Here is a 288,358-nt window from a genome sequence, read left to right as displayed (position 1 = left end):
AAGAGGAGGAGATTTATTCTCACACTTTAAGAACAGAGCTCATCCATCTCCCTCTATCAGGACATTCCTTACTTAGCAGCAAAAGCAAAACAGTTCATCGCAACCCAGAGTGAGCTCATGTACACTAAAGCATCATTGGAATACTCACTTCATAAAAAAAAAGTAAATAAAAAAACAACAAGGATACTAGGCCTCGTTCACACTGCCACTCCAAATCTGATTTTTGTCATATCCAGTTCGTCTGTACAACCAAAAACCACATGAGATCCGATTTTTCTGAAACGATATTCAAACCAGATATGGAAGTAGTTTCAAATGCGATCGGCCATTGGCTAGTGACCTCCAAAAGTTCACCGGCCAAATGAAAAATCATGCCTTGTTTGACTAAAAGTAATTGCCTTACGTTTTCAGTATAAAAATCCAACTTAAAGGTCCAGGGTGTAATATTTGTCAAGGTTTATTGGCAAAATCTATACTACCAATTCGTATATTTGTATAAGTATATTATCGCTATAAAATAAAATCTGTTTGGTTTTCATAGCCTTATAATTCTTCTTCTAGATATCCACCTTTTTCCGAACGTCAAAAACGTAAGCCGGTTTTGCTCTTGAGGTGGAATTTTATGTTTACGTTTCCATGGTTTCGGTAGTTTTCCAATGAAAATCTGTAAAACACATGGATCATCACACCAACTTTTGACAATGGATATCACACAAATTGACACCCGTGTTAAAATCCAGCGTTAACAGATCCATGTGGACGTGACCATAGATGATGTTAAGAACAAGGTGGATAGCAAGGATCTTGCTGTCGCCATATCGCGCCGCCATGTTTGTATGGAATGGAAAATCCAGCCAACCAGAGAGCACATTTCAAGAGTTTCACATTCATAAATGGACAAAGAAAAAACCCTTCATTTTACACACGGGACCGACACCCTCGATCCGATTCAATGCGAACGGTGTCGTTGCTCAAATAGGATTTGGAAGTGTCACAGGATGGACAACATCATTCCGGACAGACGGAAGGCTTTGCTGGTCTGCCTGCACCAAATGGCCCGTTCCACCGTCATTCCAGCAAGGAATGCGGCACAGCTCAGCAGTCGCCTCCGTTTCTGTCACTTTCTTGCAATTTCTTGCAGTTTATTTACGCCACGGCTCCCAACTAACGACTCGGGACATGAACACACACAGTCCCCTGTCATCCTTTTACTTGATGTTTGTTTGTGGGCGTAGCTTGTTACTGTAGAAACCAATGTGGATGAGACACGCTATGTATGTAATGTGGATTGTGGACTGTCAGTCAGGGAGATTGGATCCTGATCAGATTTGCAAAAAAAAAAAATTGGATTTGTGCTGCAGTAGAGTGCGAATCAGGCAGAGTATCTCGCCAGATTCTGAGCCCCTCTCTCTCTCTGGATAAATGAGCATCATTAAGTTATCACATGACACATCATCATCAATAAAACTGATATATCCCAGGAATCAGGAATCTTTTTTTGTTTGTTTTTAAATCCTGCCTCCTTTATTTTCCAGATGATTGATAGCCCTGACATGAGTAATCTCTCTGTTGTATCTTGCAGTTATCTTATTGTCTTAAGGCCACTGTAAACATAGTTAGTGCTTCTGTTTGTTTATACCAAGTTGCCCATGGAGATATGACTCCTAAGGACACCTCTTGTGCCAGTGCCAGCTGGTACTTCTTCACTCTCTCCTTCAGTGCGGGTCACGGTGGATGATGTCATTCAGAGCAAAGATGAGCAAAATGTCAAAAATGATCAAGCATCAAGTTTTTTGTTTTTTTTAAAAGGGACAACGAGGAGTTTTGGAAAAGCGAAGCGTTTTCACACTACATTTATGAGCCTCCACGCGCACTGTGAAATTCTTTGACCGGTGCAAGACGGACTCATGTTTTCATTCATCAAGAATTAAAGTCAGAGGTTGGAAGACGATCACATACCGTTGTAGTTCCGACCATAAACGGCGATTCGGCGGCATTATTCTCATGACTCGCCACGAAACCGAAAGTAAAGAAATGCTGGTCGGCTCGACCAGCATTTCCACCACCACTAATAATAACAAAATAACGATAGAGACAAAACGATATATTTATCGAAAATGGGCCCATTAACAAGTGTGGGTAGCGTAGATTCATCCACATTAACGTGAGACTTTTTTACAACCAGATCTGTTTAATCGTTCCCATTCATCTGGAGGGATAAACCGAGCCCTCTCTGACCTGATGCACATTGATAGGAAGGAGTCAGATGTGTGTTAAAGGGAGGAGGAGGTACAAGTACCCCGCTCTGCCACGGTAAACGTCGGAGGGATCGCGTTACATTGCGGAGATGAGAGGAGCGTCTGATGTAGCGGTGTCCTCCTCTTAAAAGCGGTGATGTCCTCCTCTCTTTTCTGCAGAGCATTCCACACAGGGAGCGGCCCAAGTCAGACGATCCTCTTTCTGCTTCATACGCCGCCGACAGGGCTGTCGTCAGAGGGTTTTACCAGCGGTGTCTGTGAAACCTGAGAGCTGCTGGACAGGCTTCACGCTGGGGGGGCGGGGGGGAGGCAAGAGGTGAGGGAGGGGATGGTTTAGCACTGTTGAAGAGGTAATGCAACCCCCCCCCCCAAGTCGTGGGGAAACCGCAGCTTGGTGGCTAGCCACAGGGCTGCCTGAGTGTGAGGAAAGCCGACCCGCCGCCTGGACCGGGATCAGATTTCCTCACAACTTGTTGCCCGATGCTATATAAACTCTGGCATGCGGTGTTGACACCTGATCTGGGCTAAAAGGACCGCTGTTGAGATTCTCCACACCCACCATGTCCTCTTGCTCTTTCAAGTCCACTGCCGGGCCCCCGCACCCCCCCCTCCCTCCCTCCTTGACTCTCGCCCAGACCGACCCGCTGGCATGGTCGCCAACCGTTGAGGGGCCCCAGTGGACCTCCACCACGCAGCTCTCACTCAGTCTCAGTCATCGCTGCCCCGCTAATGAGGGTCTCGAGGGACAATCTGACACAACTAACGGGACGCTGCGGGCCCAGGGAGTTCCTTTTAGCTACTGTGAGGAGGAAATAAGTTTAATGTGTCCCGCAGTGTGACAGCTGTCCGTCTGCTGTGCCAAGCCGCACCGAATCTAAACTGAAGGAGGTATGCTGTCATACTCGAAACTGACGTGTCAAAGGTCACACAAGGTGGGTTTACATGATGGAGCCAAATATCCTGATTAGAATCAGTTTAGATGTCCAAACCGAATGAAAATGCTCCATATAAACAGCTCAATCAGAATAAACAAGCAGGTTTCAGAGAGGTGAAAATGAAAATTGTCTGGTTTCGTTCTTTCTGCGCATGCTCCGTGTTGATGTAAATGCGTAGTGAGTGATGTTTCTTCACTTGCAAATGCTTGAATGAAAGTGTCAAAACTATGAACAATTGGGGCGGCGTTTACTGTAGCTCATTGTGTTACAGATATCTGTAATTCAATTTTGTCTAGTCAAAAAGAATATTTCAGATATCTGCAACTACATTCTTCTAGGACAAATTACATCACTTTTGCCATTCATGTATATAGGGTTTGTTATAACTTATTACAGATATCTACAATTCAGTTGCAGATATCTGCTATGTGAATTACGGATATCTGTAACTGAATTACGACTTGAGATATCTACAATTTGATTCTGACTAGTCATAATTACAGTTCAAGATATATTTAATTCACCTCAATTAAAGATATCTACATGTTCCTTTTCAGGTATCTTAAATTAAGTTTTGACTAGGTTCAAATCCCGCATTGGGCAGCCCTTTCCTGCATGTCGTTCCCCCTCTCTGCCTCCCCATTTCCTGTCTCTCTATCAACTGGGCTATCAATTAAAGGCATTAAAAGCCCAAAAAATATATACTTACAGTACTGTGCTAATCAGACCATGGATCTTCATCTTTGATCAGTCGCAGGATGTTTTGATCTCTAGAGTTTTCAACGGGCCTGAAAATTTAAATCTGACCGGACCAGACCCGCAGGTGTTGAAGCCTGGACTCGACATGTCTCACTAGCATTAATTCTTGGCCTGAACCCGGCCGGATTTGGCCAAAAAAAAGAGGAATAATTACTAAAGTAATTTCTTTATAATTTCAACTCAAACCCGTCTGAACCCTGCCGGGTTGTTCAGCTCGGACACGCCTGTTAAGAACACTTGCGTGTGCCACATGGCTGTAAAATGTCCATTATGCAGCAGCACATGTAAACACCTGATCGGATTAGATCATATTACATGTAAGCAGTTAACCCGAAAGACTCATTTGGAATGAATTCAATCAGAAAGAGGAAAAAGTGTCCATTTAAACCCACCTACAGACAATTTTACAAAAAGTTTCAGTTTGTGAAATCAATTGTCTTTGACTCTGAAGGGAAAAAATCCAAGATAACCCTAAATATGTGCGTCAGACAAGTTTTTGGGTTTCATCATGGCAGGGTGTCAGCCCATAGGCATAATATTGTTGAAATTGCACATATTTTTCTCTCATCAAATTTCAGGTTGTTCATAACCTGCTAGTGTTTCGTGAAAGGACAGTTCATTAACTGTAAGTTTCGTAATAATGTAGCCTACTTGTACTTCTTTGCACTTAAACAAAGGGAAAAATTTAGAGTTCTCGCTATTCATAAGTTATTATGTTATTAATTTACTGGTCCAGCCCATTTGAGATTAGATTGTGCTGTATGTGGCCCCTGAACTAAAATGAGTTTGACACCCCTGCATTATGGGAAGTGTAGGATCTGTTGTTGGAGCTTGATCCGTATTAGGGAGAAGTGAGAATATTGTCTCCTCAGGAAGCTTAGCAATGCTAAATCACTGTATACAGTGATATATGTATGTGATATGTGTATACTATATACAGTTATGATGAAGAGAACAATACCCCTAAAAACATGGAATGGTTTTGCACACTTAATGTTGCACTGGTGTTATCACTGACCTCACAACAGACAAAGGATCCATTCTTTCCTCCATACAACAAACCTAAGCTTATTGATTAGAAATTGTTACTCTGATCATTGATTTGATTTGATTTGATTTGAAAAAAAAAATATGTTGATGAGTATGATTCAAACAAGCAGCTTAATTAACCGAAGTTGTTACAAACCTGAAGTAAACAACTGACAGTCGACAGCTCCATAAGCCCTGACTGGAACAATGAGGCCTACAGCATCAATTATTCAGCTTTATTGACCAGGATGTGAGTTTTCTGCTCCTCTAACATCAGAGTCCAGATGAACCCCACAACCTGCCATGAATTTATCATCACGAGAAAATCTGCCGATCGATATCAAACACTTGTGCGAAGATCGAGCTAATGCACATGGTTGACTGGGAGTTATTATCTCAGAGAGATGGACAGGAGGTGACGGACTGAGTAAGAAGTGAAAACAGAGGAGCAATAAATGGCTTAATCCTGGCCTAAATCCAGATGTGCAATGCTCTCTACATCCACTTTGTGGCAAATGTGTCTTTAAACAGATTTAACTGCAGCTGAGCAACTCAGTGAATCACTGACCCGGATCGCAGGGGAACAGAGGGCGTAGATGAACTCAGCTGATGTGACGTAGCTTTTCAAGTGGTTCTCCCTCGGCTTTAGTGCTGCTGCAGGCCTGGCTGTTGTGTCAGCGTCAGCACGAACAATCCCGGCCTGTGACCTCCGAGATGCCTCACGCTTCTCTTCAGATTAAGGATTAGCACCGGGGTGCAGAGGGAGAATTCAGTGAATGGAAAACGGCTGCATATTTCTGCGAAAGCTGCAAAGAGAGCAGAGCGAGAGAAAAAAAGGAGAGTAAAACAGCAAGAGGGCCCCTCTTTCTCCGTGCAGGATGTTGTTTATGTTGTTGACAGGCCTTTTAACCTCCCTGTGCTCATTCTGTGGGCTCTCTCTGGGAGCTCACTTTGGGTTTGTAGCCTGTGGAGTCTGCATTCAGCCCGGATCCAGTGGAGCGGCTGCATTATTTATGAGTGCTGCGGCTGTTGTTCTGACTCTGTTATTGAGATTGTTGGTACCTCATCATGGAACAAAAATAATGAGGGGACAATAAATTTAAGCGCTGTCAACAGCCACTTGGGCGAACAACATGTCAGGTTTCTCTCCCCCTTAGATTCAGATGACATCAGATCCTTCTCTGCGTGTGATATGTTTTCCTTTTGGACAGGTCCAATGGCCTGGCCTCAAGGCCCATTTCACACCGGATTAGTTTCCATTTCAGGCCCCGGCCCAACCCCCCACCTCCTATATCGGAGACATGAACTAAGGTTAAATCCTCAGAAAGTCTTTTTCATCTTTTGTCATGGGTCTAAAAGCAATGTGACAGAAGTTTGCTTTTGGGGCATAAATTACTTTGGGTTAGGCCAAAAACAGACTCTAATCCAACTGTTTAAAATGGATCTTAGAGTGAGATTGTAAATCACAGGAGGTATTGTGCTGGAAGTGTCAAATACATTGGCAGAAGATGCGATCTCATTCTAAGCCCTTATTGCTGCTGTAAACTGCTAACATTACTCGTAAAAAACCCCCGTCGTGCTGCACAGCACATTGAGCGCGCTCTTCTCTCTTTTCTATCATCGACGCGCTCTCTGTCTCCCACAAAGTATATACACAGGTAAACAAGCGCATGGCTAAATGCACATTAGTGGATATACACACATGCACATTCCTGCTTTTTCCTTGCAGACAGACTAAGAGTCTGCAGAGCAGGGGAGGAAGTGTTTTAAGTAAGACAGCTGTACATGTATAGGCGCCCCCCATCCCCCCCATCAGCGAGTGCGCTTCCAGATGTGAACGTGAATCAGTCACTCGGAGCGGCCGCACACGCACGCACGCATTGGCCGGAGCAAAGTGGGTCTTTGTATCGAGGGGAATCATAACAGGAAAAGAAGAAAGGGGAGCGTTACCCAGCTGAAGGAAAGTTTCAGCGTATCTCAGACCCTGGGCAGACACCTCATTAACATCTGTCCACGTCACATCTGTAAATGGCAAAGACTCATTACATCTGCCTGCACTGAAAAAAAAAAATTGTGGTGTAGTAATATTTATTAGGTTAACTGTCACAATTTTTATTTTCTAATTGTAAGTATCAGTGAGAACTGGAATTATTCAAGTATGTCATGGAAGTAGTAAACTGTGTGGGAAGAGTAAGATTTATTATGTATTTTCACATAATATTCAAAGGTCTTTGCACATGAACCTAGAAATACCAAGTCAATTTTAATAGTGTTGCATGTTTGTGCCTTGTGACGTGCATACAGGACGCATACGCTTCGTTGTCCGCCAAAACACAAGAAGACGACATCGCGCCGTGTCAATCCCCGTCGGGACTGACGCAGACAGTATGTGCATGTACACCGCATCCAGACATACAGCGAGCAAGCAAACCGGCGACAAAATCAAGCGCAAAAGTGTCCTGATATGCAGTGTGAGTATATTCTATTGGTTCAGAATCTCTGCTAACTAGCTTGTCAACAGACGGACGTAAAATGTCGTCCAGATAGAGACAGAGCGAGCGACTATTTCAGGGGTGGCATGTCAGGAAAGGCTGATTTTAAAGTAACACGTTCTATTCACTTTTTCTTGCTTGTGCTTTTAATAGGAAAAAAAAATGTATATCCGCAAGTAAAGTTTACCTGATGATCGCCCTTGTAGAATTTACTTACAATTTCTAAGTGCAAAAACTTTCATAGATTTTCCAAGTAAAAACCACTCCAAATTTTTTTCAGTGTATGTTAGTAGTAAAGACATATCGGCAATGTTAAAAAGATAGAGAGCATCTTAGCAATCTGAAGTGCATGAGAGTACAGAGTCTCCTGAATTGTTACATGTCTTACATCAATGTCTCATAATCACACTCTGTTATCAATTAGCTCTTTATCCCGTCGCTGAATCAGTATTACCTCTTGTCCCGTAACACCTCATCACAATAAACTTCCAGTCTCACCACATTAGGCGTACCTCAATGAGGCCAGTTTGGGGAGTAAAACCACTCCTCTCTGACCCCTTTAACTCCAGTTCAAGCATCCCTCACATTCTGTCACTTTTATTTTTTGGCAGTGAACGCTAAATGGTATAAAACACTTGGCTCTGAGATAACTTGGGCATGTGTTTCCCACTTTTCATCTTTTATAACAAGTTTAAGATGGGAAGAAGTTATGTTGATTTACTCTTCTTTTTTTTAATACCTTGCCTAAATACAGCCAAATATTGTTCAAGCCCACTGAATTTTATTTTTAAAGTCTAGTGATGGCTTCACAAGTTTGAGAAGATACCAGATATTTTGGGTTGTATTTCAGTGAAATGTGTGTAAAATTATACACAAGATGACAATTTTATGGAACAGTGCTATAATAAAAAAAAAACATGTATTCTTGAGTTTGGATATCTCAGTGTGTAAACCATGTGGAACCTCAGTGAAGAGCTGCACCAGCTGATACACATGATACTGTCAGTCAGTGTGGAGGAACATATTTTTTAAGTAGCAACTGCAAAAAAATGATCTGATAATACAAAATAACAAATGATAGCCATAGAAAACACTGTGCTGACAATTCATTGAGAGATCAGCTGCACAGTACCAGCAACAGCAGGTCAAATGAGTTCACTAACTAATCAGCAAACACTGAGTCATCATTACATTGATTGACACATTTGCAAAGTAACGAACAATTTGTAGAGCCAAACATGTTGTATAGAATAAAGATCAAACTGAGTTAATAAACAGATCCTCTGGCTCCCCTGACAGAGCCAGCACCAGCTGATCTCAGCCCAGGCTCGGTCACTCCTCACTCAACTAAACTCTAAACTCCACACTCAAGTCTGACTGGACAAGTTGCCACATCAATGAGATGAAGGTAGACATTTAAAATCTGCCCAGTGTGCGGTAAAGAGCTGCTGCTTCAAGGAAACCAGCAGAGTTTTTTTTTTATTATTGTCCATTCATTCATGATGAATCATCCTGCTACACTCTGAATCAAACAGGTGGTGAATAAGAAATCCGAAGCACTACCTGTATTTCTTTATGATTGATTGATTGCCGTGTCTCTTGGGTGGGCATGAAGCGACTCATATTGATGTATCCTTAAGAGCATAGAACAGCAATGCATAGAATGAGCCCTACATAAGTCCTAATACTAGGATGTCTCTGCTATGGCAGATCATCAACACATTATAATCCTTCACGATATATCATCATCATCATATGATCTGATTTGCTTCTAACAAAATACGATTTTTTTGTGAAATGACAAACTATTTTATGTGTGCTGTTTCTGTCTGTCTGTCTGTCTGTTCTTAAATGTGACATCAACCGACTGCCTTCCACTGATTGACCAGAGCGTTGTCACCGGAAGTGCGACGTCCGACCTGAGAATCAAATCCACTCATTTTAAAAACACACCAACAACAGCCACCGCTGATCTGTTCAGAGACTGTTATTGTCACCTGAGTTAAATGGCTGTGGTGTGGAAAACCACGCTGAGATCCGTAATCGAGGTGCAGACGAGTGAGGATCGAAAAAAGAGAAGACAACCCTGTCCCCAATGAAGAACTCAGCTGAAATGGAAAAAGACCTAAACCGAGGCCAGGCAAGCTGAGCTGTAACTGTGTAGTGGATATGGGCCGTTTTTTTCTTTTTGGCAACAAAATCCTCACTGGCCTTAGAAAACACCGATATGTTTGTTTACAGTGTGTGGGGAGAGTGTGACGGGAGGAAAGATACATGAATGGGGGCTGTACTGTAATTACCCTAAGTAAGAAATCGATTTTACGATTTCACGTTTTTAACATCACATCGTCCTAACTAAATAATCGTGATTATGATTTTAAAACGATTGATCGAACAGGCCTACCCCATCTAACGTAAACAAAAGGGAACTACTGTCAGTTTTGGTGGTTAACTGAATGCATACTGTGGCTGAGCAGGAACTTTTCAACAGTTCAGTACTTTTGGCGTAGATGTGGCTCAGTAGACACTGGCCTTATTGTGTTCTGATGGGCATCAGTCTCAGTCAAGTATAATTGATGGCGTTCATTCCTCATTACGAGTGCTTTTGCTGTGGGGCTGTCCAAGGTGCTGCCTGCGGAGACGTCAGTAACAAGCATGAGGACCCTCTTACGGTCCAGCTCTCCTGCCGAGTGGCATGTGGATGACTTTGCTACAAAAACCCCAAGGTTGCTGCCGGGGCCAGCCTGCCTTCATTAGCGGAGTTAACCTTCAAAACCTACCGCTGCCTCCTACTCTGCCCTCAGGTCTGTTATGGCTGAGAGGAAGCCGGAGCAAGACTTGTGTCAAATATACTGTCAACGAGCTAAACAGGAACAGCTTGGACACAGACAAGTGGCCGACAAGAACCCCGCCGGGCCCAGAAAAGTTTGCCAAACACTACAGGAAGTTCACAGCCTTTTTTTTTTTTTTTCAAATAAAACCGTCTCCTGTTTGTCTTAGTTTTGAAGCTAAAACTTTAATTTGATAACATGCAATCAGGGGAAACTAACTGAATGAAACGTGAATGCACAAGTGAGAGAGTTCAGCTGTGGCTTTAACACCAGTGCTGCTGAGTGAATGGCAGCGTTTACAGGCCTTCTCTGTAAGGTAATGTGGCAGTAGTCTCTGATCTTGGTTTCACGATGCAATTTTTGGATTAGTGGTCACTGGATCCAAAAGCCATCTGAAATATGGCATGGATGATATCACTACATGAAAGAAGAAAATAGCTGTCCTATATGTATTAGATATACGCGGTAATCCTGATGCCTCCCCTCCATCTTGCACTGGTTTACCTTTCCCTGAGGACCACACTCGCACTCTGAAATAGGGGAAGTATTATATGACCTGAAACTAACTCAAAGAAGCTGTGGAATTTGTCAACATGGATATGTACTGATGCCAAATGATAGGGGCTGGTCTGAATCAGTCTTATGGAGTCTAAATTCATTAAACACAAAGAAGACCAGCGCTGAGTTAAAGCCCCAAATGTCTAATTCCTCTGATTATTGATTTACAACCTTTAGTCCAAAGATTTGTCTTTCAGTTCTTTGCAACAGTGAAATTTCTCCACGCTCATCTGGAGAAACTCAAACCGAAAATGAAGTGAGACCTAAGGTGAGGCGGGCTCACCCAGGTGTCACACCTTCGTTTCCTTCATTTCCTCTGCAGAGCACCCTTGTGCTCTGTGTGAGGCTGTTTCACGCCCCCCACCCCACCCCTCCCTCTGCTGGCCAGAGGCTTGATGAGGTCCAGATGTGATCCAGATGAGACCCACATCTGATACAAGGATATGAGAGGAGCCGGAGACTCAAAGAGCTCCATCAAATCGCTGTAGGTTCGGCTCAAATTGATTTCTGAGATGTTCTACTGTGGACTTGTTGCTTTGATAAAATAAAAAGAGCTTGTTTGGTTGAAATGTGTATTTACTACAATACACTTTTTTTTTTTTTTTTGCCTGGTTCATTATTTTTTAAAACAATAGTAGGACAGAGCATGCACATCCAAAGTATTACAGGTGCAGGAGTAACAAACAAACAGACTTTTAGAAAAAGGGTGAAGTCCGCACACTGTTGTAGCTCCACAAATGTTCTTATAGCCTACAATAAACATTTGAGGAGCTACAACAGTGTGTGGACTTTACCCTTTTTCATTATTTTGAAAAACCTTTCAAAATCATAAACAGTTATCTTAATATTGATGTTTCTTCATCTAATAAAGATTCTTCATGTAAACACTCCCTCTTATTATGTGCTGTGGTCAGGATTTTTTATTTAACCTTTATTCATCCAAGAAAAAGATCCATTGAGATTTACAGTCTCTTTTCCAAGGTCGTCCTGGCCAAGATATGGGATGTCTCTTCCATTTGTTGCCTCAGTATCAAAACAAAAAAGCTGAAAATGGTTCAGATGGAGCCAACTTTGACTCATTTAGTGATTCATTAGGTGTCTAGGTAATGCCAGAACATTTTCGTGTGATTAAATTATCTGATGCATGTGAACAACACAGCTTGTTCATCCATTTTCTTAATACCTCATTAATATTGTTATTGCATTAACAAGACATCGATTAGACTGATTTAACTCCGAAGTAAAATCTGGCTCATGCAGCCTGGCTTAGCTCACTGTGTTTATATGCTAGTACTGCTAAGTCACAGAGAACCTTAATATCATTATTGCTCATGTGTATGGCCTGTGGGAGGAACCTGGAGAACCTAAAGAGAACCCACGCCTGGGAACCTTCTTGCTAATAGGCTAACAGTACCACCATGTTTGCTCATTTCATGATAGCCTATGATGGGGGGAAAGTGTGCTTCAGTATGTGTGTGTGTGTGTGTGTGTGTGTGTGTGTGTGTGTGTGTGTGTGTGTGTGTGTGTGTGTGTGTGTGAGAGTACTGCATATAGGACCTTATATAGGACCTGTTATGATGTTAACGTGATGTTATGATGTGTAAACCCCGACTATATGGCACAGTACAGACAAAGCTCGCTGCTAGCAGGGAGGGCTCCCCATGGCAACAGCTGCATGATGTCAGACGCTGAGCGGAGATTGGACAGATGTGGTGATTTCAAGTATGCAGAAGATTAAGCCCGTAGTCTACAGAGAAATCAGAAATATTAACGAGATATGATTTAAGTCCCTATTCCGTTTTCTTTCTTTTTTTTTAGCTTGATTGGAAGACAAAACATGTGGAAAAAAAACTGAATACTCAGATGGGCAGTTCCAGACAGTACTGTGGTAAAGGTTTGATGACATAGGATGTTTTGTCATGTTTGTTATCAGTGAGTAGAATTTAAAGGGATAGTTCAACATTTTTTGCAAATTGGCCCATTGCCATAATCCCTATAGTCCTAGGAGTTGGTTCGTTACCTTTAATTGTCGGTGCAAGCTATTTTTAGAACGGCAGAGCAGAACCGCAAGCTGTTCAGAGCTACGCTACGGAGGCTCACGGAAGTCTTGGTTTCCCTCATCAAACTCATCAAATACACAATCCAACTCCAAAACCCTCCAAAAAATTCATGCAAAACCGCTGATGTGCGTTTCCGGTGGGGGCAGTTTTTCAGCAAGCAGTCTCTGCATTTGCCTCGAAAACAACTCCGTAGTGTAGCTCTGAGCAGCATGCGGCTCTGCTCCGCTGTTCTAAAAATAGCTCACACCGACAATTAAAGGTAACAAACCTACTCTTAGACTAAAGGGATTATGGCAATGGGCCAATTTGCCAAAATGTTGAACTATCCCTTTAACTCGTGCACCTTTTACGTTGCTTTTGCACTGGTGCAGGTCAGAGGCTGTGATGTGTCTAACATGCTTAAAATTCACTCACAGATCATGTGACTTCTCACACGTTTGGCAATCCTTGGGAAGCTCCATGGACAGTCCATTGAACAGGATTAGGGACACATGCTTACAGCTAATTGCTAATAATTCCCGTGTGCTGATTATGTGTGTCTCAAGCTATTGCGTCAGGGAAATGGATCCCATGACACAGTCATTTTTACAGACATGAGGATTAACCAGTGTAGCGGGGGGAAAGACAGCCTGATTTATCCAATTATCTTTTCTTTGTTGAGATATTTCTCATAACCCTCAGGTTCAAGCAGCGGGACAAAGAGACCGAAGCAGCCATTGTCTTGTGCAAGGAAATATAATAAACATATAAGTTCAGGTCATTCAAATCCAATAAATATAACTTTTCACTTACTATGCAGTCTTGCCCTATTAAGTTTTATGTTTTATTTACCCAGGTTTTGGGAAATCTACATTTGCTGCTACGCCCACTACAACGAGTGGAATTTCATTTGTGGTTCTTAAGCATCGAAAAATGACATTTGAAAAACTCAACAGCAGCATGTCTCTGCAGAAACAATGCCCCAGTTACTCAGCACAGACCACAGACCACACTGTGAACAGTTTTTGTTGGAACCTCTTTCCACAATGAAAACGGTTCACAGGGAGGTTCCTGCTGTGGTTTCCTTCTTATTTTTCAATCTTGTTTTGCATTAGCTTCTTATTAATCTTGATTAAATTTGCACTTAAGCGCTGGTTTAATGTTGTTGTGTAAACTCATGTAGTAAATATATATGTATATGTTTGTTAAGTCACTTCTGGTTAGAAGTGCATTGGAGATGGTGTGGGGTTTGTGGGCAGTGAGGGTGAAGTGAAGAATTTTCTCACTAACTGCAGCACAGAGAGGTTTGGCAGGGCCTTCAGTACTCTCATTCAAAAGTTTCATGAGTTAACTTAATACATAATTCAATAGACACAAACAGTGTAGTAGAAACATATCACTTTGGGGTCATATACTTTTTCCTTATGTGAATCTGTGTATTGCTTGCAAAACATTAAATGAGTCTGTTCTTTGGTTGATGGATGGAGGTGGAGCTTTGCGTGTTCCTTTTTGTTTGTACTTGCATGTGGTGATGCCTCTCTGGCCGTGCAGTGTTGAGTTTGGCACTGAAGAGCCACAGAAACTTAATCCTGTGTTGCTCTTTTATTTGACCTGAATAAAAAAAAATCACCTGACTCCTTCAGGGCAAACTGTCTGAGTCACTGTAACAAGGGATAGATTGATGTGGGGTTACGTGAGGTTCTCATCATGTGTCTCAAACACATTTTCTCCTGGTATAGGTACATGCTCCGTCTGCTGACTCCCTGGCAGAACCCAGGAGATAATCTAACTGTTGCACTTGCTGCACTACGGTATAGGTTCTTATTTGTGTCAGTTTTCAGTCAGATTTTTTTGTCAAGTCACCCGACACCAGCCTCCATGTCAACAATGAAGAGAAAATTATTTGATTATCTGTTTGTGCCGCTGCTGTACGCAACTAAAAAACTACAACAGCCATAATTAGTGTAGGAACAGCTGCAGCCAATGTGCAGCCTGTGGGAGCTGGCTGCAGGACGACTCAACCACCATGATAGAATGGAATAGAATAGATCATGTTTTATCAGGTAACAACTACTCCAGACCCTTGAATAGAATAGAATAGAATAGAATAAATAATGTTTTATCAGGCAACAACTACTCCAGACTCTAGAATAGAATAGAATAATGTTTTATCAGGCAATAACTATTCCAGAGCCTTGAATAGAATAGAATAGAATAGAATAGAATAGAATAGAATGGAATAAATAATGTTTTATCAGGCAACAACTACTCCAGACTCTAGAATAGAATAGAATAATGTTTTATCAGGCAATAACTATTCCAGACCCTTGAATAGAATAGAATAGAATAGAATAAATAATGTTTTATCAGGCAATTACTACTCCAGACTCTGCTCTAGTGTAATTTTCGGGACAGTTAGGACAGATTTTGCTTGGATTTCAGGACTGTCCTGAATTTTTTGCCAAAGACAAATTTCCCTTCTGGGACAATAAGGTTTATTTAATTGATTACTGATGGTGTCAAAAACATAGTTCTGAAATGTGTTCCTTCTGACTTGCCTAACTGAAACCATGTTGAAGATCAGAATCTACTGTAGGTAATAATACCGACTACTCATGAGTACCTTACATAATCCCATGTCAAAAAAAAAAAAATACCCTGAACTATCCCTTTACCAGCTTGAAGAAGCTCAATTTGACAGATAAATACATTTGACTGCACAGCTCCAGCCTCACTGTATCCATCACATGGCTTATTACCAAACGCCTCAAAGCCGGTAAGTTAACTGCCTTTTTTTCCCTCCACTCAGTGAGAGGTTCTAAAATCATATCAGCACCTATAGTGTTATGTAGTCCACCTTTATCGTTGCCATCTCCAATATCAAAGCTCGTGCTGTGATTGAACAGCCAAGAGAATCCAGGTAGATTTCTAAAGCAGAGGAGGAGAGAGACAAAAAGTAGTGATAATTAACGGCTGTCACAGGATACGGAGTGGATGCAGAACCATTACAGATGACATATAAATTGCTGTGTAATTTCAGATGCTATGGGCGTTCTCTGCTGGAGCAGGTCTCCTCTTGTACTGCCTGACAGATGATATTCAAATGGAAGTCGACGCCAGAGGGATAACATGCCATTGTTGAACCATTTGATATGCCAAGGACATATAATGGTCCTGGGGGGTGGAGGGGGGCACATGCAGAACAGCAGACCAGACACCTTCTAGGATTTCAGGAGAACACAGTGTAACACAAAACAAGCTCTTTGAAAAAGACCCACGTCATTGTGCTCCGGCGGAGAAGTTCACTTTGTATTATCAAGTCGGGAAATATTCACACATCCATTAAAGCCGTTGGCGTGTTTCAAGCTGACAGATGCTTTTTTTTTGCAATGTCAAGAGAAATGTTTTAGCTGTATGAAAGGAAACACTTTTGCTCTTCATCCATTGCATTGTTAACACTGACAGCGGTTGAAGCAGCACAGTTAAAGTCTGAGGGCATTCACGGTCACTGATTAGTCAGATATGCCCACTTACAGTGGTGCCCACTAGAAGGCCTCATCAGGTTTCCTTGTCTGATTTATGCACCAACAGCTGCAGAGGTGGCACGCACACCGGCCAGGCCTGACACAAACGCATCATAAAGGTTGATGCGTTATCTGGCTTGGTAACACTATCTCTGCTCTCCCTCAGCTGCTCCAGATACAGTTTGATGGTCTATGAAAGTGATTAGATTCATGTCAAAGGGGAGACTCGCCAAGCACTGGGAGGCGTAGATTGTTGGAGGTGATTCAGGCGCACAACAAACAGCTGATGGCACACTGTGACTTTGACAACATTTTGATTAATTGGCAGAGAAACTTGTTGCCATAGCAGGACAGGACAGAAAGGGATGTGTCAGATGTATGTAGTACAGGACATCTGGGAAAAATGTCAAGCCTCAGACAGAAAATCATGGATCTAACAGATGTTGTATATCAGAGTATAACTAATACATCATTAATAGAGAAAAATGTCAATTGTTATATAAAAAAAAAAAAGTGAAACCTGACACCCATACCAGCTGACTGAGCTACACTAAAAGTTATTATGGTTCCATCAACTGGCAAAGCACAAGCAATGCTCCTCGCATACAAGACGTGGACAACAACACCAGATGTGGATGCTAGAGGTTTCTCTATGTGATGGAGGTATCCTGTGAAACAAGTGTAATCCTATAAATCTTTCAATGTTCTAACGTGCACAGACGGAGAATAATCCTACAACTTAATCTAATCATAGTGAAATATCCAGGCAGTCCAGATTTGACCCTTCATAAGAGATTCTCATGCATGATTCATGATATAATGCAATGATTCTCAAAGTGGGGTCCGGAAACCCCCAGGGGTCCTTGAGAGGGTTGAAGGCGGTCCCTGACTTTTTCTTGAAATTTTACTACTTTTTTCGATCATTTTTAACCTTTTTTTTTTTTGAGAAATGTTTACCACTCTTTCTAGAACTTTTTAAAAAACTTTTTTTGAGAAATCTTACCAGTTTCTTTTTTAAAGAACATTCTTCAAACTTTATTTTTTTTGGGGGGGGGGAATTTTTACCACTTTTTTCTAGAAATGTTTCAAACGCTTTTGGTGAAATTGTTCCACTTTTTTCCAGAAATTTTCTACAACATTTCCACAAATTCACGCCATCGGCCCTAATTTGAACATATATATTGACTAAAAAAGTAATGTTCTTCAGTCTCAGAACCAGGGTTTCCGTTGTCCGGTAATTACCGGACTTTGGCCGGTAAAATCTGCCGAAGTCTGGAATTTTCTAACCCCGCCGGTCAAAATGTCCGGTGAAAATATTCCCTCCGAGTCCGAGCACAATTTGAATTTTATTTAAAAAAACAAACAAAAACGAAATCGGAGATTTCAGCGGCATCTACCCTGAGTGGAGAGAGGCTTCACTCTGCAGAATCACATCAAAACAGCTGTGAAGTCGCCTGGCGGAGAGCAAAGTCTCAAGACTGATGCGCATTTCAAGCTGCGCGGAGACACTGCACACATTAGATTTTAAAACAGCTGCAGCACATCTCACACATGCGAAAATGCGTAAAAAGTAAAAGAAAAAAAGAGAACTTGTCAAGGGATTTTTTTTCAGTTTGTTTGTTGAGTTTTTATTGCAAAGCAGCGGACTTTTTATTATTATTAGCCCATGTCAAGTTGCCAGCACGCCGCGTTATTATGAAATGAGCCAGTCCAAGTTGTGTTTTATGTTTGCAAATTGTATCTGAGAATAGGCCTTCAGCTGCTTTATGTTCTTTATGTAGGCTATGAGCGCAGGCTTGTGCAATATTTATTTTAGAATTTATGGTCATTTGACGGCATTAACAGTAAATTACGTCCGCCATGAATAGATTTTTCGACCAGCGCAACATCGCTCCGTTCAGTCACCTCCGCATAGCGCTCTTTCTCCGTCGTCGACTCACACCTCACACAGAGCAGCGCACATGCATGACAGTCGTCCGACGTCCATGTTAAACATATGTTGTTATTGATATTGTAGCGTCTGGCTCAGCTTCTCATCCAACTTGTCCGGCCCGTACCGTACACATTGACAGTCAGTCAGAAATCACGGAACACCATAACAACAACATTACTGCGGGGTTGCTACAATATTTTCAGTTGTGCAGTCGGCTATTATTTATTAATAATGACCGGAATTTCAAACATTTGTCCGGTAAATTGAAAACCTGCCGGTCACGTTGTCCGGTGACATTTTTTTCTAGCGGAAACGCTGCTCAGAACATATTTGGTGTTTGCTTCAAATTTTTGTCCAGTGGGGGTCCGTGGTCTAATTTGTGTCAATTTAGGGGTCCTTGATGTAAGAAAGTTTGAGAACCAAGCTGTAATGGATGGAGCTGCAGTTTGACAGTTGACTGGGATTTTGGATCTTTTTCCCGTGCATGGACTTGACAGTAACAGCTCTAACAGGAGATCAGGCAGAGGCGTACCATGCTGCATCAACTGAAACTCATAAAGAAGATTGATACAAAGGAGCTTTGTGATATAATGAAGTCACACATGACTGTAACACTTGCCTGGACAACATAACTAACCACCTCCACCTCATCTCTTCTCCGTCTCTTCTTGTCTCTATTGTAAAGTCATCAGTTAAACCCTGGCAAACAGCAGCAGTCCCTCATTGTTCTGGGCTGTCAAGGCTCTTTGGACAAGCAGGAGCGTTAAGACCACCCAGACTGTTTGGACTGAAGTTGCTAGACTTTATATTCTCCATATCACCGCCTATACAAACACCACCTCTTACATTTCTGCCTCTTGACATTTCAAAGTGAAAATATGAGCCGACCTGACAAGTAGAAGAAAGCGTAAAAAAAAAAATACATGGAAGGAAAAGAAGGCAAGAGTCGCCATGTTGACATTAATGAGGGAGTGAAGGAACAGAGCTGTGAAAAAAGGCTTTGAAAAGTTTTCAAAGGTAAATGTCTGAGATCAGATGCAGCAGGACAGAGGGAACTAGAAAGAAGTTCTCAGTGCATTTAGAGGTTGACATGCAGAAGTCTGAGGAGAGGGGGGATGGAAAGGAGGGCATCCAATCAACAGACTTTCTGCCATCAATAGCCTAATAGTTTCTTCAGATAGCATGATTGACTGATTAATTGACAAATTGATTGATTAGCTCAACAGCCCAACCAAAGCAATGAAAAGAGAAAACGGTCAGAATTTGTTGCTGAATTATTTAAAGCAGAAGTAAGCGGAATGTTTGTGTTAATATCAGGGTTTTTCCTGCGTTCAAAATTGCGTGGCGGCCGCCTCCACCTTATTTTGTGCCGCCCCCAGCGATATGCAGGGTTTTTTCTGCATTATAAATTTTGAGGCGGCCGCGCGCCTGAATCTTGATTGAAAATCAATGAAAGCTCAGTGGCGCTGTTTTCAACCAGAGACGTTCTCAACTCGACCGCAGCAGAAGGGGTGCGTTTGATTTAAACTCCGGGCCGGGCCGCAAGGTGACGTTGACGCGCTGCTTGTGTGCCCGCGGGGGCGGGGCTCATCGGGGCTCCGCTCCGTTCAGATGTTGTGCTGAGCGTGAACCAACGCACCTCACCGGCGCAGAGCGTGAAGAGAGAGAGAAGGAGACGCGGTGGTGTCCTTTGCAGCTTGGTGACAGGACTTCGGGTACCCGTAAAAGCCGACTCGCAATTTACTGCCGGTCCCAAATTTTAATAACCATGCTAGCGTTTCACCAGCTCTCATCTCCGCCAGTCAGCCTCTCAACCTGCCGCCTCTCTCGCGTGCGGGCGCACCGCACGTAGACACACTTGAGGAAAAAAAATTTAAAAAAATTTTTGGATACTTTTTTTTTTTTTTTATGTTAGTGGGAAACACTGATCAAGCTGTGCGTACGCACAACTCTCCGCAATATTCCATTGATAAATCACACCGGACCCAAGAATGGTGCAGACCAGAGCGATAGATATAATAATATATTGCTTTACTCCTCTTCTTATGCCATTTTTACTGTAGGGCAGGCTATAATCTTCTCTTTAGAGTGACAAATAAAACCTTGAAGCAAGAAGATTTTGCCTTTTGTTTGAAAACTGACATTGATGTACATACAGTAATTCAGTAACAGTTGTAAATACACCTTTGTACGGTTTATTTTTTAATATTTACCGTCCAAAAGCAAGCTCAGTGCTGTCTGTCCCATAGCAGAACATGACAGCGGCAGCCTCGTTTGGAACTATTGGGAGCTACATGAACCACGTGACTGCGCTGGCGGCGACATCAAAGGCTGTCGCCACTCTGTTATATCTATCGCTCTGGTGCAGACATGAACACTAGGGCTGTCAATCTTCCCCCGAAATCAGGTTCGAATTTCTAACCCATCTTATGTTAAATATTCGACTAATATTCGAATTTTTTATGTTTTTTTTTTGTTTGTTTTTTTCATCTCATTATAGGCGGGGGGCGGGGGGGGGGGGCGGCGCACCAATGACGGTGGCGACAACGACACAGCAGAACGAACCTGCATAGGAGCTGTCCATGGTTACTTAACCAAAAGTCTCTAAGTGTTAAACAAAGAGAACTATGGAAAAATACATAACTTATCTTTACGTGAACCATATGTTGCGGTAAAAGAAAAAAAAGAAGGATCGTTGATTCGGTGGAAACCCGGCTTCGCAGGCGGGGGCGGCGCCCCCCCGCCTCACGGGGGCTGCGGGGTTAGGGCACAGAGTAACTTGTGGTGCAACAGATCACAGCTGATCCGTGATCAGCACACATGTGGTCCGCGGATCGATCAATTAAAAAAAAAAAAAAGGTGCGTGTGTAGAGTGGGGACGCATAGGCGCACCGTGGCAGCCGAATGAACAGGCAATTTAAAAAAACTCAGCTTGTATATTTGAAGCTGCAGCTTTACTTTGTGCACAACAATAACTGCATGTTGTTTTATCAACATGTGTACTACTCTGAACGTCGCGACGCACCACGTTAATTTGCCTCATTAAAAACATTCGAATGTCAGTTTCCACCATCGAATGTTCTCATTTTAACTAACATTCGAATTGTATTCGAATAGCGAAGTTCGTTCTGACAGCCCTAATGAACACACCTCATACTCCACCCCCAGAATGCCTCAGCACAACCATATATGGTCAGCACGTGCATAATTAAGTAGCCATGTGCTCTGTGGAGCGGCAACAAAGTAACAACAAAGACAACGGGCGGAGAGCGTGATTCACCCGGAATGATGCTTCGGCGGACCTGCCCTCGCTATTGAGGTCGGTTGTGAGAAAAATGCCTGCTGTCCAGACAACTGTGTTTTTTTAAATATACTTTTTTTTGTTGTTCTTCATCACGCGATCGACCCACACTGTCTCGATCGCGATCGACGTAATGAGCACCCCTGGTATAAGCATCGTCACGCAGCAATATGGGACAAATTATTGAAAATACCACACTTGCTCATTCACCAACAATGCAGAGATGTCAGTTCTTGGGCGCTTTTGCAAAACCCATATTCCGCCATCAGGAGGCGCTTCCATTGGACCAATGCGTGTCGTTACTCTCTTTTCCAGTGCTCTACTTGTATCCTACAACCTTTATCCAATGAGGAGAGAGAACGGCATAAAGGGGCGGTCCTCTCTGTGTGTGCAGCCAAGGGATGCGCGTGAATGTGGTGACGTAGGGACGAGGGCGGGGACTGCTAACTCCATCGGCTGACAAGAAATTAGCCAAAACGACCGGATCGCTTACTTCTGCTTTAAGACCATGCTATTATTTTCTTTTATTCTATATAGACAGACATGGGCAACTCATCCCACAAAGGGCTGGTGTAGCTGCAGGTTTTTGTTCCAACAAATCTAGAACACATAGTTTGACCAATCATCTGTGTGAAAACTAAGATCCGTTGATGGGTCAGTCAGGTCTGGTGTTCTGCTGCTTGGTTGGAACAAACACCGGCAGCTACACCAGCCCTTTGTGGAATGAGTTGCCCATGCCTAATAGGTCTTGGCAGTGGCCAACTGTGGCCCCAGACTTTGGGCCTTCAATAGGACCATGGGAACACAATCAAACAACCTATAGCCAGAGTCGTGTCAGATGGAAGTTCAACATCAATCATTTTTCAGTATCCATTTACTCATGTGCCTGAACACTGCACAACATCACTTCAAACAGGAAAAACCAAGACACAAAACTGAACAAAGGTCAACCTGAGACCAGCACAGTCAACAACAACCAGCAACTTAGTGCTCATGAAGCACCTTCATTTTACCCGCGGTAAATTATCGCGAGACCTCCCCCTCTGTCAGAGACAGGGTTAACAGATGTAAACAAACTCTGGAAGAGTATAGCCTACTCATTAGCTGTGAAAAGTCATTATGTTGATACCACGTTTCTGTCAAACAAATAAAATCCAACTCACGGTCTGTCAGGACGTCCTGGAGGAGAGGAGCCCTGCCGGTCGGGGAGCGGGGGTGAAGAGATGGCGGTGACGTTGTTGTCGTGACGTTAGCCGAGCTAGCTAGGCTACATGGCTAGGCTAGCTAACACACTCTGGTCAACTTTATTTTATTTTTTATTTTTTTTACACTAACCCAACTTTCTGTCCAGACTTCTTTGAGGAGTGAGGAGTTGAAGACCAGAGGGACTGTCACTGTCGTGGTTTGGAATCGTCGGTGACGGTGAAGCCCCGCCGGTATCCACCGATATATTTCCTAGAGGCATGATGCAGCCTGCGTCCGACAGGTGAAAGTTTTGTCGCGGCAGTTCAGCGGCAGCTGCTGGAGTTACCGCCGTCGATACATTGAAAATGAAGGTCAGGTCAGTCCAGACGGCACCGTCCATACAAACAGCTGATTGATCCACATAGTTACCAGTGAAAAGGCAAGAGGAGCTGCAGCCACCAGGTGAGGAGGGAGCAGCACACAACAGGTAGCTGAAGTTAGTGCAAACCATGGTGCAGTACTGCAACAACTAATGGCGCCAACCGGAACCGGAAATAAATAAGATTAATTTGTAAGATGTATAGAATGTAGCAGCATATTCGTCTTTTTTATTTAATTATTCAATTGTGTTATGTGTTAGTGTTTGACATTTTGTATAAATGTAGACAGCATATTATCCTGCTGTCATAATCAAACTAATGGCATAGGCTACTCAAATCTAGAATTAAACTGATGCTGATGTGCCTAATGATCTTGGATTTACAGAATATGTAGTTGTCAGTATAAGAGTAATACAAACTGTCTTTAACCAGGACTCATGATAATCACTGGTTCATGCCACCCTCAGAGTCTAGTATTAGGCTACTAAAGGAAAATACATTTTCAGAAAGGCCCTATGCAAAACTGATTTATTTCATGAAGACGAAGCTAAACCCCTGCTAACATACATGCAGAGGCGCCGCTTAACAGGCTCCCATTAAGACACACACATTAAAGCACTTCTCTCTTTGCTCTCACACCCACGCAGCATTCAGCCACCGACTTCCCCAAATGGCTGTGTTGTTGTCGGCGCTCTCCCCTGGGAGGTGGAAGTGTCTCAGGTTGAGGCTTTTCTCAGCCATCAGCCGAGTGTGTGAGGTACTTACCGGAGTAACAAAGAGAGGCAGGAAATAAAAGGCATGCAGATCAAATCATTTTACATGTGAAGCCATTTAGCTCAGATGACTGTCCTTACATATGGATCCACTGTATCTGATGTGACTTGATGCTTTACATCCTCAGTATAATGTGCAGTTTAACGTCTACGCATCTGAAAGAGACAGTGTGATTTATTGCCTCTGTTTGTCACCCACAGGGCCTTAAGCACTTCAGCAGAAGACAAATGATATTAACAAGAAACACAGACTTCTTTCTTCTTCTACACTTCTTTCCCACGTACTTCAAGAATATTATTTTTCTCCTGTATTTCACTGATGTCAACTTAAATTGGAACTGATGGCTTATAGAGCAGCAAAATTGTCCTGGTGTTCTTACTCATGCACAGAAATCATCATTAACCTGATTTGGCTTTCAAACCCAATTACACACAGTATAGATAATCACAAACGAGGACTTGCCTATCACAGTAAGTGAATGAAAATATCTGCACACTGACTGCAGACAATAACATCTGCATGTTTCCCACCAGCTCCATCCATTTTCATTTGTGTAAGTGTGCAGGCAACGTTACAGATTGCTATAATCCCTCAAAAGCCGACAATCGTTATATGGCTGTTAATGTCGTCAGTGTAGAACTGCTCCGTGCCTCCAGCACAATGAATAATTTGTACCATCATTTTCATTCCAGGAATTGGCTACAACGCAGGTGATTGTGTTACAACAATGCTGTCGTATTAAAAAAATAAAATTGCCCCGAACAAGAGCAGGAATGAAAATATCCTGCAGCCAGTTTAGAGTGGATCAAGTTGTGATGTCGGGCGAATGAGAAAAGGCAGCTACGCTACGTCTTCATCTGTTTCCCAACACTGTGCTGATAGGTTTATCAGCTGAAGAAAACTAATGTAAACCCACTGCTGATGAAACTAGCCATGTGTTCCCTGGGAAAGACGGAGCAGGAGAGGGCTTTTGAACTCAGTTTTTAAAAAAGCTGGTGTTGCGAGCAGCTTTCAACACCCCCCACCCCTTGATTCAGTGCACATTTTACAGGGGCCCCAACTGCACAGGTATACCGCTCTGTGAGGAGGCTGAAAAAGCACACAATTCAGCAACAAGTGTAATCATACCGTGTGTGTATCTATGATGTACACAGATGCAACTGTTGAAGAACCAAAGCCGGACGGAGAGAGAAAACAGCGCCGGGCCTGAGAGGGAGATGACAGATAGAAAGCAGCTAATATGGTACCGAGATGGACTATTAGTGTTAACATGCGCAATATACCGGGGCAATGGAGGCCATTTGCAAGGATGTTTATTTCCACTTCATGTGACTTGCAATAATAAACCGAGGAGAGGAACTGACCTGGAATAATGTCTCATCCATATGGCTGCTATGTGAAAGTCATCAAACATGCTCTCCAGGGTTATTATTACTGCTGCAAAGTGTTCCTAACATTACACCCAGGTATTTCTAACAAAATCATAAAAACAAAAGGTATTTCCCCTCCGCGCAAACACACACGCTACCTGAACATGTCGGTTATCGTACACCGTGGCTCCTTTCGTTCCGTCCCGCTAATATTGGCGCAGTATATTATTGTTTCTTCCCTCAACCCCGCGGTCCCTCGGCCGTTTGCTCACTGAATCTTATTTTACATTAAAAATTAAAAGAGCCATTAATAATACACAAGGATGAAAATCTAAATATCTAAGAGCTTGAACTCAGTGACCATGAAAAATCTTATTAACTGGGCTAGGAGAGGGTGCAGAGGTCAGACATACTCCCTGGCTGAACTTTTTTTTTTTTTTACTTTTTTGAGAAATCTCTGCAACTACTACACAGTGTGAGAATTCTTTTGTGTGTGTTTCTGTAAATATGGGAAAGTAGCTTTCCTTTTCTCATCAATGATGGTATGTGGTGGCATCTAGAAAAGGTCCTCATCACCATCATTATAATCATCCTGAAGAGTGAGGACTGAATTGATAATGAGCTCCATAGGTAGGGAATGATGCTGCTGCCTTTGAGCAAATGTGATGCTGCCCACCCCCCACAAACTCAGTTACTATACGTATGTGTATATTTACAAGTATGTGGATGTGGGGTCACAGTGTGATGGACAATGTAAACAAATGTTTGCAATGGAACAAATGGATCCCACTATGTGTATGTATGTATGTATATTTTCCAAGTGCATGGGCAAATTATAATCCCTTTAATAATTGGTGCATGTTGTTTTGAGATCAGCGGGGCAGAGACGCGAGCTGCTCAGCGAACACAATGGAGGTGAATGGTACAGGTCCCCTGTCCCTCAAAACTCATCAAATAGACAATCCAACAACTCCAAAACACTCTTGTGGACAAGTTGTGACCTGCATATTCACCACGCTATGAAATAATCATGTGTATTTATATAACATTACGACACATGAAGCAAAAACTATTTGAGCTTTTGAAATCCCTCCGCCCAGCCCTGTCTTGAATGTAGTTCCAGCTATGCATTTGTCTCGAAAACAACTGTGTCTCGTAATGTTAGGTTATTATTTTGTAACTTGGTGAATGTGCAGGTCACAAGAGCATTTTACAGTTGTTGGATTGTGTATTTGATGAGTTTGATGAGGGACAGAGGACCTGTACCATTCACCTCCATTGTGTTCACTGAGCAGCTCGCGTCTCTGCCCCGCTGATCTCAAAACAACATGCACCGATAATAAAGGTAATGAACCTACTCCTGTGACTATATGGATAATGGCAATAAGCGAATTTGCCAAAATATTGAACTATCCCTTTAAGACAAAGGGATAGTTCAAGCTCAAAGGGATGGAGGTGGATCCCTCCCACAAGTCCTGGATTGTGGACCAAAGTACATCAGGTTGTGCAACTGTCTCAGAGACTGTAATGCGCTGCGGTGGGGCCCCTCAGGTGACTCTGCTGGTTGCATCCCTGTTCACATGTAAACAGCAGACTTTAAAAAATGCAGCTCTAACTCTTGCCACACTGAGAAATACTCAGGAACAGGAAGGATAGAACAGGGATGTGATGACGGTCTTCAGGGAACGGAATGACAAGAACTGCCTTCTTCTGCGCACCTCTAAAACCAAGGATAGGTCAAGGTCCACTCCTTTAGCCAGTCAACATACAAGAGAAGCACACTGAGGTTGTGCAGACTTGGACAGTTAACTGGCCTCGGGTCCTTTGATGCTGCACATGTTTTATCAGTCAGTAGCGGCGGTGGTTCTGTTTTTATTCTGTGGCCTGCTGCAGCATGTCCGACCTGAACAGAAGGACTGACTCACTGGGGACTGTTGATGAGTTGCATGCAATGACAGACGCAGGGCAACCAGTGCATTTACAAAGCACTGCATTGCTGTGGTGATGCACATGTAGACTGCTTTAGCTGTGAATCACAGTTATCCCCCCACCCCCCCAAAAAAATCATTTATCACATGAGACAACTGTGCTTTATACAAAGCTTGGTGGTGGATATTGTTTCCCAAAGACCAAAGAGAACAAAGGGAAACTGTTTCCTGGATGAATTCAGCCCCATAGCGCCCATCATTTTTCAGTCAGAGCTGGAGTACAAAACCATGACATCACTTCCAAAATGTTTTCAGTGTCCATAATGTTCTCAGTGACAGGTCTGCCAGTGGAGCTGGTTCTGCTCTCAGCAACGGCCCAAATGTCGTCCGCATAAGCTGTGCTCTGATGTATGTCCTACGTCTGACAATCACAAGGACGTTCTCAAGAAGATGTTATATATTAGCAATCAATAACAGACATCATTTTTCAACTTACACTTGAAAGGATAAGCCAGATGGTGAAATTGCTTAGACAACCATGATTTTTTTTTTCCCTATAAGCCAGCGATGGTATGGTCTCTTTGTTTGCACGGGGTGACCACAAACACATGCTACTCCTTAAGGGAGTCACTCTACATGGGATATGTTTTTGATCATCTGTCATAATGGACAAAGAGGAGATTTCTGATAACCACACGGTCATCCTACATGTAAGCATGATGTAAAATAATCCATTTCATCTTCATGGATTTCGTTTTTTATAAAGAAAGCAAAGTCTTTCGGAGGCTTTCTTTGACAGGGGGAAAAAATACGCTGGAAAAATCTAGCTGGTGTGTGGTCAACTGCCTGTCACTTGGTATTGATATGGATTTAGAACATCTTTGTCCATCTGCAACAGCTTGGTGTCAAACCCTCCATTGAAAGCAATCAAATGATGGTTTCTCCCTCTGCTCTGTGGACCGATGCCACATCTCTCAACATCTGAGAGTCGTGCTGCTGACTGCGTTCTTTTTCTTCTGTTTCGTCCCCAGACTGCTGCTCCAGCTCCACCCGCCTGCTGCTAAGAGCCGTCCAGCTGGGATAATTGGCTTCCCTGTCCAGCATTCCTATACCTGGTAGCTCTCTCCCACACACACACACACACACAAACAGAGGATGCTAACACAGCAGCCCTAACTCTTTGTTTGGCCTCTCATCCTTATACACTCACTGCACATTAATTTTCATTCCATGGACTGTTGGGGACTGGATAATGATGACATCTGTTAACAGGTGCAGGGGGGGCGGGTCTTTGCGCTCTTGTGACAGAAAAGAGAAATGGAAATTTCCCCACATTTAATAAAAGAAAATAATTGAAAATGGACAAAGATTCCTCCTTCAAACAACCTTTTCTGTCATTTGGAGAGAGGAAAAAAAAGATGAAATGCTACCTGATCCCTCACCCAGTGACCTTATGTGAGATGTGTGACGCTGTGACACAATTGTATTCTATAGGATCGGGACTTCTCATTATCTAATGGCAATTTGTGCTTCACAAGACAGCATGGCTTAAGTACATGAAACTGAAGTCCATGTGAGTCTTGGTAATAAATACTCTATTTATATGCAAATACACAGATCTTAGGCCTGAAGCTGTTGCAGTAAAAAAAAAAAAAAAAAAGTAGTCATTTAATTGATGTTCTAGGATACACTACAGTGAAATGAAAATCTGTGATCATGTCAACCTACCGGCAGGATAGAGGGAGAAAAAAACACCACTGCAAATATGGAAGTAATTTAAAAAAGGGTCCAAATTCTAAGGATGAGATCCAACCTTTGATTTAGCAGACATGCAGTCTATTATTCCAAGGACTCATGGGAATACAGTGACCACTAAATTGCTATAAAGACAAACAGGTACAAGTAGTAAATATAATTCATGATTTCTCTGTATTATTGCAAAAAATATGCTAGATTTTGCAGGGACATGTAAACAGAGGGTACGGTGAAACTCATTTCATATAACCTGTGTGGTCTGATTCAAGCTACTGAACAAACATTTTCCACATCATTTACCACATTATGAAATTAATAAGTGGGGTATGGTTATGGGAAATCTTGATGACTATCTTTAGAACAGATAATTAATAAGCGAGGTAATAGACGTGTAAACTGAAGGCGAACAGAACAAGTTAGAGTGAATACAAACATGTTTTCTCCTCCCGAGGGAAGATCGTGATGCAGAAGTGGAAAGATGCTGGTGGTCTAAAAGAATGTGATTTAGCTACAAGTTGAAACAGAATGAATCCCTGCTTATGCAGAAGTTTCAATACGGACCTGGGCTTCTCACACAGTCGTACAACTGAGCAAAAGCTATGGCAAATACATCTGAACCTGAGATAATCAGTGTTTTTTGTTTACTGTGCTCTCTTCTGTTGTGTTGCCAGGCCACAAAACAAGGTTTACATGGAAATGTGTTTTGTTACCATGTCACCCCGTTTCCTCAGACAGAGAGACTCCAAATATTGTCAGTCACTCTCCAAAAACATAAAAGTAGAAGACATGATGTTCAACTTTGGCATTTTACCCGCTGCTGTCTGGAGAGAAGCCAGGCCGTGGGAGTCATGAAAGCAAAATGCAAGCAACCCGTTTAAGCCAGGAACAAGCACAACTCTTGCACTAAGGTGTTGCCTCCCCCCCTCCTACTCCCCACTGGTCTCCTCTCTGCTGTTTGTCATTGACTGCAGCTCCTCAGGCTCCCTTGTGTTCTTGTTACTTGCTCCCAGAGGAGCTAGTATGTCAGCACACTAAACCCATGCAATCCTCTACATTCACTGAGCCAGGGCCAGAGGGAGGGTGCAGGCTGGTGCCGTCAGATCGGTAAAGGTCAGAGCGAGGCTTCATGTTCTAACTCCTGCATTGCACAATTGGGAAACATTGAAACTGCACTGACTAACAAGTGAAATCACCGCGACGGGAAGAGAATGCATAAAGCAAGGTCGAAAAAATTACAAGGATATTTCAGTTTGAGTTGTACCATATTTTTTTCCTACATCAAATCGATACTAATGATGTGACCCACCAAGCTCACTTGGGCACGTCCAGACAATGAAAAAACAAAAAGAGGCATTTTGCTGCCATCTAGTGGCCATGGGATGGATATTTAAAAAACACAATCAGGCAGGTTTATCCATAATTTTTTTTTTTACTTAAAAATATGCACATATAAGAGCATTTCCCATTCATGAAAATGAAAATGTAAAAATTGTTAAGTTTCAAAACAAACAGCGACTGTAGCCCGTGTGACAGCATCATTAAAAAAAAACAGTATGGACACACTTCACATTTCTACATACAGGCCATAGAAGAAATATGGGCAAAAAAAAAGCTCAAATCGACAGTATGAAGTCATTTCTGTACAGTATCCATCACTGAAGATGTCCAATAATTCTTGTGTTTCCACTGTTTTGTTTTGTGTAAAGCTCCGCTGTGTCCGTACGATGTGCTTTCAGTCCAGATCTGTCACTTTCATCTCCGTGTAGAAAGCTGTGGCTCTGCAGTGCAGTGATGTGCGAGGCAGAGAAACAGTTAAGACAGTCAAAGGGGACGCCTCGTGTCCAGGTGGTTGTCAACACTTTGCGTATCAAAGTGAGGATGTGTCCAGATGAGATCACTCGAGTTCCTTGAACCGTGCGAACATGGCCTTGCGTACCGCCTGTTTGTAGGTGGCATGGTCCCAAACCACAGGCTCCTTCTTTTTCCTCTGCTAAACAAACAAGTGTGAGAAAACATTTTTTTTTAATAAAACCGACAAGAGACATTATGTTATACTTATTAGTGAAATAGAGCTTCACACCTACCGGGACGGGTTCAGCCCCTAAACCAGGCCTCTCACTGACTCTGTTCATCTCCCTATGCAGAGAGAAAATTGTTAGGCAGTGACATATTCTGAATCACACCACCGACATGCTGCTTTGTCTCCGTATTTCTCTCATGTCAACAACACTGTGTTAAAGCACGTCTACCTGGAGCTCCCAGCCCAGGAATTATGCTGTTGTTGCTGCTGCTGCTGCTGTTGGTGATGGTGTTTTCTTCTCTTCTGTTCTGGTGACCTGGTTGATTCTCTAGCGTTCAGCTGTGGAGGACACAGTCCATGTTTCAAGATCAACTCACAGGACAAATAGCTTCTCAGCATATTTTAAACCCCATAAATGTTCTTCACTTACTTCTTTCTCCTGATTCTCTAATGCCTCCAACTCCTTCTTTGATCTTTTGATCTTAAGGTGGATCTCCATATTTTGCTGTTGAGACAATACACCGAGCATTAGAGGTTTTGTTTACAGAGTTACTGTGGAGTGTTGATCGTATGCAGGTTGATGGGTAGTACTTTGTGCAGGTCAGACAGCTGCTGGTGGCGGATCAGAGCGTCCTTGTTGGGGAACTGTCTCCTACACAGCAGGCAGGCCATCTTCTTCCAGTCTGTCAGTTTGTCGTCTTTGTCTTCAGACTGACTGCCTTGGCTGCTTTTAGCTGCCTCCTCCTTATCCTCTTCCACCTCTTCATCGCTGCCAGCTGCGTAATCTGATGCCAGGAGACCAAGCGAGCCCATTGGGCGCTGAGGAACAAAGCAAACGCATGTTCAAAACATATTTATTTTTTGTTTCATGGATTTATCATTAAATATGGCACAAGGCAAAGTTTGTGATGTCAGGTCAGAGGCCATCCATATGATATGAGGAGCACAGGTGGGTCAATACCTTTGACTTCTCGTCTTTTTTAGGGGGAGCGAGGGGCTTCTTGAAAAGATCATCCCCACCTGAAATCTGATGATACAGGGAAATGGTCAAACATGGATTTTTCTTACATCTACATCAACTGTACATATTATCCCAGTAGCTCCTCACCTTCCTCTCAAAGATAGCAAAACCAGCATCAGCTGACTTTGACTGCCTCCGATCGTCATCTATTCCGCCCTTCAGCACCGGCGACGGCGATCGGACACTTTCCTTCTGACGGTTCTGGATCTTTGCCCAGCGCTCCATATCTTTCATGATCTGCGAACAGCAACATGTCTCCATTGAAAATATAGTGGAATAAGGACATCCTGATATTGCGTAAGAGGGCAACTCTTTTATGTACGTTTTAATCTAATCTTTTGGCCATGGTACTTGATGATAATCCTACTGACTCAAGACCAGATGAGCTCAATGTTGAATTTGTTTCCCACTTCAACCCTGAACCCAGTACTGGTCTACAACGAGCTGCTGAAGGGTCCAGCCTGAACTGGCTTTTATTTGGCTACATAATGTTAAATGTTTGTTTTCATAAGTGACAAGCTACAGAGGCATGATACTGTTAGCCAACTTGCTATTACCCATATTAGGAATTTGTTCATGGGTAGCTGGCTAAATGTAAGCATTCCTTTTGTTGGCTCTTGTGTACAGTGGGTATCTATTCATTAGTGCTTCTCTTTGTGTGTTTAATGACTCCTTTTCCCTCCTCCGTTTAGGCTGAAGGGAGGATGGAGGTGTGGCCAATGAAGACTGGCACTGGTCGCATACCCTTTAACTATCTGCCTCTCAAACACTAACAGTGTAGATGAAGCATTACCTTGACAGCAGCCAGACTTCTGGGCTTCTCGTCTTTGTTATCCCTATCTTTGTCCTTTTTACTAGGGTCATCATCCTCTTTCTTCTCAGGAGTCGTCGGAGTGGGGACTAGCTCCGGAGCAGACATGAGAACTGCTGCAGTATTGGGAGGCAGCGATGGCTTCTTCATTTCCAGAGGAGCATCTGCTGCTGGGTTGGACAGAATGGCCTGGTCTTCGGCTGTCATGGCAACAGGCTGGGGGTCTGCGGATTTCCCTCCTGGGACTGGGATGTAGGTCTTTGATGCTGCGTCCCAGTACATGTATTCCTGGGTTTGAGCGTTGTAGAAATACTGCACACAAACACATGAGAAAAGGAGAAAAAGCAACCAAATTCAAGGAGGCGTCAGTCTGATATATTAGTGCATATGTAACCGTGAACTCTAGTTTAGTGAGAGAACATTCAAAAACATCTGTCTGCTGTTATAAGCTCTACATTTAGTCCTAGGTAGGTATAACATCAGAAAGGTACTGACTTCAGCATGTGCATATATGAGGCTTAAAGGGATACTTCACCCAAAATCAATAATTCACCAATCTACTCACTGTCATGCCAAGAAGGGTTTGGAGAAGTTTCGGAGTTATCAAAACGCTTTTGTAGTTCCGGGGGGGGGGGGGCTGGCAACGGATGGCATCGGATTGTGCTTACATCCAAATACCTCCAGACTGCTCGTCTGTACTGACCCAAGTGTCCTAAAGCCGCGACATGAAAAAGTTGTTCGGAAAACATTAATTAGATCTCTGTTTTTAGCCGTGTTGTAGCAGTAGCTCCCAGTGGCTCTGTTGATGTTTGTGCGCATGTGCGAGATTTGCTGTGAGATGTTTGTTCGTCGTTGTAAACCATTGGATGTCTGATGTAAACACGGAAGAACATCTCACAGCAAATCTCACACATCTCTGGCAGCCACTGGGAGCTACTGCTACAACAAGGCTAAAAACAGAGATCAATTTTTTTTTTCTAACAACTTTTTCATGTTGCGGCTTCAGGACACTTAGGTCAGTATGGATGAGCAGTATGGAGGTATTTGGATGTTTCATAGTGTGTGTGTTTTGGACGATTCAAAAGTGAGCACTATCCCCCACCATTATATGAAAATCCGTTGCCAGCCGGACCCCCCCTGGAACTCCAAAAGCGTTTTGATAACTCTGAAAGTTCTCCAAACCCTTCCTTGGCATGATGGTGAGTAGAAAATTGGTGAATTATCAATTTTTGGGTGAAGTATCCCTTTAATGTTGTCTTTTTATTCTCACCCTAGAGTTAGGATCGTAGTACAGTGTCGTCTCAGGATCATAGTAAAAGCCTGATGTGGCATCAAACAAATAGTTGGTCATGTCCGGAGTCTCAGGTCCTGGAAGAATGAAGACAAACATAAGATGAGCAAAACAAATGATCACTGGTCTTTCAGAGTTGCTGACAAAAACTGTTTACAAGAGTCCTGGTCTGTAGTTTCATCATTTAGGTGACAATCATTTATGAGGCTATGACAAATAAAATATGACAAACTCCAGGACACTGCTAACTTACGTCATCTTTCACCATTGGTAAAACAATAACACAAACGAGACAGTGTAGTAACAACACAGACACAAGGTGATCCGTCTTTTTGGGATTTCATAATTGAATAGCTCAGAACGGAGGTAGTGAGCACTCACCCTGAATCTCAAAAAAGGAGAAAAAACTCTCATGTGGAGGTGCACGGCCAAAGCAAACAGAAGAGAAGAGAAAACCAGCACCCTCCAATCAGCTCCTTTTAACTTTTTATTGTAGGACAGGCAGGCAGGACAGACGTTTCGACCGAAGTCTTTTTCAATGTAAACACACAGGTGCCTGAGGTGGGAGATAAATACCCTAGAGGCTAATTGAACCAGGTGTATGACCCTCAGTCATTAGACCTCCTCACAAAAAATACACATGAACACACATAAGGCCCACAGGGCAAAACATCAAAAACGAAGGGCTACAAAATACCCTCCAGTGTACAAGAATACAAAAATATATACATTAAATATTTAATATTAGAAAAAATGTCAAGGCACCAGAGCTCTTTGATGTTTTGCCCTGTGGGCCTTATGTGTGTTCATGTGTATTTTTTGTGAGGAGGTCTAATGACTGAGGGTCATACACCTGGTTCAATTAGCCTCTAGGGTATTTATCTCCCACCTCAGGCACCTGTGTGTTTACATTGAAAAAGACTTCGGTCGAAACGTCTGTCCTGCCTGCCTGTCCTACAATAAAAAGTTAAAAGGAGCTGATTGGAGGGTGCTGGTTTTCTCTTCTCTTATAATTGAATAGCTCCTCACCATAGATGTAGGTCTGTGATCCGTCTGCATTGGTCGTCATTGGGGCTGATTCTGTGGGTACATTAGCTCCACCAGCGTGGAACGAAGGGTCCAGAGGTGGAGCGTCACAGTAGCCAACGCCCTATGAGGTGATAAAATGATACTGCTCAAAGCTGGGAAGTGAGCGGCTTAATAAATAAGGTCATATTTTACTTCTTTGCTTCACACCCTACCTGGCTAATGAGTGGGTCCGTCGACAGAGCGGGATTCGTGCCAGTTAACAAATCACCTGGTAAGAAAAAAAACATAAGAATATTAGAGAGATTTAGAAATAAAAGTTGGGGGGCGCCGTGTGGCATAGTGGGATGAGCAGGACTGTGCAGAGGCTATAGTCCTTGCTGCAGTCGGCTCTGGTTCGAATTTTACTGCATGTCATTTCCCCTCTCTCTGCCTACCCATTTCCTGTCTCTCTCAACTATGCTATCAAATAAAGGCAAACAATATTTAAAAATAAAATAAATAAAAGTTAAGTACCGGTAATAATAAACCGTGCATAGGGAGCAAGATGCTGGACTTTGTGTTTGATCAAGTCTCACCTGGCATAAGAGCAGGAGCACCAGCAGGTGGCTGCAGAGGCTGCAAGAACGGTGGAGGATGTGGGAACGGCGACTGCTGCTGTTGCTGAAACACCATGGCAAAAACACAAAATACAGCTCATGAGCATTTTAACGATTCTGTAATTTTGAAAAGCAACAGGAGGAGCACAGCTTACCCCCATCAGGCTGGCCTCAGGTGGATACCCAAGGATAGAATTGTTTGGTTTGTCGAACTCTCTTCTGAAACTGAAAGAGGGAAAATTATCAGGAACATTTTCCTCGACAACATGCGAGGATAAAAAAAAACTAACAAAAAAAACTTTGGTGACATTGTGACTTACTTTTGGTTCTTTAAGGGTTTTGCAACCTCAGCATAAACTCTCACTCCATCAATATAAAGGGGTCTGGGTTTGGTGAGGAGCTCAACCAGACGTGTCACTTGCTACAAAAGAAGACAAAGTGATGAACGCTTGAAAACGACACTTGACAAGAATGTTAGGAACAAGAAACTGGCCCCAGAATTTGGGGCAACTCACTCTGAAGGTAAGAAGTATCATTTTACAGTTTTATCTGAAAGCCTACTGCTAATCTCATCTATAAACATAAACAAACAAAAAAGCCAGTCAAAGAGGATTCTTTCACATTGTCTACTGTGCAAGAACTGCTCCACCGACAAAAAGCATTCTTCAAAGATTTGATGGATCAACAAGCGAAAAACTTAAAATCTTTCATCCAAATGTTTGTTGACTCCACCAATCAAAGGTTGACAAAAAAAGTCAAAGTCAACCTATAGACCACTGAAAGCTGTGTTATTATATTTTTACAAACCTCATGGGAGTCCATGTCAACAAAGCAGAAGCACTTTGCTCCAGGGGGCTTGGCCTTGACTAGACGGACATTTCTCTCATCCAGGTATGCAAAGGGATCCAAGGCTTTCAAGATGGTTTCCACTGTGGTGGTGGGTTTCACATTTTTTATTATCATGGCTGTGCAGGGACAAAAGGAAAACATACTGTTAACTCCACTCAGTCAGGAGTTACAATAGCACATACAGTATCTCACAAAAGTGAGTATACTGAAGCAGAGCATGATCCCCTCCCTTCAGAAACTGGGCCCAGGGCAGTAGTCCAACATGACAACGACCCCAAACACACCTCCAAGACGACCACTGCCTTGCTTAAGACACTGAGGGTAAAGGTGATGGACTGTCTAACATGTCCCCAGGCCTAAACCCTATTGATCATCTGTGGGACATCCTCAAACGGAAGGTGGAGGAGCACAAGGTGTCTAACCTCCACCACCTTGATGTCATCATGGAGGAGTGGAAGAGGTTTCCAGTGGCAACCTGTGAAGCTCTAGTGAACTCTATGCCCAAGACAGTTAAGGCCGTGATGAAAAAAAATGGTAGCCACACAAAAAATTGACACTTTTCACTTAGGGGTGTACTCACTTTTGTTGCCAGCGGTTCAGACATTAATGGCTGTGTGTTAAATTATTTTGAGGGGACAACAAATGTATACAAGCTGTACACTGACTACTTTACATTGTATCAAAGTGTCATATCTTCAGTGTTGTCCCCTGAAAAGATATAATAAAATATTTACAAAACTGTGAGGGGTGTACTCACTTTTGTGAGATACTGTAACTATTAGGAATGTGCACAGTTACCCGAGTACTCAAGTACCTGAGTAGGCAATCTGCTACTCTGTTATGAATTATTACCCGGTTAACCTAGGATTAAAAAAACGGCATGTTAGAGCGCAGTCTAGCGTCGGATCAAACTACATTATCATGCCATGGTTCGGCTTTTTGTAGTGTTAAACAGTTTCGGTTCAAGCAACGTGATTTTTTGCTGTGTAAAAGGGTTTTTGGATTGAGCTTTCAAACCTTTTACAATAATCTGTGGTGGTTCCCTCGGCGTAAACGGTTGGGAGGGAGACGACAGGTGTCATCAAGTCTGTTAGAAAATATGCTTTCAGTTTACAAACATTCTGAAACTTTCCCAGTTATTTCCTGAGACGATGCGAGGCAGAGAGCGTAGGCACCAAAATGCACTGTGGACTAATAAATAAGCACCGCTAATGATTTACAAAAAAGAAAAAAAAGTTTTCTCCTGCACTGCGCTCAGAGCGCATGCTGCGCATTTATGCCGCGGCATAAAGATGCACATGTGCCCCTCATATGTGCATCTTAAACTCCAGTTTCTACTCTTATTATCCACCTGATATTTATCTGACGACGCTGTGTGTCAGTAATGCGGACTGTCTGACGGACAGAGCACAATTATTTCCCCCTGCTGCGCTCTGTCCGTCAGACATGACGTCATTTTATTTTTTATTACAGTATTCGGTTACCCAGGTAACACTAAGTTAGGTTACTCGGTTAGAAAATTATTCGAGATGCCCATCCCTAGTAACTATCTGTGGATTGCAAACATTTGTTTCCACCAAAGACGCAGGAGATAAAAAGAGAACAAGGAGCTCCATTCGACATACTTTTACTGTCTTTAAAGACCGAGTCAGATTGGTGTGAATTGTGATGAGGGAGGTTGCGGTTGCCCCAGGGCTCTGCCTGCTGCTCAGTCTCTTGCTGTTGGAGCTGTTGGTCCACCTGCTGCTGCCACGCCTCTGGAGTCAGGTCGGAGCTGCGCTGCCACAGGCCGTGGGGCAGTGGCTGCAGAGGAGCTTTTGGGTTGGACCCGTTCAGGTTGGTCTTCAGTTCCTCTGATGGTTCATCTGGTCTGGGCAGCTGAGGCTCCTGGAGTTGAGGTGCTTTGTGATCTGATTCCTAAATTCACAGGGACAGAAGGAAGGGATGGCTTTTTAAAATTTTTAAAGTTTATTGCAAGAGGAGTTATAAAGAAGGGTAATTTTGTTATAATACTGACTTGAATTGGGCCCCCAAGCGTTGTTCCGTTAACTCTCTTAAAGGGATAGTTCAAGATTTTGGCAAATTGGCCCTATAGTTTTAGGAGTAGATTCGTTACCTTTAATTGTCGGTGGAGCAGAACTGCGAGCTGCTCAGAGCTAAAGATACCGAGGCTAATGGAATTTCTTGGTTTCCCTCATCAAACTCATCAAATACACAATCCAACAACTCCAAAACGCTCTCTCGTGGTCAAGTTGTGACCTGCACATTCACCACGCTATGAGATAATAGCGGAACGTTACGAGACAGTTGTTTTTCGAGGTAAATTCATGCAAAACCGCAGTTTTTCAGCAAGCAAAACAACTCCAGGGATGCTTCCAGGGGAAAAAAAATACAGCCCTGAGTAGAATCGTTATGCGTCACCACGCTATGAGATAATAACTTCGTAACGTTCTGTTATTATTTCATAGCGTGGTGAATGTGCAGGTCACACCTTGTCCACCAGAGCGTTTTGGAGTTGTTGGATTGTGTATTTGATGAGGGAAACCAAGAAATCCCATTAGCCTCCGTAGCGTAGCTCTGAGTAGCCGTTCTAAAAATAGCTTGCACCGACAATTTAAGGTAACGAGCCTACTCCTAAAACTATAGGGATTATGGCAATGGGCCAATTTGCCAAAATGTTGAACTTTAAGCGTTTCTGGTGCAATATGAACTCATTTTCACTCACATGAACACCTCTTTCACACTCGTCTGGCTGGATGAATTTCATGGTAGCTGTTCTAGTGCCAACCTTTAGGGATCCCTGGAAGAAGAACAGAAAAGGTCACTCAGCATTGTGAGAAGGCAGTGGGTCAAACCTGAATCAATACCAATGACATGCACTGTGGCAGGTTTAGCCCTCCTCTTCACTGCCGAGGATAAAAAAAAAATGGACCAACAGTTATGGTGGCGTGCAAAACCCAGGTCCAGGACCATGCTTCACACAGGCCGTTTGCCCCAATACTACATTAAATTGTTTCGAAGGGAACTACAAATTAGGGCTCCAGCAAGGGATTATTTTCATTTACTATTAATCTGCTGACTATTCTGTCAGTAAATGAAGTAGAGTGTTTGGTCCATAGATGTTGCTTGTTTTGTCCAAACAAAACACTAAGATGTGCAGCTCGCTATCAGACAGGACAATGACAAGCAGCAAATCCCCATAACTGAAAGAGCTTGAACTTGGTTACGTTTTGAAATACGACTGACTCGATTAGTCATTGAAATAGTTGCTGATTCATTTTCTTTTTTCGAATCAGCCCTATCACAAACATACCGGACTCTGGTACAATCGATGACTCGTATCCACAGAAAAATATCCAAGTGAAAGCGACAGAGCAAATGAGAACTGCGCTCTCAGCAGGTGAGGTGAACTGCGCTCTCAGCAGGTGAGGTGTACCAGTCAAACCACTCCATGTGTGAATACCCCATTTCCAACACTAGCCTGTGTTTGTGTGGTGGAACACGAAGCTCATGGCACCTCTAAATGTACTGTGCAAATTAATAGACTGTCTTCTTTAATTCTGATGTTCATTCCAAAGACTCTCTCACTCCCCCAGAATTAAATGAAAACATCAAAACCAACCATACATGTGCTCATTCCCCAGACACACAATCACAGTCTGCTATTTGGTGCCACAGCAACCATTTAAAAAAGAAAACAAGAAAACAAAAATAAAGTTAAAGCCATCCTTTACCTCTCATGATAGTTTCAAAGTTGGTATTCAAATCTTTTTAAGTGCTGCAGAACATACATAAAATTAGTAGGGAAAACTTCAGGAGTATACCAGTGACCAGTCTAACAGAAATAGCAGAGCCAGACAAACTTTTACACATTTCATCAACAATGCAACTGATCCCATCCACAAAAAGATAAGGTAATAGATGAGATTATGTTTTTGAGATGTGATCAAAAGCACAGCAATCCTGGTCAGTGCGAGCTGTTCATTGTTGAGATGAAAGTGTCAATCATTCAGTCCCCAGAGAAATCCAAAGAAAGCTGAAATCCCGTGGACAAGAAAACACCATCAAGAGGACAAAGGCTCCCAGGGAAGAGAGCTGCAGATGATCGAAAATGCCTTGTGCTAGTAAAAGATTTCTGCCACAGACACTTGAAGACAACAAGAATGGCAGTCTGCAGCCCTGCTAGAAGTTTTGCGAAGCTGTAATGCTTCAGAGAAAACCAAAGAACTGAAAAATTCAGGGATTACCAAAGTTCACAAAACCCACAAATGCCAATATCACATTGCCAACTATGAATCCAACAGATGTCAAGATATCTCCCCTCTGAACCACTACTGTCAGCCTCCTGTTGGTGCAAAAGAAATGGGAGGATATCGCCAGACTCATTAAGATTCATCCTGTGGGGATCCACATAAGTACTAAGCCACGGAGGAGATGCAGACAGTTCCCAGGTTGAGTTAAAATCTCGACCTGATGGTGGCTCTAGAAAGAAAGTCAGGGCATCACCAAAGACTTTGGGGACTTATCCTGTGGGCACCATGAGTGTGTGTACCAAACTTAATGGCAATCTAAGTATCAAAAAGTCGAGGAAAGCTCAAGAGAGCAGGCTTCTTTCTCTGGGGCACCATGACAGGCCTGTACAGACCATCATGGCAATGTGTCCAATAACTGCTTAGATATTTTAGCCTACATCAAAGTGAAAGCCCAACTGATGTGATGGATAGCTGCTATTGGGACCCATAGTCACACTGGTAGCTTAGCAAAAAGCCTTTGAAAGCACTGTCGATGTGGCTGAGAAGAGTCATACAAAAGTTGTAATCACTGCAACACAATTAAACAATATATTCTATTATGTCAAAAATAGTCGTTTTCTCTTGCAAAGTTAGCAAAGAAGAATATATACTATATGCAACAGCAGCAGTAGGCTTCTGAGTAACACCGCTGTATTCACACCAACTTGCACCCTGTGGTAGACACAGCCCCCTCATTCATTTGAATGAGTCCAGTCCAGCAACTGTGGAGACGCTAACACAGACCTCCGGCCAAAAAAATGAAAAAACAAAACAAGCATGGGTGTAAAGCAAACAAGTTGCACCCTGCTTAACTTTTGCCAGAAAGTAATCCTGTGCCAGTACACTACAGTTACACTACAGTCCCAGCACCACCCAAAGGAGAATGTGCATGCCGATTAAGCCTTGATAGTACACTACAGTTAGCCAACCAATGATCCTGGTGGAGTACGTCACACCACAAATGCAGTGTTCCTTCTGTTCACAGACTGATCGGGATGACAGCTAGAATTACCGTGATAAATTTCAACCACACAGCTCCCAAACAAGTTTGTTCACCTCAGGTTTGTTTTAGATCTATGGGCCACCCGTTGATTAGCAAAGTGTTCGTATGTAAAACTGCTTTCTCAGCAGCTGAAAGCTCTTCACGTGGTGCGGAAAGCAAAGTAGTAACCAAGCAATAAAAAAAATCTTTGATCCTCTTTGCAAAGACTTAATCTCATCACAGAAAACTGTAGCCAAGTACGGTACCTGCATGGTCACCATTTCCTGATAAAACTTATTCCAGATTTCGGCAGTTTGGGGTCGAGTTGGAAAATTTAAGGTTAGGAGGGCGAGCAAACCATATGAAGGAAACCTGTGCACATATACAGTTTTAAATTTTTTCTGTATCTTTTAAATGCTAGATAAGAAATGGAGTGCTACCATTACTTAATGAGTAAGTGCTTATACGTCATAATATTAGGACTAACTGCTGAGGCTTAAGACATGAGTATCTAATAATGTCAACAACTGACATCTTTATCTCCTTAATCAAAGTAAGTTGAAAGTTATAGCAACCCCCGGCTCCCAGATTCTCTCCCTCCCCGTATACTAAATGCCCTCTCAACCCCTCGTAATCCTGATGGGAGAGACGGCCTTCGTAGAGCGACGAGGATGGGCCACCTTGTTGGACTCCATGAAGAGAACTGCATCCTCGAGGTTTAAAAACTCCACATAGGCCGTATCGTAGCTGTAACCTGGGGACAGCATTTGAAATACAGATGGGTTTTTGTTAGTCAATGCCAGTAATGACAGTCACCCACTAAAACATAAAAGACAGTTCGTCAATACAAGAATCAGTCGAGAATCAGTGCAAGCGATTTTTCTTTTCTTTTTTTTTTTTCTCTTCACCTTTAGGGACACACATACCTTTTCAGGAAAGCACAAGTTATTTATGCTTTTTTTCTATTCAGTCTTGTGATGACTGACATCATATGAAACTTTGCCATGAGAGGCACGGATAGAGCCAAGCCTTAACAGACAGATAATCCAGACCAATGGCAGTGAACGACTGCACGGTGTGCACCATGGACACAGAAATATTTATCATTTATGTTTATGTCCAATGAAATACGGCACCTAATGTCTCATTCTGAGGTGATGTTTTGGTATTTTTACAAAAATTAAAAGGCCTTTGAGACATAATCTCCACAAGAGGGCTTGGAATTATATATAATCACGTGTAGAGTGATCCATTAAGGAAAACTTGCATGCTAAAGCAGATCAGCAGAACGAACAACACACTTACAAGGCAGTTTCCATTTCAGGTTTGTTGACATTCTTTTTTTCCCCAATCAGAGAACTTGGATAAACTGTCTCTGAAGGACAAATTCAGTCAGATATTTTGGGACTGACACTGAATATCACTCTTTCAAAGCTCCTACTGTTGAATCCTTGACTTATTGACAATGACCCCACATTGTCATGGCATAACAGAGCCCACCCGCCCCCCACACACACGCCCGGTACAAGTTCACACAGACCAGCAACAACAAAAGCAACCAAGATCATAAAAAAGAAAAAAAAAATGCGGAGGTTCGAATGTCGTAAAAAGCGAAACGTCGAGGGACATGTTAGCGATCGACTGCCCCGAAGTTGTTTAAAAAAAAAAGAAACTTGTTTTCTTACCTGGCACAACATTTTTGATTTTCATCCCCTGGATTGGCACACCATCACGACTTACAAAGGCACCGAGAATCTGCAAAACAAGATCGTATCAAACAGAGTGTGTTACACCACGGCCACCTATGCAAACTACTACCACCACAGTCTGATAACAGATTGCTAACTAAGAGCTGCTTTCCTGTTTTATAAATACCTGTTCCATTGTGGCAGTCTTTGGAATTCCAATTATGGATATCGTATTGGAAACTTTGTCCTCCACGGATGCACTCCTGTAGTCTTGATCCTTTTCACATGAAGTTTGATCAAATTGCAGTTAATGGGCAACATATTATGAGAAGTCAAGTATCATTTTGAAACAATGGACAAACAGGAAAAACGAACATACCTGAGAGCCAGATTCACTAAACTTTGAAGGTGGGATTGGTTTAGCGTCTTTGATGAGTTTCTCTGCTGCTGGTTGGAGCTCCTCACGTTTGTACTCAAAAGCCCTCCCAGACCCTGTTCTATAATCAATGTCTCTGTAGTCTTGGTCTCTTGACTGCACAGCGCTGCTGCTTTGGAAAGCCCGTTCCACCCCCATCTTTCCCCTGGGAGGTCCTTGATTATGCGGGATATTTTTCATCCCTGTAAAACAATCATTTGGCTCCTGAATCTCACGTGGAGGCTGATTTTTCTCTTGATGGTAAGGGGGCCTTTCGTCATGGTGTGATTTATTCTGATTAAGCTTCGGGTCCCTTTCTCCAAGCCAATGCTTGCCCTCATTTTCTCTTCCAAGAGGGCCGACGAGAGGATTTATGTCTGGAGGCGGATGGTCTTGTGGACCTTTGTTGCCGATTGGTGGAAGGTCAATAGCAGAAAAGTGGTCACCATGAGGAAAGCCGACATCTTTCCTTGGGAAATCAACAGGTGGCCTATCCCTTTCCTGAAATGGTGGTGGATCTCGAACATTTACATCTCTGCCAAAACCTACAGGGAAGCCGGGTTCAGGTACACCTCCCATACCTTTACCCATGTTTAAGAAAGGATTTTTGTCTTTCCGCCGGTTCTTCCATTCCTCTGCAAGAGTCATCTCCTCACCACTTCGATAATCCACAAGAGGACTGTCACTCGACTCTCTATACTCTCTCTCTCGAAGAGGGTCTTCTGCATCCATGAACTCTGATCTCTGGGGGCCACCAACATCTGAAGGCATGTCTGGCCTTGCCCTATCCATTGGAGGGACATCGCTATTTCCAAATCTTAAGGGTGATCTGTCTCTCCCTCTAAATTCAGCTGATGGTCCCGGACGACTTCTGAAATCCATATCAGACTCGAACCCGCCTCTTGGATTGAAAGGTGGTCCCCCTCGTCTGTCAGTGTCCATCATTCTCCTTTCACGAGGAGGTAAGTCCATATCAAAGTGATCGCTGTCACCCATTCCCATTGGGGGCCTGTCACGCATGTCCCTGAATCCATCATTTCGCTCCATTCGGTCTGCAGGAAACCCTCGTCTTTCATCCGCATTGGGATTATTGAATCGTGGCATGTTGTAATGAAACGACTCTCTGTCTCTCATGTCCATAAATTTACTGTTTGGATCTCTTGGTGGCATACCCCTACCTCCCATGTCCGCAGAGTTCCTGCCTGGTCCCGGAAAACCAGAAGCATTCATCAGTTTGTCTCTGATGGAAATTTCGTAATTCCTTCTGAGGCTGAAGTCTGGCTCTTCACCTGGTCTGAAGAATTCTCTGTTTGGCTCTCTCCCTCGCATTTCACGTGGGTCCATATCACGCCCCCTCATGGGTGGCCCATGGTGATCCATTCTCCTCATGTCCATAGGTGGGAGATCTACAGGTCTTGGGCCCATATGACCCATGGAACCCATGTTCATCCCATCCCTTCCTCTGTAATCAGGCATGGAACGATCCCTCCCAAACATTTCTCCACGGTGATCACCACTGGAATATATGTTAATATATTAGGATACTGGTTTGTTATGCAAGCACACACCTAAATAAACAAAGGTTTCAACAAAGTAATATATAATTATTGTTTTCAGAATTGCCCAATTAATCAACAAATACTTGTACAGAAGGGCAGTATACAGCTCTGGAAAAAATTCAGAGACCACACCAAAATGATCAGTTTCTCTGGTTTTACTATTTATAGGTATGTGTTTGAGTAAAATTCAATTTAAAAATGTTTGTTTTATTCTATGAACTACCGACAACATTGCTCCCAAAATTGAAAAATATTGTTATTTAGAGCTTTTATTGGCTGAAAATGACAACTGGTCAAAATAACAAAAAGACCTTGAATAATAATAATGCAAAGAAAACATGTTCATATTTATTCCTAAACAACACAGCAAGAATATTTTAAGTCAGGAAGAGTTTATAAATCAGTTTTCGTGGGATAATATCAATGTTTAATCCCAGCAGTGTTTTTTATAATCTTCCTATAAAATCAGATGTGATGATTCAGTTGATGACCTCATCAGTGTCTCATTAAGTAGAATGAGTTGTGTTTGTGTTGGTATTTAAAAAAGAAAAGAAAAGAATGACTGTCAATACATGTAGAGATGCTTTTAAGAAACATTTGTGAAAGTAGTCTCTTATTTTTTTCCAGAGCTGGATATATATAGGGTTAGGATTAGGAGGACTATGTTTCTCCAGGGTTCCTACATTTTAAATTTCAAAATGGTAAAAAAAAATAATAATAATAATTGAGTGTGCAATGTGAGAGTGTTGCAGAGAGGATTTGCCTCAAAAGGGTGGTGTCATACAATGCAGTAAATGGTTCAAATACTTATAACAATAGTATCAACGGAAATTGCACTGCTTGGCCATAATTATCTATACCACATTTTCAAATAAGTGTTTACCTGTATACCCCACAACAAACAGCGTAGGCAAGAAGATTGTGGCCGTTACTGATGTTAGTCTTAATCCATGAGTACATGGTGCTTACCGAAAGGGTGGTCCTCCCCGTGGTCCTTGGCCTGGCCCTGGTCCATCCCACATGTCTGCAGGCAGTATCTTACCTGGAAGCAAAGTCACAGGTTAGCAGCATATTACGGTAGATGAAGTCACCAATTTTGGCTTCGCAATGGCTTTTAGGGCAAAATCAGTACAAGGGGTGGTCTAGCTGCTGCAAACCCTGACCGAAAGGCATGAACATTCATACACTCAGACATTTAAATATTAATGTGTAGAAAGGGTTTCTCGGCTCATGTGCTGGCTCATGTGATTTTCTGTCTTGAAGATGGATGCCTACGTCAGACCCGGGGCCATAACCACACTGGGCGTTGTGATTGCTAATGCTGCTGAGTGCTGACCCACTGAAGACTGGCCCGCTAAATATAGCCAACACTAGGCCCGAAGAATGTACGCCACAACATAAACAACTGGCTTCAATGTTAGAAATGACAGCGATACAGTGAAGTAATGTTTCCCAGGGGACAACGGCATGGTAAAGGCGGTGTTGGCGTAATTAAATCAGCAAGATAAAGTCAATTTTGACCGACGCGACCATTCAAAGGTTGACCGGAACGGAGCTAGCGTATCTGGGCTAAGATTAATGTCAAACGCCGCCTCTTTGCGTCAGCGTAGGACTGAACAGCGTCATTTAAAAACACAAAAGACTTCACTGACAGTATATTTCACCGTAGATATTTTCACACGACCCACTTACTTCGTTCTCCGAGTACAATATCGATGTTGCGGTGGTTGTCTTCCCGGTCGTCGATGGCTCAGCTTCGGCAAACCGCTGAAAAATGGAGACCAGCTTCTTCTTCTTCTGCTGCTGCTGCAGCGGAGACGGGGCTTCCTCTTCGTCACACACGGCTGCAGCAGAGCCGCTTACCGCCGCCCAGCGACCACCAAGCACCAACACAGGCATGTTCAGCTTCGTGCAGAGTTAAAGCAACACTCCTAGTATTTTCGACCTTAAAGGATAATTCCCGTTTTTTTTTACAATCTGGACCTTCTAGCATAAAATATGATCATTTAGGCTACTCACCCAGATAACTTTGGTGCGGCTCATTCTGATAATAATCATTCCGCTTTGGCATTCGGGTCCATTTTTAGCGCAACTAGCCAGAGCTAGCTAATGGTGCGTTCATAACAACTCGGAGGTCGGGATTCCCAACTTGGAAATTTCCGACTTCCGACATCATTGCGTTCACGCTGCAGGAACTCGGGAGAAAAAAAACATGGATACCTGAAGGAAGTTTGGCATATTGTGGCTCATAGCTGAATACGAAAAATAAATGCAGCAGTAAATTATGTTTATTTTGGAGGGGAGGAGACGCCGCAGATGAGTGCACATTACAGCCTTGATAACAGTTAAACGTTATTTCCGTCACAAACGAGGACCGCAATTTCACACCATACAACAATCACACCTTAATATAAACGTATTTCATATAGGCTACTGCAATAATAGCCTACACAAAAATATGCATTAAAACCTCAACAAATAAATAAAAATGTCTAAATTCGAACTGTTTAAGACGAGGGCTGCCATGTTTTGATGTTGTCGTGACGTCAAGTCGGGAAGTCGGGGCTCTGATATCAGTGGTGGAAAGTAACTAGTTACATTTACTCAAGTTACTGTAATTAAGTAGCTTTTTTGTGTACTTGTACTTTTTTGAGTAATTTTTAAAATCAGTACTTTTACTTTTACTTGAGTACATATTGTTGGAAGAAATTTACTTAGTTACATTTTAAATAGCTTAAGTTACAAAGTAAAAAATATATAGCTAACTCTGTGTGGGTTGTCAAAAGTAGCTACGCTGCTGCCGCCTCGATTTCTCCCCCTTCACAGACGCACACAGCAGCAGGCAGGTCATCTATGCAGGCAGGTACACACCTCTCTCCCCCTCACTGCTACGTGAGTTAGTGCATAACAGGGCTCGTCGCTATGTTGTCGTCTTATATTAGCCATTAGCCACAGCTAGCGGTTAAAAGCTGACGTTAATGATTAAAGACAACGTTATCAGGCATGTCCATCTATTCGGCTACGTTTATGGTGACCGTGCCAGACACACCGGGGCTGAAGGCCGGACCGGCAGTCCGTTGAGTTAAATGTAGGAGCCCAGTCAGATCCATGGCCATGCTCAGAGGAACAGAAGCAGCCCACTGCTTCAGAGCAGTTACAGTAAAGAGAACCTACAGTAACCCCCCCCCTCCTCCTCCTCCTCCTCCTCCTCCTCCTCCTTGAGAGCAGACAGGAAAGACAGTAAAAAAACAGGTGTGTGTGAGTGAAAGAGGGAGAGAGAGATTTTTCTTTTCTTTTTTTATCCGTATTGAAAATGGTATTGAGTATCGAATATTTTCCTTAATATTGATATTGAGTTGAAAATTTTAGTATCATGATCATGATCGTGACACTTAGTGCCAGTAACTGTAACTGTCCATCTGATTAGCTCTGGACAACTGCAGTGTCAGAAGGTCAGAATCAAGTTGGTGCCACAGGAGCTAAAAGATGATGGAGACCAGTGTATCGATGGAGAAGGGACAAGTTTGAAACACAGAGACATGCACGGAGAATGTTAGGCCAATCTCTGGCCATTATAGCCCCCCCCCCCCCAAAAAAAAAAATTAAAAAGTAACGAAGTAACTTTTACTCTGAGTAAATTTTAAATGAACTACTTTTTACTTTTACTTGAGTAGATTTTTACACCAGTACTTTTACTTTTACTTGAGTAAAATTTCATCAAGGTAACTGTACTTTTACTTGAGTAGATTTTTTTGGTACTCTTTCCACCCCTGTCTGATATGATACCCGAGTTCCCGACCTGTAATTTCCGAGTTCGACGCCGTTCAATTCATTTTTTACAACTCGGAGCTCGTTTTTTTCCGACTTCCGAGTTGTCTTGAACGCAGCATACTGTAAGTCCAGGCTGTGGAGAGGAAGCCTGTGGAAGCTGAACTTTGTCCAGCTGCTCATTTTGTTCTGACAAGGCGGAAACACGCAGAGACGAACCATAGTATTAGCGGTAGCAACAAGCTGCGGTGCGTAGCGCTCAGAGATGACATCATCCAGGTCAGAGGTTAGTAGGCTAGGTCAACCTACAGACCAAGGGGAATAGCACTAGCGTATCATACAAAATATTGGTGAAATGAACGAGTTTCACAGCAGATAATGTGTTATTTGTCGCCACTGAAAGAGAACAGCACAACATCCCACATGAAAATCAAACCTGCTAATTTTAAAAGCCATTACAGCTGAGTCCTTCATAGTTCCCCCTCAATGTGGGCAGGGTCGTCATATCCGGGCCTGTCGTCTCGCTCTCTTTTTTCGATCCTCTCATCAGCTCCAAACTCACTCGTCTGCACCTCGATCATGGACTACAACGTGTCTCAATACAGGGGCACTGCTGCCGGTGTGGTCACTGGTGTCTTTCCAATCCTGTGCTTCCAACAGGCATGGTTCGCACTAAACATGTACTAGCAGGTTAGCCTTGTACTCAACTTCTAACAAAATACAGACACAGATTTTTAAGTTGTGCTAACTGAATACACCTCTATGTTAAGTTAAGGCAGAAATATCTGTTCAAAATTCATGTATTATTGAGTTACGACAATTTTATTTATTTTCATTTAGACCAACTTATCAAATTAAGTTATCAACTCATTATAATGTATCTGCATAACAAACTTAATTTTTTAAGCAGAAAAAGCTCTTGATTTTGAGCTATACAAACTAACCTCATGAAACCAGGTTGAGTAGAGTCGAGCCAAGTATAGCTGGAACTGTGTAGCGGAAAAGGGCCATAGGTGAGTTAGTTCCAGATAAACTAACTTTTTTCCAACCAGCTGATGCATTGTAAACTTTTACTTTATATCGTACTCTTGAACTGGTGTATTATTTTGAAACAGGGCTTCTCGTAGGCGGCAAAAGTACGCTGATTAACCGTCCCCCATTTTTACCTAACTCATACAACCCCACTTCAAAGAAACTGAACTATATCCCTTTAAGCCGCCTAACAACGTATGGTAGTGGTATTTTTAAAAAAAAGCCGAAAATAGCCTGAGTTTTTGCTTTCATACATTGCATCAAATCTTTTGGATTTTTTTCAAAATCTGAGATTTAAAAGTGTAACTCTGTTAGCCCCCCTGCCCCAACAATCAACTCTGCCCTCAGTAGCCTAAGATAAACCACATTTTTCATAATCAGTTTTAATTCTCATACCATGAAACATAATAATATAAAGTCCACTGTCATAATTGCCCCACATTTAAATGAGGAGATTCAAGGTCTTAGCTGATTTCAGGTGGAAGTTCAGTAAATTGCAGATTGATTACTGATTGATGGAGCCTTGTTTTGGTTCATCTATTTTTTTGATACGATACAAACCTGATTTTTTTTTTTGATTGAATGTAGGATATCTAACAATGATAGGCTATATATAGTTATATAAACATCATAATATATAATATATAAATGAAATGTCAAATTCCTCCTCTTGAAGTAACTGTGCTGACCAATATTTATCCTGAAATATATGATGAAATATGAGGAAAAGACATACCTTTTTTTGCATTGAACTATATGTGTGTGTTTTTTTGTGAAATATAAAGAACAGGCTGTAAATATTAAAACTTAAGTGGTGGCCAGTGCAGGGCTGATATTTATACATTTACCTATATATTAAATCTCTGTGCATGAGGGGCAACTTTAGAAAATCATCACAATCAGCAACATTAGTATTGCTCAATTTATTCATTCACAAGCGTTGTAGCAACCCATTAGCTCAGCTAAATGTTGCTAAATACACATGTAAATAAAAAAATACACATGTATACAATGCAAATATACATCGTGGTACAGTTTAAGGACTCAGCTCTAAACTCTGAATTTACTAATTACAAGTGACAACACAACAACAACAACAGCTAGAACACCACTCCACATAGAATGCTCTAAATCTAGTTTTCTGTGTCTTAAATGAAGTGTGAAGAGGACAGAACACAGGTATCAATACAGCAGCGAAAGACTAAACAGAGGAGCAAAGGAAAACAGCAAAAACATTTCAAAGAAATCAGTAAGCAATTATCTTCAAGATGTTTCTTTTGAAACATTTCAATACATTACTGCAACAAATATTAAGGCACTTAAACTAAAAAATATGCTTTCTTGCTGCCTTAAAATTCTAAGTTGTCTGAAGGTGTACTGCATTGAAGGAGATACTTGTCAGGGTGTCAGGCTTCACAAATTGTGATCTGTATCTGATTGTTATATTACAGAAAAAAAAACTGTCTCCAAAAAAAACGCAAGTTTCATCAAATTTTAAAGTTTTCAAAAACAGAATAAAATAGAATAAAATTAGTTTTACAAGTCTCTCTATATTCCAATTGGAGGCATGGTGTCTGTGGTGTTGTATGTGAAACGTACATACTGGACGAATTTGTATAAATTTCATTATCTTTTAAATAAACCTTGAAATGATCAATTGACTAAATCTTTCAACTCATAATTTTAAGTCACAAGATGTGAACTCAGTTCTGAAGCTAAAAACTAGCTATTTGTTGAAACAAACAAATACATCTATATACAGTGAGCTGATGAATAAGGATGGGATGATTTCACTAAAATACACTATGAGTTTTTACAGTTCTTAGGGTAAAGGAAACAAACAGAGGAGGTACTTTGCAACTAGCTTTAAAGGGACTTGTACATAAAATAACAAGGGAGAATGGAGAACGCTATTCAAGAGACCGATCAGTACAGAAGGCAAAAAAGATGGAGTGCATGGTGTTGTGAAATAATTCTGCAAACGGGGGTAGTCAAACAGCATAGACATGGTATCACTGTGCCAAGTGTATTGGCTGTACTGCACGTGTGCTTGTTGGATTTCGAGGATCCTCTTGTTTAATTTGACGCCTACTCTCCCTTTCTCTGTGGCAACATTTGGGGAACGTCGCCGTTGCACCGCGCCTGTGGCTGCTCGTCCTGTCTCGCCGCAGCGGGCAGGGTGACGGTGGCAGTCTGTGAGTCAGGAGCCTTTTCGCTAAGAGCAGCTTTTAAGCTGGCGGCAACGCTGTCGCCGCCGCCAGCTGGAGCAGCTGGAGCAGCTGGAGCGCCGCCCGGTGTGTTGGGGTCAGCTGCGGCCCCGGAGGCCCCAGAGTCGCCCTGCTCAGAGGCTCTGAGCCTCTTCATCAGGGTGGTCACTCTAACAGCTTTCTGTGAGGGATAAAACCATGGTTAATGACGCACAACAAAACCTTATGACTCAACTCTTTCTCCTTGAGATGTAGTCAGTACAACAGCAAAAAATTTCAGGGTGAACGCTCTGAGGAAGGCCAGCAGTCACAACCTGTAACAATGATATATGGGTGAAATATAAAGTTGTACAGACAGACTGCTGTTATATACGCTATATGTTTTTGAAGTTGAGCATGCACTTTCTGAAAAAAAATGATTTAACAGATATTTAGTCAAAAGTCATTATTTTATAAATACGTATGTAGCCTACTTAAAATACTTTTATTGTCATAGGGTATATCAGTGTAAAACATATCAACAAAAGAAATCTTAAAAAGGGAATGAAATAAAGGCATTCTAACTATATCTTGGCTGCATGCAAGTCAGCATAAGTTGAATTCAGCAGCTTCCTTGTTCTGTATCGACCATTTCAACTACAAGAGCACCAGGCATTTACCTACAGATTTACTGTGTGCTCACAGTATTGTATTGTTGTTTTGGTGAGTATGTGAATATAATTTTGATAATAACATTAAAAGCTGATAACTCTGTTAAGAAGATTTTCAATATAAATTTGATAAGGACAGAGTTGTAAAGCCAGTTACACAATCAGTTTATCAAATACACCTAACAAATATAACAAATAAAAATGGTATATGTTACAGTATACATGGAGCAAAGCCTGCGAGCTAGTTCAGGCAGGAAACTTGAGCTACATAACTTGCCTCAAGTGACTCTCACTCAATCATACACACCCTCTTAATTTGACGAGCTATTTAAACTCCTAAATGTTCCCATCTTCCTCTTTGCTGCCAGTGACACTGCTGCCCTGCATACTATTGCCTACTGCCTGTTGTTACAGCCCCACCTCCACCCTTAGCATCCACTTGCAAGTGCCAGGAGTTTAAGATATGTCTTCATCACTCTCATGTATATTTGATGAAATCCTATTAAAGGAGTGATGGGTCGGAGCTGAAACATCTGAATCATGAGTTTTCTGACTGAACTGTAGTAATACCTTCCACTTGGCTTTTGGCCAGTTCTTTTCTATTTGTGCACAAACTCCATCCTTGATGTTCTTGTCTGAAGCTGCATTTCCAGAAATCCTAAGAGAGGGACCAGATGAGATGTCATTAGGTTTGAAGTTCATCCACAATAAGGGCCATCATATGATTCACTTAAGTTTCTTTTACCATTCATGGGCTATAGCTTCCTGTGCAGTCAGTCGCTGGTCTTGGTCCACTTCCATCAAGGAGGCCACCAAGTTTTTAGCTGAAAAACACAGAAGACGACTCACATTGATGTGCAGTACATAATGCTACAATTGTCCCTCTGTACCTTATGTTTGAGTTCAGTGATTGATCATCCAGTTCTTACCAGAATCTGAAATGTCATCCCAGTACGGTGAATCAAATTCATAGTCCCCGGACAAAATCTTTAGGAAAAGGTTCTTATCACGATTGTCAGAGTCATCCTCATCGCCATCATCGTAGAAGGGAGGGTTCCCAGACAAACTATTGAGTTGGTGATATAAGAGCACAACATATTTTCACTCAAATAACTCAAATATACTAAATAAAGTATTTGTGAGCATTATGTTACAGGGCACCTACAGTATATACATGATGACACCTATGGCCCAGCAGTCCACTGGTCTTCCATATCTCTGCCTCCCAACCACCTCAGGAGCTGAAAGCAGAAACGAAAAACAAATTTATTAGATTTGTTCATACTGCATGATTACAAACCTAACAGATTATCCCAGTGTTTTTCAACCTTGGGGTCGGAACCCCTCGTGGGGTCGCCTGGAATTCAAATGGGGTCGCCTGAAATGCGGTTTTTTTTTAAAGTATATTTTTTGGCTTTTTTGCCTTTGATAGTACGTAGTGAGATAGACAGGAAGGGGGAGGCAGAGAGAGGGGGAATGACATGCAGGAAAGGTCTTCCCAACGCGGGATTCAAACCAGGGACGCCTGCGTTGAGGACTGTAGCCTCTACATGGGGCGGCCGCCTTAACCACTGTGCCACGCACCGCCCTGATAAAAACATTTCTGATAAAAAAAAGATTAAAAAAAAATTTAAATTATGATTAAAAACACCACACACGGGGCGTCGCGTGGCGTAGTGGTTAGAGCGGGCGCCCCATGTATAGAGGCACAGTCCTCGCTGCGGTCGGCCCCGGTTCGAGTCCCGCGTCGGGCGCCATTTGCTGCATGTCATCCCCCCTCTCTCTGCCTCCCCATTTCCTGTCTGTCTCAACTGTACTATCTATAAAGGCATAAAAGCCCAAAAAATATACTTTAAAAAAAAAAAAAAAAAAAACACCACACACAATCGTAATCTTAACTGTAGATACCTCCACTTTCTCAAATATATATCAAGTTAAATAAAATGCAGCATATAAAAATATCTGAGCTTGTGCATCTTGATTGATGGCGGGGTCGCCAGAAATTTGTGATGTCAAAATGGGGTCATGAGCCAAAAAAGGTTGGGAACCACTGGATTATCCCATCTACATGCAGGTGCTGCAGTGTCCCATCCTACTTACCAAGATATTCAGGAGTCCCACATGGGTCCTTAATGAGACCATTTTCCAGTTTGGCCAACTGAAAGTCACTGATAACAATTTTGGAGTGCTTCAAACGGTTAAAATACACCAAGTTCTCCAGCTGTGTGAGTAAACAGAGAAAGGTTTACACGAGTGAAAAAGAGCAGGATCCAAACACACGGTGGCTCATGTTTCATAAGGGGTTATTGGCCTGTGGTGAAGTGCTGTTGTTTTTCACTAGGTGTCAGCAGTGTGATATACCTTCAGATTTCTGTGGACGATTTTCAGAGAGTGCAGGTAAGCTACAGCCTCCAACACCTGCCTCATAGCATTGCTGGTGTCCCTCTCTGAGTAGTAGCCCTGATCTAAGATCCAGTCAAAGACCTCTCGGCCTGTGGCGCTGAAAGGATGGGACAATCAGATAAAATGCAATGTCACTTCTTTGTGACAGAAATGCAAAATATTTTCACATGCTGAATAAAACATCAGCTTTATATGAGCTGAGGAAGCACAGCGCCCGCCCGCCTGAGAGAACTAGTTTTCTCAAGTGCAGCCAATGATACTCACAGTTCCAGAAAAAGGAAGTACTCTTTCTTGGTCTCAAAAGTGTCAACCAGCTGGAGGATGTTATGATGTTTTATCCTTTGAAAAGCAGGAAAAGGGGAGAGACAATAATAGGTGGGAGAGAACTGGTGGATTTAAATGGGTTTAAAATGAGCGATGAATAATACAGCGCCATTTCAGACATTCAGTTAAAGTGATAATCCATGATTATACCAGACTTGTTCATACTTTAAAATCCAGAATTCTTCATCTGTAATGACCAGATTGAATTAATTTGAATGAATAGAACTGAATCAAGTAAACCATGTAGACCTTTATTTCCAAATCATGATATTACTACATACTATAAGTTAGATACTTTGACATCTCAGCTGCTATTAAAAAATCACGATTTTAGAATAGAAAGGCCAACAAGACTTTATATTTTTGTAACTGTCAAAAAAATCAACAGGAAAAAAAAAACTCCAGTGAGTTAACTTGTCACTCACTGTAATAATTTCAGACTTCCCAACCCTGTCTGAAGCACTCAGATCCTAATGAGTTTCTTCATAATTCTTTAGAAAACTAATTAAAAATCAACAGGCCCTTTGGCTGTGTGGTTTTTATCAGCCATTAATTACACTTGATCAAATTCTGCACTTGTTAAGGACCTATCTCACACTGATGAGTCTTTAGCAGTATTCAAACAACAGCTGATTCTCATAGGAACAACCAGATCTGCTACTGTTGAACACACAAAAGACAAACTTCTTGGTGTTTGAGCTTTGCTTTGCCTTTGTCTTTGACCTTGGGAGAAAATTTGCTGATCCTCTGTGATTAGACTTTGCCTCCGAGCTCTATGATGAGGAGTTTAAAGATTCACTCACATCTTTAAGATCATTATCTCATTCTTAGCAGCTTTCCTCACTTTCCTTCCGTCCTTTTTGTGGAACTTTTTACAGGTGTACATTTTCAAGGTGTTCCTATCCTTTGCCTGGAATATCTCGCAAAACTCCTCTCTGTTGGAGAAGACAGACAGACATACACACATCACGTTACATGCATCATTTGAACAGGGAGGTTCAACAGCAGCACTGATGGGTTCGTTGTACGCCGTCACAGTGTAGATGTATACTCACGATTTAACGATCTGTCCGAGGTCATATTTGTCAGTCACCTCTGAGGGATTGTTATAATCCTTCTTCTCCCCGAGTGTCAGGCAGCCAAATGGCATGGCAGCTCGTGCCCTATAGCCGGGGACTGTCCGGCCACAACACAACCTGTCGACAATATGCAACATGTTCCATTAGTCTAAGCAGCATCATTTAGATACAAAGTGGATGTGAACACGAGTGAGCACCTGGAGTTGTAGTCTGATGAATGAAGCACATAAAATGATGTTACTGTAAGTGTTTTGCTGTACAGGTTGCTTTACGGAGAAATAAACACTTCCCTTAATGACAGCAACACAGATGGAGGAAACCGCTACACAGCGACGGCACTTAACACAAAATGAACGCAGTAAATCAACGCACACATTTGTAGGAAGCGGTTTGGAAACTTGATTAGTTCTTTTTCTCTGAAACCTTTCTGGTCGTACATCTGGGAGCAGCTGAGCGCAACTGAGCTTGTGGGAGCAAATGATTTCAAATTACCACGAGGGCAACATAACATAGAAATGATATTTCCCATTAACATAATCTTCCTCAGTGAACTCAGTCAGACTGCCAGACTTGTTTCTCTCCACTCTGCAGTGAGTCAGCCCTGTTCTGCAGCAGCAGTCGCAGCATCATTTATCTGTGTGTTTTATGACAGAGGAGAACATTCAGACAGACTTGACCCTGAGCTGTCGCTGTAACTTCTGTCTCCTTTTTAAAAAAAATATTTTTGAGAGACTATTGAAAAGCGAGAAAGCTATTATCTCGCCATGGTATAAAGAGACAAATGTGTTTTTTATTGCAGCTAAAGTCAATAAAGTGCTCACACTTAAACAGTTCTACATGATCATATATGAGATGTCACGATTAATACAGTACAACTAAAACGATTGCTACAAGTGAACATTTCTTATGAGAAACTCAGGCAGACGTGTTAAAGGGATGGACACTGTGGTTGTGAACAGTAACCATCCTAATACTGTTGACCACAACAGGCAACTGCATGACCACAACTGCAGAATCAATCACAGCACAACTGCACACAACATTTTGAACATTTTTTCTAAACCATTAATATTTCTAACACTGGGTGATGTGCCATTACATGTTCTGTTTTTTTCTGTTTTGAACAACAAGCATTTTGGTGTTGCATCCTGTGTTGTTTTTAATTAAATGTCTGTTTAACGACTTTTTGACTTAATAATCATAAAAGCTTTAATCATAGAAGTTGACTTTTTCGTAAATGTATACTCAACTTTGTGTCAGAGCAATGTGAATTATTTCACCAGCACAAAAGAATAAAGAATACACATCCACCATGAGAAGCTTAATCTTTCATTGGTGATGGTTAAGGATGCTTGTGTGGAAAACAGACTCTTTTTTCTTTCTTTCTTTCTTTCTTTCTGTTTTTTTTTGGCAGGCCTCACAAGAGAAATGGCAGCCAGCACAGAAGAGTGGGAGTGGATAAACTCTGGCTGAGTTGCTGTCTGGAGCCTCAGTAAAGAAGACCCTATCAGAGACAGAGGTTTGTCTCAGTCACAGGCATCTGTAGCAAAACAAACACTCGTATCAATGTAAAAGACATGAATCTGAAGAATGCTATTATTATGGTGGTGGTGCATTAATATTAGTGTTCACAAGCAGAATTTAAAAAAGATAGAGAAGACAGTAGGCTGTGCATGATGTCCATAAGGGGACTCATTATTCTATGATCCAGTCCCCACATATCCCATGATGCAAACTGCTTGGGTATTCGTAAAAAAAAAAAAAAAAAAAAAAGAGTCTTTCTTTGACACTGATTTCACATCTGATGAATCACTGTCATCTGTCTTTGTCATATAGTGAAATATAAAAGAAAATCAATTTTGTATCCATTGAATACAATCCTGTACACCGCTGAAGCAGTTGCAGGTCTTTTCTATCCTACAGTCAGATGGTTGTTACATTATAATATTTTGATAACATGTCTACGTGTCAGTGTGGGTGTCTGGCAGCCTAATAGCACAGATTCATAACCATTTTAATTGATCTCATTTTTTTCTTTTATCCACTTGATTTTTTATTTCCATTCCATGTTTTACTGTAAAGCACTTAATAACTTTGTGATTTTCAAAAAAGACATAATTGTCAATAATGATAATAATTATTATCACAACATCACTGGTTTGATTCTAGCTACAAGCCTTTGTTCTCTGCCTTTAGCTCCACTGCTTATTGTTACTGTCAGGGCTGGGGAGAAACAAAAAAAAAGAGAGTGACAGGCAGCAAAAGGTAATTTATTCAACAAAGAGGCGCAAAAGCAAAAGTTTCTGAATAAAAAAACAGAGTATCAACAAAAAGGTCAATGGGCTTAAGTCCCAGACAAACACCAAAAAGTTACAATGGGTCTAATGTAAAGTTATAGAGAAAATAAGTTCAAAGGAGATCCAAGCTACACAGAAGACAAGGAGACCAAGAACTCACTGGGAACATGATAACAACGACTGGACGAATGGAGAGGGAGACGAGGTAGACAAGATGGACTGGCAACAGGAGGTTAGAACAGGGGAGTAGCTATTAGTACACACACACAGGGAAGGCAATGAGACAGGTACAACACATTAGGGCGGGGCAAGGGCTGATTAAGGAGGGAAACCCAAGAGGGCAGGAAGATGACAAAGGATCTTTCAAAAGAAAACAGGAAACTACTAGAGACATGACAAAATCAAATAATAAAGATAAAGACCAAAATAATAGAGACAAAAAAAGCTCTGACATTGTACTCACCTAACATATAAAATTCTCATTTAGACACTGATAAAGTTACACTTTTCTAAATGGCAAACCAACACCAAAAATATGTTCTCCAACCTTATAATAAGCAGTAGAGATTTGAAGCACAAAGCCGTTTTCTTATGCAACCATAGATTGATGCTCAAGGTCAGACATGTCATTTACTGTAAAGTGAAACAAAATATGCATACATGTTGGAGAACTATTTGATGCAAGACTTGCCACCTACTTTTGTAATATGGTTTGGTTTCTGTCATATATTGTATACTGTATTCAAGTGCTCATCACTTTTATTACTGTAACTACACTATGACAATGCTAGCACAAATGACCAGCATTTGTAAGTCACGATTACTAAGAGCATCTGTCCCTGCACATAAAGGCTAACTTTGAGTAGCTGAAGGGTTCGAACCTCCTGTATTCATCAGGACTTTTAAAGTTTAAAGGGATAGTTCAACATTTTGGCAAATTGACCCATTGCCATAATCCCTAGGTTCATTACCTTTAATTGTCAGCGCAAGCTATTTTTAGAACGGCGGAGCAGAGCTGCGAGCTGCTCAGAGCTACGCTACGGAGGCTAATGGGGTTTTTTGGTTTCCCTCATCAAACTCATTAAATAGCTACACAATCCAACAACTACAAAACACTCTCGTGGACAAGTTGTGACCTGCACATTCACCACACTATGAGATAATAACGTTACAGATGTTTCGAGGCAAATGCAGAGACTGCTTGTTGAAAAACTGCCCCAGACTCGAAAACAACTCTTGTAACGTTCATTTTCTCCATCAAAATGCAACAAACAATACCATGACCCTTCTTTGTCCTGAAAGGGAGGACTGTGAGTTCACCATTAGTCTGGTCTATGAGGACCACTAGGATATACTTCAGCTAAATAACCTCCTTTGCAAGAATTCTGCAAGGACAATATCTAGATTCATGGTTAATGTCTTCTGCCTTTCACTTAATCACACAACTGCATACATAATTCTTTCTTGATGATGTACATAGGTCAGCAGACTGTTCCTTTACATCTAAATGTTTTCATAAGGTTTTCATTTTCCTTCAGTGTGCAGTCAATCAGATTTACCATCAGATCAGCTGATCTCATGGTCTCAAGCAAGCAGTATTTTATCACATGCAGGACGAGCCTCTCTGCTACTTTGTCACGCCACACCAGCAAACAACATCATGCATGCTAGGCAGAGTAAGGGGGCTGATGTGAGACAATTTAAAGCAAATATTAGACCTCATAATGAATCTTTGATTCCAACACCTGCTCTTGGAGGCTTGACTCGTGCACCAAACAAAAAAGGACACATGACAGTCAGTCAGAATCTCATGCGCACTTGTTTTTTCCCCTTTTCAAGGCAATCTTAGAGATAAAAGGCCATTCTCCTTCACCAGAGGAAGAAGAAAATGATAGAAGGCACTTGACTATTGCTGAATCAGAGGTCTTTTATCTCTGCCTTTTGAAAGATCTGAATGAAGTGTTCTTCATTAATGGGAATGTAAATGCTTTTTCGACACAGAGCTCGCTGCTGAGAAAACTTCACTAGTACTGTATGAAGAAGGTAACGAAGAAGGTAAAAGGCCATCACAATGCATGCAAGCAACTGCATGCTTTCTTATTGCATGGTTTAATTAAGATTGAATTAAGAGAATAAGGATACGTTGATACTTTCGGTTTAGGTTGGAGATTTCAGGGCTGAACAAATCGATAAAGACAAAGAGGAGTGAAAGAGGAATTCTCTTCTCTCCTAAAGGTAGCAGGCTTTAATTCAGTTGTTCAAGGCACTTCAGGATACATTAGTGTAACGTCATTATTAGGGATAACAACCACAATACACGTTGGATTACATAACAGTCATTATATTATATTATATTGTATTATATTATATTACATTATATTTGACAAGACTGATAGGAATATGAGGAGTACAATGCCCTAAAGGCACTAAAGAGTTTGAGATTATGTACAGAAATAGCTATTCATTCATTCATTCATTCATTCATTCATTTATTTATTAATTCATTCATATGTTGGTGATTTCTCTACACATCTATTTTTGACAAATGATAACAAAGATGAGTGATGCACTATGTTCCAGCTGTTGTAGAACCACACTGACCAACCTACCATCAAATAGGACCGTCTACCATCAAATAGGACCACAATGGAAATAAGCCTTTGGGCTTTATTGTGTTTTTAATCCTTTTGAACACTTGTCTAATGTTGTTCAATAAAGTTTTCAATCAATCAATCAATCAATCAATCAATCAATCAATCAATCAATCAATCAATCAATCAATCAATCAATCAATCAATCAATCAATCAATCAACTCTGACACCTCTCTGATTCCGTAGGCCCAGATTAAACACACTGGAGATATGAGGGGTCTCACCATCATGATCACTGCTGTCTGATCTGGCAGTTGAAAACTGCAATAATTAGTATAATCAGGGTCACAGTTCAAGTAATCTACATCAGATTAAGAGGAAAACATTTAACATTAATCCAGCTGTTGCACAGTTACACTGTCAGCCAGAGTGGGACAGCTAAAATACGTTTTAAATATCTCAGACACTCCTACTCCAACTTCGCCGAAGGCTTGACGCATTTTGGCTTTGATTTCTGGCATTAAGTAACACAGTGAGCAGGCTGACAGTGATGCTAAATTTAAATTTCACATGTTAAAGGCTTGATCTCATACAATAACTGGGTGACATAAACATCTATACTGACATATTTACATCCATGTGTCAATTCCATCCATGTCACAAAGTGTTAGGTCATAAAAGTGTGAGACTTTCTTGTAATTATTAATCTAAAGGCAGACTCAATTAAAGCTCTTCACACTAATCCTTATCCTTAAAACTCACACACCTACTGAGCCATGCTGCCCAGCTGAGATGAAAATTGGATGATGCCTTGTTAAGAGTTTGGTATCGGTCCTGAGGCAGACTTTGTTGGCGTCTAATGGGAAGTACTTAGATGTGTGTATGTGTGTGTGTGTGTGTGTCTGTGTGATTGCAGTAAGAGTGGGAGAAGATCTTCTGAGAGGAATTTGGGGGCACAGTCCATCTCGAGTTTCAATTTTCTGTCAAATTACTGGATGGAGCTGCAGCCTCCAGACTAGATATGTCGTGTTGTTATCATTTTTCAGGCTTTTTTTTTTAGTACCCTTTATAAACATGGATAGGCACGAGGGACCTTTTTCTAAATAAATATTTTTTTTTATGTTGCTATTTTGGAACTCAGGTTTGTTGGTCAAAACCATGTCAGACGGTGGCAGCAGGCCAGAGAGAGCCACAGTCGAGCCTCTTCAAAGGGGAAGGCTTGGTGACACGGGGCAGATGGTGGTGACGTTTGCTTGAGCCAAAATGTTAAATCCTCTAATGCCTCGTTTAAGATCTGAATGCTACTGGTGCTAGCTGCGAGCACAAAGACCACTTTTACACCTTCACTGTAGCCTATCAAGAGGGCGAACACAGGGTATAGAGACGTGTCCTTTTTTTTTTTTTTGTCCAGAGAGGTGAAGGAGAAAAAAAAAGTATTGACGGACATGAATCGCTCCTCTTTTGTGCTGGGTTCTGTTATGCATTGAGTCAAACCATTCATCTCTTCTTCAAGCATCGCTGGGCTCATCTGACCAGTTTCTTCTGATGTTGTTTTGTTGCCATGGTTACCAAGTGCTCCAGTATGCACCATGGTACTGCCTGTACAGAATAGCTCTCATCGACACCGCCGCCCAAGACCACTGCCACTTCATGCAACTGAAACCCCGAGTTTACCGATCCAAAATCCACCGGGGCGGCGGCCAAAACAATCATAGTGAATAATTACTCAATTAATATTCATTTTACCACCTTCATCAGAAACCAGTGTGAGTCTCAGCCATCTGACAGCTACTTCAACTTAATTAACTCCAGCTGAATGCCCAGTGAAACACACCACGGCACAGGTAACACATTCACTGCAGCAAGAAGCCTGTTACATAAACCAGTGGTTTTAACTCTGTTTCAGTAAATCTTTAAAACAGTCAATGCACTGATGATTTTTATATACGTATGTTTCTCAGAACAAGCCATCTAGACATTTACATATTAAAAAAATGATGGTGTGTGATAGTATTTCTGAAAGTCCCTTATTCATACAGTCAGTTACACATCTGTTTCTTTTCTATCTTGTTGTATTTTTCAATTATTATAGCCTGCCCTACTATAAAGCTTACATTTTATTCAATTTCAAAATGTCAGTGACTCATTATACTACTCTATTTGTATCATGATACACTCCACAAACTGTTTCTGCTCTTAGTTTGCCCCTACACAAGATTCACCACCAGATGAGTCTATTCTTAACTGTGCAGCCTGGGCTTCCCAAACTTTTTTATAGCCAATATAGTAGGCTGCTCATGTGATGCCTTGGGTTTGATCAGAATCAATTTCCACAACTGCTGGGATGGCATGGAGCATCCTGCTTGCAAAGGAGATCCACACGTGTATGGTTTATTCAGTGAAGGACAAGCTCGTGCACAAGCACTTCTCCCCTCCTCCTGGGGTGTATCATCATGAAGTGGCGGTTTTGAACACTAAGTGGGTATTGCAAATCACAGGCTCGTTGGGTGTGAAATGATGACAAATAATGACAAGGAGGCAGGGACACCGCGAGACTGTGAGACTGTGGAAATGTGAATTGAAGAAGTGCTGCAGTCTGCAACAAGAGCACGCCTTATGTAAATCTGAAGCGCAGTTGGAGCCTCTGTAAACTACACTACATACACCTGATGTATGTCACCGAACTTGCTGAGCGCCCCGCAATGAGTAGAAAGTGTCAATTGTAACAGCAAGAAAAACAAATGAATCAATTAAAAAAAAAAAACAAAGAAAAAAAAAAACAGCTTCCAGTCGATTATTTTAGGCTGGAAATGTACAGACAAGCTGAGTGCGGGAGCAGCCGGAGAGTTTAGGCTGTGTACCTACAGGATTTGCGCATCACCACCGGTTGGACTCAGTGATGTTGCAGCTGAGCAGATCGCAATGAAAACTATCCTGCAGCTTTGTGAAATCACGCGAGCATTGTCTGCTGATAATCCCAGCGAAATGTGTGATGGATGCAAAAGTTTCAGAAACAAATGCTGCGTCCCGTGTTTCACGGCGCGAGGGGCAAAAGGACAGAGGCTGAATGATAAATATCCGAGAACATTCCTCAACATTCTTCACTTCTCACGCAGTGGTTTGCATTTTTATGACGGTATAAACCAAACTGATCTCACTTACCTTCAGTGAAGTAAAAAGGATAATGATCAATAATCCAATCTGTCTTTAAAACAGGAATATTCTCCTGTTGCGGCTTCACTTTTTTCTTTTCTTTGGATGATTTTCTCTTTTCTTTTTCTTTTTTTTCTCTTTTTTACAGCCGGTGCGCGCTGTCAGAGAGGCTTAAGATCCTCGAGCATTTCCAACAAGTCTGCCTGTTCATGGGAGTATTACGTGAACGTGTGATGGTAACAGCGGGCTATGATGCAGGAAGGAGGGGAAGTGTGTGTGTGCGTGCGCGCCTGTGCGAGAGGCAAGGTGTTGGTACGACCGTGTGTGCGTATACGTGTGTGCGCATCTGTGCAGCAAATGTTTTTGACAAAAGCAGGCGTCATTTTGAAGACTTTTAGCGGTGATGCTCAGCTGGAGGCTGCTCGTCAGCTGTCCAGCACCGAGAGGAAGCTGCAGGGTCAAAACATTTTTTCTTTTTTTTTTTTAACCACACAAAGTTAGAGCCTGTCAGTCAATGAGACAATCTCCTAAATGTCCCATCTGTCAAAAAAAACAACAACAACAACTTATTCTCCTCACTCTCCATTTCTGATCACATGTGTGTTGTTTGTTTGTTTGGATGTGTTACAGTGTCTGATTTGAAATTATGAGCCACCTTTCCTTCCTTCTTATTAAATGAGAGTGAAGGAGAGCAAGGCCTGGATGGTGTACAGCAGGGATGTCAAACTCATTTTAGTTCAGAGGCCACATACAGCACAATTTGATCTCAAGTTGGCCGGACCAGTAAAATAATAGCATATGCAAAATGTTCTGTTTGTTTTTGTAGATAGATAGATAGATAGATAGATAGATAGATAGATAGATAGATAGATAGATAGATAGATAGATAGATAGATAGATAGATAGATAGATAGATAGATAGATAGATAGATAATTCAGCAATACAAAAATACTTAAATATAAAAGTACATTATTAAGATGTATGAACTATTTTATGTATATGTACATATCGTACTATATGATGACCATGACCAACCTGAAAAGTATGTGCATTTTCAACAATATTATATCCCTCTCCTGTCTTCTGTATAATTTTCACTTGGCAAGTTCATCCCGAAGGCCGGACTGAACCCCCTGGACGGTCGGTGTTGGCACGTTTGACAGCCCTGGTGTACAGTCTTAGAATGAACTGAGACTCTCCACTTGATTAGGCTCATTGTAGGTTCACAACAAAAGTTGAATCTTAAAAAATGATAGTGGCCAGCATGAACAAGCTAGGCGGGAACATGTATAGTCATACACCTGTTGATCTAAAGAAAAATGCACATTCACCATGATCCAGTGACAGCTTAGAGAATCAGCCCTTCTGCTCTGATTCATTCTGACACAATCCCTGAATGTTGAAAAGCCATCGCCCCCCCCCCCTATCACGTTAATAAGCGAGCAGCTGATGGTAGACAGGTCTGCTGATTTTCGCCACACCGTGCTGCAGAATCCAGTTCTGTACTCTCAGCCAATGCAGGCCTCTTCAAAGTGTGAAACGCCAACCTGCGGAGAGGCAGATATCCCACGGTGATCGACTGAGACGAAGCTCGAGTGAAACCAAACCATCTCAGAATCGCTCACCTGCTTTACTGGGCTCCGAGCCAGCAACAGTTCTATCTTTAAAGACAGGGGAGATCTTCTTGATGTGTTTGACTGGATCCCAGAGGCCGAGAAGCACGGGGCTACTGTCTTCATCTGGTTTCTGATGTGCATGTTAAATATCTCGTCTTATAGTATCTGTGAGGGATTTAAGTGTGTTCAAATCTCTGCTGATTGTCAGACCAGAAATAACCTGGAACCAGGGAGATGGAAAGTTCTATAGGCAATGTAAGGAATAGCAGATTAATAGTACATGGACTGTCTCTCAACCTCAGAGTTGATGCATAACATCAAAACAAGCCAGAGGAAAGCCTGAGTAGAGAGTTGTCCATTTCTACCAGGTGATATCTGTGTACGGCTCGAGCCCCTGGAAGAGATGTGAAGTGAGGTAGAAACAACACCGACAGCCTCTCTGTCAAATCGCTGCTGGAGCAAGGTGACAACAAAAATTTCCCGTCTGTGTCATCTAAGCAACTTCAATGTTTTGGTGTGAAAATGTCTGGAGGCAAGACGGCGGAAACGATATTTCCTTCTTTTTTTTTTCTTTTTCTGTCTCATTTGTCTTTCAAATCTCTGAAGTTACCTGCATGACTCCTTCAGCTTTATGCAGAGCTCTGCTCTCTGCATGCGGCAAACACTTTGGAGAGAAAACTGATCTGACCATCGGCGATACTTTCCAATTACGTTCAGGTATACAGAGGATCTGCGGGGATTTTAGCTGGTAGGCAGCTCTGGTTTATGTAACAGGAGTGTCTCTTTCCTAAAATGAGTAATGCCGCTAAAAGGCCATTGGGATAACAGGAAAGAGAGCGATGGAGCATCTTTAACCTGCTCCCCACCTACCCATAAAACCACCTACAGTACACTTCTCTTTTTTCTGACTCTCGGTATCACATTGCTCTCCAAACTCTGGTTGTCTGAGCGGAACAAGTTGTGCTGTATCATAAATCGGAGTCCTGGAATCCCTTATATCATTGTCATTATATCAGAGTGGGAGGTTTATAATCCTTCTCAAATCCTCCACTGCAGGAGGGAGTCAATCACCTCCATGTCAGCTGTCTAAGTCTGAAAAAGAGTCTTCTAGGCCTCAATCTGAGATACTGAACCTGAATGTTGATGGGGAGAGATAAATGCTTAAAGCGAAGAGCACACTTTGGAAATATAAATATAACCCCAGTGGCACAGTATAGCAACAGCATAACAAAAGCATTTGCTCAACAAAAGTAGTGAGGAGGTGGGGAGGATTGCTTTAAAAATAGAGCTCAGGTACACCCTAGATTTGGATATTCTGCAGACGAAAGGTGAAGTATCTCCGTTTAAAGAGACACCCCAGGGTGCAGGAGACTCAAATACATCTGGAACAAGTCGTAACTCACAACATGACAGCAACGAGACAGGCCGCTTTCCATCAGTGCATGTATATCGAGGTATTGGTTACTGAAATATGCGTGAAAGCCATATGTGCAGCTCTATGTTGTATGTGTGTGTGTGTGTGTGTGTGTGTGACATAATAGCTATATTGTCATAGACCTGCACCATTTGGTGCGCTGTCACCATAGTAACAGCCTTTTAAGGGATATGGATATTGCCATGTTCGGTGCCATTTGAAAGAAGAAGAAAAATAGTATAAAAGTCAGTTTGGACAAACAAATATCACAGAGAAGAACCTCAGACTTGGATCATTTTCACACATGTGACGATTATTGACACATTTTGATAGAAATGCTTAAAAAAAAGGATTCTTTTAACCTTCACCTGACCTGTTTTAAATGTATTGGTAGGCCGGTCTTAGACCTTGGACTCAGAGCACACGCTCTCTTTCATCATATTTCAGTAAGTCTTCTGTTGCCTTTCATTTGGCACAGTTTTAATTCAGTTATTCTGTTTTTCTCAATATTTTAAGCTGCGCCATGAAATCAGTTGTCACAGTTGCGTTGCATTGCCACTCGTGTATTGGATGGAATTAATCCTCAAACAGTGATTGTATCTGTCGGATGAATAAGAAGCTGGTTACAGCCAAAACACTGTAGCTGTTTTTATAAAAGACCCGTGTATGTCATCACTTATTAGTCAGTGCTCAATGCTTTGTTGTTTTTTTGGCTTGTGTATTTCAATGAGGGTTAAAATAACTGATAAAAAAAGAGGAGCCTTTCTCATTCCCTCCCATCACAAACAACGCCCGATGGAGTCTATTCCTCTAATGTGATTTATATCAGTTGTAATTATCCACAGGAAGGCTATTTAGTCTGTCGTATGGCAGAGGCATACGCAAAAGTGGAACCTGCGTCACGAAGCTCGCAGGCAGTATCTCACTGTGCTTCTCTAAAACTACTCAAGGCTGCACTGCTCATCCTCATGTTACCATGGCTGCATCTAGTTAATCCAGCATTTGTAAGTCTATGAATGGACTCGAGTGACTCGCCTGCCTCACAGTTTCATCATGTCTATCTTTTCATCTGTATCTTCGCAGCGGCATTTCAGACATTGTGCGCTTTGTTTATATCACAGAGCATTTCTGTGCTGGTTGAGATTGTGAGCAAATCACAAAGTGAGAAGCATAATCAAAAATAAATATCACCATTGTCATCTCAGAGGTGGACTCTATTGCAGCAGACATATATTTAAGTTTTAATGAAAGCCTCTCTAACGGTTTTAAAAGGCAGAAATCCATGAGCAACAAAGGATGAGGTGTACAGCAAAGTCAATTCTGTATGTTCACACACATGCACCGTTTGAAATGTGCCCCTGACATAGAAATGCATGGTTGTAACTAAAAGAGAAGAAAATGAGAAACATTCCAGGTAGGTGTTAGTAAAATAAATAAATAAAATAAAATAAAAATCCCATTCCATTGGCAGATTTTTTCTTTCACAGTTTTAAGTAATTGGATTTCTTTTCTATTCGGCAGTGCAGGATTGGCTCCGAGATGATTTTCTGACCAAAATATTTTTCTTCTCCACAATCCTGTACTCATGCTCATGCTTGTAAAAGATGAGTCAACTTATAGCTCAACTTAGTTGTCATAGAAACCAAAGCCAATAGTCGCAGGGATCTGTGCTGGAAACTTTTGAAGGGTTGAAAGCATGCTTCTCACACACGTCACAAGCAGAGACCTTGACAGCTATTACAGCAGCAAGAAAATAGCCTGGGTCATACAAAGGGGCATGTGAACAACATGCACGTAACTTAAAAAAAGATTATTTATCAGAAAATTAGTCATCTAAAAGACAGTTTTTAGCCAGAAGAAGTTCTATTTAAGAAGTTAAAAAAAAAAAAGAAGAAAAAAAAGGATGTTACTTCTGAGTGGGCATTGTGTGTTGAAATGAAATCATGAACAAACAAGCATCAGAATAAAGGTCAGTATCAAATAGATCAGTCTGACATTTTTGGCTTGAGTGCAACAGCGGGGCAGACTGACTGACTGAGTTAGATTTTTTTTTTCACCGGCTGTTGCTCTTACAAAATGATTATAAACAGGGCTCTCAGCAAGACGGTTGTTGGTTCAATTCCCAGGCCTGGAGCCTTTGTGGGTGGAGTTTGCATGTTCCCCCCATGTTTGCATGTGTTTTCTCCAGGTTCTCCAGTCTCCTCACGCAGTCCAAAACATGTATATATGATGAAGGGATAGTTCAATATTTTGGCAAATTGGCTCGTTGCCATAATCCCTATAGCCATTAGCCTCGTAAACCAGCCTCTTGCAGAAATGCATTTCATTTCATTTCTGAGGGAGAGTCTGGCCTCATCCCCGCTGTAAGCGTTTGGCCTGAAACCCTCAGAAGGCCGAGCCAATCAGCGTCGCCGCTGTGATTGACACAGCACGTTGGCCAATCAGGGACCGACTGGTGCAACGCCCCGTCACTACACCAACTTGCTGACTGGCTGAATGGGGTTGTCTGTCAACGATACTACTCCCGCCCAGCTCCCGCCCACCCCAAACGCTTACAGGGGGAATGAGGTCAGACTCTCCGTTGAAATGAAATGAAATGAAATGCATTTCCGCGAGAGGCTGGTTTACGAGGCTATATAGTCATAGCAGTAGGTTCGTTACCTTTAATTGTCAGTGCAAGCTATTTTTAGAATGGTGGAGCAGAGCCGCAAGCTGCTCAGATCTACGCAACGGAGGCTCAACAAACTCATCAAACACACAATCCAACAAATCCAAAACGTTCTAACCTGCACATTCACCACACTATGAGATAATAATGGAACGTTACGAGACAAGTCATTTTCGAGGTAAATTCATGCAAAACCACTGATGCGTGTTGCATTCAGGGACAGTTTTTCAGCAAGCAGTCTCATTTACCTCGAAAACAACTCTGTCTTGTAACATTCCGTTCCAGTTGTTGGATTGTGTATTTGATGAGTTTGATGAGGGAAACCAATAAATCCCATGAGCCTCCGTAACGTAGCTCTGAGCAGCTCGCCGCTCTGCTCCACCGTCCTAAAAATACCTTGCACCAACAATTAAAGGTAACAAACCTACTCCTAAAACTATAGTGATTATGGCAGTGGGCCAGTTTGCCAAAATGTTGAATTATCCCTTTAAATTGTCCATTGGCATGAATGTGAGTGTGTGTTTGTGTGTTGTTTGTCTCTACGTCTGCTCTGTAATAGACTGGTGACCTGTCCAGGGTGTGAGCCACCCTGCCTCCGCCCTATGTGACCCTCACAAGTACTGAAAACCATTCTGGGAAACATTATTCCAGAAAGTAAGACCAGAGCGACAGTATGCATAGATTTGAAGTGTGAACACATTCTTTAAAGACTAAATAATTTAGCCAGTTGGAGAAGTCATGCGGATTTGGACTGTTTCTGGCTCCGTAGATGGAGGGAGGCACAGTGTCACAGATGATACCCTCACACTTCAAGTAGAACATTTGGTGCTCTTTCAGGTTACCATAGCTACCACAACACAGCAAGACCGGATGTCCATAATGTCGATCTGCTTGTAACTGCTGGTGCATACATGATTTCTGTGTGAAAGCCAACAACAGTCCATAATGATCCACTTCATTGTGAACATCCCTGGAGACAAATGAGATATTGGTGATAAAATATTATAACCTCAGGGTTTTTTTTCAACTCTTAATACTTAATTGGAAACGATCTATAGTTTGGTACTGTATAGCTACTCTGTCATTAGGTCATACTCTTGGGATAAAAACAACAACAATAAATTACTTAGTGTCTTTCAAAGGTCTCATATCTCTGTAATTACTGTAGTTTCTCTGCTCATGTGGAAAGGCAATTTGTCTATGAGTTCTCTTGTGCTAACTCAGAGTTTATGGAGCTGCCTTTGGGTCTGCACTGGCACTTAATCACTCTCATGAAAAGTCTTTTCTTAATTGTTGCAAGCCACAGATTGCACAATACCACTATATTACACTTCACTGTGTTGTATGCTGATTTTAATCGCAAAAGCAGGGATAGGTTTTTTCCTTAAACATGATGAAAATTTCAATTCTACTTAATTTTTGTAGATCAGACTAACACTTTACTGATCTAGGAATGTTGTACTATTATTTATAGCCATATTTAACCTCTTAACGTTATTTGATGAAGCCCATGATCACACCTATCGCAAAACTTATTACTATTATCATGACTGATTTATTCAATGGTCACTATCTACTCCTACAACAACAAAAAACTCCTTTTTAATCAATAAAGAATTCCCATCAGCCCAAATTTGAATGCTTTTTATTTCAAAGGTATTTCTACATCCAAAAACAGAAAATTATTCATTTACATACTGCAGACAAAACTAATTATAAATATTCACCTCCTTGCAAGGCTCAAGGTGATACTTCTGGGACATGCAGGTCACCTGGCTGCCCACTATGAATAGATGCAATTCTGTGAATTAGTAATAGAAAGAATAAAATAATATTTAATATACTGACAGTGAAGCATTCACTTTGAGGCACATGAAGTATAATAATTCTTGAATTAATCATGAGAAGGAACATGATCCGGTGTTGAATGAATGTTTTTTTTTCTTTTTTTGTTCCGCTCTTCCTTTTATTTATTCCCCTGATACAAACACACATACATGGAAATTATGAATAGATTATAAAACATGCATAAAGCAGTTTGCTAATTTTCAACCATATCTCTGTGCCTTCCTACACACCACTGGTATCAAATGATGGTTGTCATAGCAACAGGCTCACAAGCCACAACAGGGCTTTTGGAAGACAAATTCAGATCAGCATAACAGAAAATCTCTCTCATACACACTTTTCTGTCCACAGACCCGTCTAAACCCAACTGACCAATGAGAGCTAACCAGGACTGAGTTTCTGAATTTACTTTTGACTTCCTGTGATGGACTCAGATCCCAGTGTAGTGTAGTTTTTATGTGGCATTTGAGGGATGTGTGGCATGGTGAATCAGCGGTTTGCATGACAAGCATGGGCCTGTGTTCAAACGGGCCCCTGATGATAGCTGACGTCTGTCTGTTTGCATATTGGTTTTTCTTAGATCTGGTTTCGCAGAGGAGAAAGAAGCAGCTTAGGCACCTTAGAGTAAACCATACAAGAGGTAAACGGCTGATTTCACTTTGGTCACCCTTTGCTGCTTTGACTTGATGGTCCTTCATGTCACTTTAAAAGAAAAACATTGCAGCCACATTTCCATGCCATCATCATCATATGTCCATTGCAATGTTTCATACTTAATCTGTAACACTTTATAATAAGTACACACTATTAAGCATTAGTTAACCGTTTAAATACTGAATTCATCATTTGTAACACAGGAATACTCATTAGCAGGGCTGTTGCTAGGAATTCTGGGCCCCCTGAAAGAATACTAAAGTGGGCCCCTGACCTTTCCACTTTTTTTAGACTACGTATTATTTTTTATTTAGCCTACTTTGTTTTCATGCTAATGCAGCATTACTATGAGTATTAGTCAGGGTCTTATGCAGAATAATTCAGTCATACAAAGATTAGACTACTGGGGTTTTTTGTGGGCCCTACTGGTCGCTGGGCCCCTAGGATTATCATCATCTTTCTCCCCTATACAACGGCCCTCATTAGTATGTAGTTTATAAACACAGTTAAAAGTTTACTCATAGGGTTAGGGTTAAGCACTCATTTTATAAACTACATACTTGAGTATTCATGCTTTATAAATGAAGAATTCAGTATTTATTAATGCTTAACTAATGCTTAATCATGTGTACTTTAAATATTAAATATACACATTATATAGGTAGCCTACTATTTTTCCAATATGCAACCTCCACCCCCTTGTCATTTATATGCCATGTCATGTAATGTCTTGATATAGTACTATTGTTTTCTAAGCTGTCTGGTTATGATTGAGCCTCAAATGGGGGTTGATGTGCCAGTCACAGGTGTGAACATTTTCACTCAGTATGCATGAATGTGCATGACGATGATGACACCAAATGGCCGCGTGTTTTGTCCGTCCATCTCAGTACATGCTGAAACCCACCGCATACTGTTGAGCTGCTTCCAGGAGCTGGGGCCTGGTGTGAAACTAAAAACTTGACACAGTCTCAGCAAATGTTGAAGTGTGATTCTTACAAAACCGTTGCCAGAGGAAAAAAAAAAGGAAAATGTTGCTGAGGACACTGGCAAAGACAGAACTACTTAAACACTTGTTAGCGAGATCCAGCTAGACATTTTGTACATGCTGTGATCTCTTATTTACTGGTAGGTACAAAATGTTATTGGCCATAGGTATATGTAGAATCTTCTTATCTCTTTTCTGCAGCGAGGATAATAATAGGTCTAAATCTGGTCATAAAAAAACTTGCAAAGCAGAAATAGGAGACGGACATCAGTGAATTAAACTGAACTATATAGATTGTGGGATCTAATCAAGTATGCTGTTTGTTGCTGAATTGTCAAATGGCCAGTGTGTAGTTACGCAACCTCGGTTAGCAAACGGTATTAAGTGAACGCACCCCTGCCATCATACTCACTCAGCTTCAGCTGCATCTGGTTATTTAAGGGTAGTCTGGCTGGCGTTCCTGCAGGCAGCGAACACCAAACGCTGCATTAAACAGCCTGATTTTGTGGGACTTTATAGCAACGGAAAACTGTCAGAGTGCCACGAGTATGACTCACCTGGATTTTATCCTATCACCCAAAAATACCATGGGCTGAAGCGGTATCTATAAACAACCAAACCAATTTCATCAGTAGGTATAGAATTATAATGGGAGCAAAAACTGTGAAGTTGTGAGCACTTTATACTGTGTATATACAATTATAATGCTTAAAGCATCAATTTGCTTATAATAGCTTCCAAGTGTCCAATCAGTGACAGTTGATGAAGTTGTAGCTAATTATGCTTCCAACTGAAACCTCTCAAAAAATACAGTGTTAACGTTTGAATCCACCTCCATAGGATTTTATGTACTTCTTCTGAGGAGGGGAAGTGAAAACAGGAGCTCAATTTATCAAATTTGGAATATAGCAAATAGATTTTTATTTTAATTTTTTGTTGATTAAGCCACGACATTGTTATATAGAGCTATTGTATTAGATTTAAAATTTTTCAGTGTTGGTTATTGTGTGTTGTAGGGTTTGTGTTGCATGAGGTAGATTAGCCACTGTTGTAATGCAGTCTAACAATAAACCTGGTTGCTGCAGGTACTTCATGTTAGGCCCATGTACAGTATATACGCTATGTTATGATCCCACTCAATTCTCATAAGAGGAGTTACGCAGGGTGCTTTACATAATTTCTTGTTGAGTTTTAGTTTTTGACTGGCTGGACATAAACTCGGTTATGTCATTTACAAAATCTGAATATAAACTGGGGAAAAAACTGTGAGGAGAACAATGGTTATATGTAATGTAGGAAAATACACATGCGGAGCAGTGAGGCATAAACAGTTTATATTTAGAGTTGTGTTTGTTTTATACATCAGTCAGAGAGGAACACAGTGTTTCTAACACTATCCCCTGTGAACACACAATCTTATGGTTACATGTGCAGTTTAATGGTACCACATCATGGTATGAAAAATTCATAAACATGAGTGTTGACGAAATCTGTTTCATTATTAATGCAGAAGTGAGCCGGTACGTGGAAAAAACTGCAGTTCCGTCACACCACATGAGAAGGCCAGCCTATATTTAGGTAGAAGTCTTAAAGGGATAGTTCAAGATTTTGGCAAATTGGCCCATTGCCATAATCCCTATAGTTTTAGGAGTAGGTTTGTTACCTTTAATTGTTGGTGCAAGCTGTTTTTAGAACGGCGGAGCAGAGCCGTGAGCTGCTCAGAGCTACACTACGGAGGCTAGTGGGATTTCTTGGTTTCCATCATCAAACTCATCAAATACTCAATCCAACAACTCTGTGTGACCTGCACTTTCATCACGCTATGAGATAATAAGGGAACATTACGAGACAGAGTTGTTTTCAAGGTAAATTCATGCAAAACCGCTGATGCGCATTCCCGTCTGAGGCAGTTTTTCGGCAAGCAGTCTTTGCATTTGCCTCAAAAACAACTCTGTCTCGTAATGTTCCATTATTATCGCATTGCGTGTTGAATGTGCAGGTCACAACTTCTCCACAAGAGCGTTTGTTTGATGAGGGAAACCAAGAAATTCCATTAGCGTCCGTAGTGTATAGATCTGAGCAGCTCGCGGCTCTGCTCCGTCATTCTAAAAACAGCTTGCACTGACAAATAAAGGTAACGAACCTACTCCTAAAAATATAGGGATTATGGCAATGGGCCAATTTGCCAAAATCTTGAACTATCCCTTTAAGATATCCACCCCAACTTCAATTACATCTGTGTAGTTATCTTAATAATATAGACACATATTGTGTTTACAACCTGACTGTTAGCAGGAACAAAGTGTGAGTTTTTAAGTCACAAAATGCCTCTCACTGACAACAAGACGGATGATGAAAAAAATCCAAGTACAGTTAGCTGCGTGCCTGCCGTGGCCTCATTGCCTCCCAGGCACTTGAATTGCTCTGCAAATTTGTGTTTGCCTTTCAGTATAATCCCATCTGTGGAGACATTCACTGAGAGAGCAGAGATGGGAACAAACATAACACTTCTCTCCATCTGTGACCTCCCAGCTCTTCATCCTCCCTCTGAATGCAGCGCAACAATGGAGAAGAGCAAGGGAAAGGGAGGAGGATTGCCTCACTATTCAGGTATCTACTGATGGTGCACAAGCTCAAGGACAACCGATTCAATACAGAGAACAAAAGTGTGAGAAAGGCTACAAACCTGTATGCAGATATTTGCACAAAAAGTTATGGAAATCAGTCCTTTACTTAAGAAACATGGTGATTAAAGAGTGTAGGCTAAGCTTATGAAATTGATATATTTATATAATATTACCATGCTGTAGGCTTGAGCTTTTCTTTTGTGCATTTCTCAGAGAAAAATGCAAATATACTTACATTATTTACAACTTATTTGTTAAATATTGAAGCATTTTATACTAAGGAAAACATGACATTTGACCAGTCCAATATTTCTCTTTTTATTGCATTTTCATATTTTCCCTCCCTGTCTCCCTCTGCAGACTTTTTTTTTTCTTTTTTTCTCACCAACATCTTGAAAAGCTGAGAGACCTTGAGCGATGCTGAGAAACCTCAGATTGTGAATACATACGCAGCCCAGCTCAAAAAACACCTGCGTGGAGAGGTTCGTCGGCAGCGAATCAGGTAAGTTTATTTATTGAATATCATTCTTATTCCTCAGGCTGTTTTTATACCAAGTGGTGCAATGCAGAGCGTCTCATGCCGTGAATTCCAACAAAACCAAACGCTGGCTCAATGACCGCCTCAGTTCAATCACAACACAGATGAATCCCATGCAGACAGAGAGCATGAATGGACATTTTAGCAGAGTTTTGTCATCAATCAGATGTGACGGGGCCGGTGATCCTCTGCTTCACAGCTCAGATTTGGATGTCCACATAATGCTTAATGTGTTACTGATTGTTTCTACGGTAAGTAAACTCTCTATAGTGTCTCAAGGGGAATGGTGTGGGCATACATTTTATCTTATACCAGGCTGAATAATCCCCCCTCCTCACTCAGCTCACTGTCAACTGATCCAATCTGGCAACACTCATGTTTGGCAATTTAAAACCAGTGGCCCATCCTTATTCATCACTATAACTCATAGGGGGAAAAAATGCCAGGTGTCCACAGTCAAAACCAACTGTGCTAACTGTCTATTTATCCCGTGTTCTCCCATCTGTGGAACACAAATCTGTGTGTAAAGTTTCAGCAGGAAACCAGTAGCCAGGACTCGCTAGTTTCCGTCCTCTTGCCTAGTTTGTCACGGATCACACAACAGCTGCTGCATGGCATTTGCAGTTTCGCAGATTCCAACCGAAACCTCGCTACAAAACCAGGCCAGTGTGAAATGAAGGTGTAAAATATTTATAAATATATACACTTGAAGACAACAAAAGGAATTTTAGACCAGACACTTTAGAGGTCCACTGTCAGAGCAGTGATGGGCTGTGTATGTGTAAGAGGGGGAGGAACATGTCTGGTGTCTGGTTTGTTTTTAAATAAATAGAGCAACTGACACTTGGTATAGGAGTTTCGCTCTGAGAACCAGGTCCTTCATTGATCCGTCAGTGATGGGTTCAATCAATCTGTGACCATGAGGTCATTATTTGCCCCAAATCCAGGCAAATGTCATTAAAGGGAAATTTTGTTCATGAAAGTTGATTTGCTCCTCACAGGCTATAGGCGACATGTCATCCAGGTTCTCTCGACTTGGATTTATGTCACATTCACATCATATTAGAGTCGCTGGCTGTATTGATCTATTTCTGGCTGTAGAAGCTAAAATATATTTTTGCCTGCCATTTTGCTTTAGGTTTGAGGTCATTGCATTGATGATGTCATTTGCATTCACACATTGAGGGGGTGTGGTTATTTTCTTTACTTAATGTGTGTGTGTGGTGGCGGGAGTTTTGAACACAAAGATAGAGAGAGAACTAAGCTCATATATTTTTTGTTGACTGTCAATTCACTGTCATTTTCACTTTACCATCTCACCAGTATCATTATTATTATTTATTGAAAGGGCACGTATTATTTTCCCTTTTGATATAACTGCTTGTTGGCTCCTTTTTGATTTTTGTCACAATAAACACTTTAAACTGATCGTGGACCCATGGAGTTTTTGGACGCGTCACAAAAGACCTTTAAGTTCCTCAGCAGCTGAAGTTTGTTGAAAGACAGCCACAACACTGGCTTTAACATGCAAGATCCCTCCTTTAGAGTGGCAGACTCTATTTAATCTCTCTGCAATGTGTAAAAAGGTTGACATGGTAAAATCAATATATTCTCAATAAATATTTTGGGCATTACTTCTTTTTGTATCAAAGTCAAGCCCATCCACACACGTGTTAATCCACAAGTGAGCAGACTCACTCTTTCTCTTAGCATCTTAAGATGCTTTGCAAAATGAAAATGAAAAACGAATTACCTGGAATAAGCCTGTGAATATTCTCATTCATCCAGGTCATAGTTATCTCAAGGAAATTTAAATCGAACGCAACTGGACTTGGTTATTTGTCTTAGAAGACGTTTCACCTCTCATCCAAGAGATTTTTTTTCAAATTTCCTTGAGGTAACTATGACCTGGATGAATGAGAATATTCACAGGCTTTCCTTGAGAGAATTACCTGGAAGTTGTCCATATACAATGACACAACATAAATAATAATAATAAAAAAATACATATCAAAGACTTGTGGTCAAAACTAAAAAAAACTATTTGATGATACCACTACCCCCCCCCCCCCCCCCCCACCCACCTTCTTCATCAAAGCTAATGCTTTTATCTCTCATTTGAATTTTGATTTCAGTGCCAGTGTTCAAACCCCAGGGGACGCACTGGCAAATCAATCAGGGGACACTATGAAGAGCACAGACACCTGGTAAAGACCTAAAGCTATATCGTGGCATCTGAAAGCCTTTATATCTGGCTGCCCACAGAGCTGAGGTGGAGGTATTTGTTGTGTTTCTCCCTCACTCTGAGTTCATATACAGCTCATTAAATGTATTCATTGCTTTACCCTTCTTCCCCAAACCTCATCTCCTCTTCATCATCTGCAGTCGGTAGAAACTCCTTCAGTATCTGTATTTTCACAGCAGTGAGCAGATCTACAATAGACCACTAACCACCGATGCATAATGCATTTCATATTTGCCCCTGTTAATACAGGTGAATCTCTTCTGTCACAATTGTTGTCAGCAGAAAAAAAAATCCATTTTTTTTTTTGTTTAGACTTTATCTGGAAACATCACATCATTTTGAAATCTTGAGCCCCCACCTGAACACAGCCAGCACTATTATTACCGCCACCTTTCCAGTACCTGAAGGTGAAGGGGTGAAAAAAAAATCCATAAATTATTCAGAGAGTATTACAAATGCTAGATACACAGATTAGACAGAAGCATGTGGTTTTCACTCTGGATGAGCTGACATACTTCAGGCCTCTAACAGTCTGTGTTTTCCCCTCTCCCACCTGGCAGAGAACATGAGCCATGCTGCCTCAGACCTGTGTCACTGCACTCGACAGTTTGTTTCATCTTCTGCTTCCTCTTGCTCTAGTTTTCTCCCTTTTTTTTACCTTCACCCAAACACTATAAATATATAAAACTTACTGTACTTTTTCAGGGGGAGGTTGGAACTGTCTTGTTTGCCCATCTGCGGCTTTCATTTTTTCTTAGTGTTTGTTCAGGATGTGGTTAGAAAAACCAAGTCTTGGGAGACATTTCATTTGTTGACACATTTTTCAGACAAACATGTGCAATGAATCATGTTTTTTGTTCCAAAAAGACTCTTTACAGCGCCGCTCGAAGCACAGTTCAATGAGGAGAGGAGGGAAAGAAATGCAGTGATAACAAAAATCAAGTATTTCAGAACCTATGTCATTATCCCCAGGACAATATAAACCATTTGTTTGGTTAAACCATACGGCAAAGGAAAAAAAAAATCAGTGCATACATTCTGAAATGCCTTAATTTGTCTAATTTGCTGTGGGGATCATTTTAATTGCATACACAAGAAACAGAGAAAACCCCACAATGTGCCATAAGTCGTGCTGTGCTGTGCTGTGCTGATTGGGACTGACTGAAAGACTGACTTTGTCACATTTGCTCAGCAGAAAAATAGAGTATATTGTTTGTGTAACACCTTTGTGCTGAGCTGTGTCGTGTAGAGCAGAGCGTCACTGCAGCAGTAATTCAAGGATGAAGCTCGAGAAGGCGGCCTTGGTTGCCCTCTAGTGATAATGACAGGTATAGATGCACAGCAAGTGTAATTCAGTAGATGCAGAGATTCTGAGTGTCAGTAAAATTGATTTGTTGAAATGTGCGGACTCATGGGTCCATGATTGGACCTGCATCACATCGAGCCAGTAACAAGTTGGCAAGCACGGCTACAAAACGGGAATATGAAGGGATGTAATCCATTTTATATCCTCATTTAGCAAAAAAATAATAATAATTGTGAAACAGATAAAGTATTTGACCCCTGAGCACAAGTCAGCATGCATAGATTCCATGTGTATCTAATACACTGACTTGGAGGCATAATATAAAATCGACATCCTATTAAATCTGACAACAAAAGCATGTTACATTCACTTTGTCTCATTCACACTCGTGCTTTGGATGTTAAAAACATTTACTTCCATCTACATGTTGTCTCTTTTTTGCTACAAATACGGATGATGAACTTCCAGCATCATTTTGTCTCCGCTCTATTAAGAGTTTTCAGAAACTGCAATGTCTTAAATCAGAGGCCGAAAGCTTCCGCGCCCTGAGATTCGTTGGCACGATCACACGAGGCAAACTGTCCCTCGTCTTTTTTAATGCTCCGGATCCCGTCCCTGTCGGAGAAAAGTCTTAGGGGCTCTGAGACGCTCAGCTGGCGGAGTAACCGTCTGTGTCCAAGTCTGAGGCCTCAGCCTCATCTGCAGATCCACTGAGGGAGGGGTACGGCCTTGGCTGGTCTAGGTTGACGTAGGTAACCTTCAGACTGATGTAGTGCTCTCCTTCCAGGCAGGACAGGATGTGTTGTACTTCTGTAACCAGGCTGTGGAAGCTCGGTCTGCACTCAGGCTCTGGGTCCCAGCACGCCAGCATGATTGAATACCTGCGGAGGGAATCAATGTCAAAATGAGAGAGTGATGGTCATTTTAAGTTCAAGAATAATACTAACTGAGATAAAAACGGACATATAATTGTTGAAGCTAATTGTGTTATACTATATTCATAGATAGCTGCTGTTATTCTTACAGAGTATCAGGGCAAAACTGTGGCTGCGGAAGTCGACGCCCCTTCAGCAAGTAATGTGTGATGTCATAGGGGTCCACATCTGGGTATGGGCTTGCACCTCTGGTCAGCAGCTCCCACATTAAGATGCCATAAGACCACTGGGGGAAAAGAGGCAGTGTATTGTAGATGGAAATAGAATAAGATACAAACATATTTCTGAGGCCTGGATACTGTAAAAGGATTAGTTCAACATTTTGGCAAATTGGCCCATTGCCATAATCCCTATAGTTTTAGGAGTAGGTTCGTTACCTTTAAAGCGGAATATTTGTGTTAATATAAGTCTTAAATAGTTCTATCTTCTGACAGCAATCACTTACATAGAGTGTTTGGTCTGAAACACGGGTCTGTCAGTCACTCTGCTCTGCTGTAAGCCGAGGAGAAAACTTTCCTTGTATCCTACAAGCTTTATCCAATGAGGAGAGAGAACGGCATAAAGGGGCGGTCCTCTCTGTGTGTGCAGCCAAGGGATGCGCGTGAATGTGGTGACGTAGGGACAAGGGCGGAGACTGATAACTCCATCGGCTGACAGGAAGTTAGCCAAAACAACCGGATCACTTACTTCTGCTTTAATTGTCGGTGCAAGCTGTTTTGAGATCGGCAGAGCAGAAACGTGAGCTGCTCAGAGCTATGTTACGGAGGCTCATGGAATTTCTTGGTTTCCCTCATCAAACTCATCAAATACACAATCCAACAACTCCAAAACTCTCATGGACAAGTTGTGACCTGCACATTCACCACGCTATGAGATAATAACGGAACGGAGCTCACGGCACTGCTCTGCCGATCTCAAAACGGCTTGCACCCACAATTAAAGGTAACGAACCTACTCCTAAAACTATAGGGATTATAGCAATGGGCCAATGTTGAACTATCCCTTTAAGCTCACTCACCACATCGGACTTGGTGGTGAATTTCTGTGTTTGCAGGCTTTCGATGGCCATCCACTTCACCGGCAGCTTTGCCCGTTTGTGATCTTGAATGCTGTAGTATTCCTTGTCGTAGATGTCCCTGGCCATGCCGAAGTCAGCCACCTTCACCGTGAAGGTTTCATCCAGCCTGAAAAGAGAAGACATTGTCAGAGAGGATCATCTAACCAGACTGGATGACAAATCTATAAACTCAAAGTTTACAACAGTGAAACAGAAACCTTTCTGACCTGTGTCACAGTTATTTATCATCCTAAGAGCGATCAGATGAACAATGACATTTATTTCCGTATAATATTCCTTCACAATACAACATGTAGACAACACGTCAACACGTCCACAGACAATGAAACGGCCTCCCCTAGGCGAGACTCAGCTTTTCCATTCACATGTCCCGGGCCAGGAATCAGTGCATGATTCACACTTACATGCAGTTACGTGCAGCAAGGTCTCTGTGGACAAATTTCTTCTGGGCTAAATACTCCATCCCCTTGGCCACCTGAAGCCCAAACCCGATCAGGTCTTTCACTGTTGGATTCTACGGAGGACAGAAAAAAACAGTTAAACAGTGCAACCTAAAAAAACCAAAGCTCCATAGTTGGAGTAGTAAAAAGGTCCCAGCCCAGACTGAGAGAGCAAAAATATTCACAGTCATGACCCTACTGGTCCAGATTGGGTTACATTGCGTAATTTACCCTTTTTTCACAGCGGATGAAATGACGCACATCCCCGTGCTTCATGTACGGCAGCACCACCAGGGGGAGCCCTTCTTTAGGCAGCATGATGCCCAGCAGAGACAGTATGTTTGGGTGATGGAAACCTTTCATGATGATGCCTTCTCTGAGGAACTGGTCCACCTCCCTCAGATCTGTGATCCCTGTTTGTAAAGCACATTATACATAATACTTTATACAGACAAGTCCACCAACCAAAGGCTCATGTTACGATTTGATAATAAAGGACATTTACATACTGTTCAATGATTTGACAGCACAGTGGGTCTCTTGCTTATTGCTGTCTATCAGGTATCCGTGATAAACGGTCCCAAAGTGGCCTGCATACAGAGAAAGAGTTGTTGTTATGAAAGTTCTGTGCTGAACTGTGAAGACGGAAACAAGGAAATAAACAAACCACTGAACCTACAGTACCTTTGCCAATTATCTGGCTATCCTCAATTCTGAGCATGTCAGCAGGGATCAGCACGTCTTTGACCTCTTCCAGAAGATCGGAGCTCAGGCTGATCATCGAGACATTCCCCCGCGGCACTAAGGGGATGGCCAGGTGATCGTAGCTGGCAGCATATAATAAACCTTGGAATGCCATACCTCCTGATCCCGATGTTTGACTGGACAGATCTACTGTAACAAACAAGCAAAAGAGAAAAAAAAAAACACATGTAAAAAGGCAGCTGGCTTTTTGTACAGCTCAGAGCCAAACACACTTTGACAGCTTAAGTTTCTTGTTGGATTTTCTTTTTTCTTCACTGATGAATTGATGTTTATTTTGGCTTATGCAGAAATGCAAAGAAATGTTTTTACGGTCTAGAATTTTTTACACTTTATATATAAAGTTGTTATTCACTTTATCCTAATGCCCTTGACTTTACCCACATAAATCAACAAATCTGTGCCCTGGTTTATGTGTATTTATGCATTTACCACTGTACACTTTGAAATGTAATTTATAAAAGGTTGTACTTTGCTGGGCTGCTGCAAGGTTAGATAAACAGGATGAAGACAAGGGAAGGGAACAAAACAAAACAGATGAAGGACTTATACAGTTAATCTGGGGGTGAATGAATGAATGAATTTCGATATCAGACCTCGTCTGTAGTCCCCCGTCGGCGAGAAATCAGAGTTGCTGTCCGAGCGGTTCCGTGAAAGCATTGTTGATAAACGATTCTCTATTTCGGCTGAAAGGACACATTCAATAAACGATCGATAAAGTGTAAAACTGTACTGTTAAGGCTGGGCAAAAGTCCCAGTGGGTCAAGTTAATAATAAACAGGCCATACTTCAGAATGAGTAAACATGAGAAACATTATAGTTTGGTGGAGTTTATAGTTTTTCTCACCTCTCTTTTTCTTCCGTATGTGCACCATGACGAGCAGAGCCAGGCTAGCACCTGCCACAAGAGCAGCGATGATGCCCAACACGATGCCCGCAATCACAGTGTTGTTATTGTAATAAACTACTGTACCCACGTCATACTCTTCCCCGTTCACAAACACCTACAGCAGGGAAACAGATTTTTACTATTAAAGGGGTAGTTCAACATTTTGGCAAATTGGCCCATTGCCATAATCCCTATAGTTTTAGGAGTAGGTTGGTTAGCTTTAATTGTCAGTGCAAGCTATTTTTAGAACGGCGGAGCAGAGCCGCGAACTGCTCAGAGCTACGCTATGGAGGCTCATGGGATGGATTTCTTGGTTTCCTTCTCCAACTCTCATGGACAAGTTGTGACCTGCACATTCACCACGCTATGAGATAATAACGGAAGACTGCTTGCCGGAAAAACTGCACCTGACGGGAACGTGCATTAGCGGTTTTGCATGAACTTACAAAACAACTGTCCGTCCTCTGTCCGTACTGGCCGTAGCGTAGCTCTGAGCAGCTCGCGGCTCTGCTCCACCGTTCTAAAAATAGCTTGCACCGACAATTTAAGGTAACGAACCTACTCCTAAAACTATAGGGATTATGGCAATGGGCCAGTTTGCCAAAATGTTGAACTATCCCTTTAATAAATATGTCTGATTTATTTATGGTTGATTAGACAGCTGATGATTCTCCTACCTTGACGGGCAGCCCCTCACTGGGAACCACCAGGCCTTTAGGGATCCTGCAGGTCAGCTCATTGAGCAGAACCTGAGCGTTGCAGTTCACGCCACCAATGGTCATTGTGATCTTCATACACATGCTCACTGTGTTCAGCTTGTTATGCTGTTACATGTGTAAAAAGACAAAGACAATACCGAAACATTTATGAAATACCCATAAGTATTCTTATCAAGCTTTGCTGTGAGATCTTGATACAAATAAGAATGCGAATACATATAAGATACAAATAAGAATGCGAATGTTAACATACATGCAATGACACTTCTGTCTCTCCTGGTTTTAGAAGTAATTCATTCTCATCAGTTTCAAAGGGAATGACTTTGGCGTCAGGGTGGTAGTCGAATCGTCTCCTCATCAGGCCACGTTTTCCATCCATTTGAATAGAAATCTCTCCCATATCTGACTTTTCCTCCGACAATTCGTCTTGAAAAGCAGGAGTCCAGCACTCCATATGCGTGGCATTTTTTGTGCCATTGCAGACCTAGAGTGAAGTAAGCATAAAGATATAAATCACAGCTATAAAGATCTGGTGTAACTTTATCCAATATCACTGTAGAAACTGACTGTCTGACAGTGCCTCATTAATTTGTATTTCTCTGCTCACAGCATGCAGTTTAATGGCCTGGTCTAGTCTGGTACGGTCTTACACAAGGATGAACTCAAAGCGTGAACTTACTTGTTGAATGGATTGCATGTCGCGGTTTTGGGGAGTGTACTGAACCACAGTTCTGTGGGCGGAGTCGAGATTCTGACCTTCTATCACCAGCTTGGAGCCACTGTACGTCACATTGCACACAAGAACATGTTAATAAATAACACTCACGTCCCTTACTTGCAAATGCAGTTTTGTCTTGTGATGATCATTTGAAATGTGACTCTACCGTCTGAAGCTGCAGTGAGGATGTATAGAGTTTATGACTGGATCTTTCTTGTAGGAGAACGTCTTAGTGGCGGTCACTTCGGAGCTGTCAATCACCACTTTCACGGGGACCTTCCCGACACCTGAGGCAGCTGTTGTGTTGCATAGGACTGAGGACAACGCCCCACTTTCTTCATGAGCTCTGAAAGCAGTACAGATGACAGTAACTACAGATGACAGTAACTACATGTGTACAGTCTGGGGCGCCAAAGGGGAGAAAAAAGGAGAAGGATTCTAGGGGCCTTAATGGAATTATAATACTGACTGACTAAATAATATGACACTAAGTTATTCATTTATAATCGTAAATATATCTTATTTACAATGTCTTGCAGCAAATGGTGAATTCCATTGTATTCAGTGCTTCCCCTTCCAAGCACCTGTCATGTTGTTCTTTCACAAATATGGGACTGATAGTCAAAAAATATCATTAAAATTCATAGTTTTATGCATATTAGGTGAACACTAATGAACACTACATTAGGTAGTACTTTCTCTTAATTCAATTTTGTTGTTGCATGTTTTAGATATTGCATTGTGTAATTTATCACTTTCTTTTCGATTTGTATTTCCTTTTGGGGATCTGGGAACATGGGGTGGTGAGGGAGGGAATGGGGGGATTTATCATGTACATTTATTCATGTGATTTGTATGTTTAACTAAAAATGCCAATACATTTCTTAATAAAAATTCCTTTTCATGGGTTAGGGTTAGGGTGGTGGCACCCCTGTGTACAGTACAAAAAGCCTTTAATCAAAAGGGATATCAGTTGACACCAACATGTACTGTAGTCATCTCCATTGCTCACCTTTCAATGTCACACTTGCTGTTCCCAAAGAAGACATCTCTCTTCATCCCAGAGAGAAGGTACCTGCCTGTCAATGTCACCTCTGTTCCACCAAACATGGGCCCAAAGTCAGGTTTGATTTCTGTTATGCTAGGCTCCTGATTGGACAGAAGTGAAACATGGCATTATCCATGACCTAATTCCAATAAATAAATATATCAATATATCATCTCATTAAGACTGTTGTTATCCTCACCACAAAAGAGAAGCCAGACTTCCAAGCTCTGCCTTCGATTGAGTATCTGCCCACCACTTCTCCCTCGTGCACCTCCAGGGTGATGTTCAGGTTCTGGTTTGGCCTTTTGTTGTGGATCTTGCACACTAGCCTGTATTAAGGACACCAGAAATGGAATGTCTTTGAGTTGTGTAGATAGAGATCTTCCGGTAAGGAAGCACATTAAAAGAATATAAAAAAATCATTATCACCACACCTAATGGATGGAGAGATGTGGTTTTCACCATGATACTTCCTTCTATAAATGTGTGTGTAACCTACAGTCAGAATCGGCTTGATCATATTCATTATGCATGTCAAAATGAACTGTGTGTGTGTTGTATGTTGTTTGCATCTATGTACTCACACGTGATTATTGCTCTTTTCAGGCAGGACAGTGCACAGGGTCCCAGAGCCGACTGTGATGATGTGGGTCTTGCCGCTGATGATGGCAGGTCTCAGACCAGACTGAAAGTCCCAGCCACACAGCGTCACCTCTGTCTCCCCACCTGCAGGCGCCGTTTTAGGGAAAAACTGCAAATCCAGAATATCAATCAGTGTCTCCGTGTAGTGATGAGAATAACAGCGTTATAAATCAACGGTGTCACTAACTACGCTACTTTTTTTTAGTAACAAGTAATCAAAAAAGTTACTGTTTTCCCCCATTATAGCGCCGTTACTGTTACGACATGCGCTGCATTACGGGTGGGCCTAACGGGCCTGGGCCCACCCACTCGTACAACTGGCCTGTCCTAAATGACAGGATGAACATAACTATTTAAATTAACATTTAAAGTGACTATGAGGAAAGTATTTTCATACATTTCCCATGAGCCTCCGCACGCACGGTGAGATTCTTGGACCGATGCAAGACGGACAGAAGCATTTTCCAAGAATGTTTTCATTAATTAAGAACGAAAGTCGGAAGTTTGAAGACGATCAGAAATTGTCGTAGTTCGAACCATAAACGATGTCAACTAATGATTTGGTGGTGTTATTCCCATGACCCGCCGGGCAGCGCCCGGGAAATCAAAACGCGTAGATTCATCCACATTAATATGAGACTCTTTTATAACCAAAAGCAAACTCCTCTGGGTCTCTTTAAATTCATAATAAAGGCTAAAAAACATCCCCCTTCATATATAAAAAAGAAAGATAATATTTATTAGGTTACTAACATGTGTGAAGTCTGGACCAATCACAACAGCCCTTTTTTACGTCCTCTCAGTACAGTGGACGTTGGGCCAGAATTTAGTTTACCGGCAAATGATTTGATTTGGTTTTTGTGCATTTTTGCAGGCTTTTGCCCAGCATGTGTGGGTTAAACACATGTAGATAACAGGAGAGAGAGAGAGAGAGAGAGAGAGAGAGAGAGAGAGAGAGCCCAGCTGGGTGAGCTGGGTGGTCAGTTTTTCAGTCCATCAACTAGTTGGAAAAAACCTGTTAATCTGGAACTAACCAACTCACTCAGTATTCCTCCGCACAGGAAGGCTCCACAACACTGCGTCGTGGTTAGGGTTATGGTTAGAGGGTTAGGGGGGGCGGGTCGGAGTAATTTAACATATCTGAGCATTTTATAAAAAAGTAACGCAATAGTTACTTTTCCTGGCAATTAGTTACTTTAACAATGCAGTAATCCAGTTACTAACTCACTCACTTTTTGGGAAAGTAACTAATAACTATAACTAATTACTTTTTAAAACTAATGTGCCCAGCACTGTCTCCGTATGACCAGCGTAGTGTTTTTAAAACTCCACCCATCGCCAAATCAGTTACAGCTAACAGCAGATCTACCTCTGTTATGACAGGCGCACAGGAGTCTTTGTTCCACTCTGAGTTACACTCGTGCTGCCTCGAGCAGGTTCCTGAACACCAGCCACAGTTCATGAAGCTTGGAACCATCAAACACATGGAGCATGTCATGAAGTGAGCACACCCTGGTCCTGTAGAGGGCACACTGAACATCTTGACGAAGGAGAGACGGAGAAAGATGAGGGTAGGGTTAGCCCAGGCTTAAAAGAGTCAAAAAGATAAGAATTTTTTTTTTTTTTTTTAGAAAACAACACATACCTTATTCCCAGCCACAAAGAGGAGGGAATTCTCCGAGGACACGGCTGCTGTCCTGGATATCGGAGCCTCTCCCAGAGAGTAGTTGGCAAAAATCACAGGCCTGTACGTGGTAAGAATCACCTAAACCAGGGACACAGAGAGGTGGTGATGTCACAGAGATGTTTATTTTGGGAAGTTGTAATATGAACCTGCTTCTGAACGATTGACAGTAAGGACACATTTTACTGTATTTAGTCATGAGACAGCAAAGTTTTTATTATCATCAAGGCCTAATCGACATGTACATTCTCCTGAAAGGGGTGGTGTTGGGAGCAGATCCCCACCGAAATTCACTGCAAAATCATGACAAATTAACTAACCGCGCTCACATGAAAGCTCTGTTTATTGGGTCAACGTTTCGGTCTAGCGACCTTCATCAGGACATTTTTCAATTACTGTGTGGCTTCCTTTCTAATACTTCAGTAGGCTACACCAATGCAATTGGTTGATTACAGGTGTTTACAATAATTAGAGGAATGACATCATCACAACACTGGAAAGCAGAGAGAAGAACTAGATACTAAACACTTAAAGGGATAGTTCAACATTTTGGCAAATTGGCCCATTGCCATAATCCCTATAGTTTTAGCAGTAGGTTCCTTTAATTGTCGGTGCAAGCTATTTTTAGAACAGTGGATCAGAGCCGTGAGCTGCTCAGAGCTACGCTACGGAGGCTCATGAAATTTCTTGGTTTCCCTCATCAAACTCATCAAAAACACAATCTAACAACTCCAGAATGCTCTTGTGGACAAGTTGTGACCTGCACATTCACCATGCTATAAGATATTAACGGAATGTCACGAGACAGAGTTGTTTTCGAGGCAAATGCAGAGACTGCTTGCCGAAAAACTGCGCCCGATGGGAACGCACATCAGCGGTTTTGCATGAATTTACTTCGAAAACAACTCTGTCTCGTAACGTTCTGTTATTATCTCATAGTGTGGTGAAAGTGCAGGTCAAAACTTGTCCACCAGAGCGTTTTGGAGTTTTTGGATTGTGTATTTGATGAGTTTGGTGAGTTTGATGAGTGGAAACCAAGAAATCCCATTAGCCTCCGTAGCGTAGCTCTGAGCAGCTAACGGCGTTCTAAAAACAGCTTGCACCGACAATTAAAGGTAACGAACCGACTCCTAAAACTATAGGGATTATGGCAATGGGCCAATTTGCCATAATGTTGAACTATCCCTTTAAATGATTAATCTAACAACAGTAAATTCAAGACCAAAAGAAATAAAACTAAAAAAAATAAAACTTGTGATGATCTAGAAAAAAAGGGAGAAAAAGATCAAATATAGATATTATCCCTTCCAGCAACCCATCACCTCTGAAAAATAAGGAAAAAAAGAAATATACATGTTATGAATAAAGCCAATACATTACATTCTTCATAGGAAACACCCATTAAAAGCTATAGACCGATATGTTGACCCAATAAACAAAGCTTTGATGTGAGTGCAGGAGTAAGTTTTTATTGTCAGCCAGAGTGCTCAAACAAGCAGAGAAAGAAATATCTCGTTACCTGCAGTATTCTGCCATCTGAGGTACCAAAGTGTCCGAGAGTGTAGTTCCCGACAGTGGTGACCAGCACAGACGTGAACAAGACATCTTTCATCCCACTGTTGAAGAGGTCAACTCTGTGGTACGGCTTTGCCACCAGAGTCGGCATGGCGCTGCACGTGTAATTACCTTCAGAGCTCTGTGGATTGTGAAGGAAATGTGGATGAAACATACAGGACAGGGACATGTGACAGATAGCAGTACATTTAGACACACGACACCCCTGTGTGTTGACAGGAAGAAGGCCAGTCAGAGTGAGCAGAGAGACTTTTCATTCATCCAAACAGAGAGGAAGTGCCCTGGCCATGTCTCCACTCACAGGAACAAGCTGCGAGAGCTACAAGGTCATAAAACAGCAGTGGTTCCAGGGCTCTGTGTGTTCATTTCGGTGGCTGTTCCTCAGGGCAGATTGTTGGCTTACTGAAACTGGACTTCCCATAATTCCACGCATGAAAACAACGGGTGACGGACATGTGCGGATGACTGACAGAGCATGCGCCGCACAGCTTGATGCGTAATTGTTACTTAAAAGTACTAAAGTATGGGAAACATTCCACTCTAAAGCAAAGTGTCTGGCCTGTCCCAGCATGCCTCTGTTCTCATGAAAGTTTCACTGCCCTGTATTCATGTTGTTTGAACTTTTTCAGCCACTTTGGACCTCACCATTTTGTTCTTCCAAGTTATTTCACCACACTCTTCCAATTCTAATTCAAAGAGATGTGATAGCAGCTTTAAGACAGCTTTATGGCTGTCAAGTTGTAGTTCAAGTGAATTGCATAAAAGCCAGGCGTGGTATAACACTGTCCCTCCCCTTGAATTCCACCGATTTTATCAGTAGGATTTATAACTGGTGTTTGCTGGCACACATTCCCGTAGGTGTACACATGGCTGTAAGAGCTCAAAGGACACAGTCTGAACTCCATAAAAGGAAAAGACCACACCTGTATTATTCTATCAAGAACACAGCCAAGTCCTCTGTTCACTATGTTTTGAGTGTGAACTCTAGGATATAAAGCTTCCTTTTTCCTTCATTTAATTTCTAATATCTTCAGTTGAGGACGCTGAGCGGGTTCAAGTTCTACAAAAACAGAAATGGTAAACAGTGCAAGAGAAAGAACTGCTGAGTCATTATCTGAAAATACACGTCTCATAGAACAGATTCATGTAATCGCTTTGCAAGACTGAAACTCAACAGAGGAGAGAGGTGGTGGTGTGGCAATATGCAGGTCACAATTCTGACTCATCTACCTCTCCCAGTTTTCTCATCTGGCCTTTTTCCGTCTCTGTCTCTCTCTCATACACACACACACACACACACACACACACACACACACACACACACACACACACACACACACACACACACACCATCATTCAGTAGTCATGGTTTACATTATGATAATACCATATGAACATATTATCTTTAAGTGTCAACATGTGATACCATGCCTTATTGCTCAAGAGAATATTAAACAGTAAGCTCGGTGATAAACAGTTTCTTCCGATCACAGGTGTTTAAATGACACAGTAGTGCTTGTCTGGTTATGTCACTTCCTGTCTGGGCTGAGGAGACTTTGTCCCTTTGTGCTATAAAAAAAAAAAGTTGGAGTTACTCACTTCATGAGGGCAGCTCTCACATGGCTGGAAGTGGCACAGACCTCTGGACAGCTGCTCCGTACCTGACTTGCAGCAGGCGTCCACGCCCATGTCGATGGCATAGTTGACTTTAGTCATGGGGAAGGCGCACAGGGCCGAGTTCTTCTGGGGTTCGCCCCGCTCGTTCACCTCCGCGAACACCCCGTACAGGATGTCCTCTTTCTCGTCCACCCCCAGGTCCTCGGCCAAATGCTTCCCCACCCGCCCGAAGTGGGCCGCCTGTAGCCCGTTGTACACGACATCCCTCTGCACCTCTCTCCGTCTCCTCCTGCGCTTGTGTTCATACCGGCACTCCAAGGTCACCTCTCTGTACATCCACGCCTCGGGAATCAAAATGGGCAGTCGTCCCAGACGGGTCTGAAAAACCGAATTGCTCTTCAGGGGACTTTCTCTCTGCAGGGACAGGAAGTAGACGTACTCCTTGGTGGAGAAGCTGTAGATGTAATCGATCCTGTAGGAGTTCTGGAAAGCGGGCAGCACCGTGAGGCCGCTCATGACCATGTGGAAGCCCTCTTCAGTGGACAGCGGCCTCACCACCGATATGGACCTCCTGGGATACCTCTGGGCCACTTTGTCGTCCACAGAGGCCGCTACGAAGAACAGCGACGTGGCCCCCTCGTCAACGATGGTGACTTTGGTGCCGAGCGGGCTGGCCAGACAGTCGGGACAGTCAGCCGGAGAGCTGTTCTCCTTCGTGAACAGACACTTAGGCTCCGGGTTTTGCTCGAGAACATCAATGAAGTAACAGATCCCGTGCTGAGTACTCCCACAGATGTATAAGTACAAAGAGGGGAATGCAGCGGGATCCAAAAGCAGAACCTCGTTGTCCGTATCCACTGGATCCCCGGGGGCTGTTTCTATATCACACAGGTGACAAGTCTGACAGTCCATGCTGCCAACGGGTCCAGTTCTCACCTCCCATTTTTTTTGCATGGCAGGGTCGACCGCCTCTATTACATTCTGGCTCCCGACATAGTACACCTCTGGCAGCTCTGGATCCAGCTGCACCGCTATGTTCTGTATGGGTTTGTTTGACTGGAAGTAGGGGAGGGAGTATTTTACAGTGAAATCCACCAGCCTCTGGTCTGAGGGACACGCGTGCTGCTGTCCTGAGGCAACTTGTATCCATATCCACATGCATACTGTCAGCAAGGCGGCCCAAGTGACCATCTCCACGTCACAGTCCACAGTGATTGATTGCTACCTACAGGATGCGATTTCCCAAGAGAACATTCTGGACGATGACGAGCAGGAATCTGTGAGGAGAAGACAAGATGTTGAGATTTCACAGGCAGAGGACAGACATTAAGATTCTCAAGTCCACTTGGTTTTACTACTCAAGGAGTGGGCGTGGGGGCAATAATGTAAACATTTTAGCTTGTTTAAATTGAGAAATACGCTACGTAAAGGACTGAGGAAAGAGAAAAAAAAAGTGTCAGCTGCTGTTTCTGGCTGAGCCCTGGGAGTTAGGAGTTGAAAGGCATTGTTTGTTTTGTTTTTTTCTATGTTTCAGGACATTGACACTATAAAGCCAGTGGAAAAATAAGTCAGGATACACTCCAAGGTGGGCAAGACATGACATGCTGCAACTTGTGGAGCAACTATGGAAATGTTCAGATCCCTGGAGCTACAGAGTAAACACAGAAAAATCCAAGTAGTTTTATGTTCTTAAAATGCAAAAAAAAAAAAGAAAAAAAGAAAGATATAGGCCTATCTAAATATGTCAGACACTCAAATTCAATTAGTAATCCTGCATTCCACATTTTAATACATCACTGAACAACTATTTTCACTTTCCAAGCAGAGAGGAGCATGTGGTCTAGTGCGCTGTACAGTTAGAACATGATAAGATAACTATTAGGACCGTTTCCATTTATTATGATGACAACTGCAACCATTAAATCTCAAGTTCAGTAAAAGGTGAAACTGATCCGATGAGCTGTGAATCGTGACCAAAGTGTGTTGAGTCATTCATTAACGTGGACCAATAACGAATTCAGACATCCTTTCTCCCAAAAAACATTCAAAACAAATCCATCTTACCTCGCTTTGGAAAGGTGTCAGTGTGTCCTTTAAATAAAAACACAACAGCCGAGGGTCCAGAGATGTCAACTCTTATCCAACTGATCAATGTAGTGAAGCTCCAGTCATTGACTTGCAGCGCGCTCACCTGACAGCGCCACTGGCACACACTTCACCTCACACGGACACTCAACTGGTGGTGGTTGAGTCAAGACAAATGAAAGCCTCTAAAGTCTACGGGAACAAACAGGATGCTACGCCCGCCTTCAAAATAAAAGCATGCAAATGTGTCAGGTGAGTTACGTGTGGTTACATTTGCTTTTGGCGCTCTCAAAATGTCAGCAATATCTCGCTGATGATATTATTTAAACAGCAGTAACAAAGACACACAAAGATTGTATTTAAATGGACATAGCCTACACAAATGATTTGTATTTGTAGACAGACAGTATGCATTTACACAGCATGTATACAACCTTTATTCTGTGCACACATTATACACCTAGGAGCACCAACAAGGTTTAATTTAATCTAAGATTAGCTCTGATCAGAGATTAGTAAAACTCAGTTTGAAATGAGTTAATCCATGTTTAAAATTAAGCAGTTGCACCATTTAGAATTAATCTCAGTTTAGTAAAACTCAGTTTAAATATTTAAACTGAATTTAAACTGATCTAAATCAGTAGGGAGGGTGTTTTTTCACTAGGTGTATATAATATAAAATGTGTGTGTGTGTGTGTGTGTGTGTGTGTGTGTGTGTGTGTGTGTGTGTGTGTGTGTGTGTGTGTGTGTGTGTGTGTGTAGTTCACAAGTTCAAGTTAATAAACACAACTGAATTTTTGGATCCTTAAATAGAAATGGAAATGTGAGATTTGTTTTTCTTTCTTTCTTTCTTTCTTTCTTTCTTTCTTTCTTTCTTTGAGAGCCGTTTCAGTTTTATTTTGTTGTTATTGCTTTGATAAAGTTTTGCATCACCAATACCCCTTCACACATTCAGCAGTTTCACCTGCTCGTAATAAACCCACCTCTTCTGTAAGGTGGCCTGCTTTTTGATTTATTTTGAAAATCCAGCTTCTAAAATGCTGTCGTCACTCTGACTCGCTTGACCCTGATATTCCCTCAAGTGGGTGCAGCCCTGACAAGCCGCGCCCGCAACAAGGAAGTAGGCTACTAAAAATTGCGAAATCTGACCATCTCAAAAATATCCTCATCGTTTCCTTTCCAACAGTCATATCATATCACCATCTGCAGCTCTTTTCCACTCAGGGACCAGTGTGTCAAATCAGTGGAAAGACTCTCTCACCGATTGAAAAACCGGTCTCCTCCATCTAGGACGTCTGTAGGAGTTTTGCCAAAAATGCATTGCTTTCCAATGAGGACTGATAGTCAAATAAAAACAACCCCATCCAGGAAGCTATGAGAGGAATGTCTCGCTTAACTCACACCACCTCTTTTGTGACCTTGTAAATCAATCGCCAAACAATAATGAAGAGAGTAATATGACTATACAAAAATACAAATGTCATAAAAGAAGACTTAATTAAGCTGACCCTGTTTATACTGGCAATTGAACCCTGTTATTAACTCTATTATGAGACTGGTAATCATGATCAAGTAGAAATTGTATCACTGACAAAATAAAGCATAGATCCAAAAGTTAAACATCTACTACTGAATCCAAAGTTCAGTAATCGCACACTGTTCTGCATTACAATATTCCTGCAAAGGAAACGCACCTCAGACTGTCACAACTCCAAACCTCAAACTAGTCAGATCCAGTGTCATTAATCTTAATGCTACAGAAAGAAAGACTTGAATGTACAAAAAACAATGCATGTCATGTCACTGAGAATATTGTTTTGATTGGCGCTTGACAAGGGCTTGTTGGACTGAGTCTGTATGTACAGCAAGACTAAACAAACAGTGTGTTAAGGACATCACATCCAGTCCTCTGGTTCCTGTCTGTGCCTGTGTAACTCATTGGCTCAGAAGACGGAGGGTTAGGAACCAAACAGCCATACTGTACAGGCAGGACATTGGGTCATGCAGCAGATTATACATAGGTCCATACATGGGATATTTTGTGTCACTATTCCAGACAGTCTCCAGAGATATAGTCAAGTGTGGGATCAAATTCCCAGAGGTGGTTTGAGGATTAAAAAAAAGGGGGAAAGCTATAAAATTGTTATTTTTATCCTTCACTCCAACTCTGTTGGAGGAAAAAATCTTAGTTTTTTTCAAATACCATTGCTGTGTTATACTTGTTTTTGTTTTTAACAAAAAGAATACTAAATGACATTGTGACATTATAATCATTTTTCATTTGGATCAATTTCTAGCACAGTGTGTTATTGAAGGTCAGGTATGTCTACCAAACACTGCTTGTATATCTACACTGTTGCCCATTAAGTATTACCTCTTTTCTTTGAAACGATTGGGATGAAATGATGTAATTTATTCTTGATCGATAAAGTGTAGTGTATATCTTCAAACTGGTAACTAGGACTCAGTAAGTAATCATAGTACCTGGTCAAAGGTGAACTGATGTGTATGAATACAGTAGGAAAAAAAGAGGAATGTGTCTGAAAACGAAATTTTTCCAACTTTATGGGCAACAGTGTATATATAAAATATGTCTATATGGTGATAATCCTCAGTATCTAATTCACACGGGGCAATGGAAAATAAATGATGGCTGACAATGATTTAAGATTACACTTTGTTAATCACTGTATTGTATGATGGCAGTGCATTAACAGTTCCTATAGTGTGCAAAAGGGTCAGTTAAATACAACATATAAACCTAGAGTTTTCTTCATCAACTACTGTTTATGACACCTTATTCTTGTATTTACACGTTCACCACCTCATAAAGACAGAGGATTGCTGATCTCTGACACTGATACTGCAGATGACTGATCAGATGTCTGGGCAGACATCAAAGTACGCAAAGACAGAAAGAGGAAGGAGATAAACAAACAAGTGTTGGAAAATCATCACAGCGACAGTGATGTTACGACAGAAGATTGCACAAAACCCCCTATCTATGATGTATTGCAGTCATTTTCAACATCACATGGACATTGACACTGATTTAAGGTTCTTCCTTTTTTTTTTATAGCCCCTGAATTAGTTCCTCTTTCACGCACCACAGTGAACTCCATGTTTGTCATCTTACTGACTCCACTTGATGCGTAATATTGAATCATATACAGTATCTAGTCACTCCTAAGTGTGCACTATACTCTCTTCTACATGGGGTTTTCTTTTGACTATGCACCCGACTGAGATTGCTGAAATGAATGACAAAGCCCATTAAGCAATATGAGGGTGTATATCTTTGTTGTTGTCTCCATGGAAATGTTAAAGGTCCCTTTCAGACATGTTTTATGGCATATGTAAATACCAGTGTTGGGGAGTAGAGGTTTGTAATTAAACTAGTTCAATCAGGATAGACCATTTACGACGAGAGAGCCAGGTTTGAAGATGAAGATGAAATTACATTTATTGTGAACAAAATAAACTTTGGCGCTTAGACCGGTTACACCCCGCCTTTCCGAAGCCCCGCCTTTCCGACAATAGACTTCCATTCGTCGTAATAGCGGGGTTTTCTATTTTTTCTAAAGACCCCGCTATTCCGAAAAGGCTATTGGGGGAAACCCCCAGTGCGCAGTGTGCAGTGCGCATTGATCCTTTTTTCCTTTTTGGGGTCGAAATGGATCATGTGCATAATTAACTGCAAACAAGCAAATACTTCATATTAATGACATATAATGTTCATTATGCTTCTAGCCTGTCTAGCCTCTACCTGGTCTTTTTACTAAACTTAACCAACTCCTTTCTTCATTGCCTAAACCCAACCAAAGCATCTCCCTCAGTCAGCTGTCAGCACGAGCGGCGGCTGCAGCAGCCTCGCGCCCCTGTGAGCTCAAGCCGGGTTCTGTGTCGGAACAGCGGTGTTTCGAAGTGGGGGTATTTCGGAACAGCGGGGTGTCGAAGTGGAGGTGTGTCGGAATGGACAGCTGTCCCCGCTTAGACCACAGGGTGTAGACCAGCTGAGTAAACTGATCTGGGGATGAGAAGCTTGCATCTGAAGAAGTTATATCCCCCCCAGGCCTAGACACTGGTGGTGGTAGGGAAGCTTGAAGTCGCCTGATGAAGGAACTTCTCAGTTGAAGATCCAGATTAAGACAGTCTGTATCTTGATGGAGGTGGTGCAGGGGTGGAGGTGGGCTGAGAGTTTGCTGAAATGACGGCTGGATGGCAGGAGAGAGAGAGAGAACTTTTAAATTTGACGCTAATGACTGATTGGTGGAAGAGAAAGAGAATGGCAGACTGTGATTGGTTGAATTATGAGAATAAGGGTGGAGCGAGAGGATAGCGGGAAAACAGGGAAAGGGCTTTGAGGCATGCTTAAAGAGATAGTCTTCCTGTCTGAACTTTCGCTAAGCTTCATTAGTCTAACTACTGTATATTTTGCTAGAAGTTTAATTACATACATGTATGAATTATAATTCAAGAAGTTTCTTGAGTTTATTGTGTGTAGTTAACTGAAACTACAAAAATTCCCTCAAAGGAATGCAAGGAATGTGTCTTTATTTTCTTACCTTTACTTATCTACAGTATCTGAATTCCTTTTGACCAGCCCTGCCCCAATTTTTGTTTTCCTTCGCACCACTGTGAGGATAAACCCCTGCAGTGCATTTGTCAGGCAGTCAGGCAGTCCACACCACGCTCTTGACCTTTGTGTGGTGCATGTGCAAAAAAAACAAAACAAGGGCGGACGTTGCTCAATGGTCACATAGCTACAACATCATCATGGATAAACCCTCGTGAGTCTCAGCCTGAGGAAGAATCACTGCGACCGAACTCGAGTCGATGTTGTTTACAAAACCAAAGTTGACATTCCAGCTTTTTCCTGTGGAAAGTGGGGGTTTTTTTTTTTTTTTTTTTTTTGGTTCATTTCATGACTGGTGGACACTTAGTTCTTTTGCTATAATCTCAGTTGAGTGGCATTTTATCATTGGCCTGTGACATTTTTTAAATATATAGCCTATTGTTATAATTTCATGTCACATGTACATTGTCGATTTCATTATTTAGTAGTTTGGATGACATGTCCAAGTGGTTTTGGTTAACCAATATTTCCATAAATCACATCTTACAACTACTGTACCTGCTTAAAGAAATATGTGTATGAATACAACAATGTTTATGATTTCAGAAGTGTACATAACTCCACAATATAAGATGTTGTCTATGTTTGAGTGTATTCCATAACATTTGTATAAGTTGCATCTGGGTCAGGGTCATCACCAGACCACTTTTACTGGGGCATGAGCCCTAAAAGTGGTCTTAAAACGTATCTGTTTAAGTGTGCGTGGTAATGTGCTTTTGTTCCCTCCCACTATTTTGCTGTTTTATTTGATCAATTTACTTACTGTAATTTATTCTTTGTATTTTTTGCCATAATTCCGTCTGTTGTTTGTGATTACACTATGATGTTTTTTTTTTAATTGTTTTTTAACCACTTCAAGCACTTTGTGAGTCCTCTCTGAGAAAACCGCTGTATAAATAAAATTTACTTACAGTAAATGAACTGTGCCCAAGTATAAATGTCATATAGTCGGTACACTTCAATGCTAAAATAAAGTCAGTTCAGACTGAGTTTTGCCCCAGTAGAGCTTATCGGCCCAGCCCCTGATCTGGGCCCATGACGGGCTGCCACACTCATTGCTGTGCTGCTTGTGCACATGTCTTAAAGTCAGTTGTAGAGCACTGAGAAACTTTGCCTCTTCAGAAGATGACAGTGAAACAAAGTGCTCATACATCATTACACACTGTCAGGTCAAACATCCCTGTGAAACAACAGGCAGGTTACATTTTTGACAGGAAAGTTCTGAGTTAGAAGACCAATCCTTCAGTGCTTCTGTTGTAATATCAGCTATCAGGTTAAATTAAAAATCATGTTTCACGCTCAAATCTCTCAGTTATGCTTTCCAACTCCAACCCATACAAAAAAAAATATGTAAACAGGAGCTGTTGAGAAATAGTCCTGTGTCTCCCTCTAGTGGCTAAGGTAGAAAAGACCTTGTTCAGAGAAGCCAGTTACTTTTATTTTGTTATCTGCAGGAAGATATTTTCAAATATGAATGAAGTAGACAACTGACAAACTGATGGACTAGGCAAGGCAATTTTATTTGTATACTAGCCCAATTTTACAAACAGTTTGTCTCAAAGGGCTTTACATGGCATCATAACAACATCCTCTGCCCTTAGACCCTCACATCGACTGAGGAAAAACTCCATGGAAAACCCTTTTAACAGGGAAAGAGAGACAAAGAGTGAGAGAAAAAGAGAGATTTTAGAGATTAGAATTTTTTAAGTGTGCACTATACTATAGTGCTGTGGGAGAAACCGGAGCACCCGGGGGAAACCCAACCCAAAATGGACCTGGAACTGATCAAATCATTGTCAAACGAGGTCCATCTGATTCAGCGGCTTGTTAGGTGACGTAGGGAACCCCTGAAGGCACCCCCTCTCACAGCGTCACCCACGGCCTCTCGGGCTAAAACACCGACAACAGCGGCCCCGAACAGCGCCACTGCAGTCCCCACCTTCCTCCAGATGGAGGGCGGTGGGGGGACACCGGGGTCGTCCTGCACAGGTGTATCAGAGGGGCCACGTTTCAAGATGAAGGGAACAGCTAAAGGCAGCGCCCCCACCAGGGAGCAGGCAGATTCACCCACGGCATTGGACACGACTTCTCGGGCCGGGGGACACGCTAATAGACCGACAGCAGCAGCCCCCGTCACCGCTACAGCCCCCACCTTCCACCAGAAGTGGGACGGGGAGGGACCATCTCCCTGAGAGGGAGGGGTGGGGTGTTGGTAATTGGGGGAGGGACCAGCAGATGTGCCGTCATCCTCAGCTGGGACCACTCTCCCAACAATGTTACCGGAGGACATGATGTCTCTGATCAAATTCACTGTGTAGGCCTAGATGATTTTTTTTTTTGATTAAACTCAGTCAGTCACAGTCTCTGACTATAATAGCCAACCTGTTTTTTGTTTTGTTTTTGTTTTTTCACAGTCAAACACACTTCTATTGAGGTGATTGTAGCTGTGAAGCTTCAAAGTGCTGCCAGATGAACAAAGTGCTCAGACTAAAACTAAAACGTTACAGAAGCTTCAGCCTATTATGTGTTTAGACATCAAAGGAACTCACTCACATCACAGGCAAATGTTGACGTCATATGATGAAGGAGCTCGGTGACGTCATCGAGAAGATGACGGGAGCCAGTTTGAAAACCAACCGCTCGGCTCCGCGAATGGAATGTTGCCTACGTCACACGTTCACAACTGTCTTCTGCTCTGCTGCTGCTGCCGTTGCCATGGACACAATACGGCCCGAGTCTAGGGTGATGATCACTACCATATCAAATAGGGTAAAAATTAATATCATCATGAAACTTCCCAAGTTTATTTCTTACATTAAGACATTTTTTATTACGTTTCGTTGAGATTTTATGTTTAAATATGTAAATGAGGCAATATCTAATTAAATATGCGCTAATTTGCATTCATTTCCAGAACAGATAGCTAGCTAAACAATAATAAAGCCACTTTCAAAAAATGTATTTTATTTTGTTGACCTATAAGAGTCAGAAGTTTTTACGGAGGGGATTTTTGATATCTCTTTTTATCACTCTGTAAACATGAGAAAATATAATAGCCTATGAAAAAATATTGTATTGTATAAATCAGGTTGTGAAACCTTAGCGTAGATTGAGTAGCCTACATTTGAGACACTTTTTGCTTTTCCATTTTTGAACAGATATTGCAAAACAAACAAACAAACAAAAAACACTGAAAATAAGTGATTTTTCATATGCTGTTTAATTTGTTTCAATACTAAGTTATTATTGATAAATATAATTTATTATTTGAAGATAAAAAACACACAGCAATGAGACTGTCCTGGTGCAAGTAACCCACTGCTAAAAATGTTTCTACAGTGTTTAATTTGACACAATAACTCCACACCAACATATATTACACATTACATATATTTATTCATTTATACAATTTATTTCTGTAATTTTACATTTATTTATTTCTGCAGTATGAATTTATGTGGCCTTATCTTAATTAGGTTGGTGGTCCTATCACAGTCTAAAGCCAGATTGGTTATTGACATGTGATTAATTGTAAAGAAATAAATGCATAATTAATCACTGTGAAAATACACAAAGAGCATTTTTCATGACCAAAATATAGCCTATTTATTTCACATTTATTTACAAATCAAAATCTTATAGATTTTACTTGCAAAGCTTCAGCTTCACATCGGATTCAGGTTCTCTGTGAGTTCAGAGTCACCAGGAGCTGTAAAAGTCAAAAGATGTTGTTAGTCCTCATCATCACACACTGACTATAAACGTCTTGCCTGTACAGTTTTGTTGAAGCTAACCCACTGTAACGTCCGTGTCTTCAGAGGCAATGAAATAAAAACAAGTTGTACTTACGAGGTGCAGGGAGTTCAGCTGAAGAAAAGAGAAAGAATTTAATTTGTCAAACATTTTCATGTTGAACTGCAGAGTTTCATCGTCTTGTCATTTGTTGCTTTATCACATTTTGTCTCAGTGTTGCAGCCTTGACACAAACATCCACTCAGCAGCCGGACTCTCTCACCTGTCTTTTTTTTGTAGGCTTTAAATCCAACGACGGAACAAATGAGGATGACGACAAGAACAACCACTGCAACAACGATGCCGATGGTCGTGTCACTGGACTTCTCTGTTCAACAAAACACAGAGAAACAACATCATCACTTCATCACACGATGTGCAGATGAAGCAGGTGAGAGCAGACAGTCATGTGTTCTAAATGTGCCATATTCATGCTCTTATCACCTCATCAGTTTTCTGACGGGCTGTGAGAAACATGAATTGAAAATAAAGATGAAGCTTTGCAGATTGTCAGAGAGCTTTTCCCCACAGTGAGGCGCTGCAGACCAGGAAGAGACACAACAAATGTGCAGGATTTTCTTGGCTGTAATGAAACTAAAGAGCTGAACACGTTGTTTTCTTTGAGGTCTCATCTTTTGTCTTGTAATGTGATTTTTGTTGTGGCCTATTTTTGTATCTGAATAATATTTTTCATCACCTTGATCCTTTCTGATTCCAACTTTTCCCCAGTTGGTCCTGATGTGTGCTTTGTCCAGTTTGGTGACGATGTCGTCCTTCAGTCCAGAGAGCTGGAACACACAGTCGTAGCTCCTCCAGTCTTCAGCTTTGACTGATGAGACGTTCAGGTCAACACTCATCTGGAAGGATCCATCATGGTTGAGGAGGATTTCTCCGTGGTCCACGTCCTCATAAAGCTCCTCTCCATCTCTGGTCCAGAACATCAGGGCTCTGTGAGGGTAGAAACCTGTAGCGTGGCAGCTGACTGGAGAGGAGGGAGTCTTCTGGAGGAGGGACACTGAGGGACGAACTGGAGGATTTTAAAAACAAGACACCGTCAGGATGGGGTGAAAATGTCTTCTTCATGATGATAATACTGTAGTGAATTCAGTTATTAGCTTGGTGCCGTAGAGTTTGACTCCTCCAAGCCTTGAAATGACATGAGAGCGTGAAGAAGAGTCACATTGCCTATGTAAAATCTTTGAACAAAAAATCTGGTTACACAATCTATCCAATAAATAAAGTTGACTAAAACTACAACCTTTCTCTAAGAAGTATTAATATAAGTATATGATTGCCTATATTAAAGCAGAAGTAAGCGATCCGGTCGTTTTGGCTAATGCTGCGTTCCAGGCAGGCTTTTGAAACCGTAAATTACAGCTTCAAGTCACGACTTACGACTTTGTAGCGTTCCAGGCGACCCACTCGTGTTTTTCCGACCTGTTTTACCTGTGAAAGTGCACTATAACGGCCAGTTATAGAGTTACGGGTTGCCTTGAACGCACCATAACGTCTTGTCAGCCGATGGAGTTAGCAGTCCGCGCCCTCGTCACGGATCTATTGGTCCTCGTCCCTACGTCACCACATTCACGCGCATCCCTTGACTGCAGACACAGCCCTTCATGCCGTTCTCCCTCCTCATTGGATAAAACTTGTAGGATATGAGAAAAGTTTTCTCCTCGGCTCAGAGCAGAGCAGAGTGACTGAGAGACCCGTGTTTCGGTCCAAACACTCTATGTAAGTGATTGCTGTCGGAAGATATAACTATTTAAGACTTATATTAAAACAAAAATATCGCTTACTTCTGCTTTAATATTCATCCTCATAATTCAAAAGTAAGTGGCTATTTTAATTTTTTTAGTTACATATTATGAAAAAAGATATCCTCTGACTTTTGCATCTATTTCATAAATAAAGCTCGATTAATGTTTCCTTGTGGCTGATATGAGCATTACGAAAACTAATAATTTATATATATACATTACGTTAAAGCAGTACTAAAGAACTTTCAGTTTTGGTTGAGTTTGGCGGTGCCTGTGGACCAAAGCGGTAGTGTTTTGCCTGAAGAAAGACTCCATTTCCCATGAACACTAGCGTGAAGCCCTGTAAATATCCTGCATTAAAATTAACAGAAGACATCAAAACTAAGTTTCTGTTTCCAGTGGATCATTTCAAAGTGAAAACACAAACATAATCCATTGCTAAAGTGCCGTTTTGCCTGTTCCCTCCTTGTTGTGACTCGCAAAAGTGAAAGTGAAACTTAAGTGAGAGCAGGGTTCCTACCATGCTCCTCAAAGCTGCTTAGTGCCAGAGAAATAGATACAGACCCCCTCAGGCCATGACAGAGGTGTCATTCAACTTGTTGTAAGTCGATGTATCATCACAAAAGTTATGAAAATATTTTATGAAGGTTGAAAAGTTCCTTAGTGTTGGTTTAATGTTCATTAGAAATAGAGAGGATGTCAGGTCGCGTACCTGTTCTACGCAGAAAACCACTTGCATAGTTCAAAAACTTCTTCAGTAGGGGAGGAAAAAATTGGTCAAGAACGTTCTTCCATAACTGATTTTTAGCTGTATCTCCATCCCACTCCTGTTTACTGGTTTCAGCCTGGGGCGTTGCAGCAATCCACGTCTCACTCTGCGGTTCATATGTGAGGAAGTCATCTCCATTATAACCATATTTCAAAAAACCTTTAACCTTTTCAGTCTCATCATCCCATTCACAGCCATAGTGCTGCTGGATGATGTGGAGACCTGGAACAGAGAGAGTGAGATGAAGAAATAAATTCATTCATTTCACTGATTTGCCAGTACAACTCATCTGGAGCCCTGGTGCCACAGACTGCATCAGATTTACAGAGGAGCAGCTGAGGGACATTGTTGTCTAATATCACAAATCACGACTGTTCTTCAAAGAAGAATGGACAACAGAATCAGGTTCTGACCACAAATGAGAGGCAGTAGGCTACAATAGGCCTACCAGAATCTAGGACTTTCTGTTCTATTAACGTAAAGAAAGAAATGAAGCAATGAATCAGATGAACATTTGATCAGAAACATATGTACCTTCAGTTTGGTTTGACTGCTGCTTGAAACTGTCTGTGTCGACTCTGAACATTTCCTCATAATTCATGCTGTCCCCAGCAAGTCTTTTCCACTCGTCTTGATCATCCTTTAATAATTTCCACGCCCAGTCCTGTCTGGGTTCTGGTGTTTTCATGCTGCTCTCATAGTATGCCATCAGAACTTCATCAAAGTCTGCTGCAACCATGTAACCAGGGATGTTTGGGTGTCCAGATGAGATCATGGCAGAAAACCTCAGTGAGTGTTTGACTGTAGGACAAAGGACATTCAAGTTGAATTTTTTTTTTTTTTTTTTACTTTTGATCAATCGCAATAAATAAGATATTAAAGAATTTAAGAATAAGATATTAGTTTACAAAGTTGTAAATCAGTTGGTTTTAAATAAATATAAACAACAGTAGCAATGACAGTAGCCCTTGTACCGTTAAAGGGATAGTTCAACATTTTGGCAAATTGGCCCATTGCCATAATCGCTATAGTCATAGCAGTAGGTTCGTTACCTTTAATTGTCGGTGTAAGCTATTTTTAGAACGGAGTAGCGGAGCGGCGAGCTGCTCAGGGCTATGCTACGGAGGCTAAGGGAATTTCTTGGTTTTCCTCATCAAACTCATCAAATACACAACCTAACAACTCCAAAAGGCTGTCGTGGACAAGTTGTGAGCTGCACAATCACCACGCTATGAGATAACAACGGAACGTTATGAGACGGAGCTGTTTTAGAGGTAAATTCATGCAAAACCGCTGATGCGCGTTGCGTTCAGGGACAGTTTTTCAGCAAGCAGACTCTGTATTTACCCTGTATTTACCTCGAAAACGGCTCCGTTTGGTATGTTCCATTATTATCTCATAGCGTGGTGAATGTGCAGGTCACAACTTGTCCACGAAAGCATTTTGGAGTTTTGGGATTTTGTATTTCATGAGTTTGATGAGGGAAACCAAGAAATTCCATTAGCCTCCGTAACGTAGCTCTGAGCAGCTCGCCGCTCCGCTCCTCCGTTCTAAAAATAGCTTACACCGACAAATAAAGGTAATGAACCTACTGCTATGACTATAGCGATTATGGCAATGGGCCAATTTGCCAAAATGTTGAACTATCCCTTTAATGATATTTGAACTTTGTATGTGCACATAAATAAACATTGTTTCAACAAATGAAGATGCATTTCACAATTTGGAATTTCTGAGCCAGAGTTGGAATTTTTATCTTGAACGCCCCCGAAGGCCAATCTCAGACTCTGAAAGTCGGACGAATCCCACCAGCCCTGACATAAGAATTCAAGATGGCTGCTACTCGCATCACCATTAGTGGATATTCGGCAATTTTACTGTTTATTTTATTTCTCAGGTAATTGTCCCACATTACAGTCAGCCATGTAACCTACATAGTACTGTTCAGTTCCTATCCCTGGACATTTTTCTACACTGTAAAAACACAGTTATCAAAATAGTACTGCTAGTTACTGCTTGTTTTGGTACATGTTTGTACTGAAATTTAATCATTTACAAATATGAAATTGTTATATTTTCGTTTTGTTATATTAATCTTCCAATTTTCTGATTTGTGTGGGTTTTTTTCAACTGGAAAGTGCTCAACTCGGAGGTGACATCATTCCGAGCTTGGCCTTCACATTGATACAGTAGTTAGCACCTTTAGCTCTCAGCAAGAAGGGCTCAATTCCTGATCCTGGGGTCTTTCTGGGGGCGAGTTTGCACGTTCTCCCTGTGACTTCATGGTTTCTCTCCAGGTTCCAAAAACAACCAATTTGATTGAAATCTTTAAATTTCCTGTAGTGTGTGAATGTGAATGTGTGTGTATTGTTTATGTTTATATATGGCCCTGTGATTGACTGTCCAGTAAGAAACCCAGCCGTGCTAACGTTGCTAACAGGAGCCACAGTGATCAAACTGTCATGCTCCACACAGACGGACTGTTCAGTACAGCTGCCTGAACGGCTGACACACTATAATCAGTATCTAATTAAGATAAATGATAAGATATCTTCTTACATTCTTACTAACAAATACATTTAAAGAAACGGTGACACTTTACTTGACGCCTATCTCTATAACACATTATAACCATACTTATTATGAGTTATAATGCAGTTATAGCACTGTATATATAATTATAAACACTCATAAATGATCATAATGCTTTATAACAATAATCATAACACACTATAAAGCATTTTATCATGACTTATAAGGTCAGGTATTATAATAGGTTATAATTGTTAGTAACTCGCTGATAATGACCACATCGATAATGCATCATTAATATAGTTATAATGTATAGTTATAATGCGTGTATAACTATCATTATAAACACTCATAAATGATCATAAGACTTTATAACAATAAGCACAACACATTATAGAGCATTATAACTCTATTATAATACTAAGACCTTATAAGCCATTATAAAATGCTCTATGATGTCTTATGGTTATTGTTATAAAGCCTTATGATAATTAATGAGTGTTTATAGGCCAATGATAGTTATACACGTTTATAAGCCAATTATAACACATTATAACTATATCTATAATGCATTATAAATGTGGGCATTGTCAGCCAGTTACTAACAATTATAACGTATTATAATACCTGATCTTATAAGTCATGATAAAATGCTTAAAGTATGTTATGATTGTTGTTATAATACAGTGTTATACTGTAACTGCATTATAACTCATAGGCGTCAAGTAAAGTGTTACCAAAAAAACATATAAATAATGTAATGATGTTACCTGCAGGTGCTACGTGGCAGAAGAGCAGCAGTATCAGGAGCTTCTCCATGTTGCTCTGACAGACGGAACTGGACTGAAGTACTGACAAGACCAGAGTTAGTTGGTTTACTTGTTTATTTCACAGATGTTTCCTGGTTGTGATAAATTCATTGCCTTCTGTACAGTGTATTAGACGTGCTCACCTGTGAGTGGCTTCCTGCAGGCGAGCAACATACTTTATTCATGTTCATCTGTAAAGTTCAGTATCACTCTCTGTCTCAGAGAAACTGACACCTTGGACATGATCCAGGTCCTCACCTGGAGAATTATAAACTTTATAAAGCACTTATCAAACACTGATGTTTGCAGCAGCAGCAGCAGCAGCAGCAGAAGTGATTTTACTGACAGTGAAGACTTAATAACATGTTATGTAATATATTACATCTGCCAGATGAACTTGTTCAATAATCAAAAGATTTTTGGTTTGTTGTTCCTGACAGGATTTTAACTCCATCGCAGTGTAACTGTTTCCTTTAAAACAAAAACTTGTTTGACTTGTTTCTGTTACTAATTTACATCAACAGGCAGAATGTCAAAAATGTTGAGTATGAGGATCAAGCTTCACTTCACTCCTCTTCTTTGTGGCGGTCATAAACTCACTTATTCACTCACTTACTTAAAACACAAGGCTGTGGCTCTCTTGCTACAAAAGTAGAAAATCAGGTTGTGTTTTCGGTAAATCACATAGAATTCTTATCAAAACAGCAAGTTTATGCAGTTATTATGAATTTAATAAACCTGCTCATCTTAAATTATCAGCAGTTCTTATACACATAAAGCCATTAGACATCCATCATTTCACTGCTCTATGAACTGTCACATAACTTCATCAACAGCTGTTAAATCCACTATGAGTGTATGTTGGAAAATATTCAACTTCATTTCCCCCCAGTGGCAGCATCAAGAAACACACTAACAGACAGCATGACATCACCTGACTAACTGAGTGATGGCCTCACACTCACTTTGACTTGGGCTGCACCAACTTTCACCAAATTCTGACCCAGAGTGATTTCTATTATGGTTTAAGGTTTACTTTGGGTTAAGTTATGGTGGGAACACGAGAGGGAATCGGATGTTAAAGAACCCGGCATTACCATCTACAGAGTCCCAGACTAGTCTGTGTTGAACCACCAGGTGTCGCTGTTGGCGTTTTAAGGAAACAAAAAGGTCCAGTGGTGAAATCATAGAGGGTGAAATTGAAATATTTAACAATTGATGAACTGTCACATTCTTATAGTTTACCACCAACACACTCTTGCTTGTTCTTCTGTTGCTGTTTGATGTCACATTAGAACAAATATATGATTTTATTCATTAGTCACATGGAATGATCTCTTGTATCTGCACCAGGAAGTAGCATCACATTTTCACTTTGTGTGATACAGTTTTGACGGTTTCTGTGGTTTTCTTGTTCTGCAAATGATGCTTGTGTGTTGCATGTCAGTGTAGTCAGTCATATGATATTTGGAGGATTCTGTTCAGTCTGTATTCAGTGTCATCATGGATAGAGGCCTGTTTGTCATTCTCATGTGTAAGTTAAAACTTTCTTTACATTTTGTAATTATTTATGTAGGGCAGTGGTTCTAAATGTGGGGCCCAGGGACCATTGATCGGGTTCCTGAGGTCCACATTTTCACGCTCTTGTGACTGTGATGTCTGTAACACACTAACCCTCACAGGATTTCTTCAGATTTGGAACAAATATTTGATTGGACTTAAGCTGTATGTGTGTGTTGGATCTAACCTGCATGTTGATTGGCTGAGTTTTGAAAGCCGTGATAACAAGCTCCAGTTGAGTTTCTGTGCAGTTATGCATCAGTGTTTTGGAGTGGCTAAATACAGTGACTAGTTTGAGAATATATCTCCTGTCTGTCTCTGACTCATCAGTGAAACATTACCGTAAATAGAAATGTCAGCTCACTGCCTTCATAACATTCAACACTGCTACTGCCCATTGTTCATGAAAGATTGAGACAGTAACAACGTCTCTGTAACACCACAAACCTTCTGGTGCCAGTAGCAATGTGGTGACACATTGTACCTCATACAAAACTGCAGCTCCTGCCATTTACACATTGAACTTGGCTTTATTACTTGGCTCTATTACTTATTACTTACTATAGTTCAGTTCATTGTGCAGCTGTAACTCCTGCCTCTGACAGAATGGCACATTTGGTGGAGTTTTAATCGTTCTACATTTAGTTGATCATTTGATTTAATTAATGTTGTTAACACATTGTATTTCTTACAGATTCCTTTCATCAGATTCATGTTCAAGGTCAGTCTGACGACCATCACCTTTCACAGCCCATGTTACTGTTTGCATAGTTGATCACAGTCTGGGAGTGATGTCAACATTTTCACCATTATTTCACTGATTTCCCAGTAGGAATATATTGACAAAACAGGGTATTTAGAATTTAACATAATAGTTGCTTTCAATACCCAAGTGAACCCACTGGTGATGGACTTAGTGACTCTGAACTGTAGTGACAGTGCAGTGACCATCACCATGTATAGTGAGTGACTGGGTTTTTTTTGTTTTTTTTTACATGCCTTTATGTCACCATACAGTGTTACTGCATAAGAGCACAGTGACATTGTGTTATATTACAAAAGTTTTTTATAAACAGGGAAAAAAAATGAGGTGTTACATTCAGTTTTGTCAGTTTGACAAAGTGATTTTTTTTTTTTTTGGTTACTATAGCCTACTTATCATATTGTAAGTCACTCTTATATAATTTTTTATTCTTATTTAAATATGTTGACTGAGGTGAGATTAAAAGACTATATATATGACTTCAATAGAATATTATTGACCTTTTAATCATCAGGTCTGACTGTTTAGCAGTCCTAATGGTTCCACTCCTGTGACTGTGAATACGACACCAGATAACAAAATCATGCACATATTGAGGGTGTTTCTCACAGAGTACATGTTCTCCTACTGCTGCCTGCTCAAGTGCACCAATACACACACATACACATACATTTGTCCACACATGACACTGACAGGTCCAAATCCATTTTGTTATGTACTGTAGTATGCAGTGGAAATGGACAACACAGACTACGTCCAGTTTTAACAAGACCACAGATAGGACCTGTTATATGTTTGAATGATTAGCAAGAATATATGATTCTATGCAATTTTTTCTGAAGTTTGTGATTTGAATCAGCAGGTTTGACAGTTACCGGTCCTAATGCTTCCACTCTTGTGAAAACAGTTTCAGGTAACATGAATTTTGTGTGACATCACTTACCGGTAATCTCAAAGTACAGGTTTCTTGTATTACTGCATGAGATTGCACAAACACATTGTTGCACACATTCTGTCTACATATGAAACTGATGGCTCTAAAATCGGCAGTGTTGGTTAGCAGAATGACATGTTGTGTTTAATTAATCTTTCATCAACCCTTTATAGGTGAAAAACCAGAGCTCAGTCTTGAATATACTCCTGGTGTCCAAGTTCTCTTTACTTGTTCACTGCCTGGATCGGCTAATGGCTCAACAAGCTGCCACCTGTACTTTGGGGAACAAACTAGTCCAGTAGTCAAAACTACAGTCACAGGGAAGGCAACATCCTGCAAGTTGAGTGTCAGAATAGACGATTTCCGGAGACATCTGGATGGTGTTCAGCAAAAGGAAGCCAGTTGTGATTACCGTCTGGGAGGAGAACACAACCCTCTGTCTCTTCGTAGTGATGGATACAACTTGACTGGTAAGTCAGGAGACAATGTTCCACAGCTACGTGTATTATGTATGAAATAAATTTAATTTATGTCAATCCATCAAAAACATGGCCATAGAATTAAGTAAATATTGCTACCAGAGAAGTTTTATGTTGAAGTGATGATAAAATTCACAGGCAAAAAAACATTTTTCCTTTCACTGTAGACATTGTGGAAAGTGAATCACCCACAAAACCAGAGATCAAAACGACCACAGGTACATAACACACATTCTAACAGAAAAACCTCACTGTATATGACTTCTATACAAATAACTTTATTGACCTTTTAATCAGCAGGTCCGACTGGTATCAGTCCTAATGCTTCCACTCCTGTGACTCCTGTGAAAACAACATCAGGTAACAAAATTAAACAGAGTACATACTATATTTGAACTAGACAGTAATTTGGACACATATAAAGTGTGTTATTGCTTTATCACAGAGAACATACTACTGTTGCACAAATACACTTTTTTTTAACCTTTTAATCATCAGGTCTGACTGTTAGCAGTCCTAATGGTTCCACTCCTGTGACCGTGAATACGACACCACCAGGTAACAACATCATCCACATATTGAGGGTGTTAGTAGTTTCTAACAGAGTACATGTTCTCCTACTGCTGCCTGCTCAAGTGCACCTTTGCCATATATTTGTCCATGCATGACACTGACAGGTCCAAATCCATTTTGCTATATAGATGCAGTGGAAAAGGAGTTAAAAACAATACAGATTATGTCCAGTTTTACTAAAACCACAGGTAGGACCTGAGGCTGTTATACTGTATGTCTGAATAATAAACAAGAATATGACCTCTATGCAATGTTTTAAAAGTTTGTCATTTGAATCAACAGGTCTGACTGTTACCAGTCCTAATGCTTCCATTCTTGTGACTCCTGTGAAAACAGCATTAGGTAACAAAATTATACATAATTTTTTTTTTTTTACATCATTTAATCACAAAGTACATGTTTCTTATATTTGTGCTACAACAGTAATTTGGACACAGTGTGTTATACATCTCAGTGCTCAAAACTGGTACCATCTCATTTACAGTATATTTGTGCTGTATTGCTCAGTAGTCTGACAGTGAATCAGCCTGTTCAACGTCATGATGTCACGTTCACTGCTTCATTTAGTTCACTGTGTTTGGCTTCAACACTTGTTTGTAGCTTCCAAAACAGGAATGAGGACACGGGATTTTTGGATAGCGATGATAGCGGTGACTGGTTTTGGAGTAACCATAGGTGTCATCTTACTGGGAGTGGCACTTCTCTGTACCAAAAGGAGAAGTGGTGAGAAACAACCTTGGGTTTCTTGAAAGGCAATATAAATTAAAGTTATCATTATTCTTCTTATTATTATTATTATGCTGGTTTATATGTCCAGTAAAGACTGATTGTCTTCCTTTTCATGGTAAAGCAATTAAAAAAAAAAAATAAAACTACATAAAATAGACAAATAAAAAGTCATTCAGTCAATGAAAGTATACCAGAAATGGTTATAGCCAGTACAGGTGCGATTAAAGTGCTCTGACTGAAACCTTCTCCTTCTCTTTGTATTTTCAAGAGAGAATCTCTAACAAGAGGTAAGACACCTTTGAAGTTTATTTTTGATTTTCTATCACAACTCTTACGTAGAAAAGTTTATCTTACTTAATTCAGATAGCTGCTATCTGTCTTGACCAAGAAGAACCCAGTTGTTGTGGATTAAGTGCCTTGCTTCGGGGCAGCAGGACATTAGAAGAGAATCAGTGGAGAGATCACGTTGTCTACTCTAATTTACTTATTTTATTTCTACACACTATTTCTACAGGTCTCGAGTCAGGGTCAACAGTAAGTACACAACACATTCAGTGGTCAAACATTGTAATTTCTCTTTCATATACATTATTATGTATTATTGCATTTATACGTTTTGTCATTTAGTATTCACATTATTCTCTGTTTTTCTTTCTGCTGCAGGTCATGTTACACAGCTGAATCATGACCACAGAGAACTGGTAACTGAAAACACTTTTTTTCTGCTTCACATTATCTGGTATAAAATGTTTGAATTGCAAAGCCTCACCAGTGCCTCACTACATATGGACCTAAACTGTAACAGTAAAAAGTGTTTTTTAATTGAGAAATGTGATTGCTGGATTATGTCATAAGGATATGTTTGTATGTTTCTGGACTTTTCCTCTTTCCTCATCATTTCATCAATCATCTCAAGTTACCAGCAGGTAGAGATGAAGCCTACAGTATGATAACCACAGGACCCGCTGCATCTAGTCCCACTGGTGAGCTGTTTCACTTTACACATCACTGAATGCATTACAGTGTTTCTTGTATCAGATGGTTTTATACATTTTAATAATGACATAATTGAAAAGCACCACAACAAGACACATTATTATAGTGAAATCACACAATACTTGATCCAAAATTGGGCTCTTGTTATGTATATGTAATTAGTACTATGATGCAGGCATGTATTTAATCACTGAGCACTTTTTTACAGAATTCAGATTCTCCTCTCTCCTTTATTTTATACAGACTGTGTGCAGTAAAATGTCAAATCTGACTGAAAACCATGATCTGTTCTCTCACTCACAGGTTCAGTGACACTCAACCATCAAGAGAGACAAAATGAGGATGTGAGTGAAAAATGGGGCACACTGTGTTGAGTGTATTCATGATGTGAGATGCTAAAGATTCATTGAGCTCTTACATTTGGTATGTTTCTTTCCTATAGTCTGACGTATACCATATGTACGCCACCATCTCTGATGAGCCTCCTGCATCAGCCCTCAATATGATGTACAGCACCCTGCAGGCACACTGACAACAGACAGCTGAAAGTCCAGAGAGCTGGTTTTAAACAATGTGTGTTTTTTTCACCTTGTCTTTTATACTGTAATGCTGCATTGTAATGTTAAAGGGATAGTTCAACATTTTGGCAAATTGGCCCATTGCCATAATCCCTATAGTCAGCCATTTTGGTGCCCTAGGCGAGATTACTCTCAGGCGCCCCCCCAACAATGATCATAATGATCATAACGATAACATAGCAGTGTATCTCTATGTCCCCTCTGACCCTGAGATACACAACTTGCACAACAATCAGTAAAATTGCATTGAGTAAATCCTGGGTGAAGACATGAAAAAATTAGTCTCTTCACAATCATGAGAACAAACTGTTGTGGTGCTTGAAATGGGTATACGAAAGTCTGGGCTTCACAAAAGCAGTGGAATATACTGTATGATATAAGGCGATAAGTGTGGGAAAAAAATTGTGAAATTGCTTTTTGAGCATAAATGTTAGGCCTAACTGTCATTCTCACCAAATGTCTCAAATGTGGGATAACAGAAGCTAAACATTGACTTCATTGACTTCAACTTCATGAGATGTGTGTAGCCCTAAATGAGAAATTTTCTCCAAATATCAACTAAGTAGACAAAAAACACACAAAATGTACAATATTTAGCCTATATAATGTATCCTATATGTGTTGCCACTGTGGTACTGTTTGAGAGGTAAAAAAAAAAAAAAAAAAACTAGTTTGAGAGCTCAGCAGGTCTGAATACAGAGCTGGAGCTGATCTGGAGCTGAGGCCCACTGGCCCTGCTGTCTGAGCAGGCTGAAATCTCTACTATGGTATCTTCTTTTTTCATAATCTTCCTCATCAAATTAGTCAGAACTTTAAACCTCTGAAGCACCGTCATCATCCTCACTGCCTCTCTCTCTCTCTCTCTCTCTCTCTCTCTGTCCCTCTGAACGACTCTGCTGTTTCGAAGCGCTTCACAGTTGTTGTTTTGATTGACAGGTCGTCAAGGGCGTGCGGCCGTGCGTATTTGAAAGAGGAGAGTCTCCCAATCACAGTAGTTGAACCACATTTCTACTGCGTAAATGACCGAAATATGAAAAAAAAAAAACATATTGAGACGGTCGCGCAAACGCGCCGGCATTTGTGCCACACATCTAATTAAAAATGTGGCGTTTCTAACAAGAAAACGGCTTGAGAGCATTCCTGCTGCAGACAGGTATCTGCTGTGTGTGTGTGACTATACACAATTTAGGAACATGTTTGTCATTGTTTATTTATTTGTTTTGGGGTTTTTTTTCTACACAGAAAACACTAAGTGAGGGGGCGCAGGGACATAAATCATTATTATTATCTTTTTTTTTTTTTTCCCCCCTTGACTGGCGGCGCCCCTCCAGCAGTTGGCGGTCTAGGCGACCGCCTATATCGCCTATGCCTAGAGCCGGCCCTGCCTATAGTCATAGTAGTAGGTTTGTTACCTTTAATTGTTGGTGCAAGCTATTTTTAGAACGGCGGAGCAGAGCGGTGAGCTGCTCAGAGCTACGCTACAGAGGCTAATGGGATTTCTTGGTTTCCCTCATCAAACTCATCAAATACACAATCCAACAACTCCAAAACGTTCTGGTGGACAAGTTGTGACCTGCACATTCACCACACTATGAGATAATAAAGGAACGGTACAAGACAGAGTCTTTTTTTCGAGGTAAATTCATGCAAAACCGCTGGTGTGCGTTCCTGTCGGGGGCAGGTTTTTGGCAAGCAGTCCCTGCATTTGCCTCGAAAACAACTCAGTGTGTGTTCTCTGCTCCACCGTTCTAAAAATAGGTTGCACTGACAATGAAAGGTAACGGACCTACTCCTTAAACTATGGGGATTATGGCAGTGGGCCAATTTTCCAAAATGTTCAACTGTCCCTTTAAGGAGATCCAACAGAGGAAAGCTGATCTGGTCTGGTGTTGCGCCTTTGCTACTGGGAACTACAGATACACGGAGGTTCGAGTCACTTGAGCTGTACCAGGAGTCAGTGTCCAGGCCTCCATATGTTTTTACTTCATACCAGTGACATGCAAATGTCTGCATTAATACTTATTCAATCTTGTACTCGTACCGATTAAGCTAAGGAGTAATTGTGACTTGGTCTGTGCACAAACATGTAACCTAAAATAATGAGAGGGTGGGGGGGTCATGTTGCCAGGTCATGTTGGGAAATGATTGTGAGTGTCTGAATATGAGTTATTCTGGAGGTGATGTGTACATGAAGCATAAAACATCATTCTCATACATCGCCCTGTCGAAATGAGAAAACATGGATCCTGCTTATTCATACTGATCATGGGATCCTGTTGAACGGGTGCCACGCAGGCGACTGGATTCCACCACTGAATATGACAAAGCTGCATGAATCACTGTGTTACAATTGTGTGACAGATTATTCCAGATGTATTATATTATTATTTTCTGTTAAACAATTTCTGATTGAAAATTGTATCTTTTAAAGTAATTTTATATGGCTTTGTTGATAATGTATTACTTCACATGTCTCATGATCAATACATGATATTGATTTGTGAGCACAGAGTGATCAGAGGGTGGAATGTAATAGACATTCTCATAAGAATTCCTTGAGATAATCTGATGATCTTGAACAAACTTGTCATGACTGTATTGTTCATGACTTGTCATGACTGTATCACATTGTACTGTGTATGATGACATCGTGTGGTTTTGTTTACATAATTTAACTGTTAGATAATAAGTGACTCAGACTGTATTTCATCTACCTTCTCTCTTGGCCTCAGTCATGCATCTCATGCCTGTGGGTCCATCTGCAAACATCCTGGATCATATTTACAGAATAAATCATCTGCTAAATTCTGCTGGAGAGCAGAATGTGAATTATTTGTGTATAATATTGTATCTTTTTGTATTTTGCATAGTTGCATCTATGTTACCATTTAAGTCAGTGAGAAACATGGTCATTGAGGGTGTGAGATTCTTTTGATCCCTGTTTCTGTAGGAAGTGGCACTGACATTTGTTTGTGACATTTTGTAGCGGTTGTGACTGGTTTTTAGTGTAACTGTGTGAGGTAAGGTGTGTTCAAAAAAACAAAACAAAATGACTTCATCCAGTGTAAACCTGCATCCCTCCTATCTTATTAAATCACAAAATGAACTTGAGTCTCTATACTTGCTGATATTGCATGAAGAAGGTTGAAAAGAACTCAGAAGCATAGAGGCAGTGTTATCTTTAAACTGACAGGAAAGTATGCAGGTTCAACATGTACTGAAGATCAAATCTATTTATGCCTCTTTGGCCTCTCAGTGCGACTCTGCTGCTGCTGAGAGCAGGTGTTGCACAATACTCAGTTGTGCTATTGACACATTCTGGCTGTGGTCATCTGGAATTTGCACGAAATGACATGACATCAATTCGTAACCACTTTGCATGTGAAGTTATAAGTATGTCAAACAGGAGGGATGGTGTCCCGCCCTGCCACAGAAATGACTCCCTTTGCAGGGTGTCACACTGTTTTGATATACAGTACTACAGTGTACCTGGAGCCAATCCACTGGACTGAGGCTGTTTGTTTGTTATACAGACTGTGGCAAACCACATGGATAATGATCTCACTGTGCGTGTCTTTCTCACAAGCTGGTTCTGAGGAAGTGGAAGGCCAAGAGTTTTAAAATGCAGAAGTAAGTGAGAGATGAGGAGGCACAGTAATCGATTTCCCATAAATATGAACAGACGTTACGGTTGGTTTCTGTCATTTCCCAGAGTGGTACATCATTCAACATCTAACATTACTATTACTCTGTCTCTGAGAAGCCATACAGCTACAGTGGTTATAGGAGACACTGAGTCCAGCACTGTGAAACCACACTGAGGCACAGGCATCAGTTTACTGCTCAGAGAAAGATGAAGCATAAACAGTGTGTGACTGTTTCTGTTGGCTTCAATAGTGCAGTTTTCTCTTCTCACACCTGACAATCTACATTACAACCACTGCATTATTCCAACTTTGTGTCCTTTTGTTCTTATTTTTAGATTGAACTGAATGTTTGTGCTGCCAGGAGGAGTCGGACATGTTTTGTCAGTGCATGGGACGCTATGCTGGACGCAGAAGGTTGATGCATAACGTTAACTGGAGGAGAGTGGGTGAGTTGTGTTTTTGTCCCTTTAACCAGGCAAAGCTAACAGATGTTTGATGCCTTGTGTTATGTCCCGGGGACTCTGTTTGTACTGGTGACAAAGTTTGGTGCTGCATTACTTGTGGCTATGAGTGGCTTTTTGATCGTGGTTTGCCCGTGGAGAAATAGACTGCGCTGTTTGTTATGGTGTGGTCTTTGCTAAAGTTGCTACAACTAGAGAAGCTGGCGGTTGTAAACTGTTTTCTTGTCTGTAACAACATCTATTGCACGTCTGTCCGTCCTGGGTGAGGGATCCCTCCTCTGTTGCTCACCCTGAGGTTTCTCCGATTTTTCCCTGTTAAAAGGGTTTTCTATGGAGTTTTTCCTCAGTCAATGTGAGGGTCTAAGGACAGAGGATGTTGTTACGATGCCCAGGGCCGTTGTATAGGGGAGAAAGGTGATGATAATTCTAGGGGCCCAGTGCCCAGTGGGGCCCACAAAAAACCCCAGTAGTTTAATCTTTGTATGACTGAATTATTCTGCTTAGACCCTGACTAATACTCATAGTAATGCTGCACTAGCATCAAAACAAAGTATTACATACGTAGTCTAAGAAAAAAAGTGGAAAAGTCAGGGGCCCACTTTAGTATTCTTTAAGGGGGCCCAGAATTCCTAGCTACGGCCCTGACGATGCCATGTAAAGCCCTTTGAGACAAACTGTTTGTAAAAACGGGCTATACAAATAAAATTGCCTTGCCTTGCCTTAGCAGACTTGATCTCTCGAGGGGGGGTCCAACTCAGTGTCACGGTGCGCTAGACCATGGATTAAATTTACGCCGGAATATCCCTTTAATGTATGTTGTTGTTTTGTTTTTTTTACACAACATGAATGACACAAGTAAACAAGGTGTAAATGAAGGAAAATATTTCTTTGTATTTATTCATCAGCTTTCTCCAACATGTGGTAAAGAGTATGTGGTCACCTTGACGAACTGTGGATGAGTGGATGAATCTAACTCTTAAAACTCACTGTTGAAACTTCATCATGCATCATTAGCTTTAAATGTCTTTTAACACACCTTAACATGTCCTGTGGTCTCTCTGGTATTTTACATGATCCTCTCATCATCAACATCAAAATGATCTTAGTTACAAAACAAATGTGATGTACTAGAAGAAAAGTGTGACGGCCCTGTCAACAGTTTTTAGCAATTTAATGCCAAAAATATAGACCACTCAGCATTCTTTTCAAAAGTGCATTTTACATTCTGCTGACTTAAACATTAACTTTCATCCCCCCCCCCCCCTCCCCACAAAGAAATGTGTTATTATCACTTGTACTCATAGGCATTTGTTTTGACTGTAGACACTTCATGTTCTCTTATTTAACACATTCACAACAATACGACAAACTGTCACCGACGTGATCTGCAGTGCTCTGAGTGAAGTCACCCAGCACCCTCTTTTTCTTTTTCTGCACCACATCATTTCTGTTTTCTGCATTAATGGAGGTGAGTCTCAGTGCTACAGAGAAGGATATTTTTTTTCTTAGAAGAGCGCTGCCTTTTGCAGAAGTATGAGCAAATTCATTTCTGATTGGCCATGTTCTCTATGTGTTGTTTAAGCATCTTCTTGTTGAGTTAAGTCCTTACTGATGTCCAGTCCTGCTTGCTGACGGTCACCTGCTGATGGTCGCTGCTATCAGAGGGAGCAGAGCTGCTGTTAGAGCGCTGGAGAGCCGTGTAGCTGAACCACACTCCATGGCATTTTCCTGCAGGAGACACAATCATTTGTAATGCATATAGAGCAGAACATGGCTATTACATTAAACTGTAACTGGGGCTTATATAAAAGACAATAGATCGAGCCCCATAAATACAAAGGTATTGCTGTGTAGATGCAGTGTAAACTGTTCATTGACCCTGCTTTAAAGTACATTTTTCTATTTGCACAACTGTATTTATTGTTGCATCCAAATACTGGTATGTTTTGGAGTTTTTTTGTTTTGTTTTATTGTACCTTTTATGACTGGCTGGCTGTCAGAATGGATTTAATTGACACCTGATGTCCATGTGATGCCAGAAAGACATTGGACACTAACAACCCAAATGTTGTAGACAGATTTAAGTTCAATTTGTTCTTGAATAAATGGAAAGCAAGTTAACTGGCTTTCTGGGGTTTAGTTGGTGTTGGGTTGTTTATAGTGTATATTTAGACAAACATGCACACACATGGGTTCAGTATATGTAACACAAGACTTGTTCTCATACCTCAGGGTGGAAAGGATGACATGATTCAGGTTTCTTCCTGTCCTTCTGAAACTTCAGTCTGTCACATTTCAGTGACTCGTTGTGTTCAAAGGTGTCAAGGATAAAAATGAACACACAACAGTTTCATTTTTATTGAAGCCTCACTTACATCTCAACTCATTTAGTCTGATGTCAAACTGAATGCGTGGGTGGTTTAACTGCAAAAACAACCCTAAAGACACACAATGATTCTGATATGACTTATATGTTTCCTCATGATTAAACTAGCCATGCACTCGAATGAAAATCAAACATGAGTGTTTCATTTAGAAAGGATATACATGATCTCGATGGGGTCCATCGTTACTGGTAAAGAACTGCTGCAGTCACATTTATTTTCCACAACCACCATGAAGAGGTTGCTGCTGGGAATCTGCTGTATGACAAAAGATCTGCAGCCCAAACACACACAGTTAGAATATGCATTGTTTATACTATTACTATATAATATGAATGGATATTGTGATCATGGGAATTAATGACTGATATTTAAAATAATTAATTGAGTAATTCATCTGATGTAGCCTGCAGCCGTACCTGATGCAGCCCTCACAGTCAATGTTGCCAGTTGTTTCTTTGATGGTGCGTTCAGAGACAAAAGCAGGGTATTCTGTGTCACATGGAACCATCATGGTTTTACCCCGAGACCTCTGAGCTGAATGTGAGACAGAGAAACTGAACCACAAGTGCTGGACAAAAACACAGAGAGTTCTTCCAACTCTCACACATTTCCCTTTGCTCTCATGAATTCATCAGATACCTTTAACGGAGAGGTCGACATTCCACCAGCTGTACAGGTTAAATTCTAATAGAAAACTAATGAGAAAAACACAAGTATCATATTTAAACCAATGTTGTACCAATATATTCATTGATGGAAATCGGCACAAGTTAATTAAAGCAGAAGTAAGCAGAATATTTGTGTTAATATAAGTCTTAAATAGTTATATCTTCCGACAGCAAATCACTTTTATAGAGTGTTTGGTCTGAAACACGGGTCTGTCAGTCACTCTGCTCTGCTGTAAGCCGAGGAGAAAACTTTCCTTGTATCCTACAACCTTTATCCAATGAGGAGAGAGAACGGCATAAAGGGGCGGTCCTCTCTGTGTGTGCAGCCAAGGGATGCGCGTGAATGTGGTGACGTAGGGATGAGGGCGGGGACTGCTAACTCCATCGGCTGACAGGAAGTTACGGCCAAAACGGCCGGATCGCTTACTTCTGCTTTAAATAACATATTACAAAATGTTAAAGGGATAGTTCACTCAAAATCGAAAACTCATTATCTACTCACCCTCATGTCGACTAAGGGCTGGGAGAGGTTTCAGAGTCCTCCGTGCCTTCTCGGAGGCTCGGTGCAGCGCTGCACTGCCATATGACGGTAGCAGACGGGGCTCACTTTTCTTCGTCCAAAAAGACACACCAAAAAAACATCCAAATACCTCCGCAGTGCTTGTCAAGAGGGACATTACAGACGAGCACTATGGAGGTATTTGGATGTTTTTTTGGTGTGAAGTGCTGCACCGAGCCCCCCTGTAACTCCAAGAAGGCACGGAGGACTCTGAAACTTCTCCCAACCCTTAGTCGATATAAGGGTGAGTAGATGAGTGAAATTTCAATTTTGAGTGAACTATCCCTTTAAGTAATAAAGACATCAATACTGTATCTATTCAATAAAAGCTTTGGTTGTCATTCAATGTTTAAATGATTGTATGCCTATAAACATGTAGCTAACAAACTAGTATGTTATTTACAAAATAGGTTTAGAAGTTCTTACATGACCAGTTCAGTCAGGAGCCACTTGACCACAGAGAAAGGCTGAGAAAGAAAACCAGCAAAATCATTTAATGTCCTGTCTGTGTGGTTAAATGTTGCAATTCACATGAAAAACAACTAAATTAATCTGTCACAAGTGTGTGGACACCTTGACTGTGGTTTATGCACATACTCAGATCATGCAGATATAGATTCAGTGTATCATCATGCGTAATGAATGTCTTTATCTCTGAGCTAATCTGTCTTGTGCACTTACGTCTGATAAAGTGCGAGCACTGTCGCTGCTCCCTGAGTACTCCTTACAAAGAGCCTGGTAGTCGTACAGCGTGATCCTACAACACCAACAGCCAGCAGTTACTTACTCTGTGTGGTACAGTATATAACAGAATGCATTAAACATTACTGTAATGACAGATTTAATCTGTGGACTTGGAGTGAATAAGTGTCAGAAGTGATCTAAATTAAATAAATGATTGTTACATACTCAATGGGGCAAGATTAACGTTTAAAACCATACACAGCCTCAGTCCTACTGTTGGAAACATATGGTCCAGAAACATATTATGGACAGAAAAATACATGTATGTTTTTAAGGTCAGGTCTTGTGGGTGTTTCAGGGAGGAATTACAGTTCAGACCTTTTGAAGGATCCCATCTGGAGAAGTTTGTTCATAACGGCTCCTTCCACCTCTCCAAAGAACAGCCCTGTCTGAGACAGACACGATGCCAAAACACACAAGCACGCACTTCAAAAATACAGCAATTTACAGTGTAAAAAAGATAATTTCATTAAAAATGTCACTCAATTTTCACTGTGTTTGTTGTCTTTGCCAAATCCTGAGGGAACTGCAGTGCTACTGTTTCACCTCCAGCTAACACTGAAACACAGTGTAAGGCCCAGAGTGAGCTGAAGAGTCAAGTGATAATTCTCTGTAGGTTTAGCGATACGGGTGACTTGAATGATTTTTCAAACCTACATAAATATTGATAAATCAGAAATGCAAGAAAGAAAACTTATTTGAAGCTCACTTACAAAATGCTGTGAAATTTGAATTTGAAAAAGAAACTGTATCTTCAGCAATAGGCCCGTCACAGTTATTACATAATCTCTTGATATTTGAGCTGACCACACTTATTTTTATAATGGTTAAAATGGTTTCCATTCATCTGTATAAAAACAGCTGGTTGAAACTAACAGAAATGTCATATTTCATCACAATTTCCTTGTCATTTCCCACCATTTGAGGTTTGACTGGTCCTCCTTTAGTGACATCACATTGCGCCACTAGTGGAGCTCCACAAACATTTATCTTGAGGCATTTGATGACTGCATTTCGATGAGCATCTATTTACATTAGCATCATGGATTTAGTTGCAAAGCCTAAAGTCAAACAGAAATGCAGTTTTTATTTCTATGTTCCAATATTTAAAGCCAATAAATGGCTCTTCTTCTTCATAAGGTGTAAGTGTATTATCAAGTTGTGGCATAAAATGATTAGAAAAAGACAAATCATCAATTGCAATTTTTTGTTTGTCGATTAGTCGCCAACTAAAATTTGACAGCCCTGTTCAGCCAATAAAGTTCATTTATTCTTTTTTCTTTTAAACCAGAGCTAGAGGTGTTCAAGTTAAACTTGGTAAATCTGTGGGAAGCCATATTGTCTGATAGTGGACTGAAACATTTCACCAGGGCACTGCTGTGATGAAAGGTTTTCTCTCATGACTCATCTTCATTCAGACAAGAAAATAATCCATTAACATACAGTAGCTCATGAATGTGCAAGAAGTCAAAACAAGTTTCCATGATTTCAGCATTTATTCATAGAACACACAGTACCTGAGACTGCTCCTCTGTGACGAGAATGAAGCCGTTGTTGTCAATGAGATAACAGTTGATGTCCTGTCAGAGGGTGAAGAAAAAGATATAGTCAACAAAACAACCAGAGGGGAAACAAACAAAAGCCAGAATGAAGTGTGTGTTCTTACCTCACTGTCACAGCTGATGCTACATTTTCCATCCAGAGCTGTACACTGAGCACAGGACACGAGGAGTTTACACTCATACCAAATCAGGAAGCTCTGTTTTTGCAGACTGTGTCAAACTAGTTGTTGTGTAGTTACCTGTCTGCAGGCCGTCCAGAACTTCCTCTGAAAGAACTCCAGCTTCATCTGGATCCCTACAGCTGAGCACAAGACCAAGCACATAGAACACTGTTCAATATCTAACATGAGCATTCAAAAATATGTAATATATAAAAAGATTTTAAAATAAAATATGTAAAAAATTAGATGAAAATGTGTTTGTAACCTGCAACAATTGGAGATTTCCTGTCATCAAGGAGTTGAATTGCTGTGCTGGCCAAAACCACGCTCTTATTTTCTAAAGCTGGGGAGGAAGAAAAGAGAATGAACTGTAATTCATTTAACTGACTTTACACTTGCTGCTCAGTAGATGGCACCAAACGCTCAGCGGTTGAGAAGGAACCAGCAGCAACACTCCATTAGTTTACAGTAATGGAGTCCAGTCAGAGCTTTTTCTACAGCCTGATGACTCCTATATTTCTGAAATGAATGCCTTAATGGGACATTTCAGGTTATGACGGCAAAGCCTGAGGACATGCAGTCATCATTAAACAAAGGAAAGGTGCTAAATGTCCTTTTCTCCAGCTAGTAGACAGAACAACAGACACGTTAAAATAAAAACTAAAAAGGAAAGAGGTCGGTGTAGTGTGCTCTGCTGCACATCCTATCAGGAGAAACCAGTTAAAACCACAAACCATAGCAGGAAGCAGAGATATAGTGGAAGACTAATCTAGATGTTAAAATCCAGAGTGACTAAGGCAGATGTACTTCATATAATGCAAAGTAAAAAGTACATTGAGATAAACTTGTGCAGTGCAACATGCAGATATTGGGAGGGATGAACAGAAAAGCTAAAGCTCAATCATTAGACGCAGCAATCACTTGTGTTGTGTTGTGTTGTGCCTACCTGTGCTGAAGGGGATGGAGTAGATAAACGTGCCGGGGACCTGCTCTGCTGCTCTCTTGTACCACAACGGGAAGTGATCTGCATTAAACACACCCTCCTTGTCCTCCGCTGTCAGGAAATCTCTGAGGACGCACACAGAATGAAACTCAAGTGAGGTGCAAGAGGATTAGATTCATCAAGCTCAATCACGTCCCTGGCCTTGTGCTGTTAGAAATGATTAGGGAAGCGTCGAGCAGCGGTTCACTCACTTATTGGAGAGCTGGTCGACAGGCACAAACAAGTTGGTTCTCGACAGGCCGGTGCGTGTTCCCAAGAAAGCGATCTCTACTCCTTTGTCCGAGTTCCTGTGGGCATGATGCACAGCAGCTTCATAAAAACACATCCGTGCATCTCTTCCTAGTTCAACATCACTGACAATTACTAATTCCATTACTAACATCATGTAAGTTAGGTATTAAGGTTATTTAGGTATTAAGACTCAAAAACTCCAACAGTGCTGTTGATTCAAGAATATTGTGTAAAAAAAAAAAAAAATGTAGCAATGTAGTATATCAACAATAGATTCTACACAACAATATGAGCAGCACAATGTAAACAGCTGAATGGTAAACAAATATTATGTTTCACTTTAAAAGGGTCCACTTTATAATTGTATTACTTTTTAAACTTTTTAATTAAGTAATGTTCAATTTCTCGCAGAGTTAGATGATAGATTGATAACACCCTCTGTGCTGTACAGAGCTGAAGCCAGGGCAACTGACCAGAACCTCTGCAGCTCCCTAATAATGGGAAATAAGGAAAGTAGTAACAGCTGCCTGTGGTTTTATGTATTATGTGGTATTATGGACAGTTATGTTCTGCAATACACTTTGCCAAATAAGTGACACTACAGTCCAAATGAAAGATGAATCAAAAAGAAAGCATTAGATTATGTGATAGTGATTTTCATCCACCCCACACAATGAACACACCTTTGATAGGATCACACAATAACATTGAAAGAGCTTTTGAAATGTCAATATTGGCTTTATTTATAGTTAATCAATTACATACTTCTTTTTATGTTAGATCTGTAGTACGCCATTGATAAGTGTGTTTTCGACTGGGCAGATTTTGAAGATTCCCTTTTGCTGGTCTTTATCCTGCTTCATCATGACAATCTATTTATTATTACGACTTCAGATTTAATGGGGTAGTGTAAGAGGCTTTAATTATTTGGTAACATTTATAATGATGATGGCCCACAAACATTTACTGATGGCTTATTGAAAAAACTAAACATTAATGAGCCTTTATTAGTAACTTACTCTGACTTGTTGAGGGCCAGGCCAGTCCAGTAGGCCTCCAGAGGAGCGGTCACCACAGCGTCAAATAAAACCTCCTGGATCAGCTCCCTGTCACCTGCAGAATGTCACACCATGACCCCATCAGTATACACACCTCACCATTACATTACTCCTTACTTATTTGTGACATTTTTATCTTTTATCACATCACACAGCACAGTACATACAGTATATTAAAGGGATAGTTCAACATTATGGCAAATTGGCCCATTGCCCTAATCCCTGTAGTTTTAGCAGTGGGTTCGTTACCTTTAATTGTCGGTGCAAGCTATTTTTAGAACAGTGGAGCAGAGCCGCGAGCTGCTCAGAGCTACACTATGGAGGCTAATGGGATTTCTTGGTTTCCTTCATCAAACTCATCAAATACACAACAACTCCAAAACACTCTCGTGGACAAGTTGTGACCTGCACATTCACCACACTATGAGATAATAACGGAACGTTACAAGTTGTTTTCGAGGCGAATGCAGAGACTGCTTGCCAAAAAACTGCCCATGACAGGAACGCACATCAATGGTTTTGCATGAATTTACCTCAAAAACAACTCTGTCTCGTAACATTCTGTTATTATTTCACAGCGTGGTGAATGTGCAGGTAATAACTTGTCCACCAGAGCGTTTTGGAGTTGTCGGATTGTGTATTTGATGAGTTTGATGAGGGAAACCAAGAAATTCCATGAGCCTCCGTAGCGTAGCTTGGAGCTCTTCTCTGCCGTTCTAAAAACAGCTTGCACAGACAATTAAAAGTAACGAACCTATAACCAGGTCAAATTGACCCTAACAACACAAATGTCATAATTTTAACCAGAGCATTTTAGAATTTTGTGAGAAGAAAAAAAAGTTTTTTTTTTGTTTAAATAGAGGTTCCTGACAAATTCAAAAAGCCTTGATGCTATAAACAAATTTATGTGGTACTTTTATGCATTTAAAACCTGAAAACGGTTCACTGGTGACCCGAAGAAAGGTTAATTTGTTTACCCCACCGAGTCCATGTGCACAACAGAGTTAGGTCTGAGTCAGATGTCTCTTACATTTGAGGTGCGGTCTGCGGCCCGTCATGAAGAGCTTGATGGCTTGAATCTGGGTCAGGTGACGATGCTCATGCTGCTCCTCTGTGTTGCAGTAGGTCCTGTGGTCCAAACAGAGTCACGCTGTTACATCACAGGCTTCAGCATCCCTGATGAACTCAGGGATAACCTACATAACGCATGAATGCCCCTCTCCCATAACCCCGGCGTTACCATTCATCTGCCAGGGCGACATCTGGCTGTTCCAGATCACGGAGCCCTGAAAAACACAAGTCAATAACGCTTCAGCAATGCCAGCATGGGTAGCCTGCAACAATAAGGTCTCCCAAACAAACAGGTCAGAGTGACATGTATCTGAACTGTTCCCTGGCTTTTGTTAATAGAGTTAATGACAGGACGTACCTGCTTCAACTGATACGTTTCCTCTGAAGAAGTACTTCCCATGGCCTCTGGAGAGAGCCACTCCAACACTAAGAGCACCGGCAGAGGAGAGAATCAACTTCAGTCAGTCAGTGTTTAACTGGAGCTGAGACATAAATCAACAGAAGGTCATTTAGGAATGAAATGAAACTTTTCTACCACCTGAATGGAGTTCCTTTGATGTCAGTGTAGTAATAGTCATTGTGCATCTTCAGGACACGCCTCTAAAACAACAGAAGAACGGCTCCGATGAGATTTACTCCTCTGGTGCAGAGACAACAAAAAGAACACCTCTCATCTGATAAGGAGACACTAAACATATTTATCTGCAGCCTCACCCCTCTATCCACGGTCTTCTTCGCCTCCATAGAGAAACTACCTGTCCTCCTGTTCACCATGGCGTTACGTAGCTGAAAGATAAAGCACACGCAGTCACGTTGAGCTGAGAAGTCAAGGCTGGGTCATTGATCCAGCAGACTGCCCAGTGATAGGAGTAATTATGTGGTAATAAACATAGCTAACATTGCAATGCAGTTCTACAGTTGCACTGTGAAATCAAGTAATTAAATCACAAAAAATGTATTTAGATTTAATCACCATACATACAAACAACAATAACAAACAAACAGCAGACTGAGTTCAATCTTATCTGAAAGACCTCATCGTTCCTTATTGCCCCAGCAGAGCACTCCGCTCCCAGAATGCAGTTCTGTTAGTGACTCCCAGTATCTCTAAAAACAGACTGGGAGGTAGAGCCTTCAGCTACGGGGCTCCTTTACTGTGGAACCAGCTCTCTCCGTGAGTCAGAGAGGCAGACGTGTGTCTCCACCGTTAAGTCCAGGTAGAAACCTCCTCATCTGTTGCACTTTTCAGTTTGGCTTTAGTGTCTCGCACTCTCTCTGTGTTTCTACAGATTTCTCCAAAGCTTCATCCCTCTGCACCACCTCCTTTCCTTCCTTCCTGCTTGCCGAAAAACTGCCCCCAACGACAATGCGCATCAGCGGTTTTGCATGAATTTACCTCAAAAACAACTCTGTCTCATAACGTTACGCTATTATCTCATAGCATGGTGTATGTGCAGGTCACAACTTGTTCACAAGAGTGTTTTGGAGTTGATGAGTTTGATGAGGAAAACCAAGAAACTCCATTAGCCACCGTAGCGTAGCTCTGAGCAGCTCGCGGCTCTGCTCCGCCGTTCTAAAAACAGCTTGCACCAACAATTAAAGGTAACGAACCTACTGCTAAAACTATAGGGATTATGGCAATGGGCCAATTTGCCAAAATGTTGAACTGTATATGACTCGGCTGCCCACCAGAAGCTGCCTCCATCAGCTCCTTCTTGACCATTTGTTCTATATTACATGTTATAAACTGTTTTCTTGTCTGTAACAACATCTATGTCCCGTCTGTCCGTCCTGGGTGAGGGATCCCTCCTCTGTCTCTCACCCTGAGGTTTCTCCTGTTTTTTCTTGCGAGTCTTTCCTCGGTCAATGTGAGGGTTTAAGGGCAGAGGATGTTGTAATGATGCTGTGTGAAGCCCTTTTAGAGAAACTGTTCGTAAAAATGGGCTATACTAATAAACTTGCCTTGGCTTGCTTACTACTACTCATTTATTGTGTGCAATAAATATTTTCAAGATAATGGCAACTTTTCAGTATCCACAGTATGTTTGTTTTTGACACGTACAATGTCATCTTTGTCCTCCCACTCCACCTCGGAAAGATCCACGCTGCTGTAGTTGGGCTTCCTCCTCTTCTGACCGTCCTGGTACTACACACAGGAACACAAGATACACAATTTTATCATCCCCTTGTGTAACAGGGTTTTATTTTGACTCATCTACTTAAACTGATAACCACTGCTCAGTCATGTCAACTAATTTATCTTAACACAACTGCATGTGACACATATTTTCTAACTAAATGAGCATGATATTAAATAAATGAATCTATTTTGAATTGTCTCACTGTAATCTGTCTTCTTTGTGTTTCCCTGTTAAAATAAAAACGTGTGTGTTCTTATTTATCAAGCATTGTTATTTAGTTTTTTTGTCAAGTAACAAATCGTCTGTGAAATTAACACTGTCAGGTAAATTAAAAGGAATTAATATGATTGATAAGCAATCCACGCTCAAACAAGCCTACATCAACGCATTACGTTGTACAGTACATGTCATATTATGCTGCTACAGCATGAAGTCCGCTCCACAAGAAACAACAAGTCAATGACTACAGTACAACCACAGCACAGTTTTAGCCACAAAGACACACCCAAAAAATAAAAAATAAATAATAACAAAAAAACCACAGACCAACACACACGCACAGTTGCACAGAGAGTAATAGCATTAACACTGGCACACACAGATCCACTAGCACAGCCATGGCTCCTGAGGAACCGGCGGTCCCAGGGCGAGTGGCTGTGGTCTCTGCCAGCGAGTGTTAAGTTACCTCTGGGAAATCTCAGGCCAGCCAGCCCTATGAGTGGCCTTTATCCCTGCATGCATACATCAAAGGAAAAGGTGGGGATTACAGACTATACGAGCCCATGTAGCCTCCTAACCAGATAACATATTTGCTTCTGTGTGCCCTCGTCAAGGAAGGTGTTCAGATCATTTTGGTTATATGCATACAATTGCATGGACAAAGCAAAAAAGGAAAAACAGGGTAAAGTCAGGGAATGCTATGAGACTGTTCAGGTGTGAAAGAGAGCAGAAGAAACTGAGTTACCAAAGGCCTGAGGTCCGGATGTGTCAGGATGTAGCCGTTGTTTGTGATGGCAAACACGTACCCATGGATCCCTAACTACAGACACACACAGAGAGATGCAGAATGCAAGTCTTTTTTTTACAGAATGCAAACTTGTACACTCATCCATCTGAAGCCGAAGAACAGCTGAGAATACCATATGTTTGGGGATGAGCTTCATCAGCTCCTGCAGAGGGATGTCTGTTCCAACGACCCCCAACAGAATCCCCTGGTTCTTCTGCATGAAAGAATTCAAAACACACAGACTCAGAACTTTAGATGAAAACTGCACCAATACACATTTTGTTTCTCACACACTCACTCGCTCACCGTTTCATTCTTTGTGCTGAAGACAGGCATGGCTACTGTAGTCATCAGACTTGGGCCCGCTTTGTTTTTTAGCTGAAATAAAAAACAATCATAACTTTGTTACTGATTAATAATCGGTGTGAATTAGCATTTTACTGCACTCCATGCATTTGTTTTTTTGCTTTAAATCAGTGTGATAGGTCAGACTATATTTGTTCAGAATTTATCTGATGGATTTAGAGTTTGGTTAGATTAAAGTTTATTCAATATTGTTTTAATCAATGCATCTCACTGAGCTGTAATTCACATTACACTGTGTATGTATTTACTTTTTAGATAAACTGAACCTTTGTTCACCTTTGTATAGTATGTGATACATTCAAATTTGAATGTAAAAGTACAAAACTAATATAAACAAAGTGAACTTAAACGATCAAGTCAAAAACTTTTTATGCGGTGTGGTCCAGGTGTTATCATGTAAAATATCATCCTGTATTATGTTTATATTGGTGTTAGAATAAAATGTAACATATTGAGAGTCACTCCTCTCAGTTGACCTTTAGTTGATCTCTGAAGTTGTGAAGCCAGTGAAGGAGGATGTGAAACTTGCTATCTCGCGGGCCACACGCAGTTGTGGAGAGAAATGTTTTTTTTAACATGTGTGTGTATAGGGCAACCGCCCACTTGTGTATCCAGCAATGCATATTTTGTATAACCTGCTTGTGTGTACTCAATAAAAGGAAGCTGCAAACTGGGGGGCGTCGGAGTTGGCAGAGAACACTCAGGAGAAGTGTTGCGCTCCCCTAGCTAGTAAAAAGCCACAATTGTGTTTGTCTCAGTCTGTTCAGTGATCCAATGGTGAACGAACGGGGTATTTCTACCCAACAATCGGTGATGCATTAGCATGTAGCATTATAGTGTCTGATCCAGACTACTTTAATGTGTAAGGATGCATCATATTTTATAAATGAATCACATGATTTAATGTAAATTTTTGATCTGAGAAGCTACGCTGAGTAACTATATGTAGGTCTTACAAATGAATGCAGTGAAGTAAAACTAATACACTGCCCATCCAAAAAAGCTTTGATTACGGCATGCATTCGCTGTGGCATCGTTTCGATAAGATTCCGCAATGTCACAACATTTATTTTCGTTCAGAGTTACATTAATTTTTCACCAAGACCTTGTATTGATGATAGGAGAGTCAGACCTCCAGCACATCCCAAAGATTTTCAATGGGGTTAAAGGGATAGTTCACCCTAGAATGATATTTCGCTCATTATCTACTCACCCTCATGTTGACTAAGGGCTGGAAGAAGTTTCAGATTCCTCCGTGGCTTCTCTGAGTTACAGGGGGTCTCGGCATAGCAGTGCATGTCCATATAACGGTTGCAAAGGGACACCGGAGCTCTTCGTAAAAAAACACACACGAAAAAAATTAAATAAGTCTATATTTTAAGCTTGTTTGTAGCGGAAGCTTCTCGAAGCTCCTCTTCCTGGTCCGTCCAAATCTCGCGTGATTTGCGCCGGCGTCAGCATGCGTCAGTGCGGTTACTGCGAATCACGCGAGATTTGGACGGACCAGGAAGAGGAGCTTCGAGAAGCTTCCGCTACAAACAAGCTTAAAATATAGACTTATTTAATTTTTTTCGGGACAATTACGCAATTTGGGGCTTCAGCACAAGACGGACATTACATACGAGCATCATGGAGGTATTTGGATGTTTTTTGTGTGTGTTTTTTTACGAAGAGCTCCGGTGTCCCTTTGCAACCGTTATATGGACATGCACTGCTATGCCGAGACCCCCTGTAACTCAGAGAAGCCACGGAGGAATCTGAAACTTCTTCCAGCCCTTAGTCAACATGAGGGTGAGTAGATAATGAGCGAAATATCATTCTAGGGTGAACTATCCCTTTAAGGTCTGGTCTCTGTGGTGGCCAATCCACTATCCTTCCAGTTTTTAATATTGCGTTGGACAGTTCTTAGCCCAATTTTAGTAGATTCAACAATCTCCTTATGTGTTTTATTTGCTTGATGCCAATAATTTGACCCTTCTGAAACAGATGAACATCTTTTCCACGACCACAGGATGTGTCTTCTGACATGGTTGTTTAAATAAGACCTGGAGCCCAGGAAGACTAGTGGCGTTCTAGAGCGCAGCTAATGGGGATCCTAACAAATAAAACAAATAAAACAAGACTGCATTAGTTAGGGTTAAATAAGTTGTTGCCAAACATAATCATCCATGCACTAATTATCCAATGGGAGGCTCTCACCTGTTAGCTTAGTTAAATCAAGGTGGTGACTTTTTTTGGACGGGCAGTGTATTTGCCTCTAAAATAAACCATTGGCAAGTAGAAATCTAAAACAGCAGAAGTTTCAATAAATTATTGATGATGTTAAAACTATAATTTTAATCATAAAAGAAACCCCAACCCATTTAGCAGAATTCCAATATACAGATTTTCTGTATCTCCTAAAGAGCAGCTTTCATACAGTGAGGTGTCACACCTTCAGGCAAAACCCAAGGTGCAGACAAGACAGGAAGTTCTCACTGGAAAATACTGATTTGACACAGATTTATTCTTTTTTTTTTTTTACACAAAATGTTGAAATAGAGAATTCGAATGCTGTTCCATAGAAATCTCTGCAGATCTGATCCTAGTGACAGTCCTGTTGTCCAGCTGAACCATGTGACAGCCATGTGGGGCTGAGAGGAGGACAGGGGTCAGCTGAGGAGGATGAAGGTTGACATAATGAAGCACATGAGCGCCACTAAAGTAGGTCTACTATTCCCCCACCTCTTGAGTCAATGCAGCTGAGTGTGCCTGTGTTCACGTTGGTGTGTGTGAGTCTGTGTGAGTGCACGCGCGAGTGTGGCTGATGTTCATTTCTGTACGCGCATGCATACAAAGGAAACGAGCTGTGAACTGCAGTGTGTACTAGCTAGCTTGACAAAATGAAGAATGGTGGCTCCTTAAATTCATCACAACACACAATGAGAGAGAAAACACACACACACACACATACACACACAGGTTCATGGACACTCAAACACCTCCACCTCCATCTCTCTCCCCCACTCTCATTCTTGGACTCCCCTCCAATGTCAGTTTTAATATGGGCTTTAGGAGATAAAATGCAATGATCCACAGAATGATGAATGGTGTGTCTGAGGCTGAGATACAACAGCACACACTCCAGGGGACAATCTCCTAGGTCTTTGTGTGTGTGTGTGTGTGTGTGTGTGTGTGTGTGTGTGTGTGTGTGTGTGTGTGTGTGTGTGTGTGTGTGTGTGTGTGTGTGTGTGTGTGTGTGTGTGTGTGCTTACTGTCTCCTAGTGGAAAGAATGCTTCTCTAAATGCTTCTCTACTGCTTCTGTCCCTCTGAGGAAAGAGCTTCTTCTCACTTTACACCTCTTAGGAAATACAGAACCGTGATGTTGAACCGTACGAACAACAAGAAGCTGTTTAACTCAAGTTGCCTCCGCTTTACTTTACACTGCGTCCTTGCTGAGTCCCAGTGGAAACCTCCTTTTTCCCTGCCCGTGTTCTCCTGTACATTATGTATATATTTAGCCATCTAAGTCTGGATCAACTCCTTGAGCTCCATCCTGCAGCATCTGACACATTCTTTAACAATAAGAATAAATCAGTTATATTTCTATATATATATTCTATTCCCTTCACTCTCTCTGAGATTGAGAGCACTTCACACACTTACCTTATGAGCCTGTGAAAGCTGCAACGATAGAAGAGACACAAAGAGGCAGAGAAATTAAATTATCGTTAAATAAAAATAAGCACATTCTGCACTGACTTTGTGGACACAGATGTCCATTCTGGGAAGATCCATACAGATTAATGAAGCTCATAATGAGGAATCATTCCAGCAGCATGAAGACTAATGATGAGAGAGAGCAGACACACATGTGCACACTTACTGTACAGCAGGGGGACGGACAAACACCACACACATGCCTTAGAATATAGTCTCCATTGTTTCCATGTACTGGATTGTAATATACAGTCAAGTTACTGATGTTTTGCCCATAATCTGTAGTAAGGTCTAATAGCTGGGACACTCACACTGTAAGAAACGATAGTACTGCTTCAGACTGTACTTACAGCACTGTCCACGTAAGCTTCAGTCCACACGGTGTCGTGCTCGTGATCGATGACCTTTGGCCGGCTCATGACGTGAAGATATCTCATCACGTTCTCCTGAACGTCCGCTAAGGTGGAGATCTGACTGAAATATCCTGCAATGAAACACAAACACTTGAACTCAAATTGAGGCACAATCAAATACCATTTGGACCATTTAGGATTTAATTTGTGTCCATCTAAAATCCAAACACATTGCGTCTAAAAATGCTGGGGGAATGATTCAAAGTGTAAAGTCATCCTCAGGGTACAACATCCCTCAAATATACAGAAAATTAGCAAAGACCTGTCCTCAGTGTCCTCAGTGATAATGAAGAATAAATGTAATGCAGTCGTGATGCTGAACGGCTTTTTCTGTCACTCTAGTGTATGTATCGTATATTTTGTATGAATTGACTGCTATTAGTGATGCATTCACATGTCGTAAGGAGGAGCTTATTTTGTTCCCTGTGTAGGAAAGAAAGATATGGACCAGGGATACTGAGAATGAATGGGTGAAAAGAAAAGGCATTCACAGGGGTTCATTTTATTGACCAACACAAGACTACAGTATATGGGAATAATATAAAACCAACAATTAAAACGTTTGCTTCATCAGCTATTTGCGTCTTTTGTGAGCAAAATATTAAATATTAAAGGTCCAGTGTGTAATGTTTGTCAAGGTTTATTGGCAAAATCTGAATTGTATAGTGTATAATCGCCATAAAATAAAATTTGTTTGGTTTTCGTAACCTTATAATTCTTCTTTTATATATAAGGGTCTTGCTTTAGAGAGTCGCCATCTTGCACTGCCATGTTTGTACGGCAGCCCGGAAAATCCAGCCAGTCAGAGGGCGCATTAATAAATAAACCATCGAAGAGGAAGGCAGAAGGAAAGCAGAAGGAGTAGGAAACAGCAGATGTATTGTGAAATAGTTCAGATCTTCACCTCATCGCTCCATGCTCCTGAAATACTCCCAGTCGTCCCAGTTGTGGTAAACAAGTTTTTTGTCCTCGGAGGCCACCGTCACTTTGCTGACGGGAGGGATGAGTGCAAGCCAGTGAGTGCTGCAATCTAGACTCTGAATGCTCGATATCACGTTTTTTCCTCAATTTTACACACTGGACCTTTAAAATAAATACTGACAAAAGCTGAATAGTCTATTAGAATATAAAGGACAATATTTCCCACTGCAATTTTGCAATAGAATGAACATTATAAAAGGGAACTACTCATAAAAAAGTGCCTTAAAATTGTACTGAGGTGCAGTACTTAAATGTACATAATCGTATGTACTGTAGGTATTTTCTACCACTGTGGATGACCCTGAACTACTCTGGAGCAAGTCTCCCGCGGTTCAGCTTAAAGCAGCACAACAGTCATTTGACTTAGTGTCGACTCCTGCTGTTGCTGACAATACCTCAAATTGGACATGTAATGTTACTGCACAGCAGGGGTGTGTATGGAGGAGGAGGAGGAGGAGGAGGAGGAGGTTTTGGGGGGTTTGTCTCCCCACAATCCCCCTGTGATCTGTTTTCCTGGCTGCGACTTTCCCTTCCAGAGGGCACTCATCCAGAGCGCTGCCACGCTGCAGCCATCAGCAGTGAGCCGCTGAGGGGGAGACACTCTGACAGGAAGAGGGATTAGAGCAGATTGACCTCTGACCCCCCCATGTGCCACTTCATTGCCTTTTGGCAGAAGGCGTCTGAGCCACCACACACACACGCACACACACACACACTGACACACTCATATGTACATATACGCGACCAAACCACATAGATACCCATACATCCTCAGCCCGTCACGTGCACAGAAACATCGCATCAGGCCGTGTTCGACACCCTGATACCGAGACGTCTCACAAAGTGTTTATCAAAAAGTCTCAAACCTTTGTTGGCACAGGCCATCCATTTGAGGTTATCAGCAAAAGCAGACTCTCGTCCAATCAGGTACGGGAATATCCGCACCTGTGCAGAGGACACATAGATGTCGACATTTTTAAAGATGGAAGGATTAACAAAACATGCAAAGTGATGCATCTCCTCAGTGCTTTATCTTCCTGCTCTGATTCTATCTGCTTTAGGAGCAGGGGACGGCTGCATGTTTTTACATTTTACATATTTTATCTACTTCCCACCACTTCCCTTTAAGTCTTTAACTTTTTTCAGTCTTTGTCAGTTTGTTGTGTTTTTTTTCTCAGCTCATGCAGTTAAATTCAATTACTTTCTCTTTGTTGGGGTGGGGGGGTGGGGGGGGTTGGGAACAAGGGCATGTTCCTCTGTCCTTTTAAAGAACGCTGTGTGACACATTCACAAACCTGTACGGCTCATTGGCTCCAGATGCTTTGCTAAGCATAACGCATATAGGAGACACTGAATGGCTGCCGTATAGCAGCCCTGAGGGTGTTTGAAGGGGGGTGGGGGGGTGAGGGGGTGAGTGGGGGGTGGGGAGGTTGGGGGGGTTGGGATACCCTGCCAAACACTGCCCAGTACCCTGCCAGACACTGCCAACACACATATGCTTGAGAGGACTGCACAAAAAGCCCCCGAGCTGTTGTTTTTATTGCTCTCTGAATAGCACAGCAGTCCATTCCATTTCAATTGCTTTTAGGTTTCACAAAGGGAGGCCGACAAAAGATTTTAAATCCAGCGTTGAGTCCGGGAAAGAAATGTGGAGAGAGAACGCAGTGGATGAGGGCTGGAGCCTTTGAGACTGAGCTGCCGGTGCACGCTCTGCCCTTGAAAGCGGTTAATTTCCCATGTTTTATTCCTTGTGGGGGGAATATCGCTGTAATGTGTCAACACACTGAAAAACACCATGTTGATGTGGATTTTTACATCACAGAGTTATGAGTGGTAATGAAGTAAGAAACCAATTCCTCAAAACGTCAAGACGGAGCGCCCACTGACATGTAGTATTAAAATATACATCTATCCCTGGAGCAAGGGAAGTGCAGTGCCAGCAGAAAATTCAGAAAGAGGAGATGCCAAACGCTGGAAATCAGGTACTGGCTGGAAGAGAGAGAGACTCACCTTTCTTTCCGGCCAGTTGTACTTCTCAAAAACATCGTCGTACATTGCAGTCGCCCCGTCGGTCACAAGCATTATGGCCTGACTGCACACACTGCCACGACCGGTCTGGTTGAACTGCAGAGACAGACAGCATCAGACATTTAACAAACTGGGGTTGAGGATGTTGTCTGATAGCGTATGGGAGCAGAACAGCTTCTCTCGCTCTCACGCACACACATACACATACACATACACACATACACAGACACATGTAATGCAAGTTCAGTATTACGTAAGAAATTATGTGTCATGACTGACACACACATGCCTTGATTTTGAACTTCTTTGTACTTTAAATGTTTTTTGTGTTGTTTTTGGCGGTACTTTATTATTATTATTATCAAGTGAGTCATTAGGAAGAAATTCTTATTAACAATGACGAGCTGGTACCAGACTCAGTCATATCATATAAAACATATATATTCCTTTAGAATCCCCACAACAGGCATCTTTTCCCTAAGTGTGTCTTTGTGTGCAGCGGCTGTGAGGTTGTGACATTATGGGGCAGTGAGTGAGTGCAGCTGTCAGTCAGGCTGCACTGAAAAAAATAGGGATTATAAAAGCAACAGAATGACATGTTCATGTAGATGACCCCTACTGGTTTAATTGTAACGCAACATTTTCATTAATGTAATAAAATGTCCTTTGTTTAGTGTATAAAATACTTTCTTCACAAGATATTTTGACTGGTTTGTAGGGAAAAGTACATTTACAGGTACATTTTTCTATTTTTAAATGTTTCTCCACCTGTGACACATCAAAATGTAAAATAGGTAAAGAGGCCTATAGAGGAGTGAGTGTGGTGTGTGGACTGTTCTTATCAAGCTCGGCAGACAGTTTGCGGATAAAGACGGATCGCCTGCTCCGACCATATAAAGGCAGCACATGTTCTTATCCTGGTGTCCGTCTTTCTTTGGCTGGCAACTTCCCTCCATCTTCTTCCTTTTCAGTTTGCACCATTAAGCATCTCCATGTCCTAAACCCTATACCTCACCCTGTATTGCTCCCATTGCTTATTCAAACATCATTGTATCCTAATCTCTAATCCCTAACCCTTTTTATTTAAACTTTCCATTTGCACTCTTTTGCACATAACACTGTAGCTACATGTCTTTTTTCACTGTATAATATACCTTATGGCTGCACTGATCATTATAGTTTTTCTACACAGTTTGCATAGTTTTTCTACATTTTGTAATGTGTACACTTGTCTTTCATATTTGATACTGCAGGCTATGTGCCTTAAATTGCCCCCTGGGGATAAATCAAGTTTTTTTAATTGATTATTTCACCAGTATTTAGTTTTATAAATCGCATTGCTTGAACGGACTCATTACATTTCACAAAGATGTAAAAGTTCCTTTCGTTATTGAGGATGGAGTTTTAAAAAAAAATATGGATGTTACAGATAAAAGACTAAATCAATAAAAGGGATCATTAAGGACTTCATCAAAACATGAAACATGATGTTGGACTAATGTACATATCCAGAGATGGCGAACCACAGTAGAATACTTTCTGGAGTGTTTGCTGTGGTTTAAAAGTGATGGATCACAGCACTGCTGCAGCGCTCTGTGAGTAAAGTGAGTTTCTCTTTGATCTGCTCTGCGATCGGTGTGTGTTCTGACTTCACTCACTGGGCAGAAGTGTAACAATGACTTTCAGCACTGGGCTACTGGCTACCTGATTACCATATTCATTGCAGGGCTTTAATTAATCTGACAAATGCAGAGGTAAAAGCTGAGCTCTCTCAGCTTCAGCGGCGCAGCCAAAGCTCGCCTGAAAACAGGGAGATAAAAAAGAGCGCGGTGCGGCTCCTGGCCTTATCTGCTTTGTGTTCCAATCAGCCACGTTATTAATCATTGACATTAATTAGAGCCATTAATCACACTTCAGAATAGATGTGTCTGTGTTTGGAGGGCGGAATGGGGATAGCACTGGAGCGTTGCGACGGGGCGACACACCTCCTAAGCGCTCAAATGTATTTGACCAGAGTGTGTGACGTTTTTTTTATGATTAGCTGAGAACATGCAGAACATGCTTTAACACTGTCAGGGAAAACAAATGTGGCTTGTAAAATGAAATGTTTCCCAGTGTTCTGTAGAACTAAATGAGAACAAAGTTTATTTTGTGAAATCTGAGCACATGCACAAATTAATTACATTATGACAAATGAATCAATGAATGAATTAATAAAAAACTCCTCTAAACTCAACTACATTGACATGTAATCAGCAAACAGAGAAGAAGAATGTGGTTGATCTGCTCTGTGATGAATTGTTTCTGTTAAACACAGACTTGGAAGATTTATGTTTGAACAGCGTTCCCATTACACTGACAGTCCCAGTTTACTGTGGTGGAACTTACGTCACTGAGGATGGTGAACGCCTCGCTCAGAGCGTCGCCCAGCAGCCCGATCCCTTTGGCAAACAGCTTGTCCAGATGTTCACGGAAATGCTGACAGATAACAGTGAAAGTAGGAGAAGGAAATAAAGGTTTGAAACATCCCTCACACAAAGGCGACCCGATAGCATCCACGTACATTCATTAGGTGTCAGCTCGAGTAGACACTCACGTCTTTATTGTTTCTGTCGGCCCGGACCAGCGTGCCATTCAAACAAGGCTCCACATAGTGAATCTCCTGATTATACTGGGGAAATATAAACAGCATTCAGATAAAAGAGAATTAAATAAGCCCTCTTTGTTTTTCATGGTAGACTGAGCTCCAGTTGTCTGAAACACTCCACAGAAATGTCTAAAACTATTTACCAGGTAGAAAAAGATAAAAATCTGAGATAAATGTGACTGAGACACAAAGGCGACAGTCTCTTACTGCAATGATGTTGAAGAAGTCGTCATCCCCCAGTGTGTCTAATATGGAGGAGACGGTCTGCCTGGCGATGGTCAGCCTCAGTCCTTTCATGCTGCCACTCACATCAACTAAGATCACGACATCCTTTGGAGACGTTGCTGCCTGGATGTACCTGCGATATGAGGCTGAGTTACACACTATAAAATAAATACAACTCAAGATGATACAACAATGAAGTAACAATTGCAAAATAGATTAATTCAGTGGTTCCCAACCTTTTTTTTTGGCTCGTGACCCCATATTGACATCACAGATTTCTGGCGACCCTCCGATCACGTGCAGTCATGTGATCATGGCCGTCAGTCATGCGTCAGCTCAGATATTTCTATATGCTGCATTTTATTTGGACTCAATTGATATTTGAGAAAGTGAAAGTATAGAATATAGTTGTTTAAGATTGTCTGTGGTGTATTTAATCATCATTTTAAAAAGAATAATAATTCTTTTTTTTTTTATCAATTACTAGACATTTCAGGCGACCCCATTTGAATTCCAGGCGACCCCATGTGGGGTCTCGACCCCAAGGTTGAAAAACACTGGATTAATACCTTGCAAACAGTGTGACGTGAAACTATTCTGTCTCAGAGATGAGGATTACCACTTGCGGTTTCTGCAGTCAAAGCCGATGACACCGTGTTCGTCTGGATGCCACTTCACTCCTGGGGGGGCAGAGCAAGAAGTGAACTGACGGACAGAGTCAGAGTGGACACACAGGGTCACACCTCCACTGGGTGTCAGATACATGAGAGTGAAGCAGCTGAATCAAGTTATAATTCTTTTATCTGTCGGTGAAGGCCCTCAGCAGCAGCCTGCAGGCCGTGGTGTCTCATGTAGAAGACGGGAATTTAAAACCTCAGGGAAAAACCTTCACGTTACTTTACAACAGTGGTTCCCAACCTTTTTTGGCTCGTGACCCCATTTTGACATCACAAATTTCTGGCGACCCCATGTGATCGTGATCATCAATCAGGATATTTGAGAAAGTGAAAGTATAGAATACAGTTCTTTAAGATTGTGTGTGGTGTCACAATCATAATTTTAAAAAGAATAATAACTAGTTAAAAAAATATTTTTGAGTATTTTTTTTATCAATTACTAGACATTTCAGGTGACCCCACATGGGGTCCCGACCCCAAGGTTGAAAAACACTGCTTTACAACATAAAGTCTCCATAAAGATTGTCCGATCATTACCACTGACCATTGAGATTTCTCCCACTAACAGGTATTGTCTTTGTACTCCCCTGTTCCCCTGAGCTGTGAATCTTCACTGTTGTCCAGAAACTATTAAAAAGACATCAGTGAGCCACACTCTGCACCGGGCAACACGCTCCTTCATTATGATGAACACACACAGTGGAGATTATCCTGGTCCCACATCCACCATCCTGCTGCTGTAAGGCCACACCACTGCTACAAATGTGGATTAACACATGGCTGAAAATAGTCCCCAAGAAATAACACTACACTCTTTACTGCCCGTTATGTAATGCTCACTAAAAGACAACAGTGCACAGCTGTTTTAAGGAAATGATTTACTGAATTAAAGAGACCCAGAGAAGATTGCTTTTGGTTATAAAAGAGTCTCATATTAATGTGGATGAATCTACGTTACCCACACTTGTTAATGGGTCCATTTTCAATAAATATATCGTTTTGTCTTCATAGTTATTTTGATATTATTATTTAGTGGTCGGCTAGCCCGGCATTTCCTATAGTTTCCTGGTTTCCTGGACGCTGCCCGGTGGGTCATGGGAATAAACGCCGCCGGATCGCTAGTTGGCATCGTTTATGGTCGGAACTACGACGGTATCTGATCGTCTTCGAGCCTCCGACTTTCGTTCTTGATTAATGAAAACATTCTTGGAAAATGCTTTCACTTTTGTGCGCCAAGAATTTCACTGTCCGCGCAAAGGCTCATGGGAAATGTGTTGTGAAAACACTTCCGCTTTCCAAAAGTCCTCATAGTCCCTTTAAGCAAAATGTTTTTTTAAGGAAATAATAAAAAACACTAGAGTGAAAGTATTCAATTTCTAATTATGGATATGTTCAATTAGCCTCGTAAACCCGCCTCTCCCGGAACTGCATTTCATTTCATTCTGAGGGAGAGTCTGGCCTCATCCCCATTCTAAGCGTCTGGGGTGGGCAGGAGCTGGGCGGGAGTAGTAGCAAAGACGGTTTAATATCTTTGGTAGTAGCGTTGACAGACAACCCCATTCAGCCAGTCAGCAAGTTGGTGTAGTGACGGGGCGTTACACCAGTCGGTCCCTGATTGGCCAACGTGCTGTGTCAAGCACAGCGGGCGACGCTGATTGGCTCGGCCTTCTGAGGGTTTCAGTCCAAACGCTTAGAATGGGGATGAGGCCAGACTCTCCCTCAGAATGAAATGAAATGCAGTTCCGGGAGAGGCGGGTTTACGAGGCTAATGTTCAATAGGATTTAATGTACTGGTTATGGAAGACTTTACTATGTCTGGTTTTGTTTCTTCCATGTAATTTGTTGAATTTAAAGAATAATGTACAATAATATTTTACTGTTTCCTGGGATTAAATTTGTGATTTTAATTTATTAAATAGTGAACACCTAAGTAAGGGAGAGCTGCATTATTTACATTGAACATACAGAGCCTGTATGTATCTAACAGTATGATCAGCTGGATGTGCTTGGCTCAGGACTGCAGAGGGCTGAGCGGCTGCTTCTCATCACTGTAACGGTCTGATAGCTTTAGTTGGATCCAGCAGCTCTTCACTGTTCTTCAGTGCAGCTGCAGGTCCGCACTGGCAAATGCTGATTAATTACAGTCTGTACATATGCATCCTCTCTGATGGTCTGTAAAATTACAACATTTGCCAAATTACCCTTTTAGTAATTCTAAATCATTTGTTCTGATCTTTTCCTTTTTTTTTTTCTTCCTCCCCCTGCTCTGACGGCTCATAGCTCTCATGTGACAACCCGTTCTTCTCTCTCACACACACACACACACACACACACACACACACACAAGGACACACATGAAATATGAAGACACGCTGACAGAATGACAGCACTCACCGGGGTACTGCCTGAAGAAACCCTTGGCGCTCCCAAAGTACTGCCAGATGAGTGTGGGGTCTCTCTCAAAATTATCTACAAAGACTTTATTCAAGGCCTCGGACCAGTACACTCCGTTCACGATGTCAGGATCTGAGGAGGTGGAGGACGGGGGGACAAGACGCAGGGACAAGCAAATTAAATGGCGATAATGGCGACTGTCCTGTTCACCATTACCAGTTGACCTTTGTCCCTTATTGACCCCCCTCCCTGCAGAGATACAAAGCCTGCGACTAAATCATCCCCTCTCCCTCCTCCTGCTAGACCAGCCTCCCTTTGTGCTGTGAACACAGACTTATGTGGAGTCCATTACAGCCAGACAAAAGCAGCGCGGCCCCATACACAGGGAGAGATGACACACACACACACGTTATACACAATGGTGGACAGTAACGGAGTAAATTTACTTGAGTACTGATTTGTACTTTACTTATTTCTTTGGTACTTATTACTCTTACTTGAATACATTTCCAAGACAAATATTTTTACTTTTACTCAAGTTAATTTCTAGGAAGGCTGAAAAGTACTCGTTACTTTCAGGTCTGCTCTTTTTTTTTTTTTTCTAAAATCCTATTGAACACAAGCTGTGTTTGTCAAAGGAGGAAACCCTAACCCCTAAAAGCAGCACATCAGTGCAGCTGGTTTCAAAGAGTTAATTCTCAGAAACAAGAGTTAGAAGGTCCTTAAATTCATTTAGAAAAAATTATAGTAATTCATTGATGTGAAAAATAAGAAATTTACTCTTACTCTTACTTTTACTTAAAGTAAATTTAAAAGCATGTACTTTTGGATACTTAAGTACCTTTAAAAGCAAGTACTTTTTTACTCTTACTCAAGTAACATGTCGATTGAGCTACTTTTACTTCTAACGGAGTAGATTTTGACCAGCAGTATTTGTACTCTTACTCAAGTACTGGAGTCGAGTACTCTGTCCATCTCTGGTTATACAACAAGAGCCAGCTGAACAGCTACCGCATGAGCGACCCCCCCCCTCTTCCCTGACCCCATCTCTCACTCCTCCTCCGCCCCCAGCCTCCTCGTACCTTTATTGTACATGTTGGTGGGGACCTGCACCACGCTGAGGCTCAGGTTGACTGACAGGTTGTTGAAGTGGTCGTTGGGCTCCAGGAGGAACTCCCCCCCCAGCTCCACGTTGTTGCCCTCCTCGTCCACCTCGTTGATCAGCACGGCGTTGAAGTACTCGTACTGAGGCAGAGGGCGACAGCGGAGGAGGTTACAGACACGCAGGAGCTCTAACAGTAATTACAGTATTTGTATTAACACTGTGAGACTGGTTATTTTTTGCTTGCTGCATTCATTCCATCTGTTCATAACTACTGAAATTTCTTCTTTATTTAATTTCTTTATTTAACTGTTCAAAATCTGACATTTCTAAATGAGTCAAATATAGCTGAGATCTTCCAGAGTTATAGCTGTTTTTAGTATTAAAGGTCCCATATTATGAAAAACAGTTTTTTTCTGGTCTCTACATATATAAACTGATCCTCCCTGAGCCTACCAACTCCTAAAATGAGGAAAGCAAACGGGTCCTACATCGACTCTGCAGCCCACCGACTGGTAAAACGGTACTCATACAGGCTGTTCAGACTCAGCTCCTGTGGTGATGTCATGAGGGGAGTGAGGCCGGCCCCTCAGTGCGATAAAACGCTTACCACGTCTATTTCTAAGGCTGCAGTGCACAGCAAGAAACTCCTGAGCTAAATTGATGAAATACCGACCAATTTTAAGTCATAAAGTGGTAATAATCTTTGCCGTGTACAGTAACCAATGATAGAAGATGCAGGCACAGAAACAGCTTGTTCTCAGTAGAGCTCATTTGAGCGGTCCTGAATGTCAGCTGACAGCTGACATTCAGGACCACGGATCAGTTTGGGGCAATACATTTCGAATACAGTTTAGTTGGACGTCTGACAGCTGTGTGAAATTGATTAAAAAGAGTATAATATGGGACCTTTAATTTAAAACTGTCGCCACTTTAATGCTGAGCTGCAGTCATAGAAACATAAGGAGGAGGCCTGTGGATTACTGAGGAATATCTTTGGACAGGAGAAACTATCACAGCAACCAAAGCCTTTTTTTTTTTTTTTTTACTACACATACAGACATGACTGTTATAATCAGACTGAAAACATGGCCTACCTTTAAAGTGACATTCACTTTAAGGCTAATTTAAACCTTTTAAATCCTCAATATAACAAACTTTACTAACAAACATATAATAATGTGCACACAATTACAGACTATCTGATTAGAAATAAAAAAGAAAGTGAGTCAAAGAAGGGATTCAAATCTGAACACTCACAAATTTCAGCGAAATGGTTGGGTTGATTCCTCACAATATATGATTACATAATATTATATAACATTAAATAGATTTAAAACTCCTTTAGCTTCAGGTGATCAGTTAACAGCAGACTCAGTCACCTCCTGCAGAGGCTGTGAGTCAAATTTTATGTGAAACTATCTTGAGTCAGTGAGGTTTTGTTTTGTTGTTTTTCTTCTCTGTTTGTCAGAGCGCAGTTTTCTCTGGCAGCCATGGCGACGTGCTAAAAGAACTTCTGGAGTGCCAGTGAAAAGTCTGTCCTCCTTTAAGTGGGACTCAACAGTGTGTCTGTACTGTCCTTCACTGCCTGCTGCAGCAGAGAGAAGACTAGCTCATCCTGCCTGAGCGGCCTCTCCGTGGCCTCTGGTCATTATTGTCTGCACCGAGAGAGAGAGAGAAAGAGAGAGAGAGAGAGAGGGGAAAGATGGAGGGAGAGATGGGTGATGGACTCCACAGCATCACACTCGGGGGAGGCCGCACGGGCATCGCCATCAAGCAGCCGCTGACAGCTCATACCACGCCTGAGCAGCTCTCTGACGAGCTGTGGCGGGGCAGAGGGGGGGTGGGGGGTGGGAGGGGGTGAGAGAGCTGCAGAGGGGGGGGAGAGAGAAACATGCACCCTCAGCAGAAGCGCTGGCTGCTGTAGAGAGGCACGTTAACCACCAGGGTTATTACTGTAGAGCAGGCCGTGGGACACTGCGGCTCTCTGAGACGCCCCACTGACTCTTACACCACTGCAGTTAGCTGAGGCCCTAGCTGCTGCAGAGCCCTGCCCTCCATTACAGCCCGCTGGGCCTCCTCGGATCACACTCTGCTGTACCTGCCCCTGTGCCCCTGTGCCCCCGCTACGCATTTGTCATAACTAACACCTTGATGGGAAATATGCTGAGAGGTGGCCACTCCCTCCTACAGTATACGTCTTATGGATCAGATGTTGTCTTGAGTAAATACATTAACTTCCCTTTGAGATAAACATCTATAGGTAACACTTAATATTATAATAAGTACACACTATTAAGCATTAATAAATACTGAATTCTTCATTTATAATGCATGGATACTCATTAGTAGTTTATAAATACAGTTACTGCTTATCAATGATGAGTAAAACATTTTTAACTGTGTTTATAAACTACATACTACTGAGTATTCATGTGTTATAAATGATGAATTCAGTATTTAAAGCTTAACTAATGCTAATAGTGTGTACTTATTATAAAGTGTTATCAACATCAGTCACTCGGTTATATCATTTTGTGAAAATGGTGCATTCTCATTTTTTGGTATGTTCAGGATACACCAGCAGCAGTCAACTCAAAAATATAACTGGATAAAAAAAAACTACAGACAATATTTATTTTTATTCTCTCCTAAATTACACTGATAAATAAGATTTTAAGATTTCAAGCAACAAAAGCAGATTTGACTGTTTCTGTGTCTTACATTACAAATTTGAAATATAAAAGAATAGTTATGCACTTTAATGCTAAACTATATACTGTATATTTTATTTCATATTTGTACAACAACAACCAAGTGTTTCTAAGCCCATGTAAAGGTGTAAAGTTTCCCTGTTTGTCAGCTGATCCTGAACCAAACCAACATTACAGGAGCTCCACTTGTGAAGGAGGAGCAGAGCTTGTGTTGCTCCATCAGACCTGATCTGCTCTCTCCTGAGCTGCGGACTACACTCGGGTCAATGCAAATGAGTGTCCTGACACCGAGCAGCTGAGATAAGAGCGGTCGTCTTATCTCTCTGTGGTCAGTGAAATGGTGCATGAAGAATGTGCGGTGTCAGAGGAGGCGAGGTTGGTTCAATGATGCCACAAGCAGGAATATCATGACATCACGCCATTACTGCAGGTGGATATTGAATTTCCCTTACTATTTTTTTTTTTATTATAGAGCCTTTAAAATGAAATGTCTGCGTGACAGGCCTGCGCTGTCACCTACTTAAATAGAAATGTTAACAGATTTCAGAGCGCAACAATTTTACTGTAAGAATCAATTTTTTTTCTTAGCCTATTATTTATACAAAATCATTAAATTAAGATACACCTGTTCATATAAAAATAAATCAATGCAACTAAATAGTGAAATATTATTTCTATCAACCATGTTTCTGACAAAGTCCCACCTATATTTCATTGTCTGGTCTGCAGTGTTACCTGCAGAAGGGAGGCCCCTCTTTCTAATAGAATTTAATAAAATCATACTAAGAAAATCAGCGCATTTAAAGCAAAAAATTAAATAATGTTTTGCAGCAGACCTTAGAAGAAGGCCAAGCCCAAGGTACTGAATTATTTTCAAAGACCACGGTAAAAAATATATTTCTTTTGAAAGCAGCAGTCGTTGGCTTCAGAGACAACATGACTCGTTATAGGCGCGTGAACACGCGGGAACCGGCAGAACACAGTGACTGAGAGATATTCATGTGATGTAAATGCTTCTATTAAGTGTAAAGTGCTGCCGTTATTTGAGTGTTTTGCTGCTCCGGTGGGTTTCCAATCTGGAGCCGGGAAAATGAAACAATGTGCCGGGGAAGAGAGTTTCATTTGTCTTTGTCCACTGGAGAGAGAGAGAGAGAGAGAGAGAGAGAGAGAGAGAGAGAGAGAGAGAGAGAGAGAGAGAGAGCGCTAACAAACGACAGAAATACTGCATTCCCTCTGCAGAGGAAACTCTCTGCAGCCTGGAACTCGGTCTCTAAATAACATCCTGAACGCACCAGAGCGACATGAGAGGAAACATGTGATGCAGCAGGCCCAGTCTCCTGGCCTGGTCCTAATAACAATATAACCCCGACTTTCTCCATAAATGCGTCCAACAAACAACATCTCCATCAGCATCAAACAGGCCTGTGGTGTCTTTAACCCGGTGCATGCATGTAAAACTACAGCTGCTCCTACACTACAGCTGAGTTGTGCTCCTCTGCAGCCTCCATCGAGGCGCCGCTGCTTATCAGAGGAGCGTTATGTATCAAGGCGATGACAGGACATCAGTGTGAAGGACGATGCCAACGCAATTAAAGACTTTTAGAGCCTATTACCCTTCTCTCACCTTGCAGCCGCTCCTCCCCAGCCCCGCTGAAAATGATCCATCCTGGTCCAACTCAATGACACATCACATTTTTAATAATTAGGCCACGTTCCTATTTTCTTTTCTTTTCTTTTCTTTTCTCACCTGCAGGTCGGGATTCTCCTCGTGCTGATGATGCGCTTCTTCTGCCGCCTCCACCAGCCGCTGAGAGGAGGAGAGGGACGGGTTAATAAAAGTCACGGTCATGACATAGCCTATGTGTTTAAATTCAGATGACATCACTGATATTTAAAACAGAATAAACCGCAACTTCTTGTTTCCCATGCGCAACACTGCACCCGCTCCGTCCACGTTTCTTTAACACTTCTCCAAACTTCTCCTAAGGCCTGGAGGAGCCCATCCACACAATTGTTTCTCTCCTCTTTTTATTTGACGCTCTGCTGCTCTTTGTATTTCTCCAACGTTGCTCTGGTGCTCTGTTATTTCAGCATCTGCACAGATATCATTCCCCTGAAGAGCGGACTTGATGGAGGAGCGCGGTCCGCGGCCAGGCCCCGGAGTCATCTTTGGATCGACAGCGTCCAGCTTTTGTTTTCAAGAATGCTCGAATTTTCATATCTTCTTTCTCTTATAGCCTATAGATCTACAACGTTTTTCAGGCCAAGGACCCCCAAACTGATGAAGAGATGAAACAGGGAACCCCCTACTTTAAATATTTATAAAAAATTATGTATTATATTAAACTAGGCCTAGTAGCCTACCATGTATAAACATACCCTGATTCAATACTCAGCTATTCAATTACACAGGTCATATATACTGTATATTCATGGTCATGCCACTGCCATTTATAAACATAGCACCGTGTTACAAATGACAATACTTTCAATTGAATGATAATCATGCATACAAGCTATTAAAATTGACGTTTTTAAAGCATAAATGTGGAAACAAACAAACAAAACAACAAATTGTATAATCAACCAAAGGTTTCATGACCCCCCTGCACACCTCTGCGGACCCCCTAGAAGTCACGACCCCCTATTGACGACCTCTGTCTTATAGTGTATTAAATACAGGAAAACCATTAAAAAAATATTAATAATAAGCATCAGATATGGGGCAGGCCGTGGAGCGCAGCTGTAGGATGATGGATGGAGGCGGGTTGGAGGATTTCACGCCGCGCACCAAAGCAGACATGGGTTTCTGTAATAAGTGTAAAATGTGCTTGGCTCTGTGCTTCCGGGGGGAAAATGCCACCTCGACGTTCCAGTCACCCCCCCCCCCCCCCCCTCGGAGCCACGCAGGTAATTAACATCTGTCACGCGTGTCAAAATAACTGCTGGCCTGTATCAACACCACTGAGCTGCAGCGTCCACATTCAATTGACCTCATGGAGAGTTCTCATGTCGTCAGCAGCTGGTGAATTGAAAAAAAAAAAAAGAAATGAAATAAACACGGTGTTCATGGAGAACACTTGGATTTTTTTTTTATTAATACACACACCTGCAGCGGTCACACACTTTCTCCTATAGGCTAAACTCGGTCATGTTGAGACCAGGCTTTAGTATGAGACTGATTTTTTTTTTTTTTTCAATTTATTTTTGATGTATGTATTTAAGCCAAATTCCCGGCTCTTTCTTTCTAAAACGTCATTTCCACAGAAACAAATTGAAACGTATCCAATCAGATTCATTAAATATAAGTGTCATTTATAGGCGGAACTGGTATGAATTGTCGTCCACGTGGGATCAGGCGGGGAGAGATAAACGTTATCATCTCCCAGCAGTCCCTGCGAAATGCAGCATTAAAATGGTTACAACAAGCTGAGGTCGCAGATTGGCTGCTGCGGGTCTGACTGCAGCTCGGACCTGCACTGTTAGAAACCACATGTGAGTGCAGGTCCCACATGAACCTCTGCACTCTGTGAGGACACAGGATCTTTGAACAGGATTGTATTTTCCCAAATGACACCTGCTTATTTCAGGGGTTGGATAAAAAAAATTAAAAAAAACCTTTAATAATGTTTTCTTTTAACTTACTTAAATTACTTATTAAAAGACACAGTTTGGATTACTTGTGTGTGTAGTTATGGATATCAACTCTGTCACCTGCTGCAATAGATATGGATCAGCACATTGCCACTGAGGCAGCAGGACAGGACACACAGCTAAGTGAATGTGCCACTGTGCGTAGGGTCAGATGAAAGACGCTCATTGAAACAATCCAGTGTAAGTGCTTTATGCATCAAAACAATTTCCTTTGATATCACATTTTTCTCAACTATGGAACAATTCCTTCACAAGCCCTTTGTATTGACTGTTACACTGCAGCTGCAGGTCAGCTGACTTCAGAAAGCTCTAAGCTTCACTTCACAGAGAAAATGTACAATGTTCATTTAAACAGATGGTGGACTGTTTGGATTGGTCCCTTGCAAAGCAGCAGGTACCTCTGCTTACTGTAACTGACAACTATTAATGGGATAGTTCAACATTTTTGGCAAATTCTCCTGTTGCCATAATCCCTATAGTTATAGCGGCAGGTTCATCAGTGCATGTACAGTAGTTTTGAGATCCGTGGGGCAGACATGCAAGCTGCTCAGCAAACAGTATTTCCCTGTCCACACTATGAAATAATAATGGAACATTATGAGACAGAGTTGTTTTCGAGGCAAATGCGTAGCCGGAACTACATTCCAGACACGGCTGCTGGGCCAAAAGTAAGTAGGTCAGAGTATTTGCTTTGTGTGTCATAATCTTACATAATTATACATGATTATCTCATAGCGTGCACGTGCAGGTCACAACTTGTCCAGGAGAGCGTTTTGGAGTTGTTGGATTGTGTATTTGATGAGTTTGATGAGGGACAGGGGACAACTGTCTGTGTTCGCTGAGCAGCTCGCGTCTCTGCCCCACCGATCTCAAAACAGCTTGCACCGACAATTAAATTAACCAAACCTATCCCTATGACTATAGGGATTATGGCAATGGGTGAATTTGCCAAACATTTTGTACCATCCCTTTAACGCAGTCACTGAACGAGCACAGGTTTAATGCCACCACACCACTGATTCAAAATAATCAAATAAAGTTGAATTAGATCAGATGAAGTTAGTGATGTCATGGTGTATGAGTCATTAAAAATAGGAATAATATAAAAACAGACAGAAAACAGTGTTTATGCCTCTTGTTAATTTTGAGTGTATGGGAATGAGTAAAACTTGAAGCCCCTCCCTTAAGAAAAAAACCAAACCAAACCAAACAAGCAACCCTCCCTCTTCTCTGGAGCTAATCCTGTACACACAGTCCCTCATCCCCAACAATGGAATAAAATGCACGATAGAAATAAATAAATGCAGTAAAGTGTTTTTTCTCTTACCCTGGTGGCCTCAGCTTTTCTCCGGAACATTTCTTCCATCTTCACAGCCAGATTTTTGACCAGTTTCACACCATCGATTTCCTCCACTCTGACTGACTTCTCTAACTCTTTATATTTCTGAAAATAACCAGAAATGAGAACGTGGCATTGGCAGAGGACAACTGTAAATCGTACAATACTGTTGGGCAGAAAAATACTTAAAAACCCACTGCCACTGTACCCCCCATGACAGATTAACCCAATAACAATGTAATAATCACTGCAGGGATCTTCAAACGTTCACCTGACACTAGTGAGGCGAAGACAAAGAAAACATTTGGATAATTATTTTCTGCAGTGTGTGTTCTGCAAGGTTTTGAGGGGGGGGGGGACTATTGTTCCACTGAGTCCCACTCCAGAGAGACTGGGAATTGTTAAACAAGGCTTATAAGGCTTCACATGTTGGCTGACAAGCTGCACGCAGCCAGTCTCAGATGAACGGCTGATAAAACCCTCCGCTGCAGCACAGCGGTGATTGATAGTCTTTATCTGGTCTCAGTCATTGGCTGCACATGCTGCTCCTTCCCCCCTCTGATTGGCTGGAGATGGCCATGTTGGGTGGCCGAGAAGGGGGCCGTGCATGGTAAGAGGGTAATTGAAATGGAGTCAAAGCACAGGAGAAAGATAATAACGTGTCAGGCCTGGCCGGTTCTGGGTAATGAACTACACCTCACATAATGCTGATTCTGCTGGATGCACAGGACCTCCAGAACAAAGCCTGCCACAGCTCGGAGGAAGACCACGTTACATAATTCCACACCTGCCTGAAACATACTCACACACACACACACACACACACACACACACACACACACACACACACACACGTCCCAAATAAAAACAAAAGCCGCATCCTCTCACGCTAAACCGGTCAGCCCCCCGTCCCACGCACTCCCAACATCCTTATCTAAAAATAAACATAACCAAGACACAGGCTCAGAGCTCACATTCATACAATATGGGACGAACACAAAAAAAAAACCACACACACGCACATCAGTACATGAGGCGACAAATTACCTACTGAAAGGAAGAGTGTGGGCTCGCAGTGGAGCAGAACAGTTCATTTCACGCCTGTCCTCCTTGCCTCAGCAGCCAGTCCCCCCCCCCCATCTCCTCCTCCTCCTCCTGACTCCCACTCCTCCAGTCATCAAGTGGAGGTTAAGCCCCATCCATCAAAAGCAACTGATCATGATTATTGATTAGAGTAACAACCAATGCAGAGGTGATGTCTGCCTGAGGAGAACTCGGTGTTTCCCGCTTCTTTTTTTCTACAGAAATCTTAGTGAAAGCGGGTAATTCACCATAAAAGCATCTAATGATCAGCCTTAATGACCAGCCCCCTAACGACCCATCAGCCCCCCCCCCATGGCTCACGGCTCACTGCTTTGTGCTGACTGGCTCGGCACAGACACACCTCTATGAACAGGAGCACGCACACACACACACACACACACTTCTGCAGGGCATGTCACACAGTGTTTTGTACAGTCATAAAAGGCACATGTGGTAGCAAACATGAAGACAATGATGCACAGTGTTTCAGCCGCCCACCGTGTTTTGAACTTAAATCTTACATTACGGTAAGGAGATGTCACCTCAGTGCAGGCAGGCCCCAGGTTGGGAGCCTGCAGCCGCCTTCTGATGGCGGTTTGAACGCTCTCCCCGTGTTTGCGTGCACTTCCTCTGACCGATCCTCCTTCGTCCCACGCTCCCAGACACGCCGCAGAGCTTTTAGGATTAATCCTGCCGCCGCCCTTGACCGGGGAGCCGCCCTCGGAGCTGGAGTTGGTCCCCGGACGCGGCGCCGTGATGGCCCACAGCTCCTGGAATAGTGAGGATGGGTCAAAAGAAGAGGATTGATATGTGCAGTATATGCCGCCGGGGATTAATGTAGCAGCTTAACCTAGAGCTGAAAGAGTTGAGAGTTTGGCTAACTTCTTGTCAGCCGATGGAGTTAGCAGTCCCCGCCCTCGTCCCTACGTCACCACATTCACGCGCATCCCTTGGCTGCACACACAGAGAGGACTGCCCCTTTATGCTGTTCTCACTCCTCATTGGATAAAGGTTGTAGGATACAAGGAAAGTTTTCTCCTCGGCTTACAGCAGAGCAGAGTGACTGACAGACCCGTGTTTCAGACCAAACACTCTATATAAGTGATTGCTGTCGGAAGATAGAACTATTTAAGACTTATATTAACACAAATATTCCGCTTACTTCTGCTTTAAACAAAGGAAGGCACCTAACTTATAAATACCTTTTGCTTTATCAGACTTCACTGTAGTAATAAAATTAGTTTAAACATAAATGGGCGACTAACAAAATACTTTGGGAGATATTTTTCTCTCATATTTATAATACTTGTGTTCTTGCACTCAAATAAAATATGAAACTCATCACCAAGACAGTTATTGTCACAAAGGTTATAAAAACTCTGAGTTCTATGTGTAGGCCTTTAGACCTTCCAATGACTTTTGGTATTCTGGTGTTATTCACTGTAAAATTGCAGATGGCCTGTCTAAACTTTGGATTTGGACACAATAATGTGAGCCCTTGTTTAAGCTCTATATAAATGTCACATGATCTTTGCTCTACATGTGACAGATGGAAACAACACTCTGACATACTGGACACAAAATAACCTTCAGATCAGTCTGACATCAGCACAAAAGTGTGTCTTCACAGAATGACAGCAGAACTGAGTCAACACACAAACAGCTGGGACACAAAAACTACAACTTCATGTGGTGTATTTATTGCAGAGTTTTTTTTTAGTGTCTGTGTGATTTCAGCCCATCGGTGGTCTTTTCTAAAGACAGAACAGAGACAGACGTCGTCAACCTGACGGACAGAAAATATGCTGACTTGCTGAGCAGAGACCAACACATTTGAGCTAATAACATTATTTAAAAGTGGTGGCATTGCCGACTTATTTAGATATATACTGCATGTGTACACACACAACATGTATGGACCCTCCTACAGTATAGGTCATTGTGACAAACTCATGTTAAAGGGCAAAATTTAGATTTAAAATTCTAGTGCAGATTTCAAAAGACACTTGGCTGATACTGTATGTCACTGCATTTTTTCAGCAGCATGACTATTGTATAAAATGATGCACAACATTTCCAGAACATTTGTGTTTGATTTAATGATGCAGCCACAAAAACATTTTGATGATGGCTTTGAACAGTTTGGTTGGTAGAAGTACAGTCTGCAGCAAAAAGAATCACATAGTGGATTTTTTTTCTCCGACACATTACAACCTTACGTGATCATTTTATATCTTTATGGCCTGTACAGTTTACGTCCATGTTTTTATCGATCTCGACTGTTTCTCACCCTCTTTTCTGTCTCTGTACAGCCGTTTACTGTAATGTAACCTAATGACTTCATCAGGCTTTAATGCTTTTAATAAGCCAAAGGGCATGGATGTAATGTGTGCACATCATCTACTAACCTCTATGCATAACAATAAAACATGGATAAAAGAGTTAAACCAAATCAAATACATCTGCACACACACACACACACACACACACACACAGAAACACATACTCGTCACTGCAGTGCAGTTTGCAGCTCTCACACAGTGGAGCTTCACCTCCAGCTGTGCACTTCACAGTCTCTGCTCTGGGTCTATGTGAGTGAAGTGGACACTTCACAGTCCATCCACCTGTGGCCACCTTTTCAATCTGTTTGCTTGTGAACACAGAGTCCACCTCTGCCATCAAGTGGTCAGAAAGTTGAATCTGCTGCACTGGATCATCACTCATTCTTTGTAGTCTTTACTTCATACCCCCTCCCTCCCTCCCTCCTCCCTGCCTCCCTGCCTCCCTGCCTCAACCACACCACACTCTCTCCCGCGGCCACATCAAACTCCACCACACACTTATTTAATTTGTCTCCTTGTCGCATTCATATCCAGAGGTTGAAACTCTTGACTCCAGAGAGTTAACTGGAGAGATGAGAGAGGAATCAGAGCCGTGGTTAATGGGCCGTATCAGGTACAAACACACATGTGCATGCGCGTGCAATACATACACACACACACACACACACACACACACACACACACACACACATACACACACACACACAGAGCTTTGTCCCTGCCAAACACACCTGAGCCTCCTCTAAAGTAATGCATCAGCATTCAGCTGTGACACCAAAATGCCTCTGCAGCCATTACAGAGGGAATACAGCATTACACAGTGTGTAACTACACAACCATCAGACAAAGGGAAGGAGCGTTTGTGTTCACACACAAGACTGGGAAATAAAAATACCTTTTGCAGCAGCTGGGATCCAGAATATTTTGCAGATATGGATTTAATTTCTCCACCAAATGCTGAGGCCCACAGCTTTATGCTAAAAAAAAGAAAAGAAAAGAAAAAAAGACAAATGCCATTTTAGCCAGTAATCACACATATCATGGAGAAAATGTAGAAAATTCTAAAGAAGAGCCTACATTGAAATTAAAGGAACGAGACTGAATTAAGTTAAAAACAAATAATGATTTTTTATAAATAAGCCACTGCTGAAACTTAAATAAAGCATTAACCACTCCATATTCTCAACTTAGTTATAAATCCATTTTATCGCTCGTCATCTGTCCTTTTTCTGACTTCTTTCCTTAAACAATCAATCAAAAGGAAGTTGTCATGGCCTGGTGATCCTGACCTTCACTCTCCTGAGAGATGATTGCTTGTCATTTCGATGATCTATGCTGTAGTTATCGGAGCCTCTGCTGTTAAACTGTAAATGACTCTGACTAAGTGTGAAAGTGAAGCACTGTGCCTAAAATGGTTTTTAAGAAATATGTCAAACAAAAGTGAATAGAATCAAGAAAGTGACCATATATGGATTTATAAAGTGTGCAGATGAACTAACATGAAAGGCTTTTTCCAAGCATTTTCCCAAAATTCAATAATTGAATGTCTGATGATATCCTCTATTCTGTTTTCAAAATCAGAAAAACTTAACACTGTGACTTTAATTCTAAACTAAACAGAAATAGTATTATTTAAAGGTACAGAACAGCTTTTTGATGTCTTATCTTTTGCATAGAGAGAAAAAAAGATAGATAAAGATATATTCCGGCATCAGAATGATGAGTTTTAGAATCTAATTTTTGCGTCAGTGCGTATCCTGTACTAAAAGTTTACAATTCACCAACTTTCCTAATTCTCTCCATATATGAGCTGAATTGTAAAATGGATTCAGAACATTTACACTTCTATAAAAGTGTGATCAGTCCATTATTATAAATGTAGACAGCTGGAATGATTCGATTACACACATGAAGGTTTGCAGCATAGGGATTTCAACTGTGACAATTTGCCACAAATGTTTAAAAATCAACATCTGGTCTGAGATTTGAAAAAAGAAAAAAATAATAGGGGTCTAAGATAAGGCAGGCTATAGGAAAGATTTTTTGGGGGGGAAAGCCAATATTATTGTAACTGTCTATGGACTATTTATATGACTTATAATTGTATCATTATCAATATGCACAACCTGTGGACTTTTTATTGCCTCTAAAATCACCACAGTTATTATTGTTTTCTCCACCAATAAGTGAGTAGAATGTGTGGTGTGGCCTGTGTGGAGGGAAACAAGCAGAGGTCTGTGGTAAAATCCCCCTCCACATGGCCACAAAGGAAACAACCACAGTCCACAAACAAGACACTTTCGCTTCAGTTTGCTATCAATTTCCACGCAGTATCAAGAGTTGCAATGCAGAGCGGCTCCTCACTCACACTGACAGTGGGATCCCCTGCTGGGACCCCGACACCTCCACCACGTCCAGGCCGACGAGGATCCAGAGGAGAAGGAGGCTGGTGGTGCATGTGTGCGAGAAAAGCATCCTCCAGCTTGTCTGCATCTTCAAAGTCTGGTTGGAAGAAGAAAAAGAAGAAGAGGAAAAAATAGATGCACAGTAAAGTCCCGTCCCAGCAGCACGGCGCTCAACTGCTGGAGACCCCGGTGCTCCTGCTCCTGCTCCTGCTCCAGCCGCGCGCTTTCTCCTGCCAGCACCTACTGTATCTGAGAGAGAGAGAGAGAGAGAGAGAGAGAGAGAGAGAGAGAGCATCAATCCCCAGCCTCCATCCGTCCGTCGATCACTCCCTCGCCCGCACAGAAATGTCCCACCTTCCTCGTGGAGACGCGTCTGGCTGATTCTTCGCTAAGATTCCCATAGCGCGAATCCCCCCCCCCAGCCTCAAAGTGCGGACAAAGGACAGGTGTGTTAGCCACAGAGCCGCAGCGAAGACTCACACACAACTGTTAAATAGTGACATTTCTCTGCTAAACACTTGTCTCATCATGTCAGACTCACCAAACTGTTCTCAAGTTGGCGCATTTAACGCTGATTCTGCACAATAGGCTACAGTTACGCTCGCTCTATACTGTCACAATTCTTCATTCTGCACGCACTAATATTTTGTGGCATGGTTTTTTTTTTGTTTTTGTTTTTTTTACTATAACGGAAATGTGATTGTGTCGTGCGTGACATAATTATTCTGCAGAGGATAAAGACATAAAGCTCGGAGATGCATTTAAGGGGCGATTTCTTCCATAAGATGGCTCTGTGGGCGATAATGAGACTGCAGATGTTGGAAGAAGGTTTCCGCTCTCTCTCGCTCTCTCTCTCTCTCTCTCTCTCTCACACACACACACACACACACACACACACACACACACACACACACACACACAAAAAGAAGGAAGATGTAGGCTACTCCATCACTTCTGTATTCATAGTGGATTCTACCAAACCAGCAAAGTGTTACAATGAACAGTCTTACTTGTCTTGTCTGTGATTGGTTGCCAAATCTCCCAATTAACGATTTGAATCAGTGACGTCATGTGTTTGATCACCAGTAACTTTTCCATGTGAAGCCTCAGAGATTAATTCAGAAGTTTATGATGGACCAGTCCCTGCTGAGCTGTTCAACTCACCATAGATGGGAATAAAGGCGTTACTTTTTTCAGTAAGGAGTAATCAAAAAGTTGTTTCCCGTTATAACGCTGTTACTGACAATAAAATGCGCCTTTACTTGCCAAGTCGCTGTTACTTGACTCAAGAAGTCCCGTCACAAAATAATACACCTATTGTGATTCAGTCCTTCAACTAATCGGAAAAAAGCTGTTTATCTGGAACTAACCAACTCACTCAGTAGCCTATCCCTCTGCACAGGCAGGCTCCCCGTCAGGGGCGTAACCAGACAGTTTTGATAGGGGTGGCCCAAGTGGGGCACTGACTTATGGTGGGGTGGCATGAAGCGTGAGCACATGCACACACAAACACTAGGGATGGGCATTTTGAATAATTTTCTAACCGAGTATCCTAATCTTGTCGTACCCGGGTAACCGAATACTGTAATAAAAAATAAAATGACGTCATGTCTGACGGACAGAGCGCAGCCGGTGCATAAATGCGCTCTGACCGTCAGACAAAGCGCATTACTGACACACAGCGTCGTCAGATAAAATATCAGGTGGATAATAAGAGTAGAAACTGGAGTTTAAGATGCACATATGAGGGGCATATGTGCATCTTTATGCCGGGGAATAAATGCGCTGCATGCGCTCTGAGCGCAGTGCATTTATGCCGCGGCTGCCTTGGAGGAGAAAACTTTTTTTTTCTTTTTTTAAAAATCATTAGGGGTGCTTATTTATTAGTCCACACTACATTTTGGTGCCTTCGATCCTCTCTGCCTCGCATCGTCTCTGGGAAGGGGAAGGTTTCAGAATGTTTCTAAACTGAAATCCTATTTTCTAACAGACTTGATGACACCTGTCGTCTCCCTTCCGACGGTTTACGCCGAGGGAACCACCACAGATTCTTGTAAAAGGTTTGAAACTCTGAGGCTCGATCCAAAAACGCTTTGCAGCAGAAAATCATGTTGCTTGATCCGAAACTGTTTAACACAAAAAGCCGAACCATGGCATGATAATGTAGTTTGATCCGACGCTTGACTGAGCTCTAACGTGCTGTTTTTTTAGTCCTAGGTTAACCGGGTAATAAATTCATAACCGAGTAGCAGATTGCCTACTCGGGTACCCGGGTACTCAAACAAATACACACCCACACAGGTTTTGGCCATAGAGTTTTGTCTGCAAATCTACTTCAATTACTAACAGTGCAAGAAAAACTAGACAGCAAATGAAAATACAAAATACAGGATGGCAACATACAATGGTGATAGAAAACCTCAGTATTTTATTCTTGAGAAAAGAATTACCTGACAAAAGCCAGTACAAACAATGTATAATGGGCATATAGCCCATTATATTTTGGGGTGGCACCTGGGGTGGCCAAAGTAACTAGTAACCATAACTAATTACTTTTTAAAAGTAATGGGCCATACTGCAACTCCCAGCATGAAGACCTGAGGTTTTGTGCGGGGCTGTAAACTCCAGGCTGACGACGTTCCAGTCGTCCCGCTCTCTAAACGCTGATTAGGAAGCGATAATGATGTGAAGGCAGCAGGCGGCTTGATGCACAGCTCTCCTCCCGCACCATCAGCACCACCTCCACGGGGGCAGTGTTTCGACTTGAGGCTTTTATTAGTTTGGTAATTGCATCGTACATCAAAGTAGCGAGGGGCCTGTACTGTCTGGGACGCGGTGATAAGCCGTCCTCATGTTGGTTGACGGTCAACATCATCCAGTCTCCTCTCAGAGCGGCATCGACTCCAGGAGAGCTGGAATTAACTACCAGAGGAAAACAGCAGCAGCTCTCTGTCACCGCACTGGAGGAACTCCCCCAACTTTTATTCCTCTCTAGTCACGCACGGCTGGGATCCAAGTCCTGCTGATGTGTCCTTGGGCAAATAATGCAATGTTTTCTCCAGGGCCCCCACTCTGTGGGAGGATTTTACGCACAAGGGTAGAAAGAACAGAGGCCAGTTGATTGGGTTTCTTTAATAATGTCATGACTTCCGCCCACAGAGGTCAGTAGGTTGAGATATGGGAACAAAACTGAACAAGTCAATATTGGAATGATGGGTTTTGCTGAACCGTTTGTGGTTAGTAAAAAAAAAATCTATTTTTGTGCAGTTGAATACGTTCCAGGGGTTCCACAGTTTTTTAAGGATATTATAAGCCATGAAAGCTAGTATTACAAGGTTTACAATATGACAGAGTGTGTGTGTGTGTAAGAAAGAGAGGGAGAGAGAGAGAGAAAGTAGGCTAGGTAAAACCTGCTAGCTGTTAGCTACCGTAGCTCAGGCGTCGGTCTCCCGTCAGGTAAAAGCTGCCGTTTATTCCTCAGATGAAGCTCATGAAGTTGTTGAGCCTCTCCGGTACAGTTATCCATCACTGCTGTTGAATTAGCCGCCAAACTGACTCAAAAACCGAGGGGACCGTCTGTTTGTTTACAATTCACGAAAGCAACGTGAACATACGTGCCGCTCACACGAGTTACGCAATGAGGCAGCGTAGCCTCTGCCTCCCTTGGCGTACATGTAAGTGCGCATGCGCAAACACACACAGGGGAGAAGAGGCAGAGCAGCTCTGTGCCTTTTCTCTGAAATACAACGAGACGGCGAGTGGCTTTTACGGCCGCTGCCTGGCCGGAGGTAAACTCTGTTGAGTCGCGTTTATTAGACTATGAAAATCACCAAATGCTGACACATTTAAACCTGTGGTAAAGTTATCTGAAATAAAAGTAATAATTAAACCTTAGATTAACTAAATAATTTAATTAGGCCTATTCCTGACAGCCTAGGGGAGGCACTGCCTCACCTCCCCTGCCTGCACGTCCCAGCCAGACCCCTGTTGAACTCTAAACCCAAACAAAATTGTAATCTCCATCTTGACTTGATTGGACATAAACCTCTTACAAGGTGAAACATCGGACACCTGTTTTTCCTATTCTCCTGTTAAGCCCTGGAGCTTAACTTCACCCCCTGCCCTCAGCAGCCTAGGATAATTCAATTCAAACCAGCTCCAACACTCACTAGGCTATATATATTTACATATACATCAGAGAGCAGTGATGGTGGAGAGATCTGTCCACTATACACCACGATGTAGGCTAAGGCTACAATATGTTGGTAATTTGTCTTATTCATACAGACAAGTGTCTATAGCTTCAGTGCTGTTATATATTTACATTAGTGCTATGGTAAACAAAATAATTTTAAAAAAATCATGTGTGTTTAATATAGGAATTAACGATGCAATGTATCAAACAATGACATAATCAACATTGTGAGTTACATGGTCACACTGACCTTTATGTCTGTTGTTTTTCTGAGTTGAGATTGTTAACTCAGCATCAGCCTGACTCAGTGATGTATTTATAGAACACCACAGAGATCCTGAATCCAGACCACACTCAGCATTGTGTATTAAAGTAAAAAAAAAAAAAACACTCAGGTATCCTCACCATTTAGGTAACAGTGGGTCAAATGGGATCCTGCTGCAGGGACAGCTTGTCTGAAGCTGAACCACAGAAACACCATCAGCTCTGAGGCATGAAGAGAGAGGAATCAACAAAAACCTGCACATTCTTTTTCAGAAACCAGTAACTTGTTTAATCTTTAATCTCTAATCATTTACTTGTCTACTCCCAAGCCAAACCATGACCAACTAAGACAATGTATATAGTACTATGTATGTAGCCTATGTGTTTCTGATGCAGCGCACAACAGGAGGATTTCTTCAAACTCTGGAATGAATTTGTTAAAGATGATCTCAACCTTCCACACACACTGAAACATCCACACATATATAAAACACTGGCACCTATCAAAGAAAAAGAAAAAATGCAATTACAGTCAATTATAGAGAAAAGGGGAAAAAACACTTTCTAGATCTCAATATCACAAGGAAACAATTTTGCATGATTTGAAAATAATCCACCACAACCAGCTAAATGATTTAAATCTGTGGATTTAGTATAACATAAATATAAAAGAACATGTCCTCTGATGTTCTTCAGGTCCAGCTGTATGCTGTGTTTTCTATAACAATAGGTTTACAGTAAAACATCCAACATCCAGCTCACCCCCTATGTGTTTCCAGTACAGTCTGCATGCCTGCCTTCATGTTTCACTATTGTGCATGGACTTTGGTCTCTACAGTGCAGCGGTTCTTAAACTTTTCACACACCCGTACCCTAGTTCAGACATTTCATTTCAGGGAAACACCAGCTTTGCCGCCAGCTCACTGGGGTGCATGGTTATGTCATGTTTCACACAGTTTGTCAAACAGAGTTGAATTGAATTGAATTGAAATGTTTATTGACAACAAAATGTACATACATGCACTGACACAACTACCGCCAAAGGGATAAGAACACAATAAAGCCATTGGCTTGTTTCCATTGTTCATTTGAACACAAAAAGTCATATAGTGACAGAAATACTGTACCTCTGTTTTGTTGTTGTCCATGCAGATGTTCAACTTCTTTATGATGGCCTCAACTTTTTCTCACATATTGAATAAGATTGCAGAAACCCCCTGTAATCCAAGATGAAGTTTGTTCAGGTGAGAATAAATATCACCCAAATAAACCAACCAGGCCTGTAAGAAACTCTTTATCATGCATTTTGTGTGTGTATGTGTACTCCCCTGTCACTTTGCATACAGGTAAGCCAGTTTGGGAATCACTGCTAGTGCACCTACAGTATAAAGTATATACCAGAATCTGTGACTTCATTCTCAGTGTGTTGCCATCACAACACCTGTTGTCTTCCATGTGCTCTATAAATAAACTGACTGGGCTCAGTACTGATAGTGATTAAACTTTCACTGACCCCTGCGTTGTATAAGTGAAGCAGGGACACAGTGACAGAAAGCCGGCGAGAAAAAAACACCAGAAACACATAATCAGTCCTCATCAATCTTTACTGTGGAGACTTGGCATTATGACACACTTCCTGGGAACATTTCTCAGAGAGCTTAAGTAGCAGCCTCTTCATCCCCCTGTAAGGTAGCAGTGGTCAGAGTAGGTTACATGGGTTGTTGTTTTTTCTTGCACTTGCTCGGTGGAGTGATCCCAGTGAAGAGCACAGTGAAGTCATCCTCTCTGAGTGCCTTCACAATCAAGCAAAAGGTGAAGGATCATCATTTGGAGGAATTACTCTTTGTTAAGTCCAGATCTGGGGATCTTATTCTTAGACCCCAGGCATCTAATCTCACTCTCAGGCTGTCACACTGGAGGGGAGAGATATTTAACATCAAGAAGCTCCAGTCAAGAAGAAGAACAAGAAGAAGAAGAAGAGCTGTCTGACCACTTGTTTTTTTTGTTTAGTTTTTTACATTTTGCCATCCATGGAACTGTCTGCCTTTTCACCAAATGCTTCCTTCTACCTGGGCCCACAGGGGGAACCCCCCCTGTCTCGCACTGGCTTCATTATTCTCTCCATCATCATGGCCATATTTACCGGTCCAGCCATCGTGCTCAACGCTACAGTGATCATCGTGTCCCTGATGCACAAGCAGCTGAGGCAACCACTCAATTATGCTCTGGTGAACATGGCTGTGGCTGACCTGGGCACAGCCATGACTGGAGGGGTTCTGTCTGTGATCAACAACGCCCAGGGGAGCTTCTCCCTGGGAAGGACGGGCTGCGTGATGGAGGGCTTTGCAGTGTCCTTGTTTGGTGAGTGAGAGAGAAGAACAGCTTAAGTTTACAGAGTTGCAATACAACATGTGCACCATTCCACAATTGGGTAACACTTTACAATAAGGTACATAAAATTAGAGTAGTTATTGAGGAACTAATTAGGAACAAATGAGTAGTTATTGAGGAACTAATTAGGAACAAATGAGTAGTTATTGAGGAACTCAGGTACACAAAATAAGAGTAGTTACTTTGTCTCATTTTACTTCAGGGTACACAAAAAGGGTAACTAATAATTAAGTAATAGTAAGTTCCTCATTAGTTCCTCTGTAATTTGATTAGGAGTTACTGAAGAACTGACCAATAAAGGGATAGTCCAACATTTTGGCAAATTGGCCTATTACCATAATCCCTATGAGTAGGTTTGTTACCTTTAATTGTCAGGGAAAGCTGTTTTTAGAACGGCGGAGCAGAGCTGCGAGCTGCTCAGAGCCACGCTTTTCCTCGTCAAACTCATCAAATACACAATCCAACAACTCCAAAATGCTCTCGTGGACAAGTTGTGACCTGCACATTCACCACGCTGTGAATAACAGAATGTTACGAGAAAGAGTTGTTTTCAAGGCAAATGCAGTACTGCTTGCCGAAAAAAAGGACACATTAGCGGCATGAGTTTACCTCAAAAACAACTCTGTTGTTGGACTGAGTTGTTGGATTGTGTATTTGATGAGTTTGATGAGTGAAACCAAGAAATCCCATTTGCCTCCGTAGCGTAGCTCTGAGCAGCTCGCGGCTCTGCTCCGCTGTTCTAAAAATAGCTTGCACCGACAATTAAAGGAAATGAACCTACTCCTAAAACTATAGGGATTATGGCAATGGGGCAATTTGCCAAAAATGTTGAACTATCCCTTTAACTAATAGTTAGTTCATCATTAGTCCCGACTGATTAGTTTGTCATTCGTTCCCCATTTGCTCCTCAGTAATTACTCTAATTTTTATGTATACCTTAGTTCGTCAGTAACTAATTTTTGTGTACCATATAGTTCAGTGACTACTCATTTGTTCCTCAGTAACTACTCTAATTTTGTGTACCTTATTGTAAAATGTTACCCATAATTGTGCTGATGTCACTTTCTCACAATAGAAAATAATCAATTTCCACAGGCATCACATCTCTGTGCACAGTTGCTCTGATTGCGGTGGAGAGGATGTTTGTTGTGTGTAAGCCGCTGGGGCAAATAACCTTCCAAAAGAAGCATGCCCTCGGGGGTATTGCTGCGTCCTGGCTGTGGTCCCTGGCGTGGAACTTGCCTCCCCTGTTTGGCTGGGGCAGGTACGAGCTGGAGGGGGTCGGGACGTCCTGTGCACCGGACTGGCACAACAGAGACCCGAAAAATGTCTCCTACATCCTGGCATATTTTGCATTATGTTTTGCAATTCCCTTTGCCATTATCCTGGCATCCTACACCAAACTAATGTGGACTGTACACCAGGTGAGCGTTTGGGAACAGATATAGTTTTACAAAAATAGCCACTGTTAGAGGAATGTTGGAATATTTGTGTTGCAGAAATGTGTCTTATTAGGATTATTACTTGGAACAGCTTTTATTCTGTGTTACAGGTTTCAAAGATGCCTTGTGTGGAAGGTGGCGCTGTAGCTAAGGGGGAGCTGAAGGTGGCGTTCATGGTCATTCTGATGGTTCTGACGTTTCTGATCAGTTGGCTGCCTTACGCCAGCCTGGCCATGCTGGTGGTCTACGACCCTGATGTAGAGATTCACCCACTGGTGGGCACAGTGCCTGTTTACCTGGCCAAGAGCAGCACTGTGTACAACCCTATGATCTACATCTACCTCAACAAACAGGTACTGCACAACCAGACAGGTTATTCTTCCAGCAGACTCCATCCATGGGTGATAAACCTGCATGATAAATAGTAGGGGGAAAACTTCTGGATGGAATACCTCTGCTGTTTCAGGGCATCAGCACCATCTAGTGTCCCTCAAAGACAGTAGAGCTGATATCCACTACAGCTGCTTTGCTGAGTCTTTCAGTCCAGCACAGGAATTAGGAGAGGAAGATAAGAAGATAAGACATCCTTTGGCAAATTATCTTGTTGATTTTTTGCATTCAAACACTTTTTTTTTAAATTGAAAAGGTGTCTTTCTTATTGAAATGAATTTTGTTTTGATGAAAATATATTTTGTTTAAATCAAAATTTCTTTTGATTGAATAATAAAGACGAATGTACCTCCATAGACTTTCTGGCAGATGAGCTGAGAGAAAACTCGTTGTTTCTGCTGACACTTCCTCTTCATGACTTACAGTATATGGACTGATGTGTCTTTCTAAATCAAGTCCAATCAGTTGAATTGACCACAGGTGGACCATCCATCCAGGTGTAGAAACATCTCTGAGATGATCAAATGGAATAGTAAACACCTGTGTTACATTTCAAGGCAAAAATGTCTGAACACTTACATCATCAGTGTGATGATTAATGTGGGAAAATGCTGTATGTATTTTAATAGGTAAGTACATTTTTATGTACAAAACCCTATTAGTGTATTGAGGCTATTTCTATTGCTTATATCACAATATATAATGTATGAGAAACACAGAATACAGTATATTTTGTTCTGAGGTTAAATGTAAAATGTCTTGTTTCATTTTGTTTTCTATAGTTCCGTAAATATGCTGTGCCCTTCCTGCTGTGTGGGAGAGAGGTCGAGGACGAGGTTTCAGAGGCACCGACGACTGTGGAGACTGCAAACAAAGTATCTCCTGCCTGAGTCACACATGAGTTTGCAAAATTCCATGAATTTTCAAAATTGTAAGCAGGGCCTATGGGAATAAACTGGAAATTTACTAAATTGAAAGTTGGCCCTTAAAGGACAATTCCGGTCGAATTCAACACGGGGGTGTATTTTCATATCATTTTAGGTCTAAAAGAATGAATCTGAAGATTTTCAGTTTAATCGCTCCTGTTTTGCGGTTGTTGCGTCTGTCCGCGCATCGCCACGGCAGCAATGAATGGGAGTGGATGTAAGTTCCGCTGTTTAGGCTGTTTCCAGCCCTCAAAGCCGCAATTTTTTTCCACAGACAGAGTCAGATGGCTACTCAAACATGCACCGAGAAGTTTATTTACTTCAAGCAAGTCGACATGTTTGTAAAACTAGATCTAATTCAAAGTCTCCCGGAGTCTCGCGCGAGCCCGAAGTTGCAGTGCTGGTGTATTCAGGCGCAGTCGGAGCTACCGCTTGTGTCATAAACACAGGAATATCAACTCTTTACTTGCTTGAAGTGTACATTTTTTTCCACAGACAGCGTCAGGTGGCTAATCAAACATGCGCCGAGAAGTTTTTTTTACTTGAAGCAAGTCAAGAGTTGATATTCCTGTGTTTATGACACAACGGTAGCTTTTCCCACTGCTCCTGAACACACCGCGCACGGCAACTGGGTCTCGCGCGAGACTCCGGGAGACTTTGAATTAGATCTAGTTTTACAAACATGTCGGCTTGCTTGAAGTAAATAAACTTCTCGGTGCATGTTTGAGTAGCCATCTGACGCTGTCTGTGGAAAAAAATTGCGGCTTTGAGGGCTGGAAACAGCCTAAACAACGGAACTTACATCCACTCCCATTCATTGCTGCAGTGGCGATGCGCGGACATACGCAGCTACCGCAAAACAGGAGCGATTAAACTGAAAATCTTCAGATTCATTCTTTTAGACCTAAAATGATATGAAAATACACCCCCGTGTTGAATTCGACCGGAATTGTCCTTTAACAGGGTACTTAAATATAGTTAGGGAAAATATCTTGTAGCATTATCTTGGCTAAAACAACCAGAGTTAATGCAAGCACTTGAATATTTCTGCTATTCGTCAGTCACAAGCACACAGCTGACTGCAGGGCTGCTGAGGCCACACCCCCTACATGCATTGTGCAGTCCTCCATCACATGCACATCCATCAGATGAGTCCTATCACATAAGTTGAAGCAACATTTGAGCTTGTGGACTCAAGTCCAAAGTAAGTGTTGATAATATTATAAGGTAAATGTATTTGATCTATGGTAGGCTATTAATGTTTAACACAATATTTGAATTAACATTTTGAATGGGACATTATTGGACTTAACATTCATGTTTTTGTTGTTCAATGACAGAATTGATTGTTCAATACAAGAATTAAAGTTTTAAAGTTCTACTCACAAATATAAATCTGTTGAAATGTCATGATGATAATAGTTTTATTCTGCATGGATGTGTTATGACCTAACAAAATGTTCATATTTATGTTTGGATATGATACAGTTAAAATGACCCCCAATTTCCGGTTACTTCCCATTATTCCCATGGAAAGTGAAACATGGAGACTTCCTTTTTGTCACCTGCCACACAGACATCAGTGATCTACATTAATCTCATCTGTTATGTGTTACTGTAAGCCTGTGAAAACTGTGTCCAGTGTTACAAATAAATGAGAACAGTAATTCAGCATAAGTTTATTCAATGATGATCAATAGAAAATAAAATATCAGTATTGATTCAAATCAAGTCAAGGCCAAAATAAAATGAGAAATACAAAAAAATGCATTGATACAAAACCTAGAGGGTTATAGTAAAGCATTTGCTACTAAGAGAAATGATGTTTACTGAATAAAAACATTAAGGAGCAAATATCAAGACTTTCAAGTAGAGAACATTACCATGGGTCTTTCAGTACTTTTGTACATATTTTACATTATCTTTTATTTAAATACAGCTTTCAGAACATTAATAGTTTTATAGTAATTATAATAATAACAATATGAAGAAAACTAATAGAAATGTTCAAATCAATATGTGTTTCTCTGTAAACTGGTACTTAACCATTTCATTTTTTTTCCCTAGCCACGAACAGAGGAACTGTGCACCTTGAAAATATTTTTTAATACTCTTTCATTCCCAGCATTGTAAGGTGAGGTGTAAATGACAAATATAGAGTCCACTAAACCATACACACAGTCACAAAAAGTACAAAATTGTCTCACCTTAATACACAAATCTGTTTAGAAAAAGGAGAAACGATAGCACTATACAGTTACTTGTGCAAAGACAAACAGCTATGTGCTAATATTTAAATACCATTGGTATAGACTGAACCAAATCCTTATTTTCTTTTTTTTTTCAGGAATCCCTGACATGAGGTAAAAGAAGTTATTTTCATCTTTAGTTTAACACAACTTTTAAAAGTGTTTACAAAATAATGCATATCTTCAGTTCATCAGTACTGTAATTGCTACGAATAGTACAATGTGCCTGTTATGTGCATTGGTCCTTTTATATGTCAGTCATCAACAAAAGGACTAGAACACACTTTGTTTTTTTTACTCACAAACAATTCAAAGAGCCCTTTCAATGTGCACACAAAATGGAAAACCTACATTTTCATGACAGTATTCGGTTGAATTAGAGTACAGTACGCACTCGCCTACAAATCAAACACTCATGAACAACGGATCACATTTACCCTTTATATCCTTGGTGCTAATTCAAACTCTCCATGGTAACGCCTGAAAAAGCCTGTTTCGGCATTTTAGTCGAGTATCTTTATTGTGACAGGTCAGTAAATGATAAGAAGGGAAAAATATTTTAGATTTGGGGTTTGTGTGGGCATCACTCGCTCGTTTTCATGCAACAGAAGAGTTGAGTTTCCCTCCTGGTCTCACTAATAATAAACATGATGGTAGAAGAAAAAAAAGAAAAACACTAATAAGTCCAGGTTCAAGTCTACTTCATTTCTTTTGAGACTCCACTGTGGGACACTGTGAAAGACAGAAAGGTTGAGACAATGATATGTTGTCACTGGCGCCTTATACGAGGTATACTGTATGCAGGAACCAGGCAGGCTGAGAGAGAAAGGGGGCGGGGTGGGGGTGTGTGGGGTGTGGGGGGTGGGGGTTTAGTATTGCTTAGCCTCTCTCCAGCATCCTGACACCAGGAGAACCCTCTTTGTCCTTCCACATACACAACAAACGTCTGCATCATCTGTGTCTGACCTTTGGATGTGTGCCACCGCAGGCTCCGAGCCCTCGCACACTTTTACGTGAAGACTAAAGATGTGACCGCCAAGATTCATCACAAAGGTTTTAATGGAACCGCGCTGTAAATCGACGACGGGTAGCGTACGTCATGGACAATCCCAGCATGAAATATTCATTTATCCCTGTTATTACCATCCATCCTCTGTCACTCTTTCAGCAGCAAAAAGGCATTTCAGTAGGGGGCTGACGGAACCTAGGTTTGACTCTGAACCCAACTAAAAAAAGCAGCATTGTTAATGCACTATGCATTTTTAAATTTGTGTGCATGCCCTGCACAACATATGCAAACAAAATGTGTTCATCACATGTATAAAATTTCAGCACTGGATCCTTGAGGCTTGCCTTCTAAAAATGCTCCATTAAAGGGGGCTTAACTTTATGCAACTGGTGTTGGTTTGATGAAGTAACGCGTACTCCTATGCTGAGAAATCAAAGCCACTTGCATATCCTGTGCAGTAGTGTTATCACACAAGCAGAACCTCTTAAAAATGCTGTTTCATAGGCAAACTAAAGGGTGCATATCAGCTAAGAAATAAAAGGCAAACAAATTTCAGAATATTGTACTTAATAATAAAATAATGCAAGTCTGCTTTTATAGCATAAAAGGAGTCACAAGGGTCCATATTGCTGATCTTTTAAATGATACATAATTACAAAATATAGAATATCTCTTTACAAAGTTTCTTTTGTTATATAATACAATTTACAGCATATCAACTATGAAATATTAACCAGGCTATTCTAAAATTTAAAATAACCTGCCTGCTAGTGCATTTATCACAAATGCTTTTGTCGTTTCAAAAGTACATATCTCAAGTTGAATGATGCTATAAGTAGGACGGTTAGTTCCTGCATAATCTGGTACGACTCTACTGGTGCTCTTCACTTTTTGACTCAGCTGTAGCGATCATTAAACAATCTGCTCTAACAACAAAGGGATCAAGTTATTCTAACCACTAAGGGAGGAGATATGCCTTCCTATGCTTGCATTGAAAACTTGCATGATATGCCAAACCTTAATAAAGTGACTGAGGTAATGACATCGTACATCTGATTGTCATCACCCTTAAAGATCCACCCGATAAAGAGTGTCTCACACCTTCGCCAATTGGTCCATCTCTCACTGTCCTCGTCTCTGATTGGCTGCAGGGTGAACCTGTACATCACCTCCAGGTCGAGGCCTTTGACAGGAGGGTCCAGTCGGTCCCTCTGTGCACAGCCCGGGTGGGATCTGGCTCTGTGCCGTGACCTCCGCTTGCTGGCAGGTGGAGAACAATTAAATGAAGGGGAATAATGTGTCTCTCTTCTGTTTGCCTTTTCTCTTCAATGTAAAAGGCACTTCTTTTGGTCGGAGCCAACAGATGCATTTCTTTTTTTTTTTAATATATTCACTGGTTTGTAGTCTGACACAGGTTCTAATTTCTCACATTTCTCCAGCCGCTGCTATAAAGTTGTGATGCAGATCATCTCATCTGCCAGGTCCTCCTCATAGGGAGCTCTGGGTTCTGTCTCTGGCTCCTCGTCGCTGTAGCTGGCTGCCGTGTCCTGCAGTTCATAGTCCCTTGGAGTCAGAAGGGGAAACATGTTGACCCCGTTGATGCCCGGGGCCATCCCTCCGTTCAGGAGGTGGCTGGCTGCGCTCTCCATCTCGTCTATCGTCATCTCACATGCATCCGCTATCTCGTGCTTTGTTGCAGCCACAAACTTGGGATCCTTGGCGTATCGTCCAAGCCCCTCTGATATCAAAACCTGCTCCGCAGCACAAACAGAAAATACGTTATGTTGATATGCAAATTTCAGATTCTTATTTTGCTTTCTTCCTTGTAAAGTTTAGTATTTAAACCTGGATCCACGTAGTGACTTACTTACCTGGGAAGATCTTATCAGTTCTGTCTATAACAAGGTTACACAATCTCTGGGGATTGTGAGGAAGATTAGTGCTTCTCTACATTCCTCTTGTATGTTAACTTTATATTACAGTCTAATTAGTCTAATTATTATACATCATATTGTATGGGCGAGCACTTTCCCCACATAGCTCCAAAAAATATTTTTACTGCAGAAACATTTTGTTAGAATGGAAACTTTTTCCAACCACTATGATGCAACCACTCCACTTTTCTTGAAATGTAATGTATTATCTATTTTTGATATTAATATCTTTCAAATATGGACTTTTATTTTTAAAGGGGAATTGCTATTTTTTTACAATCTGGACCTTATTTCTAACATAAAAGCCGTGACTTGTAATGACACCAAAGTTATCTAGGTGAGTAAATGATCGTGTTTAATGCTAGAAATAAGGTCCAGATTGTAATTAACACTTGCCTACAGCCTTACCAGACAGTTTCACAACATGTCTTTATTTGTACTTCTCAGGTTCATCAATATTCCACTAGACAAATCAATAACCTATACCTTCCATTTTGCCATATGTCTTGTAGACAGTTTTCAATAAGATACCGTGGAGCCCAGTTATGCAACAGAGGTATGCATTTATTTAATAATTCTCTGTCTTTGCCCAGATTCAAACTGAAACTAAAAATGCTCTGATTACAAAACATTGTTGTGCATAATTTGGATTCTGTATAGCCTTGTAAATTTATTCTTTTGTTTTTATATTTTATTGTATTTTGTATTGTTTTGTTTGTAACACCATTAAGATAAAGTAGCCTATATTAATGTTTATTTTTTGTTTTGCTAAGTTATTTGTGTAATTCCCCTTTATAAGTGAGGTTTGAAGATAAGCCCAGAGTGGGTTTCTACCTCACCAGCACATGTTTTATTTTTTATTTCATTTATTTTGTTAATTCTACAATTCTGCAAATAAACTAAACTAAACTAAAGTGACGTGGTGAGGGAAACCGCTCTCCTCCCTCCGTCACCACAGCCTCAGACTCACCGCTTCCACTAAGCTGGTGGCGCTGCCTCTCTTCTGGTGGTACTGGTTGTGGTACTCAGGTGGCACCTGCAGGTGGACGGGGGAGTACGTCCTCTGAGAGTACTCGGGGTCGTCCGTGTACCAGGAGCTCTTGCGCACGGACACGTGGCTGCTGGCGACGCTCCCCCTGTGCGGGTGGTCGACGCGGATGAGGGGGGTGTAGTATGGTGACTGGTCTTTACTGGCCGGGGTGGCCGGGGGAGTGGCCCAGGAGCGGGTGGAGCGGGTCGGGGAGAGGCGGTGGGCTCTGCTGGAGTCCAGGCCTGCTACAGCCATTACCTGACAGATCCACAACACAACACAACACAGGCTTTACACACAGGAAGGTGGAGCGCTGTCAAACTGTGCTACTTCTCCAAGGAACATGGAAGCAGCTCAGTTGCTGTGACCTGGATCTGACAGATGCCTATGATATTTAGTTATTTAAAGGGATAGTTCAACATTTTGGCAAACTCTTCTATTGCCATAATCCCTATAGTCATAGCAGTAGGTTCATCACCTTTATGTTTTGAGATCCGCGGGGCAGAGATGCGAGCTGCTCAGTGAACACATGGGGCCCTAGTTTCTTAGACCAGGTGAAGTCTAACATCAGCGCAGCTTCGCCACGCCAACGGGGTGTGGCCCAGGTCCATTTCGCAAGATTGGTGGGCCGCGCAGTCAGACTTAGACCAGCGCAAGCCCTCCCCTCGTCCCTCCCACCGGCGCAAACGGCAAAGAGGGAGGAGAGAGGGCGGGAGGGAGACAGGAGGAGGAGAGAAAGGCGTGGAGTGGGTTTGACACAGCCGAGTCAGATCTTCACCAATCAAATGAGCTCCTCTCCTCACCTTTAACTGCGCGGCGGGTGATGCGCGCTGCAAGTTTGTCATTTTATACTTGGACATGGACGGAGGAAACAGCGACGCCAGAGGCCGAACCTCTCCCAGGAGGAAACAGCTGTTTTGGTCCGGAGGTCCGAGCTCAGAGTGACCAATAATGAGTTTACTAATATCCTTAACCAGGATTGATCTGATATACTGAGAACGGCTGCCCAATGTAAGAAACAACAACTAATAAACTAATAAAGAAACTCACATTTATTCAAACCCTGTGTAAGCAAGATGAGAGGTGTAGGCTACACTAATCACAACATAAACAAACACCATGAAATCAGCGTGAAGGACGCTCTCTCTCTCTCTCTCTCTGTCCTCCTCTCTCTCTCTCTCTCTCTGTCCGTCTCTTTTTTTCTCTTTTTTTTCTGTGATAGAGATGCTGAGTATACTGTAGTAGGCTATATACTGACTATCTGATACCGAGGCTGTTGTGGTGGACTAAGAGAGATGAAGATTTGTGTTTTGTTTTTCATTACGGCTGCGTGATGCGGTCGCTCGCGCTAATGAATTAATAAGTAAATAAATAAATAAAGCGATCATCACAAGGGCAGAGTGGTATCTCAACACGGCAGTGACATGCAGTCATCCACCCTCAGTCCTGCTTTTGGGACATCCACAGCTGCTTTTCAGTGCCAGTTCGTCCCTGCTGTGTTAATTCAGGTGGAGTTTCCTTTACGTACCGACAGCCTTTGATCTCTGCTTTGATCTGACGTCAGATGTGACGGGACAATCTATATAGATATAAATTCACTGTTGATTCCATTAGTTGCATTAAATAGTGGTTATTGTGGATATTTATTGCATTGAAATGTGTCTGGAACTGTGGAAACCTGCCTGTGAGGTCTTGGTGACGTGTGTGCACTGCAGGTCAGTCAGCCAAACTTCCACTGCACCTGCTGCGCTCCGCCCTGCGCTGAGAGTATACCTGGTTGGAGGTGGCGAGCTTTCAGCGCAACCTCGGCGGGACATTTTCGCACGAAACTTCCACTGCACCAAGCTGAATCTGTGACGCCTCCCCCTGCTACGCGGCCACGCCTATCTCAGCGCAGCGCGATCTGCCAATCTTCCAATCTGACTTTGCGCTAGGCTGCGCTGGTCGAAACTTGCATTAGACCAGCTGCGTTACCTTGCGCCACCTGCGCTGCGCCAAGAAACTAGGGCCCATGGAGGTGAACAGTACAGCTCCCCTGTCCCTCATCAAACTCATCAGATACACAATCCAACAACTCCAAAACACTCTTGTATTTATTTTTATTTTTTATTTATTTTACCAGGCAGACTGCTTGAGATAAAAAAAAATTCTTTTCCAAGCAAGGCCTGGCCAAGAAGGTAGCAAACAAGATACATATACACACAAAGAAGGCAAGGCAAGGCAAGGCAATTTTATTTGTATAGCCCGTTTTTACAAACAGTTTGTCTCAAAGGGCTTTACATGGCATCGTAACAACATCCTCTGTCCTTAGACCCTCACATCGACTGAGGAAAAACTCCATGGAAACCCTTTTAACAGGGAAAAATCGGAGAAACCTCAGGGTGAGCAACAGAGGAGGGATCCCTCACCCAGGACGGACAGACGTGCAATAGATGTTGTTACAGACAAGAAGAAGGGACAGACATGAGAGAGACACACACACTATGAGATAATCATGTAACATTATGAGAAAGAGTTGTTTTCCAGACTTTTGAAATCACTCTGCCAAGCAGCCGTGTCTGGAATATAGTTCCAGCTACGCATTTGCCTCGAAAACATGTCTCATAATGTTACATATTATCTCATAGTATGGTGAATGTGCAGGTCACAACTTGTCCACTAGAGCGTTTTGGAGTTGTTGGATTGTGTATTTGATGAGTTTGATGAGGGACAGTGGACCTGTACCATTCACCTCCATTGTGTTAACTGATCAGCTTGCATCTCTGCCCCGCAGATCTCAAAACAACATGCACCAATAATTAAAGGTAATGAACCTACTGCTATGACTATAGGGATTATGGCATTAGGCAAATTTGCCAAAATGTTGAATTATCCCTTTAAAAGAAGCATGATCAGTTCATTTCAACATTCTGTTTGTGTGGGAAATCAGTCAATGAATGACATAGTTCAGTCCAAACATGATCAAACATAACAGCATTTAAATCCTGCATGTGAGCAGCACATGTGCCGGGTTACCTGGTGCTGCATGAGGTGCAGCGGTAGAGCAGTACGCTGATGTGGAAGCTCGTCCTGGCTACTTTGTCTGCGAAGACACTCAAAGTTGAAGGATGGCCTCCTGTGACCTGAAGGAGCCAGGAGTGAACCAGGGAGTGAGTCAGTGAGTGACACGGTGCAGGAAACTCAACAACATGCAAAGCTCCAACACTGCAAACGCTCATGAGACTGGAGCTGTGTCTCAATTCGAATACTTCCATGAGTACACTGTCATTATTTTCTTCTGTAGTTCGCAAATTTCGAATCAAATCGAATACTGTCGCTTTGCAGTCATACCAGAAGTAACGACTATATCAGTTGCCAATGTTTTCTTCTGTTTGGACCGCTGTTGTCGCCTGTCAACACATCTACAGTACCGGCTTGTTTTGTTTTGTTATTTCAATTAGCAATAATGAACGCTTTACTTGTACTTTCTTTTGCTTGTGTGGGCCACCTGTTTCATGCGAGGTGGAGATTATGCTGCCGTTCCTTTGGAACTATGGAAAACATTGGCCTACCCGTATGTTGATTTACATACACTACTTGCAAAAAGTTAGGGATATTTGACAAGAATATCCCTATATAAAGTTCATGCTACAGTGATATTCTATCATCAAAGCCTTTTAAGTAGAAGGATGCAATGGTCATTTCTTTATCTCAAACAAAAGATAACAACAGTGGTGGCTATAGCACAACAAAAATCTCAATGTCTCAATAACTTGATCAATTTGATCCAAGTGTTGTCTTGTCATGGTGGAGAGGAGAGGGAGAGAGAAGAGGACTGTATACAACTATACAACACTAAATCAGACGGTGCTTGTGATGTTTGTGGTTAAACACCTTGTTAGAGAACAACATGTTATTCAAGGACTGAAACATTGACCTATTGGACATGTGCATTCAAAGGTTTAGAGAAGGTTAAATTAAGTTCTCCTGTAAAGGTTACAGTATAGTGCATTTTAGGTGCATTCTGAAATTTAATCCAAAAGCCAAACATCGCTAACTTTTTGTGAGTAGTGTATATAATATTCTGCTACGTAGCCAAAGTGGTGATCATTGAGGGTGCAAAGTGTCCATCGCTCCACACTCAACTTTTGCACCATCCGGGTTCTTACAGTACACTGTATTTTGACATACTTGTCAGTGTGAATGCAATGCACTTACATACTCAAAATAGTAAGTTTAAGTATGTAAGTATTTGAATTGAGACACAGCATGGGTGTGTAGATAAACCACACAGTGGAAAGAGTGTGTGCATTTCGTAAACTAAAAGAGAGCGTTGCACTTTTTTCAAAGGCTGTGTGTGTGACACAGCTGCTCAGTAGCAAACCCTGAGACTGTACGTCTTCTACAACAGGATAAATGAAAAGGTAAAGAGAGTTCAGTGTTTCTCCTTTTCCATCAAAGGTGTTTTTGTTCTTTTACAAAATTAGACTTTTTAAACATTATAATATATTCGACATATAAAATGTGAGTCATGCTCCAGGCACAATGTAGAGATATACCTTGAGGTGTGGCAGGAAGCAGCCGTCTCTTTGGTGACCTGCGTGAATCACGGTAGAGAGGCTGCTCATCATCGTCATAGTAACTGTCAGGGTGATGGTAACCTTTGGGAGTCTCATACTCCGTGTCACTGTTCTGATACCTGTCAACACATGGAGTGAAAGGCTTGTGAGGAGACACGGACTGTCACACTATCCCAAAACATTTTGTGAACAAGGTGAGGCAGGATAGAAGAGACTTTGGACACAGACATGCAGGCAGAGACATACCTGTCCCCTGACAGCATACTGTCATCTTCATAAAACTCCTCCCCGCTGTAATACTCCCCAGAGAAACGGTCTTCATCAAACTCCTCCTCCCTGCGGATGGTGGGGTGGCGTCCGTCCCCTCCGTGGGACCTGAGGACAGATCAGGTCACAGGGGTCAGACCCACATGCTGTGTCTTTACTGCGAAAAGGAGGTTGGGGGGTCAGTGGAATAGGGCCATGCACTGCCATGCAGACGCAAGCCTCCAGGGGGCAGCGATGCAACTGACCACCCTTATTTATGTTAACTGCAGCCAAACCAAGACAACAGGCAGACCACGTTGGCTGAGGAGCATCACGCTGTCCTCTACACATCACACCTAGACGTCCCGCATCGGGCTGATCAAAGCACACATCTCTGTCTGGTTCAGGATCTGAAAGTGAGCTGGGTGTAGGACTGTGCAGTGGGAGTGTAAAAAAAAACAACTAGTGGTGATTTTTCCAAAACATTCTCATACTTCTTAATGCTCATTTCCGCCACTTGATGAAAAAAAATAAGATATAATAACTCAAAATGATCATTTTGAGTGAGTATCTCATTATTTTGAGTTATTATCTCATAATTTTGACTTAGTATCTCATTATTCTTTAGTCAGTTTCTCATAATTTTGAGTTATCTCATAATTTTGACTCAGTACCTCATACTTTTGAGTTATTTCATTATTTCGACTTGGTATCTCATCATTTTTGACTTAGTATTTCATAATTTTGAGTTAGTATCTCATTATTTTGGTTTCGTATCTCATAATTCTGACTCAGTATCTCATAATTTTGACTTAGTATCATAAATTTGAGTTAGTATCTCATTATTTTGACGTAGTATCTCAAAATTTAGACTCAGTATCTCATTATTTTGACGTAGTATCTCAAAATTTAGACTCAGTATCTCATTATTTTGACCTAGTATCTCATAAATATGACCAAGTATCTCATAATTTTGAGTTATTATATCTTTTATTTTTTATCAAGTGGCGGAAATGGGCTTCCATACTTCTTTCTTTTCCAGTTTCTTGGTCCGTCTTCAAAACAAGCACGTCACTTTGACACATGCATAAAACAGGGCTGCTCTCAGCGATATGCTGGCCACTCACACTGATGTTAACTCTCAGTTTACTCTAAAGCACTGACACAAGGCAATAAGCACACAAATGAGTGGCCAGCATACAGCTGGTATCACTGACTTTAGCAAGGATGCAACCATTCATCGATCCAAAACCATGTCAAAATGAAACATAAAAAAATCAAAAAAAAGTCCTTTTTTGTGTTGCTGTGGAGACATACTGCTGGAGCCAAACCTAGAAAAACAACATACCTAACATAGGTCTCATAGTAGCGCCTTCTGTCCAAGAGAGCAGAGGGATGGTCAAGAGAAAGCATTTTGGTTAGGAAGGAGAAAGGGAGAAGGAGAGAACACAGAGAAAATGGAGGAGAGAGCGTGACATATATATCATACAGTATATGAAACATATACAGCATTCTCATATATATGTATATGGAGGAGAGAGCGTGACGTCGACTCCAGTGATGGTTGACAATTCCATTTTCTACTCGTAAGATAAGAAACCAACTAAAAATCATTTCTCTTCTGTAAAGTGGCAGCAATGAAATTGTCTCTCAAACTTATGGGGTAGTAAAGAAAAAACAGGCCCAATCCTGGAGACTAAAGAGAGCATGGGAAATAAGGAGATAAGTGCACTATTCGTCACTTATGAAGTGAACTGTCAGTATGGGAGTGATCCATTATGGAATGAAGGGTTTACAATAAAGGTTTGTGAAATGGGAAGGTTTGATAAGAGGCTGGAAGGAAACACTTATGCAACTGATAATGTCCTCACAACTTGTGGTTGCAGCAAACAAGCATACAACTTCCTCGGCCCTCAGTTATGTGCTGTCATACACGCTGGGCTGGAGAATACTTAGAGAGCCAGTCAATCCACTGTCACAGTGGGGCAAGGGGAACTCGTACAACTGTTTACCTATTAAAGTTTCAGCCTTAACCCTGAAGGAGAAATGCATAATCCACATCTAAATACTCTAACACATAGCCTTCACTTGCTGTTGGATATAATCTTTGTTATATTCTATGTATTGTATGAACTGTTAATGTTGCACTCTAAAGTTTTTTTGTACACAAAAACACGGAGAGACATTAATTCAGTGGAATATATAATTTCTTCAAAAGGTTATCCAATATCTTTCACCCCATAAAATCTTAAATCTTCTTTGATTAAGACATTGATAAGAAGACACCACTCTGTTCCGTAAATATGGAGCTATAGCTACCTGACACTTAGCATAGCACAAAGGCTGCAAATAAATGCTTAGCTTTTCTCAGCATATTTTTGTTATTTTAAAGGAGACATATTATGCCCCCTTTCTACAAATTAAAATAGTTCTCAGGTGTCTTAAAGACATGTTTGTGACACACTTTGGTCAAAATACCCCAAGGATCAAACATCTCAGCTCTTTTCATCCTCTCAAAACAGCCCTGTTCAGAACGGCTGGTTTCAGAGCCTGTCCCTTTAAATGCAAATGAAACACTGCCCCATCCCACCCCCTCTACCAGTACCAGGTAGGGGTGGGGTTATGCAAATTCAAAAACCAATTACATCATTGTCAGACAATTGAGGGAACAACTCGTAAAACCACATGGATTTTAACCTATGGTGCCTGAAAATTACATGTTTAAAGGTGTCCTTCACTAAGGATTTTCATAGTCGAATCTGATTTGTCAGATTTTGTAATCAACTAATTGATGTTGTTTTTCCCTCGTTGATTCATGATTTCATTTGTGTCTTTGTCCGCTCCGAAGAAAAGAGTTAAAACACTCAAATAAAGAACATTTTCAGTTGGCATTAGATAGCAACGGCAGGACATTCTCCACCCATCCTTTTCCTGATCTCACTCATTAGGCTTGTGTCGTTTCTCTTTCAGGGACAGTTTAGAGAGAGAGAACAAGAGTGATAGCGAGTGAGAGAGAGAGAGAGAGAAAGAGAAAGAGAAAGAGAGAGAGACAGGTGCACTGGTGCTGGAGCACTCACTGTGATGTTTTTATCTAAACAGTCTCGCCTATATCATTAGAAATCAAATAAATCCTATGTAAAATCAGATGTTCAGCAGCAGGGAGCACCCCTATATATTCAGAATGGTGCCATCTTTTTTCATAACCACATTTTGCAAAGATCGGACAACGAGGTTGATAGTCGAATCAGACCTCTACCAATTGAATCGTCAAATAGTCGTCTATTCGAGGTCACCCCTACACCCCAATAAAGAGCCTTCAAAAAGTGATATTTCCATAATATGTCCCCTTTAAATGAGAGGTTGTTCCATTTTCTAGAAACTGTCCCATCTGCCTGTTCTACAGTCGACTTCTCTGTATATTACTTTTTCTAACAACTTTTGTTTGACTTTTGTTACATGTTACCGTTTTAAGGTTTTGCTGGAAAAATCTGTGTAGAAACTATCCTGCCATGATGTGACTGTACACACTGCAAAAACCCCAAATCTTTCCAAGAATATTTGTGTTATTTCTTGTCAAAATGTCTCATTTCTAGTCAAAACTAATCCCTTTCCACTTAAAATAAGACTCATCACCTAAAAATCATTTTCACTTGTTTCAAACTTATTTTCACTTGAAATAAGTAGAAAAATCTGCCAGTGAAAGCAAATTTTTTGTGCTTGTAATAGGAAAGAAAAACTTGCTCCACTGTCAGATTTTTCTACTTATTTCAAGTGAAAATAGACTTGAAATAAGTAAAAAAGAAAGAGTCTAAAAATAAGCTGCTTTTGATGTGATGAGTCTTATTAGAGAATAGAATGAGATTTGTTTTGACTAGAAATAAGACAAATGTTCTTGGTAAGAGTTTGAGTTTTTGCAGTGCCATGTACATGTATGTAAATTTAGAATTGGCACCAAACAACCAGCTCATCAATGTCTGTTGATCAGAGTGGATACCTTTGACCCTGGGGCGTCCGCGGCTTGTCGTAGTCGTAGTAGGAGCTGCGTAGACCCGGGTATCCGTTGGGAGGGGCGTGTTCGTAGTAGCGGTGGTGTCCCCCGTTGGGCAGACTGGACACGTTGGCGTTGTTGAGGTTGATGTTGGTGGATTTGGGAGACTTGCCGTAGGAGTTGTGGTGGCGGTGGTGGTGGTGGTGGTGGTGATGGTGGTGGTTGGGGTGGGACATGGCGTTGGCCCGGGACAGACGTCCCACCGGCTGCTCCATGTGGGCGTAGTGGGGCGGGGGCTGCACCTGCAGGGGCCGCTGCGTGGCGTTGGTCTGGTGGCCGTTGGACCGCCGGTGGCCACCGTTCATGAGGTGGTTGCCGAAGAGTCCGCCGTTACGCTGTGGAGGAACGCTCACAGTAAAACCACCGGGGCCTGGACTCGTTACAGCGCAGCAGAACAAACGGGCCATTGATGTTAAGTCTGTGAGCTGATTGTCTTTTTTTAGAAATTGTATGAGCAAAAATAAGTTCAGAAGCTGGTTTTATGGCATATGACATATGTGAGCAAAATGAATGCACTCTTTGTAGATTGTTGGAATTGAAATGGGAGGAAAAACTGAAGAAGCCAAAATAAACCACATGAAACATAATCTACTCATTGTAACAATATAGATCAGAGACAGTGCATCTACTGCAGATTTAGCTGAGGACTGTTTTTGAGTACATTTCCTTTTATAGAGAGCACTTTTATATGTTATCATAGAAAAGCATTACAAACACAATATGTTAAAGGACAATTCCGGGCAAATTCAATCTAGGGCTCTAGTTTCCTACTGTAATATTTTCGGTTTGAATGATGGATTCTGAAGATTTTCTTTTTAATTGCTCCTGTTATGCAGTAGTTCTGTCTGTCCTCGCATCGCCATGGCAGCAATGGCAGCATTTCTGCTGGTGAGGGTGTTTACATTCCTCAAAACCGCATTTTTTTCCCCACAGACAGCGTCAAATGGCTACCCAAACACACACCGAGGGGTTTGTTTACTTCAAGCAAGCCAACATGTTTGTAAACGGAGCTGTGATACAAAGTCTCGCGCTAACTCGCGAAGTCTTGCGTAAGAGTCAAGTTGACGGCTAACTATGTTTACAGGTCGCCTGAAGCTCTCCAGTTTGTTTTATCAACAAAGGAATATCAACTCAGAGCCATAACGTCTTTGTAGCTGTAAGAGTAAGTCTGGATATTGTTTATTCTGCCTGTAAACACACTGAGCGCATCAACTTGACTCTCGCGAGACTTCATGAAACTTTGTATTACAGCTCTGTTTACAAACATATCAGCTTTCTTGAAGTAAGCAAACCTCTCAGTGCATGTTTGAATAGCCATTTGATGCTGTCTGTGAAAAAAAGCGGTTTTGAGGTGTGTAAACAGCCTCAACAGTGGAAATGCTGTCCGCTCCCATTCATCGCTGCCGTGGCGATGTGGGGACAGACACAACTACTGCAAAACAGGAGCAATTAAAAAGAAAATCTTCAGAATCTATCATTTAGACCGAAAATATTAGGAAACGAGAGCCCCAGGTTGAATTTGCCCGGAATTGTCCTTTAATTTCACCACACACATTCTTCCTGCCAGGTAAAATTAAAACAGTTTACCCTATAAATTTCCTCGTCTTCCTCTGGAATAAAGTCTACTAGTTCGTCATCTTGCAGATCACATGATATCGCTCGGCGAATTTCGGGCCCAATATCATGCAGCGTGCGAAGGCCAGCCTGTAACCATGACAATGACAGGGGCTAAGCACTACAGCTGGGACCTTCAAGCTTTTTAAACTCAACAGTATGAAAACTTGACATCATACAGTCACAGTCATCACACATACTGGGCATACACACACCTGTGCTGGAGTATGCAACACCTGACAGACTGTGTGAGATGAGAACACACAAGACAGACAAAATGTGCTCTCTTGAATGCAACCTGCTGTAAAACGTTGTTTAGCTGAAATGTCTCGTGTAGCATCCAGCTGTGCTCTCTCTCTCTCAAATATGCTTTAGTTAGTGCAGCCAAAGAAAAAAGTCTTTCTTCTCTCCAGTAACTAATTTAGAAGAATATTAACAAAAAAAAATTATTATATGTAACCTAAAAGATGGTTGTGTTCACTACTACCAATGATATATGATGAAGCCATATATCATACATTATAAGGTAACAGAAATGGCCAACAAGCTTTGCATGTGAATTTCATGAGTGGGTGAGTGAGGTGTGACACAGAAAACACATGACGTGATGGCTGGAGATGATGACACACGCTTAACATCAACACGTGATATTTCAGGACGAAGACACGGAAGAACGAGGTCACACACAGGGAACATATAAATCACAGTTACGACTTCTACTGTTACACCAACACCATGAACCTGCCGGATCACAAACCATAACATTAGCACACTTAATGCTATTTGAATGGAATGCACAAAGACACATTTTATACAGACTTAACAAGTGTTCAATCAGTCTCTCTCTCTCCAGCGACACACCGACACACTCTCAAGAGACACTAGGCGCGTCTCTGCGGGACTCACCTGTAGAGCGATGGCTGTGTTGTTCTGGGAGGGGTGAGCACCCACCAGGCCTTCCTCTTTACGTTTCTTGAATTTCCTAAAGTAGTCCTGTATCAGGAAGGTGGCATAGAACTTCCCCACGGTTACCTCATCATCTGAGTGAACAGACCACACAAATGCCTCCTGTGTCAGCAGGTCACGACACACAGTAATCTGGGAGAAGAGGAGATTCTCTGTTCTCCTTTCAAAATTCTGGGCTCATCGCCGCCTCAGGACTGCAGACAAGTGAGGCGCCGCCAGGCAACCAAATCATTTAATTCAAATTATATACATCCATCTTGATGGTGTATATACTGTACCTCAATTTGCACCACTTGAGATCCTTCACTGTATTCCAGAGAGAACAGACAATCAAATGTAGACTCTAGTTTTGTCAGTTAGTGTGAGTGTGTATACTTCTATTTCAGATCCTACACCAAAATTAATCTTAAAATAGACCTGGAAACTACAGTACAATTATATATATATATAATATGTATTATATCTGTGCAATGACATACATGCTGCAAGATAAAGTAACCCAACTGTATATAATATTCATCTTGAGCAGCTACCGTTGAATTACCTTTAAGATCAACGGGCCTCATTCACGAACTGTTCTTAAGAAACAAAGTTTTTACGAAGATTGTGGCATTTATGAGTGTTTTCTTATCCAGGATTTGCTCTTAGCTAAAAACAAAATCTTGTGCACACTCAGGAGCATACTTATGCACATTTCAGAGCTGACAGTTGCGCAAAAAATAACAGATTATTGCGTTTTCTTTTGTTCTGCAGTTGTATGATATTATATGATTTGAATTAGAATAATTTTCTTATCTTTTATGATGTTGTTAATAATTATTTCACAAATCATTGTGGTCTCTTAAAAAACATTAAAGACACTTATAACACTTCATATCAATTATGTTTATGGGGATACTAGGGGTGCAACGCATGACCTCACAGATCCAGTCGGATCACGGTTTTCGAGTTACGGATCAAATCATTTTCGGATTGGGTGTGTGTGTGTGTGGGGGTTCATCAACCGATCCGCGGACCACTTGCATGCCGAATGCATCATAGATCAACAACGACCTGTTGCACCACCGGGAATCACCGTGGCATCCAATAGCAATTAAGTGACTGCTCATATCATGTGATAATATGATTATATTTATGACGGCACACCTGAGAGTGCGGCCTCTCTGATAATAACCCCATGTGCTCCATCCGCTGCTGACGCTACTAAATATAAATATAAAAATATAAACTAAATATAAGCTTTTATGTTTGTTTGTTTGTTTGTTTGTTTGTTTCACTACCTGCCGCAGTACCTCCACTTCACTACTAAAGTTTTTTTTAACGTTTGGAGTCTGGTGCTCCTTCTGCAGATTTTCGTTTGGGCATTTCAACTTTCTTTCTCACTTCACCTTCTGCTTCTGCTCCGTTTCTGTGGTCTCTGTGTGCACACGGCCCTGCAGTCTCACGCCCTTTTACGGGCATTGATGGGGCATTTACCTATGCTAATCCTATGTTAATTAGGATCACCTGGCATTCATCAATGTAGGAACACAGCTGCAAACTATTCTGTGGTTTAAGAACACGTTGATGAATCTGACGAAGAGTTTTCTTAAGAACAGCTTAAGAAAGAAGATTCTTAAGAAGATAATGGTGAATGAGGCCCAATGTCTTTTAATCTGAGATGTTTTGTGTTGTGGGGCAGGGAGGTGGCCTTTGTATCTAAGAATGGCATTTACTTTACTGCTTTAGCACATGCAAGCAAGCGAATCTATGCATAATACTTATCAGTGTGTTTGTGTAAATGTACCTGTTTGTGCCCTTTTCTTGCATTATGTGCGGTAGACAGTTAATTCTGTATATGAGCACGTCCGTGCGTGTATTTGTCACATGATATGTATTTTTTTAAGCGTGTGTGCAAGAGTGTGTGAGAATCATTCTGAAGCAGGGGTCTGAATCACTTTGAACAAGCACGCTGGGGACAGAAATCGGAGAAAGAGGCAACACTAGTTCCATGCCACCACCCTAAAACAGAACTGCTTCAGAATATTCTGAAGTGTTTCAGAGTTTTGGATACAGAGATAGTGTGAGGAGAATAAGCTGTGGAAGCTCAAGCGATGAGAAAAGGACAGAGATTAAGACAACAGAAGAGCGCCAGTGAGAGACAGAGGACAGATAAAGGAGAAAAAGAGAGAGATATTAGTGAGAAAGACAGAACATGCACTTGCACAGTGGTCTACAAGGCCATGCAAGCCCAAAGCCCAGCGGACAGTCAGTGGTCTCCGTCAGCATCCGGGGCAGGAGGGAGGAGTGTGGATCAAAACACACATGGATACGAAAAAACACACCGCTGAGGTGACAACCAGGAGAAGATGAGCAGAGCAGAAACAACACCAATACAGCTGTAACTTGTGTGGGACAATGTGTGTGAGCGACTTATTATTTAAAGATATATAGTTATGAAAGAGGTGTTTGGACTGGAGCTTAATGTCACTTTACGCAAGCAGTACGTGGCTCTGTGCAGGCAGCTTTAGCTTGGTCTGTGTGTCAAATTATCAACAACAACCACAACAACAAAAGGACAAGGAAGTGGTGTGTGAGATTTCATAGACAGACACAGGACGATTCCACTGACCACCAGCAGGAGGCACCACTTGATCCAGCAGCTTCATGCTGGTTCTCTTCCAGATTTTCTTGATGACAGCCCGCAGCTCTTCGTTGGCCTGCTCCAGATTACCTGCACCACGGGGAAAGAGAAAGAGATCGCCCTGAGACACCAGCACTCCAATTTAAGCGCACACCGCTTCATTTTTTTTTCTTTTTTTATTAAGTGATGCCAGTACAAGACAAGTGGAAAACAACAAAAACATACGACAAAGTGATTTTGATCACAAACTTCTGGCGACCCCAAGATCCCAGCGTCAATCAAGATATTTCTATATGCTGCATTTTATTTGAACTCGATTTATATTCAAGAAAGTGAAAGTACAGAACAGCCTACAGTTGTTTAAGATTGTGTGTGGTGTTTTTAATCAGAATTTAAAAAAGAATAATAATTAGTTAAAAAAATATTTTTATCAGTATTTTCTTTTATCAGTTACTAGACAATTCAGGCGACCCCATTTGAATTCCAGGCGACCGCACGTGGGGTCCCGACCCCAAGGTTGAAAAACACTGTATTGAAGGGTTAGACAAGACAAATAAACAAAGACAAGTGCTACACTGGTGCAAACAGTGCTGTACATATATGGATATGAATTGATGTTGTGGTGGAAGGTAGTCTGTGTGCATGTATGCATGTGTACAGTATGTGCGTGTCTGTGTTGATCTGTGCGTGTGTATAAGCGTCAATATTGTTAGAAATAATGGGGATGAACTGGAACAATTGGAATTCGAAAAAGAGTATAAGCAAAGAATGATACATGTGAGATGGGAGAGAAAGAAAGAGAGAGAGAGAGAGAGAGAGAAAGAAAGAGAAAAAAACAGACCCCTTTTGCTCAGATGTATGTGTAGAAAAGTGAAGATAAAGGAAAAGAAAAGAAAAACTCATACCTTCTGTTTTGATCTTCAGGGCCGTTCGCACCAGTGCAAACAGAGTGGCGTTGAACATGACTGTGCCGTCACTGTTCAGAGGCATGTTCATGGCTACCAGCCTCTGAGAGAGGAGAGTAAACAGACATGTATTTAACACGATAGCACAGGCCAGATAAACGTCAGAGTGTCTGTGTGACCTTTGATAATGGTAAAATAGAAGACGAGTGGAGAGGAGACCTTGCAGGCCACTCTGTGAGGGCACAGTTTTCCAAATCCCAGAGGCGGCTGGATACGACGAAGAAGAGTCACAACATCCAGATGTTTAATTCTGCCTCTGCATGAGAGAAAGGAACATAACATCAACTTATACATAACTGTACAGGGTCATAAATGTGATATAATTCCTGATACAGCAGGTAATAAAGCTCATACTTGGCCTCTGGGTCGTACTCTGACCAGATTCTTTTGAACTCATCGAGGTGGTGAGGACCAAGAATGGACCAATCACGTGTCAGATAGTCAAAATTGTCCATGATGACAGCCACAAACAAATTGATGATCTGGAGAAAGAAAAGACAACTTTGGATAAACATCACATCTATTTATAATTATGTATCATTTCAGTGTGCTTCAAACAGCAAGCCATCTAATTTAAAATAATTTAAAACATGATCAATATGTCCTCAATCCTCAGTGTCATGCCATGTCTCCCTATTGTGTGCGTGTGCAGGTATGTGTAAAGTACTTTGTGCTGCATGTCAATGCATGGAAAGTGCTCTATAAATAAAGTCTGATTGATTTACTGATTGATATTGTAATATATTGTAAATAAATCATAAAATAAAATATTGTATTGTTGGACAACATCATGTTGAAATGTCACATGATATTCCACAATTTTCAGTGATTTCATACTTTAATTAAACAATTTAACCCAATCTAATAATATCAATGAAGCCATTTTATGGCATTTAGTCATGTACTTCTTTGTACAATCTTTGCATCTGATCAAGAGGTCACCACAAAATGGGTTAGTTTTCAGCCAAAGCTAACTAAAACAGGTTTAGTTTGACATCACTCTGACATCTATATCTTCAAACATTTACAGTAGAGTCCGATACAGAATGTAATACAAAGCAGAGTATAATCAATTTTTAAAAAAAAGCATAACAAATTTAATCCAAATAACTGTGTACCAAGAAGGCGCAGAGCATGTAGAAGGTGATGAAGTAAATGATGGCGAATCCACTGCCACACGTCATCTCCTCCCCGGGGTTGTAGTCGGACTCGGGGTCACACAGCTTCCCGGGCATACAGGCCAACATGATCTCCTGCCACGCCTCACCAGTGGCACACCTGAGGAACCATCAGCCACAACACACTCAGATGTATCACTCAACAGCAGAGACCCACTGAACTAAACACTAACAGCAGATTACATGACCATTCCTCATGCGTGGCTCGACGTACATCCACCTACTGTAGAGATCTGGTCTGATAAACTCCTGTCAATTATTCTCTATGACAGATTATTCCAGGTAATGAGAGGAACCTTGGATGATTTTGTTAAAGAGTGGTCCCCCTCCTTAAAAGGGGTTTTAAGGTGGTGAGTGGTGTGCAGCAATGGGTATCTATGGAAGAGCATTAGGGCCAACAATCATATGCAATGATATGAGTTTTTTTTTTTTTTTTAAGATTCTGAGATACAAACTCAGAATTTCTAAGAAAAGTTTTTATCTCAGAAATACTGACTTTTTTTCTCAAGTTTTTAATCTCAGAATCTTAAAAAAAAAACTCATTTGTCAGCCCTAATGCTCTTCCGTGGGTATCATAGTAGATTGATCTAAATTTATTCATTATAAATCCCCCCACATTAAATTTAATTTTAATTTTTTATGTATTCATTAATTTGTTCATTGATTTTTTGTTGAGTTTGTATGATGTTCTCTATGTGTGGTTTTACACTAGAGCAGCAATTATGTATAGCATGTATACTGTAGCTTGCTCATGTATGTTTTGCAGTTCGGAGGAATTTTGTTTTGGCTCTCTGGAATAAAATAGAATAAAAACCACAGTAAAAAAAAAAAAAGTCATGACTTCTCAGCCAGATGTCTACACACCTAAAGAGAAGGAGCACGGCCTGAAGGAAGGTCTGGAAGTTGTTGTTTCTGTTGATGTGTGTGCCATCCACCATTGCAACCTTTCCAAACACCTGAGGTAAAAAAAAAAAAAATTGGTCCAGATGAGAACAACTGCAAAACATGTAAACTTGGATAACACAGTGGAAAAATACTTGGTCACATTTAGTTATCAACCTGCATGCCAATGACAGCGTAGATGAAGAACAGCATGGCTATCAGAAGAGCAACATATGGCAGAGCCTTAAAAAGAGAGAAAGTAAAAAAAAAGGTTAATACAGAAAGCTTTAGTATTTCCTTCAGTCGCTGCTATATTGTTTTTCACCTCACCTGGAAGGATTTGATGAAAGTCCAAAGCAGGGTGCGGATGCCCTCCCCTCTGCTCAGCAGCTTGACCAACCGCATGACTCGAAACAGACGGAAGAAGGTGATGGAGATGCGAGCGCTGTCCTCCGTATTCTGTGGAGAGATGCTCCAGAGTCAGAGGAGAGCCGAGCAGTCATGTATGCAGTGAACACAGAGAACCTGGCTGTGCTTTATGAGATGATCAAGTCAGAACTAAGACCTCAGCACCAGATACATATGGGCTGAGAAAGCAGCACTGCATCTTTATGCCCATCAAAAAGCATTGTAGTGAACCTAATCTTCTGGTGGCAAGATGATCCTGCACATACTGTATGTAAGAAACTTTACACTTTGGCTCCAAATCAAATAAAAAAAAGGATATGTAGCGCCACATTATGTAATAACACAGTATTATGTAATAATGTAATAGATTTTCACCTCGTTATGTAATAACGCTGCATTTTGTAATAATCTGCCACAATTTGTAATAAAAGTCTTGAACGCAATATGTAATAAACTTTGCCGCATTTTGTAATAAATTGTTACATAATGCACCAAATTATTACAAAATGCATGTGTTGCACTTTTTTATGAAAAAAAAGTAATAATTTGGTGCATTATGTAACAATTTATTACAAAATGCGGCAAAGTTTATTACATATTGCGTTGAAGAATTTTATTACAAAATGTGGCAGATTATTATAAAATTTGGCGCTATTACATCATGAGGTAAAAAGTTAATTACATTATTACGTAATGCGGCATTATTACATAATGCGGCGCTACAGGGTAATGACACTAAAGTCTATCTGTCAAGCAGTGCAGCTGCAGCTGATATGTTTCTGTTAGTCTGCATCCAAAGCACCGTCAGGAGCCCTGTCACTGTACAGACCTACAGGGGAGGAAGCAAGGAGGCAAGCATGCTGGAGAAAACCTTGCCATACTTGACAGGACACATCTGCACAAGCATGGCACCCTCAGTCCAGAGTCACTGCATGCAGAGTCACAGTGGGACCAACCCGAACGGGTCGGCCAGGAGGTTGACAGGTCAGAGCTGGGTGACCTGATCCCAGGGGCTGATCCATGGGTCGCTACCCCCACACAAGGATGGGTGGCAGAGACCATGTAGCGGTGTCAACAGCACAAACGTGAGGAGCGGCCTTAAACCGCTCCCACCTAACGGGACACACGGCGTCACGTTTGAGTGACACACTCTCCTTAGAAATAACTCCAAACGTAGAAAAAAGAAAATCTTTTGTTTTGTTTTGTTTTTTGTTTTTTAAGAATATATGCAAATGAGCAACAAAAAAAGAATAAAACTACAAACTGAAAATCCAGAGAATGGAAACCTTATCATGAGGTAACTTAGGACTCATAAACAATGAAAACAGAACTGAAGTAAGCAATAGATCATAGGATGTGTAGAAGACAACAGAAAAATACCAAACAAAGAAATGCAGATCTAAACATGGCATGGCCCTGACAGGGGAGGGGGAGGGGGGGTCAGGGGGGTGCGGAGCATCTTACCCCCATCTCATCCACCTGAGGAGTCTCCGTTGGCTTTAAAATCAAAGACCTGTATTAATGACTTGCACAGGGCCCGTGGATCTCACACACACACACACACACATTGGGCCAAACACGTAAACATTACATTTGAAAAAGTCTTTATCACACAAACGCCAGCACACGTCAGTCAGGACGCAGACAGAACGGACTCACTACTCTTCTCTTTGACGGGACAGAACTGTCTTGTTGTTTAACCATGACGAGGACAGACATTTATTGACACCCTATTGTACATGTATCACTGTTCATGTAATGACAGACATAAAACATTATCGTAACACTTTAAAAGACCGCCACACAACAGGTTTTACAGCTAAACACTCCTATGTGGGACTGAACATGTGCATGTCAGACTGACGGACAACATGGAGTTACTGAAGTACACATAGCAACACGTAAGACTGGCAGACAACTTTATCGCTCGCCCGGTGTAATGGTCTTTACTGATGGGACTGGATGGGTTTTATGGCTGGGATGTCTTTGGATGAGCCTCGGACAATGTTAATGAGAAGTTAACTTCATGGTATGACTGCTATTCTTACAGAGCCTTGGCTTTTTGTTGTCACTCAACATACTGTAGAGGCTTTGGATCACATCTGCACATGACTTGACTGGAGAAGAATCATACATTGTGTGCATAATGCATCGTTAAAAAGGCATCCATCGAAAGACTGGAGCACATGTATGACACCCACTGGGTTAAAATGAGCTACACCAACTATTTTGAACGCAGTAGTTTTAAAGGGATAGTTCAACATTTTGGCAAATTGGCCCATTGCCATAATCCCTATAGTTTTAGGAGTAGGCACCTTTAATTGGTGGTGCAAGCTATTTTTAGAACGGTGGAGCAGAGCTGCGAGCTGCTCAGAGCTAAGCTACGGAGGCTAATGGGATTTCTTGGTTTCCCTCATCAAACTCATCAATTACACAATCCAACAACTCCAAAACGCTCTGGTGGACAAGTTGTGACCTGCACATTCACCACGCTATGAGATAATAACGGAATGTTATGAGATGGAGTTGTTTTCGAGGTAAATTCATGCAAAACCGCTGATGGCGTTCCCATCAGGCGCAGTTTTTCGGCAAGCAGTATCTGCATTTGCCTCGAAAACAACTCGGTCTCGTAACATTCAGTTATTATCTCATAGTGTGGTGAATGTGCTGTCACAATTTGTCCACGAAAGCGTTTTGAAGTTGTTGGATTGTGTATTTGATGAGGGAAACCAAGAAAACCCATTTGCCTCCGTAGTGTAGCTCTGAGCAGCTCGCGGCTCTGCTCCGCCAATCTAAAAATAGCTTGCACCGACAATTAAAGGTAACGAACCTACTCCTAAAACTATAGGGATTATGGCAATGGGCCAATTTGCCAAAATGTTGAACTATCCCTTTAAGAGTGAAAAATGCAAATACTGGCTGATATAAAAAGAGATATAAAACATGATCGAATCATTTCGTCTGCACAGTCACTCACACAGATACCACACCCATACAGGTTTTATTTGCAATTCATGTCATTAAAAGGAAATTCTATCAGCAGTCTTCAGGCACAGAGAGAAAAGTCCAGAGGTGCAGAATAGAAACATCAATCATAGTGGTGGTGGTTAGACTGTATAATGATAATGTGAAAGAAGAGCTTAACTCAACACTGAAGAGAGAGTAATATCAGAAGGCTCAGCACTGAGGACAAAGATACTCCAGACAGATATGGCTGCACTCAAATTCCTCATCACAATACTTCACAAACCATCAGTATGAGGTGCAAAGGATGAGCACAAATGATAAAATGTAGAATCAGCTTGAGGAGGTTCTTTAGGTAATCCTGGCCACAGCGTTGATGGAGCATGCGTTCAGCATTGCCATGTCGCTGGGGGGGGGGAGCACTGCACGCACACGCAAGACATTTTTGGATGATGAGGAGCCACTAGGTGGAATCATAGCAATGCAGCAATTCATGCATGTCAGTAGTGCCCTGCAACGAAAACCGCCATAGCAGGGCGCTCTCACAGTCCGGTGCAGAAAGAGGAGAATGAACGACAGAGGAGGGGAGGAGAAAGACCACAGATAGAGGCCGATACTGCGGCAGAAAATCAAACCGGGGGAGACTAAGTCATACTGAACTGGAAAGAGAGAGGACAGGCAGAGAGGCGTGAAGAAGGAGAGAGGAGAGTTATTGTAGTGTTCATGCACCTGACTGGAGTCTACACACCTGCGCTACACAGAGCTCCATTCTAAGCTTTAAGAGCTCACTACAGGAAGACAGAACAAAACACAGAGACAATCACTCACAGAGACACAAACACAAGATCATCAAAGAACCTCAAACTCCAAACTCCAAACTCCAAACCACCACTAGTGTTAATGTGCAAAAGTCTACTGGACTACTTGAAGGCTTTTAGGATCTGCTGAAGATTTTTTTTTTTTTTTTTGGTCACAGTCTTTCCTGAAAACTGTAAGATGCTTAGGCTTTTACTTGAGCTTTAGTTTTAATACTGTGGCTTTGATTTTTATCCAGGACACTACATGACTTGATCTGTTTTCCTCAGTTTAGATGCACTAGACCAGCTGTATGGAAAGCACAGGGGCCTGCACAACCTTAAGGAAAGTTGATGATCATGTTTTTAAAAAAAGAATCTCAGTTTTATCTGGATTTCACAGAGAAGTTGAGCTTTGCGTATGAATATCTTTCCTTAATGTTGTGTAGGCTGGACATGTCCGAGCTCTGAGCTCCAGGGCCATTCTGTCTGGAGGTACAGTAAGGATCAAGGGGGGGGGGGGGGGGGGGTATGGCAAGAGAGGGAGGTCAAACTTCACAAGGCTCTATGGAAACAACTGACCGGAGGGGAATGGAGTGGGTGGCCGAGCGCCATCTGTGAGAGGCGGGACATGGAGAGGGTGTTAAGGGGGATAAGGTGAATGGTTGATGCTTTTCCCAGCATGCATTTGGAGAGCTCACAGTGGCCAGACGACTCATGTCTGGAATGGGTCACAGCAAGGAAGCGGCAAAACCCGTGTAGATCAGCTATTATGTGTGACTGCGTGGAACAACATAACATCTGATCTAGGCAGTTTGCTGCAGGACACAACAACAACCACATGCAGGGCAAACCACAAAGAAATGTAAATGATATGTAGATGGAAGGTGTCTCACACGACTAACTATGAAAGCCCTTGTGAAATCAGCATCATGTCCCTGACATTCACACAAAGCATAATACACACACATATAGCACACCTAACACACTAGTACAGCCCCTACACATGTAAAACACACATGCATAACAATGAATAACCTAAACACACCACCACCGTATGTTTTAAACAAAGTTAGTGCTTGTTTACTTTACACACTCATGCAGCCACAGTCCGGGACACAAAAAGAGAAACACTGAAAACATGATATATAACTCCAGCAAAACAGCACTGCAGCTCAGACAGGAGAGCACTCAGGAGTGGGGGGGTGGGGTGGGGGGGAGGAGGGGTGGGCCGAGCTATGAGCGTTTTGGTACACTGCGCCTATAACACGCACCATCATCACTAACTGTTCCCTAGAAAGTTGAAAATTTGGCCTCTCAGCGTTCCTACTGTTTGTTTGTATCTGACACTTTCCCCAGTTTTGTTCCAGGTGATCTCAAAGCACGACACAACAAAGTGCATTTTTCATTCTCAGGTGTTTTTTTTTAGTGCAGAGCCAAGCTATAAAGGTAGTAATGTTTTTGTAGTTAGTAAAAGTAGAGAAGTAGTCATCCATTATTTTATTGAGCCTTGACATGAATTTTCAGAGCATCTTAAATTAAACACTAAAATGAGTTTTGAATCATAATGTTACTTTTTTTCAAATTGAAAAATATCTACTCTTGCCCAATAGTGCCCATAAAACATTAGATGACTAATTTTTTTTAATCCATCGCACTGTAAAGGGGTCCCGAAGATAAAGTTGTTATAAACAACAGGTTACACACAAACAACATTTTCGTTCGTTGCCATACTTGCCTCTACAAGTTTCTATGGAAACAAAATGAACAAAGGTAAGAATTAGAAATCCACGTCATAAATCATTCTGCTCTGAACCAAATGCTGTCCTCAGAAGTGTGCAAAACTCCCGACACACATTTGCACTGCCATGTCTAAAGGGTTAACAATCAGCAAGGTGACCGGACATTTTGTCAGGATTCCTGTAACAAAAAGTTCTCAACACACTGGCAGGAAAACATTTAGCCAAAGTAAAGTCCCAGCAAGACAGATCTTTATATTATTGCACAATTAACAATCGGACATAAAAGAAAGTCAAACTGAAGCTTTACAGTAAAGGCCAGTGGCACTTCAACACCTACAAATGCCTATCCACAATGCTAACTTTGCATGCTCTTAAATTAGCAGAATGCATTAAGCTACAACAGTTACAATATTTGTAATAAACTAAATATATATTGATGTGTTTCTTGTTTTTTCTTTTTAATTTCCCATCTGTGTTTATGAACTATTACATAGTTTCACCTCTTACCTCTTAAAGAAGCTACAGTATTGGAAGAAGCTTGGCTGAACAAGCTAGGTTTTGCTATTGCTATATAGCAAATGTGAGCATTTACTCACCAGTCTGGGTTCAGCATCAAACTTTATACCTTTCCTAACTAAGAGCTGCCGCTAAAGATGGAAAGCTTGTTGTTCTGTTTCTTTTTCTATTACTTCTGTCTTTCTTCTTAAGGTAGCAAGCTAACCAAGTTAAACACTGCACTTTGCATACTTTGGAACAATCAAGCTTTTGGTTTTTATTTGTTTCAGTTTTTAGTTGGATTTAGTATAGTTCTTACCCTCTGGGCTGGAGTAATTTTGTGTAACTTTTATCTTATTTTTTATTATCATGACTCAACATAGTGAAGCAACCAGTTGCACCAATTCTATGCCGACCATTTCAATTTGATGTCACTGTCCTTCTTTTTAAACATTTGTTTGCCTTTGTAGGTGTGCTGCATGTTCAGTTCAGTTTTATTCATATCCCAAGGGAAATTGTCTGTGTTTCGTTTTATGCTTGCAGCTATGCTGCATGTGCCAGAGACAAATTCCCCTTCTGGGACAATAAAGGTTATTTGATTTGATAACCAGCTAGGTCCGGCACAACTATATAGACCTGAGCAAGTAGTGCTCACAAAGTGTATTGGGGCGCCTTTTTTGATACACACAATGATAGCTAAGGCTGTCGCCTACCCAAGACTGATAATAAAGCTAACGCTGGTTATGTGGCAACTTACACAGCTCCTTTAAAGCTTCTTCCAAAAAAAAAAAAAAGATTAAAGGTATAGTTCAGCTTTTTTGAAGTGAGGTTGTATGAGCTACAAATGCCATTTAAAGCAGATATCAGTGGAATGTTTTTGTTAATATAAGTCCTAAATAGTCCTATTTTCCGTCAGCAATCACTTACATGAAGTATTTCAGCCTAAACACGAGTCTCTCCGTCACTCTGCTCTGCTGTAACCCGAGGAGAAAATTTTCCTTGTGGGATACAAGTGTTATCCAATGAGGGGAGAGAACGGCATGAAGGGCTGTGTGTGCAGCCAAGGGATGCGCGTGAATGTGGTGACGTAGCACGAGGACCAATTGATGCCTGACAAGGGCGGGGGCTGCTAACTCAGGGTGCGTTCAAGGAAACTCGTACTTTGTGTTTTTCCTTCCTGTGAAGTCATACCAGTTCGATCTGGTACGAGTTCACGGGTCGGAAGTTACGAGTGGCCGTTATAGGGAACTTTCACAGACAACAGGACGGTAAAAACACGAGCTACGGGTTACCTGGAACGCTACCAAGTCGTAGTTGTGACTTGAAGCTGTAACTTACGGTTTCAAAAGCCTGCCTTGAACACAGCATTAGCCGAAACGGCCGTGCCACTGATATCTGCTTTAAGTACATTGCATCACGCTGCATCGAGACACAGCGACGTGCTGTATCACTCCGCCTTTTCACACTGCTGATCCAAACAGTGGAGTGATACAGCGTGTCGTGCATGTTTCTTAGTGGGAGAGAGCAGCAGAGACCTTTCTACTGCATCTAATGTACTTAATGGGTATTTGTAGCTCATACAACCCCACTTGAAAAAAGCTGAACTATCCCTTTAAGTAAAATTTAATACAATTTTAATAAAAGAAAGTACTACTTGGTCTGCTCACAACTCACAGACACCACTAAATCAAGGTTGGAAGCTCTGTACTAAAGAACAAAATGTTAATACTATCACTGTATAATACTGTTGCCACGTGGCTTTCCTGTAAGACTTCAGTTCAACTTGGAAGACAGAAAAGAGTTATACTTACATTAACTTCAGTGATAGCAATATCGACGACGCTACCAACAACAATTAAGGCATCAAATGTGTTCCAAGCATCAGCGAAATAGTGCTGTTGATGCACAACACAACACACAAGGGTAAAAGGTGGTAATGGAAGAGAGAGACGGTGAAGAGAAAGACGGAGAAAAAGATGGAGGGGTACAGGAGGGAGAGAGGCGGAGGTTTTAATGGGATGGCCAGGTCATGACAAGAAGGGAGACAGAAGAAGATACAGTGTTAAGAGAGATCAGATAAAAAGTACAGAAACAGGAGCCCTGCCATTGAAACCGAGGCTGAAGAAAGAGAGGTTTAGCGAGCAGCAAGGCTAGTTGTAGCTGAGCTTACTTACATCAATCTCACTGAGAACAATGTCTACTATGCTGCCAATCACAACCAGGGCGTCGAACACATTCCAGGCATCCCCAAAATAGCCCTGAATGAGGTGGAGCGAGTGGTGGACGAGGTGGGTGTAAGGTCAGGGAAAACACAAAGCCCTCACTCGGACACTGAAATTTAAATCCACTTATGCTGGTGATTTAAAACACACCTATTTAAAAGGGGTCAAATTGATGGAAATACTAACGTTACATGCAAAATCAATTCTGCAAAAGTCCACACTGCACCCCACACTCTGTCTCTTACTAGCATCCTGTCCTTCTTCGCAACAAAGAGCTGTCGTTCAGGGCAGCGCAGTCGAGGTGAGAAGGGGGAAAAAAATCACTGGACCTTGAGTTTTCATGTGTTCACATATATGCTACTCAATATCTAATATTAAATGAATGTTTTTGACATTTGGGGGAATATGCCCTTTTTGATCCTGGTGATGATGCTCACACATGTCTGTTAAATACAAAGACACTACAGGAAACCAGTTGGCCTATCTTGGATCGAATAAGCTAACCTGGCTGACAGTAAATAAGAATCTTTCTCAAAATGTCGAACTGTCACATCAATAAATAAAACTACTGTAAGAACTTATTTCATAGTCTCAATGTGTTGGTGTACATCTGTGAGCTGGAAGCAGTAGGTGAGTGTAGTCGAGACTCACCCTGGGTTTGAAAGCGATGAGTTTGAGAACCATTTCCACAGTGAACACAGTGGTGAAGACCATATTGAGAATGTCCATCACGTAGTTAAATGTTGCTGATTGGCCATAGTGCTGCAGGAGAGAGATAAAGATGAGCGGTGAGAGGAAAATAAATGAAAAGGATGGAAGCTTTTATTTTCCGTCACAGGATGGAAATTGTTTAAAAATGAGATGTAGCTCTCAAAAACATGGATATTAAAGATTCTTTGAACGTATTTTTTTTTTTTTTTTTACAATTATAGCATTCTTCAGGATCCTTCTGAAAATACAGTCAAAGTGTCTTTTTTAATACTGCCACTGGGGGGAACTAAAGTTAAACACTTTTACCAGAAGTAGCACAAAATGCACATGTGATCATGGCAATAAGAAACTAGTTCATCAAAACTAGTGAAAATTCTTCATTTAGGTTTATAATTTATAGTTGATCCACATTATTATATATTATTACATCATTTCCACTTCGATATATAATCAGTGTACGATAATGTATAAATGTCTCAGTCTATTGAAAAGAAACTGAGTTCAGAGAAATGTCTGGTATCGGGGATGTAAGCTGACGTCTTACCTGCACAGCGAGGCAGAGTGTGTTGAGCATGATGAGCACAAACATGATGTACTCAAACCCGGTGGAGTTGACCACATACCAGAACTTGTACTGGTACGGGTTCTTAGGTATGTACCTCCTCAGAGGACGAGCCTTGAGAGCGTACTCCACACACTGACGCTGCACAGAAATATAGAAAACAGGTTTTAATGTGGAGGGAAGGACAACTCATGCCTGGATCTCAGACTTATTGCTGTGAAAATCATTCCACAGCATATTTTTTAACAAATGACCACAGAGTCATTAGATCCTCCGTAACTTATTAGGAATCAGTGAAAATCTTTCAACTACTAAACAAATCTCAGTGTTCAACATATCATCTCAGTACATATTAAAGGGATAGCTCAACATTTTGGCAAATTGGCCCATTGCCATAATCCCTATAGTTATAGGAGTAGGTTAATTACCCTTAATTGTCTGTGCAAGCTGTTTTTAGATTGGTGGGGCAGAGACGCTATGAAATAATAATGCAACTTTACGAGAGTTGTTTTTCGAGGCAAATGCATAGCCAGAACTTCATACCAGACACGGCAGGGAAAAATGAAAGTACCTTGAGCCTCCGTTGCGTTAGCTGAGCAGTTCGCGTCTCTGCCTCGCTGATCTAAAAACAGCTTGCACGACAATTAAAGGTAACGAACCCACTCCTAAGACTATGGCAATTGGCGAATTTGCCAAAATGTTGAACTATCCCTTTAAGTTCTCCCCAAATTTTCTTTAGTTTTTGACCTAACACACACAAACAGACTCACACTCTGCTAAACACACACACATCTTGTAGGCTCTGACCTGATTCTTGTCCAGTTCACAGTTTTTGTACTCTTTCTCTCCTTGTTCCTGAAATGTGACGATCACAAAACCCACGAAGATGTTCATCATGAAGAAAGCGATGATGATGATGTAGATGATGAAGAAGATGGAAATCTCCACACGGTAGTTGTAAATGGGACCGAGGTTCTCCCTGTTGGAGTCGATGGCCTTGTATAGCAACCTGAAAGGATAAGAAGACAAGGACGCACACACGGCATCTCTAAGCACAGGTACTTACTGTATGATAAATATGAAATGCAGAAATATAACTTTTCTCATTCTCGTTTCAAAGCTAAAACACAAGGCAGACAAAGCGTTGACTCTTACGCAGGCCAGCCTTCAAACGTGGACACAGTGAACAGAGCCATCATAGCCATGAGGACGTTGTCAAAGTTGAAGTCACTGTTGTGCCACACTCTTCTGTGAATGGTCGGCTGGTTCACATCTCCATCCTTATACAGGATGTAGGTTCCCCTATGAGACAGTGCAGGGTAGATGGAGGTTAATTCAGGCTGGGGCTGAAAGCATAAGATATTTGCTGCACAGGAACAAGACAAGTAAAACTAACTTGCACTCCTCTGGGCTGGACTTGGCTTCATCGGTGCAGCGATAGAACTTTCCCTGTAGTGGAAAATAGATTTTCACTACACTGCTGAATATTTGAAAACCATTAACTCAATATCTATTGTGTTATTTGCTGAAGAGAGACTTCATTCAACCTGAGGTCTTAGATCTGACCTTAAATAACTGCACCCCTATACAGGCGAACATGAACTGAAGCAGAGTGGTGACGATCATGATGTTCCCGATGGTTCTGATGGCCACAAACACACACTGTACCACGTGCTGCAAGGGAGAAAGAGATAGAAATCTTTATATAATGCTGTGTGTGTGTGTGTGTGTAGGATTGTGGATAGCAGCGGCTTTGTGAGGAGGCTGCACCTTCAGGCCTTTGGCTCTGTTGATGGCCCTCAGGGGCCGAAGAACACGCAGAACCCTAAGGATCTTCACCACAGAGATGGCTGAAGACCTGAACAATGAAAACAAACATTTACAACGCCTTAAAAACACACAATCACAGAGCAGCAGTCAGGAGAACAAAGCTGCGGAGCTGTTAGGTGAAATCTCCCTTTTTACATCTGCACATCTTTGCATCCGTTGATTGACATCAGAGCAAAAACTAAGCACTGCTGTTTCCTCGTGAGGGAAAATTCCATCTCAAATGCTCCATCAAAAGCTTTTTAATCTAAAAAAAGAAACAGCATTGCTCTGTGTGGATGTTCAGTTCCTTCTGGAGTTTTGTTCATGTGACTCCTGGAACCATTTAGTGGAGAAGAGCTTAAAGTCTCATGGTTTGGGACCTTTTCCCTTAAAGGGATAGCTCAACATTTTTGGCAAATTGGTCTATTGCCATAATCCCTATAGTCTTAGGAGTAGGTTTGTTACCTTTAATTGTCGGTGCAAGCTATTATTAGAATGGCGGAGCAGAGCCGCGAGCTGCTCAGAGCTACGCTATGGAGGCTCATGTGATTTCTTGGTTTCCCTCATCAAACTCATCAAATACACAATCCAACAACTGTGAAACACTCTGATGGACAAGTTGTGACCTGCACATTCACCACGCTATGAGATAATAACAGAACGTTAGGAGACTGTCTCAGCTTTATCCATTATCCCAGCACCAAACAGCTACAGAGGATGGCTGGCTCTGTCTTAAATGATGACCCCCACCCTCTTAATGCTGAGTAACAGCTTTGTCCCAGCAGCCATTAGTGTAATTAACAAGTGGGAGAAACTCTGGAAATGTTGCATTACATATTACATTATTTATCTAATACACCATTTATTATCTTGTTCTTACTCCTTTTCGTTTTATTACTGGTTTTTGTTATTCAACATGTCCTTGTCCTGTGCTGTTTCTAAGTGTTTGTGTAAAAGGAGGCTGACTCACTATGAACCAAATTTACCTAGAGAAGTAGGGCAAAGTAACCTCAAACTTTGAACCTTAAAGTGTCTGTCTGCTGTTTGTGCAACAGTCAGGAGGCTGATGTGTTTGTGTGTGTGTTTTACTCACTGAATGCCAAAGGAGACAAGGGAAACCCCCACCACCAGCAGGTCAAGCAGGTTGAAGTAATTCCTGCAGAAGGCTCCTTTATGGAGAAAAGCTCCGTATGTCGTCATCTGTGGAGAGGAGGGATGAAGTTAGTGCAGCAAATGAGAAGGAAAAAAAACATTTAATCCAACAAGCACTGGCCAAACACACACACACAAGACACAAACACAGAGACGTGTACTGTACATGTTAAATAGTAACAACATACTCTCAGCTCTCAATACCTTGCAGTCAAGTGCACACACTCGCACACACACACACACACATCTCCACACTCTTGTAGATCACTCTGGTTCGGGGTGGCGAGCTCAGAGCAGTGAAACAGGAGGCTAAATCTACCATCGCCACCCCCACGGCCCTTAGTTACATGAATGTAGTAGTAAGTCATTCATTTCACAATCTACTATTCAATGAGGCAATAAAACATGCATTTTGTTGCCACGACGTCAGGGATATTTACCACCTTCAAGAGCTCTAGATATAGAGATTGGAAAGTGGAAATGGCCTTACTGTCACATTCATGCGGACCGTCAGCTTAAAGCACATTCCATTATGTTCTTTAATAGTTCAGAATAAGGGGGAAGCAGCTCCCAATTCAAACTTCAGAGTTCAGCAAGCAGAGAAGAAAAAACCAGCCAAAATAACTCTTCTTCAAATAATAAAAGTCAAGGAATTCATCTTCCGAGTGCATGTAAATGTGGAGCGCCGCAGAGTGACGGAGAGAGAAGAGCGCTAACTGAGAGCGCTGAAGCGTGTAGAGTCAAACCAGCAGTGGTCTTGGCAGGTTTTTTTTTTTTTTTTCGCCCGAGCAGCTGCAGACGTAGCTCCACGTTTCTATGCACTCGGTTTTCGTGGGAAAGCAGACTGAACCATGCTCGGCGGAAACATGGTTGGTTTTGCCCCCTCTTTTATGGGTTAATCTGACGAAAGGCATGGCACTAGCTTTGACTGGAGTTGACTTTACGTCTTTGAATGCCGACCACCCTCCCCTCCCTTCCCCTTCCCCCTCCCCCTCTCTTCCCCCCTCCTCCTCCTCCTGCCCTCCAAGGATGACCCCTAAACTCAACTTCAGCCAATGCCTTCAAAATGTCTGAGCAGCCCATTGAATTGTATTGCATTGCACCAGGCGTTGCATCATGTTTTTTTTAAATGTTTTTTTTAACATATCTGCATCATGAAAATCATTTCAGCAATGACTGCCCAAATGACATGACACCCATGTGAGTATAATGTAATGTTGATGTGATGTTTCCTTCCCCCAACTGGAGTTCTTTGATTAGTGTAATTTGAACAAATCTTATGTTTGTGTGTGCAAAGTAGTAGTAACTTCAATGTTACTTTTTTTTTGTTATTTTTGTCTTTTTAAAAGAGGTGCTATGAAGAATAAAGTAAATAAGAGAAAGGAAACAAACAAGCCAGGTTGTACTGAGTGGCAGGTGACACACAAGGAGAGAATGCAGCAAGGCTCTCGTTGTCATTTAAGGGGTTACCTTCAATACGATCTCAAATGTAAACATACTAGTGAAGACATAATCTGCATAGCCTAGGACCTGGAAGGCAACGAGACGTTTGGAATGTTATTGGGGGTGTGGTTAGTCACAGCACGGACAGGGGACACAGGGCATTTACCTTCAAAACGATCTCAACAGTAAAGATAGCCGTGAAAGCATAGTCAAAGTAACCAAGTATCTGCAAAAAGCAACGTAGATGTTTAACAAAGACAGTTCATTGTGCAGCTTCAAACATTATATGAAAACAAAATGAATGAAAAAAAAAACATCTGCAGCATTTTCTGGAAAAGGTTGGTTAGAGTCAACACCACATAGTAAATCTTCTTAATCTTAATTCACTGCTTTGTCATTTCTTATGGAGTATACTGCAGGTCATAAATGAATGTACTGTAATCATAGCGAGCTTAATGCATTTAAAGGGGAACTATGCAAGTCTGGTTGATTAGGGGTGAATGATAATTATCGGCCCGATATCAGGAAATCATGACGTCATTCCAATAAGTGAAAAGTTATTCATTTGTATGGAACCAGCCAAGCCAAGATCTTTTAAAATTTATTTTTTTGTTACTTTGGAATGCACTTAATCAGTTTGTTTACATAGAAATGTTTGAATCTAACTTGTGTCAGTGCATCAATTATCTCATATACTGTATATATTATATTCACTTTGTATTTATTTTAAATCTGGATGCAAAATATTTGCATCAGTTCTAGAGGCCTTTATATTTATATCAATCGTAATGCCCCTTATTTAAATAGATGTTCATTTGAGGTATCAAATAGTTTAGTTTGATATCTTTTAGCAAATGTCTGAAAGTCTGGCTAATAGAATACCTTCATTTAAAGTTTTGTAGTATTGATGTCATGATATATCTCAGGTCCACTGTTGCTTACTAGTCTTTCTTATCTCCAGGTACAGTATGTTATCAGTATCAGCCTTTGGAAGCAGAAAGTTATCAGTTATCACGGTATCCATTTAAAAAAAAAAAAGATCGTGCATCCCTAGTTTTGATAAGTTTTCTTCCTCTACGGAGCGCCCCCTACAGTCATGGAGTGCACATTTTCACTGTGCACTCCCATCTAACCCTCCTCCCTCTTCCTCCTGGCCATGTGCATTTGTTTTCAATAAAGCCGGCGAGAAGGCAATCTGTGGAGCGATGTCTGCCTCGGTGGGTAACGTTTACAAGAGATTACAGGTTATGGTGCGTGTTTGTGTCGTAGTGCCGTAAAGCAGTGGATGTTTGCAGTGAGACGATCTGGGGACACCGTCTGATCTTGCAAGGTTGGTTTTTAAGTCAAGAGACGCTAGGTGGAAGGCAGAGAGCCTCCATTCTCCCTGTAACAAGTCATTTAACCAGCACAATTACTCTGAAGCTGTTTAATTAAGGACAAAATCTTCCATAGTTCCCCTTTAAAATTATTACAATGCATGAAAAGTGAGACAGAATAAACATCACCTCAGGGTTTATTTAGACGACTGCACTGGTGTTTTTGTCTGTTTTAGCTCATTAAATATTAAATATACAAAGCATGTTATGAACATTACTGCCATCCAAAGTGTACAGTAAAAGTAAAGTCATATTCATCATTGTCACAAATTCATTATCTTAGTTTTTTTAAGTGTTGGATCCTCAGTGATTTAATGCAGGTTCAATTTGAAGTAGAAAAGCTCTCTTTTATGGTGTGTTTAAGGACACGCTGACATGTCAGATGTGTGAGTCATAAGCACTGCAGTTCCTAAGCAGTGCTGTTAGAAAAACATTTGAGACAAAAGAATACTGAGCATTTGGTAGTTTCTTGGATTTAAAGGGCTGAACACTTAAATAATGAATGTAGGAAGAGACGAGCTAGAACAGGGTGAGCAGACGTCACCTTTAAATATGGACAGACCGCACTTTAAGCTATTTGTCCTGGTGCTATTACAGGAAAACACTTTGTCCTGACAATTAAACTGAAATGTATGCTCTGGAAAGTAATCATTGTGGGATGTTTTATCAAGGACAGTACAGGTGATGTAGATGCAGTGCAGAAACATTTTCTCTCTCTCTCTCAATCATCTGTTTTTTTTGGTTTTCTTTTTTTTTAACTCTGTTTCTTTTGCCACCTCTGTTGTCTCAACTAGGATCACAGCAGTGGACAAAAAGTGCAGCTCTTGAAGGAAAATTATGTTATGGTGGAGGTCAAACTCACAAACGTGAATGCAAAACATAAATGTCTTTTCTTATACCACTGATGTCATTTTCCTGACTTCATCCTATTGAACGTTTGTCAGTGTGGTGTTTTGCTACAGTAACTGTTACATTTATTCTGTAAGTCCTTCTACACAGTGTCATTAGCAACAGATCTAACATCGTTCCTTTTGTCTTGCATATCAGGTCTGTCTGTTAAAGGGATAGCTCAACATTTTGGCAAATTGGCCCATTGCTATAATCCCTATTGTGTTAGAAGTAGGTTTGTTACCTTTAATTGTTGGTGCAAGCTGTTTTTAGAATGGCCGAGTGCAGCCACGAGCTGCTCAGAGCTACGCTACAGAGGCTAATGGGATTTCTTGGTTTCCCTCATCAAACTCATCAAATACACAATCCAACAACTCCAAAATGCTGTTGTGACATTTACCGCGCTATGAAATGTTAACGGAATTAAACGAGACAGAGTTGTTTTCGAGGTAAATACAGAGACTGCTTGCTGAAAAACGGTCCCTGAAGGCAACGCGCATCAGCGGTTTTGCAACAATTTACGTCTAAAACGGGTCCGTCTCGTAATGTCCCATTATTATCTCATAGAGTGGTGAATGTGCAGGTCACAACTTGAGTTGTTGGATTGTGTATTTGATGAGTTTTATTAGGGAAACCAAGAAATCCCATTAGCCTCCATAGCGTAGCTCTGAGCAGCTCGCCGCTCGGCTCAGCTGTTCTAAAAACAGCTTGCACCGACAAATAAAGGCAACGAATCTACTGCTATGACTATAGCCATTATGACAATAGGCCAGTTTGCTAAAATGTTGAACTATCCCTTTAAACAGATATGATGGGAAGAATTCAAAGCTCTAAACTTACATTACTGCTAAGTAGTAATGTAAAGGATGCAAGTTCAAAAATAGAAGCTAAAACATGCAAAACTGCAAGTATGGTAATTGTAAATCTATGACAGGAGTTTCTTAACTCTCATATTAGCAAACAAATGATTCATCATCTTTGCTACACAGTCTCTTGGAGGCTCTGATACATTTCTGTGGAGGTTTGTACACTTACAATATTGCGAGCGGAGAAGTTGCGGATCGGATCCTCAGCAGCCAGGGAGACGGAGCTGAGCATGATGAAGACCAGGATGAGGTTGGTGAATATGTGATGATTTATGAGTTTGTGGCAAAACACGCGAAACCTGGAGGACAAAGGAGACAAAACACAGCGTTTGAACTCGGCGCGATACGAAGACGCCGCCCCGTTTGAACACCTGTGCGACATCGGCGTCTTACGGGTTGGTGCTGCTGAAGATGAAGAAGGCACTTCCCTCTGGGATAGGAGTGATCTTCTCCTTCTTTACCAGCTCAGAGATGACCGGCCGAGGCCCCGACGGCACCTCGGGGTCCTCCTCCTCCGCTGCCGTGTCGTCATTTTCCTCCTCCTCCTCCTTAACAGCCGAGCAGAAAGAGTAAGGTTAGCGTGATTAACATCTCAAACTTGAGAGAGAAGCTGCTTGACGTTTCAGTGCTGAGGCGAGACTGACAGTACCTTCTCGTCTTTCTCGTCGTCCTTTTTGTCACTGTAATAAGCAAATATAATTTATGAATGTTAGACATCTGGGCATTTAAAGCTAATGTAATATATTGTATTTGTCACATAAAGCAAGAGATCAGGTATAGTCACTCTTTCTTGTCTCCTTCATCTGTGTTGAGAGACTCTGCATCTGCCAAGTTGTCAACAGCAATAGCCAAGAAGACGTTCAGCAGGATATCTGAGCAGAGCGTTCAGTGAAGGTCGACTGCACCGTTAGTTAGCAACGTGATTTATACGGAGTGGAATTACTACTAGGTTACTGGATGTTTAGTGGGTGATCTACTAAGAGGCCTTTCTTTGAATTTAATTTTATTTATGTTAGTTTTGTATTATTATTTGCTTCTGTTTTCTTTTTAATGTTAGATACTTAAATTTACATATGCATATATATATATTGAGTATATAGTATATGTTTCTCTCTTTTTTTCTTCTTCTTTTATCTCTTCTTTTTTTCTCTCTCTCACTCTTGCCTATTTATCTCAGTTGACTATGTAATCACTTTTAACTAGATGACATGCAGGTGTACTGTACATATTGTTTTTTGTGTTGTTGTTTTTCATTTTCCAAAAGGATCAAACTATTATTGTTTTCTTAAACTGATGGCTCCAAGTTCAGGGTTGGGGGGAGGAGGTAAGTTGTTTAAAGACTTGAGAGATGTAACAAAATATTTTTGGACGAATTATGTACCAAGTTCAAAAATTTAATAAAGATATGCGTTAAAAAAAAGAGTAAAGGCCTTTGCACGCTGAGTCCGTTTTTTTTTCGTCTGAAATTGCAGCGCATTAAAAAATAAATCCGACCCCATGTTGTGTTTATCATGTTTATACGCCGACTCCGAAACTTTCGTCTGTCAAGTTTTCAGAACAGGTTTGATTTTCTGCGTTTTTCACATCCATGAAAATGCTTTCTGACCAATCACATCAGTGTTTCGAGTCTGTTAGATCCCCGCTGAGCTACCTGTGTGTGTGTGTGTGTGTGTGTGTGTGTGTGTGTGTGTGTGTGTGCCAGCCGCTGTTCATGATCATGGAAATTGGTCGTGTTCTTTTTAATGTGTGGCTCCAGCAGAGCTAATAATCAAACTGAACCACTGACATTCTGAAATAAACTATGGAAGTGATCATGATAATCTCAGGATTGGATCATGGACACAATATTTTCTTTTTCTCTTTTTATTTCTCGACAAGTGAGACGACCACAAAGTCATCCTCGCTGCGTGACGACTTTTGTCCCCCTTTCCGAAGTTTGAAACAGAATGTAAATATGCGAATAAAGCGCATTGGATTCAGTGTGCATAACGATTTTTGTCAGACAACAGACTAAAGAAATGCATACGAAACAAACGGACTCAGTGTTCAAAGACCTTTAGTCATTCCAAAAACGTAAACACGAGTGAGAAAAACGTATTTTCTACATATACTCTGAAACTGCCCACTTTACATCTCCTCACTGCAGTAACTGCAGCCATTGTGCGTGATGCTGGGCTGATATATTATATTCATTAAGGGCCAAAGTGCTAAATGGATGGCACGTGTTGTTTTGCTCATTTGAAAGACCCTTTAGTAGTCATTGTGGATACACCTTTTTTTACACCCTTTTCCCCCCCTGTTTTGTGCGAACGAACATTTCGCCGCCAAATTTGGGATCTGTCAAGCCAAAAACTGACAGGAAAAAGTACGGACATTTACACCCATTCTGACCATGGCGTACCGTGATTTACACCCTTTTTAAAGAACAGGAGGATTTGGCGACACAGCTGCTGAGTCAGAGGTTTGCGGTGTGCAAGGGAGAGAGGAGCACGGATTACATTTAGAAGAACACAGTGTTTCCGCTAGGGGTTTTTGAAGTAGTGGTGGTGACACCCAATACACCCATTATTCTGGGTGTACGCCATTTTTGGCTTTTCGCCGTACGTGAAATATTAGTAGCACTTTTACACCCTTTTTGATAAATGAGGCCCCAGGTCCTTTGTGTCACAGCCAAAGTTGTGCTAGTGTGAGTGAGTGAGGATACAGTTTCCACAGATGAAGAGGATGATGAAGTAAAAGCAAACAATCATCCCAGAGGAGGAGGGGCCTCCGTACGCCATGATGCCATCATACATAACAGCGTTCCAGTCTTCTCCGGTCAGGATCTAAAATCCATCACAAATGAAAACAGTTATTGAAAAAATATGGTGACAGCACTTTGTTTAACACAGAGCAGGACACACTTTCAAATCCCTGCTGAGTGGGTGTAGTGAAGGTTTAAAATAAATGAATGGGCTTTAAAGGTAGAGTCTGGAGTTTTTTTCATTGCAGTTTGTAAACAAAACATTCAAACTGGGCCCCTCCTCTCTGGCTCAACTGTGCAGCCTCCTGCCCCAGACTGCAGCAGTTGTCAGGACCGCAAAGGAAAAGAAATACAGTCTGAGTGAAGTGCTGGAGCCGTGGGCCGATACTCGGCCGTCACCAACAACGGGAGCCTCCAGTGTTATGTTGTAAGGAGCAGGAGGGCCGTTGTGGTGAGCTGGGGGAGGGTGTTAGCGGCGGATGCTAGCCGCTACCGCTAGCTGAAGTTAGCATTGAGCTAGCTCACCACAACAGCCCTCATATCATACTTGTTACCACCCAAGGCTTTAGTTGTCGGTGACATACGGATATCCATCCTGGCTCCAGTACTTCACTCAGACTGTATTTCTGACTGCTGCTGCTGAGAGAGAGAGACGTGCTAGCACTGGCTAACATCCGGGCTAGTGGGGCTAGCAGCCCTGAGCCCTCCTACTCTGCTGCATGTCGGCAACGTGTCACCAGGCTCTTCATACAGAGAGGAGAAGAGCCTGGTTTTTGTTCACTCAGAATTTTGTCTGCATTCTGGTTCCGGTCTAGAGAGCGGATCCGCAATTCACCAAATTCACCAAAGTAAAAGTGTTCACCAACATAAAACTTATAAAATAGACAATAACTTGTAATACAGTTAAATACAATAAAAGAAAAAGGTTAACTTTATGGCTCGGGATTTTCTTGTAAATTATATTCTTTAAAGGGACAACGAGGAGTTTTGGAAAAGCGAAGTGTTTTCACACTACATTTATGAGCCTCCGCGTGCACCGTAAAATTCTTTAGCGCAAGACAGACTCATGTTTTCATTCATCAAGAATTAAAGTCAGAGGTTCGAAGACGATCAGATACTGTCGTAGTTCCGACCATAAACGGCGATTCGGCAGCGTTGTTGTCATGACTCGCCACGAAACCGAAAGTAAAGAAACGCTGGTCGGCTCGACCAGCATTTCCACCACCACTAATAATAACAAAATAACGATAGAGACAAAACGATATATTTATCGAAAATGGGCCTATTAACAAGTGTGGGTAGCGTAGATTCATCGACATTAATGTGAGACTTTTTTATGACCAAATAGAAACTCCTCGTTGTCCCTTTAAATTAAAAGGTTTCACGGCATTTTATTAGCTTGGTGCTTTTATTTTGACGAAAAGGCCCGTTTCTCTCGCCTTGGTTGCAGTTGCTTACCAAAACAGCCACTAAGCAGCGCCAGACTAGCTGCACGTATAGCTTCACTTGAGCTCTGTCATTGGCTGTCAACAAAGCAAAAGACCAAAATACAGGCAGGGGGAGGGGGCGCTGCAGACACAGTCACCACCACACAGGACTAGAAGCCCAAAGGTGATGATTAAGACGGATTTCATTTGTATAAGTCTAGCATTTATTTTTGGGCAAAAAACTCCAGATTCAACCTTTAAAAAAAAACACAAGAACTTCAGCCATACACAGAATAGTTGATAGACAACTACTGTAAAGCTGAGTCACCCAGAAATCTCCCAGAACATTTCTAAGGTTTACTATATAAATACTGAACCTGACACAACATTGCAAATACAAAAAGACACTGTGATTGCCTTCATTGACTGATACTGGATTACTGTGACCAAGACATAATACAGTTTAAAAAAAATCTACTTGTCACTGCTCTCTGGTGGCCAAACTTTGCAGTGGTGACATTGTTTCTAAAGGACTTTAAACCTAGTTTGGAAGTTTTGCTGCAGTCTTCTCTCAGGCCACACACACAGATGGTGATACGTATATCTGCAATGAGCTGAGATGTCAGCCGGCCTGTCTCTTTAGCCTTCAAGTCTGTAAAACCTCATGAATATAATTTGTTCTAAGTTGTTGTTTGCCACAGAGAGGAGAGTGACTGTGTTGCTGAGCTATGATCTGAAGGTGAATACCTGAAACACGGTGAGGAGAGCTTGGGGAAAGTTGTCAAAGGTGCTCCTCTTGGTCTGCGTTTCGTCAAAGTTGAACTTTCCACCAAACACCTGCATGCCCAGCAGGGAGAAGATGATGATGAAGAGGAAGAGCAGCAGCAGCAGGGAAGCAATAGACTTCATGGAGTTGAGCAGAGACGCCACCAGGTTACTCAGAGACTGCCAGTGCCTACGAAGCAAGGTTGAAGAGGAGAGACGGGAAATGAACTCAACTCCACATTCGCACTGTATAAAAAGCGCACATACACACAAACACAGCACGATAAGGGTCATACCGTGTGACCTTGAAGATCCTCAGCAGGCGAACGCAGCGGAACACAGAGATACCAAGGGGAGACATGATTTCCAACTCGACCAGAATGGTTTCAGTGATTCCTCCACACACCACGAAGCAGTCGAAGCGGTTGAAGAGTGAAACAAAGTAGGCCTGCAGCCCCAGACTGTACATCTTCACCAACATCTCACATGTGAACAGGGCTAACAGCACCTTGTTGGCCACATCTGGAAGATTCAAGATAGGCAAATTAAATGTTGAGATGTGTTAAACTACAGCCAGAACTGCCACTGCTTGTAAAACACTCAGATTTTAGACAGCAGGTCATACATTTCATTATTTTTATTCAGTTCTCAGAGTCCAAACTCACATTAAAGATGCAGAGGACTGAGCTGTGCCTTTTTCAGTGTGAGCACATCCATCCTTAAAGTGCTACATCTGTTTTAAATCAATTTAGCCTTCATCTGATTGTGTGTGTATATATATATATATATATTTTTTTTTTTTTTTAAATTGTGTTACTGTTATTGTTGTAAAATTGTTTCATCCGCTATCTTTTGTTTATGTGGCATCTTTCTGTAAAATAGCTTAAGTCACCGAAAAAAAAAAAATGGTTCTACACGAATTGCATGCAGGGGCAAATATGTGTTTATTTATTGTTATTTGAATCTCAATTAAACAAATAAGTAATAATAATTAAAAAATAATGCGATCACAATGACATGAAAAATTAAGAAAACCTGAAAATAATGAATTGTGCTATGATGATGAAAATATGTATTTAATCTTTACATAATATATAATAGTATAATAAAAGTGGATGCACATTTCCCGCTGAGTACTGGGACTTTAATGACCACTGCAGTGTTGCTCATACCCTGCACTTGTGTGAGCCACATGGGCTGGTTGTAATGCTCTGATGATATGGTGAGGGTGTTGAGGAACACCAGGATGATGACCAGCCAATAGAAAGGCACCGATTTGACAGCCAACCGGCACTTCCTGCGGCAAAACCTGTTCCAGCGCGCGCCAGCGCGCGACTGCAGGAGGAAAAGCGACATTAATACAAACAATAACAAACCATTATGACTCATTCTGTGATTCAGTGGCGCCCTAGCCCTGGTCACTTAACTTGTAATGTCCAAATAAAATAATAAAAACATGGCCTCAGTGCTTTTTAAAACAAAAGCAATGAGGATGTTTAATTTCCATTAATAATAACAATGCAGTGGAGTAAAGGGGAAGGGCCACAAGGGAACTGCATCGATATACCGGCACTTTTTGCAAGTCATACTGTACAATAAATGAGCTGAAAAACACTACGTAAGGCTGTTCTCTAAAAATACCATATAGTACATGCTGACTTAATAAAAACAGATTTATCATCCAAAGTCAAAAGTCTCATTAAAATACAGGAAATGAAAGCTAAGCGCTTACAAATAAAACCTGAATAATGTAAAGTAGGAACAAACTCACTGTAACACAGACACAGACCCACAAATATACTGACCTGAACTTTGACTTTGAAATCTTTTGACTGAAAACAAAAACAAAAAGAATTAGTCAGTTTACAAATGCAGAATGTTGTGTTGTATAAGTTTAAGTTACTGAAGGTGAAGATTACTCTTTCATCACAACATCATATAATGTCCCTGCTGCAATAGATCAAAAGCAATGAGACAGAAGTCAATATACACATGTACTATATGTAAGATGTTTGCTTTAATTGTTTGACCACTTCTTTAAATCAAATTGCACTGCGAGCTGAGAGAGCCATACTGTACAGCATCTCAATAAATTAGAATATGATGGAAAAGTTGATTTATTCCAGTAGTTTCAGTTGATTCATTACACACACAGACTGAAATATGTCATGTCTTTATTTCTTTTAATTGTAATAATTATGGCTACATTTAATGAAAACCAAAATTCAGTATCTCAAAGAAATAGAATAAAGTGAAAACACTATTGTAAAACCCTAATGATGTCACACTCTAATCAGCTGATTAACTCCAAACACCTCCTTTAAATGGTCTCTTATTATCATGGAGAAGACTGCTGACCACCATCATCTACTCTACTGTATTGAGATGTGTCAGTATTGTAAATTTCTGTAGCAAAGTTGACAGCAGAGAGGACAGAGAGCTGATGGACTGAACTTCTATGTAATAACAGTGTCCTTGTTGTGCATAGTGCTGTATGTTCTCACCACAGAGGTCCGCAGCATGGAGTCTTTTCATCCTCCCCGTTTTGGTTCTCGGTGTTCACAGACTCCGTCTCACTGGCTGGGACGCTCGCTGCAGCAGCAAAACAAAGCAGACACTTTAATAAGAAAAACAATCCCATGCACTTCGCAGTGGCACAAGATTCTTCAGAGAGACACGGTGCAGCGCATTCCAGCGGGGAGGAGAGTGCAAAGAAATCAAACGGACACGGCCATCGCATGGGGCAACTCTCGCCGGTTTCATCAAAGAGAATTGCAAATGGAGATATTATACAAAATTTGAATCCATGTGCATCACACCTGTAGTGTTTTTTTTTTATGTGAAACTTGTTTTTTCATATTTCCAAAACCTAAGTGCAACAAAAAAAAAAAAACGACCTCACGAAAAAAGAGGGCACTAAGCAGTGTGGATGTGCATCACTGTCATCATCAGTATCATTTACCAAGTGCTGAAAGGGAGCTGACACGGGACAGGCGAGTGGACAGCTGCTCTACAGGGGCTGACTGATGCACACAATGAGGAGCGCGGGGAAGAAAAGGAGCCGGGGAAAGAGGACAGAGCTCTTAAAGCTGTCTCTGAAATGCTACACTCCAAATACTGCCGCTGCTTTGGAAAGACTGTGCAGACAGATGATGATTAACAGTGTGAAGCGTCTCAGTGCTTTAACTCGTACGAGGGAGCGTGGTGAGTGTGTGTGTGTGTGTACTGTGTGCTGCGTCTTAGCTTATGTAGACGTGTTGACTTTGATTCCTGAGTGGTCGGACAGCTTCAGCCCTGAAAATAGTGCTGACTGCCGGAGTAGTGATCTGGGTTTAGCCCTGTTTCCTATATTCACACTGAGCCCCGGCTTTTGAAATGGGACATGGGATGGAAACAGGGTGTGCCTTGCTATCGCACGGTTGTATTACTGCTCCATATCGGGCTCACTGAACAGAGACAAGATAGGCTGTTTTCATTTAGAACCAGTAGACCTTAAAAAAAAAGAAAAGAAAAGAAAAGGGGACAGGACAGGAGGGAAAAAAAGGGAGTGGACAAAAAACTGAAAGGCTGTGATGCTCAAACACAAGGTTTAACACAATCATAAAGCACATAGTGATGAGTTATTACACACAAATACACCACACATCGCAATACACGGACACACACACACACACACACACACAGACTCACCCAGCAGGACTTTTGAGCACCTGCTGCTTTGAAATTGATTTTCTAGTTCCCTGCTCCGTCTATTGTCCAATAACATATTGTGAAGAACACAGCGACAAATAAAGACTAAGTGAATGTGACGTCTGTTTTTTTTTCTCATGAGCACTACATAGCAGAAAATACAGTGGATTTTCATATTTGTAAAAAATAACACTCTTGAGTATTTGGTCTAATAATCTTTCTGGTTTGAGATCAATTTAGAATTAAATATATATTTACGTGAGAAAACAAACATACACACACAGCATTCTTCATATAAACAGTAGCTATAGAGCGACTGGCAGGGAAACCACAGGATTCTTACCATGAGTGTCGGAAACGACTGCTGAACACTCCAAACCATTCCTTTCTTCTTCTGCTCTGTAGGTCAGCCAAGGGTGCACCACCTTCTGATGATTAATGCATGCAAGCCCAGTGCATTCAGTCACAACGGCAACACAAGGGACATGGGGAGCGAGGAGGAGGGAGGGCGAGAATGTGTGCTGCTATCAAAATGTATAGCACATCAAGCACCACAGGACAACAACAGTATTCAAAATATCAATAGCCAACAATGACAAGCGCACAGGTTTAGCCTTTTTCCTATCGGGGCAAGCAGCCCACTCCGCTTTTGACATGAGGACATGGGATGGAATGACATGGGAGAGCTTTTAGTGCACAGGAAATGCCGCACGTGACAAGGCTCCATGTCGGGGGCTCACTGGAAACATTAAGAGTGCAAGATTAAAGGCATTTGCATGATAACAATTTAATAGGGCCCTGTAATCATCGACACGACAACACCGAAAAGAAAGAAAAGCCAGGATGGATGGTTGAAGAAAAGCAGCATGGACCCTTTTGTGCCTCCCAGAAACACAGACATGAGCCTTTACCTGGGAGACTGCTGACAAGGTTTGCTGAAATGGCACGACTGTAAATTAAGAGCGTAAAACACCTGACTTAAAGGGATGAGTTATTCCGGCACAGAAGTTACACCACATGTTCATAAACATTACATCCGTGACAAAAACGAGTAAGACCCCCCCCCCAGACTCACCCTGCAGAGACTTTGAGCCCCCTGCTGCTTTGAAATTGCTTTTCTAGTTCCCCGCTCCGTCTAGTTGTCCAACAACATCAACGCAACGAACACAGCAAACCAAATAACAGACAACACTAATGTGACCGACTGTCGGTCTATATTCCTCCACCACATAGAGCACCTACCATCAAAAATACAGTGGATTTTCATATTTGTAAAAAAAAAAGGCCCAGCATTATACAGAATAAATCTTTCATGTTATGTAGCAAGCGAATTTAGGGAATTAACAGTGCGTATAGGATTGTAGCGGGAGCCAAGTAGTGCCAAGATTTAACGAAGGCACACTCTGAGGTGGGTGGTCAGACGCCGTTTGTTTTATGTCACTAATGCCCCCTGCTGTAAATGAAACAGTTAGGGCGATAAGAAAGACAGGAAGCACTGGATGGAAACCACTTCACAGCGTTAAGTGATAAATCAACTTAGTCATATTAACCAAAGGAAGGTTGCAAAAAATGGTTCATCAACTTGACGACTCAGAACCACCCACTGGTCACTCAGTCTTCTTCTCGTGCATAGAAAAATCTCCTGGTGGGATTGGTGATACGCCGCTCATTAACACAATCTGAGACCTGTTTAATGCAAGGCAGTAGGGAATAGGCTGATGTGTAACAACTATTGCACCTTCACCTTCGACTCTTGTGTCCACAACGCTATGGAGCGATGCAGGACTGGCTGTAAGTATCTCTGCTGGGAGAGGCGATACAATGAGTATTGGGATGGTGGATGCGCTTGATTGCATAGGGCAGATGATATTGGTAACAGCGGTCTAGAGTGTGAAGTGGTCTCAGAGTGCGACATGCGTAATGATGTCGATGCGACATAAATGTACGATCGACTCATCGAACAAGTGAGTGCGCGTGAGTACGTGCACATGATATGCACACTAATTGTCGCTAGGTCTATAAGTTAGTGATTACACAGGAAATGATCTGCCAAGGGTCTGGCAACAAGCAGCGATTACAAACTGAACGATCTTAAAAAGAAGTCTGTAGAGCCGGTAGTGCGTGTGTGAAGATAGGTCAGCGGGAGAGATCTGAATAGGCAATCAGCACATGCGACTAAAGAGCTTCCTGCGTTCTTTCGCGAGGCAGGGAATGCGCGCTGCATGTGCGCCGAATGTAGGATTACAGAGTGCTCTGAGTATTCTGAGACTAAGGGTGATAAGTATTAAAACAGCGACAGCTATGTACCAATGTAGCTATTACAAGTATGTCATAAGCACTTCACATAGATTGATGACATTTTGTTGCCATTAAGAGTCCTTGGGTATTTTGAGGATTATATTGATATTCATTTGCCTGTTCAAAGGACTTAACAGCCTTGAGATCCTAAGGAACCCTTCGTAATTAGCTAGGTGCGAGTGGGAGTGATGGGGAATGCTGGCAGGAAGCGGGGGGGCTCGTGCCATGAACTTTTTATTCACTAACAGGTTCACAAGAGGTACATGGGGACGCCAGCGGGGCCTATATGATAGTCGTGTGTAGAGTTCATCAAAGCGACGCTATAGCGGTTAAGGTCATAGCAGTATGGCCTGTTGGCTATTGCTCATAGATGACAAGAAAACACAACTAGCGATGTCAGTCTCCACGTGCTCCTGCCAACCGAGGATTGGGCGTGGGAGCACTTCCGATATGGCGGCATGACAATAGATATTGGACGTCATGGTATTAGGTGGCGATTGATGTCAACATGGCTAGTGAACGGGGAGCTCTTACAAGGGTCGAGTATAGCCATCGTACCAGGGCTATCTAGGTCTAATTGACACATGAGAGATGTTACTATTGTGATTTGTCCATAGGCAGGCAGTGTGTGTTCTAGATGGGTAGGATGTGTGGTTCTGGAGGTGTGTATAAGCATTTCAGATAGTGGCGAGGAGTGAGAGCGCAATGACTCCTCCACTTCTCTTGAGAGGACTGAATGCAAAGAGCCTGGAGCACGATATACGAGAGATAGCATTACGGTGGAGTGGTGACTTATGAAGTGCGGTATGAGGCTATCTATTAGATGGGCTGAGTAGATATTGCTGCAAAGAGCGACAGACTCAATGGACAGGGCGTCAACTGCGGCCAGCGTTTGTCTCAGTTACTTCGGGTAAGGGAAAAACTACTGTATAGATATGGTGGTTGATGGTTAACACAGCATACATGATGGAGGAACAGAATTTGAGATCACGGAGTACACAGGTTTATCAGATGTTAGGCATACATGAGTTGAGTTCGATTGTCAGTGGCTGTTTGTACGGCGGTTGTATCGTTAGTGGATTGGGATGAGGGTGGAGGCGCGGATAGACTGCCACTGGTCAATGAGGGAGCTATTTGACACATAAAAGGGAGCGATGTATCTCGTCAAGTCAGAAATCGAAAGAGCGAAAACATAAAGCTGCGGTACAGTAAATTGCACATCATTATAGTCATGCATGCATACATGAGATATACAAAGTGGGCACACACACGAATGAGGTGTCGCGTGTGTGTCGGTCATATGAAAAGGTATAGCACATGGTTGGGGGTACACTATAGGTGGGCTATTTGGTAGACGGTGACTTCTGTCTGGAGTGCATGATGTTTATGTTTGCTATGGAAGTGTACAGGGGGGGAATGTGATGTTTGACAGGGGTAATCGGTCGAGCAATCTGAGAGCACGAGGAGTGGCGTTGGTGTATAGGGACAATGCAGTTGTGCAGTACAAGGTATCATAGAGTGTGAGATGACTAAGACATATGGATGCTAGGCGTCGTTGTGTCGTATAGTGTGACTGTCATTGATGAATTAGTATGTATAGTCTGATGTGAAGTATGTGATAGTTCTGGGGTTTATGAATTAGGTTCTAGTGGGTGGCCTCTGCCAAGATGCGGCAGTTAAATTGTATATTCATAGCATGATATGTGATATGTTTAAACTTACATAGAGTGCGGTGGTCAAGTGTGGCTAAATTGTGGATTTGGCAGGTGGTGTGGAGTGCAACTGACAGGGTGTAGTTACTCTCTTATGGACACGCTCGACGGTGTATGAAGGGGTGTGGTGGACAGACATAGTTTTTTCACGTCTAAAGATGAGCAGCTAGGGGCTATATGATAGGCTAGGATGTGTAGAGGTGTGGGTAGGATATTGTTGGTGGAATTTCAGTGTGTTGATATGGTTAGTGTTTGCAAGGATACATAGCTCAGTAATACATTTTGAGGAGGTGTAGTTAGGGGCGGAATTTAGGTAGGGACGAGATCTCGCAACGTGGACTATACTAGTGAACGGGTTTTATAGAGGTGAGCACAAGAAAGTCACACAGTAACAGTGTAAAGCCACGTGATTTTACGCGCTGGGGTGATTTTGGGGAATGAGTGAATGGGCGCGGGTTGGGGGGGGGACAGTGTGTAGTGCGGGCGCTATGCAGCGAGCGGATGTATATCTAGCCTAGAGTATAGCTATTCCACATTGTTCTATATCTCTACTCGGGTTTCTATACTACATGTCAGACTGGCAGTAATTATGAAGTCCGCATCATGTGTGCATCTTAGTTGATAAATTGATAGTGAATTCTTAGTCAGTACGGGGACACTTATGGACGATGTGTTTTATTTGCGGTCCGTGGAAAATTATTGACTACAGAGTACAGTATTAGTTCTATGGACTGTCAATTCGTAACTGCATACGTGAGCACTTCTCCTTTCAGCGGGTGACGGGAGAGTGAGCAGGGTGTCCGTAAAGCAGGTACTCGATCGATTCTATAGTGCGCTCTCGTCTCACAGGCGAATGCATCATAGCATCGCAGGTGCGAGATGAAATTAAGTATTAAGATCACACACGACACGTACTCTGCAATGACTCACAGGTAGCAACGATGTAAATCATCTGCGAGAGCACAGCTGCTACACTGGTGGAGGGGAGTGCGCGTAGCAATGCGTATAGTTCATCAGATTAACTGCACAATTTTCATGAATGTGGGTGGTAGGAGTAAGGTTAGAATAGCTCGAGTCGCGTGTGCCTCTGAGTCACCCGCTCCTTTTCCTGTCAACACTGCGCCTCAGTGGTATCTGAAGACAACTGTTGCAAGCGGAATCCAGAGGACCGGGGAAGACTGGGATTGAGATATAGGGTGATGCACTTGCGTGGGTAATTAGACTGATGAGGACTTCTGCGGAGTGATGCACATACCACACTGCTATAGTGCCCTGGTGAGTCGTTTGGGAGCGAGGTGTCGATCTTATTTCTACATATTTATTTCAAAGCTAGCGGGGTGTTGGTAGTGAAGGGCCTCAATATCAGGGGCTGGTGTGTGTCTGCATTGGTGTCTCTGTTAATGAGATTAAAACAAGGATCTCTATATGTGGGCTATGGTAGACTCTCTCTCTAGTTTCTTTCGTGGGTAGGAGATTATGAAGTTACGGTGTGGAGGAGTAGTTGCTGTGCTGTTGGAGGTGACATAATAGCGAGCATAAGATTGCCGTCTTGAGAGTGCGATAATTGGCCGGCAAGGGGAGTTGCTGACACTTTATACATACAGAATAAAAAGATGGTTGGGAAACTGCATCCGTTGCTCGCGGTAAGAATGCTTGGTCCTACTCGAAGTGTCAGTATGGTTTGTTTTTCATGGGTTAAACTTCCGCGGAATTAGTTCTCTTTTGTTTGCTGCCGCAGCGTGACGGTTCCCACCAAGGGAACAGACATGGAGTCTGTAAATGACACACAGAACATTAAGAAGGCAGCGAGGATGAATGGAGACTCACATCTCGGAGATCCTCTGGGTCACACATATACAGACAGCACTGCAGTCTGCAACAAGGACAGCTGTTATATACATGAGGATGTTCAGGCCAACGTTTTTCTGCTGCTCAAGTAATAGAGCTTTTTTTTTCTACTTTGCTACAGAATGACATTCCACGGTAATCTCATATAATGTCCATCAGTGACATACTATCGATGGGTGGTCACAGTCTTGTGGCCATGATAAAAGAGACTCAATGTTCACTCATATACGGGGCTTATATTTTGGAAACACCTCTTAGAAGGCTGGACCGTCACGTCATTGCATGCCATATGTGGGCAAGTGTTATATTGTGCCCAAAAAAAGTGTTACAGACTACAACACAAACACCCTGTGCTAATACTGTATGATGTCATGTTTAACCTTTTAACTGTCATAATTACTGTTACATGGAACCTGAAACTATTACCTGCAAGTGTTAATCAGCATGCATTTAAACTACTACTTCCACTTCAGTCATCATTTTCCTACAATTCCCAAGAGTGCTTTTTTAAACCTCATGCATTGCATTGTGGTAAAAAAAGGGATGTTTCCCAACATTATTGGCTAAATTTTGTCCCTATTGCCAATAATCCCACTTGTCCTGAAGAGGTAGATTCATTACCTTTAATTGTCTGTGCAAGCTGTTGTTTAGACTGGCGGAGCAGAGACGAGCATCTGCACAGTGCACGGTATTTTCGCATTTCCCTCCTTAAACTCATCAAATACACAATTCCAACAACCTCCAAAACGCTCTGTGGACAAGTTGTGACCCTGCACATTCACCACGCAATGAGATAATAATGCAACGATTACAAGGTGGAGTTGTTATTCAATGCAAATGCGTCCTCTAATCTGCCCAATCTAAAAACAGCCTGCACCAATAATTAAAGGTAATGAACCTACCTCCTACTATAGGGAATTATGGCAGTAGTCAAAATTTGCCAAAATGTTGAACTATCCCTTTTAATCAGAACAATTTAAGATTTGAAAATGAATTTGCGTAATAATTTTACTCATTTAAAATAATTACGGGGCTAAAAGAGATAAGGCCAGTCATTAATGAAAAATTGAAATCTTCTGCATTTGTAATAATAACCCCTCTGCATCTGTGCTTCATCTAAAAAAATTCCAACTCAACATGATTGACCAGTTAACTGGGAGCAATAAGAAAAATAGAGCACATTACCCCCAAATAGAAACAGGAACTCAGGGAACAACATTGATTCTGTTTTAAAAAGCTGAAGATATTGAAAAACTTCTCACTCTCTTTCACTCTTAAACCCGTTGTTCTGATTAATACAAAACTAGGCCTAATCATACATAGTGAGATAACAACCCACCTCTGGGTGTGACATGAAAGGAGGGAGCGGGAGAAGATGCTTACGGTTGCGCTCTTGCTGTCCTCGTCGGCCTTCGACCACGTTGTCGGGGTCGATGTAAGCGCCTTCGCTGAGTATTCCGTCCAGGTAACCCTTCAGGTCCTCCTCCAGCTGCCCTGCTTCTACACGCAGCTTCTGGGTAGTCTCCGCGAGCTTTGGGCCTTTTCCTCTCACTCCTTGGAGAACTCTCTGAGGTCGCAGAGGCACAGGCACAGACGAAACACGCAAACACGTACTAGCACACAGGAGCGTGTAAATAATCCAAAAACACAATCAAGGAGCACCAATCACACTTCCACAATGCAAACGACAAAATGGTGAAAAACAAGTCCTTCACACCTGAAAACTGGATAATGATATCCCCTGTTCTATGTTCTGTTCTAGGGGGTTCTATTAATTTGCATACATCAATCAAAAGCCTGTGTGTTTTTTCTGAAACCTAGCTCACTGGAGGGAGATGTTATACCTTGGAAAGACAACCAGTGCTATATTTAGAGGCCAGACAGTACAGTATCGTATCCTTCGGGTGATCATCTATCATACACAAAAAGACTTACTTTAGGTGGACAGATGGTTTCAGAAGACATGCAACGTATGCATGGCATCAGTAATTCCTTACATAATATAAAACAACTAATGCAGAAACTGCAATATGTGAGCGTACCTAGTAGACATTATGTGACATATGAAGTTATGAACTCGAAAAATCACATAAAGGAAAAGTGCAGTGTGCGTGAACATGTGAAGAAGAACTGACTCAATAACAAAAACACCGGTGATTGGGAAAGCAGCCTGCAGATTAAGGGACCAGATTCTGGTCACAAGGCAGCCGTGACTAAACCCGGCCAGAATGTGCTGAGATGATGAATAGTGGTTACGACCGTTGTTTGGCAGCTTCTTGGTGGCGTGGATTAGATAGCGTACTGTTGAAGAAGTACCCCACAACACTCCCAATGGGGGGGCTGTCGCACAGTTAGACTGATGTATCAACATGTCAAGATCAGCTCGTGTGTGTGCGAGGATGCGCGCAGTGCTACATAGGAGCGCAGAGAGTGAATGGAGACGTTACGAGAAGGAAATATAGATGTAGGAAGATTACTCTACTCTCAGACGAAGTATTTGGACATGGCGCAATGGGCCGGGGATTCGCGGCTGGCGGCGGGGGGGAGGAGGAAAGGAAGACGCTCACATTGTGGCGAGTGCCGGGTGGAAAGCGAGGACGTGATTAGGTTTGTTTGACGACCCCGGCAAAGGTCCCGTGTTGGAGTATGGGTACGAGCGCAATGTCTATCTCACTAGTAGGTAGAGTCACTACTAGTATTGAAGACGCATCATCTGAGAATGATGTTGTGAAGGCTGTGACGGACATTGCATCTCATTTAATAGGGGTGGAACGAGTTCACCTAACCCACAGATCGTTCTGGTACTTTGGTTTCTCAAAAAACTACTTAGAAACGTGTTCAAGGCTCCAGACCGACCCTTAACGTCTGAAGCGTGTTAGCCCAGATGAATAAAGAGGTGGTATTGTAGACGACAAAAAAAGGACCTCGAGATCAGCCTATCCGAGCAGCACCATCAACTAGTCTGCAGAGGTTTGCAGTCTCTTATGAGATTGCGAGTATATTCTATCATAAACTGTATTGCACTAAGTACTATCTCTAATTAACACACATATTCTGCAATTCTGGATACATGAATCATGATAACACTTTCTAAGATATTCATGTGCTAGATCTATATTGTATCGAGTAGTGATCTAAAACCGTCATCGAAGTCTAGACCGTCGACTCATGCATGCAGACATAAATCTAAACACCGCTCAGCATACTCTCTAGTCAGCCTTGGCAAAAGTAATAATCTAAACCCTTTGAACACAGGCTTCTTGTCACGTCTACCTGAATCACTACCCTAAAATACTTACAGGGAAACTTCGGTTTTTTTTTTTTTTATTTAGTTTTTTTTTTTTTTTTTTTTTTTTTGTTTTTTTCAACACCCCTGGGCCCTATTAAATGACTACATGGATGTTTTGTGTTTCCTGATTAATTAGACGGGAGTGGGGATACAGGTGAGACGATATTGAGGTGCGCGTAGCCAGGGTATTGGGGGGGGGGGGGGGGGTGGGGGGGGGTGGGGGGGGGGTGGGGGGGGGGGGGGGGGGGGTGGGGTCTTTGGGCATAGGTGTGGTAGCGAGCCAGCGTCAGACATCGTCAGTATGCCCAAGAGGTGGTATTGGGCTCTGAACCGTGAGGTGTGGACAGATCTATGGGACGTCTTGATTGGTGCAGGAGATGGTACTTATGGGACAAACGTATGAGGTGCCTGTGATGAGGAGTATGGTGGTTCTATAGTTACCGTAATCATTTCGGCTTTAGATAGTATTTATAATCGAGCGGTGTAATCGACAGACATAGGGGACTAGAAAGTACAGACATGAAGTCCGGTATAGGTGTCTTGTGTAGCGCTCGTCTGTCCAAGGCTGGCAGCACCTTTTATGTGATCTGGATACCGGCGTTTGTATAGCAATTTTTCAGCGTACATGGCAATATAAGGCGCGATTCAGGACAGAGGATTTGACTGACTTTTTCTGGTTTTTCATACGGGACTAGTAGGGGGGTTCGGGGACGCTGGAATCTATGTGTGCTAGTAATTCGAGGCTGCTGACTGACTATGTCTATAGGTAATTTATGGGGTGGGGGAGACGACCGTGTAGGATGACAGTTGGATGCAGGGGAGTGTGTGATATAGCGTTTAGGGGTTTGTGGGGGTCGGGACTACTTGGGATGCGGTCTGCATTCACGACGTCTATTGTTGAAGTGACAGAAGAGTATCGTCCTAAGGAACATATCGGGAGCCCACGTATGGAGCTAACCTCTAGTGAATAACGAGCATTCTGAAGACATGTTGCAGATGCGAGGGTACACCCAGGTATAGCCCGTGCCGTAATAATGGATGTTGCCACCGTACAAATCCACATATGCGTATCGCTATTAAAATATCCAGATGCACGAGGCACCATATAACACAATCAGGCGAGGCCAAACACAGAATGGGTTGGGGGGGGTTGGTGTGGGGGGCGGAGGAGGGGTGGACTAGTAAGGGGAGAAACATTGGGGTGAAGGGGTAGGGGGGGAGATCCAGCTACAACGAGGTCGATTCAACGTAATTGATGTGTATGTGTGTATGGTTGGGGGTGGGGTAGATGTCTCTAAGCGGGAGTATATCTGTGGATGAAAACTGCCGCAAACCGAGCACACAGGGTGGTAAATGGCCCAGTGATTTTCGGTAGTGGCGAGATGCAGAGTGCTGTATGTGACGAGAGCTCGATATGCGGCTTTGGAGTAATACGATGGCGTAAAGGAGCACGTGAGCGCGGTCGGAACTCAGTGAAGATGGGGCGGTGTAGCGGTGCGAGGGGGGGCAGGGGGTCTTAACCCCCCGAGCTTTTTATCGGAAGATTTTCGTGCGAGCTGCATTGCAGAACGTGGGGGAGGATTGCGAGGCAATAGCAGCTCAGGTATGTCTAGGGTGTAAGACATTATGAGGGTGAGGTTATCAGCCCGAGGTGGTGCGGTATATGATTAGTAGGTGCTATTTGAGGTTCAGTGCTTTGGAGGGAATGAATGTGTTTGGTTATAGGGTTGTGGGGGTAGAGTTTGGGAAGAGAAAGAAGAATAGTAGAATCTCTTGTCGACGGAGTAAAGTAACTTCCATCACCGAGGGCAGACAGAATCTGCTCGGCGACAAAGTGCGTTGCGCGTTCGTGACTTTAACGGCACAAGATGCCTCGCGAGGAGTTTCTCAATAAAGTGTGCGTAAGTACTGATGTAAAAGGACTCTTCATAAGCCAGAATGGATCAGGTCACGGTACTTGAGAGGATTCTGCTGATAAGCGTGCTTCCGTAGTTCTCATTACTTACTGCGCGGTGGAGAGCTAATATGTTCGACATCGGTGCCGCATGATTTTGTATATGGGTTGAGTAGAAGTTACTACTCCTGTATTAATGTCTACTAATCTGGTAGGTAAGGGCGGGTGGATTTGAGTATGATTAAAATGTTAGCTCTACAGTGGCACTGAGCGGAATGCACTATTGGTACCAGAAATTCTGGCAATATCCTTCGGTATTGGTGGTGTAGATGTACCACATGAATCACAACAGTGGAGTATAAGAGGAACCGAGTCGATTCACTGAGACTTCGCGTGTACTCTAGGGATGGCGCGAGTGTGCCTGTCTGTAGGGCGAAAGAGAACTAGAGTTTGTTAAACACTGAGAAATATAGACTATAAGTAAGCGACACAGTTCACTACGTGCAGCTCGATATCAAGTCGACATCTCATGTACTCTCTATGAGACTTTAAGAGAGAGAGGGAACGACTGAGATCAAGACGTAGGTACTGTATCGTTCTTCAAGACAGCTGACTTTAATCTCTTGAATGAATGAAAACAGGGTGAGTCCTCTTGCGCGGTCAATAGAATTTTACGTGTGACCATGCGTAAGAGCGTTATCATAAAATGAAGTGTTTAGAAAACTTGCCGCCTAGTTTCCAAACGCACGTGTGTCCCTATTCATAGACGTGTCCAGTGTTGTAATCATACTAGGGTGCAAGGTAGCTCGGGGTTCACGCGGGGACATGACGTGAATTTCGAGCATTGGGCTGTAATTGAGTGCACTCGCTCGTCGTTTAGCGGTCATACAAAAGATGTGGGAGAAAACAATAATTGTGTCCAATGCAATCACAATGCTATAGAAGAAGGAAGATCACTTGCATACAGCTTCCGAGTGGAAGGCTTATCTCGACGTGTCTATATTAGTCGGGTAGTGTGGCTAGTAATAGATATGAGTTGAGCCTGCCTAGGAAAATGGGGGGGGGGGGGGGGGGGGTGTGTGGTGTGTGGTTGTTTCATATTATCCACAGGGTCGCCCTCTGGCTCGCTTGAGGTGTGTAGGAGCCAGGTGGGGTAGGGGAGATTGCAGAGTGGGTGGGGGGGGGGCGTCCGTAATAGGATACAAAGCATGTCAAGTAGTGCCTCGATGTCTTTGCCGGGATCGGCGTAACTCTCCGTACATATTCATATTTGCACACACATGGCTGTTCACACGTACGTAGCATTCACAATGATTCTACTACACACACCCTACAGTGTGCAATTGGCAATCGGGGTACCAGGAAGGTGACTCGAAAGGTAGGATGTGATTGGTCAGGGGAGGGGGAGCATGGATGTGAACCAAACGCAGAAAATCAGAGTGATGATTTTCTGAAACCTAAACCTTTGACAGACGTAAGTATCTCACGGTGGTGTTTTACCAGTTGAATCGGTCATAATATCTACCATCAGTTTACACCCTGCACCAGACGGTACTGGTCGGAGGATCTCAATTGAGTATTTCGCTGTTAAAGGGTTTCCCGCTAGTGATTATTCTACGACGATCATTACAACTAAGAGAGCACTGTGTATGTGAACGGTGTCAAGGACGTGGCGAAAGACGGCACTTGTGGCCTTACTTCTACTGAGCTGTGGTAAAAGCAAACTGACTTGGAAAAACAAGTATACATTAATTTACCCTATTTGAACTTAGCATAATTGCGTCTTACTTGTTTATGGCGCGATTCTCACAAAGATCTTTATAACTAACTACCCCCTCACCCCCATACATCCTTGTGATCCATGTCAAGGCGTCATAGCAATACCATCGCTATCGATCTCGGAAAAGATCCGGAACAATTATTCTAGTAGTTGCGAATCCTTACTGCTGAGCCTAACAACATGGTAGAAACAAGTTCTAACGACAACAGAACTGGGTGGAGGACTAACAGTACAAACCTGTGCAATGGTCGGCTTCCGGATGCGCTGAGCACTTCTAAAACTATGTTTTTGACAGACTAAATCATCAGATATGTTTGTCACTCTTCTGAAGAGTAATACTTATCAATCAACCAGCACATTTAGACGATCGAGAGCGAGAGCAGATATAAATAAGAGATGTTTCTGTGTGCATGTTTTTGTAATTAGTCATGGTTATCGTAGTTGTTAGCTTTGCTGCTGCTGACAGCTAACAGCAGCAGCAAACTAACATCAGGACATCAGCTGTCAAAACCCTCCCGTTGTCGGACACGACATGAAACTACTCCAGTTAACTCAATCATGTTGTAATTAGGATATCCGCTGGAAAACATATTTTTTTCATGGGCCGTTTATTATGGGATTATTATGGGAGTTATTGTTTGTTGACACTGCTAACGGCTAACAGCTAACGGTTAGCCCAGCTAATCTAAAATGTTTGTTCAACAATTCGTTTTATAGACTTCATAAACATCAGAGTAGTCGCAACGGTGATATAGTGACGTGAAAATGTGACATAAAGCTAAAACTTCGTCCGTATTGTTCTCATTAAAATTACGTGATGATTATGAATCAAGTCATCACAGCCAATGTCTATCAACCAGTCTATGCTATCAACAATACAGTAACGGTGGAATGGAGTGTCATGGCGACACCCAGCGTCATTCTCCGAAAAGTGGTGGATAGGCTGACGCTACTTCCTAAACACAGCACGCAGTAAGACACAGCAGCACACACTGCACACGTTGCCTCTTACCCACTGAGCACACCTAACACAAGGTTTAACACGAAAAAGGAGCCCAGTATGATCAGGCTAACGAAATATATCCAAGGTGTCTCCCATCCGATGGCGTCGTTGACCTACGGGAGCCAAAGGCAGCTGGTTTACAGGCAGAACACACACATCGGCAGTCAAAGAGGAGATGCTTACCCGCTCAACACACCCAAAACCAGGTTAAGAACGAAAAAGGAGCCGAAGATCACAAGACTGACAAAGTACACCCATGGAAGCTCAAAGCCCATAGCATCGTTCATCTGGAGGAACAAGCGTTGCCATGGAGGAGGGAGAAGGGAAAGAAAAGAGAAGAGAAAGAAAAGATCGAAATAAGCTGTTCAAGTTAGAAACTGTCAGACAAGAAAGATCAGAACAAGTAAAACAGTCGATTTATCACCAGAGGAGGAAGAAACAGAGATTTAGCAGGAACACTGAGGCGAGGACGGCATCGTGTTGTCCGACAGGTTGTTGGATGCATTCAATCATTTAGTCAATCAATCATATCAGAGTGATAAGAGTTGCCTGAGGAAATGATCAGCGGCTTCATCATCAGCCTGTCAGTCACATCACCGCCGTGCGTCTGATCCGAGCGGACGTCCAAGGCTGAGGGCGTGTGACAGTCACAGGTCGGGAGGAACTCACCCAGTACAGCACGTCCGTCCAGCCCTCCATAGTGATGCACTGAAACACGGTCAGCATGGCAAACAGGAAGTTGTCAAAGTTGGTGATGCCACCGTTGGGACCTTGCCAGCCTTCCCTGCACTCTGTGCCGTTGATGGGGCATTGGCGCCCGTGCCCTGAGATCGCACACGGAGCTGGTTCCTCCTCCGCTATCGCATCTGCACAACAGCATCAGCATCACGTCATCAGAATGTATTACAGTTTATATATGGCTGACATTTATTTACTTACTTTTTACATTCTGATTAAACTTCAAGTTTTCTTTTTCTCATGAATTAAAGGGGAACTATGCAAGCCCCCCACCATTCCATTCTCTCTGTTCCGTTATTATCTCATAGTGTGGTGAATGTGCAGGTCATAACTTGTCCACCAGAGCGTTTTGGAGTTGTTGGATTGTGTATTTGATGAGTTTGATGAGGGAAACCAAGAAATCCCATTAGCCTCTGTAGCGTAGCTCTGAGCAGCTCACGGCTCTGCTCTGCCGTTCTAAAAATAGCTTGCACCAACAATTAAAGGTAACAAACCTACTGCTATGACTATAGGGATTATGGCAATGGGCCAATTTGCCAAAATGTTCAACTATCCCTTTTAGGTTAAAAAAATCTTAATTAATTAACTCAACAGCTCAGACTCTTTCAAGCTTCGGAACCACAAAACTAAAATACAGTAAAACACACTGATGTATAAGTATCAATCTATTAATGTCAGACATTATATTAGTCACTTTTTCAGTGATATCATAAGTACAATTTCCTCACATTACTGCTGTACGTACACTAAGTAGTAAATCAAATTAAGGACTTTACCTTGTAATGGAGAATTTTAACATTGTCTTAGTTTTACAATTGTCTTAGTACTGACAATAACCTGGCTACACACACGCTGTGAAAAAACAAATGATGACACAAAAAAGTAAAGTCTGTTTTGTGACAAGCTATGTAAACTTTGCTGTTAGTAGAAAATGCTATCCTGTGCGAGAGTGTCCTTTTTTAATCATTGTGCTGAAACACTGAATACTCAAATAGACATTACTGAGTTAATTTTTTCTCCTATATGACACAAAATGATTTAAATACTGTGACGTCTGAGACTTTGTGTTTCAGTTTCTACAGAGTGTAATGCACAGACGCTGTTATGTCGAATTCTCTTGATGAATTGCCGAAAAAAATCCTTTGTACACCTGCTCAGCTGGGTGCACGTGTTGTCAGATTAAAAATTAGGCTTGTTTCACCTTTAGTATCACATTGAATCATTGCAAAGTGCTTTTTGCCTAAGCAGATTTACAACATGAACGCTTGTTACAATATTCCATAAGCACAATGAGCATTATAGTAAAGGATTGATTTAATTCCATGTGTAAATATCTTATATTCTTATATTTTACACTGCATCTTTTTTATTTTATTATTCCTAAAAGCAGGCACAATAACACATTTCATTTCATTGTGTACGTGACAAATAAATCTTATCTTACAGTATCTTATCTAAAAGAGACAATCAAGAGGGATGTACCTGAGCCAGGAATAAAGCAGGTTGCGTGCATTTTGCCAATGAAAAGCTCCAGGCCGATAATAGCATAGATGATGATGACAAACAGGACCAACAGGGCGATGTGAAGGAGAGGGACCATGGCTTTAATGATGGAGTTCAACACCACCTGTAAACCTATGCAAAGAAGAAAACAGAGATGTTACATGAACACTGGATGCCACTCTGTCTATTCCCACACTATTCAGCTGTTTCTGTTTCATACTGCTCAAATGGAGTTTCATCATTGTAAATACAAAACTTTATTACTGTATTCTGTGTGGTTTTCCTACTTTCGAACCACTTGATCCGTTTTATGAATCTTGACTGCTTCATCTATAAGTTTTGAAACCACTTTCGGTAAATACTTCAGTCCATCTCAACCCAGACTTAGATCAGAAATGTGTCACAAGTGTTTACTCTGAGCTTGTTTGTTTCTATTACACACAGAGCTCATGTCTCAAGGGCACTGATGTAAAAACTTGAGCAGATGAAAAACAGTCCTCAGGGATGATGCCGAGACCATCTGGACCCTACCCTCACCGAGAAGAGGGACCATTCTACAACAGAGTTGATGCATTGGGTTCTATTGGTTGCATGTGTGTCGGTGTGTGGAGCTCAGCAGCTCCCGTTCTTACTGGGTACTCCTGAGACCAGCCGCAGGGGTCGCAGCACACGGAAGGCTCGAAGGGCTTTAACATCAAATCCACCTGATTTACCCCCATGGCCATGCATCGCCGCCGGAGGGATTTCAACTCCCTCACCTTCTAACTTATCTTCTTTGGTCAAAAGCTCCAAGACAACACTGAAGAGTCTGTCAGAAAACAAAGAAGAAAGTCACTGTAGTGTTCTGTTCTCACAAGGAAAACATAAAGCAGGCCAGTGTTTACACATGAACTGAGCACACATTAGACATTTGATAGAATATTGATCACCTCCAGTTTCCAATTATGTCTTATATTAGACTTAGACAGACTTTGTTGTCATTCAGTATACAACAAGTGTGTGTTGCTCAAATGGAATTAAAAAATACATTTAATATAGTATTGAGCATAAATAAGTCAAAAATGGTACAAGTACATTAGTAAAAGTGACCTGAGGAGTAATAATAACAGTAGTGCATTGTAAGTTCATTATTTCATTATATGTGATATTGAAATGAACATCTTTGGGTTTTGGACTTGGCCTGGCTCAACCAGTCTCTTGCACTTCGTTTCATTTGTGCAAAGACACTGGCCACTCTCCACTGAGAAACATTTACCTCCTGGTAGGTGAATGCTCTGTTGAAATTCAAAACTATTGGATCTGCCTTTACCCAATCGCTTCAACGCGTCTAGAACACGATGAAGCTGCTGCACGCTGTAAACAGTGACCATCCCCCATCCTAATGAGCAGAGCAAAGTGAGTGTGTTACTGTAGATGTCTGTCGACAACAGAACCACAACAGAATGAATGGCTTCACAACTATCCATTCTCCACCACATTTACTATGTATGAACCAGTGGTGTAGTGGGTATACTGCCTTTAGGTGGGTACACTGTTCATACCTGTATCACATTGGCTAAAGTTAGACAGTTTTGTTGTAGGCAAGGTGAAACAACTTTATTTATATAGCACATTTCATACTAAGGGGCAACTCAATGTGCTTTACATAAAAACAAAACATTTAACAGAATTTTAATTGGAAAAGGAAAAAAAAACATTCAATTTAAAAAATAAATAAAATAAAACCCCAAATAGTAAAAATTGGAAACATTAAAGCAGAAGTAAGTGATATATTTGTGTTAATATAAGTCTTAAATAGTTATATCTTCCGACAGCAATCACTTACATAGAGTGTTTGGTCTGAAACACGGGTCTCTCAGTCCCTCTGCTCTGCTCTGAGCCGAAGAGAAAACATTTATCGTATCCTACAGTTTTTATCCAATGAGGAGAGAGAACGGCATGCAGGGCTGTGTGTGCAGCCAAGGAACGCCGTGAATGTGGCGACGTAGGGGCGAGGACTGTTATGGTGCATTCAAGGAAACTCGTATTTTTCCGACCGTGAAGTCGTACCAGTTCGATCTGGTACGAGTTCACCGGTCGGAAGTTACGAGTGGCCGTTATAGTGACTTTCACAGGTAAAACAGGTCGGAAAAACACGAGTGGGTTGCCTGGAACGCTACAAAGTCGTAAGTTGTGACTTGAAGCTGTAATTTACGATTTCAAAAGCCTGCCTGGAACGCAGCATTAGCGAAAACGACCGGACCACTTACTTCTGCTTTAAAAATACAATTAAAAGCAAAAAAAAAAAAGGATTTTATAACAGTAACATACAGTAAACACAAAAACATGCTCTCATAATAAAAATTAGACTACAATAGAGTATCACATAGACTACACCACTGGTATGAACTACAACTTCCAACTGAGCCTCAGCCACTCCCTCTGTTCTCTGATTGGCCGGTAGATTCTCTGCAGGAGAAACGCAGCGAAAGCGTTTCAATCCCAGGCGGAGCGCTGAAGGGAAATGAAAATTGTGGAAGTATGTAGGCGGGCGGAGCCAGATGTCATACTGGTCTAATAACTAATAGCCCTAAAAAAATCTTTCCTGGCTGAGTGCGTCTTTATTCTAGTGTTGATTTAATGTACTATTTAAACATGAAAGTGTTCAGTATGAAAGTCTCATTGGTTTTCTTTACAGCTACTGGCAAACAATACTGACACCCCCAGTATACAGTTGGATTAATAAGAGTGCAACACATATATCAAACAAAATGCAGCTTTTAATGTGAATAGACGGTACAAACGCATTTTCAGATTGACTGCCTTGTATTTTAGAAACCTTGAATACCACTATACAAAAGCCTCCCGATATACAGTAAATCCTGAGGCAAAGCTGAGAGTGCAGGCCAATATTGCAGCATTTCACCTCCTCTGGCTCAACGCCCAGTTTAAACATATAGGAGTAGTATGTTTGTATAGAGCAGATAAACACTCTCTCCCACTGCAGTCCTAAATTAAAATCAGCAGTGAGTGAATCTCTCACCATGACAGTGGACGCTTCGTTACAGTCAGTTAGACATTCCTCACCTAGCCTGGAGGGGGGAATCATCTCGACACATCACATCAAAGCTGTGGACTAAAAGCAGTGAATGAAGCTGCCAATAGGGGCTGGAAGGAGTTCTGAGGGCCTATAAGCACAGTCTGCTCAGACTTATGTTACAATGACTCACAGCTGGAAGATTGACCGCCTGCCACCGGGGTTTCATTACTCATCCAGTCGTGTTCAAGTGAAAACCCTTCACGTACCGACACCTCTTTGCTGAACGCACCTGAGGAGAGCCGCTTTCACAAAAGTGATACATCACCACTGAAGTCAGATTGTGTCTCTCTCTACTCACTATTTAAAAGACTTCTCAGATTTTTCCATGTTTTAGCCCCATTACTACAAATGTCTCTGTTTAGTGCTGAGTGAACACTGGGTTCATCTGCAAAAACACATGTATTACATATGACTCTGGCAGTACCAAAACCCAAACAATGAGCCACAAAGCACATGGACACACACAAGAAACACAATTACTGCCCTTAGGTGAATGATTATGACGGAGTATTAGGGCCACATTGAGGAAAACATTTTTTTTCACAGACTTTGAGAATAGTTTTACGAGAACAGAGTCATAATTTTACAAGAAAAACTCATAATTTTAGGAGAAAAAGTCATAATATTACGATACCCTTCCCTGGGAACAAGGTAGCAGACATTTTTCTTCTCAACCCTAGTACTACCAGTACCCCGAATCCTACATAGTGTGGATTTGGCACATCAGCACCACATTGTCATCAGTATCAGGACTGTGAAAAGAATATGCAAGAAAATGCATCTATTCCGCAGAAAGAACCAGGCGGACTCGGAGGAAGTCGCAGTTTTTTTCCTCATAATTCTATATTATTCCATTAATATTATGACTTTTTCTCCTAAAATTAAGATTTTTTTCTCCTAAAACTATGACAGAATTTTTCTTTTTCCTCGATGTGGCCCTAATATTCCATCGTAGAATAATATTACTTTCTCATAATTATTCATTTCCACTTCAAACTAACTTTTTTGCTGATAAATTCAATAACTTCTTCAATGTGACCTTAGTGAACACTTCCTCTTCATTGCAAAGGTAATGCAAATTATATTAATATTTAATACATCCATTTGGTTTTGACTTTTTTTGTCCATCAGGTATACAGTACCATTCAAGAGAAAAAGCTTTTATGTTATTTCCCTCCAAACCTTTTTCCTTGAATTTTAACATGTTTCTCTCAATGAAAACCAGTTACATTCAAACTCTTCATAAAACCTTTTTTCTTACTTCAATAAAGCCATAATCTGACCTGCTGTAATCTACAACAGACTGAACCTTGACCTTTCTGAAGCAGTTTCAGAGCCATATTTTGACATCAGTATTATCTTAGTGTGCCATTTGACTGATTTCTCAGCAGCGATCACTCTCCACAGCAGGAGCAGCCGTCTTAGGGTTTGACTGCACGGCAGATCAACCTTGCATGCCGCATGCAGACAGAGATCTGACCCAGCTACCCAGTGGACTGTGTGTATTAGAGGAGAGATAGAGACCGGAGAGAGAGAGAGAAGACAGAAGATAGAGGAGAGAAAAAAGGTGCGATGAGGATGAAGATAACAAGAGGAGAGTGCGCAGGAGATAGAAATGAGGACGGTGTGAGGTGGGGAAGTGTAAATCATGAAGTATGACCATTTGAGAGATCAAAATGGAAGGGGGGAAGGAATAACGATGGGAGGGAGTGTTGGAGAAGAGATGAAGTATGAAGAGATGGTGACTCACTCCAGTAGTGGTAAAGCTCTGATTTATTCTCTCTGTCTTTTCTGGGTCATATACTGTGGGTGTATGAGGGTCTCTATTAGCACTTGGCCACTTGGAGCAGAGGCTTAAGCAACTTTAACTGTGACACTTGACTGCCTTTCTCACAAACACTGTAAACTGCAACTGTCAAACTAAGATCAAAGTGCAAATTCAAAGACCACTGCTAAACCGACAAGACATCGTGACCTGGTCTGCAAACAGGCACATCCCATCTCGCAGGGCAGACTCTGGGCTTCCTTGCCATGAATGAGATGAAGCAGTGAGGCCGAGGACTTACCCTATGACGACGATGACGAAATCCAGCATGTTCCAACCATTCCTCACGTACGCGTTCTGGTGCATCACCAAACCATAAGCAATAATCTTCAGAAAGGTCTCGATAGTGAAAATGATGAGGAAGGCATACTCAACCGTTTCCTATAGACACACAAAAAGAGAACAGATAGTTAGTATGAAGGAACAAAATATGACTGATAATCATAAAAAATCATAGATGGCCAATGCAAACTTAAAGGTCCAATGTGTAAAACTCGGGGGGGAAACCATGACATCCAGCGTTCAGATTCTAGATTGCAGCGCAAAGTGACGGTGGCCTCCGAGGACAAAAAAACTTGTTTACCATGACTGGGAATATTCCAGGAGCATGGAGCGATGAGGTGAAGATCTAAAACCATTTTACAATATGTCTGCTGTTTCCTACACTCCTTTCCTTCCGCCTTCTTCTTTGTTGCTTTATTTATGAACACGAAACTCACAAAACGCACTCTTTGACTGGCTGGATTTTCCGTTCAGGCTGCCATACAAACATGGTGGCGCAAGATGGCGACACTCTAAAATAGAGATATATAAAAGAAGAATTATAAGGCTACGAAAATCAAATATATTTTATTTTATCGCAATTATACACTTATACAAACATATTCATGGGTAGTATATTCAGATTTTGCCAATAAACGTTGACAATTATTACACACTGGACCTAGTTGCAGCTAGTCTGCAGTGATGATGAATCTGACCAAGAAAGAGACAGAAATTCAGAATTCTGAAGAAACACCAACGACACTGGAAATAAATCTCTCGAGCCATAGTGACAAACATAGTGCATATCCTCATTAAAGGGATAGTTCAACATTTTGGTGAATTGGCCCATTGCCATAATCCCTATTCTTTTAGGAGTAGGTTTGTTACCTTTAATTGTCAGTACAAGCTATTTTTAGAACGGCCGAGTGCAGCCACAAGCTGCTCAGAGCTACGCTGTGGAGGGATTTCTTGGTTTCCCTCATCAAACTCATCAAATATACAATCCAACAACTCCAAAACGCTCTGGTGGACAAGTTGTGACCTGCACATTCACCACGCTATGAGATAATAATGAAACATTATGAGACAGAGTTGTTTTCGTGGTAATTACAGAGACTGCTTGCTAAAAAACTGCCCCTGACGGCAACGCGCATCAGGGGTTTTGCATGAATTTACCTTGAAAACAACAGTAGGTGCGTTTCCATCAGCTGTTTAGATGCGCATCGAGATGTATCGCATCGGAAAATGATGATGGAAACGCCGTGATTCGAATTAAAATCCCTTGATTCGCACAAACTGAAATACGCTCGCTTGGGCCGGGTTTTGGTTGATTCGAATGGGATGGAAACAGCTGTATGCGAATCAAGTGTGACGTAGCGCACTTTCACCCCATCTGCTCCCGTGTTTGCAGTTCACTCACAAGACAACATCAGGGTTTCCGCTGTCACACAACAATTAATTAATTGTGGCGCATTGCCACGGCAAAATAAAAGCCCCCACACACCTTCATATGTGATTAGGCCTACTGCACAGTTCTTCATAGTTCCTCCTCAGTAAAAACCAAACTTATCAACCAGCGCGTCCAGAGTTTATCATTAATAAAGTCTGGGGCGGCACAACTCTCTCTCTCTCTCCCACACACACACACGGGTCGCGTTACGATGGTAATAAACATATGCGCTAATTCGCGCTAATGTGTTCAAATCAGACCGTCCCGTCCATCCGTCCGTCCGGGGGGGGGGGTGCAAAGTCCGTTGATGGAAACACACATGATTCGAATTTCTTTTAATGCGCATTTCCCAGTAATTCGAATCACTTTGGATGGAAACATGGCTACTGTCTCGTAACGTTCCATTATTATCTCATAGCGTGGTGAATGTGCAGGTCACAACTTGTCCACGAGAGCGTTTTGGAGTTGTTGGATTGTGTATTTGATTAGTTTGATGAGGGAAACCAAGAAATCCCATAAGCCTCTGTAGTGTAGCTCTGAGCAGCTTGCCGCTCTGCTCCGCCGTTCTAAAAACAGCTCGCACCGCCAAATAAAGGCAACGAACTGCTATGACTATAGCGATTATGACAATAGGCCAGTTTGCTGAAATGTTGAACTATCCCTTTAAAGTGTTATCTTTGTCTTCTACTGAACTTACTATAAGTTCTCTTCTAAATAAATTCCTCCTCAACACCAGATCAGTATATAGATCAGCAGGCGGAGTAGAAACACTCATTTAATTATTGTCTCACTAAAGTATTGAACAACATCTCTTAAAGCTCCAGTTGGTAAGTTGACGAAAGTGAAAGTAAACTCCGCGACTTGGTCGGAAATTTCAAGACAATACTCCGTCAGGTCCCTTTATGAACCTCTGCCAAGCGCCCCACACACACACAGACACACACAAAGTAGCCATAAACGCACCCACAGAGAAAAAAAAAAAAAAAAAAAAGATGTACCGTATCCATAGCACGACGTGTAGGAGCGGCGATTGGCTGCTCCTCCTGCTCCCTCTACCTGACTGGTGGAGAATCGTCGGGCGCGGTGGATTTTGGCAAATACGATTACAGGCTGTAGGTGGAGCCAGAGGAGTTGGATTTTGTCCTAAATTACTCATTTAATGTCTGACCATCAGAATATAGTGACAGTTCCAGCAAATATGACTGAATAATTGTTACCAACTGAAGCTTTAACCAGAGCAGCAGAACCTCACCTTGTCCTGACCTCGTTCTGAACTGCTTCAGTTCTCACGCTTTCGCAATTAATCGTGAAATAAAATGTCATGATTGTGACAGCCCTAGCACAGGTGTTTGTCAGCCACCAACGTTCTAAGCATTGTGCCCTTGTGGTAGAAGAAAAGGCAGAAGCTCAAAGAAGAAAAAAAAAAGAAAGCAGCACTAATTGTGTGAAAACATTCAGAGGAGTGAACTTCCAGGCAGAGATCTCTCAGGGCGTGAATGTATCTGAATGATGCAGAGGTTAAAAGGGGGACAAACACACTTTGTCTTTAGAGGTTATGTAGAGATTAGAGCCGGTGACGTAACTCAACGTTGTGTCTTTCTCCAGTTGTTTCAAAGACACCGAGAACACGGGAACACGGAGCCGTCAGGTTGAGGTCGACTGGAAGTGGCACACATAGTTAGAGAAAGGTGCTGTGTGTATATTAGAGCAGTGAGATGTGTGAGGCGCTGGAGGTGCACACACCACAGGGTGAGTCAGCTGTTTAGGACAGTCCTGGGACCTCCCTGGAGACATGGACACAGAGGGAGGACCTCTTCATCCTTTATGCATGAGGTCGGTCAACATAAGCTCTGCACACTGGCGGGTGTTAGTCCACCAATACAAACTAATTAACACTGAATCTTACTCACACACACACACACTCATTTAACGTTTCACATGACAAGCCCATCAGATTCCTATAATCAGTCTTCTAGGCCTCAGCATTTTAGTTGTTGTGCTTAAAGGGACATTGTGTAACTTCTCCTGTTATCTATTCACGAAAATCGATTATTTCGTTCAAAAGTCTGTTTTTCATTAATCAGTAATCCCCCCCATCAACGAACTGAAGTGTTCCTTTCAGCTCTGAATTAGCCGTTCATATCATTCATAACTACATGGAGCGGGTAAGCTCGGTGCTGGCTGCCATGTTGTGTCGCCATGTTTTTACGTTCAGTGGTAGCGTGACGGTAGGAAACCACTGAAACTCAGCGGAGACACCGGAGCTGTCAGCTCAGGTCGAGGTGGCGTCTGTGAAAAGTCACCGCGGTAACGCAGTGAGGAGGAATGGAGCGTTACACTGATGCTGCATTCACCTGCAGTCGGGCAGACGGCCGTCGGTAACAAACCAGATGTCATTTTAGTCGAGAGAAAGCCGGTAAAACGTGGGTCAGGTGAACAATACGACATCGCCATGACAACGTATTGTCATGAGTATTGTTTTGCCTCGTGCTGACGGACCACTTGTTTACATAGAGGCTTGTTTATGCCGTTACCTGCAGCGGCTGTCGTCCGTCTGCCGTCTGCCCAATTTCACGTGAATGCAGCATGAAAAATACGATTGAGTTGCTTGCGATATACAACCGCAACGCTAGATGGGAGTAATTCCTACATAATGTACCTTTAATCTTTGTCATTTCAAAAGCTTTTTTCCTCTAATTCCAGTTATCCAGTCACATCTTTGTTTTTAAATTGTCTCTGAGCAGAGAGAAGGTTGACTGCATCAATCACTGATTAGGAGTTCAGAACTGAGAAAGAAGGCCTGAAGCCCACACTGCTGCATGTGTGTGTGTGTGTGTGTGTTAGAATGTGGTTGGTGAATTACACATTTATGATATTACCATATTTTTATTTACAGTGACGACAAAACAATCACTGGTCTGAGCCTTCCCAAAGACTTGAGGCCGGAGTCATCACACGGGAGAAATTGTGATTGGCTTTTCAAACAGGTGTTCTCTAAAACCTCCATGGGTGAAAACTTTTATTAAAGGGATATTTTAACATTTTGGCAAATTCACGTGTTGCCGTAATCCCTATAGTCTTACTGTACGTTCACACCAAAAGCGTCTGGAGCATCGTGGCGGCCAGATGTCATTCATTTTCAATGGAGACTGGCGTCGGCGGGCATCAATGGGCGTCGAAAGCGTCGGCAGAGCATCTAGAGCATCTAGAGCGTCAAATTAGAAGTTGAGGGAAGTTCAACTTTATGCAAATGAGGAGCGTCGCCGCTGCCGCAGCAGCCAGTTGCAGACCGGGAGTCTCACAGCGGGAGAAATTGAGAGTGCCTGAGTGGACACATCTTCCGCGCTGCTTGAAAGTCCCGCCCCTTTTGCCACCGGCCGCTGGAGCTGGCAGTCAGTGAACAGAGCGTTGAGAGCGTCTGCTGCCCATGCTGCTGACGCTCCCGACGCTTTTGGTGTGAATGCACCATTACGAGTAGGTTCATTACCTTTAATTGTCAGCGCAAGCTGTTTTTAGATCAGCGGGGTAGAGGCGCAGAGGCGTGAGCTCTGCATGGCGCGCAGTATTTTCGCCTTTCCCTCATCAAACTCATCAAATACACAATCCAACAACTCCAAAACGCTCTGGTGGACAAGTTGTGACCTGCACATTCACCACGCTATGAAATAATAATGGAACGTTACGAGACAGAGTTGTTTTAGAGGCAAATGCTGGCTAGTATTTGCTTCATGTGTCGTAATGTTACATAATTATGCGTTATTATTTCATAGCGTGGCGAATGTGCAGGTCCCAACTTGTTCACGAGAGTGTTTTGGGGTTGTTGGATTGTGTATTTAGCCAGAAGGATCACGGACGCTTCTGCATGATGATTGGAGGATCTGTCTTAAGGTTGGATTCGTTTTTGATTGACAGCTATTTTGAAACATACTCCGGCACCGGAGGATTTTGTGAGTTAAGTCGAGAGACAAACTGCAGCTCACTTCTTGGTATTTGCTTGCCGATACAGTCCATTTCCATTCTACATATCACACTGTAGATAAAACACACAGAATATTTCCTTGTTTCAATTTACGTAACATAATTGTCACATTTCCTTGTTTGAGGTCAACATAGTTTCATTAGTTTGTGCATTAATTCTATCATAAAAGTAGGCTGAAAATGAGCTTCCCCTCTCTGAAAGACCAGCAGGCGCCACTGGATTCACGACTTGGAATACTTTTATGAATGACCCATTTTGAAAAAGGGATAGTGGTTATGGTTGGAGGCCTCAACAAAACAGCTTTTCTTTGCTACACTCACCTGCAGAACTACAGCACTCCAATGCACAAGCAAACCTACAGTGTACACACTGTAAATACGCTGCATACACACAATTAAGCTGAATGAACTGAACTTCACTTTCTTTCAATGGGAAGATAAGATATATATTATATTCTTAAATGAAGCGTACATTTGAATGAACTGGATTGTTTCTGTGGCCATCTTTTCAAACTGCGGTGCTGGTGCTTCTAGCTTGCTGTTGTAACTGCTGCTTTGAATATACTGCAGGTTACACTGACAGTGCATGGCCATCTCACAGCCCTAAATCAAATCATCCAATCCATCCCTTTAAGAATTTACATCCTGCTGCATGTAATTGCTTTGCACAAAATTTCAAACCGGTCACCAGCTTTTAAACTTGCCACCACTGAACTGAAGCCCGGCTGTAACACTCACGCTTCACCGCTGCACAATGCAGACAAACGCACTATACAATATATTATTATACCCCATAATAACGTCTTCTGCCTGAGGGAGCCCTTAATCCCTGCTCCGTGTTCTCCGTGGACCATAAATGCAAGAGCACCGAGGGCTGCTGGGCTCCTTTTCCCAACAGTTTACTGACAATTGTGAGAAGCACTTAGCCCAGAATGAGAGACATGGTCCTCTTTGTTACTGAAGCAAAAAAGGTTGAGTTAAGCTCAGGGCTCCTGCCTCTACTACAGAGCATGCTCGTGCCGCAGGGAGCAGAGAGAACAGAGCGATTCATACAAGGATGGACGGAAAGTGACAGAGAGACAAGTGAACAATTTTAGAGGCATTTACAGACGGAGAACGGACAGTTAGCTGCTGCAGGAGCATGCTGGGTAAACACAGCTCTGATTTAGCACTTGATTCATACTAACAAATAAAAGTAATTCAGAATGCTTATTCCTTCCAAAGATTTATTATATGAATTATAAGATATAAATAGAGCCCTATGATTTCCACAATCTGCCAACGTTCTGTTGACTGGAAGCGTAAAAATACATGCAATGACCACCTATTGTCCAAAAGTCATGTGAAAAACAAGCAAATTGTTTTTTAAACTAATATATATATCAGTATACTTACACTATACACTCTTAAGGTATGGAGGAAAAGTGTTGTTTGTTAGCTCAAGAAATTTAAAGTAATTTCTGTTTAATTTGTGTACATTTTAGTCATTAACATTAAAAACACACTCTTTTTGGTAGTAAAATAAGAGTTCTTTATATTTACCGGTATGCATATCTACTGTTTTTCCCTCATCCCTGTTAAAATACTTCTATTTATAATGCCCCTTCTATCCATACATTCTCCTTATATGTATTTGCTTTTGCTAAATGATCTATTGTTGTGTTATGATGTCACCGCAGGTGCGGGCTCTGATTGGTCCACATGGTCCTTGGTGGGTATTTAAACTGCCTCCTCTTCTCATACCGTAACATAGCCTGATGAAGGTCCAAGGGGCCAAAATGTTGTACTTTCATTAAAGCGACTGTAGACATTGTGCGGGAACCTACTTTGACTAAAATAAGAGTAAAAGGTAAGAAAAAACAGAATTTGGTAAAAAAAATGTAACAGATTTTATAGGGCCCTATATATACCAGTTTTATTTTTGAATGTAGAATGCAAAATAAAACAATTTACAAGAGATACAAGAGATTTACAATGACTGGAAGGAATCTGAAATCAGATTCTGACAACTTGTTAAAATTCTTTCATCTTTCAAAGCTACAATAACTACATGCAAATTGCCACTTCCTGGCTCATGAAAGCATGTTAAATAGTACGGCACATAATAACATTCCCTTTCAATTAACCAGCAATTTATTTGATCATCAGCAGGTTGAACTATGAACAGAAATAGAGAGAGAGAGCAGCAGAGAGAGAGAGGGGGGGGGGGGGGTAGAAGGAAAGAGGCCTTTAGGGGCTGACCATAAATATCTCTGACTCATCTTCATTTATTTGTGCTGTAAAGAGTCTTACTGTAGTATATTCTCTTTTCTCATATCAGCATTTAATGTGTTCACTTCAATTGCCGCTATCTCCCACAACATGATACATGGTGAACTCATGCACACACACACACACACATACACACGGAACATGCTAATGTCCTAAAAAGCACGCTAGCAGCCTCACGCTGAGCAGTACACCGCACGGAATAACGCTACACGTTCCGCCTGGACTCTCCCAGCCGAGCAGACCCTTCCCCTGCCGCACAGCACAGCGTTCATGTCTACAGGCACGACTCAGTCCGTCTCACTCTCAGGGTTCAGTTCACCATATGACAAAGGATTCTAACCCGCTTAACCAAGCGTTCCTCTACACAACTCGCCATACGACTGAGCCAGGCCAACAGCCTAATGTAAACCTATTAAGAATTCAGATGAGCCTGTTTGCAATGCTCAGGAGGCCCTGTGTATCTTCCTCCACACTATACACACACACAAAAAAAAAATCACTAAATTAATTTTGCGCATACAAATAGAATGGAAATGGAGTCATAAAAAGACAATGAAACAGCTTGTCTTGCAGTTATACAGCCACTAATTGTGCATTACTGTTCATTATCTACATACAGTCAGGTTTAAACTGCAGCCTCCCAAGGTAAAACCACAGGAATCAAAACTAATCACAGCCCTCTAATACAGTATTTACTGCAGAAATTCAATAATGACAAACTGATTAAATATTGACTATTGCCTCCATAACTACAAAACCAGCCACGTGTCTTCCTTCTATCACTGTTACACTGCTACAGCATTTGAAGGAATAGTTTGGCATTTAGGAGAATGTGCAGATTCCCTTATCTGCTGAGAGTCGCTAGGTTTTCAACCTTAGGGTCGGGACCCCACGTGGGGTCGCCTGGAATTCAAATGGGGTCACCTGAAATGTCTAGTCATTGATAAAAAAAAATTACTGATAAAAAATATTCTTTTAAAGCAGATATCAGTGGAATGTTTTTGTTAATATAAGTCCTAAATAGTCCTATTTTCCGTCAGCAATCACTTACATGAAGTATTTCAGCCTAAACACGAGTCTCTCCGTCACTCTGCTCTGCTGTAACCCGAGGAGAAAATTTTCCTTGTGGGATACAAGTGTTATCCAATGAGGGGAGAGAACGGCATGAAGGGCTGTGTGTGCAGCCAAGGGATGCGCGTGAATGTGGTGACGTAGCACGAGGACCAATTGATGCCTGACAAGGGCGGGGGCTGCTAACTCATGGTGCGTTCAAGGAAACTCGTACTTTGTGTTTTTCCTTCCTGTGAAGTCATACCAGTTCGATCTGGTACGAGTTCACGGGTCGGAAGTTACGAGTGGCCGTTATAGGGAACTTTCACAGACAACAGGACGGTAAAAACACGAGCTACGGGTTACCTGGAACGCTACCAAGTCGTAGTTGTGACTTGAAGCTGTAACTTACGGTTTCAAAAGCCTGCCTTGAACACAGCATTAGCCGAAACGGCCGTGCCGCTGTTATCTGCTTTAACTATCACAATCACACAATCATAAACAACTGTATTCTATACTTTCACTTTCTCAAATATAAATCAAGTTCTAATAAAATGCAGCATGTTAAAATATCTGAGCTGAAGCATGATTGGTGGCCGCGATGAGCCAAAAAAGGTTGGAAACCACTGGTATTCGGAAAAACCCAACAGCCCAAAAACCCGAGGTTCCGACCTGACCCTGATTGACTCATGACTGTCACATTATGATGATGACGTCAAAGGTGAAAGTTCAAGCAAACTTAGAGCCTAAAGACCTTTTCACATAGGACGCAGTGCGGACAGCTTACCATTCATTGTGTATGTGTTGCGCGGCGCAGACACAACCATGGTCCACGCAGCACGGAGCGGTGCGCAATACCCTTGCGCATTGCGCAGAGCATCACATGCGATAAGAGATGACAAATACAAATACCAACTTCAGTTTACTGAGACAGGTTCATCTATTAAAACCAACCACAATCATAGATAATTATATAAAAGGGTGAATTAATTAATACAATCGGTTTAAACAGTATCCTTACTGAATCTGCCAGGGTCCATTATGACCTTATCTATCTCTTTAAACCACTGAAATACTGGGAGGTAAATTCCACTCGAGTATAATCAGTTCAGAGTTTTTGTCTTATACTTTGCTTCCACCTTAGGGACAGTTAGCAAAACAATTTTATCAAACAACAATATCAAAAAAATGTACCCTAAAAAGGAAATACATTCGAGGACCCAATGATGAAAACGTACCAGGAAGGCTAATTAAACTGACTGACAGCTTGTAAAAAAAAAATCTTGATACTTTATTTCAAGTAATGAGATCATGAAGACGCCTGTGACCATAAAATATCACCACATTCCATTAGTGGTTAGATAATGGAACAGACAGGATCATTGCAAAGAAAATGCAATTTGGCACATACACAGTATAGATGGGGATCTGACTGTCATTGTATGGATCAGTGTAACACAATCACAACATTAAGCTTATTTTACTATCAATAAGGTGATTAACAAACTGATGAACAGACTGATAATTGCTGCTTTAATATATGTTAATTCATTTCTTATACAAATACTAATACAAACCGTATATTTCATGTATTTCTGATAGATTTCTACATGACCACCTGAGAGCTACAACATGTGCGTGTAAGAGAAGCTGCGTCTGAGCATGTGGCAACAAGCCCAGAGTCACATGAGTCAGAGTGACATCATGCATGTTTGATATCTGTGTGCGACCACAGCGCTTAGAAGCAGAGCAAACACAACAAACTATAAGCAATAATACCAATGTCAAAGCGAGCCATATGTGGCAGGCAGCAGACAGCAGCGTACACACTGGGTGCATGCAAACAGCACAGAGAGAGACACACAACACAACACAACACAACACAGCAAGCAGCTGATACGTGGCTGTGTGAACCGATCAGAACCCTGCAGCCATCGGTCACGGGACAGTTTGAGAGCAGATCTCTCCTGAGTGTCACACGGATGGAATCGTGTCATTGTGGATCTGATTGTGCACACAATGAGCCGGCATATATTCTGTAGGACTTCCCACATCACTCCCTGCTGCAGCTCCCTCCCCCCCACCCCCCACGCTCTCTCTCCATCTCTGGCAAACTCTCTCTCCTTCCCCCTGTCTGTATAGATCAGTCAGTGCCATGCAGCCCAGCCAGAGGGGGGTGAGGGCAGCCAGCGTTTAGTGCTTCTTCAGCGCCTACTCCTACAGGTTTGCACAGTGAATAAGTGTGCTTGAATGTGCAGGCTATATTGGGATAGATGTCCAACACATGGGGTTTGTCTTTATTTTTTGGCTTTTTTTTGACACCTTCCTGTACATTGACTTGGATATACAGTAGATATAGCAAAGTTTAAAGGGATAGTTCACCCAAAATTAAAATTTCACTCATTATCTACTCACCCTCATGTCAACTAAGAGCTGTGAGAATTTTCAGAGTCCTCCGTGCCTTCTCTGGGTTACAGGGGGGTCCGTGCAGCAGTATTTGTCCATATAATGGTTGTCAATGGATACCAACTTTCTTCGTCCGAAAACCACACACCAAAAAACATCCAAATACCTCCATACTGCTCGTCTGTAATGTCCCTCTTGTAATGGAGCCCAGACATGAGAAATTGTTCTGAAAAAAATTAAATAAGTCTATATTTCAAGCTTGTTTGTAGCGGAAGCTCCCAGTGTCTCGGTTCACTGCTCTTCCTGACCGGCGGAACAATTTCTCATGTCGGGGCTTCAATACCAGAGGGACATTACAGACGAGCAGTATGGAGGTATTTGGATGTTTTTTGGTGTGTCTTTTTGGACGAAGAAAGTTGGTATCCATGGACAAATACTGCTACGCGGACCCCCCCCGTAACTCAGAGAAGGCACGGAGGACCCTGAAAATTCTCACAGCTCTTAGTCGACATGAGGGTGAGTAGATAATGAGTGAAATTTGAATTTTGGGTGAACTATCCCTTTAATAATCCCACATATTAGAAAAGAGACTGTAAAAAGATCATGGGTCACATGGTCATAGAACAATATCTCAACAGTAACAGAGTCAGTAACAAATAGTCTTGTTTCTACATAGGGGTCTATGATTTCCATGATCACGGAATCTGTTTTTAACATGGAATATTGTGGAAATTGACATAATTTGACTGAAATGCTGTTTTCGAGTGGAAGAAGAAATTATATCTGGGGAAAACTGCACAGACGGAAGCAAATCTGGGTGGCACAACCAGCCCCCTCCCCCCCTGTCGTTTCACATGCACCCCTCCCCCTTCACCACCTATTGTAGTACAAAAGCCATGTGAAAAACAAGGAAATTATTTTTTAAACTAATATGTTTATTTTACTGGAAACAGTTTAAAGCTCAAGTTGGTACTCAAAGTATCGTGTAGTGTTGTTGCATCATGCAGTATTTGTTCTTAAGGTATGGAGGAAAAGTGTTGCTTGTTCTTCAATAAATTTAAAGTAATTTCAATTTAATTTGCTTAATTTTTGTCACAAATATTAAAAACACACTCTTTTTGGTAGTAAAATAAGAGTAAACGGTAAAAAAAAAAAAAAAAAATCCCAAAAATTAAAATGGAATTTGAGAAAAAAAGAAAACGGATTTTATAGGGCCCTATACATGCATGCATCACATTGAAACTAGTGATGTCACGATTATAGATTTTCTTGGTACGATTTTGTCAGAGAAATCATCACGATTATTATACATAAATCATTTTACAACACAATGAATGTGTAAAATCAAATAGTCCAAATATAATTATATTACCATTTAACACTTGTGCACATCTCTACAACTGGCAAGGAACGTAAACAAAGTTACAGCGGTTGTTGTGTAACTTTGTTTTCATTCCGTGCGTGTTGCGCCAACATCATCTTTTTTGGAAAGTGATGGTATTTAGGAATTAAATAATATTAAAATTAAATTAAATAATCATGGCATTTAATACTGCAATTAATTGTGAAAACAAGTAATGGTGACATCCCTAATTGAAACCCAGTCGCCCCTCTACCAGACACAACATCATGACATGCACTCACACCATGTTTTGTGTCACAGCTGTGCCCATCTGTGTTTGTTAGTATGAGCGGCTTGTGTGTAATGCATTGCAGACACAAGTTTATGTGTCTGTGTGCGGTGCTGTGGGGGTGGGAGTGAGTTGTGTGAGGATGTAGATGTCCCACTGCCAAAGAAAACACCACCAAGTGCAGGTCATACCCACACTACCAAGTACATATCTGCACAGAGGAAGACCATCACAGTGAATATTTTGTTGCATAAGGTGGTTGCCAATGGTTTTACTTAGTTTTGCCCTAAAGTTACACAATTGACACACAGCTGAGAAGGAATATGATCACTGAACGGAGATGGGAATGGGTTTCTTGGTTGCCAGAGATCAGGGAGCGTGAGTTCTGAATTGTGGTCTAACACAGTGTTTTTCAACCACTGTGCCGCGGCACACTAGTGTGCCGTGAGAGTTCATCAGGTGTGCCGTGGAAAACTATCAAATTTAAACAAACTTAATTTGTTTTATTTGTTTTATTTGTTAGGACCCCCATTAACTGCGCTCTAGAACGCCGCTGGTCTCCCTGGGGTCCACATTTAAAACCAGTACATTTAAGGAAATTTAAGGTAAATTTAACTTAATTGTTCCAAACTAGGGATGCACATTTTGATTTTTTTTTTCAGACTGATAACTGATGCTTGTAAGCGATTATAACCGTTAACGGATGAGATCCAACACTCCATCGAGTGTCTGTGACTAGATTTGTGCCGAGTGGCCAGTCCTCTATTGGTGATCAAGAGGATGATCAACTGTGTTTTTTTTTTGTTTTTTTTCTTGCCGATAAATATATAAAACACACACACACTGCTCCCGCTGTGCTGTGGCAGATCCACGCCAGAACAGCAGAGCGCCCCTCTGCTCGTCTGTGCAGCTGCAGGTGAGTGATGGGGGAGCCGGCTAGAGAGCGTCTCCTCTTTTATTTTAGGGCCACCATCCTTACAGGATGAAGCACGCGTTGCACTCAAAGTTTGTTTTGACTTTCTATCACAGGGAGTGCACAGCATAAGTGTAAGAAGTCCTCTCATGTAACGCTTTGCTGTAAAATATGGCTGAAGGCACGAGTGGAAGTGTGCACGTGTTGACAAGCCCCCATGAGTTGACTGACATAGCTAAAAGAAAGGAAAGGAAAAGAAGAAGAATCGGCCAAAGTTCTTCTTATCGGTTAACAGTTTGTGTCCAAACAAATATTATTTAGCTCCTAAAAATAATTTGGCTTTGTTGAGCATCTGTGTCTGCAATAGTGACTGTCTGGCAGAGTTGGCTAATAAAATAGGACTCTTTCATGTCAATGGGTGTAGTAGCAGAAGCCTGCACAATGACCTGGCCTTAGCAATGTCCATTAGCCTATACTGAGTCAGAACAAACTAACAACACTGTAAGAGACAAAATTGGTATTATATTTACTGTATTATATTGTGTTTTGTTATGTCGTGGCTCTATTTTTATTTTATTTTATTTTTTTCTTTATTTTGTATGTACAAATAGTTACATATATTTTTTTATACATGTTCGAAAATAAAAATACATTCATTCATTCATTCATTCATATTAGGCTGCACTGTGTCATTTGGTAACATTTTTGGTTAGTGGTGTGCTGCGGGATATTTTTAATGAACAGAATGTGCTGTGGCTCAAAAAAGGTTGAAAAACACTGTTAACACAACCTGTCCAGATCGACCCTGTGACAGCCAGAGGGCAACCTGCTGAGGTCACTCACACATTTTCAGAGTTTACAGTGGCAAGAAAAAGTATGTGGACCCTTTGGAATTTCCTAGTTTTCTGCATTAATTGCTTTGCTTTTCATTGCAGGCCTGACATTTGCCACCCCACAACACTAATGGTAAAATGTTTTGTAGACTGATGTAACTAAGATTTATTTTTTTGTATTTTTATTAATAAATTTTTTGTATTTTGTGTAGGTATGGTGTAAAAATGCTGCTGTCATGCATGCGCGCTTCTCTGTGTGTGTGAACGCCAATAACGGAGAAAGAGCGCTATTCAGAGATGAATAAACGGAGTGATATTGCGTTGGTCGAGCCAAAATCTATTCGTGGCGGACATCATTTATTTGTGGCTGGCCGCCACGAATAAATGAATGCCATGGGAAACACTGTTACAACATGATTGAGCTAACGGAAGTAGTTTCATGTTGTGTCTGACAACGGGAGGGTTTTAACAGTTGATGTCCTGATCGTTAGCTTAGCCACTACCATTAGCTTAGCAACTACTGCCGTTAGCTTAGCCACTGCCGTGAGCTTAGCTACTACTGCCGTGAGCTTAGCTACTACTGCCGTTAGCTTAGCCACTGCCGTTAGCTTAGCTACTACTGCCGTTAGCTGTCCCTGTCAGCTGCAGCCACTGAAGCTTTCTCCGGCATAAACTTTGTTTACGTGTTATGTAAATTAGCAGGGCTAACCGTTACCTGTTTAACTTTAATAGCTCAGTGACCGCTCAGCTCCATTTGTTGTGGTCCCACTCACTAAACAGTCCGGGTGGCGTGGATGCTAAGGTTCCGGTTACGTGTTTTTTGTTCCGGTCTTGCAGAAAAGCATCAACGTTAATTTATCGATGCCAAATCGTCACGAGACGCACCGCGATGCATCGCCACATCGATGAATTGCACCCACCTCTAATCTAGAGTAGCTTCAAAAGAAAGAAAATCCACCTTTGGGAGTGGCCCAGTCAGAGCCCAGACCTGAATCCAATAGGGATGCTGTGGAATGACCTCCATACATCCTATAATGACATGGGTGAGCTGAAGCAGTTTTTTCAGGACCAATCTGCAGCTACAGGAAACGTATGGTTGAGGTTGTTGATGCCAAAGGAGATTCAACCACTTATCAAATACACTTCACTTCATCCACCTGCAATGGGAATGTTTAATGGATATGTTCAATAAAGACATGAAATATTATAATTGTTTGTGTGGTATTAGATTAAGCACATTGTGTTTGTTTATACTTGTGACTTAGATATAGATCGGATTCCATTAAATGACCAATTAATAGGAGAAAACTAAGAAATTCCAAAGGGTTCAAATACTTTATACTTTGCTTTGCTATACTATACTTTACTTTGCACTTTATACAGTAAAGTGGGAATGGAGCATTTCTTCATGTTGTTCCATTGTGTCAGTGTCTGTATGTGAATGTTAGTGAAGAAGTAATTCTACAATTTTTTACCGCATCATTTTGGCCAAGCTGATGTTCTGACTGATATAAACACACAGACAAAAAATGACAAACGTTTTAAATGAACGTCTCCTTCTTCCTCATCTTTTTTTTCTTTGTTTGTTCATTTGTGTCTCATCACATGTGAGTGTTATTGTTCTGCTCCTGCTCGGCGCATCTGTGAAAACACACATTCAAGCTTGCAGGTGTGTGTCTTTGCAAGGAGGAAGTACATGAGACGCAGAGCTGCTGCCATGGAAACCAAAGCGATGACCGAGCTCAGGAAATTAAAGTAGGATCCCCAAAGCCAAACCTTGGCTCCTAAAGCTCCACGCTGCATCAGCTCAGTGCTGCACTTCTATTGAAATGTATGATAGCTTTGTGGCTCACACACACTGATCTACAGTCAGCAGACACTGTCTCACATGAAGGTGTCTCCGTTGTTCTGTCTGGGTTTAACTCCTTTTCCTGTTTTGATTTGGTGTCAACCTGAGTTATCATTCCTCACACGTTACATTCAACTCTGTCACTCTGTCGACTTCAGTCTCCCTCACACACACACACACACACACACACACACACACACACACACACACACACACACACAGTGCAAGCATGTAGGGAGAATCAGCCACATAGAAATACAAATAAATATTTCAATATAGTTATTGTTTAGTTTACTGGCAGGAAATGACATGATCAAATGTATGAATTTAGTATAATCATGGGAGAGATGTTGTCATCACTACAGTTCTGTACACACTACAATCAACATATGCTTTAAAAACATGCCATAACCCCACCAATCTGTTCCACTTCAAAGCTACAGACAAGAGAGCAGCACAACAACAACGCCGGTGTCCAGCTCCCTCTCTCACAACAGACGTTTTGCATTTCAATCTATTGTTTTGTCGTTTTCCCGTGGGCGGAGAAGTGGGTGCACATTTACCTAAAAATCAAACAGCGGTTTTAGTGTAAAAAGGTGAGTAAAATAATAGGAGGTGACGATTATGCAAACAGGAACGAACCAAAAAGACTTTTAAAAAAAATTAAATAAAAAAAGACATTCTTGACTGTTAAACTTCCATGGTGCATTATCACAGGTACTTTGTGCACACTGAAAATGTAATGCATTTACAATTCCACAGTACTAGCACACTTCATTTCTACTGTATATTGTCTACAACTATATTCTTACACTTTATACTGACTGTTCTTTAGCTTTACTGGTGCTTCTTTCTTTGCTTTTGGTTTATGTTACTAATCTTATAACTGGCTAAGCAGACTGAGAGTTGAAGCCGTAATTTTGATGTTGAAACATAAGAAAACTCTATCATCTATTGTGAGTTTGATGTAAAATACAAATATGTCATGATCATACACAATTATGTTAACTGAAATGTACGTAACATCAGGCTTTTCTGAAATGCGTAATAAGGGCCACTGTGAAAAAAAAGTGAGTTCTGACTTTTTTCTCTGAGATTCAATTCAGAATTCTGAGAAAAAAGTCAGAATTCTGACTTTAATTCTGACTTTAAACTCAGAACTCTGAGGAAACAGACAGAATTCACTTCTTTTTTTCACAGTGGCCCTTATCCTCTTCCACACTGAAACACTGAGATGATAAGTACAAAAACAAAGCATAGAGAATTCATTGAAGTTGATACACAGTTATTTACAGAGCTGGGGGGAAAAATCTGTTGATTCATAAATTGTCTGTTGTTCTGCTTTAGGAGACCTGTTTGACACACACTCTGTTGTTGCAGCATCATGGATGCATGGAAGTATCTACACAGCTAAGCTAACGCAGCTCTGACTCCCTCTTCAACATCTCGCTCTCTCTCTCACTTACACAACCCAAACACTCTCTCACTCACACACACACACACACACACACACACACACGCAGAAATACACATCCAAGATAACAAGCAGGGACAGTGCTGGTGTGAGCCACAAATGAGCAGTTACGTTAAGTGACTAAACACATACTTCTACCATCATCTCTATGGGAGTCCACAGTCCAGACGTTGCTGCTTGTGCCAACCAGAATACACACACACACACACACAGCCAACTGCTTCGCCCGTTACATATACATGTCCAAATTTACACTACTGCCATACGGTCGCTGCGCCAAAGAAACTGACACATGGACCTTTACAACCCTCCATGGATGGAAATACATGTCAATAACTCCCTAAGTGTTTTAGCTGGCTGATAACTCAGTCAGCAGGTGCACTGCTGGCTAAAAGCTGTACAACTAAATAACCAGGCTTGTTTGTTCTTGTTGTTTTTGTTCAGCTTACACAGAGCCTGAAGCCCAAAACAAGGAAAATATGCTAAATGCTCATACACCATGCAGCGTAGTAGAAACCAGATAATGAACGGTATAAAACTGTATTTTAAAAATCCATTTCTGATCTTGGTGTCAGTAATATTCTTTAAAGGGGACATATTATGGAAATATCACTTTTTGAAGGCTCTTTTTTTGCCTTCTGGTCCCCAAAATATGAGAATTGACAGAAAAATCTGTAATGTTCAGGCTCCCTATGTTGTAATCCATGTGGTTTTATGAGCTGTTCCCCCAGTTGTCTTCCAGTGATGTAACTAGCTTTCAAATTTGCTTACAGTAAAGGTTTGGTCTGGAGTTTTGTGCCCAAAAATAAACATTAGACTTGTACAAATGAAATGCGTCTTAATCATCACCTATGGGCTTCTAGTCCTGTGTGGTGGGGGCTGTGTCTGTAGCGCCCCCTCCCCCTGCCTGTATTTTGGTCTTTTGCTCTGTTTTGTTCAGGTTTTGTTATGCATGTGGACGTTTCTGGGTGGAGAGCGAGAGAGTCGCAAGAGAGCATATATCTATGGCGAGAGAGTCGGTGTTTTCTCTCCAGCCAATGACGGAGCTCAGGTGAAGCTACGTGCAGCAGAGTAGGAGGGCTCAGGGTTGCTAGCCGCACTAGCTGTCTCTGATGCTGCCGAGTCTCTCTCTCTCTCAGCAGCAGCAGTAGTCAGGACCGCAAAGAAAAAGAAATACAGTCTAAGTGAAGCGCTGGAGCCGCGGACCGATTCCCGACCGTCACCGACACTGGTAACACGTATGAGGGCCGTTGTAGTGAGCTAGCTCGATGCTAACTTCGGCTAGCGGTAGCAGTTAGCATCTGCCGCTAACACCCGCTTCTTAGTTCACCACAACAGCATAAAAACATACCTTAGGTGTTGGCGAAAGGTCGGTTAATCGGCCCACGGCTCCAGCACTTCTGTCTGACTGTGTTTCCTTTCCTTTGCGGTTCTGACAACGGCTGCTGTCTGGAGCAGGAGGCTACACAGCTTAGCCCGAGAGGAGGGGCTGAGTTTCTATGTTTTGTTTACAAACTGCAATGTTTTGTTTTGTTTACAAACTGCAATGAACAAAACTCCAGACCCTACCTTTAACCTCACCCCTACCTGGTAGCAGTAGAAGGAGCGGGGAAAGCAGTGGTTCATTTGCATTTAAAGGGACAGGCACTGAAGCCAGCCGTTCTGAACAGGGCTGTTTTGAGAGGATGAAAAGAGCCGTGATGTTTCATCCTTGGGGTATTTTGACCGTCACAGACATGTCTTTAAGACACCTGGGAATGATTTTAATTTATTGAAAGGGGACATAATATGTATAGATGATATCTGTGTCCTTAAGATAGTTTTATGGGAAGACATTATAGAAGCATTGGCAATATTGTAAACCATGAACTCAAAAGAATTCTTCTGATGCTCTTTGATAAGAAGCAGTGGATTCCTCTCAGTGGCGGGATGTCACACACAGACATTTCCAGTGACTGTGATCAGTCAGCAGACATTGACTTCCACTCACAAGTTCAGCACTGTAATGCTTGCTGGGATGTATTTACATCAGGAAAGACCTTCTCCTTGTTACTATAGTTGCTCATTTTGCGGTGTACAGTCAGTGTGTGAGCATTTCACACCAATAATAGCCTGGCATTCAAACCAACATACATTTACAATGTGCTATAGTGTGACCTTGACGTTATTGTGCTGCATTCTAAAGCTAATGCTGCGTTCACATGGAATCATGGATGGCCAATGCCGCTGGACAGAACAGTAAAAACAAATGGTCCGACAGGACGGCACACATCACTATGTTGCTATGGCGATGTCGACATACTCAACGTATACGTCACATCCGGTTGAGGATACCGTCGCAGTGGATGGCAAAAGTTAAAATATTTTAGCTCCAGACAGCATTGCTGTTTGCCGTTGCCGTCGCCGGTATTCTTTGCCGGCTTCTCCCAAGTTTTACCGTCGTTCTCTCCTCCACTAAAATGACATCAGTTTGCCGTCTGTCATCTGCCGGACTCATGTGATTATATCATAAATACCAAGATACATATATGATACATAGATTTTTGCAGTAAAGGTTTGTTTGATTTTTTTTTTTTATCACCTTAATATTATGAAATGTTAAAAAAAATTTGTCCAAAAGAGTGTAAATAAAATGGTAACACTTTATAATAAGTACACACTATTAATCATTACTTAAGCATTAATAAATACTGAATTCTTTCATTTATAACACATGAATACTCATTAGTATGTAGTTATACAGTTAGTGCTTATCACAGTATTCATGTGTTATGAATGATGAATTCAGTATTTAATGCTTACCTAATGCTTAATAGTGTGTACTTATTATAAAGTGTTACCAATAAAATGAATGTAACATAATTTCTTCAAAGCCTTTGTAACAACAGTGAAAGACATGACAGTGTTTATAGTAGAAACAGCAACATAACATTGCTGGGAGATGACAAGCAAGTAACTGCCACGGATTTATACGGTTTATAATGACCTGACCGCCCTTTTTACATAAACCACATTTGTCTTCTTAGCTTCTTGAGATGTTACACTATATAATTCTACATATTTAAGGAAATTATTTTCATCCAGAATTGAACTGGATTGCCATATTCATAGCACACTTCAATCATAGCTCCTCACATTCAAAAATGTACCAGCATCCAGATGTAAAACTGACTCAAACTGTGAGTCCCCTGCTGGCATCCATACGACCTCTGTATTGGCTCGTGCGCGGACGTTTTCAGTCTTTACATTGGTGTCCTTTTGTCCCCAGTAAAATAAATAGCACTGCAGCTCCAGAGTTATGCAATAACAATGATACGGGCAAACACTGCATGATACCAGACGCAAATCGCTGCATGTTTCCTTACAAAGGATGAGATGTATGAATCATATTCACCATGAAAAGGTCATTGTTTTTGCTCAGCTACCTTCAGCAGGAGCTGCCCGGGGTGATGAGTCTCAGATAGATAAGTCAGAAATGACCTTAAAGCAAAGGCAGGAGGCTCGTAGACTATTTGTCTGTCCCCTAGACAAGGTGGGTGCCGAGGAGACGCTGTCACGTGCGAGAACGGGTTTGTGTTTGCGGCGCACTTCTTACTATTACAGTGGAGCGACTAAATAAAGGAGAGAGCTGAGCCGAGAGAGGGATGAAGAAAGGAACTGCAGATTCCTGACAGAGTTTGTTGTCTTCACAACGCGTGTGTGTATGTGTCCTCGTTACATCCTGTTACTCACTTGTGCCTCCTGGTGGTAGCAGGACCCCAATCTTTTTGCCCTGTGTTCTGCCTGAGGAGGAAATTGCTTTCTATTTATAATGAGCTGCTGCATTTAACCAAGCCTTACTAACAAGACGGGCACACTCATGCTATTAAGGCCTCTATGACTTTGCAGCATTACACTGTTCTAACTCACAGCATCTCTGCAGCACCTAGACACCACTTACACACTACTGCACCCACAAAGGAATAGCAGCAGCATTTCTACCTTTCAGGAATTCATGTTAACTGAGAGTGTGAGCTTACTGACAATGCACCGAGTCAATTGAGCTGCACATCCACAAGCCTAGAAGGTGTGTATCTAGGGCCCCGTGATTTCCGGACGGAATCGCCCATTGTAATCAGTGTGAGCGACGCGACTTTCCGACAGCCGGGCTTCACCTTAAGCATAGTGAAGAGGCTGCCCATACGGCTCTGTCTGCATCGGTGACAAAACTAAGAAACTCGACACTAACCTCAATACCGAGCCAAGCAGTTCCCGGGTGACTTCTATGTGTCAGCTGAACTGTTGTTTCTGTCAACATTCTATTGACTGGAAGTGTAAAAATACATGCAATGACCACCTATTGTCCAAAAGCCATGTGAAAAACAAGGATTTTTTTATTTTATTTTACTGGAAACAGTTTAAAGCTCAAGCATTAATATTTTGTTGGTACTCAAAGTAGCTATAGTGCAGTGTTGTGTTGCATCATGCAGTAAGGTATGGAGATGGAGGAAAAGTGTTGTTTATTGTTACCTCAATAAATTTAAAGTAATATCTGTTAAATTTGTGTAGTAAATAACATTAAAAACACATTCTCTTTGGTAGTAAAATAAGAGTAAAAGGTAAAAAAAAAACTGAATTATCAGAAATTAAAACGGAATTTGGGAAAAAATAAAACAGATTTTCTATATATACCAATTTTATTTTTGAATGTAGAATGCAAAATAAAACATTTTATAAGAGCAGTGAGCAATGATTGGAAGGAATCTGAAATTAGATTGTGACAACTTGTTCAAATTCTTTCATATTTCAAAATAAGAGTAAAAGGTAAAAAAAAAAAAAAAAAAAAGGAATTTCCAAAAATTAAAATGGGAAAAAAAGGAATTTGGGAAAAAATAAAACAGACTTTAAAGGGCCCTAAGAGTAAAAGTCTGCACGGATCTGCTGCCTTGTGACATAACACCATCTTTACTTTATACATCAGTCTTCTCAACACCTTTCTCAGGTTTCAGATCAGTGGCTGCTCCACCTGTGAGGCTGCAGAGCAGAGTGCTATGAAACACGAGTCTTCACTACAGCCCTACGTGCCGGCTACCGTGGCAAAACCAGCTCAGCATTTTTCCCTCTCCTCCTGTGAGTGCAGTGTGAGTTCTGTAGAGCAGCTAAGGCCGAGCTGGCACACCTGCCCTACAAAGTATTCTATTGTTCAGCCTCTGCTGAAAAGGGAAAAATTGCATTATTCACCCTCTCTGGTATCTGATTTATTGTTGACGCTGCAGAATTAAACCAAAGTCCTGCGCAAGCAATGTAAAGCTGTATGTTGGAGAAGACTCAATATGCCGTATAACTATGAGGAAAAAAAAACCTACAGTGCAGATGTGGAAGACTTGCTCTATAAGGATTATGGTAAGTTTGTCCTCTCATCTCTACCTAATGGTCTTCTTCATGCAGCATGTGTGTCACATCAGTGACACTGCTCGGCTCTGGACCGTCTCATAGGAGCTGCGTGAAATGTAGCGTTTCAGGTTCATTCTTTAACGGTTGATCCATAAATCCAATCTGACACTCGTGTTCACACAGTCCCTCCAGAAAGATTGCATAATTAAACACTAGTCAGCCAAAGCCTGCATATTATGGGAACGCATTTTTGTTGCAAAAAAAGTGTGCATAAAAAATGTTGCATATTTATGTTACACATGGAGCAGCCATTTCCCCCCTGTTGCCTTGGGAATGTTATGAAGCGACGTATTTATGCGACATAACAACATCACCTCGCAGGAGAAGAAGGACTGTTTATAGCAGAGTTACTGTATATATTACAAATTTGGACTATTAAAATCACTACCCATCATGTTAAACACTTCATGGTTCTTTGCCTTGCATTTTGACACCTGAGATGTGGCTTAGCTGTTTAGTTTGACGCTCTTCAGGTAGTATTAGAATCAGTATTGCACTCCTCTCTGTTACATATATAAATGTGATGTTAACATAAGTGAAAGCTGTGGAAAAGTCTAACAATACCCTGAATTTAGGGTTACTAAAATGAAAGAAGTGCCTGTCAACATTACACACGTGATCAGTTATCAGTGCAAAGCCTGGCACATATTGGTGAGTGGCATCTGTCACTGAGAGCTATTTATCTCAACAGCCATCTAAAACACAATAGCTACAATTCAGCTGAAAGTGAAAGTACCTTCTCTCAACACTCAGAGTCACCTCACAGTTATTCTCTAACCTGCAGAGCCAGAAATAGACGGCCCAATCTGAGTGTTTCTGGCTTGATGTTGACACTAAAACTGTGCCTGTCGGCATCAGTGTGCAAAGCTCTTGAATGGTTTGCGCAAACTAACTTCACACTTGGCAGGTGTCTTGCTAATGGCACGACTGGGTGCTGGGCAGAGTTTGGTGTTGATGAAAAGGTGTTGCCGCTGTAGCCATATGAAGCACTGACCATCATCGCTGCACAGGTATTAGCCTCAGGGGCTTGGATGAAGCCTGCTCAGAAGGTCTTGCTAAAACACGGTAAACACCTGCCATCAACTTGAAATGATCTAAATTGAGAAATGTGCATATTCTGTTCAAGTTGTGGATGTCAAATCCACAACGTCATCAAACACACAACTCCAAAACGCTCTCGTGGACAAGTTGGAGTTGTTGGATTGTGTATTTGATGAGTTTGATGAAGGAAACCAAGAAATCCCATTAGCCTCTGTAACGTAGCTCTGAGCAGCTCGCGGCTCTGCTCCGCCATTCTAAAAATAGCTTGCACCGACAATTAAAGGTAACGAACCTACTCCTAAAACTATAGAGTGCCTAAGCGGAAGCAGGAAGGAACGGTCACAATGGGACCTCAATTTGGAAAAAGTCTCCATGTTAGTGAATGGGAGTCAAAATTTTATTTCGTGATCCGATTGAATTGCGCCATGAGAAAAAAATATGACCTCTACCTGTTTAAAACATCACGTTTCATGCCGAGAAATCAGCAGTTTGTTGTAAAACTATTAGGGCTGACCCAAAAAAATCGAAGCTTCATTCGTTACCATGGTAACCGTGATCAAATTTTTTTTTCCTTTTTGACACCGGTTCTCATCGGTAATTGTGATTTAGGAGATATGCAGTGTTAGTTTGCCATTACTTTCAGTATTTCCGCTATGATCGCGATCAAAATATGATAATCGGGACAGCCCTAAAAACTATTGTAAAATAAAATTCCGAAGAATCCGTAACCAGAATAGAAAGACTACACGTCGCGTAGGTGACGTCACACACCAAATGCCGCCCTTTCCCGTGTCAGTTGGTGACGTATTTTTTGTGGGACACCAGGTCTGTAGCCCGTAGAGCGTCCTCACACAAAATACATTCTTCCGTTGCCGTTTTACGATAAACTGATGATTTTTCGGCATGAAACGTGATGTTTTAAACATATTTTAGACATATTTTTTTCTCATGGCACAATTCAATCGGATCATGGAATAAAACTTTGACTCCCATTCACTTACATGGAGACTTTTTCCGAATTGAGGTCCCATAACGACGTTACTTCCTGCTTCCGCTTATGCTCTCTATAGGGATTATGCCAATGGGCCAATTTGCCAAAATGTTGAACTATCCCTTTAAGTATTTTGATTAAAAACCAGGCTAGTTTGCAAAATTGTGTTTTAGCAATTGGAAAAAACTGTAAATAAACTGTACATTTAGAATTGATTGATTTTCATTATCACTCCTTTGCATATCAACAGTACAGGCGCTGGTCAGACTGATGTTACCACAAACCAAACACAAAGAGAGCCGGGGTGTGTGTGACGACTTCAGTCCAGCGAGCAGACACCTAGTGGAGTGTATAACTGTGATGTAGTGTGATGTATTTACGCTACACTGACAGTATCATGACAGTTGATGTGCTTCTGCAGCAGCTTTCTAACCAACCTCACAACATTTCACCACATCACCAGATGCTTTGTTTTCCCCCCATATTTGTTATGTAAGTGTGTACATTTTCTCCCAGGTCAGTATTAGGACAGTCACTTCAAATTTCACTCCGAGCTAAACACACTGACAACACACTGTGTAGATAGTACTGTATCAGACACTGTAATGTCCCAGATGGCCCACTTTCCTCTGATGCACCACCGCTGTGTAAACAAACACCCTGAGGTCACCCTCCAGGAGGTCAAACCGGGAAGCAGTACACCTCACTTTGCTAAAGTAGACCAGACACACTTTTAACCAAAAAGCTGGAGCTTATCTTGCGCAGCGGGTTCAGCAGCGAAGGAACATTCCTCCCGGTCTCTTCCAGCAGGCTGGTAACCTTTCTCTAACTTGTTCCCGCTCTCAGACGACGGCGCTTTCAAGAACATTCAAATGTCTGCAGACACGCTGTATAAGCTGCTCATGAATCATTGAACGCTACAGCTGAATTCTGCTCCTGTAAGGGCCACATTCTGCGTGTCTGTCAGGCTTTCTGTTGAGCGCACTCATCCTCAGCTGTGGAACAATGCTTACAACACTACATCACCCATAATTCATCACACAGGACATAAATGCATAAGGTGCACAGAGTGGTGCAATGACGAGAAAAAATCTAAAAATAGAGGGCTGAATAAAACTCTGAGCAGGAAAACTATGACATGATAAAGCACCGCTGTTGTCAAAGTGTTTCTCAGCGTGAGCGCTGAAGATCAAGCCTGCAACTAAATCGCTCACTCCTCTCTACATGGTTTACTATATAGTGAGTGAGTTTGCCATTTTGCAGTGATGTCAGATTGCCTGAATGTGTACTAGTGCTGAAAAATCTCTAAAAAAATCTAACTTTATCAACAGCACGGATTACAAAGTCAAAATGCATTTCATAACTTATCTTGAAATTACATAACACATGACACAGATGTAAGCTAACCAAACAAAAAGCCAGTAACAGGCACTAGAGGAGTAATCCTCCTATTCTCCTTATCACTAACATTGCACAACCCTATGAAGAGTGTGTCCATGCATTCAAAGATAACACCGCCCAATTCAAGCAAACAACAACACCACATTCTTCTGAAAATTGTCAGCTCAAACAGTTCACGAATTATGCAGCGCTGATTGCAGGCTGTGGTTGAGTGAAAAGTAGAAGCACTGATTCAACAGGCATCCGGTGGGTGAAGAGCGGAGAGAAGAGAAGAGTGGAGTGGAGAACAACAAAGTGACAAAGGTGTAGAAAGGCTACTCACCAGGTCATGGTTTGTGGAGTTGGAATCATCTTCAGGGAAGGGGACATAGACAGCTAAGGCCATACAGTTGGCAAAAATAGCAATTAATATAAAGATATCAAATGGCCTGAGGAGAGAAGTTAAGGAAAACACAGTGCAGGACAATAAGGTAAAACAGCAAAATAAAATGATACATTATATAATATGAATGAATAAATTATTATGTGTTAAGGTATTATTTTGTTTGATTGTTAAATTATTAATTGTTATAATAACAATGATCATACAATTAATAATTATGTTATTATTATTCATTATTATTCATATCCACTGGGTGGATAATATTAGGATTGTAAATACTTTGATGAATGTGTATAATTTGGATTGTAAATAAATTGGGGATAGTTGTTTGTATGTTTATATTTGATTTATGAAGCTGTTTTATTTATTAACAGATAAGTAAGGAAGGGACATGTTCATATATGTTTTACTTCTACCTGCTGCTTTTCAGACACTGTTGTTTTTATTCTATTTTTTGTTTTTAAATTTTATTTTTTTATGTTCGAAATAAATAAATAAATTCATTCGTTCATTATTAATTCATGACATGAACTATTCATATAAAATAATAGGCTAGGCATTTACTCGTATTATAGCCTATTGTATTGATGGTAATAGCTACAGAAGCCAAAACAAACAGATTGAACTACTATAATATGTCACGTATGTCATCATATGTACACTGTGAAGAGAGAGGTAAGGAGCAGATTAAACTTCATACTACATGGCCACCAGCTGAAACATTTGTGAACCACTGTATTACACTGATGCACCATACGGATTAACTCTTAAACCCAGATTTCACAAACTCAGCTTTAATTTGCCGATTTCACCAGACTGTCACCAGAAAGCTGCATTACTGCAACTAAGTGAAAAAATGGAAATAATGATGAACTAAAGAGATAAAATAAAGAGGGAAATCTTGTGACCTAAATGTTGCAATAACTCACACTTTCCACATTACAGCATTTTCATTCTCAATTGTCCAAAATGACCAATAAACATGCAGCATGTTTGTGAAAGCAGACCCAGCTAGCAGCTGTATCCCCGGTGGACTGGTAGTAAATCCCCCAGTGACTTTTTTTTTTTTCCAACAAACACACAAAGGTGGATTATGACATGTATCCTTGCAATTTATAGTAGGCAATCTCATTTATAACATCTGATGGCTTTTGTGTTGACAACATCTGCTTAAGCCTCAAACCCACCAGACTGTCACACAGCTGTGTTGTGCCAGCGCTGAGTTACTTAGTCTGCAAAGTGCCCCACTAGGATTCAGGACACTCGCTGTGTCGTCTTCTGTCATCACTACGCTACGTGTTTGATAACCGTTTCAATCTGGTACACAGGAGAATTTTACCCTGTGAATATCAGACAACAACGGCAGTGTACCATTATGTAAGATTTGCTTCAGCTAGCAGCCATTAAATCAACACATGATAAACAGAATTCTCTAAACCCAAAACATATAATGTTTAATGTTTTAATGTTTTTTTCCTCTTCCTATTGATTTTAAGTAGCCTGACTTCAATTACTTTAAAAAGGCACTATATAAAGTAATACTAATAATTTGTGTTTCTGCAGGTTTCACTTACAATTAATACTTTTAAGACCATTATGAATGAAAGACCTATATCATGAAAAGAAATGCAGAGTCACAAAATTACCTGCAAAGTAAATTGGCTTCAATACGTTAGTTGCTGGACTCGTTTGTAGTTTTAAATACATTGAAAAGCACAATGAAGTGTCGCGGGAGCATTTGAGGTAGCATTACATGGACATAGACAATTTATTCCTGTCTAAAATTATTTAAGACTTGAACACAATACTTTGTCGAATTTAAGACTTTTTAAGGCCTAAAATTTTGATTTTCAAATTTTAGACTTTTAAAGACCCTGCAAAAACCCTGATCACATTTATATGCGATTTGAACACTGTTGAAGTAAGGTTTCAACTAAGAAATGTTATTATTATCATTAATCTGGTATCAATTTTCTGAATTAATTAAGTTATTTGGTCAAAATGATGAAACGGGTGTCACAGCACCTGAGATGATGTTTGCAAAATGTGTAGTTTTGATAAAAGCCAAATAATCTCACACTGAAACAGAGAATACAGAACCAGTGTTTTTGGGGGGTTTTTTTCATGAGAAATGACATAATAATTAAGCAATTATCAAAATATTTACCTATTCATTTGATGTCAATCGGCTAATCTGTTGATCAAACTAACCAACCATTCACCAGAAGTCAGTGTAAAGGATACTTCCACTCTACCAGGCTGATGCAGGCCCTGCGTATGGGGTTGTTGAGGTTGAGGCAGAACAGAGCCCTGGGCGGCCTGCTGTTGGCGTTACTGCCTTGTTTCTTGCTTTTGGCATACTGCTGTCGCTTCTTCTGTGCCAACGCACCTACCGGGATGGTAGTGGTCGCCGGGGCGGGCCCGGCCGGAGGGGCGGGCGGCGCTGCGGGGGCTGGGGCCGGGGCCGGGGCCGGAGCAGGGGCGGAGGGAGTGGCGTTAGGGGGGGCTTCTGCAGCCGCTGGGGATGGGTCTGGGGCGGGCCCGTTGGCGCTCATGGTGCGGGTGTGGCTCTGTGAGGAGCATCCAGCAGCATGGATCTGCCGGGGTAGACGCTAAGGCTGGAGGAGGGCAGAGCGGTCTGACCAATGAGCTGGCACGTCACCAGGGGGAGCGACTCTGGTGCTGCTGGCATAATTTGCCTCTGAGAATGAAAAAAAAAAAGGTGAGAGGAGATGACATTAGTACATTCTGCTCATGTCCAAACAATAAAAGGAACTGATACTGCTATTTGGCCAAAGCAGAGCATGTCACATGTGTAGTCAAAGCCCTGAAGGTACTTAAAGACTCCTCTGCCTGTCTGTGAAGCTCTCGGGGCATTGCTTCATTAAATATTGGACCTTTTTAAAGGGATAGTTTAACATTTTTGGCAAATTCTCATATTGCCATATAGTCTTAGTAGGTTCCTTACCTTTAATTGTCGGTGCAAGCTGTTTTTAGATCGGCGGGGCAGAGACACAAGCTGCTCAGCTAAGACATTTGAGGTGCATGGTATTTTTGCATTTCCTTCATCAAACTAAATACACAATCCAACAACTCCAAAACGCTCTTGAGCAACCACGTCTGGAATTTAGGTCCGGCTGCGTTTGCCTCAAAAACAGCTGCGTTATTATCTCGTAGCGTGGTGAATGTGCAGGTCACAACTCGTCCACAAGATGAGGGAAAGGCGAAAGTATCAGCACCGTGCAGAGCTCACGTCTCTGCCCCGTCGATCTAAAAACAGCTTGCACCGACAATTAAAGGTAATGAACCTACTCCAAAGACTACAGGGATGATGACATTAGGTGAATTTGCCAAAATGTTGAACTATCCCTTTAAAGGCTTCTCATACCAATCAGGTCAACTGGGCCTAATGTTCCAGATCCACCCAGAGTCAATTCAAAGTTTAACCAGGCTGCTCTGGTATTTATCCCTATAGGTGCTTGAGCAGCCTCCTTCAGGTCTCAAGACGTTTCCACCCTTTCATTCCTTTGAAAATGTCTCGTTAAACGTGTTTCTGTAACATTCAATATGTCATTTGTGACTGAACAATCTATATGTGAGTCTATGTGAATGGCCATCGTTAACTGTATTAGTCATCTTTCTTCTGTCACTTTCCACAGGGTCTTCTTCTTTCTTTTCTTCTTTACCTCCATGTAAAGAACACCGTGTTTTTCCCTGGGTATGAAATTGGCTGAATAAAACAGGCTTGCTTTGCTTTAATTGAATGTGTTGTCTTTGTTCCAAGTCCAGATCTGACAAACCAGCTCACACACACATACACACACACACTATAGCTGTATGCGGATTTGGAGGAGCTAAACCCAACTGTGTCTTTCCCTGGGCTCTGTTGTGCTGCAGGAGGCGCTCTGAACAGGTACAGGCTGCAGCAGGTTCCTACTGGCCTACAAACAAAAAGTGTGTGAGGCCACGTGAGAACTTTTTTGATTTAGTTGAGAAATATCAGACATTGTGAAAGCAAGGACATAAAAATGCACACACCTGCAAAATGCAAAGTAGAAAGTACAGTAAATTGGGCAGATTCTTGAACTGAACTGGTCTCTTGAAGGACACAGGAGCAGTGTATGAGGTTTTTTTTTCTATGCATAATAACACCAAATGGGACACATACCATGCCTCCCTGCAAATAATGGCCTTGCTCTGGTATTTCCATCAAGAATCTAAATGTAGTAAACAATCCAAAATTGACTGAACCTGACAAGCTACAAGCAGATGACATGCAGCTCAAGCCACAACACACACACACACACACACACACACACACACACATTAAGCCTGTAAATTCAAAGCTGCCACTCTCAGGCATCACTTGTGTAAGTCCTTGAACTGCGAGCAGGCCCCGCAGAGGAAGAAAAAGAAAAGGTCACATTGCAGTGATGCTCCAAGAATTCATCTTTACATTACATAAAAATGACAGGAGCGTTATTGTAATGTTAACACTAACAGGTCTGCTGGTGGATTCAGACTGCCAGCTTTCTGTCTTCTTTGTGCTATACGCTGCTGCTGCTGCTGCTGAGCTTCATGTAGCCGAGGCTAGTCCAAGCTCAATATGTGAACAATGCGTATCAAATGCGCTTTTTTTTTTTTTTTTTTTGGGGGGAATATTAATTTCATTGCTGCATCGACACTGTCGACCGTGCGCCCGTGATGAAAACCAACAGTGACGTTTTCAAAGAGCGATTCCTGATGCAATAAGCACCGTGAAGCGCGTTGATAATTCTCCCTGGACACCACCAAGGTAAGATGTGGTGAACCCCCCCTTCCCCTTCCTCCTCCTCCTCCTCCTCCTCCTCCAAAAATAAACGATGTGAAATGACAGGCTGACTCCGGGCGCTCGTAGTGAAAACTGAGCAGCGCGGCCGTCAGATGGTCCCCGCTGCTCAGCAACAAACAGCTGGCAACCTTATTACAACAAACCTCAATCAGTGATGTTCTGACACTCTGGGCTAGAACTAACACACAGTGTCCGGTCCACATAGAGCTAGAGAGGCAGCCTCGGTCCGGGTCATGATGAGCTGATCTGCTGTCAGCTCCCTGACTGCTGCTATGCTCTCCTCTCCGCTCCTCTCCGCTCCTCTCCTCTCCTCTCCTCTAACGCATCTGTCTTGTATTGTTGGTGACAGGGCGATGAATCCGCTCCTCTGCATCCGCCAAAAAACATGACAGCGTCGAGATGGAAAAGTGGCCATTAATGATTCTGATTCTAATCATTAACAGCATCACCGCTGGCTGCATGCAGTATAGGAGAGCGCGGCTATGCTAAGAGGCTAACTTCGGTGTGTGGAGCAGAGCAGAGCAGAGCTGTAGCTATGTACCTTTTCTGAAGACTTCACAATTCAGCCTCGGTCCTCCTCTTCCCTCGGTCCAGTGCTGCGGGGGTTAGGGTGAAAAACGCAGATCCGGTCTCGGATAACGGCGGTGTCAAATACATGAGCTCCCGGAGACAGGAGGGTACAACGTTAGAGCCTGTGTGCATTAATTAAGCTCTTCCATGGTGATGGTGAAGAGCTGGAGACAGGAGGAGAGTGCGCACCAGACAACAGAGCATCCTCGTCCGCGGCTGCCTGCTTATCGTCACGCGGAGCGAGTGGAGATCAGAGAGCGAGCTCGAGCTCTCCTCCTCCTTCTGGCCCGACTCTGCTGCTGCTGCTGCTGCTGCTCCTGCACGAGCCCCCCTGCTCGCGTCTAATCGCCTAGTAGGCTATGGCGAGTCCAACACACTAGTGTCACCTGCCCCCGTGCCTCCCAAATACAAGGCGACACCTTTCAAACGGCGTCACCACCACACACAGCATCCATTAATCACGTGAAGGTCACCATGGACCCCAAGTCCTTCTTTTCATTGTGGTAGAAGATGTGTTCCTACAGTCATACATCTGCACGGTGGCTTATCATTGAAAATAAACTGGATAACACACTTTGTTATGGTTCTTCAATCGTGTATTAATGCTTTATAGCCAGTTGTGAGCTGTTAATAGCTGGAAATATCTGGTTATTTCCTGTTTGGTAGGAAATGTTGGTAATCCATTATTAAATCGTTATGTTGAAATTTAGACTTTTATCACCACATCTACAGTTGTTAGTTTGCACTTGTGTAAAACGTGTTGGTTTAAGGCAGAAAACTTTAAAATCATTACTTATGCTCTCATAAAATTCTTTTTTTTTTCTAAAAACCTGTATTAAAGGGTAATTATGCAAGTCTGGTCTCTTTTCCTCTGTGTTGCTAACCCTCCTCCCGGCCACGTGCATTTGTTTTCAATGAAGCCGGCGAGAAATCAATCCATGGAGCAATGGATAATGTTATGTATCATATGCATTACAATGTGTATATTTGTGTAGTCTTATCTGTCATAAACAAGAGATTGCGGAGATTTGTGTGGCGGTGCCACAGAGACGAGAGCTGGGACACCGGGTCGGAGGCTCTGATCTTACAAAGTTGGTTTTCAGTCAAGAGATGCTAGGTGGATTCTCCTGTAACAAGTTACAAGTAATTTATTTAATCATTAAAGCTGATTAATTAAAGGTACAGTCTTGAAATTTTTTCTCAAAAATAATTGCTAGATTTAAAGCAGATATCAGTGGAATGTTTTTGTTAATATAAGTCCTAAATAGTCCTATTTTCCGTCAGCAATCACTTACATGAAGTATTTCAGCCTAAACACGAGTCTCTCCGTCACTCTGCTCTGCTGTAACCCGAGGAGAAAATTTTCCTTGTGGGATACAAGTGTTATCCAATGAGGGGAGAGAACGGCATGAAGGGCTGTGTGTGCAGCCAAGGGATGCGCGTGAATGTGGTGACGTAGCACGAGGACCAATTGATGCCTGACAAGGGCGGGGGCTGCTAACTCATGGTGCGTTCAAGGAAACTCGTACTTTGTGTTTTTCCTTCCTGTGAAGTCATACCAGTTCGATCTGGTACGAGTTCACGGGTCGGAAGTTACGAGTGGCCGTTATAGGGAACTTTCACAGACAACAGGACGGTAAAAACACGAGCTACGGGTTACCTGGAACGCTACCAAGTCGTAGTTGTGACTTGAAGCTGTAACTTACGGTTTCAAAAGCCTGCCTTGAACACAGCATTAGCCGAAACGGCCGTGCCGCTGTTATCTGCTTTAAATGAAATCCATCTTAATCATCACCTTTGGGCTTCTAGTCCTGTGTGGTGGTGACTGTGTCTGCAGAGCCTCCTCCCCCCCGCCTGTATGTTGGTCTTTTGCTTTGTGCTTTGTGCACGGGGACTAACGCCTGGGATCCACTGGCGTTCGTTGCATCCGATTAATGCAAACCGTTAATGACGCACCTGCAAAGCATTCTGGGTAGGCGGCGCATCGAAAAGTTGACCGCAGCTCAACTTTATGCGAATGAATCCATCCGACGCAGGGTCACTGTCCAATGGGGAGCGAGATAGAGAACAGCTCGGGGGGGCGGGGGTCTGCTTATCCATTGTCCATGCCTCTCAGTTAACTCACCGATCTGTGTTCCCGCCCACCAAAACGTCTGTTTTTTTAGAGGCATCGCATACGGCAAGAAATCGCATTGACGCCAGTGGATCCCAGGCGTAACGGCGTGTTCCCACCAAACGCAATGACGCGTGGTCGCGCGTCGAGATTACATGTAAAGTCAATGCAAAGACGTGATTAGACGCGTTGGCCAGCGTCAAAACTGGAGCGTGTAGCGCGATGCGGTTTATATCTTCTCTCCAGCCAATGAGCTCAGGTAAAGCTTCGTGCAGCACAAGTAAAAGAGCTGCTAGCCTCGCCAACTGTCCCAAACGCTAGTGCCGGATGCTCTCCGCCGCCACTAGTGTAATGGAGGGTCTGGGACGGGTGCACTCACTCACCCATAAAGGACGTGCAAACCAGACTGCCAAGCGGTCATTGATCTCTTGGCACAACGATTTGCATAGATTTGGTTGGAATGTCCTTAAAGCAGAAGTAAGTGATATATTTGTGTTAATATAAGTCTTAAATAGTTATATCTTCCGACAGCAATCACTTACATAGAGTGTTTGGACTGAAACACGGGTCTGTCAGTCACTCTGCTCTGCTCTGAGCCGAAGAGAAAACATTTATCGTATCCTACAGTTTTTATCCAATGAGGAGAGAGAACGGCATGCAGGGCTGTGTGTGCAGCCAAGGAACGCCGTGAATGTGGTGACGTAGGGACGAGGACTGTTATGGTGCGTTCAAGGAAACTCGTATTTTTCCGACCGTGAAGTGGTACCAGTTCGATCTGGTACGAGTTCACCGGTCGGAAGTTACGAGTGGCCGTTATAGTGACTTTCACCGGTAAAACAGGTCGGAAAAACACGAGTGGGTTGCCTGGAACGCTACAAAGTCGTAAGTTGTGACTTGAAGCTGTAATTTACGATTGCAAAAGCCTGCCTGGAACGCAGCATTAGCGAAAATGACCGGACCACTTACTTCTGCTTTAAGTGGACGTGGGACGTAATACTAAGCCGGTATAGGTGTTAATGAACTAAAAAAAAAACCTCCAGACTTTACCTTTAAGATAAAAACATAGAATAATTCAGGTAAAAATCCTGCATCAGTGTTTCCCATACATTCATTTATTAGATAGATTTTTCTGCTTTTGGCTCGACCAACGCAATGTCATTCTGTTCATTCATCTCCGCATAGCACTCTTTCTCCGTTATTGTCGGTCACACACAGCACGCATTGCATGACAGACAGTGTGCGGTAAAAGCGAAACTCATGCAAAATTTTGTCAAATGGCTGTTTCTGTAAGAGGAACACAGTCCTGGAAAGTTACCATACATCAGAAACTGCAACAACTACTGTTGTCCTGCTGCACCTCCAAAGTTCAAACCAGTTTAATTAGGTTTAGGCAACAAAGCTAATACGAAGATATAGAGAGATGGTTTGTGTTAGAATAGAGCCTTTTGTTAAAAAGCCTGACATGACTTCCACTGTGTGACCCACTGAACTGATGAGAGCAATGCAAATATCACAATGTGCTACAGACACCAGGGTGTAAATAACCAGTGGCAAACAGTGGCCTGAAACTCTGGGCCTTCAATAGGACCATGGGACCATACAAAGCAATAAAAACAACAACCCAGAGCCCTATGTCACATGGAAATGGATCACATTAAAGATTTTTCACTATGAAATGTATCCATTCAATACTGACTCAGGTGTCTGAACATTGCAATAGCTACCCAACATAAATTCAAACATGGGAAAAATTATGACACAAAACTAAACAAAGGTCAAAAAATCACTCACAATGGGACCAGCACAGTCAACAAAGACATTCAGCTTCTTCATGGCAGCTGAAGCAAACATGTAAAGTTTCTATTCATCTATTTTCAGAAACATCCAAATATACTGCAGTGAGAGATCTTATACGAGGACATGGGGTTAACAGATGTAAACAAACCCATGAGGAGTAGATCCATTCAGATGTGAAAAGTCATTTTACAAATTACCACGTTTCTGTCAAACACAGAAAATCCAACTCACGGTCAGTCAGGACGTCCTGGAGGAGAGGAGCCCTGCTCTGGGAGCGGAGGTGAAGAGTCTGAAGATGAAGTTGTTGTGGTTCTGTCTGACTCTGCCGACCTAGCTAGACTGGCTAACACACTGTGGTCAACTTTCCGTCTGAAAAGAAAAAGAGGGAATATCCGCACACTGGATTAAAACTCCCATTTATTGGATACTTGCTTGTAACTTTCCGTCTGAGCCAGATGACAAGGCCAGTCCAGGTGAGCACAGTGCTAGTCCATAGTATACAAATAGCTGAATAATCCACAAGTGACAGACCAAGGCTCCAGCAGCCGTTAGCCATTGACAGCTGTAGCTGCTAGCTTGAACTGCCTCTGCTAGCTCCTGCTATCTTGCACTAATCCAGGTAAACTGGGTGATTGGTTGACTTTTCTAGATCTTTTAAATATTTTCCTGAAAAAAGTAATGTTGAAAACAGAGTTTCAATTAATCCAGCGTCCACACAGTTTTCTTCACTTGTCTTCATTGTCGCTCCTTCTTTCTGCGTCCTTTTTTGTCCTTGCTTACTCACTCACTTTCGCAGGTTGTTTTTCACTTGTTAAAGGGATAGTAGCATTTTTTTAAAGTGGGGTTGTATGATCTACAAATAGCCTAAGTACTTTAATTGCAGTAGAAGACTCTCTGCACTCCTCCCGTTAGCAACGCCAGCCCATAGCCCTGCCCAGAGATTTACAACAGTGTTGTGAATGGACCCAAAGAAACGGCCTATTTTCACGGCCTAAAAGAGGTTTTACCTGAAAAAAAAAAAATACACAGTTCCATTGTTCGCTATAATATAATTTTTTCCAGCCCTTCAAAGTGCAGGAAAAACGCAGTTTTTATTTGGAGAGCTAACCAACTGCTGATCGGCGGGCGCTAACCCTGGGCGGAGGGATACGTGGGTTGGTTAGGTCCAAATAAAAACTGCGTTTTTCCTGCACTTTCAGGGGCTGGAAAAAATTATATTATAGCGAACAATGGAACTGTGTATTTTTTTTCTCATAAAACCTCTTTGAGGCCGTGAAAATAGGCCGTTTCTTTGGGTCTGTTCACTGTATGTTGTAAATCTCTGGGCAGGGTATGGACTGGCGTTGCTAATGGGAGGAGTGCAGAGAGTCTTCTACTGCAATTAAAGTACTTAGGGGCTATTTGTAGATCATACAACCCCACAAAAAATGATACTATCCCTTTAAATATCGCTGCCCGGATACGGTATGCCGCGAGAGCCCACAATGTAATAAAATATGGTTGGCCAAGACACCTTTCAGTCAAATGTATGTCCACATCATGGTCATAGACAGTTTGACTGAAAATCCAGATAAGAAGAAAAATTGTTATTGGTCCATTTCCCGTTCCCATTATAGGCCATTAACCCATTGTTTGCCAAGACAAGTTTAACAATAATCTAGAGGTGATTACTATTATTTCAGTGAGTTTAAACAAACAAATAAAACAATTTATTAGGAGTACAAAAAGTCTTTAAATATTTTTTCTTAGAATTCACCTTGAAGCATCTTTGCAAAAAGCGCCATTGGCTACTGACAACTGGGGGATTGTTTCTGCCATTACACCTTAAACCTGTGCCATAAAATATGAGTAGTAGTTCTGTATTTTAAAATACAAATCAGATTGACTCAACTGTACGTGTATGTGTAGTGTGGCCAAAAACAAAAAGCAGACCAAATGTTCTTTCCATACATCAAAGTGCACCATTGTTACCAGGGGGTCTACATGAAGCAATCATCTGAAGTGTTGTCCACCAGTTAGACACATCCTTGCATGTAGTGGATATAATGGGAAAATGTTGTCATCTGAACAAAACTACATTTCACACTGCGCTCCGGTGTGTGTGTGTTCATAATGAGAAAGTAAGTCAACACCACCTTACGTGATCTAGTTTTAACATTCACACCTCTCTCCCATTACAGCTGTTCTTTGTGAGGAAGCAGATTATACTAACAGATGTATGGACATAATAATTTACCTTTAGAATGTATTGTAACAGTTCATACTGAGACTATTTATTTTGTCCATTTAGCTTTTGTTATAAGTGTTCGAGATGGCTTTCAATTAGAAACTGTTCCAAAATACATTGTCCCTAACAATATTGATAACAACTGAAATATAGCCTACAGTACAGCAGTAGTTTATTATTGGACTGTCAGAGAGCATTATTGTTAACATTGTCCATTAAAATATGTTTGTAAGACCTGTAAGGCCTGTCTGATATTATCAACAAAAACAAAAAGCACTTGTCTCTGTCACCTGTAATCATTAATCCTTATGAAAAACTTATGATCAAATGATAGCCCTGACCCACAGAAGACCCTGAAAACTTTATATTCAGTCACCTGTTACTCTCATGTCAAGTGTCTTTGGCACAGATGAAGCCACAGCTGTTTGACAAGACTGGCGCAGCAGATGATTGTAATTCAAAAGCACTTCAAAGTCATTTCATTTCCACATTAAACTTGGATTAATATTGACCATTCTATTCAAGTGTATAAAGCCAATATTATAATGAAAATATTTTACTTGCACCTTGCTCAAATGCCAGTGGCCTCACTCCAATACCTCTGAGCCATTACAGTCAGGGTAGTAAAGCTCTTACCTGGAGTAGAGCTGCTGAGCCGAGGCCTGCGCTTCACCTACTCGTCCCAGCTGACAACAAACAAGCAAAAAAACGACGACTAACGTCTTCTTCCCTCGGTTGGTCAGTGAGTGAACTCCAGCAGCATTTGGTGAGAGGTGGAGAGCGATAAGAGGTGGAGAGTGACTGGGTGAGGAGGCAAGGACGAGGCTCACCGTATCAACTTACCTGTCTGCCCAGGATAATGGTTTCTTCTAGAATCGTCTTGAATTATTCACCTATGGATCTGTGTGTGTGTGTGTGTGTGTGTGTGTGTGTGTGTGTGTGTGTGTGTGTGTGTGTGTGTGTGTGTGTGTGTGTGTGTGTGTGTGTGTGTGTGTGTACATTAGGGTGCATTATATTGACTAGTGTCCCTAATATTTCGCACCTGGCCTATGATTACAGAGTGAACAAAATATTAGGAATTACTTACTGCACCTTTATACACCACTATCATGATATCAGTAATAGACATACAAATTTAAAAAAAGTCATAATATAGAGAAGTGAAAGAACTCAGAGTAACTAGTATTTCTGCCTCAAACATACTTGTGTCCGCTGGCCTGGAGAGGTCCATGCTCCTGCCTGTAATTGTGCATTCATTCCCATCCAACAGTGGATTTCCCTGTTGTTACATATTCACTAATGGTGAAGCAATGGGCCATCAGGGACATTTGGAGTTTCCTCTGTTGGGCCATGACTTTAATCATGCTTTGCTTCTATCCAAACTGTTGATAGTCAGACCTGCTGTTGTTAGTGTGTTAGCGCTCAGCACTGCCTCTGTAGGCCGGAGCAGGGACTTTATGACTCACTTACATGTTATGTCAATCGGGGGACTATTTAAAGGAGAATTCCGGTCATTTTTGACCCCTAAATCGTTGTCCTGATGGTCACCCAGTGTTGGGAGGAGCAAAAAACGCGACTAAAATTGATGCAGGTAAACCAGAGTTACACCATGGCTAGACGGCGCTCGGGATAGAACCTATGGGGGCAATTTTTTCAACCACAACAAACACTCTAAAAACAATCAAATATCTATGGTACATGACTTCCCATGTGTAAATAACCTCCAAATGCAAAATGTTTGAGTTGATCATCTCTCACCTTTGTCTAATAATTTCAACTAGTCTAATTTAGGACAACCACAAACACTCAAGCGCTCATGTGGGTTGCAGTATAGAAGTTGCTCTTTAGACAGGAAGTGCAGTACATATTTGACAGACCAGGAACCAAGGCACCTCTTCTGTGGTGTAAAAGTAAAAAAAAAAAAACTTTATTTAGGCCAACGTGTTTCACAATGATGAACTAGCCGCCTTAATAAAGGCTTTTTAACCAGACCAGCGTTTACACCAGAGAACAGTTGCCGTGGCTCCTGTTCTGTTAAATAGTTAGTTTGCTACTTGTGTATGTGTACCTTTTACAGTGTAATGTGTCAGTGGTGCTTGTATCCTCAACCCCACCCTGAAGTAATCTGTTTGTTTTCCCTCTTTTCTCTTGTTGTTCTTGACCTGGTTTCCTGTGTACTGATGATTTCCCCACAATGACCGCTGGCCGGTTTGATAGTGAGGATGGTGGAAATAACATTTTCATCTTTCAGCGCTCACTCACCTGGAACAGTTGATGTGCATGTACCTGGGTGCTTTGTTATGTTTATTTGCGAGATTGTGTTCAAACTGTGTCTGGCTTCTCCTTCAAACACACACAAACCAAGTCTGTAGACCCCAGGAGGAAAGCGCAATGCAGTTCTTTTTTTTTTTTTTTTACTGAAAATGGAGTAAAACACTGACAGAGGGTGCCGTGGCCCCGTGGGACCATGGTTGCCATTTGGCTCAGTACAGCAGTCTGTTCCCACCTCTGATTGGATGTGTTTCTCTTCTGGCTTCACCACCAAACTCAACCAATTAAAAACCCAACATGTTCCACCACACACATGGAGCATGTCTGAATTTACATGAAGCTTTCGTGGATATAAGTTTGGACTTTTGGACTGTCCCTGTTTGCAGTGCAGGATAATGCTCCCTTGAATGTGGGTATTATCTCTCTACAAGAAGACACTTACTGTAATGTGTTAATCAGACAAACATCGAGTGTGCACAAAACAGAATTATATTTGCACGGAGCAGAGTTATATTTGGCTCTGAAGTGTGCTGTGGTGAAGCTCCTGTGTAAATGTTTTGTTTGGCCAACCTCTAAAGGGATTATGATGTGTTGACTCAATAAAAATGCACCATGTGTTTAGTTTACACATGCAATTCACCACGAGGCGCTGATTTTTTTTCTCTCTCTCTTTGTAAATGCTTTTTTTTTTTACTCTATGTCCTTTATCCCTGAGCCTCACCCCCACCAACCCCCCACTCCCACCCTCACACCCTCTCTTTCTGTAGCTCTTTTTAAATCAGATTGGAATAAATCTATATGAGCACTTCACTGGTGCACTTAAGCTGTAAAACTGCTACTTTCTTTAATCTCAGTCTCATTCAACAAATCTGTGTTCTGCATCTACCCTGTAGGTCTGATTTTCCGATTTATCTTTTTTAAATCTTTTTTTTCCCCCCAAAATATATTTATTAACATTTTTCTTACAACACTTGTATTATGTATCAAATATGTAGATCTGTGCCTCATTAACAAAGGCACCAGCTATGGTACAATGTTGTAAACAGAACAAAACCAAATTACAAACAAACAATATGCATCACAAAGATCCACTTCTTTGCCATAAAACATTTTGTGCATAATTTAATGACTTAATATAATTGTGGGTATTTGAACTCATTAATTCTGTTATAAGCTTTACATAACTGACTACTTATTCCTCTTCAGAATAGAATAGAAAATACTTTATTAATCCCTAGGAGGGAAATTCAGATTGTCCAGCAGCTTACATAACAATTATATGATATAAGATGATATAAAACGTAAACGTGTAATTGCCATCTGCTAGATCAATACCATTAACAAACACATTAAACGGTTGCCATATTTTTTTCAAACATATCCTGCCTTCCTTTTCGTAAATACGTCACTCTCTCCAAAGGAAAAGTTGTCAGCGTTTGCCTCACCCAATATGCAACATTTGGCCTGCTGATCCTTTTCCAAAACATTGCAATGGATCTTTTGGCGACAGAAAATGCAGGATCCATTGGAATGCTTTTTGAAATCATTTTTTCTATTGCTTTTTTACCCTCCTCTCAAAAAGATTTTATCTTACTGCATTGCCATACACAATGGAATAATGTCCCCTTCACCTCAGTGCATTTTGTACTTGCATCTGAGATATTCCTAATGTCCTTATTTAATTTAACTAGTGTAATATAAGTTATCATCAGCCATGTAATGTTAATTCAATATTAAAATGTCATAATAGTAATAATAATAGTGGTAACAAAGACTTTTTTATTTTTTGCAAGGATTTTAAATATGACCATGTGCACTTGATGTCTTATTCCCAGGGTCTAACATGCAAACAAAACCTGGTTATTATTGTAGCACATTGATGTGCACTGATGCAACAATCAGAGCTTTTGCATGTTTATGAGGGCTGTGCGTACATCTGTGTGTATGGTGTGTATGTGTGTCCGTATGTGTGTGTGTGTGTGTGTGTGTGTGTGTGTGTGTGTGTGTGAGAGAGGGAGTGTGTTGGTGGAGCTGCTTGAAGGAGAGCAGTAGTGATGGAGCCTGAAAGCCCTGCAGCGCAGCTGTTCTCCCAGTGCATCGTCAACTTCACTGCTGAGCCCACAACACACGCTCAGCCCTAACCCCCGCTCACACACTCTCCTCTCCTCTCTCAATCTTTCCCTCTCTTTGTTTTCTCTCCTTTTTTTATCTTCATCCTCTTTCTCTGCTTATCTTAAGCTCTCTATATGAACCTTTATATCTCCCATCTTGAAACAGTCCCTTTAATCCACTTTGCTTTAATTATCTCACTTCTTCACTTGATTCCATGCATTGAAATCTCTCTCTCCTGTTCTTCCCCCATCTGCGCCGACAAACCCACCCCAAACCACTACTTCCAGGATGATCACCCAATCTAGCTGTGAACAGCTGTAGGACTGAATGCTCTGTTGATAATTCAATCATAAGTCCTATTCTTTTGTGTCATGCGCTGTCATGAGGGGGGGGGGGGGGGGGGGGGGTAGGGCCCTTTGAGTGACAGACAGCTCTCAGATAGAAGGGCAAACACTATGTCATCATGGTGACTGGAGAGCGATTTAAGGAAATGGAGTGATAAGAGCAGAGTGGAAGAGGCTCCAGCCCCAAGGAGCGGCTGGCATTAAAGCGATGCACCAAGATTCATGGATATGTGCGAGGGATCGTATGCATGAGGCTGAACGTATTCCTGAGTTCATTTGTGCATGCAAGTCTGCACACGTGCACATGCCAGCATCAGCATGCCTGAGTGCATGTGATGTGCAAATATGTGTGGGCCTGAATGTACAGTAAACATGTGTGTTTGTGTGTATTGATATTTGTTGTTGCTGCTAAAAGCTTCTTGTTCATTCAATCCTAACGATGCTGAGTAGGTCCTTGTTTACCTGCAGCTCTGTATCGTGGCAGAGGAGTCGCACACATGCTCTGTGTTATATTAAGACGTTGTTTCAAAAGTGGTTGCTTTGCTCCTCTTTTTCTGCCAGAGAGATTAAAAATAGAAACATTCATGCTCTCTGAATGTACTTTCCCTCCAGGAAGTGTGCAGTTGTGGGCGCCCGTCATTGGCCGCTTCCCCCGTCACATGACGTCCTCTTCCCAGGCTACGATTGGCTGGCACCTGTGGGGCTCTGTGAAGGAAAGCTTTTCTGACAGGACCCAGGAGCCCAGAGGAGTTGCTGGAAACTGGGAGAAGGACAATGTCGGTGGAACCAGGAGAGCAGTGGGTGGGTGGGTGGGTTGGATGTGGGTAGATGGGGTGTGGGGGGTTGGGGGGGGGTTTGCGAGATGGCATCACCATGACTGTGAGCGCTGAGGTGCTGGGATGTGACCTCCCAGCTATACTGCAAAAGGGCAGGAATCCACAGAGATGATCACATGGCTTTGTAGGTGCAGAGCAGATGAATGAGGGACAACAGACGGGTGACGACGACTTGCACCAGCTCCAAGAGCACGTGTCGCCATCATACAAGTTCAGCTGACACTGTCGTCCTGTCTCTGCGGCTCAGAACTTAACACCTCTCCACGTTATGGGTTTAATTCCATAAAGGTGATGGTTTAAAACACACTTATCATCACCATCTGCCCTCAAAATTTATTCATTATCAAAAATAAGTAAGGATAGAACAAATAAATTCAAAAGTCCTCTTTGCTGAATAATGAAATTCTGGCTGTACTATTTTTTTTTCTATTTGCTTGTATACTGGTGGAACTAACTCATAAACCAATTTAATGGTGACTGTAATACTTTGTTTATGGGGACACAGCGCCCTCTGGTGTACACAACCAGCCTGTAACAGAGCTGCTCAAAGTGGAGCAGTGAGGTGGAGCAAAATGTTCATGCTACACTAGTCTGGATGATCTGTCTGTACAACATCTGGTCCATCTATTGTGTCTACAGCGTTTTTGTTTTTTTGTTGTTGTTTTTTTTACCTTTAATGTCAAACAACACACAGCACTGTTAGACTGAGCGACTAAAGGTCAGAAATAATACAGGCCGGGGCGTCGTTTAGCTCAGTTGGTAGAGCAGGTGTCCTATATATAGGCCTAGAGGCTATAGTCCTTGCTGCAAAAATATATACTTAAAGGGATAGTTAAACATTTTGGCAAATTTGCCCATTGCCATAATTCCTATAGTCTTAGGAGTAGGTTTGTTACCTTTAATTTTCGGTACAAGCTATTTTTTAGAACAGCGGATCAGAGCCGCGAGCTGCTCAGAGCTACGTTACAGAGACTAATGGAATTTCTTGGTTTCCCTCATCAAACTCATCAAATACACAATCTAACAACTCCAAAACGCTCTCGTGGACAAGTTGTGACCTGCACATTCACCACGCTATGAGATAATAACTTGCCGAAAAACTGCACCTGATGGGAACGCGCATCAACAGTTTTGCGTGAATTTATCTAGAAAACAACTCTGTCTCATAACGTTCCATTATTATCTCATAGCGTGGTGAATGTGCAGGTCACAACTTCTCCACAAGAGCGTTTTGGAGTTGTTGGATTGTGTATTTGATGAGTTTGATGAGGGAAACCAAGAAATCCCATTAGCCTCCATAGCGTAGTTCTGAGCAGCTCACGGCTCTGCTCTGCCGTTCTAAAAACAGCTTGCACCGACAATTAAAGGTAACGAACCTACTCCTAAAACTATAGGGATTATGGCAATGGGCCAATTTGCCAAAAATGTTGAACTATCCCTTTAAAAAAAAAAGAAGAAATAATCTAGGCCAAAAATCCTGTGGTTTGAGTTCAAATGTGCTTGTACTGTAAATTGTCTGTTTCTGTTATCACTTATCACTGATATTTATAATGAAAATCCATCTGATATAGGATATGAATCCTCTCAATCAGACTCAAGATAATGACAACATACAAAAAAACACAAATATAACGTTAAAACTTCAATAATCCATAATATCACTTAAATACATATAACAAAATAATCCCAAAATAATCTCCCACATGACCTAGAAACAAAAAACAAAAAAACAAACTATATTGTATAATTAATACGACCCTTCTCTCTGTCAAATGGACTAGTCTGGACTGTACCACCTCACCAGCTGTGGACTGACAACTCTAATCTGTGTGCAGCTTCCTCTGCACATCATCACTACACACACTACTGCACACTTGCACAGCGTACACTCTCACACACATACACACAGGCATGCACACACACACACGCACACACACTGTAATGTGACGACTTGTAGGTCTTCACTGTGGTCTATTCTAAATAACCAATCCATACTTGTAGATTTAGATTCACATCTTACAAACATCTGCTTCCCTGACATAGACTTGTCTGACATTTTATCGATTCTCATCAGGACACACATTATCTACAGCAGACTGACCAGTGGAAACAGGTCAAATGTACTATCAAAGATTATCCCCTAGGTGGCAGGCCAAACCTCTCCATTTCCATTATCCGGTCACATGCTTTGTGTGCGTGCATGCAGGGCTTTGTGCAAAAGCTGCACAAAAAATTAAACCAATGTGTTACAAAAAAAAGGTCGTCATTCATCTAAATAACTTGAACGCTAAATGACATTTGTTGACTCTGGTTCATATTGCAAACTTTGCAAGTCTTTGTGAGACTTTGGATTTGAAACCCATCATGTTTTAATTACAATTTAGTATATAATAGTGAAAGGTACAGAAAGGGTAAATATGTCGGTGTAGCATGATGTCACTGTGCTACATTTATCTGAACAGTTGCAGCTTCAGTTGTGCATTGTGTGAATAGATCATGTTCAATCATAGAGAAATAAAATGTTCATTCATTCTTTTTCATTTCCGTGGCAAAAAGCACTCAAGGATAAAAGAGTGTGAGTCTTCCAGCCGTGTAATGTGGCTGTTTTATCCTCAAGGTATTTTACAATTATCTCTCAGCAGTGAGGTCCAGGCATGTCTGGATGTCAGGTCTGTGAGGTCTGTTGCAGAAAGAACACGGTGTCCTCGGTCTGTGGAGTCGTCAGGCTCACTGAGCATCATGATGTCGGACAGGAGACAGAGCGAAAGCAGAGCGAGGAGGTGATGCAGACCGAGGAGAGGAGGGACAGTACAGGTCTGACCTTCTCTGAAGCTCAAGCTCTGAACACCCGCCTTCAGATGCTACAGTACCACTATAGCCTACAGTACAACTGTATCACTTCACATTGCATCGTTTGCACATCAACACACACAATACAAGACTGTAAACTACACACAACAACATACAAAGGATATACTATAATATAATAGTGATATTGCATATTTAACCGTCCTCTTTTGTTCAAGTCACCACTGACCCGTTTTTAGGTTTTTAATGCATAAAAGCAC

The 288,358-nt window shown here is 41.7% G+C and overlaps 9 protein-coding genes across 20 annotated transcripts; 2 read left to right on the top strand and 7 right to left on the bottom strand.

Annotated features, from left to right (window-relative positions):
- Positions 1-30,460: 30,460 nt before the first annotated feature.
- rbm6 (RNA binding motif protein 6) lies at positions 30,461-47,431 on the bottom strand. 6 transcript variants are annotated; one of them, XM_085777379.1, is made up of 23 exons: positions 47,293-47,431; positions 46,574-46,646; positions 44,010-45,561; positions 43,818-43,907; positions 43,628-43,697; positions 42,623-42,696; positions 39,394-39,468; positions 38,294-38,585; positions 36,627-36,784; positions 36,140-36,240; positions 35,975-36,044; positions 35,799-35,883; positions 35,436-35,491; positions 35,224-35,344; positions 34,174-34,271; positions 32,886-33,215; positions 32,180-32,329; positions 32,033-32,098; positions 31,663-31,890; positions 31,502-31,576; positions 31,301-31,410; positions 31,136-31,187; positions 30,461-31,041 (listed from the first exon to the last, which is right to left on the bottom strand). In XM_085777379.1, exons 2-23 carry the CDS (start codon positions 46,624-46,626, stop codon positions 30,946-30,948), a joined length of 4,002 nt encoding a protein of 1,333 aa, XP_085633505.1. In that variant the 5' UTR covers positions 46,627-46,646; positions 47,293-47,431; the 3' UTR covers positions 30,461-30,945. The 6 variants fall into 6 exon arrangements, with proteins under 6 accessions (XP_085633505.1, XP_085633507.1, XP_085633508.1 ...); XM_085777381.1 differs by having other exon boundaries at positions 30,461-31,038; XM_085777382.1 differs by having other exon boundaries at positions 35,799-35,877.
- Positions 47,432-51,312: 3,881 nt separating this feature from the next.
- On the bottom strand, positions 51,313-65,341 carry camkva (CaM kinase-like vesicle-associated a). The gene is made up of 11 exons (XM_085777378.1): positions 65,119-65,341; positions 57,044-57,184; positions 56,792-56,923; positions 55,929-56,003; positions 55,623-55,761; positions 55,362-55,482; positions 54,427-54,502; positions 54,191-54,327; positions 54,007-54,085; positions 53,832-53,919; positions 51,313-52,792 (listed from the first exon to the last, which is right to left on the bottom strand). The coding sequence occupies exons 2-11, from the start codon at positions 57,136-57,138 to the stop codon at positions 52,493-52,495; spliced, it is 1,242 nt and encodes a 413-aa protein (XP_085633504.1). The 5' UTR covers positions 57,139-57,184; positions 65,119-65,341; the 3' UTR covers positions 51,313-52,492.
- Positions 65,342-80,540: 15,199 nt separating this feature from the next.
- mst1ra (macrophage stimulating 1 receptor a) lies at positions 80,541-95,535 on the bottom strand. Of its 2 annotated transcripts, none has more exons than XM_085777377.1 (21): positions 95,186-95,535; positions 93,104-94,398; positions 91,449-91,625; positions 89,891-90,010; positions 89,615-89,785; positions 88,188-88,354; positions 87,803-87,932; positions 87,568-87,704; positions 86,722-86,901; positions 86,517-86,616; positions 86,091-86,321; positions 85,796-85,942; positions 85,077-85,233; positions 84,826-84,915; positions 84,152-84,358; positions 83,977-84,057; positions 83,699-83,880; positions 83,432-83,541; positions 82,968-83,133; positions 82,039-82,175; positions 80,541-81,895 (listed from the first exon to the last, which is right to left on the bottom strand). In XM_085777377.1, exons 2-21 carry the CDS (start codon positions 94,310-94,312, stop codon positions 81,664-81,666), a joined length of 4,131 nt encoding a protein of 1,376 aa, XP_085633503.1. In that variant the 5' UTR covers positions 94,313-94,398; positions 95,186-95,535; the 3' UTR covers positions 80,541-81,663. The 2 variants fall into 2 exon arrangements, with proteins under 2 accessions (XP_085633503.1, XP_085633502.1); XM_085777376.1 differs by having other exon boundaries at positions 84,152-84,361; positions 95,186-95,379.
- A 7,972-nt stretch (positions 95,536-103,507) lies between these two features.
- LOC146987903 (major histocompatibility complex class I-related protein 1-like) lies at positions 103,508-109,544 on the bottom strand. The gene is made up of 6 exons (XM_085777949.1): positions 109,466-109,544; positions 106,698-106,964; positions 106,107-106,385; positions 104,332-104,661; positions 103,858-103,962; positions 103,508-103,551 (listed from the first exon to the last, which is right to left on the bottom strand). The coding sequence occupies exons 1-6, from the start codon at positions 109,512-109,514 to the stop codon at positions 103,508-103,510; spliced, it is 1,074 nt and encodes a 357-aa protein (XP_085634075.1). The 5' UTR covers positions 109,515-109,544.
- Positions 109,545-112,019: 2,475 nt separating this feature from the next.
- LOC146987902 (uncharacterized) lies at positions 112,020-116,070 on the top strand. Its single transcript, XM_085777948.1, has 8 exons — positions 112,020-112,026; positions 112,935-113,231; positions 113,408-113,458; positions 114,414-114,536; positions 115,206-115,243; positions 115,459-115,525; positions 115,842-115,882; positions 115,981-116,070. The coding sequence occupies exons 1-8, from the start codon at positions 112,020-112,022 to the stop codon at positions 116,068-116,070; spliced, it is 714 nt and encodes a 237-aa protein (XP_085634074.1).
- A 5,021-nt stretch (positions 116,071-121,091) lies between these two features.
- cacna2d3 (calcium channel, voltage dependent, alpha2/delta subunit 3) lies at positions 121,092-161,030 on the bottom strand. 3 transcript variants are annotated; one of them, XM_085777375.1, is made up of 39 exons: positions 160,849-161,030; positions 159,376-159,457; positions 156,681-156,908; positions 155,044-155,160; positions 151,810-151,869; positions 147,329-147,491; positions 146,247-146,378; positions 143,795-143,855; positions 143,158-143,308; positions 142,900-142,974; positions 142,692-142,781; positions 140,286-140,399; positions 139,142-139,220; positions 137,232-137,365; positions 136,828-136,845; positions 133,122-133,193; positions 132,949-133,029; positions 132,774-132,848; positions 131,731-131,814; positions 130,383-130,454; positions 130,207-130,268; positions 130,027-130,094; positions 129,838-129,883; positions 129,628-129,725; positions 128,559-128,652; positions 127,500-127,595; positions 127,252-127,373; positions 126,571-126,648; positions 126,384-126,445; positions 126,249-126,293; positions 126,100-126,162; positions 124,901-124,971; positions 124,520-124,595; positions 124,265-124,305; positions 123,251-123,306; positions 123,028-123,145; positions 122,770-122,882; positions 122,452-122,534; positions 121,092-121,952 (listed from the first exon to the last, which is right to left on the bottom strand). In XM_085777375.1, the coding sequence occupies exons 1-39, from the start codon at positions 160,971-160,973 to the stop codon at positions 121,860-121,862; spliced, it is 3,498 nt and encodes a 1,165-aa protein (XP_085633501.1). In that variant the 5' UTR covers positions 160,974-161,030; the 3' UTR covers positions 121,092-121,859. The 3 variants fall into 3 exon arrangements, 1 of the variants encoding a protein (XP_085633501.1); XR_015035868.1 differs by having other exon boundaries at positions 122,452-122,882; XR_015035869.1 differs by lacking the exon at positions 136,828-136,845 and having other exon boundaries at positions 122,452-122,882.
- Positions 161,031-167,343: 6,313 nt separating this feature from the next.
- LOC146987900 (parapinopsin-like) lies at positions 167,344-170,553 on the top strand. The gene is made up of 4 exons (XM_085778090.1): positions 167,344-167,705; positions 168,831-169,159; positions 169,288-169,530; positions 170,350-170,553. The coding sequence occupies exons 1-4, from the start codon at positions 167,375-167,377 to the stop codon at positions 170,455-170,457; spliced, it is 1,011 nt and encodes a 336-aa protein (XP_085634216.1). The 5' UTR covers positions 167,344-167,374; the 3' UTR covers positions 170,458-170,553.
- Positions 170,554-172,155: 1,602 nt separating this feature from the next.
- On the bottom strand, positions 172,156-217,498 carry cacna1da (calcium channel, voltage-dependent, L type, alpha 1D subunit, a). Of its 4 annotated transcripts, XM_085777370.1 has the most exons (37): positions 217,336-217,498; positions 216,460-216,685; positions 216,146-216,353; positions 213,933-214,053; positions 212,013-212,100; positions 211,878-211,908; positions 211,622-211,776; positions 211,398-211,527; positions 208,265-208,324; positions 208,126-208,185; positions 206,597-206,703; positions 205,465-205,552; positions 205,261-205,368; positions 205,091-205,143; positions 204,850-204,996; positions 204,502-204,703; positions 203,677-203,835; positions 203,073-203,183; positions 202,011-202,094; positions 195,669-195,701; positions 194,127-194,255; positions 193,974-194,039; positions 193,779-193,870; positions 192,855-193,014; positions 192,091-192,218; positions 191,896-191,992; positions 191,677-191,779; positions 190,760-190,861; positions 188,089-188,222; positions 187,156-187,272; positions 185,515-185,903; positions 182,869-182,895; positions 181,521-181,649; positions 181,254-181,393; positions 179,731-179,837; positions 176,656-176,973; positions 172,156-175,502 (listed from the first exon to the last, which is right to left on the bottom strand). In XM_085777370.1, exons 1-37 carry the CDS (start codon positions 217,355-217,357, stop codon positions 175,197-175,199), a joined length of 4,737 nt encoding a protein of 1,578 aa, XP_085633496.1. In that variant the 5' UTR covers positions 217,358-217,498; the 3' UTR covers positions 172,156-175,196. The 4 variants fall into 4 exon arrangements, with proteins under 4 accessions (XP_085633496.1, XP_085633498.1, XP_085633500.1 ...); XM_085777372.1 differs by lacking the exon at positions 208,265-208,324; XM_085777374.1 differs by lacking the exons at positions 195,669-195,701; positions 208,126-208,185.
- An 8,076-nt stretch (positions 217,499-225,574) lies between these two features.
- LOC146987898 (voltage-dependent L-type calcium channel subunit alpha-1D-like) lies at positions 225,575-273,899 on the bottom strand. The gene is made up of 9 exons (XM_085777849.1): positions 273,562-273,899; positions 270,434-270,890; positions 268,130-268,235; positions 241,064-241,203; positions 236,551-236,726; positions 235,898-236,050; positions 234,347-234,543; positions 227,095-227,278; positions 225,575-225,636 (listed from the first exon to the last, which is right to left on the bottom strand). The coding sequence occupies exons 2-9, from the start codon at positions 270,742-270,744 to the stop codon at positions 225,575-225,577; spliced, it is 1,329 nt and encodes a 442-aa protein (XP_085633975.1). The 5' UTR covers positions 270,745-270,890; positions 273,562-273,899.
- Between the last annotated feature and the right edge of the window lie 14,459 nt (positions 273,900-288,358).

The sequence above is a fragment of the Trachurus japonicus genome, chromosome 5 (assembly GCF_045865225.1).
Source record: "Trachurus japonicus isolate A0001 chromosome 5, Traja_1.0".
Lineage (NCBI taxonomy): Eukaryota > Metazoa > Chordata > Actinopteri > Carangiformes > Carangidae > Trachurus > Trachurus japonicus.
This window is presented reverse-complemented; position numbering and strand designations above follow the sequence as displayed.

Coding starts and splice junctions, on each gene's coding strand:
- rbm6 (XM_085777379.1), bottom strand. CDS start 46,626: ATGTGGGATGGACCAGGGCCAGGCCAAGGACCACGGGGAGGACCACCC. Junction 39,469..42,622: donor TCTTCATGGAGTCCAACAAG/GTGGCCCATCCT, acceptor TTCTTCTTCCAG/GGATCCCTAAAGGTTGGCAC. Junction 36,785..38,293: donor GGTCTTTAAAGACAGTAAAA/GTATGTCGAATG, acceptor GTCCCTGCACAG/CCATGATAATAAAAAATGTG.
- camkva (XM_085777378.1), bottom strand. CDS start 57,138: ATGCCATTTGGCTGCCTGACACTCGGGGAGAAGAAGGATTATAACAAT. Junction 55,483..55,622: donor TCGTCCACAGAAATCTGAAG/GTATATCACACT, acceptor TTACTCACACAG/CTGGAGAACTTGGTGTATTT. Junction 52,793..53,831: donor GGCCAAAAGCCAAGTGGAAG/GTATTACTACAG, acceptor TATCCCTCACAG/AAAGCTGTTAGAGTGACCAC.
- mst1ra (XM_085777376.1), bottom strand. CDS start 94,312: ATGGTCACTTGGGCCGCCTTGCTGACAGTATGCATGTGGATATGGATA. Junction 83,542..83,698: donor TCATCCGCTGTGAAAAAAGG/GTAAATTACGCA, acceptor TGTCCTCCGTAG/AATCCAACAGTGAAAGACCT. Junction 83,134..83,431: donor CTTGCTGCACGTAACTGCAT/GTAAGTGTGAAT, acceptor TTCTCTTTTCAG/GCTGGATGAAACCTTCACGG.
- LOC146987903 (XM_085777949.1), bottom strand. CDS start 109,514: ATGGAGAAGCTCCTGATACTGCTGCTCTTCTGCCACGTAGCACCTGCA. Junction 104,662..106,106: donor TGGTTTTCTGCGTAGAACAG/GTACGCGACCTG, acceptor AAAATCCTCCAG/TTCGTCCCTCAGTGTCCCTC. Junction 103,552..103,857: donor AGCCTACAAAAAAAAGACAG/GTGAGAGAGTCC, acceptor TGACTTTTACAG/CTCCTGGTGACTCTGAACTC.
- LOC146987902 (XM_085777948.1), top strand. Junction 115,244..115,458: donor ATCATGACCACAGAGAACTG/GTAACTGAAAAC, acceptor AATCATCTCAAG/TTACCAGCAGGTAGAGATGA. Junction 115,526..115,841: donor CGCTGCATCTAGTCCCACTG/GTGAGCTGTTTC, acceptor TCTCACTCACAG/GTTCAGTGACACTCAACCAT.
- cacna2d3 (XM_085777375.1), bottom strand. CDS start 160,973: ATGCAGACAAGCTGGAGGATGCTTTTCTCGCACACATGCACCACCAGC. Junction 129,884..130,026: donor AAACGTATCAGTTGAAGCAG/GTACGTCCTGTC, acceptor TGTGTTTTTCAG/GGCTCCGTGATCTGGAACAG. Junction 124,306..124,519: donor GTGCTCGCACTTTATCAGAC/GTAAGTGCACAA, acceptor TTTCTTTCTCAG/CCTTTCTCTGTGGTCAAGTG.
- LOC146987900 (XM_085778090.1), top strand. CDS start 167,375: ATGGAACTGTCTGCCTTTTCACCAAATGCTTCCTTCTACCTGGGCCCA. Junction 167,706..168,830: donor CTTTGCAGTGTCCTTGTTTG/GTGAGTGAGAGA, acceptor CAATTTCCACAG/GCATCACATCTCTGTGCACA. Junction 169,160..169,287: donor TAATGTGGACTGTACACCAG/GTGAGCGTTTGG, acceptor TCTGTGTTACAG/GTTTCAAAGATGCCTTGTGT.
- cacna1da (XM_085777370.1), bottom strand. CDS start 217,357: ATGTGGCTCACACAAGTGCAGG. Junction 204,704..204,849: donor ACGTTTGAAGGCTGGCCTGC/GTAAGAGTCAAC, acceptor TTATCCTTTCAG/GTTGCTATACAAGGCCATCG. Junction 190,862..191,676: donor CCTGAAGATCAAAACAGAAG/GTATGAGTTTTT, acceptor CCCGTGGTGCAG/GTAATCTGGAGCAGGCCAAC.
- LOC146987898 (XM_085777849.1), bottom strand. CDS start 270,744: ATGAGCGCCAACGGGCCCGCCCCAGACCCATCCCCAGCGGCTGCAGAA. Junction 236,727..241,063: donor TTCGTCATCGTCGTCATAGG/GTAAGTCCTCGG, acceptor GTTTTCTGACAG/ACTCTTCAGTGTTGTCTTGG. Junction 227,279..234,346: donor GGACGGACGTGCTGTACTGG/GTGAGTTCCTCC, acceptor CTGCGACCTCAG/AGAGTTCTCCAAGGAGTGAG.